General features: G+C 37.7%; 3 protein-coding genes across 4 annotated transcripts; 2 read left to right on the top strand and 1 right to left on the bottom strand.

The window, feature by feature from the left end:
* Positions 1 to 11,801: 11,801 nt before the first annotated feature.
* LRRD1 (leucine rich repeats and death domain containing 1) lies at positions 11,802 to 39,321 on the top strand. Its single transcript, XM_010353534.1, has 5 exons — positions 11,802 to 13,792; positions 17,832 to 18,030; positions 26,375 to 26,536; positions 37,696 to 37,813; positions 39,131 to 39,321. Exons 1-5 carry the CDS (start codon positions 11,876 to 11,878, stop codon positions 39,315 to 39,317), a joined length of 2,583 nt encoding a protein of 860 aa, XP_010351836.1. The 5' UTR covers positions 11,802 to 11,875; the 3' UTR covers positions 39,318 to 39,321.
* A 7,157-nt stretch (positions 39,322 to 46,478) lies between these two features.
* On the top strand, positions 46,479 to 93,591 carry LOC104654375 (lanosterol 14-alpha demethylase). 2 transcript variants are annotated; one of them, XM_010353536.2, is made up of 10 exons: positions 46,479 to 48,004; positions 50,307 to 50,405; positions 53,168 to 53,344; positions 54,902 to 55,028; positions 56,113 to 56,287; positions 58,681 to 58,800; positions 59,216 to 59,411; positions 63,766 to 63,861; positions 65,167 to 65,335; positions 93,263 to 93,591. In XM_010353536.2, the coding sequence occupies exons 1-10, from the start codon at positions 47,816 to 47,818 to the stop codon at positions 93,271 to 93,273; spliced, it is 1,359 nt and encodes a 452-aa protein (XP_010351838.1). In that variant the 5' UTR covers positions 46,479 to 47,815; the 3' UTR covers positions 93,274 to 93,591. The 2 variants fall into 2 exon arrangements, with proteins under 2 accessions (XP_010351838.1, XP_010351837.1); XM_010353535.2 differs by lacking the exon at positions 93,263 to 93,591 and adding an exon at positions 68,585 to 70,261.
* On the bottom strand, positions 72,015 to 249,435 carry AKAP9 (A-kinase anchoring protein 9). Its single transcript, XM_030932036.1, is given in 51 exon segments — positions 72,015 to 72,566; positions 74,062 to 74,201; positions 75,099 to 75,228; positions 76,761 to 76,846; positions 79,292 to 79,524; positions 81,281 to 81,481; positions 82,482 to 82,664; positions 84,461 to 84,566; positions 84,881 to 85,089; positions 85,318 to 85,416; positions 85,418 to 85,987; positions 87,490 to 87,640; positions 89,361 to 89,580; positions 93,148 to 93,292; positions 96,231 to 96,419; positions 96,956 to 97,147; positions 97,702 to 97,820; positions 97,933 to 97,996; positions 99,012 to 99,497; positions 100,006 to 100,146; positions 102,608 to 103,681; positions 104,856 to 105,035; positions 105,717 to 105,869; positions 112,680 to 112,784; positions 113,463 to 113,615; positions 117,082 to 117,201; positions 118,486 to 118,718; positions 121,423 to 121,635; positions 122,466 to 122,628; positions 130,930 to 131,162; positions 138,689 to 138,894; positions 141,373 to 141,476; positions 141,940 to 142,080; positions 143,225 to 143,449; positions 145,367 to 145,723; positions 155,047 to 155,139; positions 156,678 to 156,774; positions 164,364 to 164,562; positions 165,020 to 165,134; positions 170,559 to 170,644; positions 171,394 to 171,532; positions 173,363 to 173,442; positions 174,722 to 174,935; positions 183,681 to 186,068; positions 191,080 to 191,277; positions 192,093 to 192,248; positions 193,798 to 193,968; positions 194,640 to 194,693; positions 207,175 to 207,219; positions 213,194 to 213,451; positions 249,173 to 249,435. Coding segments are annotated over 51 exon segments (11,703 nt in total). The 5' UTR covers positions 249,221 to 249,435; the 3' UTR covers positions 72,015 to 72,528.
* Between the last annotated feature and the right edge of the window lie 38,923 nt (positions 249,436 to 288,358).

Here is a 288,358-nt window from a genome sequence, read left to right as displayed (position 1 = left end):
GAAGAAAACTCTGTATTCCAAAAACAAAAGGTTACATAAATTGCCAAATTAAGCTTAAGAAATTAAGCTTATGCGGAGTAAAGAAGGTAAGTATACTAAGCAGCTGCTTTTAATGCCTTTTATGTAAACAAAACAACAAAATCCATAGACTTCTGGAATAACAGCAAATTGTATGTGTTTTCAGTTAGTCATCATGCTATATTTACAGTTCATTAAACAAATGACAATTTGTAAATTCAGTCCACAAAATAGCATGCTGAAAGGCTACACATGTAGAAGTTATTAGATAAAAAGGAACATCACTGCCCTTCATAAATTCTAGAAGGTTCATTGCATTCATTATTCACCTTTAAATTCAAAATTGGAATTTGATGATGATTGCAACTGCAGCTGAGGTCCATAAACTAAAACAATTTACTGGGTGTGGAAAATGGGGCTGGGAAAAGCCGTGGGCTAACCATCCTGTTAACAAGGAGTGTCTCCTCATCAAGGTGGCAGCCACCAGAACGAGGTGCACCCTCCTACCCTCCAAATAGCAAGGGCTCATACAAATGAAAAGTGAACCTTTGAGATGAGTCCGGATAATAATGCATTGGAGATTTCCTGTTAAACTAGCACTTTTAAGAACATAGTGGCATTTTATTTCAATCATAGTATAAAACTCATTGGTTTATTCAATTTTGTTATATTTTAGATGTTGGTATTAATAAACCAAGCAAGATTCTTTTTAAGTTTTCTATTTCCCCTTTCTAAAAGCTCTATATCGGGTTCTTCAATTACATTCTCAAATTATACAGATACTACATGTTTTGTGACAAATACCGTATTTTGGTAATGTTAAAGCTGGAAGTAAACTAGAATCTTTCTGTAACTTTGACTTCTGCTGCAATGTTTGGATGATGGGACACATCACCCCGGGAACTGTCTCAAAGCACAATCACCTCTCAGGGCCCTACGCTCACTCCCCAAAGGCAGATCGGCCTCCAAAACTCCAAATCCTCATGGTCTCAGGCATCCCTTTTAAACGGGCACAATCGTCACCTCCTTGAAATGAGAGCGTGCTTGATTATTCCTGGCCTCCAGTTACTGGCCTTCATTCCGGGCGTGGGGTGGGGTAGCCTGTCGGTTCCTGAAGATAGCTCGGGGATAACCAAGACAAAAGAACCTGAGGAGAGCTGCCTCAACGGTGGCAAGCTGGGTCCTCCACGTCACCAAGTGCCATTTTCACCGCACCTGTATGGTCCGCTGTTTATCCTGTTAGCGGACCCCTAAATCAGGCAGGAAAATAAAGCTCAGTGGAAGGGCCTCGGAGCAAGACAATCCCACGAAAATGGACGCGGGTTGATTAACCTGAGTGAACTACTGAGGACCAGAATCCAGACGTAATTCTCCATCCCGGCTGCTCGTTAGATGCCCGGACCGACCCCCAGACCAATTCAATCAGAACGTTGGAGGGGCTTGTAAAATCTCCCAGGGAGATTCCGGTACGAAAGCCAGAGACTCACACGCGCGTTCTCTACCCGCCTGCAGCGGCCAGCGCGGGTCCCTCTTAGGGAATTGAATGGAGGCCCCGCGCCTCCTCCTCGAGTATCCCAGTGTGACCGATGGCCAGCTCACAAACGCGCAGTGGGTGCGGCCGAGCCGGGGCGCAGCGGAGCGGAGGGCTTTCGGCCTGGGAAAGAGGAGCCACGGTCCGGAGAGGCATCAGTGCCGGGCCGCTGAGGTCCTCGCAATTGCTGTACTCAACCGCGCGCGCCCTCTACCGGTCCTGCAAAGGAGCCGCAGCCGCCGCGGGAGGCCACAGGTGAAGCGAAGGGTTTGTCTTACTTCAGTGGCCCTGTAAGCCACGCCCAGATTCTCTCCCATTTTCCCACTTCTCATGGCTTTGCATGCTGCCCCACGTTGCGTTAGCCTGTACTGTCTTTTTTTCTACATTTAGAAAACAATTTATTGATGCTGCACGACATGAAAAAGTGCTGTAACTCCCTGAATGTGCATGTCTTTCAGATAGGTAACAAATTACATTGGGTTATTAACTTTATTAATATTTGTTAAAACAGAATTTGCATATATTTTTGCCTACCAAATCGGCAATATTTGTTTGTATGTATGTATGTATGTATTTTTGCAACGGAGTTTTACGCTTGTTGCCCAGGCTGGAGTGCAGTGGTGCAATCTCAGCTCACTGCAATCTCTGCCTCCTGGGTTCAAGTGATTCTCCTGTCTCAGCCTCTCGAGTCGCTGGGATTACAGGCGCACGCCACCACGACCGGCTAATTCTTGTATTTTTAGTAGAGACGGGATTTCACCCTGTTGGCCAGGCTGCTCTCGAACTCCTGACCTCAAGTGATCTGCCCGCCTCGTCCTCCCAAAGTGCTGGGATTACAGGCGTGAACCACCGCGCCCAGCCATGTTTTTAAATGAGGCTCTTAGTGCTTGTGAAAACAATGAGAGAAAGACTTTTTCATATAGTTTTTTTGTTTTGTTTTGTTTTGAGACGGAGTTTTGCTCTTACTGCCCAGGCTGGAGTGCAATGGCGTGATCTCGACTCACCGCAACCTCTGCCGCCCGGGTTTACGCCATTCTCCTGCCTCACACTCCCGAGTAGCTGGGACTACAGGCGCCCGCCACCACGCCCAGCTAATTTTTTGTATTTTGAGTAGAGATGTGGTTTCACCGTGTTAGCCAGGATGGTCTGGATCTTCTGACCGCGTGATCCGCCCGCCTTGGCCTCCCAAAGTGCTGGGATTACAGGCGTGAGCCCCTGCACCCAGCCAAGCAGAATAACTTCTTAACGACCCCAGATGAAAAACACTTTAGAACATTTTAGCTCAGATCACTTTAAAAATTTTTCTATTTTGAAATAATTTTAGACTTACAGAAAAATTGCAATAATAGTAAAAAAAGTTCCTTTCTACCCTTCATCTATCTTCCCCTAATATCAACATTTTTCATAATCATAGTGCAATTACCAAAACTAAAACGTTTACAGGCTCACGCCTGTAATCCCAGCACTTTGGGAGGCTGAGGCAGGTGGATCACGAGGTCAGGAAATCGGGACCATCCTGGCCAACATGGTGAAACCTCGTCTCTACTAAAAATACAAAAATTAGCTGGGCGTGGTGGCACGCACCTGTAGTCCCAGCTACTCGGGAGGCTGAGGCAGGAGAATCACTTGAACCAGGGAGTCAAAGGTTGCAGTGAGCCAAGATAGCACCACTGCACTGTAGCCTGGCGACAGGGTGAGACTGTCCCCACAAAAAAAAAAAAAGAAAAGAAAGAAAGAAAAAAGAAAGAAAAAAAAAAGAAAGAAAATTGACTTGTGTATGTTGACTTTGTATTTAGCAATATTACTTAATGTTCTTATTTATTCTAATAGTTTACTTGTAGATGAGTTTGGATTTTCTACATATATAGTTATATTATCTGTGACTAATGACCATTTTATTTCTTCCTTTTTAATCCGTATACCTTTTCTTTTTGCCTTATGCCACTGGCTAATTACTATCTCAGTACAATGTTAAATAGAAGTAATGATGAGCATAACCTTTTCTAGCTTCCAATCTCAAAAGTTTTCAGTGTTTCACCACTAGATATGATGTTTACTGCAGATTTTTATGGATACCCTTTAGCAGATTAAATAAATTCCCATCTATTCCTACTTTGTAAATTATGAAAAATGTTACAACTTATCAAGTACCTCTACATCTATTGCAATGTTTTTTTTGTTGTTGTTGTTGTTTTTTCCTTAAATAATACACAGGAAAATTTGTTACAAATAATTCGAAAGAAACAACTTGAATCTTAAAACAGGCAAAATTAATGATAACAGTGAACATTTCTTTTTTGTTTGTTTGCTTTGGAAGCAGGGTCTTGCTCTGTCACCTAAGCTAGAGTGCAGTGGTGTGATCATGGCTCACTGTAGCCTTGAACTCCCAGCCTCAAGTGATCCTAACATTTCATACTCACAAGTAGCAGGGAGTATAGGCATGTCCACCATAACTGGCTAATTTTTAAATTTTTTGTAGAGATAGAGACAAGACATTACTATGTTGTCCAGGCTGGTCTGAAACTCCTCGGCTCAAGCAGTCCTCCCACTATGGCCCCCCAAAGTGCTGCGAATGCAGATGTCAGCCACCAGACCTGGCAGAACGTTTCTTTTTTTTTTTTTTTTTTTTATTATACTTTAAGTTCTAGGGTACATGTGCATAACGTGCAGGTTTGTTACATATGTATATTTGTGCCATGTTGCTGTGCTGCACCCATCAACTCGTCAGCACCCATCAATTCATCATTTATATCATGTATAACTCCCCAATGCAATCCCTCCCTCCTCCCCCCTCCCCATGATAGGCCCCAGTGTGTGATGATCCCCTTCCCGAGTCCAAGTGATCTCATTGTTCAGTTCCCACCTATGAGTGAGAACATGCGGTGTTTGGTTTTCTCTTCTTGTGATAGTTTGCTAAGAATGATGGTTTCCAGCTGCATCCATGTCCCTACAAAGGACGCAAACTCATCCTTTTTTATGGCTGCATAGTATTCCATGGTGTATATGTGCCACATTTTCTTAATCCAGTCTGTCACAGATGGACATTTGGGTTGATTCCAAGTCTTTGCTATTGTGAATAGTGCTGCAATAAACATACGTGTGCATGTGTCTTTGTAGTAGAATAATTTATAATCCTTTGGGTATATACCCAGTAGTGGGATGGCTGGGTCATATGGTACATCTAGTTCTAGATCCTTGAGGAATTGCCATACTGTTTTCCATAATGGTTGAACTAGTTTACAATCCCACCAACAGTGTGAAAGTGTTCCTATTTCTCCACATCCTCTCCAACAACTGTTGTTTCCTGAGTTTTTAATGATTGCCGTTCTAACTGGTGTGAGATGGTATCTCATTGTGGTTTTGATTTGCATTTCTCTGATGGCGAGTGATGATGAGCATTTTTTCATGTGTCTGTTGGCTGTATGAATGTCTTCTTTTGAGAAATGTCTGTTCATATCCTTTGCCCACTTTTTGATGGGGTTGTTTGTTTTTTTCTTGTATATTTGTTTGAGTTTTTGTAGATCCTGGATATTAGCCCTTTGTCAGATGAGTAGATTGCAAAAATTTTCTCCCATTCTGTAGGTTGTCTGTTCACTCTGATGGTAGTTTCTTTTGCTGTGCAGAAGCTCTGTAGTTTAATTAGATCCCATTTGTCAATTTTGGCTTTTGCTGCCGTTGCTTTTGGTGTTTTAGACATGAAGTCCTTGCCCATGCCTATGTCCTGAATGGTACTACCTAGATTTTCTTCTAGGGTTTTTATGGTATTAGGTCTAACATTTAAGTCTCTAATCCATCTTGAATTAATCTTCGTATAAGGAGTAAGGAAAGGATCCAGTTTCAGCTTTCTACTTATGGCTAGCCAATTTTCCCAGCAACATTTATTAAATAGGGAATCCTTTCCCCATTTCTTGTTTCTCTCAGGTTTGTCAGAGATCAGATGGCTGTAGATGTGTGGCATTATTTCTGAGGACTCTGTTCTTTTCCATTGGTCTATATCTCTGTTTTGGTACCAGTACCATGCTGTTTTGGTTACTGTAGCCTTGTAGTATAGTTTGAAGTCAGGTAGCGTGACGCCTCCAGCTTTGTCCTTTTGACTTAGGATTGTCTTGGCAATGCGGGCTCTTTTTTGGTTCCATATGAACTTTAAAGCAGTTTTTTCCAATTCTGTGAAGAAACTCATTGGTAGCTTGATGGGGATGGCATTGAATCTATAAATAACCTTGGGCAGTATGGCCATTTTCACGATATTGATTCTTCCTATCCATGAGCATGGTATGTTCTTCCATTTGTTTGTGTCCTCTTTGATTTCACTGAGCAGTGGTTTGTAGATCTCCTTGAAGAGGTCCTTTACATCCCTTGTAAGTTGGATTCCTAGGTATTTTATTCTCTTTGAAGCAATTGTGAATGGAAGTTCATTCCTGATTTGGTTCTCTGCTTGTCTGTTACTGGTGTATAAGAATGCTTGTGATTTTTGCACATTAATTTTGTATCCTGAGACTTTGCTGAAGTTGCTTATCAGCTTAAGGAGATTTGGGGCTGAGATGATGGGGTTTTCTAAATATACAATCATGTCATCTGCAAACAGGGACAATTTGACTTCTTCTTTTCCTAACTGAATACCCTTGATTTCTTTCTCTTGCCTGATTGCCCTAGCCAGAACTTCCAACACTATGTTGAATAGGAGTGGTGAGAGAGGGCATCCCTGTCTTGTACCAGTTTTCAAAGGGAATTTTTCCAGTTTTTGCCCATTCAGTATGATATTAGCTGTGGGTTTGTCATAAATAGCTCTTATTATTTTGAGGTACGTTCCATCAATACCAAATTTATTGAGCGTTTTTAGCATGAAGGGCTGTTGAATTTTGTCAAAAGCCTTTTCTGCATCTATTGAGATAATCATGTGGTTCTTGACTTTGGTTCTGTTTATATGCTGGCTTATGTTTATTGATTTGTGAATGTTGAACCAGCCTTGCATCCCAGGGATGAAGCCCACTTGATCATGGTGGATAAGCTTTTTGATGTGCTGCTGGATTCGGTTTGCCAGTATTTTATTGAGGATTTTTGCATCGATGTTCATCAGGGATATTGGTCTAAAATTCTCTTTTTTTGTTGTGTCTCTGCCAGGCTTTGGCATCAGGATGATGTTGGCCTCATAAAATGAGTTAGGGAGGATTCCCTCTTTTTCTATTGATTGGAATAGTTTCAGAAGGAATGGTACCAGCTCCTCCTTGTACCTCTGGTAGAATTCAGCTGTGAATCCATCTGGTCCTGGACTTTTTTTCGTGGGTAGGCTATTAATTGTTGCCTCAATTTCAGAGCCTGCTATTGGTCTATTCAGGAATTCAACTTCTTTCTGGTTTAGTCTTGGGAGAGTGTAAGTGTCCAGGAAATTATCCATTTCTTCTAGATTTTCTAGTTTATTTGTGTAGAGGTGTTTATAGTATTCTCTGATGGTAGTTTGTATTTCTGTCAGGGTCGGTGGTGATATCCCCTTTATCATTTTTTATTGCGTCTATTTGATTCTTCTCTCTTTTCTTCTTTATTAGTCTTGCTAGCGGTCTGTCAATTTTGTTGATCTTTTCAAAAAACCAACTCCTGGATTCATTGATTTTTTGGAGGGTTTTTTGTGTCTCTATCTCCTTCAGTTCTGCTCTGATCTTAGTTATTTCTTGCCTTCTGCTAGCTTTTGAATGTGTTTGCTCTTGCCTCTCTAGTTCTTTTAATTGTGATGTTAGACTGTCAATTTTAGATCTTTCCTGCTTTGTCTTGTGGGCATTTAGTGCTATAAATTTCCCTCTACACACTGCTTTAAATGTGTCCCAGAGATTCTGGTATGTTGTATCTTTGTTCTCATTGGTTTCAAAGAACATCTCTATTTCTGCTTTCATTTCGTTATGTACCCAGTAGTCATTCAGGAGCAGGTTATTCAGTTTCCATGTAGTTGAGCGGTTTTGATTGAGTTTCTTAGTCCTGAGTTCTAGTTTGATTGCACTGTGGTCTGAGAGACAGTTTGTTATAATTTCTGTTCTTTTACATTTGCTGAGGAGTGCTTTACTTCCAATTATGTGGTCAATTTTGGAATAAGTGCGATGTGGTGCTGAGAAGAATGTATATTCTGTTGATTTGGAGTGGAGAGTTCTATAGATGTCTATTAGGTCCACTTGGTGCAGAGATGAGTTCAATTCCTGGATATCCTTGTTAACTTTCTGTCCCGTTGATCTATCTAATGTTGACAGTGGAGTGTTGAAGTCTCCCATTATTATTGTATGGGAGTCTAAGTCTCTTTGTAAGTCTCTAAGGACTTGCTTTATGAATCTGGGTGCTCCTGTATTGGGTGCATATATATTTAGGATAGTTAGCTCTTCCTGTTGAATTGATCCCTTTACCATTATGTAATGGCCTTCTTTGTCTCTTTTGATCTTTGATGGTTTAAAGTCTGTTTTATCAGAGACTAGGATTGCAACCCCTGCTTTTTTTTGTTCTCCATTTGCTTGGTAGATCTTCCTCCATCCCTTTATTTTGAGCCTATGTATGTCTCTGCATGTGAGATGGGTCTCCTGAATACAGCAGACTGATGGGTCTTGACTCTTTATCCAGTTTGCCAGTCCTGTGTCTTTTAATTGCAGCATTTAGTACATTTACATTTAAGTTTAATATTGTTATGTATGAACTTGATCCTGCCATTATGATATTAACTGGTTATTTTGCTCGTTAGTTGATGCAGTTTCTTCCTAGCCTCGATGGTCTTTACATTTTGGCATGTTTTTGCAATGGCTGGTACCAGTTGTTCCTTTCCATGTTTAGGGCTTCCTTCAGGGTCTCTTGTAAGGCAGGCCTGGTGGTGACAAAATCTCTAAGCATTTGCTTATCTGTAAAGGATTTTATTTCTCCTTCACTGATGAAACTTAGTTTGGCTGGACATGAAATTCTGGGTTGAAAATTCTTTTCTTTAAGAACGTTGAATATTGGCCCCCACTCTCTTCTGGCTTGTAGAGTTTCTGCCGAGAGATCTGCTGTTAGTCTGATGGGCTTCCCTTGGTGGGTAACCCGACCTTTCTCTCTGGCTGCCCTTAAGATTTTTTCCTTCATTTCAACTTTGGTGAATCTGGCAATTATGTGTCTTGGAGTTGCTCTTCTGGAGGAGTATCTTTGTGGCATTCTCTGTATTTCCTGAATTTGAATGTTGGCCTGCCCTACTAGGTTGGGGAAGTTCTCCTGGATGATATCCTGAAGAGTGTTTTCCAACTTGGTTCCATTTTCCCCCTCACTTTCAGGTACCCCAATCAGACGTAGATTTGGTCTTTTTACATAATCCCATACTTCTTGCAGGCTTCGTTCATTTCTTTTTCTTCTTTTTTCTTTTGGTTTCTCTTCTCGCTTCATTTCATTCATTTGATCCTCAATCACTGATACTCTTTCTTCCAGTTGATTGAGTCGGTTACTGAAGCTTGTGCATTTGTCACGTATTTCTCGTGTCATGGTTTTCATCTCTGTCATTTCGTTTATGACCTTCTCTGCATTAATTATTCTAGCTGTCAATTCTTCCACTCTTTTTTCAAGATTTTTAGTTTCTTTGCGTTGGGTACGTAATTCCTCCTTTAGCTCTGAGAAGTTTGATGGACTGAAGCCTTCTTCTCTCATCTCGTCAAAGTCATTCTCTGACCAGCTTCGATCCGTTGCTGGCGATGAGCTGCGCTCCTTTGCAGGGGGAGATGCGCTCTAATTTTTTGAATTTCCAGCTTTTCTGCCCTGCTTTTTCCCCATCTTTGTGGTTTTATCTGTCTCTGGTCTTTGATGATGGTGACGTACTGATGGGGTTTTGGTATAGGTGTCCTTCCTGTTTGATAGTTTTCCTTCTGCCAGTCAGGACCCTCAGCTGTAGGTCTGTTGGAGATTGCTTGAGGTCCACTCCAGACCCTGTTTGCCTGGGTATCAGCAGCAGAGGTTGCAGAAGATAGAATATTGCTGAACAGTGAGTGTACCTGTCTGATTCTTACTTTGGAAGGTTCCTCTCAGGGGTGTACTCCACCCTGTGAGGTGTGGGGTGTCAGACTGCCCCTAGTGGGGGATGTCTCCCAGTTACGCTACTCAGGGGACAGTGACCCACTTGAGCAGGCAGTCTGTCCGTTCTCAGATCTCAACCTCCGTGTTGGGAGATCCACTGCTCTCTTCAAAGCTGTCAGACAGAGTCGTTCGCGTCTGCTCAGGCCTCTGCTGCTTCCCCTGTTGTTTTGTTAGCTGAGCCCTGCCCCCAGAGGTGGAGTCTATAGAGACAGGCAGGTTTCCTTGAGCTGCTGTGAGCTCCACCCAGTTCGAGCTTCCCAGTGGCTTTGTTTACCTACTTAAGCCTCAGCAATGGCTGGCGCCCCTCCCCCAGCCTCGCTGCTGCCTTGGGGTTAGATCACGGCAGACTGCTGTGTTAACAATGAGGGAGGCTCTGTGGGCGTGGGACCCTCCCAGCCAGGTGAGGGATATATTCTTCTGGTGTGCCCGTTGCTTAAAGCGCAGTATTGGGGTGGGAGTTACCCGATTTTCCAGGTGTTGTGTGTCTCAGTTCCCCTGGCTAGGAAAAGGGATTCCCTTCCCCCTTGCACTTCCCAGGTGAGGCGATGCCTCGCCCTGCTTCAGCTCTGGCTGGTCAGTCTGCAGCAGCTGACCAGCACCGATTGTCCGGCACTCCCTAGTGAGATGACCCCAGTACCTCAGTTGAAAATGCAGAAATCACCGGTCTTCTGTGTCGCTCGCGCTGGGAGTTGGAGACTGGAGCTGTTCCTATTCAGCCATCTTGCTCCGCCCCCGACGTTTCTTCTATTGCAATGTTTACATGAGTTTTTCTTCTTTAATCTCTTAATGTGGCAAATTACATTGGTTTTCTATTGTTAAATCCAAACTTGCATTCCTAGGACAAATGCAACTGACTCATGAAGTAGTATGCTTTTTATATATTGATGGCTTTATAATATTTAGAATGATTTCCTAATGTTTAGAATTTTTACATTTTTGTTCTTGAGTAAATTTGGCCTGTAATTTTCTTTTTCATATTGTCCTTGTTAGGTGTTGATATTGAGGTTAGTGCTAGCCTCATAAAACAAGTTGGAAAATGTTCCCTCTTTTTCTACTCTCTGGGAGAGTAGAAATACTGAATACCCAAACCTTGCCAGTTTGACAGGATTTAATGTAAGAAATTGCTTAGACAAGTACTGGAGAACTAAAAAGGTAAAGATGGAACTGCAGCAACGCAGAGATAGTAAACATAGGAAGTAGCTACCATCCCTAAGGCTGAAGGGACAAAGTGAATATACTGGGTCTTTAGAAACTGCAAGCTTGGAGGAGGGACTTACAGAGCTGGGACCCAGACTTCTGAGGTGTGGTGCTACCCAGCTGGTGCTGGTACCATGGGAGTCACTCAGAAGTCTCAGGTAGGTTGCAATCCATGCAAGGACTGTTTGATGTCTAGTTTACTCTTACAGAAAGCGTACCCTTTCTTAAGACATTTCACTTCTACCCCTAAGAAAATTGTCACAATGCACTGAATTTGTTACAACAAGACACTAGTACCATATGTAAACATCCAGTGTTCATAATGAGAATGGTACTCTTTACCTGTGGCATGGTAGGCCACTGGCTCTCCCTTTTATGTTATGTTATTTATTTATTTATTTTGAGATAGAGTTTCGTTCTTGTTGTCCAGGCTGGAGTGCAATGGTGCAATCTCGGCTCACTGCAACCTCTGCCTCCCAGGTTCAAGCAATTCTCCTGCCTCAACCTCCCCAGTAGCTGGGATTACAGACACCCACTACCACACCCAGCTAATTTTTGTATTTTTAGAAGAGACAGGGTTTCGCCATGTAGGCCAGGCTGGTCTCCAACTCCTGACCTGAAGTGATCCGCCCACTGCGGCCTCCCAAAGTGCTGGGATTACAGGTGTGAGCCACCGTGCCCGGCCCCCTTTTATGTTTTCCATGAAATTTGCTGAATCCTCTCATTCCCTTGTGGCTTTTTTCTCATTTTCTTTGATCTTTTTTGTTTCTTTCTGTAATTTTAAAGTGATTTCAAGAGTAACATGTGATAAGTACAAGCAATCAATAAACCATCCTTAACCAGGAATTATATATAAAATTAGTTTGTTATAAATGTATTATGTGTATTTGTATTAAATTATTTCTTACAAAATAAAATAGTTGTATTAAGATTTATTTGTAATTTTGACATCTCTATTACATCTTTTCTTTTAATTTCAACGTTTGTTTTATAGATTCAAAGGAAAAAACATGAAAATTAAAATCAAGTTACAATTTTGTATTGGCATAAAACATATCAGCAAATAAGATGTCTGAAAAGGAGGGTATGTCAGAGGAGCTAGAGGATACTATTAGTCAATTTAGGAAAGAATCTAGATCACAGTCAGTGAAGGAGCCTGGCTTTATTAAAGAAACATCAAATTTGATAAACGAAGCTTCTGATTACCTGGAAGGGAAATCTTCTAACCAGATTTATGAAACACATCCTAGACAGATTACATTAGAGTCAACATCTTCCTCTGGAAGCAAGTCTAAGAGAAATGAAGAACAAAAGAAAAATCTTCAATTTTCTGAAACAAGCACTACAACAGAAACTTCACGGAGTTTGTCATCACTAACTGGGAGGATTGCAGAATATCAGGCTTTGGTTAACTTCCTATCTCATGAAACAGTAGGAGAAGTTAGTCCACAAGTCTCTGAAGAAAATCAGAAACAACTTGGCTTGGGGGCAGATAACTTTACAGTTAACCTTGAGGCCAAGGGTTTACAGGAATTTCCTAAGGACATTTTAAAAATCAAATATGTAAAACATCTATATTTAGACAAGAATCAAATCAAAACTTTTCAAGGGGCAGACTCAGGTGATCTGCTAGGACTTGAAATTCTATCCCTGCAAGAAAATGGATTATCATCACTTCCATCTGAAATTCAGTTACTTCATAATTTAAGGATATTAAACGTCAGTCACAACCACATATCACATATACCTAAAGAAATATCTCAGCTTGGGAATATCAGACAACTCTTTTTTTATAACAATTACATTGAAAATTTTCCTCCTTACTTAGAATGTCTTGGAAACTTGGAAATTTTAAGTTTGGGTAAAAATAAGTTAAGGCATATACCAGATACTCTGCCTAGTTTAAAATACTTACGGGTTCTCAATTTGGAATATAATCAATTAACAATATTTCCTAAAGCTCTGTGCTTCCTTCCAAAGTTAATTTCACTAGACCTTACTGGAAACCTGATCAGCAGTTTGCCAAAAGAAATTAGGGAGCTTAAAAATTTAGAAACACTTTTACTGGATCATAATAAGCTTACCTTTCTGGCTGTAGAAATTTTTCAGTTACTCAAAATAAAAGAACTCCAACTGGCCGACAATAAATTGGAAGTTATTTCACACAAAATTGAGAATTTCAGGGAACTTAGGATTCTTATACTTGATAAAAATTTATTGAAAAATATACCAGAAAAAATATGTTGCTGTGCAATGTTGGAATGCCTTACTCTTAGTGATAATAAATTAACAGAACTTCCTAAGAACATCCATAAGCTTAACAATTTAAGAAAACTTCATGTAAACAGAAATAATATGGTAAAAATAACTGACAGTATCTCACATCTTAATAATATATGCAGTCTAGAATTTTCAGGAAACATAATCACAGGTGTTCCCATTGAAATAAAAAACTGCCAAAAAATAATTAAAATTGAATTGAATTATAACAAAATAATATATTTTCCGTTGGGACTGTGTGCTTTAGATTCTCTTTATTATTTGAGTGTTAATGGAAATTATATTTCAGAAATACCTGTGGATATATCTTTCAGTAAACAACTGCTTCATTTAGAATTGAGTGAAAACAAACTCCTCATATTTTCTGAGCACTTTTGTTCTCTTATTAATCTTAAATACCTGGATCTTGGTAAAAACCAAATAAAGAAAATTCCAGCATCTATTTCTAATATGATATCACTCCATGTACTTATTTTATGCTGTAATAAATTTGAAACTTTCCCTAGAGAATTGTGTACTTTAGAAAATTTGCGAGTACTTGATCTTTCAGAAAACCAATTACAGAAAATCTCTTCAGACATCTGTAATTTAAAAGGAATCCAGAAATTAAACTTCTCAAGCAATCAATTTATACATTTTCCTATTGAACTGTGCCAACTTCAATCACTGGAACAGCTGAATATAAGTCAGATAAAAGGGAGAAAGGTAAGAGACTGTGGGCTTTGTGGGGAGGGAGAGACTGGAGAGGATCAGAATTTAAGCTGTGGTGTATCTGTTTGTACCATATGTGTGTTTTAAATTGAGTTGGAATATTTTATTTTTTAAATGAAAGGCTTCCCCCTCCCCACCAAACATGGCTTATAAATACACTTCACAACACAAAAGCTGTACAGGAACATATTTCATTAAAATGAAATATGAAGCAATGAAAGCTGACAATTCTATAGATTCCTTTTTGTTTCGGTGTAATTGTAAAAGGAGTTTTAAAGTTGTAAATGTCGTATAAACACATTACTGAAAATTTGGAAAGTGATAAAATTAAAACAAAAATAATTCCACAAGCATATCATTGTATTATAACTACTGGCATACGTTGACAAAACTTTTAGTCTTTTTTCCTGTTATGCATATGGTTTTACAAGAAATTATAAAAGACTGCACACTCAGTTTTAAATTCTTCTTTTTTTAACCAATAAGCATTTCTCTTTGATATAATCATCTTTCCAATAAATTGTTATAACCAGTACATGATTTATAGATCTAATCCTCTTGTTATGCATTTATGGATGTTATAATTTTTCTTCATAATAATCCTGTGATGAATTTTTCCATAAATATAGCCTTTTTCATATTTTAGACTATTTCCTTAGGAAATTTTCCCTGAAGAATCACTAGATCAATAAGAATTAACATTTTTAGAGTTTAGCATTTTATCTTACTGAAACTCTAGGAGTAACTTTTATGGAAATAATTTTTTAAAAACTAAAACATTACTGATTTATACGAAGATCTTAGTAAACAAATGAAAAGAACACAGCTGTTATCTAAGTCAGGACTTCCCAAAGTCTACTCCTAAAAGCCCTAGTCCCATTTTTCTTGAGTGTCTGCTCAAGAAAAAAAAAGGGAGGAGGGGAGCAGTGTCTGTGATCAAATAGCTTTAAGAAGTACTGGGTTCTTCTCTTAAAGAATAACAATGAATACTGATCTATTAAAAGCTTTGAAGAGTCTTGCACTAATTTTCCCAAAATATTCCCATATTTCCCAAACTTGTTTGACCATTTTTAACATAACAGCTATCATATAATACATTTCCAGAAAAGCTACTCCAGGGAATACTTGCTTAAGCAGATGGAATGAATAATGATACCCCTTGCATTTAAAAAGTTGATTTTGTACTAACAGACAATTTTTAGTTCTGCAATATAATAATCAGTTAATTCATTGACTGATTCATAATCATCTCACTCATTTTCTCCTCTTGTAAGATAACTGTTGGTATCTCCAATGATGTCCTTAACTCTCTTTTTTATTAACTCCTTTCTCACCACACCTGCTGTCACTTACATGCACATTATCCCAAAGTCTACATGACTAAAGCTGATCTCACACCAGTGCTGCAGTCCCATAGTTCCCATTTTTTTCCTGGAAATTATACATGTTCTATTCTTTTGTTGTCACACACTCAATATCACTTCAAAGTCAGCTCATTTTTCTTCCATCTCCTTTCAAAACTTCTCCATTTCTGTTTGTGATGCCAGTTTTTCTTTTAAACCTGCCAGGTTAAAACTCATGAAATCATTCTTGTTCCTTTTCCATCATCAGTTATACCTCATCTTACACCAAAATTGTATCACTTTTCCTCTAAAAAAGCTGTCGGATTATCTCCCTCATTTTCCAGTGTCACTGTCTACAACCTCGTCCTTGGTTATCACTCACTTCATGCATAGATTTATGCCAGGAGCTTCCTCCCTTTTAGCAAACCTTATCAAAGCTGTCAGACTTCATTGCAGAGGACTGTTCTCCATGTATCATACTTGCCTGTCAGGAATCCAAATTGCATATCTGTTACCTACTCAAAGTGAGTGGCTGCCCAAGGCAACAGTCCACATATTTGCAACATCATTGCAAAGGTCATCAAATGGAAAAAATGATTTACAAGAACTCCTGTCAAAAAGAATATCCCATGTAGTTGAAAATATCATTGATAACCCCCTTGGGGTGGAAATGAAATGCCCAAATAATTAACTTATGTAATAGCAGATGGTCACTTACTGAAGAAGAGTCAGATTAATCACAGGGCTTTTATTTTACTAAAGGAAGGATACCCAACAGGAACCTTCCTTCTATATGAACCCTATCATCATGCAGCTCTCAGACACCACCTCTAGTAAATGTTGAGAAGGTAATTAAAGAATATTTCCTTCATTGAATGTCAAATAATGAACCCACCTACCTGTTTTGATCTGACTCCTACTTCACAGGCCCGTCTCTCCAGTCTTGCCATAGCCTGGTTCCATGCTCCTTATCCAAACAAATCTCCCTCTGCTTTGCATCGCCTTTCTTTACTGGTCAGCTTCTCACTAGCCATGACTATGCATGATATTCTGTCAGTCAGGCTGGAGGACAGTGGTGCGATCTCAGCTCACTGCAACCTCTGCCTCCTGGGTTCAAGTGATTCTCCTGCCTCAGGCTCCTAAGTAGCTGGGATTACAGGCACTCACCTCCACGTCCAGCTAATTTTTGTATTTTTAGTAGAGATGGGTTTTCACCACGTTGGCCAGGCTGGTCTCGAATTCCTGTGATCCACCCGCCTTGGCCTCCCAAAGTGCTGGGATTACAGGTGTGAGCCACCGAGCCCAGCCCCCTATTCATTCTTAAGAGGCTATTCAAGTTCTACTTTTTACATGAAGCTTTACTTATGTAAAGCTTTTTTTTTTTTTATGTAACTCTTTACAGAGAGTTATCTGATTTGTAGTAATGAACCTTTTCTAAACTTTTATTCATCAGTTATTAATTGTATTATTTTGGCATTGGATTACCTATTGCTTCATTCCATTTCCTTATTTTTTCATATGGATATATTCTGTTCCCTAAAATAAATTTTAATCTCTGTGAAGTTGGAAACTATTTCTTATGCTTCCTTTATACCTGGAAGAACATATAGCACAACATCCAGAATGTACCTTGTTGTTTAGTTATTTCAGAGGTGCCTACACATTCAAAATTGTTTTGTTCGTAGAACATCCTTTATTTCAAAAGCCACTCATAAAGGCCCTATTTTCTCTAAATATGCATATTCTTCATCTTAACAGAATATTTTAATTCCTGCAATTTTGCAACACTTTTTGTACTAGGAATTTTTATTTAAGGTCACATTGCCAAACTGTGACTCCATTATTAAACATTTGGTCAAATGCATTTCATGCTTGGGAACACATACAAAAAGTATAAAACATGTGTATCATGTCATTTTAAAAATCTAAAAAAAGTGCACAAAAGATGAATAAAAAGCAATGGGGCCTGGTGAGGTGGCTCACGCCCTTAATCCCAGCACTTTGGGAGGCCGAGGTGGGAGAATCACCTGAGGTCAGGAGTTCAAAATCAGCCTGGCCAACATGGCAAAACTCCATTCTACTAAAAATACAAAAACTAGCCGGGCATGGTGCTGGGCACCTGTGATCCCAGGTACTCGAGAGGCTGAGGCAGGAGAATCACTTGAACCCGGGAAGTGGAGGTTGCAGTGAGCTGAGATCACGCCATTGCCCTCCAGCCTGGTGACAGATCGAGATCTCCATCTCAAAAAAAAAAAAAAAAAAAAAAAAAAGCGATGTTGATAGGACTAGGAATAAGGAGATCAAATGTGGAATAGAGTAGTTGGAAAAGACTTCCGGGGGTGGGAGGTTGGGGGGCAGGAAAGAAGTCAAAACACGGTTAGATTTAGGGAGTGGAGAAAGGGATAAGGAGACAATGAACGCTGAGCAATGGGAATGTGAGCAAAGTGGGTAGCAAGCCACAGGGTTGAATTAGAAGCACTGTTCAGATTGAGGAGGTACTTGGATATCGCACAGTATCTTGTGGGTTTCAGCCAGAAGGGAGAGTCAGTTACAAAGAATTTGTGACATAATAAAAATATGTCCTTTTTAAGACAAAAACAAAAACAGACAAAACTCATTTGATTTTAGAAAAAGTTTTAGTCATGCAAAGATGTATTTATAAAAGTATAATTTTTTAATCTTTGTTACAGTTAACAAGACTTCCAGGAGAGCTATCTAATATGACTCAACTTAAAGAACTTGATATCTCAAATAATGCAATCAGAGAGATTCCAAGAAATATAGGAGAATTGAGAAATTTGGTTAGTTTACATGCATACAATAATCAAATAAGTTATATTCCACCATCTTTGCTATCTTTAAATGATCTCCAGCAACTAAACCTGAGTGGTGAGTGTCAAGCATAATCAGTAAGCATAATCAGTAAGTAGAGTATTAATATCTGAGTTGCAAATTTTGTTGACAAGATACAGAATGGCAAAGAGTCAACAGAATGTATTAAGTCACCATTAGAAGGAAATGACTGTCCTAGGTACAGAAAATGAAAGCAAAGTATAAGGTCCAGTTCCTGCCTTGAAAGAGTAGAAGAGCCTGAACATATTTTCATTTCTTTTCTCTCTTCTCTGTCTATACCCAGTCGTTTAGTATTTCTTCCCTTCTGAACCCAACCTCACCTCTTCCTCTACACACACCTACACAACCTCAGGTCAGCAATTTTTTTGCATTTCCTTCTCTATTGGGAAGGAAGAAAAAAAACTATCTCTGTTGTTTGGATAAGGAGCATGGAACCAGGCTATGGCAAGAATTGAGAGCCAGGCCTATGAAGTAGGAGTCAGATCAAAACAGGTAGGCAGGTTCATTATTTGACATTCATTGAGGCAAATATTCTGAGGTATAAATATATATATATTTATTTTGAGACAAGGTCTCACTCTGTTGCCCAAGCTGGAGCACAGTAGCAGGATCATGGCTCACTGCAGCCTTGACCTCTCTAGGCTCAGGTGATCCACCAGCCTCAGCCTCCCAAAGTGCTGGGATTACAGGCGTGAGCCACCATGCCTAGTCAGCAGTGTCTTTAAAAACCTAATCTTGGAAGTGACATAACATCACTTCTGCTCTATTCTATTGATCACACAGACCAACCTTGGTATAATGTGAGAAGGGACTATACAAGGGGGTGAGTAACAGGAGGTAGATATCATTGTGGGCTAACAGATGGCCCTAAATCAATTTGAGTAATTGAATTTGTAGTTAGAAGCTCTCATACAAAGAAAATTTCTAGCTCAGATAACTTCACTGGTGAATTCTATCAAGTATTTAATAGAAGGAACAATGCAAATTTCAAAAAGGTTCACTGGTGAATTCTTTCAAGTATTTTTAAGAAGAAATCACTAAGTTAGGCTGGGCACAGTGGCTCATGCCTGTAATTCCAGCACTTTGGGAGGCCAAGGCGGGCGGATCGCTTGAGGTCAAGAGTTTGATGCCAGCCTGGCCAATGTGGTGAAACCCCGTCTCTACTTAAAAAAAAAAAAAAAAAAAAAAAATTAGTCGGGTGTGGTGGGGCACACCTGTAATCAAAATCAAAACTACTCAGGAGGCTGAGGCAGGAGAATCGCCTAGACCCAGGAGGTGGAGGTTGCAGTGAGCTGAGATTGTGCCACTGCACTCTAGCCTGGGTGACAGAGTGAGACTCTGTCTGAAAGAATGAAAGAGAGAGAGAGAGAGAGAGGAAATAATGCCAATTTTTAAAATTCTGTCATAAAATTGAGGATAAAACATGTCTCAGTTCATTCTATGAGGCCAGCATTATCCTAATACTATAATAAAACAAATACATTTCTTGGAAACTTACAGAATAATATCCTGCTTGAACATGGATGCAAAATTCCTTAATGAATTAAAGCAAATCAAATCCACCAATATAAAAAATGATATCATATTGTGACCAAGAGCAATTTACCCTGGGAATACAAGGTTGAGTCAATATTCAAAAACTAATCCATGTAATTCACCATCTGAACAGGCTTATGAAAAGCCATATGAACTTCTCACTGTAAGTATAAAAAGCAAAGCAAGCAGATGTGGTGGTTCATGCCTATAATCCCAGCTACTTGGGAGACTTAGGCAGGAGGATTGCTTGAACATGGGAGTTTGAGGCTGCAGTGAGTTATGATTGTGCCACTGCGTTCCAGCCTGGGCAACAGAACAAGACCTCATCTCAAAAAAAAAAAAAAAAAAAAGCAAATATTATATGAAAAAATACAATTGCCATTCAAGATTTTCAAAAACAACAACAACAAAAAAATCTCACTAAGCTAGAAATAGAAGAGAATTTCCTCAACCTGAAAAAGTGCATCTGCAAAACTCCTATAGCTAATATCACACCCCATGGTAAAGAATTTCTTTTCCACTATGATCAGGATTAAAGTAAAGTTCTCCTTTCTCACCACTTCTTTTTGATGTTATAACTGGAAGTCCCAACTAGCACAACAACACAAGAAAAAGAAATAAAAAGTAAACAGATTGGGAAGGAAGAAGAAAAAACTATTTCTGCTAATAGAGACACATCGTCTAGGTCAAAAATCCCAAAGGATCTACAGAACAAGTAAGTTTGGCAAGATTCCCATATACAGAGTTAATAAACAAAAATCAATCATATTTCTACAGACTAGCAATAAATGATTAGAAATTGATTTCTTTAAAAGTACAATTTAAAATTGTACCAAAACCATACATAAATCTAACAAATTACATATAAGATCTATATGCTGAAAACTGTAACACAGATAAAACTAAATAAGACCTAAATAAGTAGAGAGATAGTATTCATAAATTGGAAGACAATATTGTTAATATGTCAGTTTCCCAAAACTTATCTTTAAATTCAACTCAATTCCAGTAAAAATCCTAGCAGAGATTTTGTTTCAGAAAACAACGAGGTAATTATAAAATGTATATAAAAAGTCAAAGGAACTAGGATAGCTGAAACAATTTTGAAGAAGAAAAACAAAGTTGGATGATTCACACAACCTGATTTCAAGACTTATGTAAAACTATAGTCATGAAGACAGTGATAGTATTGGCAAAACAACAGACATAAGGATCAATGGGACAGAATAGAGAGTCTGGAAATAGATCCACTATGATGGTTAATATTGAGTGTCAACTTGATTGGATTGCAGGATGCAAAGTATTGTTCCTGGGTGTGTCTGTGAGGGTGTTCCCAAAGGAGATTAACATCTGAGTCAGTGGACTGGGAGAGGCCGACCCACCCCCAGTCTGGGTGGGCACAATCAGCTGCCAGCTCTGCTAGAATGAAGCAGGCAGAAGAACGTGGAAGGACTAGACTGGCTATGTCTTCTGGCCTCCATCTTTCTCCCATTCTGGATGCTTCTTGCCCTGAAAACACTGGATTCCAAGTTCTTCAGCTTTTGCACTCTTGGACTTACACCCCTGGTTTGCCAGAGGCTCTAGGGCCTTTGGCCACAGACTGAAGGCTGCACTATCGGCTTCCCTACTTTTGAGGTTTCAGGACTTGGACTTGCTTCTTTGTGCCTCAGCTTGCAGATGGCAGACTTCACCTCATGGTTGTGTGAGTCAATACTCCTTAATAAACTCCCTTTTATAATTAGTCCTGTCCCTCTAGAGAACCCTGACTGATATACCCACTATGTAGTCAACTGATTTTTTGCCATGGTAGTTCCCCCTTATCCACAGTTTCAGTTTCCATGGTTTTACTCATGGTCAACAGTGGTCTGAAAATATTAACTGGGAAATTCCAGAAATAAACAATTCATAAGTTTAAAATGGTGCACTTTTCTGAGTAGCGTGATGAAATCTCACACTGTCCTACCTGGGATGTGAATCCATTCAGTGGATGTGCTCCCTGCTTGTCAGTCACTTAGTAGCAGTCTCAGTTACCAGATCCACTGTCACAATATCGCAGTGCTTGTGTTCATGTAACCCTTATTTTACTTATTAATGGCCCTAAAGCACAACAGTAGTGATGCTGGCAATTCGGATACACCAAAGAGAAGCCTTAAAGTACTTCCCTTAAGTGAAAAGGTGAAAGTTCTCAAGAATCATATGATGAAGTCGCTAAGATCTACGCTAAGGACAAATATTCTATCAATGAAATTGTGAAGACGGAAAAAGAAATTTCTGCTAATTTTGCTGTTGCACCTCAAACTACAAAAATTACAGCCACAGTGTATGATAAGTGCTTAGTTAAGAAGGAAAAGGCAGGCCGGGCGCGGTGGCTCAAGCCTGTAATCCCAGCACTTTGGGAGGCCGAGACGGGCGGATCACGAGGTCAGGAGATCGAGACCATCCTGGCTAACACGGTGAAACCCCGTCTCTACTAAAAATACAAAAACTAGCCGGGCGAGGTGGCGGGCGCCTGTAGTCCCAGCTACTAGGGAGGCTGAGGCAGGAGAATGGCGTAAACCAGGGAGGCGGAGCTTGCAGTGAGCTGAGATCTGGCCACTGCACTCCAGTCCGGGCGACAGAGCGAGACTCCGCCTCAAAGAAAAAAAAAAAAAAAAAAAAAAGAAGGAAAAGGCATTAAATTTATGGGTGAAAGACATGAACAGATGTGTTCTGATTGACAGCAATCATGTTTGATACTGTATTAGGTTTGTAGGCATCAGCTGGGGGGTCTTGGAAGGTATCTCCCATGGATAAGGAGGAACTACTGTAATCCAACAGAGAAAGAACATTATTTTCAACAAATATTGCTGAATCAACTGGATGTCCAAAAGCCAAAACAAGACAAAATAAAACAAAAACAAACAACCACAATATAATTTTGATCCTACACACCATATAAAAATATTACCTCACAATGAATCACAGACCTAAATATAAAAGCTAAAACTATAAAACTTCTAGATAAAAACATAGAAAAATATTATTTTGCAAAAAAAAAAAAAAAAAAGTGAAAAAATATTAAAAGGCTGGGTGTCATGGCTCATGCCTATAGTCCCATAACTTTGGGAGGCTGAGATGTGAGGATTGCTTGAGACTCAGGAGTTTGGGACCATCCTGGGCAACATGGGGAAACCCCATCTCTACAAACAAAATACAAAAAGATTAGCTGGGTATGGTGGTGCACTCCTGTAGTCCCAGCTACTTGAGAGGCTGAGGTGGGAGGATCACTGGAACCCAGGAGGCTGAGGCTGCAATGAGCCAAGGTCATGCCACTGCACTCCAGCTGGGTGACAAAGCCAGACTCTGTCTCAAAAAAACAAGGTGAAAAAAATCAAAACCTTGGCAAGGATTTCTTATATACAACACTGAAATTACATTCCACAAATGAAAATAAGTTGGTTTTCATCAAAATTGGAAACTTCTCAGCTGGGCACGGTAGCTCATGCCTGTAATCCCAGCCCTTTGGAAAGCTGAGGCGGGCGGATCTCCTGACTTCAGGAGTTCGAGACTAGCCTGGCCAACATGGTGAAACCCCGTCTCTACTAAAAATACAAAAAAATTAGCCAGGCATGGTGGCGGGGTGCCTGTAATCCCAACTACTTGGGAGGCTGAAGCAGGAGAAGCACTTGAACCCAGAAAGCGGAGGTTACAGTGAGCCAAGATGGTGCCACTGCACTCCAGCTTGGGCAACAAGAGCAAGACTAAAGGCTTTTTAAATTTTTTTAATTTTTTTTTTTTTTTTTTTTTTTTACAACAGAGTCTTGCTGTGTCACCCAGCCTGGAGTGCAGTGGTGCGATGTAGGCTCACTGCAGCTTCTGCCTCTGGGGTTTCCTGCCTCAGCCTCCTGAGTAGCTGGGATTACAGGTGCCTGCCACCATGCCCGGCTAATTTTTGTATGCTTTTAGTAGAGACGGAGTTTCACTATGTTGCCCAGACTTGTCTCAAATTCCTGACCTCAAGTTATCCACCTGCCTCGGCCTCCCAAAGTGCTGAGATTATAGGCATGAGCCACTGTGCCCGGCTCAGACATTTTTTAAAAGAATGAAAAGCAAGGCCATGGATTGGAAGAAAATATTTGCTTAATACAAAAAAAAAAAAAAAAAAAAAAAAAAAAACTAAAAACAAAATTAAGAAGCCAAACCACTTAATAAAAATTGGTATAAATTTTGAACAGATAATTTACTAAGCAGCTATATGAATAAAAAATAAGCATAAGAGGCCGGGCGTGGTGGCTCATGCCTATAATCCCAGCACTTTGGGAGGCTGAGGCAGGTGGATCACTTGAGATCAGTAGTTCAAGACCAGCCAGGCCAACATAGTGAAACTCCATCGCTACTAAAAATACAAAAATTAGCTGGGCATGGGGCTTGCCCCTATGGTCCCAGCTACTTGGGAAGCTGAGGCACAAGAATAGCGTAAACCCCGGAGGCGGAAGCTGCAATGAGCTGAAATCACACCACTACACTCCAGACTGGGTGACAGAGCTAGACTCTGTCTCAAAATAAAAAAGAAAGAAAGAAAGGAAGAAAAGAAGCATACCAAAATATTATGCTTATTAGTCATATTAGAGAAATGCAAATTAACTATACAATGAAATATTGCTATTAGAATAGTTAAAATTAGGCTGGGCCCGGTGGCTCACACCTGTAATCCCAGCACTTTGGGAGGCCCAGGTGGGCAAATCATGGGGTCAGGAGTTTGAGACGAGACTGGCCAATATGGTGAAACCCCGTCTCTATTAAAACTACAAAAATTAGCCCGTGTGGTGGCACACGCTTATAGTCCCAGCTACTCAGGAGACTGAGGCAGAAGAACTGCTTGAACCCGGGAGGTGGAGGTTGCAGTGAGCCGAGATGATGCCACTGCATTCCAGCTTGGGCGACAGAGCGAGACTCCACCCCCCACCCCAAAAAGGGATAGTTAAAATTAAAATCTGATAATACACTGATGAAAGAAATACAAAATGGTACAACCCTTTAGAAAAGTTTGGTAGTTTCTTATATAGTTATACATACACTTAACCACACAAACCATCAATCTCACTTTGACTCCTCTTTTACATGAAATTAAAACGTATTCAACAAAAAACTGAGTGCAAATTTATAGAGAAGCTTCCTTTGTAATTGCCAAAACTGGAAGCTCTTCAAATGTCTTTTATGTATTAAATGGATAAATTATTTACATCTACATAATGGAATACTTCTCATTACTAAAAAGGAAAAAAAAATATTGATACAACAACACTGATGTTGTTGTAATGCTAAGTGAAAGAAGCCGAACCCTAAAGACTATGTGCTGTGATTTATAACATATATGTTATACATGTATGTGTGTGCATATATACATATATAAAATTCTAGGTTTATAATAAATATATTTTACACATATACACTCCCAGAAACACTGTATCCAGATCTTGGTTTCTAAATATGATTATTCACTAAAAGGAACCAGTTTCCTTTATGTTTATAAATAACATAACTATAAAATATATAAATAATATAAAGGCAAATTTTAGGCCTCTCTAAATGATTACAAATTCATTTTTACCACAGTTTTACCTCTTTTTTTTTTTTTTTTTTTTGAGATAGAGTTCCGCTCTTGTCTCCCAGGCTGGAGTGCAATGGCACTATCTCGGCTCCCTGCAACCAGTAGCTGGGATTACAGGTGCCCACCACCATGCTCGGCTAAATTTTGTATCTTTAGTAGAGATAGGGTTTTGCCATGTTGGCCAGGCTGATCTCGAACTCCTGACCTCAGATGATCCACCCACCTTGGCCTCCCGAAGTGCTGGGATTACAGGCATGAACCACTGTGCCCACCCCAGTTTTACATTTTATATTAGGTTTATATTGGATTACGATGGTATTGAAAAAATTACATTTAGGAAGTAGAGTTTAATTCCCACTCCCCCTTGAGGGTAGCCTAGATTTAGTGACTTACTCCCAAAGAATAGAGTATGGAAAGGAAAAAAATTATAACATTATCTTGGAGAATGCTGGCAGAGACTGTGTTATCCAAGAGATAAAATTTAACATCTTTAGTGATGTCATGTGGATATGAGGTATCTCTGATATAATGTGATACGTGCACTTCACCTCTGTGGTATTCTTTTCAAAAACCCATAACCCCAGTCTAATAATGAGAACATATCAGACAAATTCAAGTTATGGTACATTCTACAAAATTCATAACCAGTACTTCTTAAAACTGTCAAGGTCATGAACAACAAGGGAAGATTGAGAAACTATCACAAAACAGGCCACTAATGAGATATAACTGTATGCAATGAGATTTCCTGAGACAGAAAAGGACACTGATGGAAAAACTAATGAATCCAAAGAAGTCTGAAGTGTATTTAGTAGTAATGTACCAATACTGGTTTCTTAGATTAAACTAATGTAATATGATAATGTGAGATAACATTAGGAGAAACTAAAGCTAGATGACGAATGCAGAAGAACTTGCTACAATCTCTGCAACATTTCTATGAATCTAAAATTATGCTAAACAAACAGTTTAGTTTAAAAATTACCATCACATCCACTCTATAAAGTTCTTTGCTGTATTAAAGGAGGATAGTCTCTGTCTCATTTTGCCACCCCTAGGAGAGAAAGCAACCACAGCTGTCTTTCTATAAACACTCTTTTTTGCTCTTAGCATGTGTACATCAGAAATAATTTATGACCTGCTGCATTGTGAGGGTCCTCTGGTACTTTGTCAGCAAGACATAATAGATGTTATTTGTCTCCATAGTTATCTTTTATAGAAAGATGTAATTCAATTCTAATTTTTTTCTACTAGGAAATAATCTGACAGCTCTACCTAGTGCTATCTACAATCTTTTTTCACTGAAGGAGATAAATTTTGATGACAACCCTTTGCTGAGACCTCCAATGGAAATCTGTAAAGGAAAACAGTTGTACACTATTGCACGCTATCTACAGAGGGCAGATGAAAGAGATGGTAGGTGGTGAGTGATTGACTATCTAAGAAGTCATTTCTCTTTTATTTTATTTTAATTTAATTTTTTTGGAGACAGGGTCTCACTCTGACACCTAGGCTGGACTATAGTGGCATGATCACAACTCCCTGTGGCCTCGGACTCCTGGGCTCTAGTGATCCTCCCACCTCAGCCTCCTGAGTAGCAGGGACTGCAGGTGTGCATCAACACACCTGGCTAATTTTTTAATCTTCTGGTAGAGACGGGTCTCACTATGTTGCCCAGGCTAGTCTTGAACTCCTGAGCTCAAGCAATCCTCCTGTCTTGGCCTCCCAGTGTTGGGATTACAGGTGTGAGCCACCACACCCAGCCACAAGACACTATCTCATATGAATTAAAAGATGGTTTGCTTTAATTGGAGGCTTTCAATCTGGCAGAGATGTGAAAAAATTGATACTCTTTCTTTTCTGAAGGTTAGGAGTTTGTTTTGATAATTCAGATTATTTAATCCAGGTCCATACAAATCGAGGCACTGAAAATAGGCAAATCCAAGTGGAGGAGGGGTGGGCCATTTTCCTACCCTATTGACCTTAATGCCCTTCAATAGGTGTTTCATTGAGATTGTGACCAGACTCAAAATCCACACAGAAATCTATTAGTTTCAATCTGTTCTAACAAATGTAGTTGTTCTAAAAGACATTTGGAGTTGGGTGTGGTGGCTCACGCCTGTAATCCAAACACTTTGGGAGGCCAAGGCAGGAGAATCACTTGAGCTCAGAAGTTCGAGACCAGCCTGGGCCACATAGTGTGACCTTGTCTCTATTTTTAAGATAGATACATAAATAAACAAACAAACAAATAAATAAATAACATACATTTGGCCTTGAGGGAAGTCCACGGAGCCATTCCACTGATGGCATTCAGTCTTTGGCCCACTATGACTATCTGTCTGAAATTTATTTTATTTTATTTTAGTTTAGTTTTTATTATTATACTTTAAGTTCTAGGATACATGTGCATAACGTGCAGGTTGCAGGTTTGTTACATATGTATACTTGTGCCATGTTGGTGTGCTGCACCCATCAACTTGTCAGCACCCATCAATTCACTATTTATATCAGGTATAACTCCCAATGCAATCCCTCCCCCCTCCCCCACCCCATATAGTCCCCGGTGTGTGATATTCCCTTTCCCGAGTCCAAGTAATCTCATTGTTCAGTTCCCACCTATGAGTGAGAACATGCGGTGTTTGGTTTTCTCTTCTTGTGATAGTTTGCTAAGAATGATGGTTTCCAGCTGCATCCATGTCCCTACAAAAAACGCAAACTCATCCTTTTTTATGGCTGCATAGTATTCCATGGTATATATGTGCCACATTTTCTTAATCCAGTCTGCCACAGATGGACATTTGGGTTGATTCCAAGTCTTTGCTATTGTGAATAGTGCCGCAATAAACATACGTGTGCATGTGTCTTTATAGCAGCATGATTTATAATCCTTTGGGTATATACCCAGTAGTGGGATGGCTGGGTCATATGGTACATCTAGTTCTAGATCCTTGAGGAATTGCCATACTGTTTTCCATAATGGTTGAACTAGTTTACAATCCCACCAACAGTGTAAAAGTGTTCCTATTTCTCCACATCCTCTCCAGCACCTGTTGTTTCCTGACTTTTTAATGATTGCCATTCTAACTGGTGTGAGATGGTATCTCATTGTGGTTTTGATTTGCATTTCTCTGATGGCGAGTGATGATGAGCATTTTTTCATGTGTCTGTTAGCTGTATGAATGTCTTCTTTTGAGAAATGTCTGTTCATATCCTTTGCCCACTTTTTGATGGGGTTGTTTGTTTTTTTCTTGTAAATTTGTTTGAGTTCTTTGTAGATTCTGGATATTAGCCCTTTGTCAGATGAGTAGATTGCAAAAATTTTCTTCCATTCTGTAGGTTGCCTGTTCACTCTGATGGTAGTTTCTTTTGCTGTGCAGAAGCTCTGTAGTTTAATTAGATCCCATTTGTCAATCTTGGCTTTTGCTGCCATTGCTTTTGGTGTTTTAAACATGAAGTCCTTGCCCATGCCTATGTCCTGAATGGTATCACCTAGGTTTTCTTCTAGGGTTTTTATGGTATTAGGTCTAACATTTAAGTCTCTAATCCATCTTGAATTAATCTTCGTATAAGGAGTAAGGAAAGGATCCAGTTTCAGCTTTCTACTTATGGCTAGCCAATTTTCCCAGCACCATTTATTAAATAGGGAATCCTTTCCCCATTTCTTGTTTCTCTCAGGTTTGTCAGAGATCAGATGGCTGTAGATGTGTGGTATTATTTCTGAGGACTCTGTTCTTTTCCATTGGTCTACATCTCTGTTTTGGTACTAGTACCATGCTGTTTTGGTTACTGTAGCCTTGTAGTATAGTTTGAAGTCAGGTAGCGTGACGCCTCCAGCTTTGTCCTTTTGACTTAGGATTGTCTTGGCAATGCGGGCTCTTTTTTGGTTCCATGTGAACTTTAAAGCAGTTTTTTCCAATTCTGTGAAGAAACTCATTGGTAGCTTGATGGGGATGGCATTGAATCTATAAATAACCTTGGGCAGTATGGCCATTTTCACAATATTGATTCTTCCTATCCTTGAGCATGGTATGTTCTTCCATTTGTTTCTGTCCTCTTTTATTTCACTGAGCAGTGGTTTGTAGTTCTCCTTGAAGAGGTCCTTTACATCCCTTGTAAGCTGGATTCCTAGGTATTTTATTCTCTTTGAAGCAATTGTGAATGGAAGTTCATTCCTGATTTGGTTCTCTGCTTGTCTGTTACTGGTGTATAAGAATGCTTGTGATTTTTGCACATTAATTTTGTATCCTGAGACTTTGCTGAAGTTCCTTATCAGCTTAAGGAGATTTTGGGCTGAGACAATGGGATTTTCTAAATATACAATCATGTCATCTGCAAACAGGGACAATTTGACTTCTTCTTTTCCTAACTGAATCCCCTTGATTTCTTTCTCTTACCTGATTGCCCTAGCAAGAACTTCCAACATTATGTTGAATAGGAGTGGTGAGAGAGGGCATCCCTGTCTTGTGCCAGTTTTCAAAGGGAATTTTTCCAGTTTTTGCCCATTCAGTATGATATTAGCTGTGGGTTTGTCATAAATAGCTCTTATTATTTTGAGGTACGTTCCATCAATACCAAATTTGTTGAGCGTTTTTAGCATGAAGGGCTGTTGAATTTTGTCAAAAGCCTTTTCTGCATCTATTGAGATAATCATGTGGTTCTTGTCTTTGGTTCTGTTTATATGCTGGATTACGTTTATTGATTTGCGAATGTTGAACCAGCCTTGCATCCCAGGGATGAAGCCCACTTGATCATGGTGGATAAGCTTTTTGATGTGCTGCTGAATCCGGTTTGCCAGTATTTTATTGAGGATTTTTGCATCGATGTTCATCAGGGATATTGGTCTAAAATTCTCTTATTTTGTTGTGTCTCTGCCAGGCTTTGGTATCAGGATGATGTTGGCCTCATAAAATGAGTTAGGGAGGATTCCCTCTTTTTCTGTTGATTGGAATAGTTTCAGAAGGAATGGTACCAGCTCCTCCTTGTACCTCTGGTAGAATTCAGCTGGGAATCCATCTGGTCCTGGGCTTTTTTTGGTTGGTAGGCTATTAATTATTGCCTCAATTTCAGAGCCTGCTATTGGTCTATTCAGGGATTCAACTTCTTCCTGGTTTAGTCTTGGAAGAGTGTAAGTGTCCAGGAAATTATCCATTTCTTCTAGATTTTCTAGTTTATTTGCATAGAGGTGTTTATAGTATTCTCTGATGGTAGTTTGTATTTCTGTGGGGTCGGTGGTGATATCCCCTTTATCATTTTTTATTGTGTCTATTTGATTCTTCTCTCTTTTCTTCTTTTTTAATCTTGCTAGTGGTCTGTCAATTTTGTTGATCTTTTCAAAAAACCAACTCCTGGATTCATTGATTTTTTGGAGGGTTTTTTGTGTCTCTATCTCCTTCAGTTCTGCTCTGATCTTAGTTATTTCTTGCCTTCTGCTAGCTTTTGAATGTGTTTGCTCTTGCCTCTCTAGTTGTTTTAATTGTGAGGTTAGAGTGTCAATTTTAGATCTTTCCCGCTTTCTCTTGTGGGCATTTAGTGCTTTAAATTTCCCTCTACACACTGCTTTAAATGTGTCCCAGAGATTCTGGTATGTTGTATCTTTGTTCTCGTTGGTTTCAAAGAACATCTTTATTTCTGCCTTCATTTCGTGATGTACCCAGTAGTCATTCAGGAGCAGGTTGTTCAGTTTCCATGTAGTTGAGCGGTTTTGATTGAGTTTCTTAGTCCTGAGTTCTAGTTTGATTGCACTGTGGTCTGAGAGACAGTTTGTTATAATTTCTGTTCTTGTACATTTGCTGAGGAGTGCTTTACTTCCAATTATGTGGTCAATTTTGGAATAAGTGTGATGTGGTGCTGAGAAGAATGTATATTCTGTTGATTTGTGGTGGAGAGTTCTATAGATGTCTATTAGGTCCACTTGGTGCAGAGATGAGTTCAATTCCTGGATATCCTTGTTAACTTTCTGTCCCGTTGATCTATCTAATGTTGACAGTGGAGTGTTGAAGTCTCCCATTATTATTGTATGGGAGTCTAAGTCTCTTTGTAAGTCTCTAAGGACTTGCTTTATGAATCTGGGTGCTCCTGTATTGGGTGCATATATATTTAGGATAGTTAGCTCTTCCTGTTGAATTGATCCCTTTACCATTATGTAATGGCCTTGTCTCTTTTGATCTTTGATGGTTTAAAGTCTGTTTTATCAGAGACTAGGATTGCAACCCCTGCTTTTTTTTGTTCTCCATTTGCTTGGTAGATCTTCCTCCATCCCTTTATTTTGAGCCTATGTATGTCTCTGCATGTGAGATGGGTCTCCTGAATACAGCAGACTGATGGGTCTTGACTCTTTATCCAGTTTGCCAGTCTGTGTCTTTTAATTGCAGCATTTAGTACATTTACATTTAAGTTTAATATTGTTATGTATGAACTTGATCCTGCCATTATGATATTAACTGGTTATTTTGCTCGTTAGTTGATGCAGTTTCTTCCTAGCCTCGATGGTCTTTACATTTTGGCATGTTTTTGCAATGGCTGGTACCGGATGTCCCTTTCCATGTTTAGGGCTTCCTTCAGGGTCTCTTGTAAGGCAGGCCTGGTGGTGACAAAATCTCTAAGCATTTGCTTATCTGTAAAGGATTTTATTTCTCCTTCACTGATGAAACTTAGTTTGGCTGGATATGAAATTCTGGGTTGAAAATTCTTTTCTTTAAGAATGTTGAATATTGGCCCCCACTCTCTTCTGGCTTGTAGAGTTTCTGCCGAGAGATCTGCTGTTAGTCTGATGGGCTTCCCTTTGTGGGTAACCCGACCTTTCTCTCTGGCTGCCCTTAAGATTTTTTCCTTCATTTCAACTTTGGTGAATCTGGCAATTATGTGTCTTGGAGTTGCTCTTCTCGAGGAGTATCTTTGTGGTGTTCTCTGTATTTCCTGAATTTAATGTTGGCCTGCCCTACTAGGTTGGGGAAGTTCTCCTGGATGATATCCTGAAGAGTGTTTTCCAACTTGGTTCCATTTTCCCCCTCACTTTCAGGCACCCCAATCAGACGTAGATTTCGTCTTTTTACATAATCCCATACTTCTTGCAGGCTTTGTTCATTCCTTTTTTTTTTTCTTCTTTCGGTTTCTCTTCTCGCTTCATTTCATCCATTTGATCCTCAATCACTGATACTCTTTCTTCCAGTTGATCAAGTCGGTTACTGAAGCTTGTGCTTTTGTCACATATTTCTCGTGTCATGGTTTTCATCTCTGTCATTTCGTTTATGACCTTCTCTGCATTAATTATTCTAGCTGTCAATTCTTCCACTCTTTTTTCAAGATGTTTAGTTTCTTTGCGCTGGGTACGTAATTCCTCCTTTAGCTCTGAGAAGTTTGATGGACTGAAGCCTTCTTCTCTCATCTCGTCAAAGTCATTCTCTGACCAGCTTCGATCCTGTTGCTGGCGATGAGCTGCGCTCCTTTGCAGGGGGAGATGCGCTCTTATTTTTTGAATTTCCAGCTTTTCTGCCCTGCTTTTTCCCCATCTTTGTGGTTTTATCTGCCTCTGGTCTTTGATGATGGTGACGTACTGATGGGGTTTTGCTATAGGTGTCCTTCCTATTTGATAGTTTTCCTTCTAACAGTCAGGACCCTCAGCTGTAGGTCTGTTGGAGATTGCTTGAGGTCCACTCCAGACCCTGTTTGCCTGGGTATCAGCAGCAGAGGTTGCAGAAGATAGAATATTGCTGAACAGCAAGTGTACCTGTCTGATTCTTACTTTGGAAGGTTCCTCTCAGGGGTGTACTCCACCCTGTGAGGTGTGGGGTGTCAGACTGCCCCTAGTGGGGGATGTCTCCCAGTTAGGCTACTCAGGGGTCCGGGACCCACTTGAGCAGGCAGTCTGTCCGTTCTCAGATCTCAACCTCCATGTTGGAAGATCCACTGCTCTCTTCAAAGCTGTCAGACAGAGTCATTTGCGTCTGCAGAGGTTTCTGCTGTTTTGTTGTTGTTGTTTAACTGTGCCCTGTCCCCAGAGGTGGAGTCTATAGAGACAGGCAGGTTTCCTTGAGCTGCTGTGAGCTCCACCCAGTTCGAGCTTCCCAGTAGCTTTGTTTACCTCCTTAAGCCTCAGCAATGGCGGGTGCCCCTCCCCCAGCCTTGCTGCTGCCTTGCGGTTAGATCGCAGACTGCTGTGCCAGCAATGAGGGAGGCTCCGTGGGCGTGGGACCCTCCCAGGCAGGTGAGGGATATATTCTTCTGGTGTGCCCGTTGCTTAAAGCGCAGTATTGGGGTGGGAGTTACCCGATTTTCCAGGTGTTGTGTGTCTCAGTTCCCCTGGCTAGGAAAAGGGATTCCCTTCCCCCTTGCACTTCCCAGGTGAGGCGATGCCTCGCCCTGCTTCAGCTCTCGCTGGTCGGGCTGAAGCAGCTGACCAGCACCGATTGTCCGGCACTCCCTAGTGAGATGACCCCAGTACCTCAGTTGAAAAAGCAGAAATCACCGGTCTTCTGTGTCACTCGCGCTGGGAGTTGGAGACTGGAGCTGTTCCTATTTGGCCATCTTCCTGTCTGAAAGCTTTTGACAGTCTTTATCCCATCTGTCCTTGAGCTCTCTGTTGTGTGTCTGATTATTTCTGAGAACAGGCCCATTTTCTTTAAAAGGGACTAGATGAAGATTGGTTTCAAGTGTCTGGGAGGGAACCTTCACTGTCCAATTCTTTCCCTGGGGCTGGGTTCCCAACAGTTAGGCTTTTCCCTATAGGACTCTGATTTGCCACTTTTCATCACTAGTCAGAAAGAATTCAGATTTTGGTCCTCTAATTTAATGCAAGAGAACAATACAAGAGATCCAGATTTGGGGAAATGGAATATCCAAAACTGTCCCCTCAGATCATTTTATCATGTACCTTGTCTACATGATCAGGAGCTTGTACTAATGTAATTTCATAGTGAGATAGTCACAAAAAATTGCTTAGTCCTTCAAGTCACAATATACATTCATATACATCGCTATCATTTAGAGGCTTTTCCACGACTTGGGCTTTATTGATAAAGGAACCTAAAATATGAAATTAAAAGCCACAGTAGCTGCCTTCTTTAACTTACTGTGCAAGTTGATTGTCCTACTTGTTACTATAAAAAAGGATCTTTTGGCCAGGTGCGGTGGCTCATGCCTGTAATCCCAGCACTTTGGGAGGCCAAGATGGGCGAATCACGAGATCAGTAGTTCGAGAGCAGCCTGGCCAACATGGTGAAATCCCATCTCTACTAAAAATGCAAAAAATTAGCTGGGCGTGGTGGTGGGTACCTGTAATCCCAGTTACTCGGGAGGCTGAAGCAGGAGAATCGCTTGAACCCAGGAGGCAGAGGTTGCAGTGAGCCAAGATCGCACCACTGCACTCCAGCCCAGGCAACAGTGCAAGACTCCATCTAAAAAAAAGAAAGGATCTTTTATGGTAATTACATTTCTATAAAATAAAGATTTTAGGAGTTTTCTAGGATCCATAAAGTATTTCTGTTAGGTACATTACTTTAGAGAAAGGTTTAGAATCTCAGCCATTTATCTCCTTTCCCTATGCCCAAGGAGCCTTCATATTGCAGGCTTGGCATCCAATGAGGGCAGAGAGAAATCAGCTTGGGAGATGTATGTATTCTGCAATTAACAAATGGAGCATTTTTCTTTTATTTATTTCTTTTATTTATTTATTTATTTTTGAGACGGAGTCTTGCTCTGTGGCCCAGGTTGGAGTGCAGTGGCCCCATTTCTGCTCACTGCAAGCTCCACCTCCTGGGTTCACGCCATTCTCCTGCCTTAGCCTCCCGTGTAGCTGGGACTACAGGTGCCCGCCACCATGCCCGGCTAATTTTTTTGTATTTAATAGAGATGGGGTTTCACCATGTTGGCCAGGATGGTCTCGATCTTCTGTCCTCGTGATCTGCCCACCTCAGCCTCCCAAAGTGCTGGGATTACAGGCGTGAGCCACCGCGCCCAGCTGAACCTTTTTCTTAAACTTTTACTTAGAAGATTGGAATTTTATATATATCATAGCATGAAATACAGCCTGAGAGAGTATATATAAAACTTTTAAAAATAGAACATATTTGATCATGGGGCATGGTACATCTCGAGTTCTGAAAATTCTCACAGGCTTGGGGTAGTGGCTCACACCTGTAGTTCCAGGACTTTGGGAGGCCAAGGCAGGAGGATTGCTTGAGCTCAAGAGTTTGAGAGTAGCTTGGGCAATATAGTGAGACCCTATTGCTTCTCAGCCTTTTGGCTAAGATGAAGTATAGTGAGACCCTGTTTCTACAAAAAATTTTAAAAACTGAGGTGGGCAGAGAACTTGAGGCCAGGAGTTTGAGACTGGCCTGGCCAACATGCCAAAACCCCATCTCTACTAAAAATACAAAAATTAGCTGGACATGGTGGTACGTGCCTGTAGTTCCAGCTACTCAGGAGGCTGAGGCAGGAGAATTGCTAATCTGGAGGCGCCTGTAGTTCCAGCTAATCAGGAGGCAGAGGTTGCAGTGAGACGAGATCCCGCCACTGTACTCTAGCCTGGGTGACAGAGCCAGACTTTGTCTCAAAATAAGTAAATAAATAAAAATTAAAAATAATAAATTAGCCAGGCATGGTGGCACACACCTGTGGTCCCAGCTACTTGTGGGGGTGAAGTGGGAGAGTCATTTGAGCCCGGGAGGTTGAGGTTGTGGTGACCTGTGATTATGCCACTGCACTCCAGTCTGAGTAACAGAGTGAGACCCTGTCTAAAAAAAAGAAAAGAAAAAACTCACAGTACCTTTGTCCAGAAAAAATGGGTCTTGTTCAAATTAGCTGGAAGTTTTAATTAAAAACACTAAAATCACTAATTGTTCAGCCAACTTATTAAATAATTGACTTGAATATAAAATATGCACATATACACCATATTTATAGTAAATGTGAACTTAGTTTCTCAAGTTGGTACATAATGAAGCACATACAATTGTTGTCCATATTCTCTACCAAACCAAACAAAGCAAAACATTCCCACATACATTAAAAAGCCAGAAATGAAGGAAGGAGTCAAATGAATTTCAAATCCTGGAGAAATAAATGGCTTGGAAATCACTTTAAAGTTGCTTATAAATAGGCTGGTTGCGATGACTCATGCCTGTAATCCCAGCACTTTGGGAGGCTGAGGCGGGCAGATCACCTGAGGTCAGGAGTTTGAGACCAGCGTGACAAACATGAGAAACCTCATCTCTATTAAAAATACAAAAAATTAGCTGGGTGTGGTGGCGCATCCCAGCTACTTGAGAGGCTGAGGCAGGAGAATCACTTGAACCCAGGAGGCAGAGGTTGTGGTGAGCCGAGATCATGCCATTGCACTCCAGCCTGGGCAACAAGAGTGAAACTCTGTCTCAAAGAAAAGGAGAAAAAGTTGCTTATAAATATTCTTTTCAATGGCCATTTTAAGTGTTGGATTTTTTGGATGTTAGAAAAAAATGGAACAAATGTTTCAAATTTCAGTTTATATTTTAGATCCGCATTGTCATTGTCATTTTTTTTTTTTTCATGAGACGGAGTTTTGCTCTTGTTGCCCAGGCTGGAGTGCAGTGGCGCAATCTTGGCTCATGGCAACCTCTGCCTCCTGGGTTCAAGCTATTCTCCTGCCTGAGCCTCCCGAGTAGCTGGGATTACAGGCATGCGCCACCACACCCGGCTAATTTTTTGTGTTTTTAGTAGAGACAGGGTTTCTCCATGTTGGTCAGGCTGATCTTGAACTCGTGACCTCAGGTGATCCACCCGCCTTGGCCTCCCAAAGTGCTGGGATTACAGGCATGAGCCATCAAGCATGGCCGCCATTGTCTTTTTTTTTTTTTTTTTTTTTTGAGACAGAGTCTTGCTCTGTTGCCCAGGCTGGAGTACAGTGGTGAGGTCTCAGCTCACTGCAACCTCTGCCTTCCCAGTTCAAGTGAGTCTCCTGCCTCAGCCTCCTGAGTAGCTGGGACTATAGGCACACACCACCATGCCCGGCTAATTTATATATATATATATACATTTATATGTATATGTATATATGTGTATATATATATGTGTATATATATATGTGTATATATATACACATTTTTTTTTTTTTATCTGAGATGGAGTCTCGCTCTGTCGCCCAAGCTGGAGTGCAGTGACCGGATCTCAGCTCACTGCAAGCTCCGCCTCCTGGGTTCATGCCATTCTCCTGCCTCAGCCTCCCGAGTAGCTGGGACTACAGGCGCCCGCCACCTCGCCCGGCTAGTTTTTTGTATTTTTTAGCAGAGACGGGGTTTCACCGTGTTAGCCAGGATGGTCTTGATCTCCTGACCTTGTGATCTGCCTGCAGAGATGGAGTTTTGCCATGTTGGCCAGGCTGGTCTTGAACTCTTGACCTCAGGTGATCCACCTGCCTCGGCTTCCCAAAGTGCTGGGATTATAGGCATGAGCCACTGTGCCCGGCCAGCATTGTCATTTTCAGTTTTACTTAGCATATACATTTCACAGAAGCACAGAAATAAGAAAACTAGATATAATATGAACTCAAAATAGATTATCTTTTTCAAAAGATATACATTTTCTTTTATCTTCAAACGTAGAGAAAATCTTAGAGAAGATATTCAAGATAGTTGCCAACAACATCACTGAAACCAATTTTGAATTTTTATGTCAAAAACTAAACCTGGCAAACTCAGAAACTGATATGCCTACAAAGAGGTATGTATAAATGACAGCATTTAGTACAAATTTATTCTCATTCTGATGTATATCATGTTGATACTGCATGGTTTTGAAACATTCATAATAACACAATCTTTACTTTGCTATAGAAAGCTGATTTTAGTTTATTACATGCTTGTGATCCATGTTGGAAGGCCATATAACATAATGAAGAACAAGGGCTATGAGGACAGACTGTTTGACTTTTACTCACAACTGGTTTTGTGACCTTGGGCAAGTCCTTTAACTTCCTGATGACTTGGTTTCTTCACTGGTAAAATGGATATACTCATGTAAGAGAATTGTCATGAGAATCAAGTGAGATCAAGCTATAAAGCATATAGTAACCGGGCGTGGTGGCTCACGCCTGTAATCCCAACACTTTGGGAGGCTGAGGCAGGCAGGTCATGAGGTCAGGAGATCGAGACCATCCTGGCTAACACGGTGAAAACCCGTTTCTCCTAAAAATACAAAAAATTAGCTAGGCATGGTGGTGGGCGCCTGTAGTCCCAGCTACTTGGGAGGCTGAGGCAGAAGAATGGCATGAACCCGGGAGGCAGAGCTTGCAGTGAGCGAGATCGTGCCACTGCACTCCAGCCTGGGAGACAGTGAGACTCCGTCTCAAAAAAAAAAAAAAAAAAAAAGCATAGAGTATAGTAGCAGTAATATACTGGTTTATTAGAAATAACCCACAATTATGATTTTGAGGTCTTGAGAACTGAATGTAAATTGAATTGTTGATTTTCTATAAGGGAACAAGGGATGGGCTGGAGCTAACATTCACTTTCTATGTCCCCAGCACCATGCTATTTTTTTTTTTTTTTTTTTTTTGAGATGGAATCTCGCTCTGTCACCCAGGCTGGAGTGCAGTGGCCGGATCTCAGCTCACTGCAAGCTCCGCCTCCCAGGTTCATGCTATTCTCCTGCCTCAGCCTCCCGAGTAGCTGGGACTACAGGCGCCCGCCACCTCGCCCAGCTAGTTTTTTGTATTTTTTAGTAGAGACGGGGTTTCACCGTGTTAGCCAGGATGGTCTCGATCTCCTGACCTCGTGATCCGCCCGTCTTGGCCTCCCAAAGTGCTGGGATTACAGGCGTGAGCCACGGCGCCCGGCCCATGCTAAATTTTTATAAAGATTCTCTTCACCAATTAATTTCATCTTTACCTTGGTAAAATTGGTTTGAAAACCTAGATATACAATATTACAGGAGTTTAAAGCAATGTTCTTAATTGACATTTCAAATAATTATTAGTAATTTTAATATATTAAACATTAATAAATATTTAACTGTTACATTATTAATAATGTTTTTCAGCACTGTTTCATTAAGTGAGAGAGTCCACCAAGCACTTGTTATATGGAAAACACAGAGTAACAAATTATCACTAACTGCTGCTGCTTTAAGAGATCAACTAATTCGAGCACTAACTATGATAGGAGCATATGAAATTATCGACAAAATAACAGCTTTAAATCTTTTTACACGTGCAATTAAATTCTAACCAGTGGATCAATAATAAAAACTGAAAACTTTTGATGCACTTATAATTGCAACTGTGTTTTTGAACCATTTCACTTCACTTTATTCACAGCTCTTTTCTTGCATTCTTAAGAGATGATGACAACTTATAACTACCACTCTAATGTTATCATAATAAAATATTACAGACACTGTGTTGTGTGTTTGTTCTGTTGTCTTACTACAGTGATGTTGAAGTTGAAAATAATTGCTTTTTTTTTTTTTTTTTTTTTCCCTGAGATGGAGTTTTGCTCTTGTTGGCCAGGCTGGAGTGCAGTGGCGTGAATTTGAAAATAATTCCTTTTATTTTTGAGATGGAGTTTTTGCTCTTGTTGCCCAGGCTGGAGTGCAGTGGCGTGATCTTGGCTCACTGCAACCTCTGCCTCCTGGGTTCAAGTGATTCTCCTGCCTCAGCCTCCCGAGTAGCTGGGACTACAGGTGCCCACCACCACGCTGGGCTAATTTTTGTATTTTTAGTAGAGTCGGGGTTTCACCATGTTGGGCAGGATGGTCTCCATCTCCTGACCTTGTGATCTGCCTGCCTGGGCCTCCCAAAGTGCTGAGATTACAGGCGTGAGCCACCACGCCAAGCCTGAGAATAATTATGTTAAAATTTTTCTGTTATATATTGCTTTTTATACAACCCACGATTTATAGGTAGCAACATTACTAGTGATTTTCACTGGAGTTGGAAAGCAGAACAGTTTCTTTTTAGATGCTGGCTTAAAAACAGAAATAAATATACCATTCCTACTTTTTCTTCATTAGGAAAGGGATAGCTTTGTTAAACACAAACTAGGGCCAGGGCCAGTAATCCTTTAGTTGAGTGTCCACACAGGATTGACAGAGTGGCCATCTATTATCTTGTCTATCATGTGAGCCTCTCCCCTTCTTCCACTATCAGAAAACCTCTTTCATAGGGGGAATGCATTGCACTTATTTCAATGTGGAGCTTACCTTGTCATGTAAACTCTTCCCCAACTCCAGCACTAACATCAATGTCTTCTACTCATGTAACCACAATGATTGATTTTGACTCAGGGAAAGTCATTTGACTCAAGCCAGGTCATTAACAGTTTCCCTTGGATCTTTTTGCAGAGCTACCAGGGAAGATGCACTCTTCCTGCGGGTAGGTTATGAGTCTTGGAGTCTTGATATATCATGCACAGTGTGTAGTAGTCTGCCAAGAGCTGGATGGCGTGAGAGAGATCCTCAATCCCCATATCTGAAGCTTATTTTACTTCTGCACTTTTTACTCTTCACCCACTTAAGGAGTGTAACCTGGGTTTCCATAACTTTGAATGGAAAGAGACCTAATACAAGTGGTTAAGAATATTGTGGAGGCCAGACATGGTGGCTCACGCCTGTAATCCCAGCACTTTGGGAGGCCAAGACGGGTGGTCATGAGGTCAGGAGATCGACCATCCTGGCTAACACGGTGAAACCCCATCTCTACTAAAAATACAAAAAAATAGCCAGGTGTGGTGGTGGGTGCCTGTAGTCCCAGCTACTCGGGAGGCTGAGGCACGAGAATGGCATGAACCCAGGAGGTGGAGCTTGCAGTGAGCCGAGATGGTACCACTGCACTCCAGCCTGGGCAACAGAGCAAGACTCTGTCTCAAAAAAAAAAAGAATATTGTGGACATAGTGTAGTTTTTGTTACCTTAAAAAATAATTTTCTATGTGAGACCATGTTAAAGAAAGAAATTTATTTTACAGGTTAAAATTTAAAGTGTATATTTTGTTGCCATTTTGGAAGTGCAACATAACATATTGGTTTAACAACTATATAGCCTGTGTCTCTAATCCTTCCTATTTTAAAACTTCTTGCAGTAGGGATAAGAGTACCTGTGGGTTTATGTTGGCCTAATGATGGTTGTTGTTAATGTTTTCCACTGGAGGCAAGGTACTTCCATAGAACATTAAAGTGTGAAGGACCTTGGAAATTGTCTAGTGAAGTATATCTTCTCATTTAACAAATGAGCAAACTTAAAACCTAAAAAAATTTAAGTGACATGAACTGGTTTCTCTACTATTTCTTCAAAAATGAAGTTATAAAGACTAGAAAATGTTCTAGGTGAAGCTTTGGTATGAAGTAAGAGAGAGAGAGAGACAGAAAAGAAGAAAGCTGGGTAACATCAGAACCATCAAAGTGTCAGTTCTTATCAAGTCTTGCTAAATTGCTACAATTCTACACCTTTTAACAAATATCCTAGCCTATAGTCTCACCCAAACCACACTGTACATTGCTACCAGACTTACCTTCTAAAAACACTGATCTAACCGTATCACCCTCTGATCCAATTTTTTTTTTTGAGACGGGCTTTGCTCTTATTGCCCAGGCTGGAGTGCAATGGCGTGATCTCGGCTCACTGCAACCTCCGCCTCCCGGGTTCAAGCCATTCTCCTGCCTCAGCCTCCAGAGTAACTGGGATTACAGGCAACTGCCACCACGCCCAGCTAATTTTTTGTATTTTTAGTAGAGTTGGAGTTTCACTATGTTGACCAGACTGATTTCAGGCGATCCACACGCCTTGGCCTCCCAAAGTGCTGGGATTACAGGCATGAGCCACCACGCCCAGCCCAAAAATCTTTTTAAAAATATTGGAAAATAGGCCAGGTGCAGTAGCTTACTTCTGTAATCCCAGCACTTTGGGAGGCTAAGGTGGGTGGATCATCTGAGGTCAGGAGTTTGAGACAAGCCTGGCCAACATGGTGAAATCCCATCTCTACTAAAAATACAAAAATTAGCCAGGCATGGTGGCACATGCCTGTAGTCCTAGCTACTTGGGAAGCTGAGGCAGGAGGATCTCTTGAGCCCAGGAGGTGGAGGTTGCAGTGAGCCAAGATTGTGCCACTGCACTCCGGCCTGGGTGACAAGAGTAAGACCTCCGTCTGAAAAACAAACAAAATAAAACAAAAAGAAAAAAAACAGAAAGGAAAAAGTGTCCAGCTGACTTCATTGCAGACATTGACAAACTGATCCTAAAGTGAAATAAACCTAAAGGGACCTAAAATAGGCAAAACAATCTTGAAAATGATTAACAAAGTTGGAGAACTCATATTTCTCACTTTCTTTCTGTCTTTTTTTTTTTTTTTTTAAATGAGACAGGGTCTCACTCTGCTGCCCAAGCGGGAGTGCAGTGGCACAATCACAACTCACTGCAGCCTCAACCTCTGGGGCTCAGGCAATCTTCCCACCTCAGTCTCCCAAGTAGCTGGGACTACATGCCCACACCACCATGCCTGGCTAATGTTTTGGTATTTTTTTAGAGATAGGGTTTCACCGTGTTGCCCAAGCTGGTCTCAAACTCCTGGGCTCAGGTGATCTGCCTGCCTTGGCCTCCCAAAGTGCTGGGATCTCACTTTCAAACTTAATACAAATCTGCAGTAATCAAGACAGTGGAGTTCTGGCATAAGGATAGACATATAGATCAACAGAATAGAATTGAGAGGCCAAAAATAAACCCTAACATATACAGTTCAATTTTTTTTTTTTTTTTTTTTTAGATGGAGTCTTGCTCTGTCACCCAGGCTGGAGTGCAGTCATGTGATCTCAGCTCACTGCAAGCTTCACCTCCCAGGTTCACGCCATTCTCCTGACTCAGCCTCCCGAGTAATTGGGACTCCAGGTGCCCACCACCATGCCTGGCATTTTTTTTTTTTTTTTTGTATTTTTAGTAGAGATGGGGTATCACCATGTTAGCCAGGGTGGTCTCAATCTCCTGATCTTGTGATCTGCCTGCCTCGGCCTCCCAAAGTGCTGGGATAACAGGCGTGAGATACCACACCTGGCCCAGTTAATCAATTTTTAACAAGGTGTCAGATGATTCATTAGGGGAAAAACAGTATTTTCAACAAATGGTGCTGGAACAACTAGATCCACCAGCAAAATAATAAATTTGGACCCCTACCTCACACCACATACAAAACTCAAAATGGATTAAAGTCCTAAATAGAAAAGCTAAAGTCATAAAACTTTTAGAAGAAAACATAGGTATAAATTTTGGGTTAGGCAGTGGTTCTTAGATATGACACAAATTACAAGCAATTAGTTAAAAAATAGTGATAATTTACTCTGACCTATTGTAAAGAAAAGCAATAATTTCAAAGCTACTGCCAGATCTTTTGTGTCACTGAAAAGTATCCACCAGCAGTAGACGGTCCCATTGTCCATGTTGTTTCAAATGCTCTAGCTTGCATAGTCTGAAATCCAGAGAATGAATAATAGGAAAACTGATTCTCTCAGCATAATCCTGTACAGTCCCATTGTTTTTTGTTTGTTTGTTTTTTGAGACGGAGTCTCACTCTGTTGCCCAGGCTGGAGTGCAGTAGCACAATCTCAGTTCACTGCAACCTCCACCTCCTGGCTTCAAGCAATTCTCCTGCCTCACCTTCCCAAGTAGCTGGGATTACAGGCACATGCCACCATGCCCAGCTAATTTTTTTTTGTAGTTTTAGTAGAGATGGGGTTTCACCATTCTGGCCAGGCTGGTCTCGAACTCTGACCTCTTCATCCACCCGCCTTGGCCTCCCGAAGTGCTGGGATTAAAGGCGTGAGCTACCACGCCTGGCCCATTCTGTTAAGAGTAGGAAAATCTGTGTAGATTTATCTGTGCTTAGGAAAATGTTTGTCTTCCCTTACCTGAATCTGCATTGTCCCAGCACTGAGAAATGTTTGTCCTTGGAAAGTGTGTGTGTGCTTGGTTCAGTAAGTTACCAGAAAACTATAAAAAGAATTAAGATGAACATTTTCTTTGCATACTGTTGTAGAGACTTGAGGGACCTAGACTTGAGGTGCAAATGGGACATTTTTCCTGAACCTGCCCAGCAAGTTATACTTAAAAACTCTGCTCTCTGAATGCTCAGGGAGACTGATTTGAGTAATAATAAAACTCCAGTCTCCCACACAGCTGGCTCTGCGTGAATTACTTTCTCTATTGCAATTTCCCTGCCTAGATGAATCGGCTCTTTCTAGGCAGCGGGCAAGGTGAACCCCTTGGGTGGTTATATTAGGACTTAATAAATTATTAAGAACCCTAGAGAGCCATTTTTTAAAATGGATTATGTCTATCAATACAGTATTACAAATTAAAATCAATAAAAATATAAATTTATTGAAAATAATCTATGTTTACATAAATAATGTCATTTCATGAATACAGCTATATTTTCTTTTTTTTTTTTTTTTTGAGACAGTCTTGCTCTGTCGCTCAGGTTGGAGTGCAGTGGTGCAATCTCAGCTCACTGCAACCTCCACCTCTTGAGTTCAAGCAATTCTCCTGCCTCAGCCTCCTGAGTAGCTGGCATCACAGGCACGTGCCACCACGCCTATCTAATTTTTGTATTTTTAGTAGAGATGGGGTTTTACCATGTTGGTCAGGCTGGTCTCAAACTCCTGACCTTGTGATCTGCCTACCTGGGCCTCCCAAAGTAGTGGGATTACAGAAGTCAGCCACTGCACCTGGCCTATAGCTGTATTTTCAAAAACAAAAGATTAGTGAGAAGAATGGCATTGTTTTAGATTGTTGTAAATCTCTTTTACACCTGGCTTAATAGAAGACTGTTGAGGTTTTTTTAATTTAATTTTTTATTTCCATAGGGTTTTAGGAAACATGGTATTTGGTTACATGAATAAGTTCTTTAGTGGTGATTTGTGAGATTTTGGTGCAACCATCACCAAGTAGTATACACTGAACCCAATTTGTAGTCTTTTTATCCCTCACCCCCTACCACCCTTTCCCTGAGTCCCCATAGTCCATTGGGTCATTCGCATCCTCATAGCTTAGCTCCCACTTATGAGTGAGAACATACGATGTTTTGTTTTCCATTCCTGAGTTACTTCACTTAGAATAATAGTCTTCAATCCCATCCAGGTTGCTGAAAATGCCATTAATTCATTCCTTTTTGTGACTGCGTATCATTCCATTCTATATATATATCACAGTTTCTTTCTTTTTTTTTGATATAGAGTTTTGCTCTTGTTGCCCAGGCTGGAGTACAGTGACGTGATCTCAGCTCACTGCAACCTTTGCCTCCCGGGTTCAAGCGATTCTCCTGCCTCAGCCTCCTGAGTAGCTGGGATGAAAGGTGCCCACCACCATGCCCAGCTAATATTTTGTATTTTTAGTAGAGACGAGGTTTCATCATGTTGGCCAGGCTGGTCTTGAACTCCTGACCTCGGGTGATCCACTCCCCTCAGCCCCCCAAAGTGCAGGGATTACAGGTGTGAACCACCGTGTCCGTCCGGAAGGATGCAACTTTTAAGACGGTAGAATTATATGATCTGATGACTGATTAGATGAAGCATGGAGGAGGGCAACAGTGTGCACAGTGATGCCTTTTTTTTTTCCTTTTTGAGACGGAGTCTTGCTCTGTCGCCCAGGCTGGAGTGCAGTGGCGCAATCTGGGCTCACTGCAAGCTCCGCCTCCCGGGTTCACGCCATTCTCCTGCCTCAGCCTCCTGAGTAGCTGGGACTACTACACGCCCAGGCTGGAGTGCAGTGGCGCAATCTGGGCTCACTGCAAGCTCCGCCTCCCGGGTTCACGCCATTCTCCTGCCTCAGCCTCCTGAGTAGCTGGGACTACTACAGGCGCCCGCCACCGCGCCCGGCTAATTTTTTTGTATTTTTAGTAGAGAGGGGGTTTCACCGTGGTCTCGATCTCCTGACCTCGTGATCCGCCCGCCTGGGCCTCCCAAAGTGCTGGGATTACAGGCGTGAGCCACCGCGCCCAGCCACAGCGATGCCTTTTAATCACAGGCATTATAGGAGGGACAGGTTGGTAGGAGGAGACAACGGGTTTAGTTTTGGATTTACTGACCGGAGATGAGTGTTAGCTCTCTAGGTAGAGGTGTTCCGCAGGCAACTAGTGTTGCGGGATAAATCATAGACGGAAGAGACCGAGCAGAGTTCAGGAGAGCCTTTATTATTAAGGTGATCACCGGCTCAGTCGGACTAGGGTCCACAAAGTCTGAGCCCCGAATAAAGGGATCAATCACCTTTTAAGCAGTTTGTGGCGGGAGTTACGTGCTGCAGGAAGTGTACTTGCAGAAGCAAGAACAAAGGCAGTTACTGTTTTACATTTGTTACACCTTACATCCTTGGGAATACCTGCTTTTGTAACGCTTAACAGTTTTGTGACTTTACAGCAGCGCTAGGGAGGGAAGCAAGAACTCGCTGTGCCTCAAGGAATGTGAAACGATGGAACACAGATATGACTCTCCGTGCATAGAGGAGAAATAAGCAGTTAATGTTCTCTCTTAACCCAGGCTTCGGGGGGTGGGGGTGGGGGGGTGATATATTACATTCTACCTCAAGGGAAAGGATATACTTCTTGATTAATATACAATTCATTAATTTTCCTTTCACTGGCTATTCCTAATCATTCCCCCAGGGCCTTGCAGTTTTGTCTCATTCGCTGCTCTATCCCGTAGCTGAGCACAAAACCTAGTTCTTAACATTGATTAAATAAATCTGGTCAGGTGCTCCCGTGGGTGATTCTGGAAGGAGTTAAATTTGGTAGTCATGGGAGACGCTTCTGTGAAGCCATAGGAGCGAAGGTTGTGACGGCAGGACAGAACTCAGCTTCAGAATCTTTCTGGCCGCTAAACCTTCAGAGTAAGTGCCGTCCTTGGGGAATGCTGCCTCAAATGGCTCGCGACGTCCTACAGCATCTACATTTATTTTGGAAAATCTGTTTCCGTAAAACCTAGCATACTTAATCACCAACTTTTGTTAACTTTATGGTGGCATATTAATACCTGTCAGGTTGATTTTAGTAGGAGTGGGACGGGGCTGACCTCACCGTCCCACCCTTCGGTATAAGGCCGGTGTCTTCACGATCTCGCTTTTCACAACCCCAGCCCCTGAGGGCTTATTTGGAGCTGTCGGAGTCCCCAGGACGTGGCCCCGGAGCAGGGTGAGGTGCCACAGTTCGAGGTGTCACAGTTCCCCGCGCCCGGACAGGGGGCGGTGCTCACGCCACAGGCCCGGCTGACGCGATGTAGGCCGAGATCACCTCAGGCGCTCGCGGTGCAATCACAGAGAGCGCCGTAGCCGGTCGAACTCGCCCTGAGATCCCTCCGCTCAGTGCCTTCAACGCCGTGTCCTGGTGCGCCGCACCCGGGCATACAAAAACGGGTCGCCCGCGATTCTCAGGGATTGATCGCCTCTTCAGCTAAGTTCTCTTCCGTTCCCGTACCACTGTGCCACAGGCGCAGCCCGCTTCCTCAGGTCCCCTATCCCGCGCAAGAAGACCACGGCTTCACAGAGCGTTATTTAAGGGGCGTGGCCAGCGGAACATCCCGCCCCATTCTGTGACGCACGAGGTGGCGCGCGTGGGACCCGAGGGGTGGGGCTGGGTTTAGTAGGAAACCTGGGGGCCGGGGCCGCCTTGGACGACCATTTGCCAGCTTCTCTCGCTCCGTCCATTAGGAGGAGCGGTGGCGACCTCGGCCTTCAGTGTCTTCGGCAGAGTGAAATGGCGGCGGCGGCCGGGATGTTGCTGGGCTTGCTGCAGGCGGGTGGGTCGGTGCTGGGCCAGGCGATGGAGAAGGTGACAGGCGGCAACCTTCTGTCCATGCTGCTGATCGCCTGCGCCTTCACCCTCAGCTTGGTCTACCTGTTCCGTCTCGCAGCCGGCCACCTGGTCCAGCTGCCCGCAGGGGCGGTACGTACATTCTTTAGGGTCCGAGTGGGGCGCGCGCCGCAGCTGAGGCGGCCGAAGGGCTGGCGTGGGCGGCTTCGTGGCCCCTACTGGCTCAGTGCTCTGGCTGGAAGGCACCTGGGGGCGACTGCAGCCATGCTTGGCGTGGCTGTGGTGGCAGGCGCGCTGGTGGCTGGAGTAGTGGCTGCGGCGGCGGCACTGCTGCTGGTGGCGCCGGCTGTGGCGCCCGCCGTTACCTTGTGATGGGAGGCGTTGCTGGCCTCCCCGGCTGTGTATCTGATCCTGGACGGGGTCGTGGTTGCGGCATTTGTGGTTGTAGCGGTGGCTGTACTGACCGCGGCAGTGGTGCTCCTAGTGGCGGTGGCTGGATTGGCGGCTGTGGGTTTGAACGACCCTGTGGTCGTTGGGGCCCTTGGTGGGGGTCTTGATGGCGATGCTGTTGGCAGCTGGCCCGTCATCCTGGAGGCTGCCCTGTGTGGTTCAGGGTTTTTTGGGCTGTAGTAGTGCCCCATATTAAGGAGGATGTGTAGAGTGTGATAGTGGGAGTGACTGGAGTATGGTAAGGGCCTTCCTCCGATGCTAATAATATAACAGTTTCTCGGCCAGACGCGGTGGCTCATGCCTGCAATCCCAGCACTTTGGGAGGCCGAGGCGGGTGCATCGGGTGGATCACCTGAGGTCAGGAGTTCCAGACGAGCCAGGCCAATATGGTGAAACACTATCTCTACTAAAATGCAAAAAACAAAACAAAACAAAAATTAGCTGAATGTGGTGGCGCACGCCTGTGGTCCCAGCTGCCTGGGAAGCTGAGGCCCGAGAATCGCCTGAACCCAGGAGGCGGAGGTTGCAGTAAGCCGAGATCGCGCCACTGGACTCCAGCATTGGCGATAGCGTGAAACTCCGTCTCAGAAAAAAAAAAAATCATTTTCTCCAATTTAACAGCTTTATTAACCTAGCTTTCAACCTCCTAAATGTTATTTGATGGATGCACCCTTTACAGTCAGCAATAAGTAGTAGCTTTTGAAAACTATCCTTTTACTGACAATGCAATGTACAAACTTTTGGCCAAGTAGCTTTTAAAATAATTTTTGTTTGAACCATACCAGGCATAAGACAGAGATATTTATTTATTTATTTATTTATTTCCTACACATGGGATTTTTAAGGAAGTGATATTTGTCTCTGGGAAGACAAAGTTACTTTTACTGTTTAAAGATAGTTCTGTTAGCTGAGGAGTACTGTGACGTTGTGGGGCTCCTTTCTGTTTGAGACCACCAGAGAATTGAGGAGTATTACCTTTTTTCAGTATTGTAAGTTTGATTTTCGGGATACTTAATGTTGTAATCTGCAGGTCTCATTTTGTGGCATCTAAAGAACCTTTTATGAAGAATGCTAGAGTTCTTGCTAGAGCTGATCTACTCTCTAAAATCAGTGACTCTAGTTCACTTGCAGTGAGAGAAGCTGAGATGGATTGTTTACTGAGAAATAAATGTAGCTTCTTAAACATTTCCCTTTCTATACCACAAGTTACTGTTTGTTTTTTTTGATACCTTCTTTAAGCAAGTATCTGGGACTAAAATTGTGAGTAGTAGAAGAAGTAAGTAGTGAAGAAATAATATAGTGGGCCCTCTGGGGACACGAATTCCACATTTGGGAATTCAACCAAGTGTAGATCTAAAATACTTGGGGGAAAAACCCCAATACAAAATAACACAACAATAAAAAATAATACAAATTAAAAAACACAGTTTAACAACTATTTACATAGCTGTTACATTGTATAGGGTATTGTAAATAATATAGAAATGGTTTAAGGTATATGAGAGGATGTGCATAGGTTATATGCAAATACCTTGCCATTTTATATAAGGGACTTGAGGATCCCTGGATACAAATCTGTGAGGGGGTCCTGGAACCAGTTCCCCACAAATGGCAAAGGACAACTGTAGTTTGACCTTTTTGGTTTTTTGCTATTAATGGTTAGAAAAGTTGCCTGGAGACACCAATAATAAATGGCCATTTTCTGGACAGTGTCCATCATTTAAAGTTACAGTGCCTTAGTGTTTATCTAGTCGTTTATTTTACACCTTGTTTTGAGTTTCTGTTCATTTCTACAATAGCTACTCTCTTAAGGTATTTGCGATTTGGCTGTTCTCAAGTTACTTCTGATGCTTCCTTTTTTTTTTGGAAACTTTTTTTTAAAACTCTTAATAGCTATTTCGTTTAATAGTTTGGTCATGAAATGAAACTGGATTTCTCTCTTGAAATGAAGCGAGAACTGAATTTATTATTTTTTCTCTTGTAGAAAAGTCCTCCATACATTTTCTCCCCGATTCCATTCCTTGGGCATGCCATAGCATTTGGGAAAAGTCCAGTTGAATTTCTAGAAAATGCATATGAGAAGGTAAGTCTTCCAAATAATTAGAGGGGAAAAAAAAACCAAACAAAAACTAGAGAAGTGCTTTTTAAACTTTTTTTTTTAAAAAGTGGCAGAACATTTAAAAACATTGTAATTGTATATGTATCTTCAGTATGGGAAACAAAATGGAAACTGCTCTGGTTTAAGAGATGGTGTCTTACAGGTACCTATGGTTTTAGCTTTTCCCATGTCCTGGGGTCATCTTTGAGACACCACTGAGGAACCCTGTAGTTCTGGCAACTATGGTTTAAAAGCCACTGTTCTGAGTTTTCTATTCACTTATTGTTGTTAAAATTGATATTAATTAACCCTCATTTTTCTTTACCATGCATCTGTGGGATTTTCTAACCTGTTCTATACATCTTCTATGATTTCACTGTCCACTTGGATGACTCACATGACAGCGTAGCTACTCAATTCTTTGCCTGTCTTCTCTCTAATGAGCTTTCCTGTGCCAGTTAAGCCATTTACTTCACCGTCTCACTTTGGACTTCTCACTCTTAACTGTTTCACCTTCACAGTATTAATTTAGATATCCTATTCTTAGACCATACCTTCTCCTGGTTTGCTTGTGCAACTCCTTAAATTATAACTATTCTTTGACCTCGTTGGATCTTGCATTCCATTTACTTTCTCCTGATCCATCAGCCTTCATTCTTCACTTCCCTTTTTCCACTTTGGGTCCATGGCATGTCGTTTCCATTACACTCTTGCCAATACTATACTTTAAATTTCCTAAACCCTGCATCTTTTCATTGTGTTCAGCTGGCAGAAGTCACCCTCGGAGGCAGCCAGTTATTGTCTCCCTCAGCACCAGATTAGTTTCTTCTTGATTTTATGATTGCCTACCTTAATGATATTTGAACACTGCTCCACAGTCCTATTATGTTCTTGTGATTGGGCCTACTTTTCTGCTTATTACAATGACTAATTCAAACCTTCACTTTTCTAAACTTCTGAATCTTTCTACCTCTCCATTAAAGCAGATGATTTTTTCTCCTGTTTAGGAGACAATGATTAAAAACATTGATTTAGGAGACAATGATTAAAAACCATTTAAAGGAAACTTCCTCATTTTCTCAATTTCAAATATGCAAACCTACTTGTATTTATATAGTAATCCTATTCTCTTTTCTTCCTATCACAGTAATAATTATAAAACACTTACTTTATGCCAGTACTTAGTGCTTTACAAAGATCATCTCACTGAAGCTGCACAGAAACCCTTTCAGGTATATTTGTTTTATAGATGACGAAACTGAGAAGCAGAAAGGATATATAATTTCTTCTTGGATTCACTGCTAGACAGTGGCCAGCCAGGATTTACACATGGTCTGATTTCTGAGCCTATACTTTTATTAACGATAACAGTAGTGGAAAACAAGTCATTAAGGTGCTAAGTAAGCCAAGGTACTCTTCTCTGCCCTGTATATAAAATTTGTATATAATTTTATATACAAATATATACAAGTATATAAAATTTGACAGCAGCTCTGTGAAGAACTGCTATTATTATTATTACCGTTGTATAGGTGAGAGAAACTAAACACAGAGATATTAAGTTCTCTGACTACAGGACCAAAGTCATACAGCAAATAGGTGGAGGAGCTGGGATTTGAACACAGACAGTCTGGTTCACTGTGTTCTACCACTTTGATTTTATTACAACTATATTTTGCCTCTTATTGGAGGCTGAACTCTCCATCCCTCTTTTGTCTTAGGAACTTTTTACTTTTATTTGTTTTCTCAGTGTATTGTTGACTTCTCTTTCAACGGCATCTTTCCTTTTTCTCTGAAAAATTCTTGTCACCCATTTAAAAACTTCCTTAAAATGGCTTGTGAGGCTCTGTGAGGTCTAGCACTGCCTTGTGCTCAACTCTCATCTTCTCCTTTCTCTTTCTCTTACCTTTAGGGCCTTTGTGTATGTTTAGCTACCAAACTAACTCCTCATTCTTCTGGTCTGAACCCAGTTGTCTTTTCCTCTGTTAGGTCTCCCTTTTTTAGATTCTCTCATCACAGAGTTGCTTTCCTTTCTGAATACTTGTCACATTTGCAGTTTTACGTTTGTTAATGTGATTATTTGATTAATTTGTATTTTTTCCAATAGACTAAGCTTGGTGAGTTGGGGACAGTATTTTTGTTCATGATTATACCCCCAGAGTCTAGTCTTCAATAATAATCAGAAAACTGCAAGGGGAAGCATTTAACATCTAACCAAATTAATATAAAATAAAAAAATGAAGTCATTTAGTATAGGTGAGATAGTGCTAAAATAGATAAATAAACTTTTAGTGTCTTCACATAGCAGGTACTATAGAAAAGGTCAAAATCTTTGGTTAGTCTTGTAAAATTTGTTTTTAAACAAAGGAAAAGAAAAGTCTGTATTTTCAGAGGTGTTCATCACAGAATTAGCTGTAATAACTAAAGAAAACCCTGATGTCCAATAATTAAAGAATAGTCAGTAAATTAACATTGTGATATTTATATAGACAATAGAAAATATTGTCAATATAAACTGAAAAAAGCATAATTAACAGTTATATTTGTACTACATTTGCAACTAAATGAACATAATTATAAATTTGGACAAAGACAGGAATGAGGAGTATGGCAAGATGAAAAGAATTGCTTTAAGGTTTATATATGTTTTTATTTTTTCAATAATGCATTGTTTTGTGATTTTAAAGTTATTGTCTTAGTGTTGCATGTTTTTTGTAACATCACCATGTGTACTTTTCTCTTTTTAGTATGGACCTGTATTTAGTTTTACCATGGTAGGCAAGACATTTACTTACCTTCTGGGGAGTGATGCTGCTGCACTGCTTTTTAATAGTAAAAATGAAGACCTGAATGCAGAAGATGTCTACAGTCGCCTGACAACACCTGTGTTTGGGAAGGGAGTTGCATACGATGTGCCTAATCCAGTAGGTGACACTGTTATACCATGAACAAAGACAAATCTATACTTCAGTAGTTATAGCTAATAGTGAGACATTATACATTTAAAATGTAGAAATAGCCAGGCATGGTGGCTTATGTCTGTAATCCCAGCACTTTGGGAGGCCGAGGTGGGTGGATCACTTGAGGTCAGGAGTTCGAGACCAGCCTGGTCAACATGGCGAAACCCCGTCTCTACTAAAAATACAAAAATTAGCTGGGGCTGGTGGTGCATACCTGTAATCCCAGCTACTTGGGAGGCTGAGGCATGAGAATCGCTTGAACTTGGGAGGTGGAGGTTGTAGTGAGCTGTGCAGTGAGATCACACCACTGCACTTTAGCCTTGGCAACAGAGTAAGACTCTGTCTGAAAAACAAAAAAACACACCTACCTACCCACCCACCCATCCACCCCCACACACACACACACCCATCCACCGACAAAGAAACCAACCAAACAAAAATATAATACAATGTAGAACTGGTTTATTTACTTGGTTCAAAAGTCTGAAGAAGGGCCGGGCGCGGTGGCTCAAGCCTGTAATCCCAGCACTTTGGGAGGCCGAGACGGGCGGATCACGAGGTCGGGAGATCGAGACCATCCTGGCTAACACGGTGAAACCCCGTCTCTACTAAAAATACAAAAAAACTAGCCGGGCGAGGTGGCGGGCGCCTGTAGTCCCAGCTACTCGGGAGGCTGAGGCAGGAGAATGGCGTGAACCCGGGAGGCGGAGCTTGCAGTGAGCTGAGATCCGGCCACTGCACTCCAGCCTGGGCGACAGAGCGAGACTCCGTCTCAAAAAAAAAAAAAAAGTCTGAAGAATCGTGAGAAGAAAGGCCATGGATAACTGATAAGTAATGGGTATTTTGTTTTATAGTTGCTGTCATGGCTAAACAATATTAAAGGGCTTCCTGTATAAATAATGGAATCAGTGATAACTTAGCATATTGGGATTTAATATGAAAGGGTTATAAGACAATCCTGTTATTTCATCAAAAGGACTTCCTACCTACCCATTCCTGCCTGAAATTCTAACATAAGAGCTGTTTAGAGATTACTGACTTTAGAAGTCCTCTTTTAATGCAACTACTTCAGGTGTGGGGTACATCTATGTGTATGTTTTACCCTCAAAAGCCAAATATGAAATTGTTTTAAGTTGATATAGAACACAAATCAGACAATTGGCCCCAAAGCTTGGTGTGGGCTCTGGCTGTGAATGTAACACACATTAGCCAGTATCCTACTATAGCAGTTAAGAGTTAACATTAAATCTTGTTTGTAGTGATGGGGAATGAGGGAATGAATGGTTCTCCTTGAGCCCAAAAAAGAGGGCCCTGGAAAATCCCTCTGCTCAGATATTCATTTAGACTCCATTCATTTAGAGTCATATATATTTATTCTTTTAGACTATTAAAATGTAAATGCCCAAAGTGTTAAAACCACTAGTTGTGTTAGTGTTACATAGGTATAATAACCTAAATGGATTTTGTGATAAAACAAAAATGTGTTTTAGTGCTGTATCCCCTTTTTGAATTTTTTTGAAGGTTTTCTTGGAGCAGAAGAAAATGTTAAAAAGTGGCCTTAACATTGCCCACTTTAAACAGCATGTTTCTATAATTGAAAAAGAAACAAAGGAATACTTTCAGAGTTGGGGAGAAAGTGGAGAAAAAAGTAAGCAAAATGTTTTTTGTTTATCTTCACATTTCTACTTCTCTGTGAATAGAAAAGTAGAGTATATATATGTGTAGTGTATAAAAAACAAATTACAGTGTATGTAAAACTACCTTGGATTTATGGGAGGGATATGTAATGATTACCATGAAGTTGTAACTGAGAATCCAGCTTTTATACTGGGCTGCAGTTAAGTATTGCCTTCAGAGGCAATTGCTGTGCCCATAGTAGGAAGCAACATCTGCCCACAGGGCGGCAGGACCCAGGGCAGCAGGTCACTACATTCTGGGTCTGGCCTTTGCCAGAATCTTCTGGAAGAGGTCCAGAATCTTTGTTTTTGGTGTACTTAAGTTGATATGATATATATTCTAATCATATAAGAAATTGATGTATAAATTAGAATGCCAGTGTAATAATGCATGTGAGACTTATAATTACAGCAGCAAGAAATCCAGAATATTTACTGATATTCTCTTTATTGACAAATATAATTGGAAAGCCAAATGATCATTGAAAGTTCATTTAGTGAATGTGGAATTAACAGGAAATTAATTGGATAATTTTTGTGAGTTGAATGTCATCAAATTATGCTTGTTTGGTGCATTTGTCTCCAGTGTTGGGATATACTAATTGGTGATTATAGTTTTCTTTTGTATATGACTAGCAATTCTATTTTAGTCCTGATCTTCCTACTTTTAACCTGGGAAATAATCTGATCTTTGGCTACTGTTCCTTGGGAAGTAACTTATTATTGTCATATGCACTATAAATAACATTTTTCTGCTTTTGTTATTGTGACCTGAAAGTCAAATAACCACATTTATTCTTTTTATGATGAAGTGCTCATGAGTGAGGTTTTGAGATGTGTTTCTGGGATCTGTTTTGGCTGTTCAGAGGGACAGGGTACTTCCTATTGTTTGGTTTATTGCCCCTCTTTATAAGTTGTACATAGTCACATGTCTGTCTACAGACTTTTTTTTGATGATATCAATAGGATCTTGTTTGTTATTGAGCTCTGTTTTTATTCTCAATTTTCTTTCACTTTTTGGAAATAGTAATGAGAATAATCTTTTTTTCTCCCTAGATGTGTTTGAAGCTCTTTCTGAGCTCATAATTTTAACAGCTAGCCATTGTTTGCATGGAAAGGAAATCAGAAGTCAACTCAATGAAAAGGTGGCACAACTGTATGCAGATTTGGATGGAGGTTTCAGCCATGCAGCCTGGCTATTACCAGGTTGGCTGCCTTTGCCTAGTTTCAGGTATGGATAAAGATACTACACTTGGTTATTTAACTTTGTATAATTATTGTAGTGTTGGTATGCTTTGCCTTAACAAAGATAAAAATTAAACAAGAAAAACATACAAAATGGGTAAGATTATGAGCCCCCTGTCTTCTATAAGAATTCAAGACAAGTTTTCTTTATATAGTGAGCTCATTTAAAGTAAGTTTCAGTTTATTACAAAGGTGACTTATTGTCTGTCTAGTCTAATATTTTATTTATGTTTTTGTTTTTGAGATGGGGTCTTGCTCTGTTGCCCTGGCTGTAGTGCAGTGGTATGATCTCGGCTCACTGCAGTCTCTGCCTCCTCTGTTCAAGCGATTCTCCTGCCTCATCCTCCCGAGGAGCTGGGACCACAGGCATGCGCCACCATGCCCAACTGATTTTTGTATTTTTAGTAGAGACAGGGTTTCATCATGTTGGCCAGGCTGGTTTCGAACTCCTGACCTCAGGTGATCCATCTGCCTCAGCCTCCCGAAGTGTTGGGATTATAAGCATGAGCCCCTGAGCCCAGCCTAGTTTAAAACCTGCTTACCTCACATATTCCTTATCCTCAGGAAAGTCTCTGAACTATACCTAAAAGTGATACAGCCCTTCTCTAAGCACTTGTTTGACATCTTTGGTGGCTTTTTATTTTATTGTGAAGTTTCTTTGTTTTGAATATTTGTGCCTTTATTTAATTTTCTGTTTCTTAAGGACAGGGACTGCCTCTGATATAAAGAAATATTGCTTTTAGGACGTGATCTATAGCTTAGTGCTTAGTGTTTTGCGTATTAGTAGGCTTTCTATACTTTTGTTGATTCATTTGTGTTTAGGTGTTTAGGTGACAGATGGGAGGAGATAGATTGCTAGTCCCTTTTCCTTCTATTTCTGTCCCCTATATCCAGTTACAGATTAGAAGAGGGGTGGGAGTAAAAGGAAGAGCCAGGAGAGATTCTCTAAAGTTCTCTGGAACTCATCATACCTTATAATTGCAAGTAGCTTTGCAGTTTCAAAATGTTTTAATATATATTATATTAGAACACCCAGCACAGCCCTGGGCCCATAGTGGGTTCTCCATAAATGTGCATTTCTTTTTTTTTTTTTTTTTTTGAGATGGAGTCTCACTCTGTTGTCCAGGCTGGAGTGCAGTGGTGCTATCTCGGCTCACTGCAAGCTCCACCTCCTGGGTTCATGCCATTCTCCTGGCTCAGCTTCCCGAGTATCTGGGACTACAGGTGCCCGCCACCACACCTGGCTAATTTTTTTGTATTATTAATAGAGACGGGGTTTCACTGTGTTGGCCAGGATGGTCTCGATCTCCTGACCTCATGATCTGCCTGCCTCGGCCTCCCAAAGTGCTGGGATTACAGGCATGAGCCACAGTGCCTGGCCCATAAATGTGCATTTCTACCTGCCTGTTTCTACCTGCTGTGTCTCTTGGATGAAGTCAGAGCTTGTTATATTAAGCCCTTTACATTCTGGCCCAGTCTTTCTTTCTTTTACTCATATCGACTAATTTAACCAGATTATTCTATTCACCTTCTTAAACAGGCCTATGTTTTCCTGGTTTGACTGTATTCATATGGTTAAGCTCTAACCTCTTCTGTACACATGGTCTCAGTCGATTCTCAATAACAGAATAACAGTCTTGTAAATGAAACAGTGTAGGAGTTTTTATTAGAAGGCTTGATTTAAGAGGGGACTTGGGAGTCAGATTGCCTAGTTTAAAATTCAAGCTCCAATGTTTGCTTTCTGTGTGATCTTATGCAGCTAGCTATAACTTGAGGTTAATGTATGTACCTCACAGGAAGATAAAAGTGAGTAATTCATGTAAAATACTTAACATGATACCTGCTACATAATGAACATATTATTTAAAGGTAAAATTTAGGAGTTCAAGTTTGTTTTCTGAATCTGCTAGTATTTTCACCCCCTACAAAAAACTGTTGTATTAGAAAGTGAAAAGTAGAATCAGATTCCATAGAAGAACCAGAGTGACTCTCCTACTTTGACTTGATTTGGTATTAAAATTGGAATTTTATGTTAATTTAAGAGTATTCTACTTTCTGTTGAACTGGAAAATACTCCTAAAGGAATTTCTTCCTTGTTTAAGCCTTTAGTTTGAACATAGGTAATATGTTAAGAATCTGAGATATATATGTTAAATAAAGCACAGTTCTTGCCCTTAGGGACTATGGACATTTTTAACAATGTAAGATTTTCATGACTTCCAATATGTTCCTGGTTCTGATTTTTTTGTCAATTATTTTAGAGTCATTAAAGTTGGTTAAATAAGGTGCTTTATGCTAGGTCCTGGTTTTCAAAATGAATTTGATCCTAGAAGGTTATTTCTTTATTTAAAAAAAATCATCTTTATCTTTTAATTACAGACGCAGGGACAGAGCTCATCGGGAAATCAAGGATATTTTCTATAAGGCAATCCAGAAACGCAGACAGTCTCAAGAAAAAATTGATGACATTCTGCAAACTTTACTAGATGCTACATACAAGTAAGTGCTATTCAGATAACATATTAAGCTGAAGCAGGAAATTACACATTAAAACACAATTAAGTAATATTTCCAGTTAAAAAACAGTGTTGCTGGCAAAATAAGTTGGTAGCTACGATCCTTGGACTTTTTAAATTGTTGAGATGTAAACTATCGGCATCTGTATCTTACTGTAATCCCAGTGACTGGGTATGGTAAAAGTTTGCTAATGAACTATAATGGAGTCTTTTGTAATCGAAATCGTTTTGTGCTGGTCTATCTCTTCCCTAAGAGAAAAAAATTCTGACTTGTGATAGTCAAATATAAGAGACTATTATACCTGAAAAATGTATTCATTATGACACTTTATTTAAAGGTTGAGGCATGAAATGTATCTGCCAAAATGTTAAATTTGTGTGTTTGGTTCATTCCTTAGGGATGGGCGTCCTTTGACTGACGATGAAGTAGCAGGGATGCTTATTGGACTACTCTTGGCAGGGCAGCATACATCCTCAACTACTAGTGCTTGGATGGGCTTCTTTTTGGCCAGAGACAAAACACTTCAAGAAAAATGTTATTTAGAACAGAAAACCGTCTGTGGAGAGAATCTGCCTCCTTTAACTTATGACCAGGTTTGTTGGATTTTTCAGTTTCATTGCTGCCTTATGACTTTGAGTATCTGTGGCTAATTTTTGAAAGGGACAATTTGAGATTTTCTATGTACTATAGCTTAAACTGATCCGCTTCTCTATTTTTAGCAAATTCCCCATAACCTTACCTAAAATATCTTAATGTTACTGCTTCTTGCCATAACATGAGCAGAGACTTCTAAAAGTAGTAATAGTAGTAATGAGGACTAGATATTTACAAACACTATATGCAGCTTGCTGGGGTGGAAAGGAAGAGAGGACAACTCACTGCACAACCTGACATTCCATCTCGGAAGCAAACCTTGTTGATATCATCTTCCTGTTATCTTTTGTGTTTTTGGTCCTATATTAATATGGTGTATTACACTGATTTTCAGATGTTAATTGTATTCCTGGGATAAATCCTACTTTGTCATGGTGCATAGTTCTTTTTATATGTTACTGCATTCAGTTTGCTGGTGTTTTGTTGAGGATTTTTGCATCCATATTCATAAGGGATATTGATCTCTAGTTTCACTGTGATGTCTTTGGCTGGTTTTGATATCAGGATCATTCTGGTCTCATAGAATGAATTTGGAAGTATTCTTTTTTTCTTCTGATTTTTGGAAGAGTTTGTGGATGATTGGTGTCAGTCCTTTTTTTTACATATTTGCTAAAAGTCAGTGAAATCATCTAGGTCTGTGCTTTTCTTTCTGGGAAGACTTTACTCACTAATTCAATTTATTTGTGACAGATTTATTCAGATATTCCATTTCTTCTTATGTCAGTTTCAGTAGTTTATATCTCTAGGAATTTGTCCATTTCATCTAGGTTACCTAATTTGTTGGCATACAGTTGTTCATAGTATTCTCATAATCCCTTTTATTTCTGTAAGCTCAGTATTGATATCTCAACACTCATTCTTGTTTTTAGTAACTTTTAAAATAACAGCTTAATTGATATATTTACATACCATAAATCCATCCATTTAAAATCTACACTTTGTGGTTTTTAGCATATTCAGAGTTGGGAAACCATCATCATAATTTAATTTTAGAACATTTACGTCACTCCCAAAAGAGAGCCAGTACCCATTAGCAGACATGCTTCATTCTTCCTGACTCCTGCCCCTGGCAACCATTAATCTCTTTTTGCCTCTATGAGTTTGCCTATTCTGGATATTTCATATAAATGGGATCATACAATATGTAGTCTTTTGTGACTAGCTTGTTTCACTTAGCATGTTACCAGGGTTCATCCATGTTGTAGCATGTATCATTACTTCAGTCTTTGTTATTACCAATAATACTTCATTATATGGATATACCACATTTTGTTTATTCATCAGTTGATGGACATTTGGGTTGTTTCCACCTTTTAAATTATTATGAATAATGCCGCTCTAAACATTTTTTGTATACTGTATATTTGTATTTGTATACTGATTTTATGTGGACATGTATTTTCAATTTTGTGGGGGTCATACCTAGGAGTAGAATTGCTGGGTCATAAGATAACTTTGAAGAACTGCCACACTGTTTTTAAAAGTGGCTGCACCACTTTCAAATCTCAATAAACAGTGTATGTTGGTCCTGACTTCACCCCCTCACCAAACTTGTTAACTTGATTTTTTTGTTATAGTAGGTGTGAAGTGGTACTTTTTTTTGTTTGTTTTTGTTTTTTTGAGACAAGAGTCTTGGTGAGATGCCCAGACTTGAGTGCAATGGCACCATCTTGGCTCACTGCAACCTCAGCTTCCCGGGTTCAAGCTATTTTCCTGCCTCAGCCTCCCAAGTAGCTGGGTGCACACCACCACACCTGGCTAATTTTTGTATTTTTAGTAGAGATGAGGTTTCACCATATTGGCTAGGCTGGTCTCGAACTCCTGACCTCAAGTCATGCGCCTGCCTTGGCCTCCCAAAGTGCTGGGATTACAGGCGTGAACCACCGTGCCCAGTTGGTATTTTGTTTTGATTTTTCATTTTCCTGGTGACTAGTGATGCTGAATGTCTTATGATGTGCTCTTTGGCTTTGGTATATCTTCTCTGGAGAAATGTCTGCTCACATCCTGTTCCCATTTTTAAAATGAGTTGTCTTTTTATTATTGAGTTGTAAGAGTTCATGTATTTTTTTTTTAATGTGCTTTTGGTGTCGGAGAAACCAGTACCTAATCAAAGTGTATGAAGATTTATTTCTGTGTATTCTTCTTAGTGTTTTGTAGTTTCATGTCTTACATTTAGGTCTTTGATTGGTTTTGAATTAATTTATGTATATGGTGTGAGGTTATCATTCTTTTGCATGTGGTTATCCAGTTGTCCCACACTGTTTGTTGAAAAGACTATTTTTTCTGCGTTGAATTGTCTTTGTAAAAAATTCTATTATAGCCAGGCGCAGTGGCACATGCCTGTATTCTCAGCTACTGAGAAGCTGAGATGGGAAGGTCACTTGAGCCCAGGACTTGGGGTCCAGCCTGGGCAACATAGTGAGACCCTGTCTGTAAAAAAAAAAAATATGTTTTAAAAAGCCTCTTGACCATAAATTTAAGGCTTTATTTCTGGACTCAGTTCTATTCCATTGATATGTTTAATCTGGTGCCATTACAGTAGTTTTGTAATAAGTTTTGAATTCGGGAGTGTGAGTCCTCTGACTTTGTCCTTTTCAAGGCTGTTTATCTACTCTAGTCCCTTTAATTTCCATATGAATTTTGGGGTCAGTGTGTCAATTTCTGCAAAGAAGCTAACTGAGATTTTTGACAATGTTTGCATTGTATTGCTATGTTAATTTGGGAGCATTGCTATCTTAACAATTTCAGTCTTTACATCTATGAACATGGGATGTCTTTCTATTATTTTAGTTCTTTAATTTCTTTCAACAGTGTTTTGCAGTTTTTGGTGCACAATGTTTAAACTTCTCTTATTAAATGTATTCTTAAATATTTTATTATTATTATTATTATTTTGATGTTATTCTTTCTTCTGCCAGTTCAAATCTGCTGTTGATTCCCTCAGGTGAATTTTTCATTTCAGTTCTCATACTTCTCAGTTCTTGAATTTCTATTTGGTTTTCTAAAAAAAAAATTGTTGATATTCTCTATTTTACTAGCGATAACTAGGCATATTTTACTATAATTCTTTGAACCCATTTATAATAGCTGATTTAAATCATTATCTAGTAAGTCCAATATCTGGGCTTCTTCGTTTCTATTAAACTGCTTTCTTTTTCTATGCACTGGCCATACTTTCCTGTTTTGGTGTGTTTTTTGTAAGCTTTTGTTGAAAACTACATTTAAAATAATGTAACTGGGGAAATCAGATGCTCTCCTCCCTGGGTTTATTGTTGCTGGCTTTTTGTTATTGTTACTGCTGCTGCTGTTTGTTTACTGCCTTTCCTGGATTAATTATGTCATTCTTTGTTTAGTGAAGTCTTTGAAATCTCTGCTTACTTACTTTAGTGGGCATCTGATATTTGGACAGAGATTTACTGAGGTGCTTTGAACAGCCAGTCTCCTAGCTTTTGCTGAAAGGCTGTGTGTTTGTGTGTTAGGGGATGTTATTAACACTCCAACAGGCAGTTACAAGTCTGCCTTCACTACCTGTCTACACAGGTCAGCCAGAGGTAAAAGATTACAGCCTCTTAGATCTTACCTGGGCATGTGCATGGTCTTATACATATGTGTGGCCTTCAAGATCCTCTTATGTTGGAACTTTTCAAAGTCTCCTGTGGACATCTTATTCTCCAGTTTTCCCTTTTAAACTTCTTGTTCTGTCTCTTAGCACCAATTGATATCACCATCTCTGGTGCCTTCAGTGTTAAACAATTTTTGCTAATTATTTTTGGAAAATTTGCTCTGGCTCCTTTTATACTTGTTAGGCTTCTGGCTTTCACAGCTGCTATAGTTGCCATGCTATTGGTTTCTGGGGCTACCATGGATTTGGGGAGAGGAGGATGAGAGAAATACAACTTCCACTACCACAAAGCTTACTCTTCTTACCAAGATTCAGATTTATTTTTCTTGAATTAACTCTCCTTACATTGTTGCAAGCCTTTGGTTAATCTTCCAGAATTTTGAAAAAGTTGACATTGAGATTTTTGCTACTGTTTTCATTTTTTGGAGGAGTGAATTTTGTAGGTTCTTACTTCATTCTTCAGGGCGGATCGCCTTTCTTTCTGTTACCTTGCCCTCCTTTTTCACCTTGGACAGTGGTAGAGCATGATAATCCCAGCCATCCTGAACCAGTTACCTCTGTACTTTTAGCTGGAATGCAAGCTGTCTTGTACTAACCAAGACGTTAAACTAATTTTTTATACTGTTGAAGTATGTTATTTATAACAATCAGGAAATGCTTTCTCATTTTAGCTCAAGGATCTAAATTTACTTGATCGCTGTATAAAAGAAACATTAAGACTTAGACCTCCTATAATGATCATGATGAGAATGGCCAGAACTCCTCAGGTGAGTATCTTGGCTACATCTTCCCCTCTATACCCCCGGTTTTTATTTATCAAAAAGAGGAAATAGCTGGGTGTGGTGGTTCACACCTGTAATCTCAATATGTTGGGAGGCTGAGGTGGGAGGATCACTTGAGGCCAGAATTTGAGACCAGCCTGGTTTGAGACCAACATAGTGAGACCGACCTCATCTCTACAAATTTTTTTCTAAAAATTAGCTGGCCAGAATTGCACATGCTTGTGGTCCCAGCTACTCAGGAGGCTGATGTGGGTAGATTGCTTGAGCCTGGGAGGTTGAAACTGCAGTGATCCATGATCACACCACTGCACTGCTGCCTGGGCAACAGAGCAAGACCTTGTCTCAAAAAAAAGGAAAAGAGGAAGTAGAGTAGCATAAAATAGATTTTTTTTTTAATTAAAAAAGTAGAATAATCATTTCTACCTAACTTCAGTTTTATATATTCTAAAAACATATTTTTTAACATAATTGTAGATAGAATACATGCTAATCTTTTTTTTTTTTTTTTTTTAAAGATGGGGTTTCTCTCGTTGCCCAGGCTGGAGTGCAATGGCGCAATCTCAGCTTACCACAACCTCCGCCTCCTGGGTTCAAGCCATTCTCCTGCCTCAGCCTCCCGAGTAGCTGAGATTACAGGGGCATGCCACCACACCTGGCTGATTTTTTGTATTTTTAGTGGAGACAGGATTTCTCCATTTTGGTCAGGCTGGTCTCAAACTCCTGACCTCAGGTGATCCACCCGCCTTGGGCTCCCAAAATGCTGGGATTACAGGCGTGAGCCACCGCCCCCGGCCTACATGCTAATATTTAATGCTAATCATGCTCTGCATTTTTCTTTAACAATTGGGGTTTTAAAAATGAAAGTACATATTTTTCTTGGTTTTAAAAATAACATTTTGTTGTAAAAAATTGTTAGTATGAAGTGTACAAATTGGATAGTGAAAGTCTCTCTGAAATTCAAATCCTACCTCCAAGGCATTATGGGTTTGATTTGTGTACTGTGTACTTCCAACCTAACGCTGGCTCACTGGAAATCATCTTGAGTTAAAATAATTTTTAGTTTGCCTATTATCTAGCCAGTTTTTAAATATATGTACAGATGGTTCTTGATTTATGGTGATTCAACTTACAATTTTTTGACTTTATGATGGATTTATCAGGATGTAAACCTATCATAAGTCAAGGAGCATCTGAGTATCCATGTATACTCATGCTTTGTTACACAATTATCTGATTATTTGGGAGCACATTTTAAAATTCTCTAATGAAATGTGTGGCTTTTGTTTATAGACTGTGGCAGGGTATACCATTCCTCCAGGACATCAGGTGTGTGTTTCTCCCACTGTCAATCAAAGACTTAAAGACTCATGGGTAGAACGCCTGGACTTTAATCCTGATCGCTACTTACAGGATAATCCAGCATCAGGGGAAAAGTTTGCCTATGTGCCATTTGGAGCTGGTGAGATGATTATATTTTATATTGGAAATGTTTGTTCTGATAACATAATTGTCTCTGTCACAATATTCCATATGAATTGTGTTTACAAATTATCTCTCCCTTTCCTCATTAGGGACATTTTTGCAAACTTTTATGGGAGAAGAATCTTTATAAGTTGGAGAAAAATATTTCCTTTGTACTAAATGGAATTGTTCAATGAATCCTTATATAGTGCTTCATTACTTCCTAACCTGTCTGGTTTTATTAGGTCTAATTTTTATAGTCCACCCTTGTTTTCCCTTACAATAGTATTTAAAGCTCTTTGTGGATTTTTCTTTTAAAGAACCATTGGAGTCAGCACACCATTCAGGGAATTAATTTAAGTTAAATATAAGAGATTACTAGTATTTCACAAAAAAGCAAAGGCAGTCTTTTAAAATTAAAGCTTTTCTGGATTGTTAGTCAACATTTTTGCTCTCTGTGAATATCCTTATGAGAAAATGGTCTTTGAATCTGGGCAGGTTGTGTGTAGGCTTGCAAATTTCATTTTCAATAAGATCCTAAAATAATTTAGGTATACCCTTGTTTCTCCAGTAATTTTTCTATCCATTGGTTCTCTGTACTGATTAAACTATATTCTCTGACTTGAGTCTTTCCAAAGGGATCATTTAAATGACAGATGACTTGTCATTGGTCACACATTTTCCATGTATAAAGGAAAGTATAAAGTCCTTTAGGAACTTCATATCTTAACTTTATGTAATAAATTTAATACTGTGGTATATAACACAATATATAAAAGAATCATAGTTTTTTTTGTTTGTTTGTTTGAGAGTCTTGCTTGTCACCCAGGCTAGAGTGCAGTGGTGCAATCTCTCAGCTCACTACAACCTCCACCTCTGGGTTCAAGTAATTCTCGTGCCTTAGCCTCCTGAGTAGCTGGGATTACAGTTGTGTAACCACCATGCTCAGCTAATTTTTGTACTTTTAGTAAAGAGACTGGGTTTCGCCATGTTGGTCAGGCTGGTCTCGAATTCCTGGCCTGAAGCGATCTGCCCACCCCAGCCTCCCAAAGTGCTGGGATTACAGGCATGAGCCACGCCACCTGGCCAAAGAATCAGATTGTTAACAGATGGGAAGAGCGTTAGTTCTGTAGCCCAAATTCTGCCCCAAAGATGAATCATTTCTAAACTAGTAATTATCTGGTTTCCACTTGAACTTTACTAGAAATGGGTTGTGGGTTATTCAGTTACCTTATATGATAGCTCATTCCATTTTTGGACAGCTGTCATTTTTAGAGCCTTATATTAAAGCTGAAATCTGTTTCCTTTTAACATCCCATTTATAGTTGGTCCTAACCATAGTCTCTGAACTTATATTGTATGGGAGATTTGAATACAGATATAATGTCTCCTCAATCTTTTTTTCAATCTTTGTGTTAGTTTCCTAGGGCTTCTGTAACTAATTACCACAACATGGGTGGCTTAAAACAATAGAAATTTATTCTCTCACAGTTTTGGAGGCTGAAAGTGTGAAATCAAGGTATTGGCAGGACCATGCGCCTCCTCAAGGTTCTACAGGAGAATCCTTCCTTGCATCTTTGTAGCTTCTAGTGGCTTTTGGCAATCCTTGGCTTGTAACTACATCGTTCCAATTACTACCCATCTTCAACAGGCTTTCTTCTTGTTCATGTCTCTGTATCTTCACATGGCATTCTTATAAGGACACCAGTCATTGGATCTAAGGCCTACCCTAAGTCAGGGTGATCTCATCTTAAATAATTACATATATAAAGATCCTATTTTCCAATTAAGGTCACATTGTAAGGTTCTGGATGGACTTGAATTTGTGGGGGGATATATGATCTCACATTAATCTTGTTAAATATCACATTACATGTCTCTAATTTCTTTACTCATTCTTTTACTTTGTAATTGTGCTGTTTATTTATGTTGGTGCATATAGTTCATTCATTTTCATAATACTACATTTTGTGAATCATCAGAATTCATCTACTCTTTTGTTGATTCAGTTAGGATACTTCTTGCTTGTTGTGATTAAATCCTTTGACTATTCTTCCTGTAAGCCAAGCTTCTCTTTAGTTGTTATATTTGAAATATGGACCAACTTGTAAATGCTCATCTTAAATGTCACTCCTAGAAATAAGTACAGTATGGGCCAAGCAAGCACTGTGCTAAGCACTCAGTATCAGTTTAGGTTTTTTCTTTTGATGAAAAATCTTGCAATGAAATGCCCAAATCTTAAGTCAACATTCATTGAGTTTTGACAAATGAATAATCTTTAGTTAAGTCTAATTTATCAGTCTTTTAAATCGTTATTGCTTTCTGGCCCTGTCTTGAAATTTTCGCTTAGCCCGTGTCATGAAGATATTCTCCTGTTCTTCTCTACTAAACTTTATGCTGTTAGCATCATGGTTTGTGACCCCTCTTGAATTAATATTTGATTATAGTGTGACATAGGAGTTGAATTTCATTTTTCTCCCATGTAATATCTAGTTATTCCTGGACCTTATGTTGAAAAGACTTTCTTTTCCTCATTGGCTTGGTGTCTTTATTGAGAATCAAACAACCATAAAAATACTCTGTTCTGGGCTCTCTGCTCTGTTCCATTTATCTATTTGTTGATCCTTACCCAGTACCACTCTGTGTTTTACCTTTAGTCTTGAAGTCAGATTTGAAATCAGTTTTATGTCCTCCAACTCAGTTCTTTTTCCAAGATTGCTTCGGATATCCTAGGTCCTTTGTATTTGCATATACATTTTAGAATCAGCTTGTCAGTTTCTACGTGGATGTGACTTTTTAGTATATGTATTATTTTGGGTTCATTAAATCTCATTTTCTTCCATAATCATTTATAATGACATTTGAGGTTTTGACTGGAAAGTTTTCATATTGACTTTTAACTAGGGCTTTCTTGGGACAGAAACAGAATATTCTACTATATTCCCAAACTAGATTACCATCTTATGATTCAAACTTTCCCATATATTTAACCCAGATACATGTTTTCAGAAAAAGTAATTGGAAAAGTTATGTGATTAGTCAAGTACTGTTTTCCTAAAATGTGATATTGAAAATCTCCTGGAATTTTTAATAATTCACACTGTTTTATGTGAAAAGAATGTCATCTTTTTATTATACTATCTGTACATTTGCTGTTTATCTAAAATGTAGATAAAAAATATCACCTCAGGGTAAAAAGGATGAGAAAGAATTTAAACCGATTCTTGTAACTTTTTCTTTTTTTTAGGGCGTCATCGTTGTATTGGGGAAAATTTTGCCTATGTTCAAATTAAGACAATTTGGTCCACTATGCTTCGTTTATATGAATTTGATCTCATTGATGGATACTTTCCCACCGTGAATTATACAACTATGATTCACACCCCTGAAAACCCAGTTATTCGTTACAAACGAAGATCAAAATGAAAAAGGTTGCCAGGAACTAATATATGTGATCGTCACTGTAAGCCACAAAGGCGTTCCAAGAGAATGAAGTGTACAAAACAACTCTTTTAGTGTACTGTATTTTTGAGTGTGTAATTCTAAAAGCCAGTTTAACTTATGATTTAGTATTTTGTTAACTGAATGGTTCTATCAAGTATAATAGCATTTGAAACATTTTCTAATAGTTATGGTACTTATACATGTGCTTTCAGGAAGTTCATTAGTAAAACAATTGTTCAGGGGGGGATCTAGGTAATTGGCAGATTCTAAATAATATAATTTCCAGGTAGTAATTTTAAGAGTACTCATAGCTCTTGCCAAATAAGTTCAGGGTATTCAAACCTTGGACTAGCCCTGCAAGGTATAAAGAATAAAAATCCCAGTGAGATACTTGGAAACCACAGGTTATTATTTATCTGGGCAATTATTGTGTGTGTGAGGATGGAAGAGGGAATAATCGAACATCTAAAGCCTTGAATAAGAGAATACTAACTGTTTTAGTATGATGATATTCAGAAATGGAGATGTTATAGAAAAATAAATCCTTTGGAATTTTAACTAAAATCACTGCATATAGGAAATTAAGAGATCTAGGACCATATTTGATAAGATTTCTTAAAAATAATGTAATTATTAATGCTAAAGACTGCTCGTGTATCTTGATCTAATTACTAAATAATTACATATTTACCTGATAAGTATGTATCTAATTCTACAAGGTCACATTTATGTGGAAGTCCAAAGTCAAGTCCTTAGGGGATAATTGTTTTGGCTCACATGTTCCCTGCTTCCTCTCTTTTTTTTTTTTTGAGATGGAGTCTAGCTCTGTTGCCCAGGCTGGAGTGCAGTGGCATGATCTCGGCTCATTGGATCCTCCGCCTCCCAGGTTCAAGCAAATCTCTGCCTCAGCCTCCAAGTAGTTGGGATTACAGGCGCCTACCACCATGCCTGGCTAATTTTTTTGTATTTTTAGTAGAGACGGAGGTTTCACTATGTTAGCCAGGCTGGTCTTGAACTCCTGACCTCGTGATCCACCCGCCTCAGCCTCCCAAAGTGCTGGGATTACAGGTGTGAGCCACCATGCCTGGCCTTCCCTGCTTCCTCTCTAGAATCCAGTTAGGGATGTTTGTTACTACTTGTGTTGATTAAAACAGTTAAACTTTTTTCTTTTAAAAATGTGAGATCAGTGAACTCTGGCTTTAAGATAATCTGAAACAAGGTCCTTGGGAGTAATATAATTGGTCACATTCTGTAAAGCACATTCTGTTTAGGAGTCAACTTATCTTAAATTATAACTCCAGGCCTAACTATATGAGATGGCTGAAAAAATACATCATCTGTTTTCACTAGATGATGCCAAAATATTTTCCTTTATGTATATTACAGTTCTTTTTAAAAGGCTGGAAGACTCATGTTAAACTTTAATTGTGAAGGCAGAATCTCTGCTAATTTTTCACATTAAAATTCTCTTTGAAAAAATGTAGTCTGTATTCATGAATTGTAAAGTATGTGCTTCAGTGAGCAGAGTTAGGGAATCCAGGAACTTGAGTGAGGGAAAAATTACATCTTTATTTGCACTAATTTCTAACTGCAATGTAGTATTTATTTCATTTATGAATTTGGGCAGCATTAGCAGTATCCATGATTTTGTCAATAGAAATCTCAGATATTTTCATATTACAGATGTTACAGATTTCTTGAAGTATCTAGTTACGAACCCGAGATAAGGCTAATGTTTAGTGAATAGTTTTAGACTTAACAGATTTCATTTTTAATCACAGACTAATTATTATTTTTTGTTGTGGTTGAGAGGGAGTCTCGCTCTGTCGCCCAGGCTGGAGTGCAGTGGCCGGATCTCAGCTCACTGCAAGCTCCGCCTCCCGGGTTCACGCCATTCTCCTGCCTCAGCCTCCGAAGTAGCTGGGACTACAGGCGCCCGCCACCTCGCCCGGCTAGTTTTTTGCATTTTTTTTTTTAGTAGAGACGGGGTTTCACTGTGTTAGCCAGGATGGTCTCGATCTCCTGACCTCGTGATCCTCTCGATCTCCTGACCTCGTGATCCACCTGTCTCGGCCTCCCAAAGTGCTGGGATTACAGGCTTGAGCTACCGCGCCCAGCCAATCACAGACTAATTATTGAGGTGCATAAACAAGTGTGACTTCAGAGGCCTAATATCATAAGGAGGCTTGGTGGTCAAACAGTGGCAGTAAACTCAGCTTGATCAGATCATTTGTCGGTGTTTTTTTTCTCCACTGTCTCCTAGAGCAGAATGGCCTTGAATGGCAAACCATGCTTAGCTGAAAAAGGTTTTTACCCACAACCTGCCCCTTCAACTAACTGCTTTAGCGTATGTTTGCTATTTCTAGAATTCCTCTTATTGGAACCCAGCTTCTAATGTGGAAAATTTAAGTATAGTTGGCCCCTTGTATTTGTGGGTTCTGCATACTCTGATTCAACCAACTGCAGGTTTAAAATATTAAAAATAAAACCCCACAACAATAAAAAAAAATACAGTAGTAGCAACTATTTACATAACGTTCACATTGTATTAGGTATCAAATAATCTGGAGATGATGTGAAGTACACAGGAGGATATGTGTAGATTATTTGCAAATAGCACATTGTTTTATAAGAGACTTAAGCATTCGTGGACTGTAGTATCCACGGGGCATCCTGGAACGAATCCCCCACACATGCTGAGGGACGACTGAAATTAGAAATGTTCAAGACTGTACAACTTTCTACCATGCCTGTTTGTGTTGGTATAAATCATGGAACATCAAATAATAAGACAAAATCCTCCGGATGTAAGCATCAAATACTAGTCCTCTTGCTGTTTTTAGTGAGTTGCCATGTTATTGGGGAGGACTCCAGATGAGAAATAACATTGTGATTTGTATTATCTCTGTGACAGCCTCCCAGTCTGAATTTGGCTTGAACAGGGATACTGTTTAATTCTGCTGCAATGTGATTAAGATCTTTTGAGTTAATGATTTATTCATCTTTTTAGTGGGCCATGGATTTGTGAGAACACTTCTTTGGAAACAAGTAACACTAACTGTATGTAGATGTAAAGTTGATACAAAGACACATGGAAAACTTTTCAACGGTATTAACTCTAAGTTAGGACAACTTTCTCTGAATCTCTCACTCCTACATATTTGACATAAGTAATGAGATGCTATGTACCAAGAACTATAGCTCAGTTAAAAATGAAGAAGGTTCAAATACAGTGTGGTGAAAATGGTGAAGTCATTTTTATTTCAGTACTTGACAAAATACCCCATAAAATTCGAAACTTCTACCATTATACAAAAATAGGTCTCTACAAGTGATATTATCTGTTTTCATCACCAGTAGAATATATTAGGCAAAACATGTAACTTCAGTAGCCTTATAAGGAAAGTGCAGGACACCTTGAGCTACACATTCAGCAGTATTGTAATGCGTAAAAGTTTAATCTTTTCACCCATTTGATAAATACACAAGGTTCATAATTTAATGTTTTAAATTAGCATTCCACAAATATACAGGTAATTCAATGATTATTGTGCATGAATACATACACAATGCTTATATATACAAATTCCAGTTTGTTTTCATGTGCTGGCAAGGGATTTGTATACAATCATAAGCTGTGTTCATATTGGTCCCATTGAATATTCACAATACAAAAGCACAAAAGAACCATTGATTTACAAAATGAAATCTGTTTAAAATCACTTCAACTAATGATGTTTCAAAGGATTATCTTCTCATGCCAGCATGAAATTGAGTAGTTGAACCTATGAGAGAAAAACAGAAATTCAACTGATTTCAAATTACATTGCTATCTGTATCAGACCCACTAGAGTTCACACAAATTATTATTTTCCATTTTTTTAAAAGTCCTTTTTTCCTTAAAATGTCTTCATACTTAAACTGATAAACTGAGTCCCCCCTTCCCCCCCGACACCCCCCTCCGCCGAGATGGAGTCTTACTCTGTTGCCCAGGCTTGAATGCAGTGGTGTGATCTTGGTGCACTGCAACCCCCGCCTCCTGGGTTCAAGCGATTCTCCTGCCTCAGCCTCCCGAGTAGCTGGGACTATACATACGTGCCACCATGCCCAGCTATTTTTGTATTTTTAGTAGAGACGAGGTTTCACCATGTTGGCCAGGCTAGTCTCCAACTCGCTGGTCTTGAACTCCTGACCTCGTGATCCGCCCGCCTCGGCCTCCCAAAGTGCTGGGATTACAGGCATGAGCCACCGTGCCCAGCCCATATACTTAAGTTGATTTTTAAGAGATTTTGAATATATATTTAAAAATCACCATGACTGACTCTATAGCAAAGTAGGTGAGACTAATGTATAGAGTTTTTTTTAAAGTGCTCTCAAAGTTGAATGTTCTATACCTCATACATTTTTGAAAAATCTTTTGGTCTTCAAAATCCGGGTTTTGTGAAATTTGGATGCTCAAAACAAAACAAGCCAAGGCAAACCAACAAGCAAACTCAGCTATGATAATAAAAGTTTCCTAGTACTACAAGATGCTTGGGTTTAAACAAATGCTTTCTTGAAGGAAGAGATAAACTACTAAATGATTCAAAGTCTTTGAATCAGGAGTGAACTGAAGTGAGATAGGGAAAAGAGGTTTTCCTTCCATGAACAGGGAATACCACCTTTATTTTAAAGTATGAATTGCTTTTTGTTTTTAAACAAAGAAAAATAAAAGAATCCTTACAAAGTATTTTAAAATGGGATAATTTTTTTGGATAATACATAAAAGCACAATATAGTAGCAGGGAAAATGGTTACATTAAGTGCTTAAAGCAAGTGCTTCCTCCTTAACTCCACCCGATTTGCATGCCTTACCACTTTTTTTTTTTTTCTTTGAGACAGGGTCTCACTCTGCTGCCCACGCTGGAGTGCTGCGGCACGGCCTTACCACTTTCTGCCATGCACTACTTAGGAATACGTTCTCTAGTAAGGCTCTGTAGACTCAGAGTACCTTGCACATTGGTGCTCATTGTGCATTTTGTGTCATCAGTCCGCTGAATGAAGATAGTAGGAAATCATTTTTGGGAGGAGTGGGATCTGGGGTGATAAATCATATTTTCACTTAAATTATTTAAAGTCAGTTTCTCTGCTGGTTACAAGAGTTTAAGCTTTGGCTAATAGCTCATGCGCTAAACTGGAAGCTTTGATTATCCTAATGATGAGTGTGAAAGAATTTCAAAGAAAGGGGAGCTGTGGGTCTAGCACTGTGGTGCTGCCAAGATGTGGTTAAACTTAGAGCACCTGACTGTACAGTTCCAAGTCGTCTTTGCAGTGCCTCCAGCCGAGTGATATAATCTGTTAGGGCTCTGTCAGGATCGTAATTCTGAAGCTGAGAACATGCTAAAGAACCAGGAATGAAATCAGCTGGAGTGCCTGGGTACCTAAAGGATTAAAAATATGTACATGAATCAAGTTATCCAGAAATATGCATACAAGTTACCAACCTGCCTCTACTCCCTTCCCCAAAAAGGTGGGTCACTTGTACACACATAATGTATATCCCCCAAGCTTCAGCTTTGGAGTTTGGGATGAGAAAGAGACGACTCTTCAATAAATTCAAAGATGCTACTAAGTCAACATAAGAATGTCCAATACAATGCTTGTGGCAGAGGTCTCAATAAATTGGGTATGTATAAATGCATCTTGTCATGAAGATTGTTAAGCTTTTCATAATGGTCAGAGACTATCAATTTTAGTCAATACTTTTCCCAATATCTAATCACAGCATATACCAAATAACACTTGGTCAGCTTTGTTTGCTATACCCTTGGAAATCAGTTACAAATTCAAACACTGGTGTTTACATTTTTACATTGAGCCTCACATTATGTGCATTTTTTTTTTTTTTGGAAACCAAGTCTTGCTTTGTTGCCCAGGCTAGAGTGCAGTGGCGCAATCTCGGCTCACTGCAACCTTTGCCTCCTGAGTTCAAGTGATTCTCCCACCTCAGCCTCCCCAGCACCTGGGATAACAGGCACCCACCACCATGCCTGGCTAATTTTTTTGTATTTTAAGTAGAGACAGGGTTTCACCATGTTGGCCAGGCTGGTCTCGAACCAGCTGGTCTTGAACTCCTGACCTCATGATCCGCCCACCTCAGCCTCCCAAAGTGCTGGGATTATAGGTGTGAGCCACCACGCCTGGTCAGATTATGTAAATTATATATAACAAAGATGTCTGTTTCAATGCAAAGAAGTCAAAGCTCTAAAAATGTCCATTTTTCTCTGTTAAATATGAATACATTTAACAATTCCAGGCAGGTTTTATCAAATTCTTACCTATTCTGAAATGGTAAAGGGGACCTAATATAGTCCAGATCTGATCTTGAGCGATACGCTGTGTGTCTTGGTTCTCCATATAGCTCCAGCCCACCAGAAGAATGATAAAATGAGTCAGTCTTTTCTGCACCTACAGTAACCCAAAATATTCCTTGTAAAAAATAAAATCCCAAGCCCTTAAAAAATTTCTACAAAATAGATAACTGCTCAAAAGACTATTACACTATATTATACCATCTCCTATTTATAGTCATTTCCTATTATTCTTGCTAAAGGAGAAACAGTGCAAACAAAAATTTGGCTTTCAAATGTTATTTTGTTTACTTTTGAATATGAGTATTTCTGATACCTGGAATTATGTCTCAAATAAAATTATTTAATTGGCATACTTTCTTTTTTAAAGACCTTAGCTCTAAGTAGATGAGAGGTGAGGGGTGTCTGAGTATGTGTGGTTTGTGGGAAATGATGTGGATAAAAAATATTAGACTAATGTAAACATTCCACTCTATTGACTTAAAATCAAGATTTGCTAACTTTTAATAAAACACAACTCATTATGGTACAAATTTCAGCTGTTTCAGTGTAATATTTCAAAATACTTTGCGTAGGGTACCAATGTATTTCCCCTCTCTCGGATGCTCAGCTCCTGGTAGAGTATGTAAAGGTGGTTTACTATGAATACACAGCACAGGGATGCTGTGTCCTCTGTACCTCTGTGTGCTCCCCAGATTTGGACCTCATCTTTATTGCCAGAAATGTTCAAGCCCTAGTTTGTTTCCACTTCTAGGTATAGAGAGAAGGAATTTTAGCTGTTACCATTATTATACAACCTCTTGGTAAACTCAGAAACCTGTTTGAATATTGTTAAATTATGAAAACTTCATAATTCTTCCATATGACTAACAGCAATCCTGTCTTGAACCAGTGCCTTAAATGCAGTTATGAAGAGTGTGGGCTCTGGAGCCAGACTGCCAGTGTTTGGTCCTGATTCCATCACTTCCCTACTGGCCATTCTGGGGCAAATGACATGTGTTTTCCATGCCTCGGTTTTTCATCTAAAAGTGAGAATAGTAACAACTGTACTTCTATCACAGGATTGGGAGAATACATGAAAAGAGCATGGCCTGGTGCAGACTAAGTTCTCCATGAAAATCAGCTATTATTACCCTCTTTGAAACAGTGAAGTTACCTAGTTTTGGCAGTTATAAGGGCTTTGTCTTTGGAAAACATTGTTTCCAGAATTCATTATTTGGTAAGTATTATACATGCAGTAATTCAGAGCAGCAGTCCCTAACCTTTTTGGCACCAGGGACGCATTTTATGGAAGACAATTTTTCCATGGACCCAGAGGGGTCAGAATGGTTTCTGGATGAAACTGTTCCACCCCAGATCATCGGGCATTAGTTAGATTCTCATAAGGAGCACGCAACCTAGATTCCTCACATGTGCAGTTCACAATAAGGTTTGTGCTCCTATGAGAATCTAATGCCATGGCTGATCTGCCAGGAGGTGGAGCTCGGGCAGTAATGCCCGCCACTCATCTGCTGCTGTGCGGCCTGGTTCCTAACAGGCCACAGACAAGTATGGGTCCATAGCCTGGGGGTGGGGGACCTCTGATTTAGAGAGTCATAAACATAAGAAAATATGCTATTTTGACTTCACCTTGATTCAGTCCAAAGCCATCTCTGCTAATATTGATGGAACCAGAACCTGTGACTCGATGCCACCGTCGAACCAGAAATTTCATTCTAAAAAAGATTCCAAGATAAAATTTCACAGCACATCTATAATGTAAACAGTATGTATACTTCCTACAAAAATCACATCACACATTTAAATATGAACATAGAACATATGTCAAATTTCATGATTGCCCAGTTAACCTATGTCAATGCCCACTGTGACAAAATCAACTGGAACAGAGGAATAGGGATTCAAGATCCCCTTATCCCCTTCCCGAGAGGCATTAGAAGTCTCTTATATTGTCAGCATCAGGTTCTGGCTTGAGGGATAAATGGGGTACAAGGAGATGGAAGGCAAAAGTAGATGGGAAAAGTAGGCAAAAAAAGGGTGAGAAGTAATGAAAAGAGAATAGAGAATAAAGGGCAGATGAAATAAGAGAACAAAAAGACCCTTAAATTGGCAATAAGAATGTGCTGGGAATGCTGCAAGGTGGGTGAGGCTCTTGTCCCTTTGATTAGGGACAAAAAATGTTGGTTTCAAAAGGAATGGGAGTGTTAGCTTCATGAACCAGGTGCAGCAAGTTACCACCTGCCCCATTATGGCCCAAGGAGCTTTTGGAGCACCAGTTTTGATTTATTTTGAATCAGTTCCAAGGCTCCATCTTAGGAGGGTCAAAATATGATAAACATAATCTTGGATAAGAAAAAGCGGGGCAGAGTGAAGTTTGTCAATAACAACTTCTACATTGCTTTCATGAAGCCTCTCTAGATCCCTCTAATCAAAATTACTAGCTAACTCCTGTGACCTCCCATTTATTTATTATATTCTAAGTTCTGTGCATATTAGTCTTCCCCACTAGAAAGTGAGCTGCCTTTAGGTATTTAGGCAGGAATTATCAATTTTTTCATCAATGCATCTACCAGCACTTACCCTGGTTTACTCTATACAAGGTGATGAAGGAAATGTAAGGTGAGAAAGAGTAAATGAAACCAGGAGACTACAATATGGAATATCAGAAGCAAGGAGGCTCTGAGGCCCACACTAAGATAAAACTTGTGTTCCTGTTTCCAGAGCCAGCATGAAGGAGACTTGGGAGACTGAGCTGGTTGTCCCAGCTCTATCACTACTGGCTTTGTAACCTCTCCCTGCCTCAGTTTCCTCAAGTGTGAAATGAGATTCTGGACCAGGTGATCTCAGACAGCTTCCAATTAAAAAATTGTGCCATATTTTTAGAGAAAAATAAATAAGAAAAAACGGGTAAAACTCCTTACAGAAGCATCAGATGTGACCTGACAGAAAGAACTTTAAAAAACAAAATTCCTTTAAGATCTGTCTGCCTCCTAAAAGGTAGGGGGATGCATGGAGAAGCCTTGGTGTTTGTATTCATACAACCAGGTCAGAAGACTGTAGTGGGCCAGGTCCTCAAAGTAGTTTGAGTCTTGGCTGCATGTCAATCACAGACAGAATGAATACCAGAGTTCTTTGCTTGGGATTACTAGAGAAAGAACAACAAAAGCACTAGCAAAAATCCAATGCCCTAAAGGCTAACCTCTGACTTGAATGCAGTTAGGAAAGGACCTTCCATAGCTGGGCACCAAAACTGGGTTATCTTAGCAATGAAGAAAATGAATGTATGCCAGCCTAAGAAGTAATTTGTCAAGCACATTTTTAAATGTTATAATCTTTTATTTACATGTGTGAGCTTGTTCATGGGCTTATTCAGATTTTTTTTTTTTTTTTTTGAGATGGAGTCTCCTTCTGTTGCCCAGGTTGGAGTGCAGTGGTGCAATCTCGGCTCACTGCAAGCTCTGCCTCCTGGGTTCATGCCATTGTCCTGCCTCAGCCTCCCAAGTAGCTGGGACTATAGGTGCACGCCACCATGCCTGGCTAATTCTTTTGTATTTTTAGTAAAGGGGTGGTTTCAGCATAGCCACAATGGTCTCGATCTCCTGACCTTGTGATCTGCCTGCCTTGGCCTCCCAAGGTGCTGGAATTACAGATGTGAGCCACCACACCAGGCCTTTTTTTTTCTTTTTCTTTTTTTTTTGACAGAGTCTCACTCTGAGTAGCTGGGACTACAGGCACCTGCCACTATGCCCAGCTAATTTTTTGTTTTTTTAGTAGAGACAGAGTTTCACCACGTTGGCCAGGCTGGTCTCAATATTCTGACCTTGTGATTTGCCCGCCTTGGCTTCCCAAAGTGCTGGGGTTACAGGCATGAGGCACTGCGCCCGGTCTAGATTGTTTTCTAAAACCTGACTGGATAGGCCAGCTCTGAGTCACCAGCTGCCTGGACCTAGGAAGGCCCTTTTCATAGTCTACACGTACCCTGCCAGTATTCCTGCTGAATGAAATCCTAGAAAAACAAAGCAGACATGCTTCAGTGATGGCACATACTGCCTACTATACAAATATAGAGTATAACCAGAAAAGAATAGAGGGAGAATTAAAAAGAACTAATCCTTTTAGAGAGTCTATTAGTAAAATGCATTTTCCTTCAAGTTCTTTACCTGGAAATTGCAATGGATACTCTGACGGCCGACCGAAACCTGGTGAAGCCCTTTGGGCGATTGGTGATCACCTCTAGATCCGTGAAAGCCGGCTGCCCCCCCATCCGGGCAAGCAGGGCCAAAGTGGCATCTTCACATTCCTGGAACCCACCCAGTAACAGCAGCAGATATTTCTTCTGGTAAATGAGAGCCTTTCGAAAACTTTCTGCCCTCAAGTATTTGCCATAAATTCTCTATATTTAAGGAAGAGAAGAACATAAAGACATTAAGAAAACATTCAACCTGCTCTCCAGGGGAAAATAACCTAGATTTTAACAAGTAGTAGTAGTAGTAGCAATGGTAGTAGTGATAAAATGGCAGGTATCCTATCACTGTTTTCTACTTTATCAGGTGAAATTTAAGATAAATTAAGCTTTACACTTTTGCCTCTTTTAGTCAATGGAGTCTGAATACTAATAGTTAGACTTCTTTTAGGATTTAGCCCTCAATAATATTAATTGCAAATATTTTTGTCATCGCAATTTCATCTTTTTTTTTTTTAATTGTACAGAGCTATTTTCATTAGGGTCACTAATTTATTTATTTATTTATTTATTTATTTATTTATTATTTTTTTGAGACGGAGTCTCGCTCTGTCGCCCAGGCTGGAGTGCAGTGGCCGGATCTCAGCTCACTGCAAGCTCCGCCTCCCGGGTTCATGCCATTCTCCTGCCTCAGCCTCCCAAGTAGCTGGGACTATAGGCACCCGCCACCTCGCCCGGCTAGTTTTTTTGTATTTTTTAGTAGAGACGGGGTTTCACCGTGTTAGCCAGGATGGTCTCGATCTCCTGACCTCGTGATCCGCCCGTCTCGGCCTCCCAAAGTGCTGGGATTACAGGCTTGAGCCACCGCGCCCGGCCTATTTATTTATTTATGAGATGGAGTCTCACTCTCTCACCCAGGCTGGAGTGCAGTGGTGTGATCTCGGCTCACTGCAACCTCCGTCTCCCGGGTTCCAGCAATTCTCCTACCTCAGCCTCCTAAGTAGGTGGGATTACAGGCACCCACCACCATGCCTGGCTAGTTTTTGTATTTCTAGTAGAGATGGGATTTCACCATGTTGGCCAGGCTGATCTCAAACTCCTGACCTCAGTAATCCACCCGCCTCGGCCTCCCAAAGTGCTGGGATTACAGGTGTGAGCCACCATGCCTGGCCTAATCTAACTTTTTAAATGTTAATGTTTTCTATCCCTTCAGAGTCATAAACCGGAATAAATGTTCCAAAAGTTTTTATGTTTTGAATTTTATGTTGACTGATTAAGGTAGTTTTAACAACATTCATTATTAGTCACTAGAGAGGCTTTCAGAGGGCTTACCATTTTACAGAGTATGATGCTCTTACATATAACATTCTTTTGGTCTATTAGGGATGAAACCAGGGAAAGTGGAACCACGAGCCCAGGATGCTGCTACTGTGACCATTAATAGAGGTTAATCTGGTCCCAGTCCTGGGCATGCCTTTCCACAAACCTCTGTGACTTGCATTCATGACAAAGACTGAATAAAGAGACCTAGAGACAAAACCTGAATAGCATCTATGTTTTTTTTCTCTTTTTTTTTTTGAGATGGAGTCTCGCTCTGTCACCCAGGCTGGAGTGCAGCAGCGCAATCTTGGCTCACTGCAAGCTCTGCCTCCCAGGTTCATGTCATTCTCCTGCCTCAGCCTCCTGAGTAGCTGGGACTACAGGCACCCACCACCACACCCGGCTAATTTTTTTTTGTTTTTGTATTTTTAGTAGAGATGGGGTTTCACCATGTTAGCCAGGATAGTTTTAATCTCCTGACCTCGTGATCCACGCATCTTGGCCTCCCAAAGTTCTGGGATTACAGGCGTGAGCCACCGTGCCCGGCCCTAAATTTCTTTAGTCTGTTTATTTAAGGTCAATGAGAGATGAAAGAAGGCAAAAACATAGAACAAACTGTGATGTTTAGATGAGAGATGTCTCCTACCTTTAAAGTGACATGTTCAGAATCAGGGCTCAGAGTTTGAAGTAAAGAGTCATTTCTTAGTTCAGCTTTCAGTTTGTATACTTCAGCCTCTGCCCTTTTCAAAGATTTCTGGAGAGTCAATTTTTCTCTGTTCCATACCTCTTTTTCAGAGGCAATGATGGCTTCAATGTTGGCACCACCATTCAATGAAAACCTGGAAGACTGCAAAGACCACAGACTACTTACATGATTTTTAAGAACAAGTCTCTGAAGAAAAGTCTGAGCTAAACATATTAAAGATAGCTCAATGATGATGCAGTCTCAACTTTCTAACCCCACCCAAAGTTCAAAGCCAATCTCAACTGACAGTATGCATATACACTAACTCTAAGTACATGGTCCTTTGCTAAATACATTAGTTTTACAACTAAAAGTCCTTGAGAAAGCCTGGCCACAGGGAAGGTTTAACAGATTAGCAGAGCTTTGAACTAAAAACTTCAAGAGACCTAACAGACCATTTGGGTCCAAATTTTGAGCCTGTGCCTGACATAGTGTATTGGAGAAGTGGGAAAAAAGCCAGTATGTACATAATAAGTGGATTTCTATAAAAGGCACGTAAATGTGTTATCATGTATTTAACCATACAGTTGTCTTACAGGTCTTTTCTATCTTTATATTGGGTGATTATGGAAACTAGCAATTAATTTTATACCTGTTTTTAAATGGAAAAATTTTAAGTAAATTCTCAGCGTAATTTATCAGACTGAAAGACATAATTTAACAGCACCTTCTATTTGAGTCATGAACACAATAACTGGTAAGTAACCGAAGAGAACAGTCAGGATTCACATTTGAACATTTTGCGTATCTGTTGTTGGTGCCTAGGTAGCAAAGTATCTGGCTTTGGAGATACATGTATCTTGGTTTGACTACAACTTCAGTTCAGTTTTCTCAGGTATAAGGTAGATGTGGATTAGACATTCTTTATGTATACAACCCAGAGTCAAGTACAGAGATGGTTTCCGATAAATAACAGTAATTATTAGTAACTTAGTAATAATAGTAGTAGTATTATTGTCATCCCTATAAAATTTTCTACAGATCCTACTAAGAATCAGGTATGTGATAGTTTTACATTAACAGGATTAAAACTTGAACTAGATAGCAGAAACGATAAGCATGTACTAATTCTCATATATGGAGACGCTAAAAATGGACATACATTATCTCTACCAGCTCCTGTCTGTCGATACCACCTGATCTGCTCTTCCAGCTTCATAACCATGTTCCTTAAGTCATTCTTCTCTTCAGTCAGTTGACTGATATGCCCTGTCAGCTCAGCATTTTGTCTCAGTAGTCTTTCAGTCAAGGAGCCACAAGAAGTACTTGGGGACACCAAGCTGGGCTGGAAAAATAAAATGGTGTAAGGTCACTTAAGCACAAATGGATATGAATAATGCATATAAAGTGTGAATAGGCACCGAGAGCAACAAAGTTCATGAATTGGTGCTTGAGTTGAGTCTTCGGTAATAGGTAGATATTTACCAGGCAGAAAAGATAAGCGCACACTAAGCAAAAGGCACAGAGGTTTGAGCGAGTGTGTATTCCTTTCGGGGTGTTGTAGGTTGCCTGTTAAGTCTAGATTGCTTTACTTTATGAATAACAGACCTAAATGTAGGCAATGGAGAGTCATGAAAGGCTCGATGCAAAAATACGACACAAAATTTATGTGTTGGAAAAATTCCTTTGGTAGTAATGTACAAAGCAGGGGAAATTAGGGAAGATATAATCTTCGCGTCAGGTAGACCTATCGGCAAGTTGTTTCAGCAGCCATGTAAGAAATGCTGAAAGCCTGAATGAAGGCAATGCCTAAGGGACAGAAAGTAAAGGGTGTGTGGGAGAGGTATTTAGAAGATAAGAGGGACAGGACTTAGTGACTATCTAGACGTGCAGGTAAGGGTGAAGGAAAGTGGTCTATGGTGACTTCCAGCTTTCTAAACTGGGCGGTATCATGACTAGAAATGAGGGTCTGGAGCAGGAAGGAGAAAGGGAAGATGGTGTTCAGTTTGGAATGTGCCTGTGAGGTTCCTATAGGGTCGCTATGGGGTACATTTCCCCAAGGAAAAATGTCTAGTAACTAACTGTAAATATAAGCCTGGGCCGGGCGCGGTGGCTCACGCCTGTAATCCCAGCACTTTAGGAGGCCGAGGCGGGTGGATTATGAGGTCAGGAGATCGAGACCATCCTGGCTAACACAGTGAAACCCCGTCTCTAATAAAGAATACAAAAAATTAGCCGGGCGTAGTGGCGAGTGCCTATAGTCCCAGCTATTTGGGAGGCTGAGGCAGGAGAATAGTGTGAACCCAGGAGGCGGAGGTTGCAGTGAGTTGAGATTGCGCCACTGTACTCCAGCCTGGGTGACAGAGCAAGACTCCATCTCAAAAAACAAAACAAAAAAGAAAACATATAAGCCTGGAACACAGGACAGAGGTCTAGACTAGAACCACATGTCCACTAAAGATAAGCTCCATAAGGGTGAGGTTTTAGTCAGATTTGTTCACTGTATCTCCAGAACCTATCTGGCACTTATCTGGCACAGAGTAAGTGTTCAATATAAGTATTTGTTTAATAAATAAGTCTAGTGAGAGCTCAGGGTGTTGGACTGTGTGAGCTTTTATAGTTATAGGTTACAGAAAAGAAGGAAGAGGGTAGGAAGAGGAACCATAAAGGTAACTGATGAAAGAAGCAGAAGAAATGTTAGAATACTGACATGACAGGCAAGGAAAGAGAAGGTCTTAAGAAAATAAAAGAGATCAAAAGTATCAAATGCTACAAAGAAGTCAAGAAAAAGACTGAAAAGATTCACCAGATTAGTCAATTGTTTAGACACTGGTAGGCATCTAAGGGTGTTTCATGGAGTAGAGAGGATAGAAGCCAGATCACTCTTTCAGGAAGCTTGTCTCCATACGGTAAAAGGTCAACATAATTATTCAATAACAATAATGAAAGCTAACTTCCCCCACAAGCCTTCATTATCTTCTCTTGGGGGAAAGCAAGCATTATTACTCATATTTAAAATAAATGAAAAGATACAAATAAAACTCTATAGAGTATAAACAATATGCTGCAAGTTTCAAATGGTTCAGTTTCTATTAAATCTTTGCTCTCAATGCTTCAGAAATAACTTTAAAAAAGTATTACCTCTTCACCTTGCTGGCCAGTTAATTTCTGTAGTTGTAAAATAATTTCATCAATATTTTCCTGAACCCAAATGAAATCTTCATTATCTGCTATTTCAAACTGTAGTCTTCAAGAAAAAGACAAAAAGTCAAAACATACCTTCTCAATTGGGGGTGTTTACTACCACAAACATTACAGAGCAGGCAACATTCTACTTCACCTATCACTTCTCCCTTATATCCTGTGCTCTCTTCCCTGGGTCAAAGTGTTAGATAGTTATTTTCAGACATTTGAGTTCTGTTAAAGAATAGCACCTCCTAATGCAAACATGCATTACCTTTAAAATTTCAATTCTCCACCCTTGGCTAGCTGTCAAAGAGGCATAGGGTCTACCCAGCCTAAGAATGCTGCTTTTCCAAAGATTAGGCAGAAAAGTCTAACCTCTTAGAGGCTTTCTGGGCTAGAACCTGTAGTTTTGAAGCTACACATTGAAGCTTTTGTCTGATCATTTCTAATTCATGATTACAGCTGGTTCCTCCTCCATTCATTTCAATCAATTTAGCGTAGTTTGATTCCTTCGTTTCTCCTTCTATTTTCTGTTGAAGAACCCAATTTCTAGTTCGATCACTGGTTAAGCTCCATGTGGCTGGCTGGCAATTTTGGACAGAATAAGAAAACGATAATTGTAAGTGAAGAGCATATCACAGTCTACCTTAAGGGAACACAATTATTGTTTATATCCAATAAATGTCTATATATTTCATTTTTAGGTGATTTACATACAGTTATTTAAGTAATTTAATCCAATATCAAAATTTAATGATCAAAGGGCTGCAGTACTTTCCTTAAAAATATCTAAAAAGAAACTGTCAGTTTACCTCATTAAGGTTCTGATATAGAATTCTTCTACTTTCTCGTTTTTCTTCTCGTTCTAGTTCTTGCTTCTGGAATTCCTGCATGATTCCTTGTAGTCTCTGTACCTTCAAGGTCTAACTTATAAACTTGTTGTCTTTTCTCTTCCAGCTGGCGCTGAAGATCTTCCACTTTGGACTGGAGCTCATGCATTTTTTTCTGTCCCTCAGTGTTGGCCTCTTGTTCTGTCTGCAGCGTTTTCCTATGAACCTGCCTATCTTTTTCCATTTGCTGTCGTGTTTGCAAAGAATCCAGTTTATATTTTTCAGTCTCATTTAACAGTTCTACTATGCGACTGTGTTTTTCCTCTAGCTGTTTTTGCAGCTCTTTCAGTAGGTCCTCTGAGGGCAAGGATGGCCGAGACTGCCCAGTATCATCATTGCTCTGCAGCTGTGCGTGCAATTCCCGCTCCCTATCTAGGGTACTACTCATTTCCCGAATTCGAACTTTCTCAGATTCAAGAAGTACTTGAAGCTCTAAGTTTCGACCGTGTTCTTCTGACAACTGGGCATCATATAGCATTCTCTGTGATTCTATTTTTTGCTGGGATTCGTTCAGTAGTTGTTTCTGTTGTTCCAAAAGTAGATTTAGCTGAAGATTCCTTTGTTTCTGACTCTCAAGTGAAAACTTCAGATCCTGGTATGAGAAAGTCAAATTTAAGAACTTGTTAGTATTATTAAAAATACTTGGCCAGGCATGGTGGCTCACGCCTGTAATCCCAGCACTTTGGGAGGCTGAGGCAGGCAGATCACCTGAGGTCAAGAGTTCAAGACCAGCCTGTCCAATATGGTGAAACCCTGTCTCTACGTCTCTACTAAAAATACAAAAAATTAGCTGGGTGCAGTGGCACATGCCTGTAGTCCCAGCTACTTGGGAGGCTGAGGCAGGAGAATCGCTTGAACCTGGGAGGTGGAGGTTGCAGTGAGCCTAGATTGCACCACACTGCCCTCCAGGGTGGACAACAGAGCAAGACTTTGACTCAAACAAAACAAAACAAAACAAAACAAAAAAAACCTTTATAAGTATACAACCATGCCTTTATTAATACTATGCTGACAGTATCTGTATTAGAAAATAGAACTGATTTAGTTTATTAACTTAAATGTTCAGTAGTTAGTGCAAAATCATGACATATAAACAAAAGAAGGGTAAAATACTTTTCTCAAAAAATCTTAACCTCACTAAGTAATGAAGCAACGTACATTTCTTGTAAGAATAACAACCTTTACAAATATAACTGTTCCTGGAAATCTTACGTTTTGATAAGATTCCTGTGCACATTAATAAATTTGTATAAAAAAAAAATGTTCCTGATATAATGTGATAGGAGTTCCTATAAAACCTTGTGTTTTGCAGTATCAAATGCTAAACATAATAGGGCTTATAAGGAAAGCAAGGCTAAGGGCAAATAACTCAAAATATACATACACTTTTAATGGTTAAAAAATTATAATTGGTACCTAGGGATATATTATGTCCCTGCTGGGCAGAGAGTTCTCTTTGCCTGGAGGCTAACACAGTGGACATTAAAAATAAAAAACTGGGCACAAATGCCGGCAACACATTGTTTTTCAGCACAGAGTTAGTGGGAATTAGGATTAAGTGGCTAGAAGAGCTCTGAGCTAGTGAGACAACTCCATCTCCATTAAAAGTAGATACTGCATGTAGTGGTACAACCTGCCTTGAGCTGAGAGCCTTGCAAAGCAGGGGTGTGTCTCTCTGAAAGGGGCCAATGTTCACTTTAAATGTTCTTAAGCAGTGAGGGATCCAGAAAAGTATCCCTGTTCCTCTTCCCTAGGAGAAAACAAGAACCAAAACTACTTCTGTATTAAACTGACAAGATTGCCATGTTTATTTCTGTGTACCAATTCACATGACCAAAACATGTTGCAGCAGAGCAGTCTATATGCATCCTTGGATGTAGCAAAACAAACAAACAAACAAACCAATCACATTCCATTAGCATTTCCTCATAATATGGTTTAGATAACATTATGTAGTATTGAATGCCTAAGTGAGCAACTTACCGCATCTTACTAAGAAGTCTAAAGTTGACATTTTAGATGGAGGAAAGTCTCAAGACTCTCTTCTATCATTCTGGATTTTCCAGAGACATTTAAAGACAAAGATAACAGTACCTCAAGTTCTTCTTTATCCCATTCTTCACTGTGTCCCAACTTTGCTTTCTCTTTCTCCAAAGCCCATTGGAGCTCTCTTGATTTTTTCTGTTCACTTGCTAATGTGTCGTTAAGCAAATGTACTTCATCTGTCTTATCTTTAACTTCCAACCTAAGTCAGAAAGACAAATGAACTTCCATAAAGCTATGTTGACGAAGCATATAACGAGAGAGAGAAAAACAGCTTCCACTGATAAGTTGAGGCATATAATAAGCTAGCTAAGAGGAAAATATAAACTATTAAAGATTCTTGACTGGGGTTCATTTCAAATTAACTCTTTCTTTTTTTGTTGTTTTGTTTTGAGACCGAGTCTTGCTCCGTTGCCAGGATGCAGTGCAGTAGCGTCAGCTTGGCTCACTGCAACCTCCACCTCCCGGGTTAAACCAATTTTCCTCCCTCAGCCTCCCAAGTAGCTGGGACTACAGGCGCACACCACCACACCCAGCTAATTTTTATATTTTCAGTAGAGATGGAGTTTCATCATGTTGGCCAGGATGGTCTCAATCTCTTGACCTCATGATCTGCCCACCTGGGCCTCTCAAAGTGCTGGATTTACAGGCGTGAGCCACCGCATCCGGCCCTTTTTTTTGAGACAGAGTTTTCCTCTTGTCACCCAGGATGGCGTGCAATAGCGCAATCTTGACTCACTGCAACCTCTGCCTCCCGAGTTCAAGCAGTCCTCCTGCCTCACCCTCCCAAGTAGCTGGGATTACAGATGCAGATGTACGACAGCACACCCGGTTAATTTTTTGTATTTTTAGTAGAGATGGGGTTTCACTATGTTAGCCAGGCTGGTCTCAAATTCTTGACCTCAGGTGATCCACCCGCCTCGGCCTCCCAAAGTGCTGGGATTACAGGCATTAGTCACCACACCTGGCTTCAAATTAACTGTTTCTAGTAGTACAATTATTAGTTATTAATTATCAATGCAAACTACTATGCAATTTATTGTTATAAAATAGTATTAATAAAAATTTTGGCTGGGCATGGCAGCTCACACCTGTAATCTCTGCACTTTGGGAGGCCGAGGTGGGTGGGTCACCTGAGGTCAGGAGTTCGAGACCAGCTTGGCCAACATGGTGAAACTCAATTTCTATTGAAAATACAAAAATTAGCCGGGCATACTGGTGGGTGCCTATAATCCCAGCCACTCAGGACGCTGAGGCAGGAGAATCGCTTGAACCCGGGTGGTGGAGCTTGCAGTGAGCTGGAATCACACCATTGCACTCCAGTCTGGGCGACAGAGCGAGACTCCGTCTCAAGACAATTAAATAAATAAAAAATAGAATAAATAAATAAAGAGTAAATAAATTTTTTGTCTTTTACTGAACATGGGAATCACCATGTCTATTTGTATGTGAAGCTAATGTTCAATATAAAAATGACTAGTTGTAATGTGTCTTTGGCAATAGAATATCGCAGTATTTGTATCAACAAATATATTCTTTTAACAAGCACTGTCTCTTCAAATATTTTGCATATTTAAGCTAACTCAATCATGAATTCTACTGCATTCATAAATATCACTTCAAATTGGCTGATGGTAAAATAAAGGTCAAAGTCAAAATTATATTTCATACAAATCTCACAAAGAACTGAAGTCACAGTACAGAATATGTCATAAGTTCATCATTTGGAAAAATTTAGTTTTTTTTCTATTATAGTTTTTCCTTGAAAAAAACAGTTGCATGCTATTTAAACATCATGCATGTTATATTGCATGGTATTTAAATATCATGTGTGTTATATTTTTCTATATTTGCACAGTGTTTATGACAAATTACTCCCATTCCTTGTTATAACATGTTTATAATAAGGAAGCCTGGCACACCTGAAAGCCTCCAATTCCTTTAGGTGTTTATGCTGTGCCTTGAGTGTTGTTTCTAGTTCCAGTTTAGTTTGTGCAAGCTCACTCTTCAGTTCTGCCACCACCATTTTCTCAGAACTCAGCTGCTCCTGCAGTTCCGTTGCTCTGTCTTTCATACTGCTGAGCTCCACTTGCATCTCCAGCATTTGAGACTGCTTCTGCTGTATATTATATTCCAAGAGTTCTACACAGAACATGATTAATATTTAAAACATAATCAAGCAACTCATATTTGGTTTATAAATATTTGTTGATAAGAACTGATTTGTAGTTTAGGAGATTACTTCAAAGGAAACATGAAAAATTATAATCCCAAGAGTTGGTAATGCAGTACAGGCATGGTGGCTCATACCTGTAATCCCAGCACTTTGGGAGGCTGAGGTGGGAGGGAGGACTGCTTAAGGCCAGGAGTTCAAGACCAGCCTGGGCAACATGGTGAAATTCTGTCTCTACTAAAAATACAAAAATTAGCTGGGTGTGCTGGCATGTGCCTGCAGTCCCATCTGCTCAGAAGGCTGAGGTGGGAGGATTGCTTGAGCTCGGGTGGTGGAGGTTGCAAGAGCTGAGACCATGCCACTGTACTCCAGCCTCGGTGACAGAGTGAGACCCTGTCTCAAAAAAAACAAACAAAAAGAGTTGGTAATGTATAAAAATAAATTTCAGGCATGTTTTCCTTACAGTGCTATTGGCCAAGATTTCAGAACTATAAATACATAAGGATAAAAGTTTAACAGAATACATTAATGGATGCAAGATTTAAAATTTAAAAAAAACTTTAAATGGAACTCTTATTCGTACATTCAGAATTTCAACAACGTACTTTAAAAAATTCCAAAGATTTTTTGATACCCACACAAAGTACTTGCCACACAAAGTACTTGCAGGAATTTCCCAAGTAACTGACTACAATGATGAGCACTGCTTATTTCTTTTGTTCAGCACCCCTTTGCAGAGAGTCCCTCGGAACTTTAATATGACTCTGTTCCCAGAAGTGGGAAATCCAAACCCCACTTTGGATACTGTCCTTTTATCCATTAAAGGCCAACCAAACTCTTGCTACATGTTTGCTACAATAAAAACAAACTGAAAAATTTAAATCCCTCAGTATGTTAAATGAAAAAAGTCATGTTATAAAATATGTATCAGGATTCCTTTTTTATGAAAAATATAAACTTATCTATACAGGCACATTGAAAAGGTCTGGAGACATATTTACCCAGGTGTTAGGTAGTCATTATAGGATTTAGGTGATTCAAGGAATGATTTTCACTCTATTCTTTTCTGTATTCCAACATAAATATGTAATACTATACTACTCTAATAAGAAAAGGATTTTTAACTTAAAAAATACTATCAAAGTTCAACAATTCACATTACTTCATATTAGTGATGTTAGCAGACAGAAATAACATTAGCTTTAGATGATAATCAATCATGTTTAATTAAGGCTTCTAAAAACTTTAGAGGTTAAGGATTTACATAAATGTGAATCTGTGACATTAATTAAGCTTTCAATGGTGTTATATTTAACCTAAGTAAAACAATATTAATTTATCTCTAAAAGGCATCTTCAATTAAGCCTACATTTAAAGTGATATGTTTATCTCATTATGACTCTTTTTTCTGAAGTAATTTTAACTTACTTTCGTTTTCTTTTTTCCTTCTTAAACTGAGTGATAAGAATGCTTCAGCTTTTATTTTTTTGAGACACTCTTGCCCTGTAGCCCAGGCTGGAGTGCAATAGCGCAATCCCGACTCACTGCAACCTCCACCTCCCGGGTTCAAATGATTCTCCTGCCTCAACCTCCCCAGTAGCTGGGATTACAGGCACCCACCACCATGGCCAGCTAATTTTTGTATTTTCAGTAGAGACAGGGTTTCACCATGTTGGACAGGCTGGTCTTGAACTCCTGACCTGGTGATCCTTCCACCTTGGCTTCCCAAAGTGCTGGGATTACAGGCGTGAACCACAGTGCCCAGCCCGCTTCAGCTTTTTAATGACCAATGTGAGACCATGCTGTGACTTTCAAAATTTTCAAAAGGATACATGTTTCTACCAGTACATCAAACAAAATTACTGAACACACAGCCAGTGTCCTCGGTGGAGATGATGAAAATTAGATTTCACTTTACTTTCTAATGGTTTCCATCTGTAGCTCAATTTAAAAGACCAGATACTCTTATCAAAAAGTACCTAAACGAGCATATCACAAAAATAAAAATCAAACTAGCCAATTACCATATGAAAAAGGACTAAACACTTCAGAAATTAGAGAACAGCCAATTAAAACCACAATAAAAATCCACTGCACACCCAGCAGACTGGCAACAGTAGTCTGACTATACCAGCTGTTGGCAAAGATGTGAAGCAACATAACTCTCATATACTGCTAGTAAGTGTATAAACTAATATGACCATGAAGGAAAATCGTTTGAAGTTATCTAAGATAGGCATTCCATGACCCAGCAATTCTACTCTTAGTTATATACTGAGAAGAAGAATGCACACATGTAGCAGAAACACTATACAACAATGTTTATAATAGTATTGATAGTTAAACAGCTAAAAAGTAGAAACAATCCAAATGCTCGATCATATTAATAGAATGGATATATAAATTTTGGAATATCTATACAGGGAATTCTTTTTTTTTTTTTTTTGAGACAGAGTCTTGCTCTGTCACCCAGGCTGGAGTGCAGTGGAGCAATTGCAGCTCACTGCAACCTCCACTTTCTGGGTTCAAGCAATTCTCTGCCTCAGCCTCCCGAGTGACTGGTATTACAGGCGCCCGCCACCATGCCTGGCTAATTTTTGTATTTTTAGTAGAGACGGGGTTTCACCACCTTGGCCAGGCTGGTCTTGAACTCCTGACCTCGTGATCCACCCATGTCGGCCTCCCAAAGTGCTGGGATTACAGGTGTGAGCCACTGCGCCTGGCCCTACACAGGGTTACAGAGTTATGGAGTAACAAGGATGAATGAACTAGAGATAAATGCAGTAACTTGGAAGAATGTTCTACTACTAATTTGGAAGAATGCAGTAACTTGAAAAATGCAGTAACTTGGAGGAATATTGGAAGAATGTTACAGAGAGGTGAAAGAAACAAGATAAAAAATACATACAGATTGATCAAGTTCAAGAACAGGAAAAACTTGAAACTTATATGTTTTAGGAATATATAAATAGGTAGTAAAACTAAAGAAAAATCAGAACTATGATTACCTCTAAGTTACTCAGAGGAGCATATGCTTGGGAGAAGGGGCTTTCGGGATACTGGCTATATTCACATGGGTGATGTTTCCATAGATACTCATTTAATAATGTGTCATGATGCATATTTGCAATTTGTAATTTTCTGTATGTTATGGCTCACAATTTTTTTAAAAGGATTAAAAAAGAATTAGTTATATGCACTGTGGATTTTCCTCGAAAGAGTATTTTCTGTTTTATGACTGGAAATACTGTTTTCTTAACATACAGCTCTAAAATAAAGAAAAAGAATGAACCCAATGGGCTTAACCTGATTAGGGGAATAGCAGTTTATTTTAAAGTCAACATAGCTGTCTACAACCAATTAGACAATCCTCTAACCCCTAGAGTAATTAATATAGATTGTATCCTCAACATTATGAGAATGAGAAGAAAATGTGACTGAGAAAATATGTTTTAACTTAATAATAATAAGAAAGAAAACAAAGTGAAATCTTTTCACCTATTTGTGTAACCATATGAGCTTGTCATACAACATACCTTGGCTTGATTTCTCATTCTCTTGTTCTCTTTTCAGAGTAATTTTCCTGCCATTCATTTGTGCATGCAGTGCCTGAATTTCAGATAACAAACTCCTTCTATCTGCTTTCTGCAGGTATTCCATAGCTGCTTGAGATTCAACACCCTGTAACAAAGGAAGGTAAAAATCAAGTGAAGAGAGATGTAAAGGCAATACAATTAACAACCAAGAAATCTGAAGAAGAATGAATGGAACACACATACTAAAATTTTCTTTTTAAAAAACTTTTCTTATTTTTCCTTTCCAAAATGTATGAGGATATGCTGCAGACAAATGCTCCTTTACCTCTAAATACCAGAGTGTATTTCCTTAAAACAAGAACATTCTTTACATACATAACCGAAATTAGCAAAAGCAGAATTAACATGACTACAATACTATTATGTGATGTATAGAGCCCATTCAAATTTTGTGAAATGTGCTTCACAGTAAAAAGAAAAAAAGTGATATTCCTAAGTCTGTCTTTGTCTTTCATGACTTTGAATTTTTGAAGACTACAGGCTATTTTGTTGTACGTTCCTCAATTTTAAAACACTTTTTATTTTGATTAATTTAAGCTAAAGTTCCCACGTATCTGTTAGCCAGCTTTTCCCAGTGATACCATCTTGCATTACCATAGTATATTATCAAAACCAGGAAAATGGTATTAGTACAATACTAAACTATAGGGCTTATTCAGATTTCATTAGTGTTCACATGTAGTCATTAATTTTCCTGGTGTGTAATTCTACAAAATTTGATCACATGTACAGACAGGTTCGTGTAACCACCACTACCATCAGGATACCAACTGTTTTATCACCACAAAGAAACCCCTCTATAGTCATACTCTCTCCCTAACCCTAACCCCTGTCAACCACTGATCTTTTCTCTATTACTATAATTTTGTCATTTTAAGAGCATTATATAGCATACAAGTGGTTGCAGGCATAAATAGTTTGTTTCTTTTTAATTGCTGAGTAATATTTCATTGTATGGATGTACCACAGTTTGTCCATCCATTCTTCTGTCAAAGGACATTTAGGACGTTTCCAGTTTTTGGCTATTGCCCTCCCATTTTACAATCCTACCAGCAATGTATGAGACAGTTTCTTTTCTTCCTCACCAGTACTTGGTGTCACTATTTTTTATTTTGATAGATGTAGTGTTCTCAATTTGTTTTGGTCTGATATTTCCCCAAGAGTGGACTATGAATATTAATTTGACAAAAATACTGTAAAAGTGGCACTGGGCCCTTCATATTAGGAAGTGTATGATGTCTATTCCATTACTGGTAATAGTAATTCTGATCACTTGGTTAAGGTGGTATCTGCAAGGTTTCTCCACTGCAAAGTTACTGGTTTTCCCTGGTAATTAAAGAATATTTTCTGGGGATTTACTTTGAGATTATGTAAATACAGTTTCTTATCAAACCTTTTCACAATAATTTTAGCACCCATTGCAAACTATTACTTGAATAGTGTTTAATAAAGGGTGATTTAATAATATAGTTTAATAAAGGGTAATTTCCTTTCATTGTTCCTTCTACATTTACTAGCTGTCATTCCATGGTAATACTATTTATTTATTTATATATTTATTTATTTATATCAGTATGGTCTCATGAGTTCTTATTTCACTCTTTGGCTTATAATTTGTCACTATCATTTAGTATAATGTTTAAATTTTTCTAGAATTTGGCCAGTTGGAGCTCCTTCAAGCTGGCTTCTGTGACCTTTCGACATGTTCCCTTTATTCTTTGAACAATTCCTTACTTGCCAGTAAAACAAGATGTTCCAGGCTCACCTTGTACTTTCCCTGATCCATCCCTAAAATCATCAGTTCTGCAGGAAGTCCTAGTTCTTTTCAGTGGAGAATATATGAAAAAACAAGATCTGGGTGTTAAGTATTATAGTAGATTTTTAACTAGTGATTTGATTCTGTTACTAGTAATAGGTCTTTGGAGGTTTTCTATTTCTTAAGGAAAGTTTTCATAAGTGATTTTTTTTTTTTTTTAGAAAATCTGTCCATTTCACCCAAGTGTTTGTTTATTCTCATAAAATTATTCATAATATTCTATCATTTTTATATCTCAAGTATATCTTTAGTTCATTCCTAACTTTAAAAATGTGTGGTTTATCATTTTGCATAACCAATTCTTCAGAAAAGTTCAAATGTCCAACTTTTAACATTTTATCTTATTGTAACAGTCTATCTATTGACGTCTTTTTCTTCATTAAAGGGAATCCTCATTATTCTGATTCCATATTTGCATATTTGCCTTCTCACTAAAATTTATTTGTAACTCCCAAATCCATTGTTGTGTGGCTTTCATGGTCTTTCACAGAAATGCATAGAGCAGCAGAAAATTTAAATGGTCCAATGTGGATGTCCCCAGCTAACGTCAAATGTCCTTTTTACAGAGTATTTAGTGATGTTTCAAATTTTTGTGCTTTTTATTTGTGATTTCACTGTTTAGAATGGCCCCCAAAAGTAGTGCTGAAGTGCTTTATGGTGTTCCTAAGTACGAGAAGGCTGTGATGTGCCTTAAGAAGAAAATATGTGTGTCAGAAAAGTTTTTTTCAGGCACGAGTTATAGTGCTGTTGGTGGTGTTCAAGGTTAATCAATCAATAATATATAGTAAATAAGGTGTCTTAAAATAGAATCACATATAGACAAAGTTATGTACTGATTGATGAAAATGTTGTGACCAAAGGCTTACAGGAACCTAACCTTGTATTTCCCTTAGAAGCAACGACTGCTCAATGTTCAGAGCAACTTTATAGAACATAACCAGTGCAAATAATGAGAATTTACTCTCTCAAATTAGTTTGGGATTATTTTGTTGCTCTTTTTCTAATTTCCTAGGTTAGAAAATCAGCTCATTAACTTTCAGTCTTTCTTACTTTCTAATATGTTAAAACAGTTACAATAATTTTTTAAAAAACATTCATAGTGGATCCTATTAAAATCTTAACCTTCATACTTAAATTAAGACTCTAAAATTAATAGTCATTTCCTTATTTCTATTAAAGTGTTGTTTAAAATGAAGTTTCATTATACCTGTTCTTGTATTCTCTGTTCCAAACAGTTTAGTAAGCCAACTGCATCTGTAGTACCTAGAGCTGTCAGCTCCGTCCGAAATGCCGCTAGTAAAACACTACGCTCTTCTAAGAAAACTTGTTGAAGGGCAAGCAGTAGTTCACCTCGCCAGTCTGAGAAGCTCTCATGAGATTGAGAACTATCATAAACCTAGCAAAGTACATATAACCAAAGTTAGTTTTCAAATAAGCATGTTTTAAAAACATTCTAAAAATATTAATCTACAAAGAAAAATAATTAAAAGTCTAGGAGCATGTGTACTTCTTTTCTTTTTTTTTCTTTTTGAGACAGAGTCTCACTCTGTTGCTCAGGCTGGAGTACAGTGGCACGATCTCAGCTCACTGCAACCTCCACCTCCCAGATTCAAGTGATTCTCCTGCCTCAGTCTCCTGAGTAGCTGGGATTACAGGCACCCACCACCACGCCTGGCTAATTTTTGTATTTTCAGTAGAGACGGGTTTCAATAGCCAGGCTGGTCTTGAACTCCTGACCTCAAGTGATCCGCCCACCTCGGCCTCCCAAAGTGCTGGGATTACAGGCGTGAGGCACTGTCCCTGGCAGAGTTTCAAGTGTGAAAATATATATAGTTATTCATGCAAAAATATGTATAAAAGATAATTTATACTGTATTATTATTGTTCAAATAATACATAAAACGATTTAGATGCGTAGTATTCTTTGGGTACCTCAGCTTCTCTTTGCAGTTGCATTTTGGTAATTAAATCCTTTAGAGATGAGATTGTACTGAGGTAAGCTTTTCTCTCTTCTAGCCAAGATTCTGAAATCTGCTGAATAGAACGGTCCTCTCCATCACTATAGGGAGACTCAGTGAGAGAAAGCACCTGCATGCCTTCATTATGGACAGCTCTCAGTAATCCCTAGAAACCAAAACCCAAAAGCCAGAATTATGACAACTTCGTCACAGACTGAAAAATTAGACATACAAAGAGAAATAAATTTTAAGCAAGATAGCTTGCAGAGAGAAAACTCCAGCTCAACATTACTCAATGCCTTTTTCCTGTGGAGAGGTAAACCACCTCCAGCAGATGGCCTATGACTTTCCATAGCTCTCATCTCTAAGTTCCTTCTGTTTGGCTAATGTATTCTTCCTAGGTTTACTGATAAGCTACTGATTTGACCAAAATAAATACATGGGATATAAATTCTACTCTTTAAGACTACTTTAAAAATTCTGGCAAACAAAAACATCAGGAATAAGAATTATTAAGAAAAAAGTCTTCATACATATCATCATTAAATCTCTTACTTTATTATCTGTGAAATATGGAAATAAAATAGATGTCTTAGGTTCCTTCTAGCTATGCCATTCTCTCTTCAGAAACGATCCCACCACATAACTTCTAATGAAGTGCTATGTTCAACATAGAAACAACACTGACTGAGTTAATAAAAGGTATCTATCTTTTAGTACCTTTATTTTCTTTGGAAAGGAATCTGTTGCACTTTCACTTTCTTCTCCTCGGCCTTCTGATGCTGTGTCAAATCCTTGACTGTGTGTAAGGATTCCCTGACCCCAGTCTGATCCAGAATCTAAAATAAAGAAAATCATTTGCTGTTAAAAAAAAAAACAACCCCCAGTCCCCAAAAAACCAATACTTCTTAAACAAATACTACAAACATTACAGATATTTATAAAACTTACCACTGGAGCATATTTCTCTAGTCTGGTAAGCATCTGAACGTGTTAATTCAGGAATTGCGGATCCCTAATTAGAGAAAACAAAAAAAATACATATATTGTGTGCTTTGATAAAAATAGAATACACTGAATTATTGTGCTGGTTTCTCATGCTGTAATCAAATCTGTCACACCTTTCATAATAAATGAAACTATTCACGGTTTTTTAAAACAAGTCTGTTTCTTCATGAATATTACCATAAGAAGAGATATTCATGAATTAAGGAATGATAACATGTTCCAAATCCATAAAGGAATATCATATATTATTTAACTCTACACAATGGAAAGATTTAAAAAATTTTAAAACTAAAACCTCTTTAAATTTAAAAAAGTTCAAAACTATTAAAACTGTGATAGTATTGTAAGGAAGAGACTGCCCTAAGTTTTCTCATTTTCTTTTAAAAGCACACAATGTTGGAACCAACCCAAATGCCCATCAGTGATAAACTAGATAAAGAAAATGTAGCACATATACACCATGGAATACTATGCAGCCATAAAAAAGGATGATGAGTTCATGTAATTTGCAGGGACATGGATGAAGCTGGAAACCATCATTCTCAGCAGACTAACACAAGAACAGAAAACCAAACACCACATGTTCTTACTCATAAGTGGGAGTTAAACAATGAGAACACGTGGACACAGGGAGGGGAACATCACACACCAGGGCCTGTTGGGGCATGGGGGCTAGGGGAGGGATAGCATTAGGAGAAATACTTAATGTAGATGATGGGTTGACGGGTGCAGCAAACCACCATGGCACGTGTATACCTATGTAACAAACCTGCACATCCTGCACGTGTTATCTCAGAACTTAAAAGTATAATAAAAGAAAAATAAATAAATAAAAATTTAAAAAAAGGAATACTGTACTAGGAGTTAAAACCTTGCCTTGATAATACACCTACTTAGAAAGATCAAGTGCCTTAATGAGTTGCATTTTGGTTTGTCATCTACAAAATGAATTAATTTAAATGATTTTTTTTTTTTAAAAAAGCACACAATGTTGAAGAACACATATTATAGAAACCAAATACCTCTTTACTTCTCAGACGCTGTATCACTGCCTTCAAGGTACCACATTCCTCTTTCAGTAACTGAACAGCAACATAGTGTTCCCTCTTTAAGGTTTCAGTTTCTGAAATATGTCTGGATTCCATGTCCAAAATTTCAGCAGCATGTAGTTCTTGCATCTTCTCAATTTTTTCAGTAAACTGACTGATTATTTCAGTAACTTCTTCTGAGGAACATTCACTCTGTAAATCAATTTGTATTCCTGCATTTTTAACAAGAATTTGTGGAGTCTGATTGCTGCTATTGACCTTCAGAGTCCCATCTGTCTGGGATGCAATGCTTTTACTCAGTATTACAGGAAGTGGCTCGAACATGCAGGCCTTTTTGTTTTCTTGTACTGCAGTCTTATCTTCTTTTTCTAAAATGGACAATTTCTCTTTTGCCTCTGCGAGGTGATCCCTAACCTGGCTTAAGTCTTTCTGAAGAGATGCCATATTTGTTTCTTTTATCTAAAACGTAATGAATAGAACAGTAGGGCATTCAGTTCAAATCTTTCCATATTAAATGTAGAATTTAAAGGGGGTGGGAGGAATGTAATTCATGATTATATGTTCATTTTCCTCAGAGTAGTAGGAAAAACATTTTAGAAACACTCATAGTTTACATATATATATTTGTATGTATGTATGGTCATAGATTACTATAGAAGTGAAATAATTTTATCAGCTTCTACTTTTGATTCTCATGGGATATACAGTTCTCTTTAACAACTTTCTACTCCTTCATTAACAGAATGGAAATAAAAAGTATCCTCCTAACAAAGATTTCCAGGAAAACCAAGCAAGAAGATGTTGGTAAAGAAATTTACAACAATGAAAGTCTTCATCAAATCCACAAAATACTTTTTATCTAGCTTTTAAGTTATGGAGCTTGATTTGCTACAGAAGAGTATATACTTTGAAATGCAATTAAGATAGGTAGAAATGAGTGAATTAGGAGGTATGTTACTTATCTTACCAAAAGCTCTCCTTGAAGTTTTTCAGTCTTTTCTTTATAACCGGTAAGTTCTGCTTTAGTAGCCACCGATTCAGCTCTAAGAGCCTCGAGTTCATTAAAAAATCCACTTTCCTCATTGCTATGAAATAGCTCAGTAGTTGTCTGAATGACAGCAGAAAACATAAGAAACACATACTTTTAAAAAAATACAGCTACATTCAAGGCACTTATACATTCTAATAAAACTACCCAAGGAATGACTGCCTACAGATACAAGGAGTTGCAACAAATCAATGCTCTTTCCAAAAACAGAGAAGCTTTTTCAGAACCATCATCTTATATTCTTGAGATAATGATTTTCTTCTTAAGAAAAGAATGATTTTCTGGGAATAAAAGGCAAATAATGTCATTCATATACATCCTAAAAATTTATAAATTATTAGTGAAAATATTCTTTATTACCATTCAAAAAGTTCTTCATATTTATAGCACTTTCGTCAAAAGAAACCAAGTGTAACTAAGATATTTCTTAGAACTCATACATGGAAAGTATTACTATTTTAGGCCAGGCATGATGGCTCATGTTTGTAATCCCAGCACTTTGAGAGGCTGAGACAGGTAGATCACTTGAGGTCAGGAGTTCGAGGCCAGTCTACTGGCCTCAACATGGCAAAACCGTCTCTACAAAAAATACAAAAATTAGCCAGGTGTGGTAGTGCATGCCTGTAGTCCCAGCTGCTCAGGAGGGAGAGGTTGCAGTGAGTCAAGACCGTGCCACTACACTTCAGCCTGGGCAACAGAGTAAGACTCTGTCTCCAAAAAAAAAGAAAGAGAAAGTTGTATTACCATTTTAATTATTTATAACTTAGAGTAACTTAGTTCCAATGAAGGAGGAAAAAGCCAGGTAATTATTATTCTTTGCAAAATATATTATATAATTAAATAACTGTGATTTATCAGTTAATCTCCTGGTGTTTAGAGAAGACTGAAGTTCTGCTACTCAAAGTTATAAATTTATAAGGTAAGAATTTGGAGGGAAAAAAAGCTCTTGTCCTATCTGTCACAGAGAACTACGATTTCAGATCTTCACATAAGTAAACTTACAGAGGTCAACTATGCATTTTTACTTAAAACAGATGAAATCTATTATCAGGTATAAAATTTGTAAAAGTTGGCCGGGTGTGGTGGCTAACACCTGTAATCCTAGCACTTTGGGAGGCTGAGGCAGGCGGATCAGTTGAGGCCAGGAATTTGAGACCAACCTGGCTAACATGCAGAAACTTTGTCTCTACTAAAAAAAAAAAAAAAAAAAAAAAAATTTAGCCTGGTGTGGTGTGGCATGTCTGTAATCTCAGCCGCGCCTGGGAGGCTGAGGCAGGAGAATCGCTGGAAACCCAGGAGGTAGAGGCTGCAGTGAGCTGACGTCATACCACTGCACTCCAGCCTGGGCAACAGAGCGAGACTCTGTCTCAAGAAAAAAAAAAAAAATTGTAAAATATGTCACCCACACATTAATTCAGTAGATGTTATTAAATAATAGATTTTTTTCTGTAAAGTCTGCATTCTTTGTCAATCCTAATATATTTTCATACTTATTATTACTTAAAAGGAATGATAACATAAGATGCATATTAGAAGGAAATTAAGAAAAAAATCCCCACAAGTCCTAGAGGACATTTGCTAAAGTTAATGTTTCTTAGTTTCTTCTGACTGCTCCATTTAATGATGATGTTCATGAAATAAACATCACATTTGAAGACTACAAAATACAGTCTGTATCCATTATTTTAGTGATAATAATATGACTACACAATGTTAAGTTAAATTTGGCTTGAGGCTGTCTCTGTATCTTGAGTTCTATGTAAGGAATTGCAACCTAACTTAGGAGTACGTAAGCAAACGGAAAACATTATCTTAGGAGTATAATAAACAGCTACTCTTAGCTAATGACAAGCAGTCAACTGAGCAGACCGGGTCCAAATAAGGCAAACACCTAGCTGTAACTAATCAAGCTATTTCTGTACTTTATTTGGTAGTTCTGTCTATAAATATTCACTGGCCACTGCTGCACAGAAGAGATTCGTGAAACTCCTCTGGTTCTGAGTGCTACCCAATTCATGAATCCTTTTTTGTTCAAACAAACTCTTGTAAATTTAGTTTGTCTAGTTTTCTTTTCTTTTTTTTTGAGATGGAGTCTTGCTCTGTTGCCCAGGCTGGAGTGCAGTGGCACGATCTTGGCTCACTGCAAGCTCTGCCTCCCGGGTTCACGCCATTCTCCTGCCTCAGCCTCCCGAGTAACTGGGACTACAGGCGCCCATCACCACACCTGGCTAATTTTTTGTATTTTTAGTAGAGATGGGGTTTCACCGTGTTAGTCAGGATGGTCTTGATCTCCTGACCTTGTGATCCACCCACCTCTGCCTCCCAAAGTGCTGGGATTACAGGCGTGAGCCACCGCACCCAGCCTAGTTTTTCTTTTAACAAGAGTGTATTTTTTATAAGTGGTATATTTTTATAAAAATCCTTTTGTATAAATTGCTAGATGTACACAGAACACCATATTTAGTAAATTAGCAATTAACTTAGGAGTATTTAAGTGAAAATAATCAAATACAAAACTAACCGTGAGAACTTCAAAATCTTGAGGGCTTCTTCTCCTTTCTTTCCCTCCCTGTTTTTTCTCATTGCCCTCCAATAGCTTCTGTAGTTCTAGCAGCTTCTTTTCTTTTTCTAAAACATTTTTTTCTGCAATTTCTACTTGTTCTTTTCCTAAAATCAAACTAGTATGCATTTCAACAAGCTGGCTTTCTAATTCTGATATTCTCAAGGTTAATGCTGATATATTTGACCCTGACTCATCTTCTCTTAGTTGATTTAAATTCTGAATATTTGTTCTTTCAGGTTCTGATGAAATTGTTTGATTATCTTGACAGAACTTTGCATATTCCTGAACTGCCTCAAGTTGGATTTGACTCACAAGAGCAGCAGCCACTTTTTCTTCAAGTATTTTCTGTAGATTTACAATCTTCTTCTGAAGCATTTCTATTTCAGACTGGCCTTGTTCTTGCATGTCTTTTATTTGTTTATAACACTGGGTAAGTTCTAAGTCCTTTGCACTAACAGTGCTCTCAAGTTGTAGCAACCTTGTTTCCAAATTAATTATGGAACCTTTGCCATTTTCTTCAAAAGATTTGAGGTATGTCTGATTTTCTAAGGATTTAAGAGCATCCTCTGTAAGGACTACTTCCAGTTCAGGTTTGTCTTTGCTCAGATCATCTATGGCCCTGTTAACACTTTTCTCTGGTATACTTTCAATCTTTTCCATACTTTCACGTTCTCTCTTTAAGCTGAATAATTCCTGTGTTAGCTGATACATTTTAAAATTGGTTTCTTTAAGTATATTTTTCGTGAAGGTCATTTCTTCATTAGTGGTTTCTACTTGCTGTTCCAAGGCCAGCTTTTCAGCTATAACCATATCCAATTGATGTTTTAAACTGTCTGCTTCTTCTGGGAGGGAATGAGCATCCACTAGTGTCTTCTGTCCAATATTTGCCAATTCCTGTTGAAGTTTTTCAATCACTTCATTGAGCTGCTCTATTTCTTCTTCTCTATTTCTCTTCACACATTCTTGATCACTCATCAAACATTCTATTTGGGTTTCAAGATCCCTTATCAGTTCATTTTTTTCTTCAATAACCTATTAATTAATGAAAAAGGTAACATACATAATATATATGTATTTATATTTTGAAAATTTTACTTTATTTTAGGGCAGTACCTCAAAGAGATGATCACACACAAAAATAATATACTACTTCTCAGACATACTACCTTAATTTCATTATAGACCAATATCTCCCCCATCATATCAAACAAGGCCCAGAAAGTTCTGTTAAGTATAATGTAATATAAGCTTTTAGTTGCTGATTCCCTATTAGGAAATGGAAAAGGATGAAGTAAGGAAATAAAGTCTACAACCGATGGGACCAAAGGTAATTACCTTACTTAACTCATATTAAATATTAGAATTTATAACAGATTTGGTTAGAATAATATGATAAAATCTAAGTCACAGAGCCTTTCTGAAAAACATTAAAATCTTATGACAATATTAGGAGGGGAGAAAAATACATATAAATTATTAAGCCAATGTGTCTTTGCTTTTCTTTTTTTTGTTTCTTTTTGAGACAGGGTCTCACTCTGTCACCCAGGCTGGTGTGCAGTGGCATGATCATGGCTCACGGCAGCTGCGACTACAGGTGGTATGCCACCATGTCCAGTTAATTTTCATATTTTTTGTAGAGGCAAAGTTTCACCATGTTGCCCAGGCTGGTCTTGAACTTCTGGGCCCAAGCAATCCGCCCACCTAGGCTTCCTAAAGTATAAAGATTACAGGTGTGAGCCACTGTGCCTGGCCACCAATGTATCTTAATAAATTAAAATTAATGAATCAAAAGAGAAGTGGGCCAGGTGGCTCATGCCTGCAATTCCAGCACTTTGGGAGGCTGAGGTAGGTGGATCACCTGACATCAGGAGTTAGAGACCAGCCTGGTCAACATGGTGAAACCCCATCTCTATTAAAAATACAAAAATTAGCCAGGTGGGGTGGTGGGTGCCTGTAATCCCAGCTACTCAGGAGGCTGAGGCAGGAGAATTGCTTGAACCTAGGAGGCGGAGGTTGTAGTGAGTCGAGGTTGTGCCACTGGACTTCAGCCTAGGCGACAGAGTGAGACTCCATCTCAAAATAAATGAAATAGAATAAAATAAAATTGGTTTGTTTTTTAAATTCAATGGGGAGCAACATTATAACCATTTAGCCCTTTAAAACTCTGGCTCATATTAATTTCATAATCAATTTTAAATGAGTATACCTTGTTATCTGTCGTAATTTTAAGTTGCTGCTGGAGTTTCATAATTTGTTCATTTAATTGGTCAATTTCTACCTCTTTTTCCTGTATTATTTGGGCAAATTTCCCAAATAGTACATGTTGGTCTTGAGTAGACACAGCATCAGATTCCTTTATGGCAAGTCCCAGTTTCTCCATGTCATCCTAGGAACAAAAAAAATTATCACAGTTGGAATAATCATTACATAGCATTTTCAGACCATAATTACAAAAGAAAACAGAGCCTATAATGTACAAATGAATACAATCAGAGATACCATATGGTTATTGTAAATCAATATTCTTAAACTATTTTGATAAATGATCCCAAAATTTTCATTTATGATGAATTCAAATGTTCAGGTTGGGCTGAAAATAAGTTCTATGCAAATGTGTCTGCCTGTTAATGTCCCTCTGTTGAGTATTATTTAACAGCTGGATTTACCGAATGCTTAATAAAGCAATATAGGGACCAGGTGTGGTGGCTCACGCCTGTAATCCCAGAACTTTGGGAGGCCAAGGCAGGCAGATCATGAGGTCAGGAGATCGAGAGCATCCTGGCTAACACGGAGAAACCTCATCTCTACTGAAAATACAAAAATTAGCCAGGCATGGTGGCACACGCCTGTAGTCCCAGTTACTCGGGAGGCTGAGGCAGGAGAATTGCTTGAACCTGGGAGGCAGAGCTTGCAGTGAGCCGAGATCACACCATTGCACTCCAGCCTGGGTGACAGAGTGAGACTCAGTCTCAAAAAAAAAAAAAAATAATAATAATAATAATAATAAAGCAATATAGGACTGAAACTATGACTTATTTACAGATAAAAGTTTTTCTAAACTAATTACCTTAAATAATTTGTTTTCTTGTTCAAGTTCTTGTAGGCGGGTAGTAGATTCCTTTTTCTGTATTTCTAATTGCATATGTAATTGTTGAACTTCTTCATTCTTATTTTCCAGTTCTTCTCTAAACTGTTCTAATTGCTCTTCTAAGTTTGTAATCTTTAATATCAAAATTATCAAAAGAGAAAAGATGTTTATACAAATGTTTATCAAGATAAAATGAAGAGTGTTATATTTGCTTTACAAAGTATGCATGCTTAAAACATGAATCATAAGAATAAAAGAATGTGGTTTTTCTAAGCCAGGTATAACCTGTGTTACCTGTGTGGTTCCTAGACATGCTCAAACTGGCCACCCTTAAACTATCCTATGCAAAGCAGAGAGGAAACCTTCTGAGAAAGGATAAAAGGAGCCATTTCCTACCTAAGTATCTTCTCCTGAAGCACAAAGGAGTCATAGGAGGAAGGGAAAGAATCCACATATTAAATCTTAGTTTATGTTACATTTATTTGCTATCAAAAGGCCTAGAAAACCTGTAGAATTGTTTTGTTAGCCACCGTATAAGACTAACTGAATTTAGTCCAAAAATATCTAATTAACTCACTAAAAGGCCTGGCTGCCATGTGGCTTGTTAAGCAGAAGGAAGCCAAGATAGAAACTAAGACCAAGAGATCCTTAGGTCTGATTTACAAAAACCTTAGAGAAAATGAATTACACAATTCAGGAGAAAATTAGATAGCTCCTATAGGTAGGACAACAGAAATTTATTTAATCATTTTGAGGATGGATTATCAATAATGGTAAAGCAACTGCTTTTTGATGGTTAGAGACTGAAATGAATGATGATTATTAAGAATTAGTTATTTGTGGGGGAAAGAGAGATCAGACTGTTACTGTGTCTATGTAGAAAGAAGAAGACATAAGAAACTCCATTTTGTTCTGTACTAAGAAAAATTCTTCTGCCTTGAGATGCTGTTAATCTGTAACCCTAGCCCCAACCCTGTGCTCGCAGAAGCATGTGCTGTGTTGACTCAAGGTTTAATGGATTTAGGGCTGTGCAGGATGTGCTTTGTTAAAAATGTGTTTGCAGGCAGTATGCTTGGTAAAACTCATTGCCATTCTCCAGTCTCGAGTACCCAGGGACACAATGCAATGCGGAAAGCTGCAGGGACCTCTGCCCAAGAAAGGCTGGGTATTGTCCAAGGTTTCTCCCCACTGAGACAGCCTGAGATATGGCCTCATGGGAAGGGAAAGACCTGATGGTTCCCCAGCCCGACACCCATGAAGGGTCTGTGCTGAAGAGGATTAGTGAAAGAGGAAGGCCTCTTTGCAGTTGAGATAAGAGGAAGGCATCTGTCTCCTGCTTGTCCCTGGGAATGGAATAAAATCCGATCATACATTCTATTTACTGAGATAGGAGAAAACCGCCTTATGGCTGGACGTGAGACATGCTGGCAGTAATACTGCTCTTTACTGCACTGAGACGCTTGTGTAAAGTCAAACATAAATCTGGCCTACATGCACATCAAGGCACAGCACCTTTCCTTAAACTTATTTATGACACAGAGACCTTCGCTCACACGTTTTCCTGCTGACCCTCTCCCCACCATTACCCTATAGTCCTGCCACATCCCCTTCATCGAGATAGTAGAGATAGTGATCAATAAATACTAAGGGAACTCAGAGACCAGTGCCGGCGTGGGTCCTCTGTATGCTGAGCGCTGGTCCCCTGGGCCCATTGTTGTTTCTCTATACTTTGTCTCTGTGTCTTATTTCTTTTCTCAGTCTCTCATCCCACCTGATGAGAAATACCCACAGGTGTGGAGGGGCTGGCCCCCTTCAGTTATTTTTATGTTTAAAAATTGGTTTTGATTGAGGACAGTAACATTCATTTAGCTCACTGGTTTGTTGCTACTTAATACAAAGTGAATGAATGATTTCCAAATGTGTATTTACCTCATGATCAAAACTGCTGATCAAAAAGCAAACTAAGATGCAGGAGCATCTCTGTTATCTAAGGCAACAGAGCCTGTCCTCAGCAGCACTTAGTGACAAGTGGCTCAGAAAGCAGCCTATAAATCATTTACTGCCTTAGAAACTGAAAGAGGGCATTGCTGATTACACACTAACAAATCACATACTGAGAACCATATCTGAACAATGAAAAATTCTTAAAAATCAGTTAGCTTAGCATTTCCTAAACAGTATCAATAATAGTAGTAATAGCCATCACTTGTAAAGAGTTTACAGCTAAGCACTGTACAAAGTGCTTTATATGTATTATTTCTTAAAACCCTGTAACAACCTTATGAGATCTGTTCTGAGTATCCCCATTTTAGAGATGAGGATGGATGTCACAGAGAGGAGTAATTTGCTTTGAGGCCACATGGTGAATATGTGGAGAAGCCAGCTTTTGAACCTGGGAGTTTATCTCTGAATCTTCCACTCTAAACTATCACTTATCCTGCTTCTAATAACTAATATCTAAGACTTACACTTAAAAATTCTTCTGTAACACTGGTTATTAAACTCAGTAGACACTGAAATACATTTAATGAGTCAACATAATTATCAGGTTGTTGAAAACTGTAATGATTATATCTTCTTCAAAGTGATCTAACATAGTACTTACAACTATTCCTACATTTCTGTAACTACTCTGATGACAAGGTATTATTTTAAAATCAACACATAAATAGTTATTTAAGTTCAAATTGCAGCCCTACCTCATATGAAATTTCCTTTTTTTATACAACAGTTTATGACCAAACTGTTAACTTTGTGACATGAAGCCTTCCTATTCAAAGTGTGGTCTCAAGAGCAGTAGAGTTGGCCTCATGTGGGAGCATGTTGGGTGTGCAAAATGCCATGTCACACCCCAGACTTGTGTTTTATTTTATTTTTTTAACTTTTGACTCGTTTTATTGTTTTACAGTAATCAGATAGGAAATGAACTCTATTATATATTCCTTTTTAATCTTTTAAAAAAAATTATAAGTTCTGGGATACATGTGCAGGATGCACAGGTTTATTACATAGGTATACACGTGCCATCGTGGTTTGCTGCACCCATCAATCTGTCATCTACATTAGGTATTTCTCCTAATGCTACCCCCCCCGCCTTAGCTCCTCACCACCTGAAAGGCCCCAGTGTCTGATGTTCCCCTCTCTCTGTCCATGTATTCTCATTGTTCAGCTCCCACTTATGAGTGAGAACATGTGGTGTTTGGTTTTCTGTTCCCATGTTAGTTTGCTGAGAATGATGGTTTCCAGCTTCATCCATGTCCCTGCAAAGGACATGAACCCATCCTTTTTTATGGCTGCATAGTATTCCATGGTGTATATGTGCCACACTTTCTTTATCCAGTCTATCATTGATGGGCATGTGAGTTGGTTCCAAGTCTTTGCTATTGTGAACAGTGCTGCAATAAACATATGTGTGCATGTGTCTTTATAGTAGAATGATTTATAATCCTTTGGGTATATACCCAGTAATGGGATTGCTAGGTCAAAAGGTATTTCTGGTTCTAGATCCTTGAGGAATCGCCACACTGTCTTCTACAATGGTTGAACTAATTTACACTCCCACCAACAGTGTAAAGGCATTCCTATTTCTCCACATCCTCTCCAGCATCTGTTGTTTCCTCTTTAATGATCGCCATTCTAACTGGCATGAGATGGTATCTCATTGTGGTTTTGATTTGCATTTCTCTAATGACCAGTGATGATGAGCTTTTCTTCATATGTTTGTTGGTCACACAAACGTCTTCTTTTGAGAAGTATCTGTTCATATCCTTTGTCCACTTTTTGATGGGGTTGTTTTTTTCTTGTAAATTTGTTTGAGTTCTTTGTAGATTCTGGATATTAGCCGTTTGTCAGATGGATAGATTGCAAAAATTCTCTCCCATTCGGTAGGCTGCCTGTTCATTCTGATGATAGTTTCTTTTGCTGTGCAGAAGCTCTTTCATTTAATTAGATCCCATTTGTCAATTTTGGCTTTTGTTGTCATTGCTTTTGGTTTTTAAGTCATGAAGTCTTCGCCCATGCCTATGTCTTGAATGGTATTGTCTAGGTTTTCTCCTAGGGTTTTTATGGTTTTAGGTCTTAGTCTTTAATCCGTCTGGAGTTAATTTTTGTATAAGACTTGTGTTTTAACAAGATCTCTGGATGATTCGCATGTGCATTGAAGTTTGAAATGCACTGGTCTAAAGCACTAACTTTCCTATTCTAAGTAGCTGAAGTTCAGGCATCATATCAGAGACTTCAAGTCCCCCAAATGACACTATGGGACATTCTTTCCTCTTATTCAGTCAGCCTCTAGTTTAGCACCAGGAAGCTCTCTTATTATTGAGCCTATAACCACCCACAACCAGAAGAATATTAAGATTTAAAAACAGAGGCTGGTAAATATTTGTTTTAATCTTGTTTATCTAATAATTGAAATTAATGTTTGGATTAATTTGCATCTATTTTTGTTTTCTTTTTTTTTTTTTTGAGATGGAGTCTTGCTCTGTCACCCAGGCTGGAGTGCAGTGACAGGATCTTGGCTCAATGCAAGCTCCACCTCCCGGGTTCACACCATTCTCCTGCTTTGGCCTCCCGAGTAGCTGGGACTATAGGCGCCCGCCACCACGCCTGGCTTTGTTTGTTTGTATTTTTAGTAGAGATGGGCTTTCACTGTGTTAGCCAGGATGGTCTCGATCTCCTGACCTAGTAATCCACCCGCCTCAGCCTCGCAAAGTGCAGGGATTACAGACATGAGCCACCGCGCCTGGCCTGTTTTCTCTTTTAAAAAGTATTTTTATCTCTTTCAAATGTACATATGTCTCCTTAATTACACAGTAGATTCCTTGATGTCCAGTGCTGGTTTTACAACTGGATACTGGTGCTACACATACATTAAGAGCTCACTAAATGTTGAATGGCAGTCTAATATTTCTCATCAACAAGACAAAACAGGCCCCAATGCTTTGGCAGTATAGTATCACAAGGGCTTCAGACTCACAGAAACCTGAGAGGAACTCCTTTTCAACCACTTAAGGTGTGACCATGATCAAGTTATTTAACCTCTTTTAAGGCTCAGTTTACACATCTGTAAAACGGAGATAACAGAGCCTGTCCTGGGGAAGAGAGTAAGTATTAATGGTAAAAGGGCATTTAAAATACTTAGTACTGTCTAATTACAGAGGCCAACAAAATTAACTATTATTATTTATTATTGCTAACTGTAAGCTAGATCTCGTTAGCTCTACAGAGAGCTGAAACCTATTGAATGTATCTTTTTCTAAAATCCTAATCCTTTCCCCATTTACTACCTCCTCCTATAATTCTAAAACTCCTTTCTTTTGCAGTTTTCTTCTCTTTTTATTCATCCTGCATTTCTAAATTTCTAATAGACTTAAAAAATGTTTTATACAAATTTAGGCTCTGAGAGTAAAGTATCTCAAATACGATGATACATAGGGACATCTTATTTTTATACTCCATCAGATATCTAAAAGCATTTGCCTAGTTTCTAGGGAAAAAATGCTTAAGAGGTTATTTTCAATAAAAGACATTTTAACTCTTATATTCCTGTCTCTCAGTCTCCAGTTACCGGCAGGTGAATGGGTTTTGATAAAGTACTTGTTACTGTTATTAGGGTCAGCTGTCAATTTAACCTCTTACTCATTGACTGTTTCTCTCCTTATCTGTAAAAAACATTAGTCGGTTGACAGATGCCCTCTAAAGTTTCTCATAGTTTTGAACAACTATGATTCTAAGTAAAAGGTAGACAGTTATTAGATACTTAATTCAAGATAGCAGTGCTATGTTATATTCAAAAGATAATAAAAACATAAAATCAGTAAGGTTAATCAACTATCCACAGTCAACTATCATTGCTTTGGGTACAGTTTAGAAGGTCTGTCTTTTTAGGTAACATATAATTACTTTACTCAGTTTAAGGGAAATCTTTAAATGTTAACTCTTTGAAACACAGAAATAGTTACTTATAAACAAAAGTGCTCCCCACCTCCCACAGAAAAATCAAAAATCAAAATAAATAAGAGCCTCTCAGATAAACATTACTCAGTATTATGTGATAGTGAGAAAATAATCCTTCTTATGGAAATGATTTCAACTATAGTCACTTACATAGATGCCTTTTTTCTCCTCTAATCTACAAGTTTTCTGAGCTACAGTTTTAGCTGATATTGAAATCATTCTTATATTTTTCAAAGCAGCTTAAGTTCATAACTATTTGTTAAAATATAGTAAGTGTCCTGAGAATATTAGAGACAAAAATGTAATTTAAAAAATTTTAAACCTTTTAAATGATAAGATATAGCTAGACAATGTAGAGTAGGATATGTTTTTAAAAAACTATTTGTAGACAAAGGCTTAAGTAAGTTATACATTAGGAAGCTGAAGTTACCACTGTTCTGAAAGTAAAGTTTTAGTTTTTTGGAAGAAGGGGCAGAGAAACAAAGGAGAACTTTATATAATTGTTTTACTATTAAAGCAATTTACTATTACTCTTTTGTTTTAAGAACATATTCTGTATATTGTAAAATAGCACTATAATCTCCCGGGGCAATACAATACTAATTAAAAAAAACATACAGCAAAGCAGCAATAATTCAGTATCTATTCTATGGTTATGAGAAAACGGATATTGCCTTTTGTCCTAACACTACTATGTCTCTCCACCCTCTACACGCCTGCTAAGTTGGCCTTCTTCCTGTTCCTCCGAACTTCGTCCTGCTTCGAGGCCTTTACACTGGTTATTCCATCTGGAGCACTCTTCTTTCCCATCAGCTTACTCACATGTTTACTGCCTTGTTCAAGGTCAATTTTGGCACTGGGCTGACAAACAGCCTCGACTGTGGTTTTAGATCATAAACTCCATTCAGTTCAAATAATATTTTCAAGGTAACTGATTTAAAATAATTCAAACCACACTGTGTCATTTAAAAATAAACTCCTTACCTCTTTTTCCTTTCTGTCTATGGCATCTCGCTCAGCCTGCAGTTGTACTTCTAGGGACAATTCTGGTTTAGCTTCTATAGCTCCAAACTGTTTTCGGTCCTCTACCTTTAAATATGTAAAAATTTTCTCAAAATTTCATAAATTAAATCCTGATTATCCAGTTTTATTTTTTCCTTTTTTTTTTTTTTTTTTTTTGAGAAGCAGCAATCCTGTTTCTCCAATTAGAAGTAGAAAGTGTACTTCTAATTAGTGAATAATTAAAAAGTTGGTCAGGTACAGTGGCTCACGCCTGTAATCCTGGCACTTGGGAAGCTGAGGCAGGTGGATCACCTGAGGTTGGGAGTTTGAGGCCAGCCTGACCAAAATGGAGAAACCCCATCCCTACTAAAAATACAAAATCAGCTGGGTGTGGTGGCTCATGCCTGTAATCCCAGCAACTTGGGAGGCTGAGGCAGAGCAATCGCTTGAACCCTGGAGGCGGAGGTAGTGGTGAGCTGAGGTTGCACCATTACACTCCAGACTGGGCAACAAGGGTGAAACTATGTCTCAAAAAAACAAAACAACAACAACAACAAAAAACTCTTCCCTTCTCAGGACGAAGACATGCAAGCAACATTTGGAAATAAGAACAAACAGAAATGGTTATGATATCAACAGAGACATAAACATATTATGTAATAATACCTACAAGAAGTTGATAATTTAAGAGCATTCTTCATTAAAACACTTAATAAAGTTAGCCCAAATAAAATGCCACACCTTTTGAAAAGTATCTGCACTCACAAGTAGTGCCTGCTCCAGTTCTCTCACTCTGAACTCCAGTTTCTCTATTTCTTCATTCCTTTCCTGTATATCCCTTTGAAGCTGCTCTTTAGAGAGCAAAAGCTCACTGCATTTGTCTGTTTTTTCTTTCAGATGATTTGTTAACTGTTCAACCTGAAATATAAGAGGCAAAAAATTTAATTAAAAAAAATTTCAGCAAGCTAGTTAGTATACGTTGAGTTACCTCTCATTTTGGATATCTACAATCCAAAATGCCACAAAATCTGAAACTTTTTTGTTTGTCTGTTTAACAAATGGAGTCTTATTATGTTGCCCAGGCTGGAATGCAGTGGCTATTTACAGGCACGATCATCATGCACTACAGCCTCAAACTCCTGGGCTCAAGCAATCTTGCATCAGCCTCCTGAGTACCTGGGACTACAGATGCACACCAACAAGCCTAGGTCAAAATCTGAAACTTTTTGAGCACTGATATCATGCTCAAAGGAAATGCTCATTGGAGCATTTCACATTTCAAATTAGGCTGCTGAATAGGTAAGTATGATGCAAATATTACAAAATTCAAAATATCTGAAATCTGAAACACTTCTCTCAAGCATTTTAAAGAATATTCAATGCATATAAAACATATCTTCATTTCAAAAATTTTTTTCCAAAAAGCATTTTAAAATGTTATGCTAATTTCACTTTGTATAAAGATAGCAACTGTTGTCTTCAACAAAGGTGACATTTTACAAGTTGAAAAAATTAAGCAACGCTAGTAGATCACAAATAATATTGCTTTCAAGTAATCCTTTTAAAAAAGTTCTTTCTCTTAAGACTAAGACTTTCTCCACCTAGGAAGAGGGGAAAAATGCATTTTTCATAAGGCTGAATTATCTAATGGCACAACCACACTAAATCCTAATAAAGATGACAAATTTGCAGAGTACTGATTTACTCTTGTATGAGATAAAATGACCTAAATAAATATTTTATGGACTATATTTTGAAAACAGTCATTGGGAAAGCTTTTTCAATCTATACATTCCGTCAGCCCAGGAAAGAGATAAGGATGAAGGGGAGTGAGAGGGATCTGCGCATCTTGAAGGTTTCCCTAAGTGTCTCTAGTCTTCGTTTCTCCTTTAACCAAAATAATGATGTGTGCCAAGACCTATTCCCTAAGAATAATAATGGAGATCCCTTCAAGTGAATGGTTCTGTGACAGAAGAATAAGGAAGGATTAGTAGTACTGTAAGGAAAGTGAGGAAGGAAAGCTTACTTTAAAAAAAGCAACATGTGATGGTAAGAAATAAAGTAATTCTACCTTTTCTTTTCAGTGAAATATTCTGAGGACATTATCTAAAAAACGACAGTTATTTCTCAGAACACTAAAAGAATGCAAGCTTAACTATAATTTCAGGTTCAAGGATGATAGCAACAAAGCCACTGATACGTGCAGTTGGTTTTAAAGAGAAAAAGAAAAAAAAGGAAAAAAAAGTTGCTGAGGAGAAACTTTAATAATAATAAATTGATTAAGATTTGGAGTAAGGTAAAAAAAAAAAGGCAACAATGTAGGTACAATAAAATGGTGCAACAGTTAGAAAAAAAAAATCAAACATGCACATCTTTGTTAGTTTCTTAAAAGTTTCAGGAGTGAAGCAGGCCAACCTTTCAAGTAAAAGAAAACGACATAATAGGAAATGACAACTTAAATATTCTTTGAACTACAATAAATGACTACTTTTTTTTTTTTTTTTTTGAGACGTAGTCTTGCTCTGTCTCCCAGGCTGGAGTGCAGTGGCTCCATCTCGGCTCACTGTAAGCTCCGCCTCCCGGGTTCACGCCATTCTCCTGCCTCAGCCTCCCGAGTAGCTGGGACTACAGGCGCCCACCACCGCGCCCGGCTTATTTTTTGCATTTTTTTAGGAGAGACAGGGTTTCACCGTGTTAGCCAGGATGGTCTCGATCTCCTGACCTTGTGATCCGCCCGCCTCGGCCTCCCAAAGTGCTGGGATTACAGGCGTGAGCCACCGCGCCCGGTCCCTAAATGACTACTTTTTAAAAGCCGAAAATATGTTTGTTAGAAATAGGGCAATAACTAGAAACTGTGGAGACTGATAACTTTTGTACTACTCTAGTAGATAACATTTTATTACAAGGAGTTTATAGGCACTCTGTACTTCTTTGGTTTTCTTTTAAGAGAAATGAAATCCACTAAACTGTTCAGAAATTACATTCGAAATAAAAATTGTTTTCAGAAATAATACTAAAGTGTTCACTATGTGCCGGCTCAACACTCCTAGGATGTGGGTGCTATTATGATCTCTATTTTAGAAATGAATTAACAGAGATTTCAGAGGTTAACTGACTTAGTTATTATTGTCATTACCTAGTAAATGGCAGAGCCATGATACAAACTGGGATTGCCTTACCCTAAACACAATGTCTTTATCACCATGACAAGCCATCTTTAGGTATTCATACAGTGAATCCTCTCTCATTTATGTAGCATTCATTTGGTAAATGTGGAGTTTTGACTATGTTTCTATGAGGAAAATAGGTAGTTGGGGTGAAAAAGGAGAAGCAGGAGACTGGTTAAGAGGCTACCACAGTGATCCAGGCAAACAAATGACAACTGGGATTTAGGAAGATGAACAAAAGTGCAAAGAACAGAAAGATGTAGTGCAATCTGACCCATCAATGGGTTGGAAGTAGGGGTTGAGAAAAAGAGGGGAATCAAGGCTGATTCTAGTTCTCAGCAATGGGGCAGGTTAGAAGGAACAGAATTTACTGAGATGAAGAAGGAAAATGTTTTATGCTTGTCTTTCTCTGGTTGTGGCTAATCAGGAATCAAGACTCTCTTTTGGACATGTTAATTTTGAGACATCTAAGCAGAGACAGAGTAGGCACTGGATATCCAATTCTGGAGCTTAACAGAGATGTCACAGATGAAAATACAGACGTGGAGTCATTTATATATGACTGCCTGGGAAGAGGCTACAAATAGGAAATAAAAAGCAGGCCCAAGTGTAAGTTTTGGGGCACTCCATCATTTATGTTGGGTAGGAAAAGGAGAAACAAAGACTAGAGGAGAGAGACGAGCGGAGTAGGTGTGTCACAGAAACCAAGAGAAGGAAGTATTTATGGCAGAAGGCTGCAATAAATGCCTCCGAATGGTTGAGTAGGATGGAGACAGAGTTGGATATTAGCTATAGCTGTCAGGCTCTGGGTCACCTTCACAAGAACAATTTAAATGGAGTAGAAGGTATAACCCTACTGAGAAACAAGGGTTGGATACTTCACTGGAGTGGACTAATAACAGAATAGGAAATGGGAAAGTAAAGAGTGAACAGAGATAACTCTTTTGGTCACTTTTGTTAGGAATGGGAATAAAGAAATTGTAAAACAGAGTTTATTTAATTGGGAAAGACATAAGCAGATGGAAATGATTCCAAATTTCAATACCAACAATTTTTAGGGTTAATTACCTTCTCTTGCTTAAGTAATATTAAGTTTTCTGATTTTGAAGATTTACATACAACAGAAAGAATCCACTTTTAAGTTTTTAATGATATGCATCTTATTTTACACTTGATACAAATTACTGTAAAGTGGGCAATGTCAGTAAAGTTCTTACCTCTCTAGTTTGATGCTCACTGATAGGCTGGAATCGAGGAACAACCTTAAGTTGCTGTTCTAGTTTCTGTATTTCCTGTTGGAATACATCTCTCTCATGTTCTCTATCAATGGCTTGCTCCTAAAAGTTTAATAATAATAATAATAACAGTAGCTGAAGAAACAGTATTTAGTGAAGCTATTATTTCTTACTTCCCCTTTAGACACATGTTAGTTTTGTTTGAAGACAAAGGACTGATGGTTATGGAATATCCCAAACCACAAAAGTTTTAAAAGATAACATTTAATTTTAATTTTAATTAATTAATTTATTTTTTGAGACAGAGTCTCGCTCTGCCGCCCAGGCTGGAGTGCAGTGGTGCAAACTTGGCTCACTGAAAGCTCTGCCTCCCGGGTTCACGCCATTCTCCTGCCTCAGCCTCCCGATGGCGCCCGCCATCACGCCTGGCTACTTTTTTTTTGTATTTTTTAGTAGAGACGGGGTTTCACTGTGTTAGACAGGATGGTCTCGATCTCCTGACCTCATGATCCGCCTGCCTTGGCCTCCCAAAGTGCTGGGATTACAGATGTGAGCCACCGCACCCAGCCAACATTTTATTTTTTATATGCCATATAACCTATTTGGGCTCCTCAACAAAAATTCAAGTATTAATATCTAAATATTATTTGAAGTATATTTCTTTTTTTATTCAAGTAATATTAAATACAGGATGAAAAAATATTCACCTTAAAATGAATTTCCTTTTTTGGAACAAAGGAGGAATTCCACTGGTTAGTTTAGCCATTAAACAAAATAAATAAAACAAATTGTTTGGTAAGTCAGTTTCTTAAATCCTAATCTAGGTTTTATGCCTAAAGTTATAAAATGAGTAAGAATCTGATTCTCTGATCTATGAAGAGAATATCAGGTTTAAGTGAAATCTCAAAGGAAAAAAATGTGAAATTAGAGATTTAACATCTTTTTGGAAGAGAGTAATGGCAGCATGACCACTGTTCCAGGCCCATTTCCAACAGCCACACTGTTACCTGTGTGTATCTTTTACAGGTGAAGCAGTGGTGGCCCATTATCTCTTTGCCTATCTTACCCTGTGGTTAAATAAAAAACTAGAATAAGCTTCTGATCTGAATTTGGAAACGTAAACTAGTGTGGCTTATTCACAATTTTTATTATGTATAATTCAATACATAATAAAATGTACTGATTTTAATTCTGAGTGCCGTACAATAAAAATTATTGGAGTCTTAAATTGGAATAGTACTTTTTGATCAATTAGCAGAATCGACACCTAATAAAACAATGAAAAACTAATTCAACAGTCTTTTCATGATTTAAAATTCATAGCCTCGTATACTAGCAAATAACATTCTATTGAGAAAAATCAATATTCAACTTGAGAATACTTACATCTAAAAATTTTCTCATTTTTTCTAATTGCTTTTCCAATGCTTGGTTTTGCTGTCTTAAATCCATTAGTTCAGCATTTTTTTCTTGTTCCAGCTCTATAAACCTACTGACTTGTTCTTCCACATCTATTTCTAGAGCTTTCACTTGTTTTTGTAGGTCATCACGTACTTTTTCAGCTTGACATTGTACTTCTAGTTTTTCCTTCATTAATTTTTCTGTCTCCTGTAGTAATTCTGTACATTAATACAAAGTATACTGAATTAAATAATAATTAATGATGTTATGATAATGAAATCCTTGATAACTATGTCCAAATTTTACCTTCATGAAATAAAAGGCTGAGAATAATTTTAAATACACATGAAAGTAAATATTCTCTTATGAAAATATCAAAATTATATTAAAATACTTCTATATAAGTAAACAAGCTATTAATAAAATTATACAGAATTAACAAAAATATGTCCTGTCACTAAAAATAATATTTTTTGTGAAAACAACATAGCAAATGACCAAAAAAAATCTATCTTTACTATTGGGTAAAGAACAAAGTCCAATTAAATTCAAGCACAGAAAAAAACTCACTGCTTTCTTCACCTCAGGCAAAAAGCAATTCATTCCAAACCCATAAAGTCAATTTTATTTGCATACACAATAAACATGAAGATCAAACACTGTAAATCTTTAACCAAGGCAAGTCTAAGAGTTACAGAAATATAAATACAGCTATAATTGAAATTTCCTGTTAGTCTTACTCCTTATTAGATCCATATTCCTGAGTTGCTTTTGCATGGTCACATGTATGTGAATCAAGGAAAAACTGACATTTATGAGAGGCAGTATGGTGTAGTGCTTAAGAACAGACTGTAGACTCAACCTAGCTCAGCAACTTATCTCCCATGTGACAATTACAATGATGTCCTTTAGTTTCCTTATATGTAAACTGAGAATATTATTATTACTGATTTCTTAGAGTTATTTTGGCATTAAATGAGTGAATATATGTAAAGAAGAGTGTCTGAGGTATGGTAAGCACTATGTGTTAGCTATTATTATTAATATAACAGTTTATATAGTAAAAATAAAACAATCTTCTAATGAAGAAAATGGAAAGAACATATCCCTAGGGTCTTTAAATTAACTGGTATGCCAACATTGTACTCAGGACTAGGAATCTCTAGAAAACAGCTTTCCTTTTAAAACAATACTAATATTAGATGTTAATACAAAAATAAATCAACCAGAAAGTCTCTTATTAAATTTTATTGATCTTTTGCTACCATCATCTTACATACTTCCTGATTTAGAAGGAACATTTTAAAAACTCAAAGATTGAAAGAGTTTAATATATTTATTAAATGTTTTCTTAAAAAAATCAAACTGGCTGGGTACGGTGGCTCACACCTGTAATCCCAGCACTTTGGGAGGCCGAGGTGGGCGGATCACCTGAGGCCAGAAGATCAAGACCAGCCTGGCCAACATGGTGAAACCCCGTCTCTACTAAAAGTACAAAAAATTAGCCAGGCGTGGTGGCTCCCACCTGTAGTCTCAGTTACTCAGGAGGCTGGGGTGGAAGTGAGCTGAGATCATACCACTGAACTCTAGCCTGGGCAACTGAGCAAGACTCCATCTCAAAAACAAACAAAAAAAAATCAAAATGGTTTTAAGCTCTATGCAAAAACAGACATCATAAGATGATGGTCAATATGAATCTCAGACGTTAATTTCAATGAAAATTTGTACTTTTATCGTAAGAAAAGTTTTTTTGTTGTTAAAAACTGTAAGTATGAAACAACAGCAACACTGCAAAACTAGAGATGTTAGTTGGCTGAAAATCCAGAGGTCACCCACATTTTGGAGTTTCAAGTCTACCACCCAAACACTGCCCATGCAATTGTATACACACACCTGCTCCCGCTGCTGCATCGACTGCAGCATCTACTAGTCCTAGGAGAATAGAGAAAAACAACAAAAAAAGACACAACAAAAATATAATTTATATGTCTCCCACTTCCTAAAATGGGACAATGCACATGCACACACACGTATCAAAAGCAAGAGTTGAAGACACTGATTATCACTGGTAATATTTTGAGAAGTTCCAGTATTTCTTGAATATTTTGCATGACATATACTTTCCACATTAAAAATTCCAAACTAAACCTGTTTAATTAATTTGAGCAGCTGGAAGAAACTTAACTATATTACAAAAATGTATGCTGTATTTCTAAACTGATAAAATGAAATAAGTGAAAAATTAAAGCATTTAAAAATCCAACTGCATGTGTAACATAAAAGAGGACATGGTAAACAGGATTTAAGGTTCCATCGTTACAAAGACTGACATTTACTGCTAAACAAACTTTCACTTCAAGATATTACTTAATTTCTTATTTAATGAAAAATGAAAGGTTACTTATACATTTAAGTATTATTTGAATTCCTACTTAGATTAAACTAGATGTCAGCCTACCAGCCACTGACCTTTTTAAATCTACTCTGCTTGCAAGTCAAAAATCCCCTCCACCTGCTCATTACTAGTGCCAGATCAGTGCTTTTAGATATTTAATCCAAGTATACATTTTTGCTGCCTCTCTGCTATTAGAACTAAACCTTATACAATTTTAAAAATATCCTGCCTCATTATTTGGAGCTTTCTCTTGAAGCAGAAGTCTGAGGATAAATGAAGAACTATCTTTTCCTGTTAACATCTGCCTAAGGAAAAAGAAAAAGACAAAGGGAAAAAAAAAAAAAAACCGAATTCCACGATTGGCTAATGAGACATTTATCTATAAGGTAGATTTGCTTATAATTTTTCAAATCTCTCCATAAAATATATGAATAATGGCACTGAAAGAGGAAAAAAGCCACCTTAAGCCTTTGAAGAATATAAATAAAATCAGAGGAATGTTTCATACAAATTCTGAAAATACATACGTTGTTCAACTGGGCCTGCCTCTGCTTTCATAGCTTCTTTTTGTCTGGACAGTAATTCTCTTTCTTCTTGGATCTGCTGTTGCTCTGCCTCCAATTCTTGCAATCTGTTACTTGCACATAACAACTCCTGCTCAAGACGATCTATTATATCAGTTTTTTCCTGAATTTGCCTTTCAAAAAGAGTTTTTTCATCTGCATAGCCATCAATGACACCTATAAAATAAAATTAACAGAAAATAGAACTATTATTCATTTCAGATTCAACCACTAGGTTTTAATATAAACAACAAAAGGTGTACTGTTAGCAAAACTTTCCATCATTCCAACCTATTAAAAGTCTTGAATGAATTTGCTGCTCATCACAACAACTATCAACCTTTAATAGGGTATGGTCAATGCAGACATTTCCTTGTTTACCATTGTGCATAAACATGATATTTCTCTGAATTTTCTAATACTTTGCCATACTAAAGTATCACATCACGTAGGTGTAACTCACTTTATTAAACAGATATAAACAATAAGTTTCTGAAAAGCTTAATACAAATTAGATGCTTGTGAACTGAATCACATTTTGAAAATTAGAAAGTTGGTATTTTAAGTAATTTTAGAAGGCCAATACCCATAACAGCAGAGAAGAATTAAAAAGAGCATAGGGCTTTAGAGATTCAAAGCCTGGAATCACCATTTAATGGTAATGGTGCCCTTTAACAATTTAATAACATCTTTTAGCTTCAGTTTCCTCATCTTTAAATTACAAAGGTTGTCTTAAGATGGTGTGATTATGGTAACAAGTCACCACCATCCTTTTTGGTATTTTCTGAAATTATTAATATTTTCTGTAAATCTATAAATTCTTTTTATAATTAAATATATATATAGTTTTAAAAATTGCTTGGAGGAACTTTGAAGATAAACCACAAGTACTTTTTAATGGTCACTCTGAATTAGATTGATGGCTTCCAAACCTGGCTATGCATCAAAAGTCTCTATTTTAAGACTGAAATTTCTGTACCCTTAGTTGTCAATGGCAAATTGCTCACCCTCAGCCTTACTGAGCTCCACAGCTAGCTGTTCTCTGGCCCTGGACTCCTCATGAAGGCGCTCTCGAAGTTCCTCTTGGCACTTAAGGGACTCTGTTGCTTCTTGTTTCTGTCTAAATGACTCACGCATCAACTCTGTCTGTGTAACTTTCGCATGTTCAAGCTAAACAAAGAGGGAAACAATACATAAAAGAAAATAAAGTGTGGAAATACTAGTTTCGTTCCCCATTAAAGCTGGAAAAAAGGGGGATTTTAAAATAAAGATATACTACTGAATTGTAGTCATTTAGATATTGCCAGTGCATGCTAAGATTAGCAGGCAGGATAAATCAGAGGAGACATGTATATTGGCTGTGCACAACTTTCTGTAAAGTGACATATTCTAGCTTTACTGAACAAAAGAATATGCTTCTTTTGGATATAAACCACTTTAAATCAATGGCTGTGTAGTTTATCATATAAAAGAAGATATAAAATTAACAAAGCACAGGCATTTATTGTATTTGCCAAAGAATTTTATGTAGCTATATGGTCTATGATAAACTTTCTTTTACATTTAGTATTTATGGATTGTGACTCCTACAGTATCTGTTGTATACTGTGGGGGACTAATAATACACGATTAATACAGTGGCATCAATTAACAAAACCATAGTGGCACAACAAAATGAAATTATATTTATAATCCACGTACTTATTAACTAAAAGCTTTGTATTTCTGTCCATTTGTGAAACATCTAAAGCTCCTATGAATATTCAGCTTATTTTCAAAACCTTACAATACAGAGACATTAACCATAAGCACAGAGTCCTTAAAATACTACCAATAGCACATACTGATTATATTCTTAAACAATTTTTTAAGATGATAGGAGGCTTAAGGCCAAAGCTCTCTTGATCACTGCTAGTAAATGAGCTGTGTGAAATTGCAGAAAAGTACTGTCTCTGCCTTAGTTTTCTGAGCTTTTGAATATCAGTACCTGCTTATCTGTTATTACTGAAACAATTACATGGGAAAAAATTGAACTCAAATGTTTCTAGTATTTAGTCCAAAAATTTTAACAAAAAATCATCACATAATATTAATAACAGGCTCACAGTAAAGTCATAAGAATTTGTAAATTTATATATAAAGTACTTTGTGCATTAAAAAGATATTACTACATTTTAAGCTTAAAATATGATCAAATGTAGTGGTTTCTAATTTATAGACACATATCGAAAATGTATTACAAAATCATGGTAACATTAAATAATACTTTATTGTTAAAGACTTCTGCTTTTCACATCCAAGCAGCATTTGTCATAGCAAATGGATTTTAGAGTAACTATAGCTTTTGATGGCCACTCTAAATCAATTTCCAAAATATCCAGTATGCGATTATTCTTGTTTTAATAGGATATTTCAAATATCACTTATAACATATTTAAAATTAATATGAATACACATACAAGACTCATAATAGAAAATTAATCATACATTCTAAATTATAAATTATTTCCTAAAATACCCATAATATGTTATCTCAAAAGGAATATTTTTACTTTTAGTTGGCAAGAGTTTTTCCTTTAAGCGTGGATAACTAATATCATTAATTTTTATTATAAAGACACATAATAAAGTATGAACTAATTTATACACAACTACTTCCTGAATTTACAGTCACAATCCATATTTTAAAAACATATCAATTGCTTTTATATACACGTAAGTCATTTTTTTCTGTTCATTACATAATGACTATCTAGTAAATACACATGACTAAAAAGGATATGCATTTTTTTTCCTTTTTCAAATTTACTATAGGGATACAACAAAGGATTTACAACAAAATAAATGCTTGCTTTAGGTAAGTAAATTAAATAAGTTTTTGCTTCTATGTTCTACTTCTTGACAAGATTTAACCAGGCTTATAATCCATTTAAATATTTATCATAAAACCACAAGAAAAACTTCAGTTTTATAAAATAAAACAAAAAAGTTGGAACAATCAAATATAGTAAATCTAGCAAAAAAATTTCATTTATTACAGCAGATGAGATTTATACTTTATCGGGAGATAAGAGACACCCTTCAAATGTTCATCCAAATACTTAATATTTAAAGAATCTTCTTCCATTCAGTTAAGAGTATGTTTATTTCTAATATCTAAACAATATGAAGTATATAAAATTTAATACTCAATATTTCCAAAATATTTAAGAAACTTATAATTACATTAAAAGTACATGTAAAGTATCAGTTAATATTCTGTCACTTTAATATAAAAGTTGCAAAAGAGGTAACAAAACTATTCTGAAAACCATTTGGCTTGTTAAATATTAACTAGTACAGGATAAAGCTATGAAAGTCATAAAAAGTGCTGAATAACTTTTAGTTATACTGAATAACTTGTAGTGAACCTGAAATACTAAATATTCAAGCCTCTTTATGCTAAACACTTATCCTTAACAATGTTTATAAAATATATTTCCTATAAAAAGCAGAAAGGGGTCTTGTTTCACAAGATTAGGAGGCATATTAAAAACAAAAAGTAAGTTCCTTAGGTTGTTAAGAATATTAAAATTAGAACCCAAGCTTCCTTTTTTCCTTGTCTGGAACAGCCAATATATCATGATTGTAAATATTTCCTAATTGCTCAATGACAATTCACTTAGCTGTTTTATAAGTATCACAATACCCAGTCTCTCAAATATAATAATTATTCCATTCTTATTCAGGATGGGCATCACAAACATAAAAAAGCAAGAATCTTAAGGAAAAGCAAGATCTTTTTAAACAACCTGCCTGGCATTGGAGAAATGTAATATTATCTCATTCTGCTTTCTGTAATTAAAAACATAGCCAAGTTGGAACTCAGACCAAATTTAGCCCTTAAACACATCTAGGATGAATGAACAGTAACACATCAAACAAGGTTCTATCCCATTTAGCATTAATATAGACACTGAAAATTTAATTTCTCACTATAGTGTTTAAATGAATATTTTTATACTTACTGAATAAGGAGGGGTAGGCAGTGAAATTTTAGAAATAAGCTTTAATATATGCCCGTTTCTTTTATGAATAAAATGGAAAATAGAAGTATTAACAATTACTGAGTTATTTTCATCCAAATGTTCACATAGAGGAAAAGGATGTGGTAAAGGCACGCGAGACTCAACCTCATAAATGTCTTCATCTTGCTCTTCTAACCATGAGCCACTGAGTTTGACAGTTGCCAAATAGGTGCTATAAGAATCCATCTCAGAAGATACAGCTGCCAAGCTTCCTAATTTGCTTTCTCAGTTTTCTAGTACATTAAAAAGTTCTTTTTAGTTTATCAAGATCTATCATAGCAGTATAAAAATTTCCTTTTTTAGCACTACCAAATAAACATTATAAAATTAATTCATACAACTGCACAATAAAAGGAAGGGAAAGTCCAAGAAAAAAAACTAAAAATCTAAAAAAACTTAGATCTTCATCCCCCCCCTCAAAAAAACCCACACTAAAACAAAAACCAAAAAACAACAAAAAACAAAAAGCACGCAAACAAAAACACCTTTTAAACTAGCATAATTAAGTCCTTGAAGAGAAGAATAAAAATATAACATCTAATTAGATGAGCAATAAAACTGCTTTTAGTATCAACGATGTCTGTAGTAATAAGTAAGCCTTCAAAGTAGAACCTGGCAGGGAAGTTCAAGTTTGAAATCTCCATAGTAGCAGTCTTGAGAAATCCAGTTGCAACATTATTTCCCTTGCTCTTGCTGCTTCACTCTATTCAAAAGGAAAAGTTCTTTTGAACTGAGCTATTCAAGTAGCCTCTCATGCTGAGCCAAAGGATTCTAGTCAGTGTCCCCTGAGGAAAAGGTCAGAACAGAGGGTGTGGTTTAATGTCTTTACCTATAGGTACACTGACAGGTGGAATGTGAATTAATACGCCCACAAAAAAGCCTGCCAGACAGGATCCAAGTTCCACGTCACGGCTTTGAAATGGCATTTAGACAAGTTTATAATGTCTGTAAGATAAGTTGGTGTTTTTCCGTTCCATTAAAAAATTGCTTTAATTTAAAAATGTGAAATTAATTATGTTGGAGTCCACATTAGTAGTAATAAGTTATTCAAGTATATAAAATAATCATAATTATTTCTGGAAAATTAAAAACTTACTTTCGCTATTTCCTTAGAAATATTACTCATCTTTCAAGCAGTCACTAAAACTAAATATAGACATTTCAGTTATAACCTATTTTCATATTGTTTATGGAGTACATGTTAAGGAAAAAATTCTTTTTAAAGCTACACTGTATAAAATAGTTTAAAACTATACCACTTAAGGTGTCCTGTGAACCCTGACTAAACTTTAAAAGCCCAAGTTATATATAATAGCCTCTGGGTAGCTCCAGAAACCTGGGCAATGGTGAATAAGTAAGCCACTCAGAATTTTAGATCAACAACTTGCTTTTTAATATTAAAAGATTTTCAATAATGAAAGTTGTTTTAAAGAAAGGAAAAAGCCCTCATTTTGGTGTTTTTCTATCCAGTAACTAAATATCCTAAATCCACAAAGCCTTTATTTAAATGGAAAAACGCATGCTAAAGAAGGCAGGTAATACCAACACAAATCCATTCTACAGTGACTCACACTATAAAGTTGTGTAAGCCAGTACTCAAACTATTTCACGGTAGGTAGGCTAATAATTAGGGCAGAGAAAATTACATTTTCTACAGAAAGCCGGAATTTACAGGGAAATGGATTGTATTTCCTGTGGAGGTGCAGTTGCCTCTTACAAGTCTGGACTAGGCAATAAAAATTTTTTATTAGGCTTACGCGACCCTCCAGTTAGTCTGTGAAGGTGTCTTAACAAAGCACGTTCACAGGCTAACTGGAGGGTTGCATAAGAAACTCTAATAAATACCTATACAAGATAGAGGACTAATCTTATCACTGCTGCAGCTAAATGTGACTTTAGTGGGACTTTGGCAGGTAGAAGTTGTCAATATCCCAGCTGCTCAGCTTTATGAATTGTGGGGACCCATGCTTAGCCTATCAAATACCTCTTAAAATACTCTTTCCCTGCTCCCTCTGCAAACTACAGTTTGTTTTGATAATCTGATATCCAATTTCTCTTATTTGAAGCAAAAACAAAATCTGTAAGTAAGAAACAGCCCTTCATAAACAGTAACATTTAGGTCAGGATAAGAACTAACTACAAAGATAGGAGACAGAAATTACTGAGAAAAATGGACTAAAAAAAGTAACAGATTAAGATGATTACAGTATAGGGCAAACAGTCCTCATAACAGTATATTAACTGATGGAATATTATATTAATTCATGTTCATAAAGATGACCTGGAATTAAAATAATTGAAATTATAGTCTATTGTTTCACCCATTTTTGGAAGCATGTAAAACTTGCTTCCATCCATGTAAAACAAAAACCTGTAAGTCAGTAGTTACATTAGGAACACAGGTCAAGGTAAGAAGCTTACACAAAGAAAATAGAGTAAAATTAGGGCAACAAAGACTCAAAAAAGCAGTATTAAATAAAGATGATTCAGGATAGTGGCATACAGCCCTTGTAACAACAGTAATATTAACTGATGATACTCTAATTGATGTTCAGAAAGGTGACTGAATTAGAGTAATTCAAATTATATTCTATCTTGCTTCCCCTCTGTTTTAGAAAGCATATAAAACTTCTTGCTATCAAAAAGAGTTATAATATGACTTAGAAGAACACACTTTTAATTATCCAGACTAGCTTATTATCCCCGGGTTTCAGATAATCAAGATTTTAATGTATATTTGAAGGCTATTAATTTGCAGCATAGAGTTGTTTCCTAAACAAAATAGCTTTACTTAAATCAAATAATGTCAAACCATTTAACCACCTTTCTTCATAAATTATTTTCTTCAAACTGTAAAACACTTTTGTTGCTCTCTTTTGGACTTTGATTTGTTCACCTATTTCTCTAAGTTATTTCACAGAGGGCCTATAACCTGTAAACATTACCCTGACGGAGCCTGGACCAATGCTGAGCATACTAGGGATAATACTTGAAGGCAAAATGTGTTTCAGTATTTTGATTACAGTTATGTTTCAAACACAACAATGACAAAACAAAATCTTAAGTTATACTACTGTTTCATCCTCAGATTCTTTTTCTTGAGAAAATATAGAAGCATGTAGCTTTGATGTTGTAATTCTTAAAAACAAGTATTAGGAAGCCCATGAAAATTTCTTATAGTGAAAATCATACCATGGGAATAAATTACATATCCATTAATTTCTTCCAAGGCCTAGGGGAATCTCTTGGTAAATAACCTCCTATGGCTCTAAATAATACTTCTGGATTCTGGAAAACTTTAATTGCTGAAAAACTATTCCCAAAGAAGAGAATGGTTTTGATTTCTATCTGATCCAGGAGTCTAGAATCTGTGAAACTATACTCTCAAAGATAACATTTCCGCAGAACCACAAAGAGACTACTGAATAAGGATTGTGTTAAAGAGATTATCTCTCTAAGGGCCTTATGGCAGTCTCTTAAGCATTCTTTTTAATACTATCATGAAAGCTATCCCAACCAGTAGGAACCTAACAATAAAGTAAACATAAGCCTGATTGTATGGTAGCCTGTCCAAGCAAAAGAGAGGTAAAACTATTGCAATCAATGTATTATAATATGGACTTGGACATACCACTGGGCAAGTTATTCCTCAAATAAAATATCTAAAGTAAATAACTCCTATAATACACGTTATGAAATCAGCCAATCAGCCTATAAGGCAGATTCTTGTCCAGTGCCCTGATATTCAAAAATTTTGCCATTGAATGACTCATCTTAAGCATCAAGTCCCATAGTAAACTTTACTTGGTCCCCAGTATACTCTAATATGTCAGACGCTGCTCTCTTCTCTGGTATCAGAGTATCCTGTACAAAGCTATTTTCCTGAATTTCTCTTTCACTGAAAACACAAAGATAGCACAGCATGCCTCCCAGCTGTTATACATTTTGTTATAATAAGTGAAAAAAAAAAAAAAGAAAGTTAAAGGGAAGTATACTATTATAAAGTAGAACCAAATAATGACATGTTGAAGAGGAAAGTGGAATATAAGTTATTTCACAAAGATATGACACATTATTCTGTGTCAATCTGTTAAAAATATTCATCAGGTTCAAGATAATTTTAGTTATTAATTAATGAGACTATTCTGAAGAAATCAATGGCTTTAAGCATCTATCCATGGAAGATTAAAAACTGAACTGAAATTAGTTTAAAAGAAAGTTTTTAAAAACTCCTATTCAAAAAGCTGAAAAATATTATTCACTTAAGAAATACCTTAAACTTTATTAAAAAAAACCTTTATAACTAATAAAAAATACCTTTATAACTTATTATACCTAATGTCAACAATTAGCTTAACATTTTATATAAAAGATGTTAGTAGAGTACTTCAAAATTAAGCCAGAGAACAATGTGAACATTATACTAATAATCCACAGATTAGTGGTTCTCAAACTTTAGTGTGAATCAGAATCATATAAAGGACTTATTAAAAACACAGGTTGCTGGGCCCCCAATTTCTGTAGGTCTGGGGTGGGGCCTAAGAATTTATATATTGAACATATCACCAGGTGATGTTGATATTGCTGGTTAAGGGCTGCACTTTGAAAAGTCTCTGCCGTAGGGTTACTGCTCTACACAAAGCTTTTGTGATCCATTCAGTGATATTTAAATTACAACAATACAGTAGAAGCTAAATAACACAGTGTGGATTTAGTATTTAACAAATTGGGAAAAATCTGGAAAATGCCATGGTCAGACTCCTACTGTACTTCACTACCTGGTCACATAAGCAGACAGCTGCTATGAGCTGTGGTCTTGGCCTGGGGAAGTGAATGTTTCAGGCGGAGCCCACACGCTTGACTACTGGCAGCATTAACAAATTTTGGAGGAGTTTCTCTCTAATAGCCTGTTAAAAACAAGTAGCCTATTGGAACCACTGACCATTTTTGATTTATTTAACATTTTTCACGTTGCTCCTCAAAAGACAAATACTATGTTGCATTAACTAAATTGCTCATAATTTACAATGGTATCAAGTAGTAGCAACAGCATTAATACTGGCCAAGATCCAGGTCAAAAGTACTTAATAGTGGTTAAGAAACAAAAAGTATTAACAGTTGTTTTCATATATGAAAGTACAAATCACAAAAATTAAATACTAATATACCTGAAATAAGCAAAAAACAAAACAAAACAAAAGCAGGACCATGTAGGAATTCAGTGTAGAATCACTTCTACTATACAACTTTCGTACAACCAAAGGGATAATTAGGATGCATATGCATTCAAGCTTTGAAAATGCCAAACAGAAATCCATGAAAATACGAAATTAGCTCAGTCGAGAGAGTGGGATAGCACATTGTACTTCAAACTCAGTACATATTAGCAATATAAGGAGGTTACCTGACTGCTAGTTTCACTTATGGCTTCTAGGAGTTTTTCAACTGCTGCTTGTAGTCGAGAACTAATGTTCAGCACAAGTTCTTCATTTTCAGGGTCTATTTCAGTTCCAGCAAAACCACTCCTCATGAGTCGTTGTGACAGCTCTGTTCCTTCCTCAGTCACTTTTGACCACATGTTAATGTCATTTCTTGGCATATCACTTCCAGAATAAGAGGGAATGGATTCATCTGTAACTAGAATAACAGTATTTTAAAGGCATAAATTAATTATAATAATCATACTTTTTTAAAGTTATAAAACAAAATCAAAGTAACACTGGAAATCATGGAAATTGTAAGGTCTTTTAAAACAGCATTGCAACCAAACAAATAAAATATGCAAATATAGGATATAATATTATTCAATAACCAAGCAAAAGAATGAGAAATGTTATGCTAACAGGAATTTGCAGAAATTGATTATTTGGGTAATTCAGTATTTTTTTCTTTGATAAAAACTTCTGAGATACCTTTCAACAGAAATTCACTACATGCCCACCGTGCAGAGTTTGCTAAGTAATAGGGACATATAGGTGGACAAGATCTGGCTCCAACCCTTGACGACTTTACAATGTAATGAGGAAACACATAAATTATCACAAGAAAAGAGAAGCATTGTGCAGTAGGCTGTTCCAAGTGTACAGAGGGATAGAAATAAGTGCTTGAATTTGTCGGGAGCAGACTGACTTTTGAGCCTACATTGGGATTACAGGATAGAAATAAGTGCTTGAATTTGTCTGGTGATGACTAACTTTTGAGCCGACACTGGGCAATATAATCTGCTCTGGCTATACAGTAAAAGGAACTAAGATCATTTTGTTGCTTGCTACTTTTTAAAGAGGAATACTGGGATAAGATTAGGCTGACAAGCAGTTCTAATTTAATTATGGACATTGTTATCTACGTTACCCACACTATTCTTATTTCTTATGTAAAAAAAAAAAAAATGAGTTTGCATGGGTAGAAGATAAGCTTTCCAAGTGTTTTTTCTAAGCTATAATAAAAGCACAGGCTATTCACCTGACATTAAATACTCACTTGTGGCAGATGTTACAACCCAACAGTGAAGTTTCCTGAAGGGGCATTACCTATTCTTTTATTACATGTAGTACATATTTGTTATCAGTAAGTGTACAAAGTTAACAAATTAAAGCAGAGGAAATCTTCAGGTACCAAGTGCTTGGAATAAGCATTCAGTTTGACACATTAGCTCTCAACTACAAGCAGCAGTTGAAAAACTCCTAGAAGCCGTAAGTGAAAGTAGCAGTCAGGCAACCTCCTTATATTGCTAATATGTACTGAGTTTGAAGTACAATGTGCTATCCCACTCTCTCGACTGAGCTAATTTCGATATTTTCATGGGTTGCTGTTTGGCATTTTCAAAGCTTGAATATATATGCATCTTAATTATCCCTTTGGTTGTATGAAAGCTGTATAGTAGAAATGATTCTATGCTGAATTCCTACATGATCCTGCTTTTGTTTTGTTTTGTTTTTTGCTTATTTCAGGTATATTAGTATTTAATTTTTGTGATTTGTACTTTCATATATGAAAACAACTGTTAATATTTTTGTTTCTTAACCACTATTAAGTACTTTTGACCTGTTCTACTTATTAGAACTTGTCTTGCTAAAGTAGCTAGTGCCATATTGAGTTTTCTTAATCTATGTAGTAATGACATCAGATACAGCTTCAGACACCAGATCTGAATTCAGCACGATTCAATATTCACTAAGCACGTCCTCTTTGTAAGTCACTGGCTGTAGAGCCCAAAGTTGCATTTTAGGGCATGATTTTAAATGTTTGCCATTATATATAGGTTTATCTAATTCTTAAGGTAAGAGTAAATACAACTTTCACTTTGTGTTTTTATTCCCCAAAGTAAAAACATCAGCTACACTGTTACTTATTTATAGTACTCCATGTGCTCAAAATTGAATGCCTTGAAAATATTTAGAAGTGCAAGATAATCTTGGAATTTATTGCATCTTTATGTGAAAAATTAAATGCATTCTAGTAACATTTTCTTTCTCATGGGTACAGAAATGTGAGGCAAAGGGAACAGTGTGATATGATGGGAACTCTAGGCTTTTTAGGGCAAAGGGACATGGTGAAGTGGTGGTGAGGTAGGTGAGAGACCTAAAAGAAGGTAGCTGGAAAGTAAGCTGGATTCAAGTTGTAAATGGTCTTAAATTTTATAGGAACCTTAGGGGTTTTGCTATAAACAAATGGAAAGAGTAAATCATATTTTGAACAAGAAGATAATATCAAACATGTGAATCAGGAAGCAAACTGCAGCAATGCAGAGGTAAGTTAAAGAAGGAGAAAAAATTGGTTACAGGCTATTTCAATTGTCCAGATGAGAAGGGATAAAGACATGAACTAAGATGATGGGTGGCGGGGGGTGGTGTTGAGAAAGAGCACAGGTTGGAGAAGACAATGTAGAAGAAGACAAGGAAAGAAGATTATGTATAAGATGACTCTGGGCTTCCAGCTTAGATGATTCTTAGGTGACAGACAAATCATTAAGAAAAATACTAAGAAATCAGGAGAAAGTATACAGAGTAGGGATGAAAAATGATTAGTCTGAAGTGTTAATGGGATTTGTGGAGATGAGTCAACTGTTAGAATTTTGGGTCTGCAATGACTTAGGAGTCATTTGTAGAAAGGTGAGAGTTGAAACCTTGGAAGTAGATACATCTGTCTTAGGAGTAATATTTAGTGAGAGAAGGAAGGCAAAGTTGAAGCCTCTGTATATCATAATCCAACAAAAGAACCTGTGTTAAAAAATATCAGAGAGAGGCAGGAGAAAGATGTTCCAGCAGACAAAAAGGGACAGCTTCAAGACACTTTAGTAACATTATTTGTCTAAAAAGACAAACAGGACAAGGACTGAGAAAATGCTATGGAGACTCCTGTGTTCACCAGCCTTGATTTCTATTCCTGCAGTACCAAAGCTGCTCTCTCAAAGGACAACACTGACCTCCCAGTTGTCAAATCATCTGGGCGCGGTGGCTCACGCCTATAATCCCAGCACTTTGGGAGGCCGAGGCAGGTGGATAACGAGGTCAGGAGTTCAACACCAGCCTGACCAATATGACCAAACTCCATCTCTACTAAAAAATACAAAAATTAGCTGTGCATGGTGGCACGTGAGGTGGAGGTTGCAGTAAGCCAAGATTGCACCACTGCACTCCCAACTGGGCAACAGAGCAAAACTCCGTCTCAAAAAAAAAAAAAAAAAAAGTTTGCTGAAATTTACCTTGAGCAGGGAAAAAAGGTGAGAAAAATCCAACACTTCTTACAGTTTTAAGGCAGTATGAAGATAGTCTAATGTTTTGGGCTATAGAGAAGGAATCAACATGAGGAAAAGACTGAAGGTATTGTGTATTAGATGGGAACAAATCTCAACCACAAAATACAGAGGGTGCATGAGAGCAACTTATAAAAGGTCTCTGAATGTTAGTTTCTTGAAATGGCTAATTTTAAAAAATAGACATTAAAGTACCTAGAAAAGGTGAAGATGTCAACTAGCTTAAGGTATTTTCTTAATAACATTTTGAAGGTATAAACCATCTGAAATAATCTGAATATGTTCCAAGAAAAAAGTGAATTAAAAAAAAATCCTATAAAATAGAAAAAACAGAAAGACTTTAAACAACTAGTCTTGGAGGGAAAAATTCAGAGGATAATATAGATTAGCAGGGGAATGTCACAAGATGCCAATAATAATCTTAGAACATCCACTTTGGTAAACAGAATCATTTCAAAGTGGTGAACCGCTTGGATTTATGTCTTAAACATAGTAAATGATGGTTATTAAAGTCCTTTAGTTATTAACTTTATGAATTATAACATATTCATTCCCTGACAGATAACAATAAACTCCTCAGGTTAAAGCAGGATAGGCAATTTAATAAAGCCTTCTCTGCCCCAAAGGCTCTCTTCTATGGCTCCAATGGAAACCACTAGGCTTTAGTCTGACCCTGGTATCTGACAGTTGAGAAAACTGTACTGAAGCCCTGGGAGACTTAACAGGTTTGCCCAGTATCACAGTGGGCTAGAAAAGAAACAAGGCCTTCTGATTAGTGCAGTGGTGCGATCTCGGCTCACTGCAACCTCCACCCCCTGGGTTCAAGCATTCTCCTGCTTCAGCCTCACGAGTAGTTGGGATTACAGGTGTGTGCCGCCACACCTGGCTAATTTTCATATTTTAAGCAGAGATGGGGTTTCACCCTCTTGGCCAGGCTGGTCTTGAACTCCTGACTTCAGATCATCTGCCCGCGTTGGCCTCCCAAAGTGTTGGAATTACCGGCGTGAGCCATGACTCTCAGCCCCTAGCATTCTTTCTGTAAGAACTAATTTCTCCAAAAGGAGGCAGCAGCAGATAAGATTCCATCCCTGGCCTCCTATGGTAGAGGTGAGCATAAAACCACTGAATCATCACAGCGAAGACCTGAAGGAAATTTTTTTCAACACAACCTGGGGAATTCATTTTTATGAACTGATCTTAATATTCATTCAGGTTTAAGTGATTTTATGTTAGCTCAAAATTTCCCTTTAATTTCATAAAGTAGGTTACTCTTATGAGGAAGCAAATATTAGCAACTTTGTTATTCAATTTTTTGAGTGTTAACAAGTCCATACATGTTTAAAATCAAAACATGTTCAGACTTAAAGGCTGAAAATACATCACAAGTGTTACAACAAAGTCATATATGAAAACTGAAAAGCAAAAGTTGCTTTGCAATTAGATTGATTTAAATTTTTGTTATACTAAAAAACATAAAATAAATCTTTCAAAAGTGTATTTCATTTTAAAAAATAATGCTTCCATTATATCTATGAAGGAATGTCAGAAAAAATTCTTACATATGGAACACAGTAATATTTTAAAGCCAGTATTTTCTTTCAAGTTTATATAAAAAGTTTTAAATTATAAATTCTAATAATTCAATATATCCTCAAAGATGCAAGATGGATCCATTAAGTGTCCCCCAGTGATATTAGTGGTTACTCTAATTTTATTAGTAAGACACTGCTGCTAAACATAAAAACAGTAAGATGGAGTTAACTAAATGAAAAGTAAATATAACCAATGATACTAATCCTAGCAAAATTATCTCTGCTACAATATTCTATACACTATATTTCTTAACTCTGGATTTAGTTTTTCCTCTTATCTCAACATTATTCTTTCAGAATTGGTCAACAGTTAACTAAAATTTTAAAGGGTGTAGTTAATTCAAATATATGTAGTGGTTTTAAGCAAAATATTAAGTATTATGACTATTTTGCTTTGAATCAGAATAGCAATGACTTCTTCATTAGACTATGAATTGCTGTAAAGCTGAAAGCATAGAGAAATAGTTCAGCAACTGTCTGTAGAATTAAATTCATAAAATTGCTTATAATTGTAAACTATGGTCAGTTGCAGTGGCTCACGTCTGTAATTCTAGCACTTTGGGAAGTCGAGGCTGGTGGATCACTTGAGGTCAGGAGTTCGAAACCAGCCTGGCCAACACAGTAAAACCCTGTCTCTACTAAAAATACAAAAATATTAGCCAGGCATGGCGGCAGGCACCTGTAATCCCAGCTACTTGGGAGGCTGCGGCAGGAGAATCACTTGAACTCGGAGGTGGAGGTTGCAGTGAGCAGAGATTGAGCCACTGCTCTCCAGCCTAGGCGACACAGAGAGACTCAAAAGAAAAAAGAAAAAAAGAAAGAAAACCATTACTGTATCTTAAAATAGGATATACATATTTCATCTGTGTTGGAAGATTTAGATACACTTATGCAAGAAAATAGGTTAGTTGATCAGAAGTCTTTTTAGGTCTGCTTTCTCATGGAAAATGAACATAAATATAATCCTCTGTGCTTGAGTTAAATTATCAGTTTATTCCTTTTTATGGAGACAGTGCTCTGGAAGTAAGTTCACTGTCTTTCAAGGCATGTTGTCTGCTGAATACTTTGGCAGCCATGTTGAGAAGTATCTAAGAGAACTACTAACAACAACAACAAAAGCACAAAATACATCTGTAATGCACAGAACATTCTCAGAGTATCTTTTGAATATGGCAGTCAACCTGGTCTCTAGGTCTTACCAGTAGAACTGCAGAATCCCTCCCTAAATGGTTAAGTGAAATAAGCTTGTGAAATAATTGTTTTTTAAAAAGCATAATTTGATAAACACTTTTACCAGACTAAGAAAATGTTACCTAATTCTTCTCTACAAAGATCCATATGCAGAAATAAAATAGCCGTGATTGAGAGCTTGTAACCAAGAGTGAATTTGAAAAATTCTTCTACCAAGTTTGAAAAGAGTGAATTTGAAAGCAAGGTTTAAAATTCCGTATTATTTCAGCTTTTAATTTACTAAAAGCAATTTTTAAAACTATCTTTGAACTCAACTGAGGTGTTTAAAAATCAGTTTTATTTGCAATTCCAAATCAAGCTTTTCTCTGTACTTAGAAACACACTACTGGCCAACTTATAATTAGGCAAACCTTCCATAAATGGGATAATTTCTTCTCATTTCTCCACATGAAATTTAACAAACAGAAAGCTTTTCAAAAGTTACAAAAACTGGCATCTTAGGTCTGTCTCTAACTGGGAGAGATGCTTGAGTGTGGAATGGTAGTGAACTGCGAGCTTGATCTGAGCCAGGAGTCCAGATTCTATGTTTCTCCATCTCACAAAACTTTTCCCAGCTTTTGATTTCCTCATTTCCCTCTCCTGCAAGGAAAAAGAAATTGAAAAACAAGAGACAATGGGGTTCAGCAATATGATGGGAAGAAATGCAAAGAAGAGGCCAGGCATGGTGGCTCACGCCTATAATCCCAGCACTTTGGGAGGCCAAGCCAGGCAGATCACCTTAAGTCAGGAATTCAAGACCAGCCTGGCTAACACGGTAAAATCCCGTCTCTACTAAAAATACAAAAATTAGCTGGGTGTGGTGGCATGCACCTGTAGTCCCAGCTACTTGACAGGCTGAGGCAGGAGAATTGCTTGAACCCGGGAGGCAGAGGTTGCAGTGAGCCTAGATTGCGCCACTGCACTCCAGCCTGGGTGACAGAGCGAGACACTGTCTCAAAAAAAAAAAGGAAACGGAAAGAAGAGCCGAATCCACACAGCTGAAGGAAGACAGAGTTACAAAGACAGCTCTGGCATATCAGGACCTAATCTCTGGATCCATATACATTGCATAATATTTCAACCCACTTTTTCAAAAGGAAGAAAGAATCTAGCAGAGAACAGTCCAAAGATGAGACCAAACCTTGGGTTTCTTATTAAGGCTTTCTTCCAACCATTTCAACAGGTATGTGAAACTGATGCTAGGTTCCTAAAAAGTCTTTATTTCTAATCTTTCCTTAATTTATAGGACGGTTTCAGGATATCATCCATACCTCACAGATACTGGTAAGAGTCCTGAGTGCTGATGCAGAAATTTTCTTTTATCAGTGGAGAAATGTAACAGCATTCTGGTTTATGTAGGCACCGTGGCAACCCTGGGTAAATATAATGACAACTCTATGATACCCACTTGCAAATGCTATACAATAATGGTGTTTGAGAAGAGTCACTCTAATGTATTTCTGTTTGAAGGTCCATTTGCTGGAACATACTTATTTTCTCTTCTATATTTTCCACACATGGCAAAATGCCTTGAACTCAGCAAGATTTGTTGAAATGATTGTTTCAACAACATAGAAAACTAGTACCTCTTGTATGTTCCTCATGGACACATGACTTTACAGATGCCTCTGCTTCTGACCTCCAAATTAGGCTGGCAGATGACTGGCTTTTACTAGATCTATCTAGAATCCCAAGGACATGGCGACCAATTGTTTCTTCAACAGCTGCTGTTGTCTTTACAACTTCTAAAAGGATCTTCAAAAGTCTGTTATTAGCTTTCTGGAGTGCATACCTGTATAGATAAAGAAGCATTGATTAAAATGTTTAATATTTTTGAAGCAAACACTTTGCTTATGTCCACTAAAAAGTACACTGCAAAATATTTGATTTGAAAAATAACAGATGATCCTCTTTGTTAAAATAATACCCAATAGCATCTACAATAAAGTGCTTCTTGTTTTTTATTTGTGACTATATTATAAAATGATTTGTTTTGTCTGAAAAATTTTGGCCAATCAGCTTAATCATACCATTTTTCAAAATGCACAATATTTAATTGACTTGAAAAAAATAACTAAAGTCTTAAGCTAGTAACTAGGTTAAGAGAAAATTTTGGGAGACAAAATTTAAGTTTTAAAAAGTATGGCAGTGCCAAAGCATATGCAAGTTATTGAGCTTGCTGCTCATGGTTATACATATGTATTTTGTACATTTAATCTTTCTATATGTTAAACATAAAAACATATTTTAAAACATAATTTTAAAATCACACCAGAAAAAATTATGTGGCAGTATTTGTACAAGTTAATGGTAATGAGCTGAATATTTACATTACAAAAAGTAATACTTAGGCAGAGATCTGTTTTTAAAAAGGTCTGTAATGAAATTTCACTATCTGTCAACACCAGAGGGAGTATCACAGGCTGTTTTTATTACATCTGCTCCAGAGACTGAAATTTCTCAAGTTACACTCACCACTCATTTCAGTCAGTAGAAGAAACCTGTTTTCAACTAAATAGAATGAATTTGGTGTCTCTCTTTTTAAAAAGTAATCCTTATTTTAAAAAATCTGGAAAATACTGCTAACCACCCACCACAAAACCTCAGCAATAACTATGACAATTTTCATGCCTATATTTCTAGACTTTTCCTCCTGCCTCTCTTATAAATATATACATATTTTAAAAACAAAAATGAGATCATCCTGAACAAAGTGTTTTTGTACACTCTCTTTTTTGCTTAACATGAACATTCTACCATGTGAAGCAAGGTACTTCCATAAGTGGTGATTCAGAAGGTTGCCTGATTAATTTTCTTAAAAACTAAACAACTCTCTTGTCCTAGCAACTCAGTTCAACAAAGGCACACTTTATACATGCAGACTAAATAAAAGATTTTCACGGTAAAGGTCTTCTGCCTTAAGATAGTTTTATCTTTTAGCTTCACACTGTAGGAGATTGCCAACAATCAGGCTAAAGGATACCTGTTTTCCCAGGCACATGACATATCTATTTTAAGACAAGATAATAAATGGAGAAGTTTTCCATTAGTATTTGTCAAGTGAAAGAGACAGTTCTATTTTTGCACCTAGATCAAGTTCTCTGCTTATGTAATCAAGAATACTAAAAATAAAACTAAAATAATTTAGTAGGAAGCCAAGGGTTTTATTTCCTTAACTTGTTCTGAGGTTTTGTTTAAGCGCCGAACTCCAGGACTAGAATAATGTGAAAATATTTCTACTTAAATGATTAATATGATGGATTAAAAAAAAAGAATACTCATTTTATTGGCACTTTCTGTAAAAATTCCTAAAAATTAAATACTGCATAGTTTTCAAAATTTACCAATTAGAGATAAATAATATAAAATAAACAAAGTGTTTATTTTATATTGCCATGGTAACTCTAATTTTCATACACTGTCTTTCTTGTTTGAGTTCCATACTGACTGCGTTCCATACTGATGATCCAATGGGGAAGCCAAAATCTTAGGGGCCAAATTCCTCCATGCAAGCTGAGGAAGGAGGTTAGGAGGACACAAGAGGGTTGACAGTCACAGAAATTGGAAAAGGAGGAAATTAAGTTAGTAAATATTAGTTTTAATTTAAAATTAAAGAAATTATTTTCATTTGAACAAACAAAGTTTAAAATATTGTGCTTAAAGTCTTTAATACTAATGTAGGATAACTATTCTTACCTAATATTTTATATTTTTATATTAACCTCTACAAAATCAAAGTAAGGAAAAGTTTTGCTAACATCAGGTGATTAATTTATCCCTCGGATATGGATTAAAAGTTGTCATCTGTTATGTAGCAAATGCATGAAAGAAGTTTAGAATATTTACACAGTAATTTTTTTCTCAGAATAAGCAAGGCAGGGGATGGCTTACACTGAATACATGTCCATACAGTGAAAGAATACAGTTCACAAGTAGAACTGTGTTTTTAGGATACAAAATGGCATATAAGTATAAAATTAATCAAGAAAGTTTCAATATCCAAATACCTTAATATTAACAGTTAAGTATGTGATTAATATCCAATCAAAATTTATATAGAAATGATTTTTTAAAAATTGTATCTATCTAATGATAAAAAACTGAAAATCCTTTACATACTACACATTTATGGACATGTTTCATACACAGATAGTATGATGATTTTTAAGACAAAGTATCAGTGTACAAGATAAAAATAAGAACAAAGTCTATTACATTGAAACAACCATTTTAATTTACTTTGCACTGAAAAAGTACACATTTTGTATACCTTTCATTAGACAAAATCTCAGGAGGCACATGTTCAGGTTTTCTGTCCAATTCCTTTTCTTTAAATGTCTGTTCTTCAGCTTCTCCTTGGTTTTCATTTCCATTCTGTTTAAGTTTGAGTAAAGGAAGAGAGGAGAAGACAGAAAGAAAACCTGTCATCTTGGAAATAGCATGTCATTCTTCTATATGGGTATGAGATAAAACAGAAATCTCTGTGCACAAAATTGATACTGTTTGGTATAATATTTAACTATATTTGAGACTAGTGTCATCAAAAGAGGATAAAACATTCTCGTACACAAATAAAAAAGTTTAATGGGTTCAAATTATCTATGCTATAGTGCAACAATAAAGTTTGTTAGGTTCTCTTGTTAACAGCAATGTCAGATGCAAATTACCTTAAATGAAATATAAGGCATTTTGACTCCACCTACCTTACACGTATGCAGTCACAAATATGTTAAGCTCAGTACCTATAAAAGAGTACATTTCATACCAACAACAAAGATAAACAAATCCTACTGAATTGTTGATCCATTGCTCCTAGGTGGGCCAAAGTCCATACTACCTGTGTTTGCGTACTGCTGTTGCGCAGCTCACAACACAGCTTCTCTCTTCCAGCTAAAGACAGCTGCTTTAGTGCTTCCAGCTCCTCTAAAAGCACCCTCTCTCTCTCTGAAACCAGGTTTTCATTATCTATGGAGGATCTCTAAATAAGAAAAAAGGTCATGAGAGAATATTGTTTGCGACAGAGAAAAAGGGTAGAAATATTAAGCAGATTTCTTTTAACCCCCGGGACCAATAGGTCCTGGTTCTACTTATGATTTGTATTCCATCATAAGGGGTTAAAAGTATATACAAAGATCAATGCAAAATTTAAAATATTTTTAAAAAGCCAATTAAGCCTAAATATTCAGGAATTTGTGCAGTTCACTTAGTTTTTGTCAATTTTGCATTGAAAATTAAGAAGTCTGAATTCACAAAATGCAATGAAGAAAAGCAAAGTTAATTTTCCAAATTATGTTTTATGCTCAGCTCCCAATTTTCCTATTATTTTATATTTGAAAGAATACATGTTAATAGTTATCTCTAGTTATTTCTTATCTTCTTTTTAGCTTCAGTTTTCAGAATTAAATTCAATAAATCTGTTTTCATAAGAACTTCTATATAAATATTTCTTGCTTTTCTGCAATGGTTTTGTGAGTATATTTTACATAGCAGTTGACAAGAATCCAGCTCCCAAATACCAAGAAGTATTTAAATTTAGTCAAGAAAGGGATAAGAATGTTAAATAAATTTGCATTTCTCAAATCAAGAAGAGATGTTTCCCTGGAAAGAGTTCCAGAAGCATACTACTTCCGATTTCCATTCATGATTAAAAAGACGGATTAAAGACAGATAAAGGTAAAACTTCGAGATGCTAATTGGTGGACTCACAAAACTATAAATGAATATAGTAAAACTGAACGATAGTAACTGCATAATGGAGCACCTCAGCACAATGTTATTTCCAAAATGTCAAACTGCATTTGCTATATATGGTTAATGGATTTAAAAAAAAAAAACCCAACAACCATGTAGCCACTTTTCCAGTGCTTGAAAAAGGAGTTAAATAAAATGACAGAAAGACAATGCCCACTCCAAGGTTGAGATAGGTGTCCCTAACAAGATCTAAAGCTGCTGTGTTAGTATAGAGTGTGTTCCTGATGCTAAACATATGTAGTTTATTCAGATTTTGGCAAAAAAAAATTATGGCTACATAAAAAATACTGTTGTTTTTACTGGGGATCTGGTTCAAGTTGGTGTTTGGAAAAAAAAAATTGGGGAGAGAAAAGGGACTACAAGACCCTTACCTGGGCTAATTGTCTATTAAGTCTCTTAATCTCTTCTTGTAGCTGTTCCTGGTCTTCTCGCTGTCTCTCCATTTGTCGCATATGTGCCTGCCTTAACAATTCTGTTGCCTGTTGATGTTCTTGGTATTGTCGTACAAGTTCCTGCCTCATATCTTCCAATTGTTCTTCATTCAACATTAGTTGTCTAGAAGCATCCATGCTTGACACCGAAATCTCATCATGAATCTTTAAGAGTAAAAAAAAAGAAAAAAATTCAGCCATAACACATTTTGTAAAAATCTGTCAGCATTAATATTTTAAACAAATACGAAAGCAATTCTATTACTTATCCCATAAAGCATGTGATTTTATTATTAAACAAAAACATACTTTTAAAAATGGTGTTTTTCTTCATTGCAATTCCAAAACAACATAAAGCTACTTTATTATCATTATATATGTTATTTTCCAAAAGCAAAACAATTATTTATCAATTAGTTTAGACTTAACCTAATTCTAATAGAAAAAAAAAGAACTAAGATACTTAAGATTCCTTCTACCCTTAATGAAGCTATAATGCCATTATTCCTCTTGACATTTTATGAAGGGAAAATAATATCAATGGAATATTTATATTTTAAAATTAAATGTACGAAACATGAGAAACTATCCACTTAATTTACACAGTGGTTATCACAGTACTACAGGGAACTACTGATAAAAAATAATTTTCAATACATTTTATTTGAAAATAAAAGCTTTACATTCCAGAGTCTCACGCTCATAAGAAGTCAATTCCTTAATACGTTCTATGAGTACATCATTTCCTGGAGAGATGTTACTTAAACAAATCATTTTGCTTTGCATAGCTGATGGTAAATTAAAGAGGTCTTCAAGAACACCTAACAAGTTTCGCATTCCACAAAGAGATGGTAATTTTATTTTATTTATTTCTTTTTGATACGGAGTCTTGGTGTCACCCAGGCTGCAGTGCAGTCGCACCATCTTGGCTCACTACAATCTACACCTCCCCAGTTCAAGTGATTCCTCTGCCTCAGCCTCCCAAATACCTGGGATTACAGGCATGCACCGAAATGCCCAGCTAATTTCTTGCATTTTTAGTAGAAATGGGGTTTTACCATGTTGGCTAGGCTGGTCTCGAACTCCTGACCTCAAGTGATCCACCTGCCTCAGCCTCCCAAAGTGCTGGGATTACAGGCATGAGCCACCACGCTTGGCCTGGAGTTGGCAATTTTACTTGAATATTAGTCTGAACAAAACATAACCTTTCCTGAATATTAATTTAAAAATTTAATTCAGATAATGTTAAAAGAAGTAGGATTTATTACTTTCTGTTAAAGGCAGTGAACTGTTGAGGTATAGACACAGAACAGATCTTCTATTAATAAATAAGTAAAGAAATCAATAATTAGGATATAGATAGTAAAATCTTTTAGTCTTCCTAAATAGGTAGCTATGTCCTTGTAATGTTGTTATATTTAATTAAGCAAATCTTTTATTCACAGATATTACCAAATTGTAGTATAATTAATCTCGAATTGGTTGAAACAGAATTAATGTGTGTACAACTTACAATGGGATTTTACCAGGTACAACGTCTTTAAGATAAACAAGAATATTATGAACCAGACTTGTTTTATTTGATACTAATATTAAGTCACTTATCCATATATCCTACAATTAATAAAACACATTAACAGTGTGAATTGGCCGGGCACAGTGGCTCATGCCTGTAATCCCAGCACTTTGGGAGGCCGAGGACGGTGGATCACAAGGTCAAGAGATTGAGACCATCCTGGCCAACATGGTAAAATCCTGTCTCTACTAAAAATACAAAAATTAGCTGGATGTGGTGGCACGCGCCTGTAGTCCCAATTACTCAGGAGGCTGAGGCAGGAGAATCGCTTGAACCTGGGAGGCGGAGGTTGCAGTGAGCCGAGATCGTGCTACTGCACTCCACCCTGGCGACAGAGTAAGACTCCACCTCAAAAACAAAACAAAAAAAAAACAACAATGTGAGTCATAAGACTGAGTTTGATATTTTCCTCCTCCAATATTATGCAGCATTATTGCTAGTATTTTTATAGTGAAGGAATTCACAATCTTTAAATAAGTTTTTTATGTTCAAGGAGGCATACTTACAGACTGTCTGACTATAAATGTCTTATCTTTGGAGAGCATTTCTTCTGATATAGTCAGCACACAGTCCTTTGATTCTCGTATATCATCGGGATCGTTATTTGATAATAAAATTTCCTTTCCATGTTCTCCTAACTCTTTACTAAGTGGTTTAAATTCTTCTTTAAATTTCACATCCACTGTCTCAAAGGTCTGAAAACCAGTTTGATCCTGTGATAATTTCATTTCATTAAAATAATGCTGTTTTTCTTGCTGACACACAGCATGTGCTTGCTTTGATGATGTAGTATTTTCTTTTCCCCCAGATATTCTAGACAGTTCAGTTTGTTGAGCAAATGCTATACTCATTGACACAATAACCTAAAGAAATAAAAGCAAACAATAAAGGATTTAGAAATATCAGCAGGAATTTAAAAAGCAAGTTACTACTCAAAATTGTATGAACAGAAAAAAGCATGGCCTCACAGTTCTAAACAAAAAGAAATCCTATAATAAAGTAATACCGAGATAGATTCTCTATTTTACAATAAATCTAATGTCAAAGTATTTATTTTACTGCCTGCCATTTTAAATAAAAAGTAAAATGTTTTCTTACTATAACAGCCATAAATGTTCAGTAAAAATTAGAAAATAAAAGCCCTTATATTTCTCTCTTCCAAGAAAAATCACTGTAAACATTTTAGTAAATACTTTCCCAAATCTTCTTATTCTTTACAGAGATAGATATGAATAGATACAGATATCATTTTCCTATAAAAATGTGATCATATTCTAATACTGTAATCAGTTTTTATAGCTTAACTATAGTAAATATATCTTCAAGTTAAGAAATAGAAATACATTTCTATATAATTTCCGATGGGTTCAAAGTTTCGTATTACATACATGTAGTATAAGTTTATTAAATCAGTTCTCTATGTTGGACATTTAGAGTGATTCCACTCCTTTACTATTTTAAACACTAATGTGATGAAATATTTGTAATTATATAATTGTGCATATATTTTCTTATTTCCTCAAAACAAATTCCCAGAAGCGGAACACTTAGTTTGTATGACTAGTAAATATGAGTAGGCATTTCATTATAATCCAACTTGACTTTTCACTACCACTATGATCCTGAATCCCTGCTTATTCTAGCCTCCCATCCCACCCCATGACAGGTACTTAGGAATTATGACTAGCAGTTTTGGCTCTGACAAGTCCCTACACCTTTGAGAACCAACTGTATCAATAACTTTATGTCCTTTTTCCACAGATAATTTGTAATGAAGGAAGGCTGGTTGTAATAAACCCAGAATAAAGTATGCCTGGGATTAGAAATATTTGTACTTACAGACCTGCAGCCTTCTTTGTTTTCCTTGCTGGTCCAGGAAATATAACTGAACTTTTGTTTTAATTTCCTGTCTTGAATCTTATTCACCTATGTGGGGTCCTGATTCCCACCTGGTTCCTGTGCTAGCCTCCTTTGGAGTAATTTGACTCAAAAACACAAAGCAAATAAATCATTAAAGCTGGGGTTCAAAATCCTATAGTCTTGCCTAAGCTAATTTTCCAAAAGGTAACATTATACTATTCCATATCTAAATGAGTCTGTCTAGAAGTATAATGCACAACTGACTTAAGAGGAATAATTATAATACCAGTAGCCAATGCAGAGAAAATGTAAGTGCTGCAACATTAGGAATGACATCACATATTTAGTAAATGTTAGGGCAGAAATTTGAATCAAAATGTGTCTATACAGAGCTCAAGCACCTTAAACACTACATATCATCCTGCTTCTTCCCAGATAATCCTGCTACTGTATCTCACCTACCAAATGGGACCTCTGGGTGGTGCCTATGCTAGCTCAGAAAGAACCAGGGTTTGGTAACAACAATGTCATCTGGAACATACACCCATTACAGCAAAATGTCAAAAGACAAAGATAATTAAAAATAATTAACTAGATCATACAACTTAACAAAACATATCTTTAATCTTCTGTAACTAGTGATCAAAACCTTATGACTGCGTTTTGTTTTAATTTCCTGTCTTGAACCTGATTTGCCTCTGTCTCTTCATACTGAATATATTGAAAATGTAACATGGAAAAAAAAAGATTAAAAATATGAGAGAGAACAGAGATATGAAGGATAGAGAATGGTCAATCAACATCTAATTCGAGTTCCAGGCAGATATAATAGAGAACAATGGAAATGAACTATTTCACGAGATAATGGCTGAGAATATTTACAGAAGACACCACTGACAAGATTCAAGATGATCAACGAATTATGATAAAAACAAATACCTCATCTCTACAAAAATATCTGTAGCTGGGTGTGGTGAGCTACTCCAGGGACTAAGGTGAGAGGACTGGGTGAGCTCAGGAGTGCAAGGCTATAGTGAGCTATGATCACACCACTGCACTCCAGCCTTGCTGACAGAACCCATCTCTTAAAAAAAAGAAAAATGAAAAAAGAGAACACCAAAATCAAAAAGAAGATCTTAAATGTTTCCAAAGAAAAAAAGATGTATTAACCACAAGGGAACAACAAAGTAACAAGGACCTTGTCGGCAGAAACAAGAAATCAGAAAACACTGGAATGTTACCTTCAAAGTTCTGGCATAAAAATAACTGCTAACCAGGTTCAAACAGTCAACAAAACAAACTTTTATGGATAAAAACAAAATAAAGAAATAAAATAAAGACAACTAAAAAACATAGCTTACTCCCAACAGATAATCAGTAAAAAAAAAAAACCTCTAAAAAATTTTATTCAAAAATAAATAAGATTCTAAAACGATGGCCTAAGATGCAAAAAGGATTAGAGCATAAACGTCCTTCTTAAAAAAATATGTGGGTAAATTGAAATACTGATGCTACAAGGCAATAATTGCATCTGAACTATGGAATAAGAAAACACAAAGACTGTGCTTCCGGGCAACATAAAATAAGCCCACTACGGCCTGCTTCTCCCACTGATTACCTAAAAACTCTGAGCAAAATACAAAACAACTAAAGAATTCTGAAGAGTAAACAGTGGCTAGGAGACTGCAGAGGGAAGTCAATACTTAGGTGATTTGTACGGGAAAGATGAAACAGGAGTTTTAATCTGAACCTAACTGGGTGGACTGCCTATTTAAAAAAAAAAATTCACATTCTTCAAAGAATTGTAATGACATCCAGAGCACATAAAACATAAAATACAAAACATTTAATGTACAATTCAAAATTAGGCAACATAAAATTCGTTGTATGTTGAACTCATTGTCAGCACACCTGTTCTAAAATAAATGCTAAAGGAAGGTTTTCAGGCTAAAGAAAAATGGCACCAGAGGGAAATCTGAAATTTAAATAACAGCAGAACACATACTCTTCTCAAGTACACATGGAGCATTCACCCGGAAAAGTCCACATTTTAGGCATCAAATTTAAAAGAACTGAAATTATATGAGGCATTTTGCCAGACCACAAAGAAACTTAAAAATTAATTAAGTTAATCAACCATGGGAAGCTATCTGAAAATCACAAAAATGTGAAAATCAGTGCATTTCTAAATAACCCATGAATCAAAGAGGAAGTCACAGGGGAAATAATATATTTGGATTGAATGAAAATTTGCAGAGTGCAGCTTTAAACATTGCTTATAAGGAAACATTGCTATACTTACAAGCTATGATGTTTAAAGGTATAACGCTATGCTTGAGTATAGCATTAAACGCATACATTAGAAAAGAAGAAATTCCCATTAGAAAAGCAGAAGAAGAGCAAATTAAACCCAAAGCAAGCAGAAAAAGGGTATCAAAAAGATATGGGTAGCATTTGAAAATAAAAACAAAACCAATAAAAACAACAATGAAACAAAAAGCTGAATCCTTAATATATCAATACAATCAATAAACCTCTAACCAATCTGACAAAAAGGTGAGAAATAGGGATAACACTACAGATTCCACAGACATTAAATAATAAAAGAATACTACAGGCGGGGCATGGTGGCTAACACCCATGATCCCAGTACTTTGGGCGGTTGAGGTAGGTGGATCACTTGAGGTCAGGAGTTGGAGCCAACATGGTGAAACCCCATTTCTACTAAAAAAAAAAAAAAAAAAAACCCACAAAAATTAGCTGGGTGTGGTGGTGCAGGCCTGTAATCCCAGCTACTTGAGAGGCTGAGGCAGGAGAATCACTTGAATCCAGAGGCAGAGGTTGTAGTGAGCCGAGATTATGCTACTGCACTCCAGCCTGGGCGACAAGAGCGAAACTCCATCTCAAAAAAAAAAAAAAAAAAAAAAAAAAGCATACTACAATACAACTTTACCTATATAAATTCAACAGCTTAAAGGAAATGGACCAATTCTTTGAGTTATACAAACTACCAACACTCATTCAAAAATAAATAGATAACTAACATAAAACTAAATCTATTAGATAAACTGGATTCATAGCTAAAACATAGTTCAACAAAGAAAACTCCAGGCCCAGTTGCATTCACCGGCATATCTAAAATATATTTAAGGATGAAATAATACCAATTCTATGTAAATTACTCCAGAAAATAGAAGAGCAATATATTTCAACATTGCATGGAGGCCAGCATTATTCTGATATGAAAACCAAGACATTACAAGAAAACCAAACTTGAAATAATATTTCTCATGAACACAGACATAAATATCTTTGCCACAATATTAGCAAACAGAATCTAGCAACGTATAAAGGGAGGGGGTTGTCTCCCAGAGGGCATGAGAAAACTTCTAGGGATGACTGAAAAGTTTTATACCTTGATTGTGGTATTAGTTTCCCAATTTTTAACACTTGCTAAAACTCACCAAATTTTGCAGTTATAATTGGTGAATTTCATATTATGTAAATTATACCTCAGCAGAGATGATTACAAACAAAGAACAACAAAAAACACAAAGGAAGCTGCTGAAATTCTGAAAAACTGGTATCATAAAGATCACTTTCTTTTGTATATGCATTCAGATTAGAAAGAAATGACAGATATAAGAATTCTGGTTTGGGGCCGGGTGCAGTGGCTCACACCTGTAAACCAAGCACTTTGGGAGGCCGAGGTGGGTGGATCTCGAGGTCAGGAGTTCAAGACCAGTCTGGCCAACATAGTGAAACCCCATCTCTACTGAAAATACAAAACTTAGCCAGGTGTGGTGGTGTGTGCCTATAATCCCAGCTACTTGGGAGGCTGAGGAAAGAGAATCACATAAACCTGGGAGGGAGAGGTTGCAGTGAGCGGAGATCGCGCCATTGCACTACAGCCTGGGTGACAGTGTGAGACTCTGTCTCAAAAAAAAAAACAAAACAGGATTCTGGTTTGGAAACTTAAAAAAAACAGACTTAACTACCCTGTTACTCTTTCCTTTCCCTTCGCTATACTGTCTAAAAAATCCAACCAACCTGATTGGTCTCATTTTAAATTTATAACCACTACCTCTAAAATGGGCCCTTGGTGGAATCAGCCAATTTAACTCAATTTCCCTAGTTTACTCCATTTCTGATTCCTTCCCCTAGACAGAACTTTTCCCTCCTCTTAAACTTCCAACATCTTCTCTTTCTTTGTCTCTCTCAGGTGTTGACCTTGCTTCTTGTTTTAGTGAGAAAATGTAAGCAATTACTAGAAGAGAACTTCCACAGGCTCTGAATACTACATCTCAAAAGATACCTGAATAACAAACCAAATATCCTTTGCCTTCCTTCCTGTTATTATAGATTAAACTGCCATGCTCCTATCTAATGGCAACCATCCAGGGTATGGAATCCCCTCTCATCTAATCAAGACCACTACTCCAGCAACTGCTCCTCTGTACCCTAAATCAGCTATTTCCCTCCCTCTCTCTTCAATCATTTCCATGAGCACAAAAGTAGATGTAATACCTATTATCTTAAATAAAAACAAAACAGCAACAAGAAAAACTCACCACTTGACCCCCTACATCACTCTTTACCACTCTATTTCTCTGCTCCCCTTTTAAGTAAAACTCCTCAATATAGTTCATCTCCTCATTCTTCTCCTTCATTCTCTCTCAAACCCAGTCTAATCAGTTTGTCTCCACCATGCCATCAAATGTGTTCTCGTGAAAGTCACCAATGATTTCATCTTGTAAAATCAAATGATTAATTTGCAGTAATAATCTGGTTTCTGCAATGCCCATTCTTTTGTTCTTCCCATATCTAACTTACTGCTCTTTCTCCATCTCCTTTGTTTTTCCTTATTTATCTGGTCTCTAAACACTGGCATGCTTCAGGTCAGTTCTCAGATATCTTCTCTATCTACACTTATTCCCTATATTAGTTTTTCAAATTTTTTCACTGCAATCCATGGCAAACATACACACACATAAAACAACAAAACCACATGTTATATTATGACCCAAAGCATACACAGGTACATAGGTGTCTATATAATTAAAACTTTCCATTAATATTAAAATCCTACACCCAACCCCCTAAATGGATTTCATGCCTTAAAAATGAGTTACAACTCACAGTTTAAAAAACATTGCACTATATGCTAACTCCCAAATTTATATTTCTAGTTTTATCTTATTTCCTAAAATCTAGATTTATATATCCCAAACACTGACTTTACTTAACATTTCCTTGGCTGTTCCTCAACATTTATATTTGGACATTTAGTAAATATTTTTGCATTTAATGAGTCAAAAGCTGAATTCTGAGTCTCCTCATTCCTCTTCAAAACTACTCCTTTGCAGTCTTTTCCATCCTACTAAAGAACTCTAAGCAAATACCAACTCCATTCTTCAAGTTGCTCAGGTCAAATAACCTAGAGTAATATACTCCCCTTAAGTGTGAGCCCTTGCCCTCTTTCCTTGTATTTCTTCCTCCTGTATCCAGGAAAAGGAAAATTCTCCTCCTGTACATCTGCAGAAAAGACAAATCTGTGCCAGGATTTCACAATATTTCACCATGAATGTGGGAGTTGCAGGATTAAACTGAACTATCCTCCAACTCAGCAGAGGTAGCAGCTGGGCAAGCAACCTTCACAAACTCTAGTCAAGTCTCCTGACCATGTCTTAAAGACACCTGTTAGAGTAATTTTTGATCTTTCTTTTTGTCTTGTCTCTCTTGACTTTCCCTTTCATATTTCTTTAAAAGGTCCTCAACCTGATATCTTCCTGATTCACTCCCTCACTTCCTTTAGGATTTTCCTCTAATGTCACTTCATAAAGTCAGGCCTTCCATGACAACCCTATATAAAATAACACCATCTCACTCCCCATGGATTTTCCTAGTCCCATATTTTTTTTTTCTTCCTTTATAGTACTTACCATCGTCTGTATGCTATCTGTACCAACTAGAATGTAAGGTCTATGGAAGCAAAGATTTCATCCTCTTTTATTCTCTGTTATACCTCAGCACCCAGAACACTGCCTAACAGTGAAATGTAAATGAATGTGTAATTTCAGTAGCATGTGCTCAAATCACAGGAGGACTCTAATGTGATATATACTGGGAATCACTACTGTTACTGGGCTTCTTCTATATAGCCTTGTGCTTTTAGAAAAACGATTCTCAGCCAGGCATGTGGCTCACCCCTGCCATTCCAGCACTTTGGTAGGCCAAGACGAGTAGACTGCTTGAGATCAGGAGTTCAAGACCAGCCTGGCCAACATGGCAAAACCCTATCTCTATAAAAAAAATACAAAAAAATTAGTTGGGGTGGTGGTGCACACCTGCAGTACCAGCTACTTGGGAGGCTTAGGTGGGAGGATGGCTTGAGCCCAGGAGTTGGAGGTTGCAGTGAGCAGAGATTGCGCCACTGCACTCCAGCCTGGGCGACAGAGCCAGACCCTGTCTCAAAAAAAAAAAAAAGAAAAAAGAAAAATGGTTTTCAATCTTCTTCTATCATATCTGAGGGGTACAGAGTACAGCATAATCCCATCGGTACTGGTGACTAATGTCGACAATCTGTATTATTCTAGGACCAAGCTGGGCCATCAAATATAGTCTCTTGGATCATAGTATCTTGGCTGCATTTAGAAGAGTCTTCACTGACCGGTACTTTGGTGCTTTGGTATCAGCTTGAGTGAGTAATGCTTTATAAAACATCTTCATATTACCACCATTATCACAGTAATAAGACTACTTTTAAGATAATATTTATGAGTCTTTACTATGTATCAACTCATTTGCTAACTGCTCTATAGGCATTAGCTCATTATATCCTTATAAAAATTACTACTATTCCAATTTCCTCTTTCAACATATAAAACGCTGAGACTCACAAGTAACTTTCCTAAAGTCACAAATCTAGTAAACCAAAATAACAAGAATTTAAAATATGGTATATCCAATACCAAACCTCACGTTAATTACTATACCCTGATACACCATTCCATTTGATAAATTTGTATAAGAGCTACATGCAAGAGAAAACTTGCATTCCTCCAAGAACTAGACCTTGAAAGCTATAAAAAAAAAAAAGATAGTGTTTCACTTTTCACTTTAGTCATAAGTGAACAAGTCCTTATGGCCCAGATATTTCCTTGGGTCTTGACTTCCTCATCTAATTTATGATTTTCCTAATTCCTTATATATTTCCTTTATATCCTACCAATCAATCCCACCCCTTTAAAATCCACATATTCCACTGGGATTGTTATATTAAGACAGTTGAAATATTATTAAAAAAAAACAAACTCATAATTCAATAGTTCCTGTGTGTGTGTGTGTATGTGTGTGTGTGTGTGTGTGTGTGTGTGTGTGTATATATATATATATATATATATATTTTTTTTTTTTTTTTTTTTTGAGATGGAATTTCGCTCTTGTTGGCCAGGCTGGAGTGCAATGGCATGACCTCAGCTAACCACAACCTCTGCCTTCCAGGTTCAAGTAATTCTCCTGCCTCAGCCTCCTAAATAGCTGGGATTACAGACATAAGCCACCACACCTGGCTAATTTTGTATTTTTAGTAGAGCTGGGGTTTCTCCATGTTGGTCAGGCTGGTCTTAAACTCCCGACTTCAGGTGATCTGCCCACCTTGGCCTCCCAAAGTGGTGGGATTACAGGCATGAGCCACCGCACCTGGCCAGTTCCAATATTAAAAGCCAACCAGGTATACACATTTTGAAAAGGAATACAAAGACAAAACAAATAGAACCATAATGTTACACTAGGTTACATGGCTAATATTAAAGAATGACTCTGGACACAGCAGATAAGCATACAGAGATGAGCAAAACTCACATTGATAAACTCCTTCACTTAGCCAGGAGCTAATTAATACTCACTGATAATCCTCCCTTAGTATCTGTAGTCATTACCTAACAAAGCTTTTCTGATTGGAAATAGATACAGATAATATACACAGAGGACCAACCACTTTCTCTTTCTTTTCCTATCTTCTCCCCAACTTTTAAGGAAGACCAAACTCCTTCACAAGGCAACAAATATATAGACTTGTTTTGGCATTCTGAAAAGCTTCTAATTACTAGTCTACATCAAGAAGAATGCTCTTCTCAAATAAAAGTTCACAAGATATTTTGTTTAAAGGCAACTATAATTGATATCATTATCCAACCACTTAAAAATGAACTATATATGAAACTTATAAAAATAAAGTACAAACCATCAATAAAATCCATGCTATTTTTGAAGGCTCAAAGGGAATATAAACTAAGATAATCTTCTGGATAGGCTATAAGCTTACCTTAGCTACTTCTTCTTCTAACTGTTCTTGGTATTGTTTTTCAAGCAACTTAATGATATTTGTTTCCTCTTTCACTCCAAATTCACCAGAAAACTATATTTAAAAGCAAAACATGACATTTATTTACATTAATTATACACCACTTATTTTTAAACTTCTACCTCAAAATCTCCCCAAAGTATCAGTATTTTTAGAAAAGTTCTACATACTTTCAGCAAAAAATCAATTTTAATTCTCTCAATTAAAAACAATTTTAGTAAATAATTCTACTAAATAATTATACTTACTACTGTGAACTTAACAATCAAAGATGCAAAGAGGAGTATGTTTACATATTTATAAATGCCAACATACAGTTCTAGAGTGGGAAAAGGATACTTAAATATAACTAATAAAATATATATGTGTGTATATATTTCCTTTTAAGTAAAATGTTAAAAAGTGGCATTGTTTGCTCATAAAATTACAAGCAAATTTTCTTTTCTTGTTGGTACTTATTAATACTATCTAATTTTCTACAAATACAAAGTTACTTTTATCAATAGAAAAAACCATAAACTTTAAAAAAATATAAATATGTTCTCGGTATGAAAGTACTTATTTAGCAATTATCATGATATGGGATGAGTATAGCAGAATCAAGGAAATGTCTAACATCTTTCCTCTGTATACTGAGCCAGGAAGAACGATGATCTTAATTTTTTCTATGACTTAAGAGCTAAAAATCTACTGAGTGAAGAACAGGGTTCAGCAGTTGCAGGTTTGAGAAAGTTGCAGATGTGAGAAATTGAGACTAATACAACGTTGAGCAGAGGCAGGGGGTGGTTTAGTTAGATGGCATGCACTGTAAAAGATGTGGAACTTTTATATACCATATGGACCTTACTGGAGTAGGCCTAATCTATTATCCCAGCCCTACTGTCTTGGATTCTGGGGATTCCTAAACACTTTTTTCTTTCTCTCTTTTTTTTTTTTTTTTTTGTGATGGAGTCTAGTTCTGTCAACCAGGCTGGAGTGCAGGGGCGCAATCTCAGCTCACTGCAACCTCCGCCTCCTGGGTTCAAGCGATTCTCCTGTCTCAGCCTCCTGAGCAACTGGGACTATAGGCAAGTGCTACCACGCCCAGCTAATTTTTTGTATTTTTGGTAGAGATGGGGTTTCACTGTGTTAGCCAGGCTGGTCTTGATCTCTTGACCTCGTGATCTACATGCCTCGGCCTCCCAAAGTGCTGGGATTACAGGCGTGAGCCATCGTGCCTGGCCCCTAAGCACTTTTCTAGAGATGGCCTGGTCCAAATTCCCATGCTGGGAAGACAAAGCTATGTTGACCAGGGCACTGAAACTAATTTGTACATAGCCCACATGTTACAAAAAACAAGATAAATCTTAAACTATAACATATTTAAAGGAAATATAACCCCTCAAACTTAACTTCCTCTGTGTTTTTCCTATGCTATAAAAATGGATTAAATTTCTTTACATATGTATTCTGAGTTTTCTATATAAGGTATTATCCTCATATTTATTATGCTTCCTTCTCAGCAACTATTAGATAGTAAACCAGACATAAAAATGATAGTAGAAAAATCAGTGTATATAACAGTTAAAAGATAAAAATTAAAAATATAATACCTCTATTGTACCATCAATATTCTTTTTCACACAACTTCCAGGGTACATTGTTCTCTGTGCATCAGATTCTGTAATTACCACTGAATCAACAGGGAAACTGAATATAAATAAAAAAGGTTAAAGAATTAGAGTTGTATATGTGCTTTAGTGTTCATCCAAAATCTATACCACACATAAAATGTGTACCTGGGGTATGGGAGACAATAATGAGTCAAGGGTTGTAGGTATTGTAACGTAAATCATATTTTTGACTAATATTTCCACTTAAAAGAACACAATTGAGTAACAGTATTTTAACAGATGATCAACTGAATTTTATGTCATCTTACACTACAAATGTATGATATGGAACTATACATACTGACTTTTTTTTGGAGAGATGGGGACTCACTATGTTACACAGGTTGATCTCAAACTCCTGGCCTCAAGTGATCCTCCCACCTCAGCCTCCAAATGTGCTGGGATTATAGGCATGAGCCATTATGCTTGGCCAGTATTAACTTTTTTTTTAAAGTTATCTAAGATATATTAGTGACTTTTAAAAAGTTTGTAAAATCTCACTTTTATGAGAAACTTCTTTTAACATACATATGTATATTTGGATACAAAAAGTTTGATTTTTTTCCTATGTGTCCACATCAAAAGTAACAATGTTTACCTCTAGTGGAACTCAGGAGCAGTGGTGGTAAAGAGAAGAATCTTATGGCTGGGCGCTGTGGCTCAAGCCTGTAATCCCAGCACTTTGGGAGGCCGAGACGGGCGGATCACAAGGTCAGGAGATCGAGACCATCCTGGCTAACACGGTGAAACCCTGTCTCTACTTTAAAAATACAAAAAACTAGCCGGGCGAGGTGGTGGGCGCTTGTAGTCCCAGCTACTCGGGAGGCTGAGGCAGGAGAATGGCGTAAACCCGGGAGGCGGAGCTTGCAGTGAGCTGAGATCTGGCCACCGCACTCCAGCCTGGGCGACAGAGCGAAACTCCGAAAATACTGGCAAACCGGATTCAGCAGCACATCAAAAAGCTTATCCACCATGATCAAGTGGGCTTCATCCCTGGGATGCAAGGCTGGTTCAACATTCGCAAATCAATAAACGTAATCCAGCATATAAACAGAACCAAAGACAAGAACCACATGATTGTCTCAATAGATGCAGAAAAGGCTTTTGACAAAATTCAACAGCCCTTCATGCTAAAAACGCTCAATAAATTCGGTATTGATGGAACGTACCTCAAAATAATAAGAGCTATTTATGACAAACCCACAGCTAATATCATACTGAATGGGCAAAAACTGGAAGCATTCCCTTTGAAAACTGGCACAAGACAGGGATGCCCTCTCTCACCACTCCTATTCAACATAGTGTTGGAAGTTCTGGCTAGGGCAATCAGGCAAGAGAAAGAAATCAAGGGTATCCAGTTAGGAAAAGAAGAAGTCAAATTGTCCCTGTTTGCAGATGACATGATTGTATATTTAGAAAACCCCATCGTCTCAGCCCAAAATCTCCTTAAGCTGATAAGCAACTTCAGCAAAGTCTCAGGATACAAAATTAATGTGCAAAAATCACAAGCATTCTTATACACCAGTAACAGACAAGCAGAGAGCCAAATCAGGAATGAACTTCCATTCACAATTGCTTCAAAGAGAATCAAATACCTAGGAATCCAGCTTACAAGGGATGTAAAGGACCTCTTCAAGGAGAACTACAAACCACTGCTCAGTGAAATAAAAGAGGACACAAACAAATGGAAGAACATACCATGCTCATGGATAGGAAGAATCAATATCGTGAAAATGGCCATACTCCCCAAGGTTATTTATAGATTCAATGCCATCCCCATCAAGCTACCAATGAGTTTCTTCACAGAATTGGAAAAAACTGCTTTAAAGTTCATATGGAACCAAAAAAGAGCCCGCATTGCCAAGACAATCCTAAGTCAAAAGGACAAAGCTGGAGGCGTCACGCTACCTGACTTCAAACTATACTACAAGGCTACAGTAACCAAAACAGCATGGTACTGGTACCAAAACAGAGATATAGACCAATGGAACAGAACAGAGTCCTCAGAAATAATACCACACATCTACAGCCATCTGATCTTTGACAAACCTGAGAGAAACAAGAAATGGGGAAAGGATTCCCTATTTAATAAATGGTGCTGGGAAAATTGGCTAGCCATAAGTAGAAAGCTGAAACTGGATCCTTTCCTTACCCCTTATACGAAGATTAATTCAAGATGGATTAGAGACTTAAATGTTAGACCTAATACCATAAAAACCCTAGAAGAAAATCTAGGTAGTACCATTCAGGACATAGGCATGGGCAAGGACTTCATGTCTAAAACACCAAAAGCAACGGCAGCAAAAGCAAAAATTGACAAATGGGATCTAATTAAACTAAAGAGCTTTTGCACAGCAAAAGAAACTACCATCAGAGTGAACAGGCAACCTACAGAATGGGAGAAAATTTTTGCAACCTACTCATCTGACAAAGGGCTAATATCCAGAATCTACAAAGAACTCAAACAAATATACGAGAAAAAAACAAACAACCCCATCAAAAAGTGGGGAAAGGATATGAACAGACATTTCTCAAAAGATGATATTCATACAGCCAACAGACACATGAAAAAATGCTCATTGTCACTCGCCATCAGAGAAATGCAAATCAAAACCACAATGAGATACCATCTCACACCAGTTAGAATGGCAATCATTAAGAAGTCAGGAAACAACAGGTGTTGGAGAGGATGTGGAGAAATAGGAACACTTTTACACTGTTGGTGGGACTTGTAAACTAGTTCAACCATTATGGAAAACAGTATGGCAATTCCTCAAGGATCTAGAACTAGATGTACCATATGACCCAGCCATCCCACTACTGGGTATATACCCAAAGGATTATAAATTATTCTACTACAGAGACACATGTACACGTATGTTTATTGCGGCACTATTCACAATAGCAAAGACTTGGAATCAACCCAAATGTCCATCTGTGACAGACTGGATTAAGAAAATGTGGCACATATACACCATGGAATACTATGCAGCCATAAAAAAGGATGAGTTTGCGTCCTTTGTAGGGACATGGATGCAGCTGGAAACCATCATTCTTAGCAAACTATCACAAGAAGAGAAAACCAAACACCGCATGTTCTCACTCATAGGTGGGAACTGAACAATGAGATCGCTTGGACTCGGGAAGGGGAACATCACGCACTGGGGCCTATCATGGGGAGGGGGGAGGGGGGAGGAGGGAGGGATTGCATTGGGGAGTTATACATGACATAAATGATGAATTGATGGGTGCTGACGAGTTGATGGGTGCAGCACACCAACACGGCATAAGTATACATATGTAACAAACCTGCACGTTATGCACATGTACCCTAGAACTTAAAGTATAATAAAAAAAAAAAAAAAAAAAAAAAAGAGAAGAATCTTAATCTACAAATACTCACTTTTGGACTTTTTTGTTTAATTTTTTCGTATTCACATCTGTATTGTGTAGTTTTTACATGCATTCATTATTTTAAAAAATTTTTTTTCTTAAAATGCTTAACTTAGGTCATAAAAACTAAGATCAGTATTTAGGAACCATGGGAAAAAAATAAAAGGAGGAAATTATAATTTTCATTTCTGGCAAATACAATTTTCCACACCCATTTTCATGTGCAACTATGTTGCTTTCTTAGTTCGACCCTCCTCTTGTCCACATACCTTTCCTTCTCCTATTCTTTTCTATCCTAAATTCCGTCCAAAATTGGGCAGATAAAAGTTGTCATCATCCCATTTCATAACTTACATAACTAAACCCCTAATGATGACCATTTGATTGCTTCCAATTGTTCACCATTACAAACAATGCTATAATACAGATCTTCACAAATGTATCTTGGCACACTTCCATGGATGTTTCTATATGATAAAATCTTGTAAGTAATTGTTAAGCTTAATATTTAATGTCTTAATTCAGGGCTATATTCCAAAAAGTTTTATTAATTTTATTATCGTAATAGTATTTAAGTATTTTCTCAAAATTTCAGCAATCGGGGGTCATAACAATTGTAAAACTTTGCTAGAACATGTATGTCTTTATTTTTGAGAAGACATTTTCTTTCAAATGTTATTGGCCATTTAGGTTTTTCCTGCTGTGAACTACCTTCTCATGTTCTATGACCATCCCATGCTTCTAAAAACTTGTTCTTCTTGTCTTTCTTCTCTGCCCTTTCCTGCTTCTTCTTTATTACTATTTTGTCTCTGTTTTCCTCACTGTCCCTTGTATATACTCCTCTGATCCTTGGCTTTATGTCTTGGATCTTATTTTTCACAGCCTAGAAAATCCTCCTGATTATCTATCCAGCCACTATGATCTAAACTCCAAAAAGTACTACTTAGTCCACAATGACTTCATTCTTTAAGCTTTACAGTATTTGAAAGTGTTTACTCCAAACTGAAAAAATAGTCCGGCATAAACTTAATTCACTGCTCCCCGCTTGCAATTAAGCTCCTACTATCTGCAACCCCTGTTGATTTTCCTATTTATGTGATGTACTTTCATTTTCCATATTCCCTAGGCTCAAGCAACACAGAGTTATCTTTGTTTTTTCTCCTCTGCTTTGTTTCCAACATTCCTTCCATTGCAATGTCTTAATATTCATCCTTCATTTCCATTTTGCTGTTATTACTCTAATAGGCAGTATTACAGATGTGCAGTAAAAAATGACACAAAGAGATGGGTTTAAATTCCAGCGTTTTAGTTATATCACTACGTTATATTCCCCAACCATTACCTTCAAAAATTATTTTGCAAGTAATTATTATTTCAGTGATTACACTGAAGTCACTGGAAGGAAATAGCCACTTTACATAAAATCTAATTCTACCTCCAGGATATCTAGCTAAGGCTCTTTTCAGTTACTGTTTCATTTAATACTCACAATCTTAAGGGTTATTATTATTATCCCTATTATTATTTAGAGATGTTTAAATAATCTGTCCAAGATCATATAGTCAGTAAAAGGTCAAATCAGGATTAAATGCAGATCTGTCTGACTAAAACCCATGATCTTTCCAACCTCAGAGTGTTTCTCTTAGAGGTTTCTAGTATGAAACACCCAATATTTGTTAAAAGAATGACTCAATTGTTTTTCTTAACTATTTCAAGTCTACCCACAGGGAACAGTATACTCTATTCAAAATGTGTTACAGTTGTGTCCAAAATATGTGATGCTATTTACAAAAAAATAATTTTGACTCATTACTATTAGTAAGAATGAGGATGGTGGTGAGTAAAACTCTTTTTGGTAGGGGTGCAGGGAGCAAACGAATGGTTTTGGTTCAAAGGCATTGTCAACACATTTCCACGGAGTATTACAGAAACTCTGAGAGAGGGTGGTAAGCTGGCAGAAGCCCAAATGCAGGAATAACAATGTAAGCCTACGTTTCCAGAAGCCTCTCTTTTCTTCATGCTTTGGAGAGAAAGCATCATTAATTAAAGGAAGATTACCTGAAATACTGACTGGTTATTAGAAAGTTCTTCCTAATTACCTATTTTGTTTCATATCAGAAAGCAGTGGTTTCCAAATGTCAATCTATGGGTTCCATGCCTCTGAATTATATTGTCAAAAACACAAATTTCCATATTCCATCTCAAAGTTACTGAGTATGACTCTCCAAATTATAATTCAGTGATCTTTCATTATAAGTATTAAAAAAATTATATTAAAGTTCAAAAACCTGTACTATTTCTGATGTACGGTCATGTTTAGAAACCACCAATCTCAAAGAAAATGGGAGCTTTATAAGGCTAAGCCCAATACCAAGCAAACAATTCCAAAGCCCTTATGTAGGTTCCAAATACAGAAGAGTAACGACTAGTTCCAAACAAGTAGATATTCAATTTTCATCCACTATCCAAAAAAACTGTGTTGAGGTTTTACTAGCAAGTGCCTATGAAGACATCAGTGCTAGAATAGCAGAGCCAGCCAAAGTTAGAATAAATCTCTGAGGGTTTTATAGAGCTAGTTATATATTATATCATACTGCCCAACTAAATTATAAACTGTTTATTCATTAAACAAATAACTTATTGAGTACCTATTATGCGCAGAGAATTATCTTAGGTGTTTGGGACATATCACTGACCTAAATGGAAAAAGAGCCCCACCCTTACAAAGTTTAAAGTCTTTGACCAGAGACGAACAATAAAAATGAATCCACCCCCTCCAAATTTACATATATTTGGTGTTTATATATATATATATATATATATATATATATTTTTTTTTTTTTTTTTAAGGCAGAGTCTTGCTCTGTCACCCAGGCTGGAGTGCAGTGGTGCGAATTCAGCTCACCGCAACCTCCACTTCCTAGGTTCAAGTGATTCTTATGCCTTAGCCTCCTGAGTAGCTGGGATTACAGGTGCATGCCACCATGCTTGGCTAATTTTTGTATTTTTAGTAGAGATGGAGTTTTGCCATATTGGCCAGGCCAGTCTCAAACTCCTAATCTCAGGTAATCTGCCTGCCTCAGCCTCTCAAAATGCTGGGATTACAGGCATGAGCCACCACAACCAGCCTAGTTATATATGTAATATATACTATATAAAATGTGTATAACGTATACATATATAAAAACAGACAATATTAAGTAACATAGAAAAAGTAAAGTAGGGAAATAGGAATCAGCGTTCTAGGAGACAATTTTAATTTGCACAGAGTGATTAAGAAAAGCCTCAAGGGAACATGACACTTGAGTAATGATCCAAAGGAGGTGAGGGTGTTGGCCAGGCATATATCTGGAGGAAGACTATTCTAGGTAGAAGGAACAGCCAATGAGAAGTCCCTAAAGCAGAAGCATACTGATAATGCTTGTTACTGGTGACAGCATCTTGGGGGTCAGAAGACAGTGACAGACAAGTCAGTACGAGATTAAAAGTCAGAAAAGTAATGGGTACTCATCATGTAGGACAGAAGAGCTTTGGAATGATATAATCTATTTAAAATTTTAAAAGCAAGATTCTGGTACCTGCTCTAACTGTGTTGAGAACAGACTTTAGGGAGGAGTTAGGGTAATCCAGGTGAGACAAAAGGATGGCAGAGACCAGCAAGGTTTTAAGGAGTGGTACAGTTTGGATATATTTTTGAAGGTAGAGAAAACAGGATGTCTCGATAGACTAGAAAAGAGGTATAAGAGAAAGAGGAGTAACGACAGATGGATATAGCTGCAGAAGGAGCAAATTTTGAGAAGATCCAGAGTTCTACTTTGGACGTGGTTAATTTGAACATGAGACAAAGTGGAGGAAATCCTGCCATGACTGGAATGATCCTATCTTATATTCCTTAAGTATTCACCATATCAAAATACCAAAGACTAGGTACAGAATAAACTGCAAATACATGCACACTGCCGATTTAATTAAGCAGATTAACAACAACCAACATCTTTATAATGTAAAAATTTAAGTAGAATTCCTATAATGTCTTTGATTTACATCAACATTTATTTCAGGCATTTCAAAGATATAGAATGATCTCCTGCTATTCTTTCTTAAAAATGCTGTATCCTATCTCTTTTCAGCAACTTTGCTTAAGCTACTTTTTGTAAACAGCCATTCTGGATGATACTATAATTGTTACAAAGCTACAAATACTGTTGAATGAAGCTATAAGCAGACGAATACCTTGGCGGAACTGTGGACTCACTAACAGCTTGAAGCCTCTTCCGTAAACAGTGGATCTCTGCCTCATAGCTTTGTTCAGTTTCTTTCAATTGTTGCTGCAAAGAGGATATGAGGCTTTCTAATTCTTGAACTTGTTCTTCAAGTTGTTCAGTTTTTTCAAGATGTTGCAGAGAAGATAACTTGCTTTTATGATTAACATCTATGTTATATAAAGAGACAAAAATGCACATTTCAATAGAAGTTTCTTAGTGAAATAGCACAATCACTGTGTACAGAAAATATTCTTTTTTGAAAGAGTATGTTTTTAGTGGTAATAACTCTGGTTTCAATTTAAACTCATTCTGATGAAAACAAGAAAATATAAATAGTACAATTCAAGATCATCTTTTTGATCCTCATGTTGTAGTACTCCTAAATCCAACATTTTATATCTTTAAAATTTAAAACAATTTAGAATTACAGAACATAAGAAGTGAAAAAGGACCAAATAGATAAGTAACCCAAATCTTTCATTTTAAGGATGAAAACATTGAGATCAGAGAGGCTACAGTGAAATGCCCAATGTCACTATGTTAGCTCAAATTTTAAAGTAAAAAAGCAAATTACTCAATATTTGGTATAAAAACACCACATTGTGGTATATGATCAAAATTTACCACTGTCTTCCAAACTGGTCATCTGAGAATGGATTGATAAAAACTTTGTTTCCTCTTTTGGAAGGTTCTCTTCTCCAAATTCAAGTTTCATACCATCTGTTTGCTGTCTCCAAATCTATTGAAAACCACAGAATAATAGCAGTAACATAAATACGTAATCCAGCAATTAGAAAGCTGTATTAAAGCAACTCTGCATTAAGATACTTTTTTAAAACCACCCAAAATTGTGGCACTCTAACACAAGTGTTTTCCCTTCTAAGTTATTCCCTGTTCTCTTCTGTAACAGTAATTCATATTCCATACCTTTCATAGCACTAAAATTATGTTAGTAATGTTCTTTGATATCTAAAAGGAAGTTCATTTTACTACAAAAACAAGTGCTTCTGAGAATTTTGGTAGAAAGCTGATAACAATATTTATAGTATAACCTGGACTTTCAAATTTCAATTTGTACATAATAAATTTTATATTACCAATACTTGATTAATAAAGCTTATGTATCTCTAGATATATCCTATGTACAACCAGGTAACTGACAAATGGTATGCTGCTCTGTACAGTAAACAAAGGAAAAGGAAAGAATGAAAATAGATAAATCTCAGCTTATTTCCTTAACTATTAAAAAGCAGCAAGCCTGTAATCCCAGCACTTTGGGAAAGCGAGGCGGGTGGATCACCTGAGGTCAGGAGTTCAGGACCAGCCTGGTCAACATAGTGAAACCTCATCTTTACTAAAAATACAAAAATTAGCCAGGTGTGGTGGCGCATACCTGTAATCCCAGCTACTTGAGAGGCTGAGGAAGGTGAATTTTTTGAACCTGGGAAGGGGAGGTTGCAATGAGCCAGGATTGAGTCATTGAACTCTAGCATGGGAGACAGAGCAAGACTCTGCCTCAAAAAAATAAGTAAATAAATAAATAAAATTAAGCAGCAATATGTCAGATACCTGTGTGTACTAATTTATTCATTCATCAAATACTTAATAATCAACGTGACCAGCACTGTGACAAGAGAGAGTAAAAATACAAAATCCGTTTAAAAAATAACAATATATCTGCCTGCATGGAATTCATCAATCAGATGGGAAAATAAACAATCAGAGAACGGCTAAACTATAAAATTTGACTATAACTACAATGATACAGAAGACTGATGTGGATCTGAATAATTATGGAAGTCAATTTTGATTTAGGCTCATATATTTTTGGCAACGATTTGGGAATGCTCTAAGGAAGAAAGAGTAAGAATATTTGTGAAAGAATGACATATGCCATAATTGACAATGATCTTCCTGAGGAGAGTTTATTTTGGATACAGAGGGGGAAATAAAGCTAGTTAAATAAGATAGATCCAAATTACATAAGACTTTAAAAGCAAGGGGAAAGAGTTTGGACTTGCAAGACCAGATGAACAAAGGATATTGTAGAAGCAGGTGAGCAAAAGAAAAAAAGCTATTTGCCAAGAAAGCTGTTTTAACTGTCTACTACTCTTATAAATCCTCTAACTAACTCCTACCCCATGAGTACATTTCAACAGAGATCTTGCCTCTTAGTTCCCAGGGAAAATAAAGATCATCGGGTAAAGTATTAAGTTTCCAGTCCAACCTTTCTAACTCATTCAGCAAACATTTATTAAGCCTTTACTGTATGCTAACACTGTGATAAGAGGAGGAAACAAAAATAAACAGAAGATTCCCTGATTCCAAAGGGTTTAGAATAATAGTGAAAGAGGCAGAATGGTAAACAAACAATTATATAATATGAAAAGTAATGTGATACAAATGCAAATATGTATAAGAAGCTATAGGAACATGGAAGAAGGACAGAAGGGTAATCAAGTATTTAAAGTAACGAAAAAGGCTGGGTGCGGTGGCTCATGCCTGTAATCCCAGCACTTTGGGAGGCCAAGGTGGGTGGATCACGAGGTCAGGAGATCAAGACCATCCTGGCTAACATGGTGAAACCCCGTCTATACTAAAAATACAAAAAAATTAGCTGGGCGTGGTGGCCGGCGCCTGTAGTCCCAGCTACTCGGGATGCTTAGGCAGGAGAATGGCGTGAATCTGGGAGGCGGAGCTTGCAGTGAGCCTAGATCGCAGCACTGCACTCCAGCCTGGGCGACAGAGCGAGACTCCATCTCAAAAAAAATAAAAAACAAAAAAAAATAAAGTAACGAAAAAAGAGAAGCACGATAAACAAGGCCTGTACTGTTGCTAAGGAAACAGAGGAATAAATGCCTAAGCCTAGGAAGGTAAAGAAGATGACACAGAGGGAGTAAACATTTGAACCAACTGGAACAAGCAGGAACAAACCAAAAAGGCTGGGAGGGTATGGGCAGTATTATGCAGAAAGGGCAGCATCCAAAAAAGCCCAGGGTGCATTTGGGAAACTAAGTATTTCAGTATGGCTAAAATGAGGAGGAAGATTAGAAGATGAAGCCAAAAGGTTAGGCAGTGATATATTGCAGTGCTGATCCTGATCCCAAAGTAACTCTGAAACGCCTCTCTAATTGCAGCTAATTTACAGAATTCAAATATGATATCTTCTTATTACCCCTTGTGCAGAAAAGACATCTACCTGTTTGCTATATTCATCTACCTGTTAAGCAAAAGTATTTACCTACATTTCTTTTCTTTTCTTTTTTTTTTTGAGATGGAGTCTCACTGTGTTGCCCAGGCTGGAGTGCAGTGGCGCAGTCTTGGCTCACTGCAACCTCCACCTTCTGGGTTCAAGCGATTCTCCTGTGTCAGCCTCCCAAGTAGCTGGGATTATAGGCATGTGTCACCACACCCAGCTAATTATTTTTGTATTTTTTTTAGTAGAGATGGTGTTTCACCATGTTGGCCAAGCTGGTCTATCTCCAACTCCTGACCTCAGGTGATTGGCCTACCTTGGCCTCCTAAAGTGCTGGGATTGCAGTTATGAGCCACCATGCTCAGCCTTACATTTCTCTTCTAAACACCTACTAGAATGTTGCCATGGAAAACTATTTTATATATGTGTGTATATATATATATGTAAAATACTATATATGTATATGACATTCCTTAAACTAGTTCATAAATCCCATTAATTTATACATTTCTTCAGTCTGGTGACTTCATTACTTTATTCCCAGTACATAGAACAACCTGGCATTTAATTAGCAAATAATAAATATTGGCTGTCCAGTCTGTCCTCAGATCTAAGGAATAAATAAATAAATAAATAAATAAATAAATAGGCTGGGTGCAGTGGCTCACGTCTGTAATCTTAGTACTTTGGGAGGCCAAGGTGGGCAGATCATGAGGTCAAGAGTTCGAAACCAGCCTGGCCAACATGGTGAAAGCCCGTCTCTATTAAGAATACAAAAATTAGCTGGGTGTGGTGGAGAGTGCCTGTAATTCCAGCTACTCAGGAGGCTGAGGCAGGAGAATCACTTGAACCTGGGAGGTGGAGGTTGCAGTGAGCCGAGATTGTGCCACTGTACTCCAGCCTGGGAGACAGAGCAAGGCTGTCTCAGAGAAAAAAAAAAAAAGTACAGTAAAATAAAAATAAAAATTGACTGGATAACTGAATGAGAACAAAGTATAAGTTTTTCTTTCATATTCTTTGTACTCCCTTCAGTGTATATATCAGTATGGTAGAAGACCAGGAGTGAAAAGAGAAGACTATCTAAGACAAATCCCCAAGTTTCTGGTTGAATGTTGTTCCTTGAAATTGAGACGAGAGGAGAAGCTGGTTTAAGCAGCAGAAGTTAATAAATTCGTATTTTAATATGCTGATTGAAACATACCTAAAAGAGTTTTGAGTAGAGATAACTGATGAGATATATGACTCTGCAGCTCAGAAGGACTGACCTAAACATAGAGATCTAGAAGCAACGAAAGGATATGAAAAAAGCATTCAGATTAAGAGGATCAAATAAAGATCCCTGGTAAAATAGACAGGGTAGCTAAAGTCCAAAATGGAGGCTTGAAAAGCTACAGAAGCTAAGGGAAGAAAATATTATCAGAAAGCAGCAAATACTACAGTTGAGAAATAATAGATTAAAGCAAAAAGAAAACTAGTTCAAGATAGTACACTGAGCATGTGTTTATATCTGAGGTTACAAAGTGAAGGCTTGAACTTTAAATCCAGTCTATACTTTTATAGTGCTCTTTTGGGGACAAAATAGTTTTTGTTGTTGTCTGGCTGCTTTCTGTTTCCCAACCTTAAAATAGAATCCGTTTATTTTTGAATATTTCTGTGTGTGTGTGTTATATTTTCAGAGATGAAGTCTTAAGCTCTGTTGCCCAGGCAGGAGTGCAGTAGCACAATCATAGCTTATGCAGCCGCAAACTCCTAGGTTCAAGTGATCCTCCCACCTCAGCTTCTCAAGTAGCAGGGAGGATAGGCATGTGCCACCATGCCCGGTTTATATTTCCTAATATTTTTAAAAGAAAAAAAAAACCATATAAAATTAATAGATTAAAAGTACTAGCAACACTAGGCCCTGATTCCTACTTAATGGCAACAAGATGCATAAGCTGGGCAGCCGCAGCCCCTTTTGGATGAGGCATGTTTTCTCCAGGTTTCACTTGGCCTTGGCCTTCTTCATTTATTTTATTAACTAAATTATTGTAGGCATTTACATTTGTGATTAGTGATGTAAACCTCTTCCCTTTTGACTATGCAATTAAAATCATAGTAAAGAATATTTAAAAGGCATAAATCCATAATGAACAAGAAAATAAGAGATGAAACCAAAATAGATTCTACTCATATAAATCTACTGGAGTAGGTTTATAGATTTTTGGAAAGGCTGGATAAGGTTGTACTTAATTGCACAGAAACAGAGTGGAGAAGAAGAAACAGGAGGGAAAGAAAGAAGGGGAGAGAGATGGAGAGGAAGAATTTCAGCCAAAACATAACTCATCAACATTATAACTTTCACTATCAATTAAATCTTTCAAATCTGCCTAAACATTTTAATATTAACTGAACATCAAAAAGCACCCCCCAAAAATAGACATAGACATCTTTCTGGATTTCTTTCTACATGAGAATTACATTTATCCTTGCCAATATATGCCTTAAGTTGTTCTACTGATAGAGTTAATAAATTACACTGTGCCATGTATACTATCTTACCTAGTTTTCTATAGACGTTTTTAAAAATTGCTTGAACATAAAATTGACATATATAATGCTGTGTGAAACTAATTAGCTATGTACTAAGCAACTAAACTCATTACCAATTTTCTCTAAAACAGAAGGCCCACTGCTTTATGTTATAAGTAAAATTAAATGCAATTGTTTCACACAGTTTACCAGTTGATACATTATATATATTTTACATTATCATAATTCTAAAAACTCTCTAAAGGGGTTATTATTCGACTTGCAGAAATTCTTTCAGCTTACCAATATAAATTATCTACTACAAATATATGTCGCTTTTCCCAATCTCCTTTTTCACGTTCTCTTATTTTAGAAATTCTTGGTTGATAAAAGCAGCTTATAAAAAAGCAGGTAATACAATAAATGCAAATATTACAATATATTTTCCATTTCACAGACCTTGCTTAGTCGTGTTTGAAGTACCAAGAGTTTGTTGTATTCTTCTGTTACTTTGTTGAGAAGAGTGTGCATATTTTCTTGAAAGTCTGGATGGTAAACAATTATAATAATTTCACTTCACAGTAAAAGTCCGCATCTTCCAATAAATATTATTCACCTATTTATAACTTAAAAAAATTGCCTGCTACAAGTAAACCTCAGATATTTAGTAACTAAAAATTGAAATATCATTCATGGGAAATGCCTGCTACAAAGATAACTTGAAAATTTCATATTAAAATATGTTAATTTCTTTTGATAGTCATTAATTTATACACATTTTGTTCATTATCTATACAAATAGGGCTAGGAAACATTTTATCTGTGAAAGAACATCAAAAAAGTGTGAGGTTACTATTTGCTAAAACAAACTTATAGCAGATCTATATTAAGAAAGATACTAATATATTTCTTATTTCTTAATGTTAATCTTACTCATTTTAAAGCAAAAACCATTGACATGAACTTATTCAATAAATACAATAACTTTTAAAAATTTGGATCTATGGTATAAAAAGTTAAAAGAAAGAATTAGGATAAGGAAAAAGATAAGAGTAGAGAGAGAGAGGACAGACAATAGTGGACAGCTCCAATTATCTTCATATCACTGTTATTGCACTACAAAAATTTTAAATGTATATTAAATATAAGATTTCATGAACCTGAAAGGAGGATAAGATGTTAAGATGATAAATAACTTGGCTGGGTGATTAAATCATAATAAAAAGTAAAGATTTGTCATCAATTAATTTAAGAGGATTAAATACTGTTTAATAGTATGGTAAGCTTTTATTACCTTGAACTTCACATCTATAATCCTGTAATTCTGGATCTTCATTTTCAGAAGTGTAATCACCAGGATTCTCTCTATCTTCTGCATTTACTTCACATTTTAAAGCAGGAGTATAATATTCACCAAGGACACTGCATAAAGTCTGTCAACAACAAAATTGGGTATTTTAAGGAATTTAAAATTTGATTTCTACTTCTAAAGATCATTAAACATTATTCTCCTTGATGCAAGGCAGTCAAAATGGCACATAAAAATAATTAAGAAAACCTTCTCTCCATACCCTTATCAATCTGCAAAAGAAACAAGTCTAAATTTCTCTGTCTCTCTGGCATAAAATCTTAGGAAGATAATAATCTTCAATTGCAAAAAATCACAATTTTTTTTGCTTCCTTATAATAATAAAATTTATCTTATACTTCAATCAACGGCTTCCTAGCTTGGATCCTATTTCTGATGTTATCTCTGTAATCTCAAATACCTTTGAAAAAACACCACAGGACAAGGATGGAAGTTCAGAAATGCTGATCAGAAAGAAATCTATAAATTCTAAAGAAATTATATCAAGCAAGAGAATAACATTCATATACTTAAGAAAATATTCATAACACATGAGGCCAGGCGTGGTGACTCACGCCTGTAATCCCAGCACTTTGGGAGGTAGAGGCAGGTGGATCACCTGAGGTCAGGAGTTTGAGACCAGCCTGGCCAACATGGCAAAACCTCATCTCTACTAAAAATACAAAAACTAGCCAGGTGTGGTGGCCTGCATCTGTCATCCCAGATACTCGGTAGACGAGGCACAAGAATAGCTTGAACCTGGGAGGCAGAGGTCGCAGTGAACCGAGACTGTGCCACTGCACTCCAGCCTGGGAGACAGAGCAAGACTCTCTGTCTCAAATAAAAAAAGAAAAACAAAAAAGATTCCTAACACATGAGAATAGTTTTATGTAATTTATATACACACACAAAAATTGAAAATATGTGACACATTGTTTTGGTTCTTCTCCTGGGCAACAGACAATTCTATCATCATTTAAAACAATACATGCCCCATAATCATTTGATAAACTTTCAAATAACTTTTACCTTTGTTCCTCATATAACTAAAAAATTACCACCACCAACTTCTAGACTTAAAAATCAAATTGTTCACTGCTATTTCTTCAGATTTCTTGAGATTTGCTTAAACTATCCTGTCAATTAATAATTAAGTTTATTAAATTTTCAGCATAGCCCCTAAGATGCAGTTTTCTCACATTAGAGTTGATTTTAGAAACCGTAAACAATCACCCAATTTACAGACAAAGACACTGGGACCCAGAAAGATGGGTGCCATCTGAGTGTTTTGGGCTCACTCTACACAGTCTCCCAGGATGTCTCCATCTTGTCCTTGTAACTCATCTATGGCAACACCAACAATTACTGTCTGTTCTACAGGTGAGATAATTTACCTGAATTTCTTTTGTTTCAAACAGATTATCAGGAAAATTTTTAATGCTCATTTTAACTTAAAAACTCAGGAATACTTTCTAAGTACAGTTCTGAAGTAAGGTACTGGAGAAAACTAGGCTGGGTGATCATCAAATGAGTAGCAACTTATAATTTAGCACTCCTTGTGTAAAAGTACTTTTTATTTATTTTTTAAAATCTATTATTATTATTTTTTTTGAGACAGAGTCCTACTCTTGTCACCCAGGCTGGAGTGCAGTAGCATGATCTCCACTCATCAATGCAACCTCTGCCTCCCAAGCCCAAGCGATTCCAATGCCTCAGTCTCCCAAGTAGCTGGGACTATAGGCACATATCACCACGCCAGACTCATTTTTGTATTTTTTGGTAGAGACCAGGTTTCACCATGTTGGCCAGGCTGGTCTCGAAATCAAGTGATCCGCCCACCTGAGCCTCCCAAAGTGCTGGGATTACAAGTGTCAGCCACCACACCTGGCCATAAAAGTACTTTTAAACATCTTACCTGTAAAAAATAAGAACATTCTTCAGACACTGCCTTTCGAAGTTTTCCAATGAGCAGATGTAAAGGCTTTCCTTCATCACCTAATAGAACAGATAATGGATTAAGAGATTCAATTTACATACTTAAGAACTATGATAATATTTAACTTATGTTTCAACTGGTAACTCCCCTGCAATAAGAATCATTTTAAATTCTTTATTTCTTTGAGTTATTTTCCATTGCTCAACATTGTCTCAGAAAATTTGTGAGATTTTCCATTTCTATCCACAAAATGGTACAAAGCAGTGCCTTCTTTTTACTACAACCCAGCATAAAAAAACGCATCATATATCATAACCTATTACATACATCTATGTAAAACTGAAATAAAAATCTCAGAAATCAATATTTATTCTTCTACTATAGTGCCATGTACTCCAATGTTTTCTGTTCTACTATACTTTGGTTTTTTTTTTTTAAATGTTGATCATTACTCACTAAACTGACTTCACCACCCATTAATGGACCTATTAATTAGCCTCTAGTTTGAAAAACACTAACCTGTTTCAAGAGGACATCAATAAAAATATTACATGCTTAAAATCTTACTAAATTAAAACCCAAAGCACTCCTGAAATTTAAGTTTGTACTCTTATTTAAGCCGCTCTCAAATTTTACTTTTGAATGCAAACTTCTTTTCCATCCTCAGTAACATTTAGTTAATACTTACTGTTCACGGAAACGACAGCCTTAGTTGCTTACCTGGTGTTCTAATCACTAATCTCACCTCCCCCAACTCACCCCAGTGGTGTCATCATAAAATAAAAACCATATTGTGTTACTCTATTTAATAAACCCTGCAGTAGGTCTTATCACCAACAGCATAAGGCTTATACATGCTTCTTTCAGAATAAAACTTTTTCTAATCAAGCTCTTGCCAATCTCTCCAGCTATACCCCCAACTACTTTCTCACACAACTTGAACTCTCAATTTTTCAAAATGGGTGTACCTTTACACCTCAATTCTAAGGACTCCAGAGCCTCCCTTAGAATTCCAACCCCACTACTCTGTCTCCCACCTCACCCTACTCATCCTGCCAGGAAGCACTAGATGTTTCTCCTTTCTCCTCCCATTCTTTCTATTCATTCTTCTGCTGGAGAAATTGTTTATTTTATATATACTTTCTCAATGGATTGTGACGTCCTATTGGAAAATGATTTCAGCTTTCTCAAGCACTTAAATGAATGCCTAGTGATTATATGAACGACTGGAAATCACCTTCCTCTGTGGGTTCTATGACAAGGAAAAAATTATAGAATGGTGGGCTCTATCCAATACTTATTTGGATCATGGTACTTATAAGTCAGAAATCATTTTACCTGTTTCTTGAGTTTTCATATTCTGTAGCTCTAACTGGTGTATTTTCTGAAGTTCCTTGATCTTTTCCTCTTGAGCAGAAATAAGCTCCTCTTTAAGACTGCAAAGAGCTTTATCTTTTTCATTTTCCATATATTCACGGACCTGATCCACATGAGTTGAATAAACCAGAGAGAGGCAAATGCGTTGGGCTTCCATCTGTAGCCTTAAATCATTCTTAAAGTAAACATTATAATATTTGTAAATGACAAATCAAATAATTTAACTTCGATTTTTTGCATATACTGACTACAAGAGTTTAAAAATTCATAAGAGAACTGAAGTCTAATTTTTTTTCTGTCTTCATTCTGTTGCATTGATCTACTTTTCTTTTTCAAGGAAAGTAGCACAATGTTTTCATTGCCTCAGTTTTATACTAAATTGTGATATTTTTGGTATAGCTGGCATGACTCATTTTTTTTTGTTCTAAAATATTTTAAATGTACAGAAATGGAAATAATGAAGTAACCAACATTTATGTACTCACACCCCAAATTAATAAATGCTTTTTTTTTTTTTTTTTTTTTTGGAGACAGGGTCTTATTCTGTCACCCAGGCTGGAGTACAGTGGTGCAATCATGGCTCACTGCAGCCTTGACCTCCTGGGTTCAAGCGCTGCTCCCACCTCAGCCTCCCAAGTAGTTAGGACTACTGGTGCATGCCACCATGTCCAGCTAACTTTTTATTTTTAGGTAAAGATGAGGTCTCACTCTGTTGCCCAGGCTGGCCTGAAACTCCTGGGCTCAAGCCATCCTTCCAAAGTGCTGAGATTACAGGCATGAGCTACTGTACCCCACCCACTACTTGTTTTTATTCACTGTTATATCACTAGGGACTAAAACAGTGTGTAGAATGCAGTAGAGGCTCACTAAGTATTATTAAATAAAAGTTGACTTGTAGGGTCTCTTTCCTATATATTAGAATTTCACAAGGATCTCAATGAGTTTTGGGCTTTCCATTACACTCCACTGATCTATTTGTCCATCCTAGCATCAAACCATACTGTCTATCATGATTTTGTAGTAAATCTTGTTATCAGATGCAATACATTTTTCTAGGACTCTATTGATTATTCTTGAGTATTTACTTATCTGTATCAATTTTACAATCAGTTTTTCAAGATTCATGAAAAATTTCTTTGTAATTATGACTGGAAATACACTGAATACAGAGATTAATTTGGAGAGAACTGACATTTTTCTTTACATCTTTCCACTATGAATATGGTACATATTGCCATATAGTGAGGTATTTACATGCTTCAGTGTTTTATAATTTTCTTGACAAAAGTTCAAAACATCTTGTGTAGGGTTTATTTTGTTATTCATAAAGAAGTTTTCATATTCTTTATCTCATTTCTTATTCTTGTCAAATTGCATTGGCTAGGAACTACAAAGCAATGTTGAAATAGTAATGTTGAAAGCAGGTATCCTACACTTGATTCTATATTCAATTTTAATGGGAATGCTTCTATCATATTTTATTCTATACTTACTTGATATTAAGGAGAATGCTTCTAAATTTCACTATTAGAAATGTTATCTGCTAAATGTTTTAATGAAAACAATTACTGTGGTTAAGAAATTTCCCTTCTATTCTGGATTTTCTCCATTGAAAAAAAATTATATGAGTTATTACTTTTTTTATGGATTCTTTTCCAATATGTATTAAAATGCTTATATGGGTTGGACACAGTAACTTGTACTTATAATCCCAGCTACTCAGGAGGCTCAGGTGGGAGCATGGCTTGAGTCCAGGAATTCAAAACCAGCCTGGGCAACATAAAAAGACCCCATCTCTAAAAAAAATAATAATAAATTAGCCAGGAGCAGTAATATGTGCCTGTAGTCCCAGCTACTTAGGAGGCTGAGATGGGAAAACTGCCTGAGTCCAGGAGTTCAAGGTTGCAGTGAGCTATAATCATGCCACTGCACTCCAGCCTAGCAAGAGCAAGAACTTGTCTCTAAAAAAATAAAATAAGGCCAGGCATGATGGCTCACTCCTGTAATCCCAGCACTTTGGGAGGTCAATGTGGAATAACTGCTTGAGCCCAGGAGTTAAAGTGCCAGGGTTTGACCCGTAGACTTAGGCTGCACAACGGATGAATAACGTACTCAGACACCAGTATTCAGTAAAACAGTGGTTAGGGGCCAGGCTGCTCACAGAAAGAATTGCAGCAGCCGCATGCCCTGACTAGCTGGCCCTGTGGGCATTTATTCAACATAGATTTAATGACAAAGGCTTTGAGTCAACACACTTGTGGGTAATCTGGTCATCCTCCCCAGAGAGAGCAGTCCTGCAAATGATCAAAGGTCTGTCTTAGGACCACATGAGTAAACAAGCTCTTTAGATAAACTCTCTTACATTACAATGTACCTACGTCCTAAGCTTTTAAGAGAATTCACCTGCCTTCAATCAAATCTTTCACTGAAGCTATGCAAACCTCCCAGCCTTCCAAGAAGGTTTGTGTCTATTTCCTATAACTTTATCTCCCACCACCCTGACTGATCCCCTACATTTTAGACCTGCCTGGGCAATACAGTGAGATCCTCCTGTCTGTACAAAAATGTTTTAAAAAATCTTAGCTGGGCATGGTGCTATGTGCCTGTGGTCCCAGCTAGTTGCGAGGCTGAATTGGGAGGATCACTTGAGCCTGGGAGGTTGTAGCCACAGTGAAATGTGACTGTCCCACTGCCCTCCAGCCTGGGTGACAGAGCAAGATCCCATTTCAAAAACAAAACAAAATCAAAAATAAAATTGATCATATGGATTTTTTCCTGCTATCTATGAATGTGAAGTTAACATTAATAAATTTTTCAGATATTGAATTATTCTTCCATTCTTAGAATAATTTGCTAATATTTTATTTAGGATTTCTACAACCACTCATAAGTAAGATTCATCTATGATTTTATTTGTTTGTATTGTTCTTATCAGGTCTTCGTATCAATATTATACCAGTCTCATAAGATAACTGGGTTTTTCTTTTGTCTATCTTACCTTTCTTCTTTCCTTCTTTTCTTCCCTCTAGTTCTCTCTCTTTAATCCTATTTTATTAAGCAATTACATATTGATTGAGTTGGTAAGACCCACTTGTAAAATGGTCTCAGTCTAATATTTTTGGTTGGAGGAGAGGAGAGAGGGAAAACTTCTATGATTTCAAATTATTTAATGGTTATTGGTTTATTCAGGTTTTGTATTTCTATTTGAGTTGATTGAGGTAGTTTATATTCTTCCAGAAAACCATCCAGTTCATCTCTATTTTCAAAATTATTGATGGACATTTATTTATAGTATTCTTATATGAATCTCTATGGTATCTATACTTATGTTTTTATTTTCATTCATTTGATTTTGTTTGTTTTAGAGACAGGGTCTCACTCTGTCACCCAGACTGAAGTACAATGGTGCCATCAAAGCTCACTGCAGCCTCTAACTCCTGGGGTGAAGCGATTCTCCTACCTCAGCCTCTCAAATAGCTGAGACTACAGGCACATGCCATCATATCTGGCTGATTTTTAAATTTTTTGTGGAGACAGGCACCTTGCTATGTTGCCCAGGTTGGTCTCGAACTCCTGGGCTCAAGCAATCCTCCTGTCTCAGCCATCCAAAGCACTGGGATTATAGGTGCGAGCAACTGCACCAAGCCTCATTTGGTTTATGTCTTTTTTTCCCTGATCATATTCTTCTTCTTCTTTTTTTTTTTTTTGACAGAGTCTCACTCTGTTGCTAGGCTGGAGTGCAGTGGCGCGATCTCAGCTCACTGCAACCTCTGTCTCTGGGGTTCAAGCAATTCTCCTGCCTCAACCTCCCAAGTAGCTGAGACTACAGGTGTGCACCACCACGCCCAGCTAATTTTTTGTATTTTTAGTAGAGACAGGGTTTCACCATGTTGGCCAGGATGGTCTTGATCCCTGACCTCATGATCCACCTGCCTCAGCCTCCCAAAGTGCTGGGATTACAGGCGTGAGCCACCATGCCTGGCCCATATTTTTTTTTTTTTTTTTTTTTTTTTTTGAGATAGAGCCTCCCTTTGTCACCCAGGCTGGAGTGCAGTGGTGCGATCTTGGCTCACTGCAACCTCCACCTCCTGGGTTCAAGCAATTCTCCTGCCTCAGTCCCCTGAGTAGCTGGGATTACAGAAGCATGCCACCAGGCCCAGCTAATTTTTTGTATTTTTAGTAGAGATGGGGTTTCACCGTGTTAGCCAGGATGGTCTCGATCTCCTGGTCTCACCTTGGGATCCACCCACCTTGGCCTACCAAAGTGCTAGGATTACAGGTGTGAGCCACCGCACCCACTGGCCCATATTCTTGAAAGTTCAATACTTTACTAGTATTTTTTTTTTTTTTTCGAGACACAGTCTTGCTCTGTCACCTACGCTGGAGTGCAGTGGCGCAATCTCAGCTCACTACAACCTCTGTCTCCTGGGTTCAAGAAATTCTCCTGCCTCAGCCTTCTGAATAGCTGGGATTACAGGCACATGCTCCCATGCCCGGCTAATTTTTCTATTTTTAGTAGAGACGGGGTTTCACCATGTTGGTCAGGTCAGTCTTGAACTCCTGACCTCATGATCTGTCCACCTCAGCCTCCCAAAGTGCTGGGATTACAGGTGTGAGCCACCATGCCCAGCCACTAGTGTTTACAAATAATAAACTTTCAAAATCCTTGAAAACTCTTCTTCCTGTTTTGGTTATTCTAACTTTGCTTATTTTGTTCTTAACTTTATTATTTCCTTCTTTCTACTTTTCTTAAGTCTACATGCTCTGATATTCTAGCTTCTAGAACTAACAGCTTAACTCATTTTCAATATTTATAAAATCAGTACATTTAAGGCTAAAAATTATTCAACATATCATGTTAAATGCATTCTGCATTTTTCAAAACTATTCTTGACTCTTCTTGTGCATTTCTTCTTCCAGATCAACTATACAGCAGTTACTATTCTGTGTTTTTCAAAAATATTCTTGACTCTTGTGCATTTCTTCTTCCAGATAAACTATACACCAATTACTAAGCTGAATTTCAGTAACTTTTCATTGTGAGTTGGAATGGAACTACATAAGGATTATAGATTAATCTAGAGATAACCTGGATTTTTACAATATTCAAATCTTCCCACTCAGAAATGAGACTTTTCATTTATTCAAGTCTCTTATCCTTCATTAAAGTGCACAATTTTATTTACATTGGCTTATTCATATTTATTTTACATTAAAAATGTAAATCACTTGAGGTCAGGAGTTCAAGACTAGCCTGGCCAACATGGTGAAACCCCATCTGAACTAAAAATACAAAAATTAGCCAGGCATAGTGGTGGCCACCTGTAATCCCAGCTACTCGATAGGCTGAATTTGTAGTGAGCTGAGATCCACTCTAGCCTGGGTGACAGAGTGAGACTCTGTCTAAAAAAAAAAAAAAGAAAAAAAAAGAATTTCATTTCTCATGTTTAATTTTTAATTTAATTATACATGTGAATTATGACAATTAAGTATCTTTCTCTCCAACCATACCATGTGTCTTTTTGTCTTTGCAACGGTTAGGACCTACACAACAGAACAGCAAGTGACAAAAGTTATTCTGATCTTCCCGACTCTAACATGAAGGCCTGTGCTATTTCACTGTTGGTTCTGGATAAGTGGGCTTTATTTATTACCCCCCTTTTATTCATGCATTCATTCATTCATTTAAAAAAATTATTTACTGCCTATCATGTGTTAGACATTATCCTAGGCACTAGAGATACAGGAGACTGGGTCCCTCCTCTCAAGGAGCTGATTATTCTAGTGGTTCCTGCTGTAGTTTCTAAGCTCCGGTATCTCTTTTGATTCTAATAATTATCTTCGAGTTTAAACACATACACTTCAATCTATGACCTCTCCCAGCATCAATAATTAATCAGTATCTATAAAATTCCTGTCACCCTTCTTCCTTGCATCCCAACTCTGAAAAGACTTCTATGTTTTTATTTTTCTCCTTCCGCCTAAACTTCCTAAGTATATATGAGATATTTTTGTGGCATCCACATTATTTCAAGCATATTTAGGCTGCTCTTAGGTGTTACCATAGTGTAAGTCACTGCTCGATTTCTTCTGTGAACTTCCCTTCCCATCAATAAAGAGGTTTGTCTTGGTAATGATGAATGAGCAGGAAGTTTACAGGCTTGCTCCCCTTTACTTTATGTAGTCAATGTCACATAGAGGGTATCTGAATGCCATCAAAAGTATCTTTTTAGTATCTCTTTTTTTGTTGTTGTTGTTGAGATGGAGTCTCACTCTGTTGCCCAGGCTGGAGTGCAGTGGCCGGATCTCAGCTCACTGCAAGCTCCGCCTCCTGGGTTTACGCCATTCTCCTGCCTCAGCCTCCCAAGTAGCTGGCACTACAGGCACCCGCCACCTCGCCCGGCTAGTTTTTTGTATTTTTTTAGTAGAGACGGGGTTTCACTGTGTTAGCCAGGATGGTCTCAATCTCCTGACCTCGTGATCCGCCCGTCTCGGCCTCCCAAAGTGTTAGTATCTCTTTATTAGAGAAAATAGAATTCTGGCTGGGGACAAACACTCATGCCTATAATCCCAGCACTTTAGGAGGCCAAGTCAAGAAGATTGTTTAATTTAAGCCCAGGAGTTTGAGACCAGCCTGGGCAACATGGCAAATCCCTACCTCTACAAAAAATACAAAAAACTAGCTGGGTGTGTGATGCATGCCTGTAATCCCAGCTACTCAGGAGGCTGAAGTAAGAGGATCACCTGAGTCCAGGAGGTCAAGGCTGCAGGATGCTGTGATTGCACCATGAGACTCTAGTCTGGATAGCAGTGAGAGCCTGTCTCAAAAAAAAAAAAAAAAAAAAAAAAAAAAAAAAGAAAATTAGAATTCTTACTAAGAAAATTTGACCATTTCGACAGCTCAGGGTCAAATTCAGGCCTTCTTCCAAAAATGCTTTCTGAAAAAAATTAAAAGATGTGTGACATTTTCACAAGTAACTGCCACACATTATGGTTTTGAAAACAATTCCAGACATTTAACAGAACACTAACAGTTAAGCAATTTGGCCAGGCACAGTGGCTCGCACCTGTAATCCCAGCACTTTGGGAGGCCGAGGCTGTTGGATCACCTAAGGTCAGAAGTTTGAGACCAATCTGGCCAACATGGTGAAACCTTGTCTCTACTAAAAGTACAAAAATTACCCAGGCGTGATGGCGCATGCCTGTAATCCCAGCTACTCAGGAGGCTGAGGCAGGACAATTGATTGCACCTGGGAGGTGGAGGTTGCAGTGAGCTGAGATCACGCCACTGCATTCCAGCCCGGGTGACAGAGTGGGACTCGGTCTCAAAAAAAAAAAAAAAAAAAAAACTGTTAAGCAATTTGAATTTCTTGATGCTATTTAGGCAATTAAATATATAAAATATCTCTACATTTGATAAAACTCATAAATATAAAATATCTCGACATTTGATATAAGATCACAAATATGATATATTTAGGAATAAAAAGAGAAAATTTTCCAAAGACTTCCAAAGTCTGTAGGATTCTCCAAGGTCTGGTCTCTTTCTCCTTCAAACTCTTCTTCCACTCTCCTGCTCTCTCAAACTCAACTACACAGGCCTTCATTCTGTTCTTTAAACTTACCCATGTCTTTACAATTGCTCTAACTTCAATGTCATTCAGATCTCAGTTGAAATGTCAATTCCTCCTACAGACCTTTCCTGACCATCATATTTAATGTTGTTATTACCCTCTCTCTCCATCATTCTCTATCACATTATCCTATTTCTTCATAGAATTTATCACTATTTCTAACTATCCTACTTGTTTCATTAATCACCTGCCTCCCTGACTAAAATACATGTTCTTTGAGACCAGAAACTTCTCTCTTGTTGGCCACTATATTCGTACTCGCCAAGAGAGTCAATAAACATTTGTTAGATAAATGAAGAAACACATAAAACTTTAGTTAGCATCATTACACTGTAGATAGCAGAATTTTCCTGTTATTTTAATATCAGTATCTGGCAAATATAAATTATCAGGAGTGATCTGTTATTATATACATATAATTCTTTAACTATATTTAGAGTTAATACTGTTTTTTTCCCTTCAGGTATAACAAAGACTCTGAAAAAACTCTAGGACTTAAATCAAGGAGTTTTCTTTCTTCCAGGAAAATATAATTTCATAACCACCTAACAACTATAAAGACTACTAAAAAGCTTAGGAGTTCATTTTCAGTTGTGGAGACTTGAAAACATCACTATGAAATAAAAACTGAAACAAATCTTTGAGATTGTAACAAAAATTATAAAATGAAATTAGTAACTTTTCTAATGATGAGATTCTCCACAAAGTTATACAAACTCGTCTTTCCAAAGAAAATCTGAATCCATTAGTGTGTTTTATTTCCTGAGCAGAATATACAACATAGATTGAAAGAAAGTCAACAATGGTTAAAAAAAAAATACTTAAATGATAGGTCCAAGTTAAAATTACATTAGAGGGTTCATTTTCATTCTCTTCTAAGGATATGAATTTATGTTTTATGAAGGTGAAACCTTAGTGTGAAATGTACATTTTCTTTTTTTCTTTTCTTTTTTTGAGACAGAGTCTCACTCTCTTGTCCAGGCTGGAGCGCAGTGGCGCGATCTTGGCTCACTGCAAGCTCTGCCTCCCGGGTTCACGCCATTTTCCTGCCTCAGTCTCCCCAGCAGCTGGGACTACAGCACACCCGCCACCATGCCCAGCTAATTTTTTGTGTTTTGAGTAGAGACGAGATTTCACCAAGTTAGCCAGGATGGTCTCCATCTCCTGACCTTGTAATCCAGCAGCCTTGGCCTCCCAAAGTGCTAGGATTACAGGCGTGAGCCACTGCGCCTGGCCGAAATGTACATTTTCATTGTGCTTTACCATATGTAAATAAGTAAACATACCTGTTCTGATTTAAGTACATTGAGTTCTTTCTGAAGCTTATCATTTTCACTTGGTTGAGTTGCTCTAAGTGATGATTCCTTTGTTACAGATGGTAAGTGATCCAAAATCAACTGTTCTTGCGTACTTTCTTTTCCAGTAGTCATATTTTCAAAAGAAACTTTATCTTCCACCATTATTTTTGATTCTTCACCAAAACTTTTATTTACTTTAGAAACTGATCCTTCAGCATCCCTGCTTGTTATAGTCACAACTCCATCTGATAAAGAGCTTACTTGAGTATCACATGACTGTACATTTTCTGCCCTGTTGTGGTTAATAATGATTTCTAGCTCTCTACATCTCAATAAAACTTGCTCTTTCTCTTGCTTTAAAGATTTAACTTCTTCATTTAGAAAACTAATCTCACTATGTTTCTGTTTCAATTGTTCAGAAAGATCAGCTAGTCTCTGTGACAGCTCTAATTTCTCTCGCTTGGTTACCTCAAGTTTTTCCATGAGTTCTGTTGTATCCTTCTCAACAACCTCACCCATTTCCAATGTTTCTGCTACAAAAGTTTTGTCTTCATCAAAGACAGAACTTTTCATTTTCACTGTAGTTGGATTTATTCTTTGCAAATGAAGCTCTTCATTAAGTGCTTTAAGCTTACTTTTATACTCTAATTCCTGTTTATTTTTACTGTCTTCTAAATCATCTTTTACTTTGAGAAGGCAAGCATACTCCTCTTGTAACTCTTGATAGTTAACTTCAAAGTTTTTTTCAGCAAATGAAAAAGTGTTCCTTTGCTTTTCAATCTCCTCATTTAGCTGAATACATTGCTGTTTGAGGTCCTCATTTTCCTCTGTAAGTATTTCTATTTCTTTTTCCCAGACAGAGTCTTTGGATTTGGACTTAATGGAGTCTATGAAAATCAATCGTTCTTCTTGGTTATCAGGAGTATGTATTTTCAACATGTCTTCAAGGGCTTTCTTTTCATCTTTAAGAATGCTATTCTCTGCTTCAAGTTGTGCGAATTTTTCTTGAAGATCATTCTCTTTTTCCTTCATCTGTTTTTCTAATAGCTCTGTTTTAAGTTGTAATTCTTGAACTTCTTGTTCAAGTGTACCCTTTTCCTTTTCTTCTTGTCTGAGTATTTCAATTTCTTTTTGAAGTTCATTGATTTGAAGAGTCATTTCTTCTGACTTTGAATTTACAAGAGACTGCTGTAAATCTTTTAGCTTCGAAATTTCCAAAATTAATTGATTCTGCTTAGTTATCAAATTGTCTTTTTCAAACTGCATGGTTTCTATCTTTTGACTCATTTCATTCTGTAAACCATCTATCTGCTGTTTATAGTGAATGCCTAAATTATCTTTAAGTTTTTCAATATTTATTCGATGTTCAATTTCTAAGTCTTCCTTCAGTTTGGAAAGTTCTTCTTCATGACTAAATAGAAGCTGTGTTCTCAGCCTCTCTAATTCAGCTTCTTGTGATTCAGCCATTCTGTCTAACACAGCATTCTTTTCTTTTTCTAACATTTCAAGTTTTATCTTATAATTTGTAACTTCTGCTTCATGTTTTAATTCTAGTTCCTTTCGGGATTCAGATGCAGAAACAATCTCAGCTTTCAAATCTTCCACTGTACTAAGGGACTTTTGTGCTTCATTCAGTTTACTTTCTTGTTCAGCTATTGTCTGTCTAGCTCTCTGAATTTGTTCCCTTGAAAAGCTCAATTCTTCAAAAAGGTCTTCAAGTTGTCTCTGCAGAGCACACTTTTCTTCTAAAATTACTCCTAGTTCTTCCTTGAGTTTTTCCTTTTGAGAGTTAGTATCTTGCAATTTTATATTCAGTTCATTTATTGCCACATTCATTAACTTTATCTGATCTTCATTAACTGTAATATTTGGATATGACCTTAAAGCATTCTCCATTTCTCCCTTATGCCGTGTTTTAAGTTCCTCCATCTGTGACACGTGTTGTCTTATTAATTCTTGTTTCATTTGCACTATCTGCTGCCCATACATCTCATCCAGCTCTGCTCGGAGTTGTTCTAACTTCCTTTGTGTTTCTTGTTCCATTCGTTGTACTATATCAGTTTCGAACTGGCTGTCTTTATGATATCTCTTCTGAAGTTCTTCGACTGTCCCCATTAACTGTTTTATTTCTTCAGAAGATTGTCTTTCTTTTTGCTTAGAATTAGTCAGCTCTAATTTCATATTTTTTATTTCTTGGTTCTTTTGCACAAACTGTTCTTGTAATTCTCCTAGTAATTTATCAGCAGCTGTTAATTTATCCTTTAGCTCAACAGTTTTCTTTTCTTCTTCTATTATTTTTGTGTTTAATTCTTCAATGATTGCCTCCTTTTCCTGTATTTCTTCTTTATTTGAGTTTTCTACTTTTTTATCTTGTTCCTTTAGGGAAAAAAATGAAAATGTAAGAATGGCATTTTTAGCTTCTGGCAAATTATACCGCTTCATCTCACTACCAAAAGATTGATAGAAGTTTCCTTTTTAAAAAATTCTACAAAAAGTAAATGTTGGTCCTGCCCCTCAATTTTTTCCACAATAATGAGACCTAGAACTCGTGTACCCAACACTACTTGCGAGCCAACACTATAGTAGTTACGGCCTTCTTAGAAGAAATTTCTCTTAACATTTCTGTGATTAAAATTTTTAGTTTAAAAACCCAGTCTGATTTTAGATGTCTCCAAACTGTTATATTCTCATTTTTCCTATTAACTGATCAACATTCTAAATATTTAGTATTCTCTATAGCTAAAGTACTGCATATACTCTAACCACATTCAGAAAGATAAAAACAAATCAAAGTTCCTCACATGTATTCTGGTGACTTCAATGTGTGTCATGGGCAAGGGCTATGGAAAAAGAAAAACAACAAAAACAGATTCCTAGATTCCTAACGGTCTGTCTTAACTTCAGTCCTGGGCTCTTAAGTCAGTCAGAAATTTAGAGATATGCAATGCTTAAAAGGTTGAACCTCAAGTGACATCTAAGACAACTATACCATTTATGGCATATCAACTTGGTCCTAAACTTTTGGTTTAAACAGAGTTTTGAAAGCAAAGCAGATACTCTCCCCCAGTTCTTATTTGGGATTCTATTCTGGAACGCAGACAAGGCTAAGCGCAGACACAGGTGAAGGCATATCTGTTATCGTGATTACTTCAGCATGACAAAGTCAAGCAGAGGCCCTTGGTCAAAGTTTTGCTTCAGTGACTTAGTTGCTTCTGTAAGTAATAGAGCGCTATAGTCTCAAAAACAAATAAATACATGAAATCTACAGAATGGATCAGAACATAAGTAGGTAAGTAAAATTATTTTAAGGAGACAGGAGTTCCAGGCAAACAGGACTGAAAGGTGCCTTGAATGAATGTATTAACTTATCTAAAGAAGAAACATCAAGGCTGAGAAAAAAACCTCAGAGGGAAATATTGGCAGTGCCCATTCAAATACAGCCTTTGAGAATTCTGGTCGCTCTAGAAAAAATATTACCTAATGTAGAAAGAAACGTCAGGGGTTGTAGCAAACAGCATTTAAGAATTCCCATCTATAGGCATGATCATTCCTACTGTGAGAGAGATAGATCAGGTTATCTCAGCCTAATGCCCCTGAACATGTGATTCCTCTAAAACCTTTTGATCTCATGGTCACTAACTAACTTTATAATTATTATTTGGCTTTTAAAATTCATTTGCCCATGGAAATAATATAAAAATCCAATGAGCTTGAAATATTTAGGTCCCTGTGATAATGATTTCTCATTGTAAATTAATAATCTTATTCAAGCTTTCAACATTAGCCTCATGGTGAAACCCCGTCTCTACTAAAAATACAAAAATTAGCCGGGTATGAGGGTGGGCGCCTGTGATCCCAGCTACTCAGGAGGCTAAGGCAGGAGAATCACATGAACCTGGAGGGCAGAGGTTGCAGTGAGCTGAGATCTCACCATTGGACTCCAGCCTGTGAGACAGAGCGAGACTCTGTCTCAAAACAAACAAAAAAATTAGCCTCGTGAACTTGGAAAATCTGAGTTCACTTCTGAGGTAGCTCGTCTCAGTTGACAGGGGGAAAAAAAAATCAGACTTCTGAACCTACAAGTTGAAGGCCAGATTCTGTACTATACAAATTAACCAAGGCAATGAATGTTATCCTATGCAGCCTCTTGGGCAAAATTCTATCAGCTTTTGTCTTGGTATCACATATCCCACCCAATATTACCATGTTATTACCAAGTCCTGAGCCTTCTTACTTCCAACTCTGCACTACAACAGGATATTAGTAAATCAGTTTAATCTCCTTTAATCCCAGTGTTTTCATCCGTACAATAAAGATAATATTATTTCCTCTATCTCACAGAATATGCTAAAATAAAATATCATCTATTAAGGCATTTTATTCTTACTGTACTATTAATATATACAAGTATAATATATTTACATACTAGAAAGAAATCTATAACACATTCGGAGCCTATGAGAATGTAAAATCGGTTCATGGTGGTCAATTCCAGTTAAACTGTTAAATAAGTAACTAAGTTTGAAAAATGTTAATGTTATAAAATCTAACTTTTCTGTTTCCTGATTTCTGTAAGGGAGGGGGGCCTTCATAAAACAGTATCATTTAATTCAAAATTGTCCAACACCTGATATAATAACAACCAACAATAATTCTTCATTCAACCATTAAACAACACAAACTTATGGTTTATTTTTCTTAGTATCACTTATTTCAAAGTACATGGTTTCAAACCACTTACATTTTGTGGTCTTAAAAAAAAAAAAAAAAAGCCCTGTGGTTGAATACACTATCTTTTGGAAATACACCTGAGATGGTGGGGAATAATATGCTATGGCACGATGGGAAGTTTGCAGGATTAGGACAATGAGAATGAGCTTCTGATCATTGACACAGTTGTGTAAGGAAGGGGTCCCCAACCTCCAGGCTGCAGACCCAGTACCGGTTGGGGCCTGTTAAGGACTGGGCTCCACAGCAGGAGGTAAGCGAGCAGTAAGCTCGCCTGTCAGAGCAGCTGCGGCATTAGATTCTCATAGGAGCTCAAACCTTATTGTGAACTGTCCATGTGAAGGATCTAGGTTGCAAGCTCCTTATGTGAATCTAACTAATGCCTGATGTCATCCCCAAACCATTCCTCCCCCAAGTCTGTGGAAAAAGTGTCTTCCACGAAACTGGTCCTTGGTGCCAAAAAGGTTGGGGACCACTGGTCTAGGGAACAAAGACCATTTCATTTGTGACCCTAATGCCTTAGGGGACTCTAATGCCTCAGCTGCCAATAGAACTATTACTCGGGGGGATTCATTTTCTTAAGAATAAAAATTTTAAAAATATGTATATAGTGAAAAACAGATTGATAAAAGTATTCTTGTTACATTCAAATAAACAAAGGTTATTCCCCCTACAAAAATGAATTACTTGAATTTTAGATAATCTCAATTTACATGGCCCACAGAGTAAATATAATACAATCCAATCTCCAGGCTCTTCTCACCAAGCCCTAGATTATCCTTCTACTCTTACCTCCTGAAAAGATTAACCTTCAAAGACTACTGTTTCTAGATAAATTACACCATTTTTTGATCCTTACTGATTTTTAACATGTTTTGTCCTAAGTCTTTATGCCTACTCCACACTCTGCCTAAAATGTTCTCCCCATTTCTATCAGTTGAGATCCTTAATTTATCCACTTGTTTACGAAGTAAGTATTGAGTAGCTACTATGTTCCATGCGTTAGACCAAATGCTGGGGAAACAAAATACAATTAAAAAGGAGTTGTCCCAACTTACAAACTTAACTGAAATAGAAACTCCTCCACTAAAGCCTACCCTGAATCTCTTCCCTCATGAAGCCAGACCTATTCAGAACTTTCAAAGCACTTTTGGCCCACATTTATTCTGGTTTTGTGGTGTCCTTTGTACATGCCATAGCTCTCCTACTAATCCATGAGTTCCAGTGAAGAAAAGGGCACACTTTAAGCCTCACTGTATTTCTTTCAAGGGCCTGCTATAAAAATAGGTGTTCTGTAAACACTTACCTAATTATTTTTAAATTACCTTATAGTTGTAAAGCACGTATTTTTCATAATTTCATCGTCTCCAATTTGTACACTCCCTATTATTTAAAAGCAGTCTCTGGAGTCAGACAACCTAGATTTGAAATCTGGCTCTATCAACTTACTACCTGTGTATACCAGAGCAATTTACCTCATCTTGCTTTGTCTTGGTGTCCTCATTTAGAAAATAGGAGTGATAATGGTACTTCTATTGCACAGGCCTATGGTGATGATTCAATGAGTTAATATGTGTAAGATGCTTTGAATACTGTGTATTACACAGTAAGCACTTAATAAATGCTAATTACTACGATTATTATTATCCAAACAATACTCTTGTCTTGGTAATTTCTCAATATCTTGCAGAAGAACCTCCTAAGTTTATAAAAAGTATTATATTGCATGTACAATCCATCCTCATTCTTTGCAGATTCCATATTTGTGAGTTCTTACTAAAATTTATTTGTAACCCCCAAATCAATGCTCATGGTGCTTTCAGTCATTTGTATGTGTGCACAGAGTGACAAAAAATTTGAGTTACTGGACATACACTTTTAGCTGAGGTCAAACAAAGTGACCACACTGCCTTGTTCATCCCTTATAGAGAGGACCAGAGGGATGGAGAGGACCCGAGGCAGTGCAGTATAGTATAGGAAGCTCCAGCTCTGGGGCAACTGACAGGATCTGAATCCCAGTCTGACACCTGTTAGTGGGGCGGCCTCAGGCAAGTCACTTCTGAACCTTGAGTTCTCTTTTAAAAAATAAAGAAACAATCTTCCAGGATGAGTAGTTTTTATGATTTAAGATTATAATCAATGTGATATACATATATGTAAAATATACACACCCATACACAGACACATACTTCCTCCACCAACCCCCCACCAGAGAACTTATTTGCTAAATAAATGTTCCCAGAAACTTAAGTTTATGGAACATAACTTATGTAAATAAAGAGAACTGACTACATTCGATTTTTTTTCTCATTAAAATCCATAAAATTTCTTTCTGTTGTGAAAATATTTTCTGAATTTCACAACCATGGCTAAAATAAGTGGAAATAATTATAAATGACAAAAAAACCTATCGTTATAAATTCAGATTTTCCTGCTAATTCAGTTTAACATAGGTTGATCACTTTTAGGGAACTCAGTAATGACTACTATCTTAAAAACTCTATTACTGAGATTCCCATTTGCTTTTGAAATAAATTACACAAAGAGCTTAATTATGAAATTTTGTGATTCATGTGCCTAACAAAAAAAGTCACTTGCATAAAAAACTTTAAACTGTAAAGCTTCTACAAGTTAGCTGACTTCCTTAAAATAAACATACCATTTCATATACTTTAATTTTTTCTTGCAAGAAACTAATCTGCATTGTGAAGTCTTCTTTCTTTTTCTGATAATCTTCTAGTAAGTGGTCTTGTTCTTCAAGCTGCTGTTGATGAGTGAGGATCTGTTGTTTGGCTTGTAGTAAGTCTGCAGCTGTGCTACTATGAGTGCTGTTTCTCAGAGTTTCACTAGCCTGTAACTGAAAATAGAAACCTCAAAATGTTAAATTCTGAAGTGACTGTATTAGGGAATAGACACCTTTGGGGTGTGCCTGCAATAGCTCTCTGGGAACTTTGCAGGCTTGAGACCCTAGCAAACATGCTACCTTGGCTAACTAGATAGGTATACCCAAGCCGAGCCAATAAAACTATCTTTTCCATGATACAGCAGAGAAGCTAGGTCTCCTGAGACTGAGGTAGATATGGGAAGAAAAGTGGGGCCTCAAAGACAGTACTTCCCAAATTCTCCGTGGCTTTCCAGTTTGTAGTTCCAATCCCTTTTAGAGGCCTGGTTGTATTTCTGCCCTTGGGCTCTGGAAACAGCCTGAATCCTTACACTAAATACCTCCCTTTTGCTTAAGCTATTTCCAATTGTTTTGCTACTTGCCATCAGAAATTCTGATTAATGCAATTAGATTTCTGTGGCTCTAATTAAAAGAAAATGGAATATATTTAGTCTTATTATCATTTAGAACCTAACTAAAATAAACCATACCAGAATTGGCAAAGGTAGGATGTCACTACAAGTTAATTTCTGCAGAAATACCCTCAATCAACCTTATAAGATTTGTAAGATTTCAAAATAGAGACAGGGAGGAAATACAAAGGAAGTATTAGTAGAAAACCATTTAAGAAATATGAATTAAATTCCTGGTTAACACAGCAACACATATTCACTAATTTTTCATACATGATATAATAAGAAATGGCTTTTCAACAAATTTAGATTTGTTCTTGAATTTTTAAAATTCATTACTAAAAAACTAATGAATTTTGTTGCATTAGTAACACTTACTTGCTGAAACTGAATCTGTAATTTTTGACTCTGTTCTGTCAACTCTAAAAATTCTCTCATTGTCTCATCCTTTTCTCTTCTTGCTTGTTGTAAATTAGCAGTGAGCTGGGTTATAATGCCATCTCTTTGTTTAATGGCAGCTTCAAATTCTTGTAACTAAAAGAAAATAGTAAGTGCTAGATTTATTTTTTTTAAAAATTGACTATTATTACAGGCAACTTTTTCAAAATAAGAATTCAAAACACATTGGCAGAATTCTTACACTTTGTAAGCAGTCTTTTCCACATTTGAAAACTATTAACTTATAGAAATGGGTGCTTCCAAATCAACTTCAAAAAATTTATCTGAACTAAGGAAAAAATTATATTTGATCTGACTAATCCATATATTTACTTATAGAAGGACAAGTGCCTTTATATTTAGGGGTGCCCCTAATCTGTTCCCAGGCAACACTACCCTAGACATGTTTAATTCCAACTTGTTTCTGAAGAGGATGAGACTGAAATGTATTTTGTCATCCTCATCAACGTCCTATTTCACCTTGTTTTCATAACTGACTGCCATAGATAGTTATGACAGTCTAACCACAGATGTTAGTCTAACCACAAGAGGTTACTTACAAGGACCCACTGACATTGTTTTTCTGTTCTTTTTAGAGACAGGGTCTCACACTGTTGCACAGGTTAGAGTGCAGTGGTGTGATTTTGGCTCACTACTGCCTCAATCTCCTGGTCGGAACTGATCTTCCCGTTTCAGCCTCCCAAGTAACTAGGACTACAGGCATACAGCACTATGCCTGGCTAATTTTTAAATTTTTTGTAGAAGCAGGGTCTTGCTATTTTCACCAGGCCAGTTTCAAACTACTAGACTCAAGTTATTCTCTTGCCTCAGCCTCATGAAGTACTAGGATTACAGGCATGAGCCACCATGCCCAACTTGCTGACATTCTTAATGGACTTAAGTTATAATATTTTGATGTGGTTTGCACCATAATTTTCTCTCAGGCTGATTACAAAAACATCTGTCTTACTAAAGTGATTTCAGGCTAGCTATCATAAAGTTAAAAAAGAGTCTGTCTTATGTCAACCCTGTTAATGAAATCCTACTTTTAAACAGGGTTGTTTATGCTGTGTATAAGGACAAAAAATTATAAGTGATATCGTTACCATTTAGTTTTCTGTTTGATTTTTTAAGAGACAGGGACTCTCAATGTTGCCCAGGCTGGACTCGAACTCATGGGTCAAGCGATCCTCCCACCTCAGCCTCCTGAGTAACTAGAACTACAGGGGCAGGCCACTGTGTCCCACTAAATTACCATTTGAAAACCCCCTTCTTTAGGCCAGGCACGGTAGCTCACGCCTGTAATCCCAGCACTTTGGGAGGCCAAGGGGAGTCCAGGAATTTGAGGTGACACCCCGTCTCTACAAAAAATTAGCTGGGTGTGTTAGTGCATGCCTATAGTCCCAGTTACTCAGAAGGCTGAGGTGGGAGGATTACTTGAGCCCAGAAGGCAGAGGATGCAGTGGGCCGAGACTGCACCACTACACTCCAGCCTGGGAGACAGAGCAAGACCCTGTATGAAAAAAAAAAAAGCAAAAAGTTAAAAAAAATAAAGAAAAAAACATCTTTAAAGACCACTATTATTCACAGTTCCTGTTTCTGTTTTTGTGAGTAGCAAATCAAAAGCCACAGAAAATAAACATACCTGCTGTAGTCCTTCAGTCCCATAGGTAACCCTCATTTCTTCCAGCTCTCTGTTTAGCTCTTCGATCTCATGCTGCTTCCCAGCCAACTCACTTTCCATCATCTCTAGATGAGTCAGACTGTACTGTGCTCCTTGTTCAGAATAAGAATCATCAACACCAAATTCTTCTTCCTAAATCAATCCAAGATTTTAAAGAATTCAGTACCAGCAATATTCCTTAGGGAGAGAGATTAAAATACTGAAATCCACAGCAAGGTCCACTTTAAAACATCACTCACCACCTGGAAGATTACAGTATGGCAACCTACTTTGTTAACATGACATTTACCTCAAGAATATAAACAGGCTATCCGCAAATTCTGTTACAATTGAGTTTTCTTTTTTTTTTTTTGACAGGGTCTTGCTCCGTCACCCACGTTGGAGTGCAGTGGCACAATCTCAGCTCACTGCAACTTCTGCTTCCCGGGTTCAAGCAATTCTCTTGTCTCAGCTTCCCGAGTAGCTTGGGACTGCAGGCGGCTGCCACCACTCCTGGCTAATTTTTGTACTTATAGTAGAGATGGGGTTTCACCTTGTTGGTCAGGCTGGTCTCAAACTCCTGATCTCAGGTGATCCACCTGCCTCAGCCTCCCAAAGTGCTGGGATTAAAGACGTGAGCCACCATGCCTGGTCTACAATTGAGTTTTATAATAAATGGTAGATAACTTTGTTTTAGTAAACATTAAAATTAATTTGAAATTACACACAGAAAGAAGTACATGCAGGAAAAAGTTTTGTTAGTAAGCCAGATGATTTTAAATAGTATACAACATTAGTATCACGAGTAGTTTTAAATACCGTACCCTTAATAAATTTGTAGGTTTTCCTGTTTTCATCACAAAACTGCAACCATTTACCTGTATAAAAACAATTTCCTGATATATTATGATCTTAGACATAATTTTATTTAGCTAACAATATTTCTGTTAACTGTATTCATGTGTATGTCTTTTATTCCTAGGGAAAATGCATCATTGGCAAAAACAGATACAGAGATTAATTTAAAATATCTAAGAGACATAATGACCATTTCAAATGTCAATCATTCCTCACACATCTGAGTGCTTACAATGCAAAAGACACTGAACTACATATATACATTTTCACTTAGGTGAATTAAAGTTCTAAGTGCAGTTTCTGTTGCTCTTCAGAAGTACAAACCTCAATAAATCCTCTTCTATGAAAGGCTTCCTTAAAATAGTTTAAATAATTTTTTTTATTAAGCCCCACTCATTTTCAAGTAAAACAATTTACTGGTGGAAATGTCTTGAAAGTGGATGAGCAAGGTAAGTGGCAGGAGGAGATAAATAGGTAAGAACACTCCCTCAAGAACGTTCCTCTGGGGCTAGTACTATGACAGCTATGCCAACACTGACCCATGTGGAGATTTTCAGTTTTTTTTTTTTTTTTTTTTTGAGATGGAGTCTTGCTCTGTCGCCCAGGCTGGAGTGCAGTGGCCGGATCTCGGATCTCAGCTCACTGCAAGCTCCACCTCCCGGGTTCACGCCATTCTCCTGCCTCAGCCTCCCAAGTAGCTGGGACTACAGGGGCCTGCCACCTCGCCCGGCTAGTTTTTGGTATTTTTTAGTAGAGACGGGGTTTCACCGGGTTAGCCAGGATGGTCTCGATCTCCTGACCTCGTGATCCGCCCGTCTCGGCCTCCCAAAGTGCTGGGATTACAGGCTTGAGCCACCGCACCCGGCCGTGGAGATTTTCTATAACATATTACTGCCCATCTCTAGCAGTAATCTCTAGCGCAGATATTTTTTGGTAGGAGGAAGGAGAATAACAGAATATGTCTTCAGGGTTGACCTAGTGAGAAATTAAAGATCAACTAATCCACTTAGTAATCCTCTTTCCCCCTTAACAGTGCCAAAACCAACTATGTTATCTCCCAAACCTTAATTATTCACACTTCTATGTTAAAGGAATCCAAGATAATGGATTTATTGCTGTTGAAAAGCATAGGATAGACAGGCCCAGAAATAGGTTTAGATCCACATGGGCCACAACACTTTGAAAAGTAAAAATCCTAATCAAGTGTTCTTTATCAGAGTTTGATTCTTTTGCCTTTATCATAAGGATGATGTTTTTTGTTTGTTTTTGAGAAAAAGTCTTGTTCTGTTGCCCCGGCTGGAGTGCAGCAGCGTGATCTCAGCTCACTGCAACCTCCACTTCCCAGGCTCAAGTGATTCTCCTGCCTGAGGAGAATCAGCCTCCCAAGTAGCTGGGACTATAGGTGAACATCACCATGCCCAAGTTGGTCTCAAACTCCTGACCTCAGGTGATCCACCTGCCTTGGCCTCCCAAAGCGCTGGGATTACAGGCGTGAGCCACTGTACCCAGCCAAGGACAATTTCCAAAAAGCAAAGCTAAAGTAAAAAAAAAAAAAAAAAAAAAAAAAAAATTCTATGGTAAAACAATATTGCAATTGGTGAAAACTATTAGAAGGCAGGGGTACTAACTCTATTAAGATTATTAATAACAATAAGCCAGGTGCAGTTGTGCATGCCTGCAGTCCCAGCTACAAGGGAGGCTAAGGCAGGAGGATTGCTTGAGCCCACGAGTTTGAGGATATAGGGCACTACTGGCACACCCATTAATTGCCACCACACTCCACTGTGGGCAACATATTGAGAACCATGTCTCTAAAAAATTTTGTTTTAATTGGAAGAAAAGATTATTAATATCAATTCATTTGCAATAACTTTCAAATTAAATACTTCTAAATTGCAATTAGCTTTCCTTGATCCTGAAATGAAGCATTCTGATGTGTCCTCTAAAATATTTTACTGTAGCCTACTGGTGTAACGAAATGGATGTTTATGAATACAGTAGTCTTCCTTAATCCACAGGGGATATGTTCCAAGAACCCCAGTGGATGCCTGAAATCATAAATAGCATTGAACCCCATGTACACTATGTTTTCTTGATCTGATAAGGTAGACAGACTAAGTGAATACGAGATGGACAGAGTATATGGTGTGGATCTACTGTATGTTCAAAGGGATGATCCACATCTTGGGTGGGATGAATGGGATGGAGCAAGACTTCCCCATGCTACCCAGAACAAGGCACAACTTAAAACTTACGAATTGTTTATTCTGGAATTTTCCATTTAATATTTTCAGATAATCGTTGACTACAGAAAGTAAAAACAGGGATAGGGGGACTACTGCTTCTTCAAATATGACATAAAGCAATGAATATTCCTTTAAGGAGTGATGATGTCAGTATTACATGAATCAGTTATCAGTTTGTAATAATTATGTTTATAAAATTTCATCTAATTATTTAGCCACTGCTGTTTCATTTTTCTCTAATTCAGACAAGCAAATGTTATACTTGAACTCATACATATTGAATTCTTAAAATACTATTAATACATGACTGTTTTTCAAAACATATCTATGCTATAATAAATGTAAAACTTATCAATATTAATAAATTTGAAAAGTTTAACATCATATAAATTGGTTATAAAAGATTATTCACCAGAACTAAACTAAAACACACTATATTCCAAAGTTAGAATAGGAACACTTAACAGAATATCACGATCATTAATAGTTAACAATAAATTATTCTATTTTTAATTTAGATAATTACTTTATTGATACCTAAAGGGTAGAGTATTTATCTCTTCTGCTAAAATTAGGCTTCTAACACTATACATACTTCATATGAAAGTAAATAAATGATTTGACACATGAAGATTAGATTAACAGACTCCTTCAGCAGAAAAAAGCTCAACTTCTCTCAATGTCCTTTTTTACTGTGGCTTTTGTTGGAAGTTATTTAACATACAGACTATGTTAATATATTCCTTCCGCATTCACAGAAAAATTTACTGTATCTGCACAGACGACTCAAAGATCTGGGAAACTACAAGTGAGGTACATTTCAAATTCTAAAATGTTTTATAGAGGTATCACATCATAACAACATTGCTATTCAGAAAGAATCAGAGGAAAGGTAACTTTCATTGTGTGACTATAAAATGGCCTTCACATAAAAACTCATCCTTGTGGTGAACATTAGGCTGGTGAAACAAAAAAGAACAACTCATCCTTACTTATGATTTATGCCTTATTCTTATACTTAATTTGGAAATACATACATTAAAAACATTACTACTGAATATTTTCACAAAAAATAAAAATCTGATGGCTCATAAAAGTTCATGAAAATTATAAGAGTTCAATGGTGCCTAAATGACTTATGGAGTTGGAGTCAAGTAATTAATGAGATTAAAACAAATGTCATAAACCATACAAGCACTTCGTTAAAAAGTATTCAATAATCAGATGAAATCTATAATAAAAGTGAATACCCAATTACTATCATTTCATCTTTCTATACATGGCAAAGTATATTTATTTACTTGTCTTGACTCTATATTGCTTGTATTCCCAACTTCCTCGAAATAACCCTGCTCAAAGGGTATCAAAAACAATTCATGTAAATATGGCATTCTGGACATGAAATGTCCCTTCATTAATGATTGAAGATGATTGTATATAATTTAATTTGTAAGAAGAGTATTTTTCATTTAGTCTGATTTCTCTAGTGTACATAATAGGATACGTATTTCTACAGAAGATATCTTGGAATAGAATTATTTGACTAATTCTAAGATGGAACCAGTTTCCCAACCCAATGAGTGTACTAGTCACAGCAGTCAAGAACATTAAACCCACAACATACCTAAATAAATACAATTTACAAACTAAGTTCTAATCAAATATTATCAGAACCTGAAATCCCTCTAAGAACAATTTATTAAGGGAATCCTCATTCATTTCATACAAACACAGTGTAAAGAAAAGTATATTTCAAGTGATGAGCAATTTAAAAAACCATGCTTTGCTGAATGTTTAATGTATGCCAACCACGTATTAAACATTCTCAAGGTTATTTTGTGAACTAGTTTGTGAGGTACGCAACTATCCTGTCAGGTAGATATTATTATCGACCCCCATTTTACAGTTCAAAAAATGGTATTTAACCTAATGTAAATGACTAGTTGATGGGTGCAACAAACCAACATGGCACATGTATACCTATGTAACAAACCTGAACATCGTGTACATGTACCCTAGAACTTAAAGTACAATAATAATAATAATAATAATAATAAAACAAACTGTATTTCAGAGTTTAAGTGATGTGCCCAGGTTCATAGAGCTCAAAGGTGATGAAGTATGTAAACAGGACTTTCTGGCTTCAAAGTCCCCTTGCTCTTTTCTTACATTTTATTGCCCTATTTACCAGAAAAACGATAGTCATATTTAGGCAAAATACAAGATAATTATGTGGTCTATGATTAAAACTACTTGATTTCAAAATTTTAGAATACTCAAATACAATCTAGATCTGCCAAGATGATTAAACTTTGCAAATATGTCATTGCAGTGAAGTTATGATGTTACATGCTGCCCAGAAATCTTTCTCTCTCTCTCTTTTTGAGACAAGGTCTCACTGTGTCGCCCAGGCTGGAGTGCAGTGGTGTGATCATTAGGTCATTGCAACCTCAAACTCCTGGGTGCAAGGGGTCCTCCTACTTCATTCTCTTGAGCAGCTGGGAGTACAGACACACACTATCGCCTAATTTTTTTTTTTTTTTTTTTTTTGAGATGGGGTCTTGCTCTGTCACCGAGGCTGGAGTGCCAGTGGTGTGATCATACTCCTGGGCTCAAGTGATTTTCCCACCTCAGCTTCCCACATAGCTGGGACTACATGTGCTCGCCACTATGCCTGGCTAATTTTATTTTATTATTTTAATTTGTAGAGATGACATCTCCCTATGTTGCCAAGGCTGGTCTCCAACTCCTGGGCTCCAGTGATCTTCCCACCTTGGCCTTCCAAAGTGCAGAGATTACAGGTGTGAGCTACTATGCCCAGCCAATAAATCTCATTTTTTAGGTGTGTTATTAAGAGATAATTCCACAAAAGTTCCAATATAAAAACTATTACAGTATGAGATTTATTTCTCAGGTTATAAATTTGGTCCACTGATGATTCTTCTGCCTCCTGAATATGTGGATATGGCTTAGAAGTTTCCTGTAATTCTAGTTCAGTCAAGCCAGTCTAATATTATTAAATGGAGGAATTCAAGCCTCAAAACTAGCCTAGAGCATCATAGATCCAACTAGTATCCATCTTAGCAATTTTGATGACACATATCAAACATTTCACCAACTATCAACTTTACTTCTATGTTTTCTCTAGACATAGTGAATCTATAAATTTCTCAAAGTATAATCCATTGTGAATCCATACATAACACATATAATATTACTAGGGTTATAATTCAAACCAGGTCAAATCTGTCAAAAATTATTTCATAATTATCTTTTTTCTTTTTTTTTTTTTTTTTTTTGAGATGGAATTTCATCCTTGTTGCCCAGGCTGGAGTGCAATGGCGCTATCTCGGCTCACTGTAACCTCCACTTCCTGGATTCAAACAATTTTCCTGTCTCAGCCTCCCGAGTAGCTGGGACTATGGGCATGCACCATCATGTTCAGCTAATTTTTGTTATTTTTAGTAGACATGGGGTTGCACCATGTTGGTCAAACTGGTCTCGAACTCTGACTTTGGCCTCCCAAAGTGCTGGGATTACAGGCATGAATGAGCCACCATGCCAGGCCCATAATTATCTTTTTTCAATGTAATCTTCTAAGTTACTGTTTATTCCACACAGTAAGACAGCTCATCAATTTAGTTTTTTTGACCAACATTAACAAGAAACAGTATTATCACAAGATATGTCATACTGTGTAAGAATAAGTATCTTTCCAAGAACTTGTTTGAAAAAAAGTATGCACATGTATATATTTATTCATATATAATTATTCATGCATATAACTATAAATATATGTAACTATATATATAGGAAATTACAAACATGTATGTAAAATATATTTCTCACCACGAGCTATGGTCAACAAAAATGATACTGTTCTGAGTTTTATTGGTCATGCTTATATTTAAATACTATTTGTACCTTACCTTAAAACACATCGTATTTACTAGGCATCACAGATAAATAGTTTCAATATATTTTTCAGAACCTGATAATCTTCACCAGTTGTTTAATTTAAAACATTTAGCTGAAGACTGTCTTATTATAACAAGAATTTCCCATATTATTAATTCACATTTTTCTAAAGAAAACCTGAAAATCACCATCTTTTGATCTCTTTAGCTTTTCAAATCAATATTTAAAATTAAAATTTGTGAGGATCCGTTCCAAGAAGGCTGAATAGGAACAGCTCTGGTCTGCAGCTCCCAGCGTGATCGACACAGAAGACGGGAGATTTCTGCATTTCCAACTGAAGTACCTGGTTCATCTCATTGGGACTGGTTGGACAGTGGGTGCAGCCCACGGAGGGCGAGCCAAAGCAGGGTGGGATGTTGCCTTACCTGGGAAGTGTAAAGGGTCAGAGAATTTCCCTTTCCTAGCCAAGGGAAGCCACGACAGACTGTACCTGGAAAAAGAGGACACTCTTGCCCAATACTGCACTTTTCCAATGGTCTTAGAAACCGGCAGACCAAGAGATTCTCTCCCGTGCCTAGCTCAGCAGGTCCCATTTTTTCCATCTAGAAGAAATGGATGAATTCCTGGATATGTACACCCTCCCAAGACTAAACCAGGAAGAAGTTGAATCTGTGATTAGACCAATAACAGGCTCTGAAATTGAGGCAATAATTCATAGTCTACCAACCAAAAAAAGTCCAGGACCAGACGGATTCAAAGCCAAATTCTACCAGAGGTACAAAGAGGAGCTGGTACCACTCCTCCTGAAACTATTCCAATCAACAGTAAAAGGGGCAATCGGCCGGGCGAGGTGGCTCATGCCATTAAATCCAGCACTTTGGGAGGCTGAGGTGGAGAGATCATGAGGTTGGGAGTTCGAGACCAGTTTGACCAGCATAGTGAAACCCCATCTCCAATAAAAATACAAAAAATTAGCCAGGCATGGTGGCGCACACGCAGGCTGAGGCAGGAGAATTGCTCGAACCTTGCAGGCTATGGTTACAGCGAGCTGAGATCACGCCACTGAACTCCAGCCTGGGCAACAGAGTGAGACTCTGCCACAAAAAAAGGCGCGGAGCGGGGGAGAATCCTCCCTAATTCATTTTATGAGGCCAGCATCATCCTGATACCAAAGCCTGGCAGATACACAACAAAAAAGAATTTTAGACCAGTATCCCTGATGAACATCGATGCAAAAATCCTCAATAAAATACTGGCAAACCGAATCCAGCAGCACATCAAAAAGCTTATCCACCATGATCAAGTGGGCTTCATCACTGGGATGTATGGCTGGTTCAACATACACAAATCAATAAATGTAATCCATCACATAAACAGAACAAATAACAAAAACCACTTGATTATCTCAATAGATGCAGAAAAGGCCTTCAACAAAATTCAACAGCCTTTCATGCTAAAAACTCTCAATAAACTAGGTATTGATGGAACATATCTCAAAATAATGAGAGCTATTTATGACAAACCCACAGCCAATATCATACTGAATGGGCAAAAACTGGAGGCATTCCCCTTGAAAACTGGCACAAGACAGGGATGCCCTCTCTCACCACTCCTATTCAACATAGTGTTGGAAGTTCTGGCTAGGACAATCAGGCAAGAGAAAGAAATAAAGGGTATTCAATTAGGAAAAGAGGAAGTCAAATTGTCCTTGTTTGCAGATGACATAATTGTATATTTAGAAAACCCCATCATCTCAGCCCAGTCTCCTTAAGCTGATAAGCAACTTCAGCAAAGTCTCAGGATACAAAATTAATGTGCAAAAATCACAAGCATTCTTATACACCAATAACAGACAGAGAGCCAAATCATGAGTGAACTCCCATTCACGACTGCTTCAAAGAGAATAAAATACCTAGGAATCCAACTTACAAGAGATGTGAAGGACCTCTTCAAGGAGAACTACAAACCACTGCTCAATGAAATAAAAGAGGACACAAACAAATGGAAAAACATTCCATGCTCATGGATAGGAAGAATCAATATCGTGAAAACGGCCATATTGCCCAAGGTAATTTATAGATTCCATGCCATCCCCATCAAGGTACCAATGATTTTCTTCACAGAATTGGAAAAAAATTCTTTAAACTTCATATGGAACCAAAAAAGAGCCCGCATTGCCAAGACAATCCTACACAAAAGGAACAAAGCTGGGGGCATCATGCTACCTGACTTCAAACTATACTACAAGGCTACAGTAACCAAAACAGCACGGTACTGGTACCAAAACAGAGATATAGACCAATGGAACAGAACAGAGGCCTCAGATATAACACCACACATCGACAACCATTTGATCTTTCACAAACCTAACAAAAACAAGCAATGGCAAAAGGATTCCCTATTTAATAAATGGCGCTGGGAAAACTGGCTAGCCATATGTAGGAAGCTGAAACTGGATCCCTTCCTCACACCTTATACAAAAATTAATTCAAGATGGATTAAAGACTTAAATGTTAGACCTAAAACCATAAAAACCCTAGAAGAAAACCTAGCCTGTACCACTCAGTACATAGGCATGGGCAAGGGCTTCATGAAAGCAATGGCACCAAATGACACCAAAAGCAATGGCAACAAAAGCCAAAATAGACAAATGGAATCTAATTAAACTAAAGAGCTTTTGCACAGCAAAAGAAACCACCATCAGAGTGAACAGGCAACCTACAGAATGGGAGAAAATTTTTGCAATCTACCCATGTGACAAAGGGCTAATATCCAGAATCTATAAAGAACTTAAACAAATTTACAAGAAAAAAAACCATCAAAAAGTGGGCAAATTATATGAACAGACACTTCACAAAAGAAGATAGTTATGCAGCCAAAAGACACATGAAAAAATGGGCTCATCATCACTGGTCATCAGAGAAATGCAATTCAAAACCACAATGAGATACCATCTCACACCAGTTAGAATGGCGATCATTAAAAAGTTAGGAAACAACAGGTGATGAAGAGGATGTGGAGAAATAGGAAGGCTTTTACACCATTGGTGGGACTGTAAACAAGTTCAATTATTGTGGAAGACAGGGGGGCGATTCCTCAAGGATCTAGGACTAGAAATACCATGTGACCCCAGTGATCCCACTACTAGGTGTATACTCAAAGGATTATAAATCATGCTGCTATAAAGACACATGCACACGTATGTTTATTGTGGCACTACTCACAATAGCAAACACTTGGAACCAACCCAAATGTCCATCAATGATAGACTGGATTAAGAAAATGTGGCACATATACACCATGGAATACTATGCAGTCATAAAAAAGGATGAGTTCATGTCCTTTGTAGGGACATGGATGAAGCTGGAAACCATCATTCTGAGCAAACTATCACAAGGACAGAAAACCAAACACCACATGTTCTCACTCATAGGTGGGAATTGAACAATGAGAACACTTGGACACAGGGCGGGGAACATCACACACAGGGGCCTGTCATGGGTGGCAGGGATGGGGAGGGATAGCATTAGGAGAAACACCAAACGTAAATGACGAGTTAATGGGTACAGCAAACCAATATGGCACATGTATACCTAGGTAACAAACCTGCATGTTGTGCACATGTACCCTAGAAGTTAAAGTATAGTAATAATAATAATAATAATAATAGAAAAAAGCAAACAACTCCATCAAAAAGTGGGCAAAGGATATGAACAGACACCTCTCAAAAGAAGATATTTATGCAGCAAAAAGACACATGAAAAAATGATCATCACTGGTCATCAGAGAAATGCAAATCAAAACCACAATGAGATACCATCTCACACCAGTTAGAAAGGTGATCATTAAAAAATCAGGAAACAACAGATACTGGAGAAGATGTGGAGAAATAGGAATGCTTTTACACCGCTGGTGGGAGTGTAAATTAGTTCAACCACTGTGGAAGACAATGTGGCAATTCCTCAAGGATCTAGAACTAGAAATACCATTTGACCCAGTGATCCCATTACTGGGTATATACCCAAAGGATTATAAATCATGCTACTATAAAGACATATGCACACATGTATTTACTGTGGCACTATTCACAATAGCAAAGACTTGGAACCAACCCAAATGCCCATCAATGATAAACTGGATAAGAAAATGTGGCACATATACACCATGGAATACTATGCAGCCATAAAAAAAGATGAGTTCATGTCCTTTGCAGAGACATGGATAGAGCTGGAAACCATCATTCTGAGCAAACTATCACAATGACAGAAAACCAAACACCACATGTTCTCACTCATATGTGGGCACTGAACAATGAGAACACTTGGACACAGAGCATGGAACATCACACATGGGGGCCTGTCGGGTTGGAGGGATAGCATTAGGAGAAATACCCAATGTAAATGACAAGTTGATGGGTGCAGCAAACCAGCATGGCACATGTATACCTATGTAACAAACCTGCACGTTGTGCACAGGTACCCTAGAACCTAAAGTATAATAAATACATACATACATACACACATAAAATAATACTTAGAATGACAAAAAAATTAAATTAAAATTTGCTCTATTATCTCAATGTGAGAAAACAGCTACACAAATTTTAACCAAATTTCATGGGCATATATGGGATGGTCTGACCTACAGTCACTAGCATATAAAAAAACATTCACTTTAGTGTAAAGACAAAAATGCACTTTGTGGAACTCTGGGGTGCCACCAAAGATACAGGCAGTTTAAGCACCAAAGCATCTAAGACTTTCAATCAAGAAATACAAGCTATAGCCAGGCGCTGTGGCTTACACCTGTAATCCCAGCACTTTGGGAGGTGGAGGCAGTTAGATCACGAGGTCAGGAGTTCAAGACCAGCCTGGTGAAGATGGTGAAACCCCGTCTCTACTAAAAATACAAAAATTCGCCGGGTGTGGTGGCGCATGCCTATAGTCCCAGCTTGGGAGGCTGAGGCAGAGAATTGCTTGAACCCAGAAGGCAGAAGTTTCAGTGAGCCAACACCACACCACTGCACTCTAGCCTAGGTGACAGAGTGAGACTCCATCTCGGGAAAAAAAAAAGAAATACAAGCTATTAAAAATTAGAGCATTATAGAGGAAAAAAAAGGTTTTCAAATGCAATAATCCCTTGGTGTCTTCAAGGGAATTAGTTCTAGGAACTCCCCTAAGGATACTAAAATCACGGATGCCTAAGACCCTTAATGGCATAGTATTTGCATACAATCTGTGGACATCTGCCCATATACTTGAAATCACCTCTAAGATTACTATGTACTTAGTTGTTATACTGTATTTTTAAATGTTATATATTTTTTATGGTTGTACTGCTATTTTTTAATTTTTTTCTGAACATTTTCTATCTGTGGTTGGTCATATCCTCAAATGCAGAACCCAGGGATATGGACCAACTGTATGTGTCCCAAATTTGAAGTTACAAAAGCAGACTCTGAATTGTAAGCAGTGATTTTAAACCAAGATACTTCCCATAAGGCAACTTTAGCCTAAATCAGGCACCAATGCATTTATTTAATGTTGGCTAATTATTTTCCTGGCCAGATTACTAGTAAGTATATTCCAACTTTTAAACACATTAACTTCTAAAGTAGCAGTTTTTATTGCTATAAGCAATCTAAAACAGTAATATGTTCATTTAAGAACATGGAGGGTTTTTTTTTTCCTATTAGAAACCTACAATAAATTGAGACTTACTGAACACACAGAGTTGCTAAACCATTCAGAGTACAGAATAGTTTATAGTCTCCTCAAATTCTGGAGTAAAGAAATGACAATCACATCTAAAAGAATAAGAAAAAGATAACAAAATGACATATACTTTTGCCAACACACAAAGAAGGTATTTCCTAAAGTGGAAAATACCTTGATCACCTAAAGTAAAAACTACTACTGAAACATTAATGTCAATAAACAAGTTCATATGACTAACCAGAATTCAGGCATTTATAAAAAAGCATTACTCAGAATGAAATATCCTATCCAAAGTCTCAAAAAAATTTTGATATTTTTACTGTGCTAAATATGGATGCCTTGTAATAGTCACATGTCTAAGAAACCCAATATCAAATACTTTACAGAAACTAAAACAGACACCAAGCTATTCAACCAGACTTAAAACCTTAGCTAACAATCCGAAAAAAAAAGTCAGTAATACATAATCCTCAGGTGCTAGTCACTTAACGTTACATTTATAAAAATATGAGAAGTATTCAATACAAGACAAGAAATCAAGTAGCAACAATCAATAATTTCAATAATAATATAAAATACATTTATTTATTATATTAGAAATCAATATAATTTAGTCTTACCTCTGAACTGTAGTCATCTGCTGTGGTTGAAATTTCACTTTCCAGCTAAAACAAAAATAAAAACCAAATATAATTATGACTTTTTGTGCTAAATATCATACTTTACTAAGTCATTGCTATTGGTAAGATATGAAAAAAAAGTCACATAAAATACCACTAAAAAACTAGTAAAAATTATTCAAATCTTTAAAATTTTCATTTAATTATAAATAACAATGGCAAAATAATGCAACTAAAATGTACCAGTAGGCATTTTTCTAAATACAGAAGTATCAAGAGGTACTTTCATACAGGGTCTCATATACATATCATTTGTAAGCCAAAAGTACCAAGTAAGACAAAATTCTTCAATCCTCATACAGTAGCCCCCTCTGTATAGTATGGCTTCCTATAATTTCAGTTACCCATGGTTAATTGTGGTTAGAAAATATTAAAATGGAAAATTCCAAAAATAAATTCATAAGTTTTAAATTGTGTACTGTTCTAAGTGGCATGATGAAATCTTACTCTGTCCCATCCAGGACATGAATCATCCCTTTGTACACCATATACACACAGTATATGCTACCTGCCCAATAGTTACTTGGTAACCACCTCCATTATCAGATGCACTGTCATACAGTATGGCAGTATGCAGTATTGCAGTGCTTGTGTTCAAGCAATGGCCCCAAAGCACAAGAGTACTATGCCTAATTTATCAATTAAACATTATCGTAAGTATATGAGTATAGAAAAAAACACAGTATATATAGAGTTCAGTGCTATCTGTGGTTTCAGGTCTCCACTGTGGGTGTTGGACTATACTCTCAATATGGTTTGGCTGAGTTCCCCATCCAAATGTCATCTTGAATTGTAGCTCCCATAATTCCCATGTGTTTTAGGAGGGACCTGCTGGGACACAACTGAATCATGAGAGCAGTTTCCCCCATACTGTTCTTGTCGTAATGAGTAAGTCTCACGAGATCTGATGGTTTTATAAGGGGTTTCCCTTTTCCCTTGGCTCTCATTTCTCTCATGTCTGCTGCCATGTAAGACGTGCCTTTTGCCTTCCACCATGATTGTGAGGCTTCCCCAGCCATGTGGAACTGTGAGTCCATTAAACCTCTTTTTCTTTATAAATGACCTAGTCTCTGGTATGTCTTTATCAGCAGCATGAACATGGAATAATACAACTATCCACAAATGAGGAGGAACTACTGTACCTCTTTAAAATGAAACAAAGTCCTAAAATGCTACTGTTAGAAAAGTTCGGCCAGGTGTGGTGGCTCACACCTGTAATCCCAGCACTTTGGGAGGCTGAGGTGGGTGGATCATTTAAGGTCAGGAGTTCGAGACCAGCCTGGCCAAAATGGTGAAACCTCATCTCTGCTAGAAAAAACAAAAACAAAAACAAAAACTAGCTGGGCAGTAGTGGTGCACGCCTGTAATCCCAGCTACCTGGGAGGCTGAGGCAGGAGAATTGCTTGAGCCTGGGAGGGAGAGCTTGTGGTGAACCAAGATCATGCCATTGCACTCTGGTCTGGGTGACAGAGTGAGACACTGTCTTAAAAAATAATAATAATAATTAAAATGAATCAATAAAAAAGAAAAGGTCAATTTATCTGAAAGAAAAATCATAACATCTTGATGCTAAAAGAGTAGTAACTAAAGAAAAAATAACCACCTTTGTTGTTGTAACACCTTTATAGTTTACAAAAGCACTTTTAAAGTCATTCTTGTTTCACTGTCACATCCCTGGATTTGGGTATGAAGTGAGCAGCTTTTTCAAGCTTCCCTAAAAGAAGTAGTAGAAAGAGTCAAGAACAACCCCAAATTTTCTGACTCCAAAAGTACTATTTTCACTATTGACCTTCTCATCTAACCTAAGAATCTCGTTTTAATGGTTAGAAAGGTGAGACCCAGAGAGTTTCACCCCTTCATTCAACAAATATTAACTTTCACTGTCTCCTTTCTCATCTACACCTATGGAATTTCTATTCAACATTCAAGTCCAAGTTCTAAAACTACCTTCTCCATGAAGTAGTAACCAAGGTCAAGAACAAAATAAGCTTGCCTGTAATCTAAAATGCTATTAACAGTGGTTCCTAACTCACAAGATTCCCTTTTTTTTCTTTTCAGACAGAGTCTCGCTCTGTCGCCCAGGCTGGAGTGCAGTGGCATGATCTTGGCTCACTGCAACCTCCACCTCCCAGGTTCAAGCAAATCTCCTGCCTCAGCCTCCCGAGTAGCTTGGATTACAGGCACACACCACCATGCCCAGCTAATTTTTGTATTTTTAGTAGAGACAAGGTTTCACCATGTTGGCCAGACTGGTCTTGAACTCCTAACCTCTAGTGATCTGCCCGTCTCAGCCTCCCAAAATGCTGGGATTACAGGCGTAAGCCACCGCACCCAGCCGAGATTATCTTTTAAATCCGAAACACTTTCATGATACAACCCCTCATATTCATTAAGTGCATATTGTGTACTAGAAACGGTAGTACTGAGAATTAAATGATGAATAAGACAGTTGTTGCATTCAAAATGCTAAAACTATAGAATAGATAACCCAAATATTGGTTTGTTATATTAAAAAAAGATAATACACCTTCGGGCCAAATCAAGCAGTAGAGTTGCCACACTGCATTATTTTTAAAATTCCAGTTTTAATAAAACAAAAATTACAAGACATATATAAAAAAAAAAAAAGGAAAGGATAGCCTATGCACAAGAAGAACAATGGCCAATAGAAACTGTCCCTGAGGAACACAGTTATTGTACTTAATAGACAAAGTTATTTTCAGTTTTGTCTTGTTTTTTGAGACAGGATCTCACTCTGTCACCCAGGCTGGAATGCAGTGGTATGACCACAGCTTGCTCCAGCCTCCACCTCTTGGGCTCAAGCGATTCTCCCACCTTAGCCTCTGGAGTAGCTGGGACCACAGGTGTGTACAACCATGCCCGGCTAATTTTTTTTACTTTTTGTAAAGACAGGATCTCCCTTTGTTGCCCAGGCTGGTCTCCAACTCTTGGGCTCAAGTAATCCCCTTGCCTCCGCCTCCCAAAGTGCTGAGATTACAGGTATAAGCCACCACGCCTGGCCAACAAAGATTTTAACTTAGCTATTTTAAATACAGTCAAATAGCTAAAGGAAATAAAATCTAAAAAAGAGACAAAAAAAATTTAAATTGTAACAACAACACCTCACCAAATGAAGAATATCAATAAAACAAAGAAATTATACAAGAATCAAATAAAAATTCTATAGTTGAAAAGGAAAATAAATGAAAAAGCCACTGGAAGGACTCAGTAGTAGATCTAAGTAGGAGGGAGAGAGAATCAGCAAACTTCAAGATAGATCAATTGCAATTATCCACTCTGAAAAATAGAAAGATGACTATACGTTAGACCATTTAAATACTCAAAAAATTTTAAAAGACTGAATTTATATCATATAAAATGTGTGCTATAACATCTTTTGTCCCCGGTAACGGTTTTCGTATTAAAGTCATTGCAAATAGACACAAAAAAAGCATTTAACAAAACTCAACACTCAGTTTGGGAGCACTGGCTCATGCCTATAATCCTAGCACTTTGGGAGGCTTAAGCAGGCAATCACTTGAATCCAGGAGTTCAAGAGCAGCCTGGGCAACACGGCAAAACTCCGTCTCTACAAAAAAAAATACACAAATTAGCTCAGTGTGCTGGCATGGGCCTGTACTTCCAGCTACTTGTGGGGCTGAGGTGGGAGGATCCCTGGAGCCTAGGAGGTTGAGGCTGCAGTGAGCCATGAGTGCGCCACTGCATGCCAGCCTGGATAACAGAGTGAGATCCTGTCTCAAAAAACAGTAAAATAAATGGTTGGGCACAGTGGCTAACGCCTGTAGTCCCGGCACTTTGGGAGGCTGAGGTGGACGTTATCACTTGGGGTCAGGAGTTCAAGACCACCTTGGCCAACATGGTGAAACCCCATGTCTACTAAAAATACAAAAATCAGTTGGGTGTGATGGCTCACAATCCCATCTACTCAGGAGGCTGTGGCAGGAGAATTGCTTGAACCTGGGAGGTGGAGGCTGCAGTGAGCTGAGATCACCCCATTGCACTCCAGCTTGGGAGACAAAGTGAGACTTTGTCTCAAATAAGTAAATAAATAAATAAAAATAAAAAATGAAAACCAAACAAAAAAACCCCAACATTTCTTCATAATGAAAACACTTAATGAACCAGGAATAAAAGGGAACCTACTCAATCCGATAAAGGATAGTTACAAAAAAAAAAAAAGCTAATATAAAACTCAATGGCTAAAAAAAAAAAACCTGAATGCTTTCCCCTTATTATGAGAAACAATACAAGGATGTCTGCTTTCACCACTTCTTTTCAACTTTGTCCTATATCTTCCAGCTATGGCAATTAGAAAAAAGAAAAAAGAGCATCAACATTGGAAAGGAAGAAGTTAAACATTTCTAGTTTAGTTGCAGATAACATGATCTCGTACACAGGGAAAATCCAAGGAATTCACACACACACACACACACACAAACCTATTAGAACTTACAGATGAGTTAGTGCTGCAAGGGTATAGGATACAAGATCAATATACAAATGTAGTTGTATTTCTATACATGGATAATGAACAATCAGAAAATAAAGTTAAGAATACAATTATATTTAGAATCGCAGTAAAATGCTTAGAAATAAAACAGCAATAAAACGCTTGGTGGCCAGGCATAGTGGCTCATGCCTATAAATAATACTTCACAGGCATAAGCACTTTGGGAGCCAGAGCAGGAGGATCGCTTGAATCTCGGAATTCGAGACCAGCCTGGGCACAGAGTGAGGCCACATTTCCACAAAAAAAAAATAAAATAAAATAACAAAAACAAAGCCAAGTACGGTGGCTCATGCCTGTAATCCCAGGATTTTGGGAGCCCAAGGTGGGTGGATCTCCTGAGCTCAGGAGTTTGAGACCAGCCTGGGCAACATGGCGAAATCCCATCTCTACCAAAAATACAAAACGTTAGCCAGGTGTGGTAGCATGCACCTGTGGTCCCAGCTACTCAGGAGGCTAAGGTGGGAGGATGGCTTGGACCAGGGTGTCAGAGGTTGTAGTGAGCCGAGATGGTGCCACTGCACTCTAACCTGGGTGACAGAGTGAGACCCCATCTCAAAAAGTAAATAAATAAAAATTTTTTAAAAAATGTTTGAGTGTATATGTAACAAACAAATGTAAGACATTTACACTGAAAACTACAAGATAACATTAAAAAAAAACTAAAAACCTAAATAAATAAAAAATCCTGCATTCATAGGTTGAAAATTTAATATTGTTAAGATGACAAAACAGATTCAATACAATCCCTGTCAAAATCCTTGGTGTTTTTAATGCAGAAACAGAAAAACCTGACCCTAAAATTGATACAGAAATGCAAGGCAACGACCAAAACAATCCAAAAAAGAAGAAAGTTGGAAGACTCACACTTACTGATTTCAAAACTTGTTATAAAGCTACATTAATCAAGACTTGGGGGCATAGTAGCAATGGCTAAACATACAGATCTACAGAATATAACTGAGGGAATAAATATAAACCCTCACCTTTATATTCATTGTCAGTTCATTGGGAAAAGAATAATCTTTTCAACAAATGGTGTTGGTACAACTGGATAGTCACAAACAAAAAAAAAATGAAGTTGGACACCTATCTCCCATACTAGCAAAGGCCTAATCATGGCACACTGCATATCTTTAAATCTGCCTTCTCCACTAGAATTTTCCTAAAGGGCAGAGACAATCATATCCATCTTTGTAACGCTGGTCCTCAATCTTTGGTGTACTGCAGTTGTTCAACAATGTTAAATTAAACTCCCTCTTTGAGGTGATAAAATATTTTAGGTACGACTGTTTAGTTACCATACTACTAGAACGTTCAAGAGGATATAAAAATCATGATCAAATTGTGCATAGTTGCTAATGACTGTTGTTATTATGACTACTTTACATTGAGAACCATAAATGATTAAAAATCTGGGAGAATACTTACTTCCACAGAGAAGACCTGCTCATGACTGGTTATTTCTCCACTAGGTAGAGTTCTCATTATTGTAGATTCAGGAGTCACAGTTGCTTCTACTCTCTGAGAACTATTTATGTACATTTCATCACACTGTGATTGATCAACATTCAAATCATGGTGTGCTGACACATCATGTTTACTGCTTGTCGTTTTTCTCTTTTTTTTCTGCTTCTTGGAAGGATTCTGCCCATCCGATTGAGCTTTTCTTTGTCGAAACTGGGCAAGCTAAGAAAAAAAATTACCATTATTGTCAAAGATAATTTTTCTTTATTGCCACCAAGAAAAAAGCAGCTTTGGGAGTCTCTCTTTTAAAGACCAAATTATCACTAAATAAAAATGATGACAAAATAAAAAACAATTATTACAGTCTTTAATGTAACTACTGGAATGCAAAGAAACATTTCTGAATAAACCTACTGAAATATTGAGGGGTAAGAACTGAAAACGTCATGTCTAAATAAAAGAAAATTCGCCCAAAATTAGGCAGAATAAGGGAAATCATGCACTGTCATTCACTGCTTGGTGAGAATATAATGTCACCAAGATTTTATTTTATTTTTACTTTCTGAGACAGGGTCTTACTCTGTCACCCAGGCTAGAGTACAGCAGCACCATCACAGCTCACATCAACCTTCTGGGCTCAACGGATCCTCCCACCTCAGCCCCCAAGTAGCTGGGACTACAGGAACATGCCATGACACCTGGATAATTTAATTCTTGTATTTTTTTGTACAGACAGGTTTCTGCCATGTTGCCCAGGCTGGTCTTCAACTCCCGGGCTCAAGCAATCCATCTGCCTCAGCCTCCCCAAAATGCTGGGATTATAGACGTGAGCCACTGTGCTAGCCAATTTCTGGATTTTAGATTATACGAAAACACACACACATACACACACGCACACAGAGAGCACTAAATGAATTTGCTTTCTGGAATTTCTGGGTCTTCTATTACTGTACACTAAAAACACTTAGTTCATGCAAAAAGATTTGGCTATATAAAGTGGTCACTGCAGCCTTATTTATAATGGGAAAAAAACTGGAAATAACTTAAATATCAAACAGCAGTGCTTTCTGGCCCTTAATCGTTTACATATCATCATCAGGATTTTTGTCCTATCCTAGAGCCACCTTTATGTATCATTTACTTAACATGTTTTAACCAATGTAGTTTTCTTATTTAAATTTATTTTAAGAACAGAGGCTTCTATTAGGTCAGTACAAAAACTGCAATTGCTTTTGCACTGACCTAATAGCCCCAAAATGGTGGCATAGAAGCAAGTTGCCTTCACTCCCCCTCACAGAAAACCAAAAACAAATATACAGCGCCTAGATTATTACTGGCAACATCCCAGAACTCAAATATGAGGAAAAAAATAGTATTCAAGACCACAGAGAAGTGAAAAAACTCTGAGCAGAAGTTAAAAGAATTAGACTTTGATTTTCCTGATTCCCATTCTCCTAATCTGCCCAGCACCAAACATGGAAAATATTCCCCTGACTCAACGGTTTTTACACTGGAAAAAGTAAGATCAAGGTGGACAACCAGCTTCCCCATCAACCTGGGCTCCTTGACAGGAGATCTGTCCCTGGCTCGACTCATGGGAAGTACTGGGAATATCTGAAGGGAGAAATATGCCTAACAGCCAGAGACAAAGTGGGAATGCAAGACTACCATTCCTAGCCCTGAAAAACCCTGCTTTGTAACTTGGCCAAAGGAGACGCCAAATCAGACTGGCTGTTCAGCAGCATCACACTGTAAGAGGTTCATGCCACAGGTCCTTTGGGCACGAGCCCCTAGCCAGCCTAGGGGCCTTTGGGACCTTACCCATCAAGGATGGATAACACTGATTGTTTACTAGAACTGAGGCAAACTGGGGCTAAAGGCATCATATGCATTATATTATGGAGTACTGAAATGGAGGCAGTGACATACTGCAAAAATAAAAGACAACAAAACATGAAAGATTCTCTAAGCAAACACATCCAGTAAAAGCTAAAACAAGCCAGACAGAGAAGACTAGAATAAATAACAAAATCTTCACTTTAAAAACATAGACATATATCCACAAGAAACAACAACAAATGGGAAACCTTGACTTAGTCAAATGGACAAAGCAAAGAACTAGTGAATGACCCTAACAAGACAGAAATATGTGAAGTCTGTGAACAAGAATTCAAAATAGCAGTTTAAAGGAAACTTAGTGATCTCCATAACACAGAAAAGCAATTCAGAAATTTATTAGAAAAATTTAACAAAGATTACAATTTTTTAATTAATCAAACAGAAATTTTGGAACTAAGAAATAGATTTGCTGAACAGAAAGAATCATTAGAGGCTTTCAATAGAGAATGGATCAAACAGAAAAAAGAATCAGTGAGCTCAAAGACAGGCTACTTAAAAATACACAGAGGAGAAAAAAGAAAGAATGAAAAGGAACAAAGATTACCTACAAGATACAGAAAATTACCTCGAAAGATCAAATCTAAGAATTATCAATGTTCAAAGGGAGTTCTAGTCTTCACTGTCTGGCTTGTTTTGTTTTTTACTGAATGTGATCACTCAGAGAGTCTTTGTAATTTATGCATTGTTTTTGTATCTTTTTTTTGTACTATGTCACTGCCTGTTTTTCAGCACTACATAATATAATGCCTAACTATAATGCAAGGGGAGAGAAATCTTATTCAAGAAATAATAAAAACTTTCCAAAACCGGAGAAAGAGATAAAATATCCAGGTATAGGAACACTAGAGAACAAGGCAGATTTGACCCAAAAAAGATTACTCCAAAGCATGTAATAATCAAACTCTCAATGGTCAAGGACAAAGAGAGGATCCTAAAAGTGGCAAAAGAAAAGAAGCAAACAAGGCATTAAAGAGTTGTACAAAAGAGCTACAATTTATCTGGCAACAGACTTCCAAACAAACACCACAGAGGTCCTACAGGAGGAAGAAACCATATAGGAGGACGTGGGACAACATGTTCAAAGTGCTGAAGGAAAAAAATAGCCACCCAAGGATACTGTATCCAGCAAAGTTATCCTTCAAATACAAAGAAGAGGAATAAAGTCTTTCACAGACAAACAAAAGCTGAGAGAATTCACTAACACAGACCTGTCTGACAAGAAAAGCTAAAGAGAGTTCTTCAACCTGAAAGAAAAAAACACTAATGTGAAAAAACAAAACATGTAAAGGTATACAACCCACGAGTAAAATTAAGTACATGGACAAACCCACAATACTCTTATACTGTAATTGTGGTGTAGCGCCCACCCATAACTCTAGGATGAAGTCCAAAAGACAAACCTGCCAACAACATTAATAACTACAGCATCCTATTAAGAAATGGGCAATATAAAAACATGTAAATTGAGACAAAATAAAGTCAAAATGTGGAGGGAATGGAGTTAGAGTATAGAGGGTTTTTTTTCTTTTTTTCTTTTGTTTCTATTCTTTGTCATCCAAGGTAAGCTGTCATCTCGTTAAAATAACTTCTTGAAACTATGTCTTTTTAAGTCTCACAGTAACCACAATGCCAAAAACTGTACTATATTCACTACAAATAAAAATCAGCAAATTAAAACATACTACCAGAAAAAAAAAATCACTTAACTTCAAAGAAAGAGAGTAAGAAAGGAAGAGAGGAATTACAAAACAACCAGAAAACAAGCAACAAAATAGCACTAGTAAGACCTCACTTATTAATAATAATACTGAATGTAAATACACTCAATTCTTCAGTTAAAAATGGCGAAAGTGGCTGAATCAATACAGAAGTAAGACCTAACCATAAACTGCCCACAAAAAACCCACTTCGCCTATTAAGAGCATGCACAGACTGAAAGTGAAGGGGTGGAAAAGGATTCCATGCAACTGGACACCAAAAAAGAACAGGAGTAGCTATACTTATATCAGATAAAATAGGCTACCAGTCAAGACTATAAAAAGAGACAAAGAAGGTCATTATATAATGATAAAGGGTCAATTCAGCAAGAGTATGTAACTATTATAAATATCTATGCACCCAGCACCACAGCTCCCAAGCATAAAATGCAAGTATTAATAGATCTAAAGGGAGAGACAGACTGCAATACAATAATAGTAGTGAACTTAAATACCCCAATCCCGGTATTGGACAGATTATCCCAAGAGAAAATTAAAGAAAACATCAGAATTAAAATATACACTACGCCAAATAGACCAGACTGATATTTACAGAACATTTCACCCAACTCCTGAAGAGTATTCTTTTTTTTTTTTTTTTTTTTGAGACGGAGTCTCGCTCTGTCACCCAGGCTGGAGTGCTGTGGCCCGATCTCAGCTCACTGCAAGCTCCGCCTCCCGGGTTCACGCCATTCTCCTGCCTCAGCCTCCCAGGTAGCTGGGACTACAGGCGCCCGCCACCTCGCCCGGCTAGTTTTTTGTAGTTTTTTTAGTAGAGACGGGATTTCACGGTGTTAGCCAGGATGGTCTCGATCTCCTGACCTCGCGATCCGCCCGTCTCGGCCTCCCAAAGTGCTGGGATTACAGGCTTGAGCCACCGCGCCCGGCCAAGAGTATTCTTTTCATCAGTACATGGAACATTCTCCAGAATAGGCCATATATTAGGTCATAAAACAAGTCTCAACAAATTCAAAAGTTAGAAATCATATCAAGTATCGTTTCTGACCATAATGGAATAAAACTAAAAATAAGTCACAAGAAGAACCTCAGAAAACACAAACAAATAATAATTAAGCATGTTCCTGCTGGGCATGGTGGCTCATGGCTGTAATCCCAGCACTTTGAGTGGCTGAGGTGGGATGACTGCTTGAGCCCAGGAGTTCAAAACAAACCTGGACAACAAGATTTCACTTTGTTGCCCAGGTTAGTCTCAAACCTACAAAAATTCAAAACATTGGCTAGGCATGGTGTCCCACGCCTGTGGTCCCAGCTACTTGAGAGGCTCAGACAGGAGGATTGCTTGAGCCCAGGAGGTCCACTGCACTCCAGCCTGGGCAACAGAGAAAGCCCTGTCTCAAAAAACAAAACAAACAAACAAAAAACCAACATATTCCTGCAGGACAAATGGGTCCATGACGAAATTAAAAGGGCAATTTTTAAATTTCTTGAAAGAAACGAAAATGGAGATACAACATACCAAAATCTAGGTGATAAAGCAAAAGCAGTACTGAGAGGGAAATTTATACCAATAAAACAATATAAGAAAGACTTTACACAAACAACCAAACAATGCACTGCAAAGAACTAGAAAACCAAGAACAAACCAAACCCAAAATTAGTAGAAGAAAAGAAGTAACAAAAATCAGAGCAGAGACAAATGAATTTGAGGCCAAAACAGTCAATACAGAAGTCAATGAAACAAAAAGCTGCTTTTCTGAAAACATAAAATCAACAAACCTTTAGCTATCCTAATTGTCACAAAAGGAGAAAGGTCAAATAAAATCAGAAATGAAAAAGAAGATATAAAAAATGAGACCACAGAAATACAAAAATCATTACAGACTATTACGAACAACTATATGCTAACAAATTCAAAAACCTAGAAGAAAAAGATAAGTAAATTCCTGGACACATAGAACCCATCAAAATTGAACCATGAAGAAATAGAAAACCTCAACAAACCAATAATGAAATCGAAGCCTCAATAAAAAGTCTCTCATCAAGCTGGGAGTGGTGGCTCACACCTGTAATCTCAGCACTTTCAGAGGCTGAAGTAAGCAGATTGCTTGGGCTTGAACTCAGGAGTTTGAGACCAGCCTGGGCAACATGGCAAAATCTCGTCTCTACCAAAATACAAAAAAATTAACCAGGCATGGTGGCACATGCCTGTGGTCCCAGCTACTTGGGAGGCTGACATGGGAAGACGGCTTGAGCCCAGGAGGCAGAGGTTGCAGTGACCTGTGAACACACCACTGCACTCCAGCCTCACAACAGAATGATACCCAATCTCACACACACACACACACACACACACACACACACACACACACACACACACAGAGTCCCCCATCAAAGAAAAGCCCAGGACTTGATGGCTTCACTTCTGAATTCTACCAAACATTTGAAGAAAGAATAACAATTCTTCACAAACTCTTCAAAAAACTGAAGAGAAAGGAGTACTTCCAAACTCATTCTATGAAACCAACATTATCCTGATACCAAAACCAGACAAGAACACAACAGAAAAAGAAAACTATAGGCCAATATCACTCATGAACATAGATGCAAAAATCCTCAAAAAAATACTAGCAAACTGAATTCAACAACACATTAAAAAGATCACTCACCATGATCAAGTGGGATTCATCCCAAAGATACAAGCGTAGTTAAACATGTGCAACTCAACAAATGTGATACATCACATTGAAAGAATCAAGAACAACACCCCGAGAAGGAAGAGCAAGATGGCCGATTAGGAACAGCTCCAGTCTCCAACTCCCAGCGCGAGCGACACAGAAGACCGGTGATTTCTGCATTTTCAACTGAGACTCCACCTCTGGGAACACGGCACAGCTAAACAACAAAAAGGGAAGCAGCAGAGGCCTGTGCAGACGCAAACGACTCTGTCTGACAGCTTTGAAGAGAGCAGTGGATCTCCCCACACAGAGGTTGAGATCTGAGAATGGACAGACTGCCTGCTCAAGTGAGTCCCTGACCCCTGAGTAGCCTAACTGGGAGACATCCCCCACTAGGGGCAGTCTGACACCCCACACCTCACAGGGTGGAGTACACCCCTGAGAGGAACCTTCCAAAGTAAGAATCAGACAGGTACACTCGCTGTTCAGCAATATTCCATCTTCTGCAACCTCTGCTGCTGATACCCAGGCAAACAGGGGCTGGAGTGGACCTCAAGCAATCTCCAACAGACCTATAGCTGAGGGTCCTGACTATTAGAAGGAAAACTACCAAACAGGAAGAACACTTATACCAAAACCCCATCAGTACCTCACCATCATCAAAGACCAGAGGCAGATAAAAACCACAAAGATGGGGAAGAAGCAGGGCAGAAAAGGTGGAAATTCAAAAAATAAGAGCGCATCTCCCCCTGCAAAGGAGCGCAGCTCATCACCAGCAACGGATCAAAGCTGGTCAGAGAATGACTTTGACGAAATGAGAGAAGAAGGCTTCAGTCCATCAAACTTCTCAGAGCTAAAGGAGGAATTACGTACCCAGCGCAAAGAAACTAAAAATCTTGAAAAAAGAGCGGAAGAATTGATAGCTAGAATAATTAATGCAGAGAAGGTCATAAATGAAATGACAGAGATGAAAACCATGACACGAGAAATACGTGACAAATCCACAAGCTTCAGTAACCGACTCGATCAACTGGAAGAAAGAGTATCAGCGATTGAGGATCAAATGAATGAAATGAAGCGAGAAGAGAAACCAAAAGAAAAAAGAAGATAAAGAAATGAACAAAGCCTGCAAGAAGTATGGGATTATGTAAAAAGACCAAATCTACGTCTGATTGGGGTGCCTGAAAGTGAGGGGGAAAATGGAACCAAGTTGGAAAACACTCTTCAGGATATCATCCAGGAGAACTTCCCCAACCTAGTAGGGCAGGCCAACATTCAAATTCAGGAAATACAGAGAACACCACAAAGATACTCCTCGAGAAGAGCAACTCCAAGACACATAATTGCCAGGTTCACCAAAGTTGAAATGAAGGAAAAAATCTTAAGGGCAGCCAGAGAGAAAGGTCGGGTTACCCACAAAGGGAAGCCCATCAGACTAACAGCAGATCTCTCGGCAGAAACTCTACAAGCCAGAAGAGAGTGGGGGCCAATATTCAACGTTCTTAAAGAAAAGAATTTTCAACCCAGAATTTCATATCCAGCCAAACTAAGTTTCATAAGTGAAGGAGAAATAAAATCCTTTACAGATAAGCAAATGCTTAGAGATTTTGTCATCACCAGGCCTGCCTTACAAGAGACCCTGAAGGAAGCCCTAAACATGGAAAGGAACAACCGCTACCAGCCATTGCAAAAACATGCCAAAATGTAAAGACCATCGAGGCTAGGAAGAAACTGCATCAACTAACGAGCAAAATAACCAGTTAATATCATAATGGCAGGATCAAGTTCACACATAACAATATTAACCTTAAATCTTAATGGACTAAATGCACCAATTAAAAGACACAGACTGGCAAACTGGATAAAGAGTCAAAACCCATCAGTCTGCTGTATTCAGGAGACCCATCTCACATGCAGAGACATACATAGGCTCAAAATAAAGGGATGGAGGAAGATCTAGCAAGCAAATAGAGAACAAAAAAAAAGCAGGGGTTGCAATCCTAGTCTCTGATAAAATAGACTTTAAACCATCAAGGATCAAAAGAGACAAAGAAGGCCATTACATAATGGTAAAGGGATCAATTCAACAGGAAGAGCTAACTATCCTAAATATATATGCACCCAATACAGGAGCACCCAAATTCATAAAGCAAATCCTTAGAGACTTACAAAGAGACTTAGACTCCCATACAATAATAATGGGAGACTTCAACACTCCACTGTCAACATTAGACAGATCAACGAGACAGAAAGTTAACAAGGATATCCAGGAATTGAACTCATCTCTGCACCAAGAGGACCTAATAGACATCTATAGAACTCTCCACCCCAAATCAACAGAATATACATTCTTCTCAGCACCACATCGCACTTATTCCAAAATTGACCACATAATTGGAAGTAAAGCACTCCTCAGCAAATGTAAAAGAACAGAAATTATAACAAACTGTCTCTCAGACCACAGTGCAATCAAAATAGAACTCAGGACTAAGAAACTCAATCAAAACCGCTCAACTACATGGAAACTGAGCAACCTGCTCCTGAATGACTACTGGGTACATCAGGAAATGAAGGCAGAAATAAAGATGTTCTTTGAAACCAATGAGAACAAAGATACAACATACCAGAATCTCTGGCACACATTTAAAGCAGTGTGTAGAGGGAAATTTATAGCACTAAATGCCCACAAGAGAAAGCAGGAAAGATCTAAAATTGACACTCTAACATCACAATTAAAAGAACTGGAGAAGCAAGAGCAAACACATTCAAAAGCTAGCAGAAGGCAAGAAATAACTAAGATCAGAGCAGAACTGAAGGAGATAGAGACACAAAAAACCCTCCAAAAAAATCAATGAATCCAGGAGTTGGTTTTTTGAAAAAAATCAACAAAATTGACAGACCGCTAGCAAGGCTAATAAAGAAGAAAAGAGAGAAGAATCAAATAGACGCAATAAAAAATGATAAAGGGGATATCACCACGGACCCCAGAGAAATACAAACTACCATCAGAGAATACTATAAACACCTCTACACAAATCAACTAGAAAATCTAGAAGAAATGGATAATTTCCTGGACACTTACACTCTCCCAAGACTAAACCAGGAAGAAGTTGAATCCCTGAATAGACCAATAGCAGGCTCTGAAATTGAGGCAATAATTAATAGCCTACCAACCAAAAAAAGTCCAGGACCAGATGGATTCACAGCTGAATTCTACCAGAGGTACAAGGAGGAGCTGGTACCATTCCTTCTGAAACTATTCCAGTCAATAGAAAAAGAGGGAATCCTCCCTAACTCATTTTATGAGGCCAACATCATCCTGATACCAAAGCCTGGCAGAGACACAACAAAAAAAGAGAATTTTAGACCAATATCCCTGATGAACATCGATGCAAAAATCCTCAATAAAATACTGGCAAACCGGATTCAGCAGCACATCAAAAAGCTTATCCACCATGATCAAGTGGGCTTCATCCCTGGGATGCAAGGCTGGTTCAACATTCACAAATCAATAAACGTAATCCAGCATATAAACAGAACCAAAGACAAGAACCACATGATTATCTCAATAGATGCAGAAAAGGCTTTTGACAAAATTCAACAGCCCTTCATGCTAAAAACGCTCAATAAATTTGGTATTGATGGAACGTACCTCAAAATAATAAGAGCTATTTATGACAAACCCACAACCAATATCATACTGAATGGGCAAAAACTGGAAAAATTCCCTTTGAAAACTGGTACAAGACAGGGATGCCCTCTCTCACCACTCCTATTCAACATAGTGTTGGAAGTTCTGGCTAGGGCAATCAGGCAAGAGAAAGAAATCAAGGGTATTCAGTTAGGAAAAGAAGAAGTCAAATTGTCCCTGTTTGCAGATGACATGATTGTATATTTAGAAAACCCCATTGTCTCAGCCCAAAATCTCCTTAAGCTGATAAGCAACTTCAGCAAAGTCTCAGGATACAAAATTAATGTGCAAAAATCACAAGCATTCTTATACACCAGTAACAGACAAACAGAGAGCCAAATCAGGAATGAACTTCCATTCACAATTGCTTCAAAGAGAATCAAATACCTAGGAATCCAGCTTACAAGGGATGTAAAGGACCTCTTCAAGGAGAACTACAAACCACTGCTCAGTGAAATAAAAGATGACACTAACAAATGGAAGAATATACCATGCTCATGGATAGGAAGAATCAATATCGTGAAAATGGCCATACTGCCCAAGGTTATTTATAGATTCAATGCCATCCCCATCAGGCTGCCAATGAGTTTCTTCACAGAATTGGAAAAAACTGCTTTAAAGTTCATATGGAACCAAAAAAGAGCCCGCATTGTCAAGACAATCCTGAGTCAAAAGGACAAAGCTGGAGGCATCACGCTACCTGACTTCAAACTATACTACAAGGCTACAGTAACCAAAACAGCATGGTACTGGTACCAAAACAGAGATATAGACCAATGGAACAGAACAGAGCCCTCAGAAATAATACCACACATCTACAGCCATCTGATCTTTGACAAACCTGAGAGAAACAAGAAATGGGGAAAGGATTCCCTATTTAATAAATGGTGCTGGGAAAATTGGCTAGCCATAAGTAGAAAGCTGAAACTGGATCCTTTCCTTACTCCTTATATGAAAATTAATTCAAGATGGATTAGAGACTTAAATGTTAGACCTAATACCATAAAAACCCTAGAAGAAAATCTAGGTAGTACCATTCAGGACATAGGCATGGGCAAGGACTTCATGTCTACAACACCAAAAGCAACGGCAGCAAAAGCCAAAATTGACAAATGGGATCTAATTAAACTAAAGAGCTTCTGCACAGCAAAAGAAACTACCATCAGAGTGAACACGCAACCTACAGAATGGGAGAAAATTTTTGCAATCTACTCATCTGACAAAGGGCTAATATCCAGAATCTACAAAGAACTCAAACAAATTTACAAGAAAAAAACAAACAACCCCATCCAAAAGTGGGCAAAGGATATGAACAGACATTTCTCAAAAGAAGACATTCATACAGCCAACAGACACATGAAAAAATGCTCATCATCACTCGCCATCAGAGAAATGCAAATCAAAACCACAATGAGATACCATCTCACACCAGTTAGAACGGCAATCATTAAAAAGTCAGGCAACAACAGGTGCTGGAGAGGATGTGGAGAAATAGGAACACTTTTACACTGTTGGTGGGATTGTAAACTAGTTCAACCATTATGGAAAACAGTATGGCAATTCCTCAAGGATCTAGAACTAGATGTACCATATGACCCAGCCATCCCACTACTGGGTATATACCCAGAGGATTATAAATCATGCTGCTATAAAGACACATGCACACGTATGTTTATTGCGGCACTATTCACAATAGCAAAGACTTGGAATCAACCCAAATGTCCATCTGTGACAGACTGGATTAAGAAAATGTGGCACATATACACCATGGAATATTACGCAGCCATAAAAAAGGATGAGTTTCCGTCCTTTGTAGGGACATGGATGCAGCTGGAAACCATCATTCTTAGCAAACTATCACAAGAACAGAAAACCAAACACCGCATGTTCTCACTCATAGGTGGGAACTGAACAATGAGATCACTTGGACTCGGGAAGGGGAACATCACACACCGGGGCCTATCATGGGGAGGGGGGAGGGGGGAGGGATTGCACTGGGAGTTATACCTGATATAAATGACGAACTGATGGGTGCTGACGAGTTGATGGGTGCAGCACACCAACATGGCACAAGTATACATATGTAACAAACCTGCACGTTATGCACATGTACCCTAGAACTTGAAGTATTAAAAAAAAAAAAAAAAAAAAGAACAACACCCTATGATCATTTCAATTAATGCTGAAAAAACATTTAATACAATTCAACATCCCTCAACAAACTGGATACAGAAGAATACCTTAAAATAATAAAGGCCATATATGGCAAACCCACAGCTCATATCACACTGAATGGGGAAAAATTAAAAGCCTTTCCTCTAAATATGGAACAAGACCAGGAGGTCCACTTTCACGCAACATAATATTGGAAGTCCGGCTACAGCAACTAAGCAAGAGAAAAAAATAAAGGACAACCAAATTGGAAAGGAAAAGGTCAATTTAGCCTTATTTGCATACAATATGATCTTATACTTAGAAAAACCTAAAGACTCCACCAAAAGCTGTTAGAACCGATAAACAAAATCAGTAAAATAGCAGGATACACAATCAACATACAAAAATCAGTAGCAATTATATATACCAACAGCAAACAATCTGAAAAAGAAATCAAGAAAGTAATCCCATTTATTATAGCTACAAAGAATATAAAATACCCAGAAATCAATTTAATTAAAGAAGTAAAAAATCTATACAAGGAAAACTATAAAACAGTGATGAAAGAAATGGAACAGGACATTAAAAAATGGAAAGAAATCCATGTTTGTGGATTAGAAGAATATTGTAAAAATGATACTACCCAAAGCAACTTACAGATTCAATACGATCCCTATTGAAATACCAATGCCACTATTCACAGAAATAGAAAAAACAATCTTAAAATGCTGACAGAACCACAAAAGATCACAAAAAGCCAAAGCAAAGCTGGCAGCATCACACTACCTGACTTCAAAATATACTACAAAGCCATACTAACAAATCAGCATGGTCTTGGCATAAAAACAGACACACAGACAAATGGAACAAAACAGAGAACCCAGATATAAATTCACACATTTACAGTCAACTCATTTTCTACAAAGGTGCCAAGAATATACAACGTCCAGAAAATAAACATCAGAGTTAAACTACACACTAGACTAAATAGGCTAAACTGATATTTACAAAACGTTTCACCCAACTGCTGAAGGATACACATTCTTTTCCTCAGCACATGGAACATTCTCCAGAATAGACCATACAGTCTGAGAAAAGGACAATCTCTTCAATAAATGATGCTGGGAAAATTGGATAACCATATGTAGAACAATTAAACTACATACGTATCTCTTACCATACACAAAAAAATCCTATCAAAATGGACTAAAAAATCTAAAACCGGAAACTACTAAAAGAAAACAGTAGAGAAATACTCTAGAACATTGGTCTGGGGAAAGTTTTTTTTGTCTAAGATCTCAAGAGCACAGACAACCAAAGCAAAAACAAATGGAACCAGGCTAAAAAGTTTCAGAAGCGTGGTGGCTCACACCTGTAAGCCCAGTACCATGGGCGGCCAAGGCAGGAGAATCACATGAGCCTGAGAGTTTGAGACTGGCCTGGATAACATAGTGAGACATAGATCTATCACAATAAAAAATAAATAATTAAAAAAAAACTTTCAAAGCTAAAACGCTAAAAAGTTTCTGTACAGCAAAGGAAACAATCAAAACAAAGTGAAGAGACAACCCACAGAATGGGAGAAAATAGCTACAAACTACTCATCTGACAGGGAGTTAACAACAACCAGAATATATATAAGAAGTTCAAACAGCTGGACAGAAAAAGAGCAAATAATCTGAGTAAAACATGGGCAAAAGATCTGAATAGACATTTCTCAAAAGAACACAAGTGGCCAACAAGTATATGAAACAATGCTCAATGTTACTAATCATCAGAGAATTGCAAATCAAAACCACCATGATATACTATCTCACTGCAGTTAAACTGACTTTTATCAAAAAGACAGGGAATAACAGATGCAGGGGAGGATGTGGAAAGAGAAGAACCCTTGTACACTGTTAACAGAAATGTAAATCAGCACAGCCACTATGGAAAACTGGATGGAGGATTTCTAAAAAACTAATAGAACTATCACAGGATCCAGCAATTCCCCTACTGGGTATATATTCAAAAGAAAGGAAATCAACACATAAAGGAGATATCTGCATTCCCATTTTTTTTTTTTTTTGTGGTACTATTCACAATAGCTAAGATATGAAATTAGCCTAAGTGCAAATCAATTGATAAACCGATAAAGAAAACGTGGTATGTATACAATGGAATATTATTCAGTCACAAAAAAAAACAAATTGTCATTTGCAGCACCATGGACACAACTGGAAGACATTATGTTAAGTGAAAGAAGCACAGAAAGACAAATATCACATGTTCTCACTCATACATGGGAGGTGAAAAAGTAGACGAAAATAGTGACTAGATTGGTGGTTACCAGAGACTGGGAAGGGTAGGAGGGTGGAGAAGATGAAGAGGGGCTGACAATGGGTACAAAGAACAGTTTAACAGAAGAAATAAAACCTAGTATTTGATAGATTGGTAGGGTAACTATAGTTTACAAAAATCTACTGAATATTTCAAAATAGCTAGAAGAAAATAATTTGAATATTTCTAAAAAATATTTGAATATCCCATTTAAGGTAACGGACATCCCAATTACACTGATTTGATCTTTACAAACCATATGAGTGCATTAAATTATCACATGTATTCCCAAAATATATACAGTACACATCAATAAAAATTTTAAGGTAAATTTATTTTAAAAGGAGACTTTCTATCCCTGGCACAAATTAAACGTCAGTATCACTGTCATTTCTTTTTTAGAAAACAAAAACAAATACAATGAAAAAATTATTAAAATTTTAGTTAGATTTTGTTGAAGGGTATGAGAGAAATGGGCAAGTGTTAAAAGGATGTTAAAGATATGTAAGTATCAAACAGATTCTTGGCTATCATAAGCAGATGAACTAAAAGAAAACTGGCAAACATAATAACTTTCTCACAATACTATCTAATGTTTTTCTCTATTTTTCTATTTTTTTATTGTTATAGATTTAGAGGGTACAAATCCAGTTTTATTACATGGATATATTACATAGTGGTGAAGTCTGGGCTTTTAGGGTAGGCATTACCCAAATAGTGTACATTGTACCCATTTATCCAATGTTTTTAATACTGGATCAGGATAGACCTAAAATATCACCACCTAACATCGGATGTATCACATGCTTTAGGCAACACTAGGTTAACTATTATGACCCCATATTAAAATATTAATGTAAACCATTATTGCTAACAACAATGTTCATGACACAGTAGTAGGTATATGACTGCTGTATAATCTATTTTTATGAAAAAATATGTACACCTCTTTATATCTATTTATTTATTTATTTTTTTTTGAGACAGAGACTCGCTGTCGCCCGGGCTGGAGTGCAGTGGCGCGATCTCCGCTCGCTGCAAGCTCTGCCTCCCAGGTTCACACCGTTCTCCCGCCTCAGCCTCCCAAGTAGCTGGGACTACAGGCACACGCCGCCACACCTGACTAATTTTTATTGTATTTTTAGTAGAGACGGGGTTTCAACGTGTTAGCCAGGATGGTCTCGATCTCCTGACCTCATGATCTGCCCGTCTTGGTCTCTCAAAGTGCTGGGATTACAGGCGTGAGCCACCGCGCCCGGCCTGTACACCTCTTTTAACAGAGAAGGCAGGACTCAAACTCACATCCTTCAACAATTATATTTAGCTTGAATTTTAATAACATTGTACATGTAGGCATAGAGAAACTCTGGAAGAATATAACTAATAACTTTGGTGTATCTCTGGACTTGAGATTACAGGTATTTTTCCTTTTGCTCATGTGAAATTTCCTTTTTTATGCAATAGATTTTCTAATTTTTCTAAGAAGAAACTATTAGCCACCTATTCTTAAATTGAATTTGAGCTCTTTGGTCATTCTGAGAGGAGAGAAACCAAAGAATAAGAAAAAGTGTAAGTTTCTTTGTGCCTTAAAAAAAAGAAATATACTACTAGTATTAATAGATTACTAGTATTAATTAGACCAATTACAACAATGGCCAGAAAATTTATCATAAAAATAAACCAATTTTTAATGATGCTCATATTACTATCAAAATATGTGACAAATATGTTATCTACAGAATAACCCACAACATATTTATAATTATTTTGTCTGCTGTGGATGAAGGAAAGTATATGTATTGTTTACTTAATGAAAACATCTAATTTGTAAATCAGAAATAGCTAATCACTAGTCCAGTAGAATATAAAAATAGATTATATTTAAATTTTTTCCCAGTTATTCAGCAACTACACAGTTATTTCACCTCATGTCTCCTTGAGGAACAGGTGCAAGACCAGTTGCCTCTATCTGTACATTAAGCAACTGGAATGCACTTAAACTGCTTTGGAGGATAGCAAATTCATTCTTAAAAATAAACCAACTGGAATACTGCTAAATATATTATCTGTAAATAGAATCAGAATTCTAGGCACATTGTTTAAAAAGGAAAGATTCCTAAGAGAGAATGCAAAACCAAAAGAAATTAATAGCATTATTGATATTTATGCTCAATTTCAGAAACTTAAAATTCTACATTGTCTGCATTAGAAAGTACATTGAGACAGCAAAATATATCAGGGCAAAGATGAAAATTTGGTTTGAGATTCCAACTGTAATTAGGGTATACATAATTTATATTTAATATTTATTCAGATTTGCAAACACATATGAGAAAAAAACTTTGCATTATAAAAAGTTCAATTAAAAATCTGAGACAATAATATTCATTATTAAATGAACCCAAATTAAAAAGACAATGGATAGATATGGAATAAAAAGAGGAATTTTTCTATTATAGTGCTTAGAATGAATCACTTTTAAGGACATTAAATAACCATGGCATTGTTTTAGGCCTATGTTACTGATTATATGAAGTCATATTATTTTTCAGATTAACCGGAAGGTAAGTTCAATGAGGGTAAGGGCTTTTCTTTTGTTCACTGCTATACATACAAAGCCTAAAATAATATTCAATAAATACATGTTAAGAAAAAAATAATTTATCTTTTACAGAAAAGTCACCATTAAGCAATAATTTTAAGCACTACTTCATAGGACTTAAGAACCAAAACAGTCTAACAGGCATATTTAATTCTACTATCTTAAAAACTCATGGTTTCAAAATTAACAAATTTCTAGTTATTAAATGAATTAAAACACAAAAAATTATAATCTCTCTCCTCCAAAAGAAAAAAAGCAAAACAAAATTTAAATTCTCAGAAAAATAATACCTACAATAACTTTTTAGCAAGAGTTCTGTTTGGTAAAAATGTGAGAGAGGGAACAAGATCATATATATCCAACTTCTTACATTAATAGATACTTAAGCTATTTACTTTCAATCTGAAAAATGGCAAGCTAGCAGATAAGGAAAAAATTCTACTCAATTAGGTAATCATCTTATACTGAAATGATGCACTTTAAATTTCTGAGAAAACATTTATTCTAAAACATGATGAAAATTCAGACTACAGCCATCTGTGTTTGTTATTTGGAAGCCAATTATAAAAATGTTAACATATGTAGTCACAGAAATAGCTGCAAGATTTACTGGAAAGATATTATGTCCATATATAATTGTTTTTCAAAACTGGTTCGAATCTCAAGCAAATGTCTTACCCTGATCAGAACATGAATAAATGACTTAATACAAATAATAACTGATTCCTTAAACTCAAGATTTTTAACTTAATAAATGATTATTCTGAATAAAACAATGAATTTTCAAAATGCTGTATAAAATATGCCAAGTTCTGGCCGGGTGCGGTGGCTCACACCTGTAATCCCTGTAGTTGGGGAGGCTGAGGTGGGCGGATCGTCTGAGGTCAGGAGATGTAGACCAGCCTGATCAACGTGGTGAAACCTCGTCTCTACTAAAAACACAAAAATTAGCCAGGTGTGGTGGTAGGCACCGTAATCCCAGCTACTCTGGAGGCTGAGGCAGGAGAATCACTTAAACCTGGGAGGCGGAGGTTGCAGTGAGCCGAGATGGCACCACTGCACTCCAGCCTGGGCAAAAGAGTGAGACTGTCTCAAAAAAAAAAAAAAAAAAAAAAGCCGAGTTTTTATAATGTCACTTCAAAAATTCAACTATTTGGAATCTCTTCAGTTTCTTGAGTGTTCATTGTTCATTATGAGCCAGGCACCGTGCTAGACATGTGTCAAAATATATGATCTTAACAGTAGGACCCTTTAGTCTACTATTACTTAATAACAGTCCCTCATTTCATCAAGTTATGAGAAATAAATGAGAAAAAAGTTAATACACAATTTCATAAACTCAACAGTCCTATATATATTTAAGGAGGTGGTATGGGAACCTCTCTTGTCCTGATTTCTTCATAGAAGGCTTTCCAAAAGAGATGTGGTTGTGGAGTTTTACCTGTGAAGAAAATAACTTGGCATATGTCAGGTAGTAAGTGGTTTATTTATCCAACAGATATTTATTGACTGCCCACCATGTATGCAACTTTGTGCTAAGGTAAGACATGTAGTGAGGAATAAAAGAGATATAAACCCTACTCTCATGAATTGTAATACAGGTGGGAAAAACAAATTAAATATAGATAAACACAGAAATGTATCATCTCAAGTGATAAAAAGTGCTTTGAAGAAAAAGGTACTAGGAGAGCCTCAGACAGAAAAGATTTAATTTAGATGGGGTCATGTGGGGAGAAGTCAGGAAATGTTGAAAGAATGTGGAAACTGAGATTTAAAGATGAATATAGGTTATCTGTCCAAGATCATAAGCAGTAAGCAGCAAAATAAAATGGAACAACAATATCTGACTCAAAATCCAACTTTCCATTATACCATTTGCTTTCCATGCATTCTCATCTCGCTTTTCATTCATCTGTCATTACAGTACAATCCTAGAACACTAACTTAAAGAACATGAGCAAGTGATATCACCAAACAGACAAGTGCTTTTTTGACAAGACTAGAGAGAAAATAAAAACAAACACGATGATACAAATATACTCTAGAGAGAATGGTACAAAATATTACTTAAATGTGTTACCTAGTTTCTCCAGTATTCAAAAATAGCGGTAAATAGAGCTGTTTTTTTGTTTTTGCTGTAGAAAAGTTAAAAAATACTAATTAATTCTAATTATGATGACTATATATACTTGTCAATGCTGCCTTTAAACATTTTTAATATTCCTTAACGAATGATAAACAAGAATGCTATACAAATGACTACAACAAAACTCCAGTAGCCTAACTAGGGAAATAAAAAGATTGTGACAGTTGTCCCAAAGACCATTGGTAAATAAAGTTGAAGTAAGGCAACTGAAAGCAAAGAAGACAAAAGCAACATTTTAAGGATGCTCTAAAGTATTATTAAATATCACAAAGATACAAACTGTTGGAAAATAACAATGCCACATAGGCCTGAGGGAATCAGGAATGGAAAAGACCACAGGACTTTATACTATTGAGTGACCAGTTCAGTTCTACTTATAGCCTATAATCTCATTTAATATAATGATATAAGTTTTTTTTTAATAAAGGTTTTGGACCACCGTCATATCTAAAAATAAAACAAATTCTGCAGCTTAAGGAACCATCTAAATGTTGCATATTTTGACACAATTTCATTGCCTGCCACATAAACACTAATGTTTATTTGTTGAATGAAAATAATGTTTCAAAAAGAGTATGTGCTTTGGGAAGCTAAAGTGGGAAGATCACTTGATGCCAGGAGTTTGAGGCCAGCCAGAACAGCATAAGAAGATCCATCTCTTAAAAAAGTAAATTAAAAAAAAAAATGAGCCAGGAGTGGTGGCCCACATCTTTGGTCCCAGCTACTTGAAAGGCTGAGGTGGAAGGACTGCTTGAGCCCAGGAGCGAGGTTGCAGTGAGCTAGGATCACATCACTGCACTCCACTCCAGGCTGGGCAACAGAGTGAGACCCTATCTCAAAAACAGTAATAATAATAAAATTAAAATTATTTTAAAAACCAAGGTATTATATCAGGTCCATGGTTACACTATTGCACAACCATGCAATGTAACAACATGCAGCTGTCAAAAATAATGTTTTCAATTCAACATGGTGGCTCATGCCTGTAATCCTAGCACTTTGAGAGACTGAGGCGGGCATATTGCTTAAGCCCAGGAATTTGAGACAAACCTGGGCAACATAGTGAAACCTCATCTCTACAAAAAACACAAAAATTAGCCAGGCATGGTGGCGCAGGCCTGTGGTCCTAGCCACTTGGCAGGCTGAGGTGGGAGGGTCACTTGAGCCTGAGAGGTGGAGAATGGAGTGAGCCAAGATCACGCTACTACATTCCGGCCTGGCTGACAGAGACCCTGTCTCAAATAATAATAATAATAATAATAATAATAATAATGATGTTTTCAAAAAAAATCTTAATGAGGGAAAATGCTCTCAACATAAACTTGGGTAAAAAAGAACAAAACTGCATTTATAGAGTAAGATTTAAGTAACGTTTTACTTATGCATAGAAACAAAGAATAGACAATAACAAACTATTCAAAATCATTACTTGTAGGTTATAACACAACAGGTAATTGTTTTTCTCTTTGAAAGATCTTTACTGCGTGACTCCCTCACACAACTCTAAAGAATATTCACTAATAAAATTATCATGGGCCCATATGCTAATATCACTATTTTTCAAAGGATATATACAACTATATACCTACTAGAAATCTTATCCCTAAAGAGAAAGAAAGTGTTGTTTAGATGCCACCTATCTCTGCTTCATTTTATAGTCATCTCGGTTACTGCTAACAATGAACAGTGAGAAGAATGGGACTTTGACCCTAAGGTTATTATTATTATATTATTAAGTTTTATCCCATTAAAAATAAACAACAAATTAACACTGCACAGTTTATGTAAAGAAGAATGCCCAAAGCAAGGTATATTTGTAACAAACACTCTTCAACAGCATAAAATGCATGCCAGTTTACAATCTGAGGTTAACTCATTTATAAACCTATATTATACATTATTCCCTTTTATATGGATATATTTTTGCAGGAAATATTTGCTAAAAAATAAAAGAACTGCTGCATCTGGTCAGTATAGTGGTCCATGTTGATGGACATCGGGTATCCAGCATCCATCATCAGCTCCCATGGACATCTGTGAGATATCATTTATGTGATGAAACCAGGCATGTAATAAACACATGAATATCAGTTTGCTTTTGACTTCACTCCCTCTTCTTATTCCATTCCTGAACGTAGTCACTACTCCCCAAGGACTAAAGGACCTTGGGATCATGATCTCTGCATATCTCTAAACCCTTGGCACATGCTGTACATCATAACAGAAAAAAATAGCACAGTGGCAGTATTTATAACAGTAAAAACTGGAAACAACCCAAATCCTTACTGACCTCACAATGGATACTGATGTAAATTCCCATAATGGAATACTATGCAGAAGTGAACATGCTCTACATGATACTGAACAAAAGGCAAATCACTGATGACTTCATATACCATTAAGTTCAAGCACAGGAAAACGAATATGTTGTATGTGTACATATATGTGGTATAGAAAAGCAAGGAAATAAACAAATTCAGAACTATAGGTACCTCAAGTGAAGGGTTGGGATGATATGAGGAAAGGTTTCAAATATATTCATATGTGTATGCTTCTTCAGCAGGGTGATAGCTACAGAGGTGTTCTTTTTATCATCAGTCTTTATTTTATACATACATTTCACATATATTCTTTTGTAGAAGAAACATTTAAGTATAAAGTATGTAGAACGTCCTTCTGAGGGAACTAGCCAGTGCTCACAGCTTCTCCCATCCATGACACCCCTGCCTCTCCTCACACCCTAAGTTTGATAAGGAAAGAAAGGTCAATCAGTTAGATTCTTCTCTTAGAATTAGGGAACAAGGAGGTAATAAAGTTGTCCAGAAAGATAACATGAGGAGATTCATCGTATATAAAGGATTCTAAAAGGAGTGCATCATGAAATAATCATATCAATCTACAGATACTCCTAAAATCATCTATAAAGTACAGTTTACATAATCAACCTACTAAACATGTTACAGACTATACAAATGCTTCTCTTTGTATCCAACACAGTCAATTTTCCTTCTGGCATTGAATCATCCCTATTCCTTCAGTTCCACACCAAGTAAAGTAGCTAGCTTAGAAGAGGTCGTGAGACATAATCACAGTGTTGTAGAATCAAGTAAAGTGGCTGCGTTAGTGGATCCTAAAGTTTACTGCTCACCGGGCATCTTTACAAAAAATAGTGAGGGCTGACACCCCAGATTTTCTGATTTTCGTATGGGATGTAATGTAGGCATCAAAAAATTTGTAAAGCTTCCCTGGTGTTTCCTATATGCAGCAAAATTTGGGAGCCTCTAGGCTTGATGATTACTCTGTAAGTAGATGTGTTTCTATAGTTATATAATTTTTATATTCCCCTTCTTTGTTCTTTTTAAAGTATATTTAGTAGAGCTGGGCAGTGGCTCACGCCCATAACCCCAGCACTTCAGGAGGCTGAGGTGGGAGGATCACTTGAGCCCAGGACCAACCTAGGCAACACAGTGAGACCCTGCCTCTATAAAAAATAATTGGGCATAGTAGCACGTACCTGTAGTCCCAGTTACTTGGGAGGTTGAGGTGGAAGGATTACTAGAATCCAGGAGGTTGAGGCTGCAGTGAGTCATGATCATGCCACTGCACTCCAGCTTAAGTGACAGAGTGAGACCCTGTCTCAAAATAAATAAATAAAGGTATATTTTGTAGGAAACAATTCCATTGGCTAGAACAGATTTGGAGACTCATCCCATAATTTTGGTCATGTGCAAACTGGTATGTAGGCAAGGAAGCCGATCTACAAAGAGAGGAGTGTAACATGTTGTGAAAGTGAGAGAAAAAAAAATGATGGAGAGAATGGCACCAGTTTCCCATGGCTTTTCAGTTTCCATGAGGCCTAGCTATACTCTGAACTTCCTCTGAAACCTCCACATCTTTACAATTACCCTCTCTTTTCTCTCCTTTACTTAACTGGGTTTTTTTGTTTTGTTTTGGAACAAAAGAGGCCTACTAGAATTAGATTGCTTACACTTGGCTATTTTAATCAAGTAAATATTTTATGTTAAAAAAGAAACATAGTGGTTTTTATTACTTCATTTGTACAGCAATAACATATAACTGCCACCTGGTGGCAGCATACCTATCTTAAAATGAGATTTTGGGGGGGCGGGGGGGGGGGTAAAGAAATAACATTAGAGGTTAACCATAACAAACACACATTCTTTAACAGTTTTCCACTACTTTTAGGATAACATCCACAACATTTTAAATGTCATATGTGGCTCCTCATTATCTGATCCCTAGTTCTCCAATCCCATTTTCTGTTATATAGCTTAATCCTCTATAATGATTGACAATAATGATGACAATGACAATGATGATGACAATAATGATAATGACTGACACTTCTTGAACACTTCTTAAAACTGACGATGTTCTAAATGTTTTATACTTATCAGTGAATCCTCACAACAACCCCAAGTACCAAGGCAAGTACTATTATTGTTCTCATTTTCTAGAGGAGGAACAGAGGAAGAGAGAGGTTAAGTAAATTCCTGATGTCAAAAAACTAGTAAACGGCAGAGTCAGGACTTGAGCCTAGATGGTCTGGTCCAGTCCAACCTCATAACCACTACAATTATCAATTCAAAATCTTTGAAAAATTCCATTTAGATGTATAATAAGGAACTTATAATATAAAATGTACAAAACTGATTTCACAATCTTGCCTAGGTCAACAACTGAAACCTTGACCACATTTTTCTTAGTAGTAAATATTTGTTCTCCATGCTCACTATCCTTTACCTTTCAGATCCAGCCAGTCACTAAGGTCTGCTGATTTTACCTTCTATATAATTACTGATGTATCCCCTCTGTTCCTGCCTCACTGTCTGTCATTTGTACTTTCAAAAGCCTCGTAAATGGTTTTATCCTCCTCAACCTATCCTCCACACAGTTGTCAAATACATCTATCTAAAATGCAAATCTAGCTAACCATATTATTCCTCAGCTTAAACACTCATCAATAAGCCAGGTGGGGTGGCTTATGCCTGTAGTTCTAGCTACTTGGGAGGTTGAGGCAGGAGGACTGCTTCAGCCTGGGAGTTCAAGGCTGCAATGATCTATGATCACGCCACTGCACTCAAGCCTGGGTGAAAGAGTGAGACCCTGCCTCTAAAAAAAATACATAAAACACAAAAACACCCCTCATTAATAGATTCCCACAAAATACAGGATAAAATTCAATCTCCTTAACATAGATTCAAGGATCTTCAAGATGGAGCCCTAGCCTATAGTCAGTCTCATTTCTTGTCACATCTTGCTAATAGCTTTATACTCCAATAATACCAAACAAGGTAGGTAATACAATACCTTCTCCAAAACAAGTCAAATGATTCCACATTTCTGTGCTTTTTCCATTTTGTCTCATTCTTCTGGAAGCTTCTACTCACCTTCCACTCCCTTCTCACCTGGGCAGTTCCTCCCCATCCTTTAAGGCTTCATTCAGTGTTTATCCATCCAGAAAGCCTTTCCTAACTGCTAAGACGGAATCAGATATCCCTCCTCTGTGTTTTTCATGGACCCAGAATTATATTACCCATCATGTATTTATAATTATCTCTTTACATCTCTGCCTACTAACTAAATAAAGCTTATGCTTGGCAGAGTCCATGTCTCTAACATCCTATAGTCTTAGCAAAGTGTCTAGCAAGTAGTAAGTGCTCAATCATATTTACTGAGTGAGTAAATAACTCCCTGTACTTCACTCTGAATACTTAACTTACTATATTGTGATTGACTTTCTACTCTACTCGAATGTGAAAGTATCAGAGGTAGGCTTGTGACTTTATCTCTGAATTCCCACTGACTTGCATAAAGTAGAGGCTTGGGTAAATATTAAGTTATCTAGGATTTGATCTGAAAGACTGAAAAGAATGGAGTAGAGGATTAACAAAATGAAAAGGGTGTTTTAAGATGAACCCAGTGACAATATATAGGATGAACCAGAGAAGATGAAGTAGAGGCAAGGAAACCAAATAGATGAGGGAATGTGGGCCTGATTCTATTAGACTGCAATATAAAGAAAAAGGTTAAGTGTGAGACAACTTTTTTATTTTTTATTTTATTTTTTATTTTTTGAGACAGAGTCTCACTCTGTTGCCCAGGATGGAGTGCAGTGGCGCGATCTTGGCTCACCGCAAGTGTGTGAAACAAATTTTTAATTTAAAAAGTAGGATTTGGTTATGAGTGTATAGAATAAAGGGACATAATCACAGAATAATTCAAAGGATTTTTTAACCAAGATGTTTTCTGAATATATTAGTAAGTATAAACTAAACTACTCAGCCTAGAAAATATCATGGTATATGAGACAGAAAAGAGAAAATTGGCTGGGAGTGGTGACTCACACCTATAATCCCAGCATACTGGCAGGCCAAGGTGGGAGAACCGCTTGAGCCCAGGAGCTCAAGACCAGCCTAAGCAACATGGCAAAACCCTGTCTCTACAAAAATTTTAAAAATTAGCCAGGCATGGTGGTGAGCCCCTGTAGTCCCAGCTACTCGGGAGCCTGAAGTGAGAGGATCAATTGAGTTCAGGAGGTCGAGGCTGCAACGAGCCATGATCATGCCACCACACTCTAGCCAGGGCAACAGAGTGAGATCCTGTCTCAAAAATGAAAGAAAAGAAAAAAAAGGGCGAAAAAGAAAATAGAGAGAAAGAGAGTGAGATAGAGAAAGAAAGGAGAAAGCATAGAACAATAAAAAATTTAAGTACAAATCCTAGAGAAAAAGTAGACAGACTTTCCTGCCATACAATTAAAATCCTGAGGCCTATTAAAATTACCCACCTTATCCCACCCTTTGAATTTATTAAAAAACTACATATTCTTTTCAACTAAAAAAGAACTCAAATTTTCTTTTTCTCAAACTTCATTATAAAAATTATGAATGGTTGTTTAAAGTGGAAAAGTGAGAGTTCTCGTTATAAGAGTCATTAGAAATGCTCAGATACGAATTTTCATTGTGAAAGGAATTTATACAAATTAAAATAAATATTATTTTGGCAAGTATAAAAAAATTCACACCAAAAGTATTTCCAATATTTTTAAGTTGTATATGACTAGATGAGAAAGTTTCTGTAACTTTCAGCCAAAACTCATTACTTCATATATAAACTCCTAGCAGATATTTGCTAATGCAGTTTTAACATAGTTTCTTCTCTAATAATTTGCCATTTAGAAGAAGATCTACTAAATTATTTGGCTCTCAAGAAATCAATATATATATAGTCAAGAGAATATAAATGGCATAAGAATTAACTGAGATCTCTGCCTCATGCCCACTGCAATCCCCACAAGGTCTCCTCCACACACAAAATTTGATTCATGATACATACGGAGAACTACTATTCTAGTTATAATTGATCCCTGTCACTATCTTCTCTGGGGAAACAACTAATAAGGCAATACTAACTTGAATAAAAGTGAAACCCTGGGCCGGGCGCAGTGGCTCACGCCTGTAATCCCAGCACTTTGGGAGGCTAAGGTGGGTGGATCACGAGGTCAGGAGATTGAGACCATCTTGGCTAACACGGTGAAACCCCGTCTCTACTAAAAATACAAAAAAATTAGCCAGGTGTGGTGATGTGCACCTGTAGTCTCAGCTGCTGGGGAGGCTGAGGCAGGAGAATGGTGTGAACCCGGCAGGCGGAGCTTGCAGTAAGCTGAGATCACGCCACTGCACTCCAGCCTGGGTGACAGAGCAAGACTCCGTCTCAAAAAAAAAAAAAAAGTGGGATCCTAGAGGAATAAATACAGCCTAATCACAGAGCCCACAATGAGCAATCCTATTAAACAACAAGAAATTTTGTAGTGTGTTCAGTACTAATAGGGGAGCCTAGATTTTATATCCTATTAGTTTTTCAGAGATCTGTAAATCAGAGAACCTATGAAAACAATCTTTATAGATTAGAACTTTGTATGGTAAAGTTGAGTATAGTTCTGAATCATCAGAACAATAATCTTGGAGGCTTTAAGAAATGATTTTTTAAAAGGGGGAAAAACCCTTCGACTTACAGAGAAACTTTCAGACCACACAAAAATCTCAGAGAACAGTAAACCACAATAAGAATCATAACTCTGATGGTAACTGAAAACAAACACTACATTGTTCATGAACAAGGAGGAAAAAGGAATTTTACATAGTACAAAAGAATCTATAAATTTAAACAAGGAACCTAAGCAAAACTACTCCTGAAATAATATTAAATTTTTGAATACTCTGAATATTGAACACTTTTGAATACTGTTAAACCCATGCACAAATCCACCAAAGCTTTATGCAGTGCACCTAGAAGGGCACTAAGTGTTGTAAGTTACATTTTGGTGATGACTAAGATAAAAAGTAAAAGGGGTATCAATATGATAACAAAGACATCTCATACTGGTGAAGTAGCTATAGATCTGCCATGTTCACATACTAAAATGACAGGTCTTTTTATTTTTGAACACTAAGTTACTTTTTTCTCACAGTGTAAATGGATTGGCAATGATCAAGCCAAAAATTCAACAGGTGCCCCTTTGACCAACTGCATGCACTTGTAAAACAGCTGGTCATGGAATGGAATGACTCACTGGCCAACAAAGAAATCAAACTTCAGCATCATGCTCTTATCAACTCACCAAGAATCTATTATTCAAAGAAAGCAACAATTTAAATTTTGGCAAAGCCCAAACAGCCTTAAAAAAAATATGGAAGATAATCCCACTGGGGATATGTATTTCTACCCATTCCTCTCTGGCACTTGAGTGCACACGCTCTCTCTCTCCACAAATATAGAAAGGAGATAGATAGATAGATAGATAGATAGATAGATAGATAGATAGATAGATAGAGATATAGATACAATTAATATTAGATAAAAGAAGTTGGTAACAACCCAATTAAAAAATGGGCAAGGGATATTAACAGACATTTCTCTAAAGAAGATCTACAAATGGGCTGGGCGCAGTGGCTCAGGCCTGTAATCCCAGCACTTTGGGAGGCCAAGGTGGGCAGATCAACTGAGGTCAGAAGTTCAAGACTAGCCTGGCCAACATGGTGAAACCCCATCTCTGCTAAAAATACAAAAAAATTAGCCGGGCGTGGTGCTGGGTGGCTGTAATCCCAGCTACTCAGGAGGCTAAAGCAGGAGAATTGCTTGAACCCAGGAGGCAGAGGCTGCAGTGAGCTGAGGTTGCGCCATTGCACTCCAGCCTGGGTGACAAGAGCAAAACTCCATCTCAAAAAAAAAAAAAAAAAAAAACTACAAATGGCCAAAAAGCGCATTAAAAGATAATACTTAACATCATTATTTAGTAGGAAAATACAAACCAAAGCCACAATTAGAAACCACTTAATACCCACAAGGATGAGTATTAAAAACAAACAAACAAACAAAACCCAGAAAACACAAGTGTTAGTGAGGCTGTGGGAAAACTGGAATGCCTTACACATTGCTGATGGGAATGTAAAATGGTACAGTCACTATGGAAACAGTCTGACAGTTCCTCAAAAAGTTGAAATATAACTACCATATGACCTTGCTCAGTTCTACTACTAGGTATATCCCAAGAGAAATGAAAACAGGTACTCAAATACATCCATACAAATGTTCACAACAGCACTATTCACAATAGCCAAAAGGTAGAAATAACCCAAATGTCTAGAAATGGATAAACAAATTATGGTATATACATACAATGGGATATTATTCAGCCATAAAAAGGAAAGAAGTACTGATATATGCAACAAAATGGATGAACCTGGAAAACATACTAAGTGAAAGAAGTCAGACACAAAGGGTTACATATTATATGATTCCATTTATATGAAATATCTAGAACTGGTAAATCCAGAGACTGTGTTGGTGATTGTTAGTGGCGAGAGGGAAGAAGCAATGAAGAATATCTGCTTAATGGGCACAGGGTTATAGAGATGCAAAAAATGTTTGGGAAGTAGATAGAAGTGGTAGTTGCACAACATTGCGTTAAGCCACTGAACTGTTCACTTTAAGATGGTTAATTTTTCTTACGAGTTTCACCTCAATTAAAAAAATAATTATAGGTTCTTTATATCTAGCACCTAGAGAACTCAAAAAGCTCCCATTATTTCATTTATCCTTCAAAACACCTGTTGAGATACACATCATAAGATTATTCCAATAGAAAATAAGGCACAGAATTTGTGATCATTTAAATAAATGCTTGCGGCCGGGCGCGGTTGCTCACGCCTGTAATCCCAGCACTTTGGGAGGCCAAGGCGGACGGATCACAAAGTCAGGAGTTCGAGACGAGCCTGGCCAATATGGTGAAACCCTGTCTCTACTAAAAATACAAAAACTAGGCAGGTGTGGTGGCAGGCGCCATAGTCCCAGCTACTCGGGAGGCTGAGGCAGGAGAATAGCTGGAACCTGGGAAGCGGAGGTTGCAGTGAGCTGAGATCGTGCCACTGCACTCCATCCAGCCTGGGCCACAGAGCGAGACTCCATCTTGGTTGGGGCCGGGGGGTGGGGGCGGGGGTGGAAGGGGCGGAAAAAAAAGCTTGCTAAGTAAAAGTTCATAGCTGCAGTCGTAGGCGTTCAAAAATGTTGGTTGAACAAATGAGCAAACAAATGTCTCCAAAGTCCTAGTGCCATTTCTACTAGGCCAGAGAGCAATATTATAAATTCTCTTTCTCCCTCTCTCCAGCACATACACACACACACACACACACACACCCCAGATGCCAAACTGCTTTTATAAATAAGTTTTGAAAAATTCCACAGCTTTTTCAAATTAAAGTTTTTAAATGAATGTTAACCAATTATATAAAGTGACTAATCTTAATTTTAGTGGAATCTTACTAAGAAATGAATATAAACAATGTCCCTTATTGTCTAACAATTTACCATAACCTTTTCTAGCTATATTAGAAGAAATTCACTTACATTTCAATATTCAGTAGCCTATAATAGACATTTTGTAGTCATAGTTTTTACTACGAACCTTTTTATTTATAAAATGAGAGAAGTTTTTGTTTGAAAAAAATTTTTGTTCTGTTCTTGTCATATTTCAATCACTTGGATGTATCCTATCTTTTTCACTTCCTCTTTCCATGAGCTATCATTCAACTTTCAGTTTCACTGACAGGGCATCACATTCCTTCCTCCACATTATCTCTCTAAACACCATGTTTTGCTTCATTCTGACAAAGCCTGAGCTGGGTGCAGTGGGTCACACCTATAATCCTGGCACTTTGGGAGGCTAAAGGAGGAGGATCGCTTGAGCCCAGGAGTTCAACACCAGCCTGGGCAACATGGTGAAATCCAATCTCTACAAAAAATTTTTAAAAATTAGCTAGGTGTAGTGGTGCACATCTGTAGTCCCAGGTGCTCAGGAGGTTGAGGCAGAAGGATCACTTGAGCTCAGGAGGTCGAGGCAGGCTGCCACTCCAGCCTGGACAACAGAGCGAGACCTTGTCTCAAAGAAAAAAAAAAAAGCTTGAAGGTCATGAATTAGTTTTAAGTCATAGGCAACGTACCATTGCCGCAATAAATGTTGATGAAGGTTATCAAACTGCTTCATCTACTCTGAATGCTAAGTAAGCTCTGTCACATGTAAGTATAAAAAACTAGAATGCTTAAAATGGGAAGGGAAAACACTTTCTTAGCTGTGGAACACATTATCTGAAACATGCAAAGAACAGTTTTACACCATAATCAGCTTTGTCTATCACAGTGGAAACAGTAATTGAAAAGTCCTGCTATCAATAATCAATACACAGCTTGCATGGAGCACTATCCTTTTTTTGGTACACAATTGTAACTATTCTTCACACTGAAAATGCTTGTTAAACAAAAGTCATGTAATTACAAATTACTGAATATAATAGGCAATAATTTTTTATTATTCAGCAAATAATGCCCATTATATAAAATACTGAATAACTTAAAAAAAAGCATACCTAATGCAAATTTACAAGAGTAATAATTTTATATTAAATATACAACTGTCCTCTATTTAATTCTGTTCACTTAAATTACAATACTTTCTTTACGGTACATGAATAATTACACTTGGGAAAAAATGAAGTCATTTAAAGCAGAGTTAAAATAGTTTGGTTCAACACAAGGACAACCTATGTAGTGCCATCCCTGTCAAAAAACTGTAGAGGGAGTTAGCCCAGCTCTGAAAATATTTACTTAATACATAATGCAGTAATAATGTCTTACATCTCCCAGGGTCATGCTTCTTGCAATATCAATACTGAGGAAATAGCTGAGACCCAATAGTAAACCAAAACAACCAACAAGCAGCAGAAAAACTAAATTGCCCTAAAGCCCACTGGGCAAGCTCCACTGGTCTCTGTTTTTGTTTTGTTTTGTTTTTTTGAGATAGAGTCTTGCTCTGTCATCCAGGCTGGAGTGCAGTGGCACAACCTCAGTTCACTGCAAATTCCACCTCCTGGGTTCAAGTGATTCTCCTGCCTCCACCTCCCCAGTAGCTGGGATTAGTGCCCGCCACCACGCCCGACTAATTTTTTATATTTTTTAGTAGAGATGGGGTTTTGCCATGTTGGCCAGGCTGGTCTCGAACTCCTGATCTTAGGTGATCCACCCACCTCGGCCTCCTAAAGTGCTTGGATTACAGGCGTGAGCCACTGCGCCCTGCCTGTTTTGTTTTTTATACTTTTTTCTTTTTAGAGATGGGGTCTCATTGTCCAGGCTGGTCTAGTACCTCTGGGCTCAAGCGATCCTCCCACCTCAGCCTCCCAAAGTGTTGGGATTACAAGTGTAAGCCATCACACCCCGCCTAAGATCTCTGTTTGTTGTTGTTGTTGTTGTTGTTTTCTTTTTACATAGTATTCTATCAAGCTCAGTTCCGGGTTGTTTACTTGTAGCAAACCTAAAATAGCAAATTAGGAAAAGAGGCAGCTGAAGAGTAAGAGCATTCCCATAGCAATAAGAACTAACAGTAAGGAAGGAAGAACAACAAAAACAGAAAGGAGATCTATAAAATGTCTAACAGTATAATCCCAACTATAGAATACACTCTGCACTGAAATAACAATTACAATTCCAGGCCTACACTAAAATAGGAAACATAGTTATTCTATGCCTCATTTTCCTGTTCTGGATAATGGTCATACACTAAAACATGTGTTTAATATAATGTATTTGATAAGTCTTCATGGTTTTTTAAAAATGGCATTTGAGGCTGAGTGCAAGTGGCTCATGCCTGTAATCCCAGCACTTTGGTACATCGAGGCAGGCAGATCACTTGAGGACAGGAGTTTAAGACCAGCCTGTCCAATATGGTGAAACCCCACCTCTACTAAAAATACAAAAATTAGCCAGGCGTGGTGGTATGTGCTTGTAATCCCAGCTACTCAGGAGGCTGTGGCAGGAGAATCGCTTGAACCTGCGAGGTGGAGGCTGCAGTGAGCCAAGATCGTGCCACCGCACTCTAGCCTGGGAGACAGCCTGTCTCAAATAAAAAAAAAAAAAAGGCATTTGATCCTTCTTTTCTGGGCATAAAAGAGATATATTGTATCAATAATTTGGAAATTACTAAAAGTGTAAAGAAAATTAAAATTGCCTATAACCCACCACCCAGAGATAACCACAATTTATATCTTGGTGCTTCAGGTGTCTTGATATTTAAATATGTACATATACCTTTTTCTGGTAACTTTTTTCTTTTTAACCTGGCATTATTTGTGGGCATTTTCTGAACTCAAAAAGTCTTTGTAGAATTATTTTAAATACCACAATTCATTAACCCATTATTACAGATTTGGGGTAGTATAAAATATTTTATAAAGTATACTATATATTATACCGCATGCATGACAAGCTATTTAAGAAGTGATCATTTATAAGGTTTAGACACAGAAAGGGAATTTTTCAATGGAACCGTTTACCAATAAATTATCCCCCAAAAGATTTATAAGTTATGGTTTGTGAAACTAGATTATCAAATATAATACTTAAGTCCAGTGAACAAATGAGACATTTGGAGAATGAAGTCTCAGATAAACTTTGGAAAATGATCATTTAAAGTTGTTTCTGATACCAGCAATATGGAATTCACATTAAGAGAATTCTAGATTACTGTTATTAAATTACAACCATGCTAGTAAAGTAACACTTATTAATGACTCAGTAATAATTCTGCTCATTCATTAAGCAAATATGTATGAATAACTACTATTTGAAAGGCATTATATTACCGTGCATTAATATCACTAGTAAGAGCCTTGTTAGTAATTCTATAAAATGAGATCGTAGCATTTAAAACACTTTAACAAAATCTGGAAAAATATTCCCCAAATCCCACTGCAGCTCATCCCTCTTTGCACTTATCACCCAGAGTCTGTCTCTCCCACTAAACAGTGAGCAACTTGAGAGCAGACACTGTCACCACCTGTAGGTATAAAATAGGAGTTCAATATAGGTTTGCTGAATGACATTATAATCCAGAGTTTTTCAGTTCTAATCTGAAAGTACACGTTTATACAAATGAAATAATGTATACGCTATTTTTGATAATGCCCTTTTCACACTATTTTTCATATTCCTAGCAGTCTTCATAATCTTAATGGCTTTAAAATATTCCATCATGTTTATATGACTTAGAAAATGATTCTCTTCATGTTGTCTTTAAAAGTTATTTCCAGGGTTTTTGTTTGTTTGTTTGTTTTTTGAAACAGGATCTCATTCTGTTGCCCAGGCTGAAGTGCGGTGGCATGATGATGGCTCCCTGCAGCCTCGAACTCCTGGGCTCAAGTGATCCTCCCACCTTAGACTCCCGAGTAGCTGGGAATACATACAGGCGCACACCACCATGCCCAGCTATTTTTTTTTTTAAATTTTTTGTGGAGTCTATGTTGCCCAGGTTGGTCTTGAACTCCTGGCATCAAGCGATCCTCTCGCCCCAGGCTCCCAATGTCAGCATTTTTATATTGTATAGTTAATGTTGCAGCAAACATACCTTGCCTTACAAGTCTCATAGATTTATATCTTACTGGAAAAAGGACTAAATTCTAAAAGAAGATAATCTTTTACAACAAAAATTCATCTTAAACAGGTTTTTACCCCATACGTAGAATTTTGAAAGACAAAGAAACACACAAAGAAACTAGAATTGTATTTTGCCAAATCAACTACAACTGCAAGCAATTTAAATAAATCCTCTATTATGAAATGTGTATGTCCAAAGTAAACCATGTTTTGTAGGACTGCTTCACATATATTTAGGAAAGATATTTCTGGGGGCAGGCAATAAAAATTCTGAGGTAACAGACAAATAAGATATCTAATTAGATCTTCAATGCTTTTGGAGGGGGCACACACTTCATCTCCACTACTTCCTTAGATGCACAGAGCTTGCTCAGCCCCTCAGATTGCACAAGTGTAAGCGCTTGGGCTTCTAAAGGTACCCTGATTACCCTTTCCCACCATTTATAGATTCGAAAGCAAAAATTTACCTGGCTATATACAAGCATTTAAATCTTGACCTTAAATAGAGGGATCCTATAGGAAAGTCAACTATATTTTAGAAATATGAAGCTAGTTTTTACATATACATTCATTTAACAAACTTGCGTTGAGCTTCTATCACTGCATCTCTGCGGTATGGCCCTTCATTGATAATAAATCACTAACCTGGTTTCCTTTGTTTATGTGCGGAGAAGAGAAAAGAAAGGAAGATAGGAAAAACAGTTACCTGTAATACAATTTTTTGTCCAAGTATGACTGCTAACAATTATCTCTAAAAAGAATATAATCTATAAAAGAAGACTTCATTGAAGGGAGGAAGGGGGCTTTTGAGCCCAGACAAAATATATGCTCAAATATGTAATTTTTAAAAGAAATATGCTACGCAGCTTATATTTTGTACATGTTAAATTTCTCATGAAGCCCAATGAACGATGCCTCTGTATAATTGTGTATTGTATTGTTTGCTTTACAGGCTTTTCCATACACGTACACACACATATACACACACGCACACGCATAATCAGGATTCGCCAGAGAGATATATAACAACTAAATTACTTAAAGCTGGAATTCTATAGGTGTTACTAGGCATATGGAACCTTTCGGTCCCCAGAAGTTCCATTCACAGACTGCATTAACATTCCATACGACACAAAAGCGCATGCCATGACAAAGACCTTCAAATACAAACATACAAAGACACGCTTCTAAAAACGCCCCTAAAGCCAAGTTCACAGCTGGCACTTGTGGCACACACAAGCCACTGCTGAGACAGCTGTCACAGGCCAATCACACACACCCAAGAGTGCCAGAGTGCCACCTAAGGAAGACAAGCCGATGATCAGCATACAAATCCCCAACCCAATAAAGAAAAGCTCCAAATCCCCACCCTGGAAAACGCAATGCCTGCACCACCCAGAAAACTCCTTAAAAAATGAAAGGTCGGAGGTTTAGAGGCAACTAAACACTAGTTTACAGCAATACAGTAAAAGGGGAGTTTTATTTGGACATTCACGAGAAAGAAGCTACAACATTCAATCCTCACGTAAGTATTATCAGCTAGCTAGCAGCACAAGGCTTTGTCCCGCAATTGTAAAAAGGGGAGAGGAGGAGGGCGAGGAGAGATGCAGACCCTGCAGCACCTCCCTCTCCTGCAGTGCACTGGGGCTGCGGCGAACTCCGCTTCCCAGACCCCCTCCCACTCCTTGCTAGCCATCGCCTCCCACTGCAGGCCCAGTTGCCTCGGGCTCTCCTACCTTGGCTTTGCCGGCCTCCAGCTTCTTCTGTCTCTCCTCGTCCTCCATGGCCTCTGCAAGGAAGGCAGGGGAAAACAGGGGTTGAGGGGTGGTCGGGAAAAGGTCGGTTTCGACGGGGGTGGGACGGCAAGCTCCGCTGCCCAGAAAGCCGAGCCAGGCCGGCGCTCCCCCGCCCGAAGTGGAAACAGTCTCCGCGCTCACTGGCGGATCGCCCTCAGCCGCACGGGAAGCGCCGTCACCGCCGCCGCCGCCATCTTCGTCTCCACGTAAACACACGGCTAGGCGGGAGGGGCTGGAACGTCTGTCCGCGCAGCCGCCTCGCGGGCAGGTGCGTCTGGGGTCCCGCCCCGACCCAGCCCTCCGAGGTCAACCCCCGCCAGGCCTGGGACCGGCCTCCGACCGGCGAGGATCCGGCCGTAGGGAGCGCCCTTCCCGCACATCAATGGCTCGCAGGTGGCGGCCGAGCTGAGGGGTAGAAGGGACCGAGTGTGCCAGAGACTCCTGGCCGGACCCCCACCCTCCGTGCGAGGAATCCAGTGCTATTAAAACATGAGTTTTTTGTTTTTTGTTTTTTCCTTCAAGTTACAAAAATAACACACCTAATGGTGAAATTGGCGAATACCTAAAAGCTCCAACGGAAAAGTTCCAGGGGTGGAGGGTGGTGGGGGGGCGGACGCCAGTTTTTCTACCTACATTAACTCCTCGACTCAAGGAATTATGAGAGGAGATAATTGCTCTTGTTACTTCCTTAGCCTGAAAAGTCCCTCCCTCTTCCCTCCACTGGTTCCCACTCAATCTCCGGTTCATCCTTCTAGTCCTATCGCACACGCTGCCTCCAAATGGCTTTTCCGACCTCCTGTTCCCTCCACGGCAATTCAAGACACATCCAGTCAAAACATACTCCCCTCCCCCGACTCCTTCGGGCTTCCCTTTAACAGTAGTGTTCTGAAATGAGCCTGAGCTTCAGAACCTAGGTTAGGGACAATGCCAGACTACACTAACTCTCTAGCTTTAATGACAAGTTACCTATCCTCCCTGAGCCTACCTGGAATTTTTGAAAGGGTTGTTAATATATGTAACTGCCCTAGCATATTAAAACGTCCTTAATGTCAGCTTTATTTCTCCTTGGACTTCCTTTATGTACCCTATTAAAATAGGGTACCCTGCACCATATTTTAATAATTTGTGTGCGTCTTAGTTCAGCTCATACTCCCAGGTCCTTGATGACAGAGAATCATCATGAGTGTTGCTCATCTTGGTTTTACTAAAATGACCAGCACAGAGCTCTGCACTCAATAAACGCTTTTTGGATTGAATTGAGCAGTGTTTATAAATTTAGCATTACTATCTTTCCTTGTTTCCCCTACATGTGCTCCCTCGATCCTTTGTATTCTTCTCCCTACCCTCCAACGCTCAAATCCATTCCTGGAGTGAACTACACATTTTAATGTCTCTGGTTGATTACTCAGGTTTCATGTTTATGTGCGGAGAAGAGAAAAGAAAGGAAGAGAGGAAGAGAGGAAAAACAGTTACCTGTAATACAATTTTTTGTCCAAGCATGATTGCTGACAATTATCTCTAAAAGAATATATATATTAAAGGAGAGACTAAAGACCTAAAGTCTACTACAAACTGAAGATGAGTTTTAAATAGCCCTCGTTTAGAAATCTTAGCTTTAAAAAAGATTTTTCCTTAAGTTCTGTAATGCATACATTCTGCCAACTTCTAACAGCCAAGTGCATATTGTCCTGTTATCTCAACCTGAATTGGGAACCAGGTGAAATTAGACATTTTATCATAGGGATAAAAGAATTGAGGCAGTAAGTGATTTAGTTACCCATCAAATTAAGAGAAATGACTAGAAGTAAGTGTTCTAATTGTGCAGTGATTTAAATACTGCCTGGATTGAGGGATTATGTGTGTAAATGCTGATTGCCTAGGAGGGGGAAGCCCCGGGGTATCTGAAGCTATTCCTGTTTGTTAAGGGTACTGCCTTCTCAGTGACTAAGGAAGTCAGCTATTTGTATGTGCTGAAAATGTTCAAGAATACCTTCCAAAGCAACAAGATTATTTCAGTGTTTCCCTTCACTGATGGCAGCCAATCATATACATGTCTATTTTACATAATGGGTGCTCAATCAATATTGAAAGTTAGATTTGTGTTAACTTCTATTAGAAGGGCAAGCATTGGGCACTAGTGCTCTGACTCTTCCTTATGGCACCTATTCTGTCATATCTTGTCCTACCAATCATTCATTCATGTCATGTCATTCACTTATTCAAGTGATTCTTTCAGAAGATATTTCAGCAAAGACTTGAAAGAGATGAGGAGGCTGGGTGGGGTGGTGTACGCCTGTAATCCCAGCACTTTGGGAGGCTGAGGGGGGCAGATCGCTTAAGCTCAGGAGTTCAAAACCAGCCTGGGCAACATGACGAAACCTTGTCTCTACAAAAACAAACAAACAAATAAAAAACAATTAGCTGGGTGTGGTGGCAGGAGCCTGTAGTCCTAGCTACTCCAGAGTCTGAGGGGGGAAGATCACTTGAACCCAGAAGGCCAAAGCAGTGAGCCCAGATTGCACCACTGCACTCTAGCCTAGACAACAGGTGACACTGTCTCAAAAAACAAGGGGGTGGTAGGTGGGGTAGAGAGCCATGGAGATAGTTGAGGGTACAGCAAATCCAAAGAAAGGCCCTCAAGCAAGACCATGATGGACCTTCTCAAGGAACAGCAGGAGGAGGAAGTAGCTAGAGTGGAATAAGCAAGGGAAATAGTGGGAGATGAAGTCAGAAAAGTAACAGGGGGCCAGATCCTGTAGAGTTATTCTTTCTTTCTTTCTTTTTTAAACAGAGCCTCACTGTGTCACCCAGGCTGAGTGCAGTGGCCTGATCTTGGCTCACTGCAACCTCCTGGGCTCAAGCAATCCTCCCACCTCAGCCTCCTGAGTAGCTGGGGCCACAGGTGCACTCCGCCATGACCAGCTTATTTTTGCATTTGTTGTAGAGACAGGGTTTTACCATGTTGCCCAGGCTGGTCTGAAACTCCCGAGCTCAAGCAATCCACCCACCTCAGCCTTCCAAAGTGCTGGGGTTAGAGGTGAACCACCATGCCTGGCCTCAGATCCTGTAGAGTTCTAAAGGTCATTGTAAGGACTTCAGCTTGTACTCTGGGTAAGATTAGGAGCCATTGGAGAATTTTGAGCAGATGAATGACATGATTTGGCTTATGTTATTCACAGACACTTGGCTGCTATGAGGAGAAAGGGGGATCAGTTTGGATGTTATTTCAGTAATCCTAGATAATGGGAATTTGGGCCATAGTACTGTAGTGGAGGAAACGATATGGAATTAGATTCTGGATATCTTTTGAACGTAGAACCAATAGTATCATAGGAGTTGTAAATTGGATATGAAGTTTGAGACAAAAAGAAAAGTCAAGGTTGATTCCAACATTTTTGGCTTGAGCAACTGAAGTTATGAAGTTGCCAGTAACTAAAATGGAGACGAGCAAATCTGGGGACCAAGTGTTCAGTTTTGGACATGGTAAGTTAGACATACACATTCAGAATCCGAGAACTGATGTCACCCTTAGATATCAATTAGTCTGGAATTCAGGAGACAGGTCCAAGCTAGAAATAAAAATGTGACAGTAGTCAGTATTCAGGATGTAGATGGTATTTTAAGTTAAGGAATTGGATGAGATAATCTAGGGCCATGCTATTCAATATAACAGCTATTAGCTAGTCTGAATTGAGATGTGCTGTAAGTGTAACACTTTGGATTTGGAAGACAATATTAAAATAAAATAACTTAAAATATTGCACTATTTTTATATTATTAAAATGATTATATTTAGGACATATTGGGTTTAATAAGATATATATTAATTTCATCAGTTTCTTTTTTCAATGAAGTTACTACAAAGTTTCAAATTACATAGGTGGCTTGCATCTGTGGCTCGCGTTATTTTTCTATTTGACCATGCTGCTCTAAGGAGCAAGTTTAGATAGAAAGGTGTTACAATGACTGAGTTTTGGAATACTTCAACTCTAAGAGGGAGGCAAGGTGAGCAGAATCTGCAAATGAGACTGAGAACAGTGGCTAGCTATGTGAAAGGAACCAGTAGCCAAGCGAAGAAAGTGAAGGAGGAAGGAATGATGAACCAAGACAACTGCTGCTAATAGGTCACGTAAAATGAGGACTGAGAAATAAACATTGGATATAGCAAGGTGAAGGTCTTTGGAGGCTTCCATAGAAGGCACTGTAAATCAATCATTAATTATTTTCAACTGAGTGCAAGCACTGCCTCAGTATCCTTCTTAACAAAGAGCCTCTGGCAGTCATGTCCAATGGACCAGCATTGAAAAGGGAAATAAAATCTAATTGGTATCCTCTATTGGGGTTACATTCTAGTGATTCTGTTTATAACATCTGTAAAATTCATATTTAATTAAGCTACATTTCTTTTAGTGTTGCTGTGCCTTCCAATAGTAAGAATACTGCACAACACTCATTTCCCCTGAGAGATTAAATACAATATTTTTTTTTTTTTTTTTGAGACAGGTTCTCACTCTGTCGCCCAGGCTGGAGTGCAGTAGCATGATCACGGCTCACTGCAGCTTCGACCCTCCAGGCTCAGTTGATCCTCCCACCTCAGGCTCCTGAGTAGCTGGGACTATAGGTGCATGCCACCATTCCTGGCTAATTTTTAAAATTTTTGTGTAGAGAAGGGATCTCCCTATGTTGCCCAGCCTGGTCTTGAACTCCTGAGCTCAAGCGATATACCCTTCTCAGCCTCCCAAAGTGCTGAGATTACAGGTGCGAGCCACCATGCCAGGCCTAAATTCAAGATTTCTAAAGGTACTTTTTATATTTTCCACTTGAATGGTACTAGTTCTTTATTGGTAAGATAGCAAACTAGTGTATGTAGAATACCTATGTGAATCAGCAAACAAGATTGTTCTAATACTGTAGTTAAATATTTTGAGCTTTCTTCCACCACCCCACCACCCTACTCCCAGGATATATTGTCACTTCCATGTTATTTGATCTTTCACAAATTAGTCAGGTACAACCTATCAGTCATTTCATTTTAGTCACCAATACATATCACTTAAACCTTGACCTCACAAAAGCTGCAGCAGCAGTTAAAGCAATTCCTTAGATTATGTTAATAATAACAATAATAAACTCTCCTATTTTGAAGGGGACAAAACCTACCTCCTAAATCAGGAGGCAGGACATTACAGTTTGTCTTTAGCCTATTTTCTTGTGGATTAAATAATATTCCTTTAGCCATTCCTTACTAGGTCTGTTTAAAATATATTTGATCATTTTCGTTGCTATTCTCTGAATCTTTGCCAAATTCTCAAATAACTAGTTTAAGTAACCAAATGATTGTCATTAAATATTTGAATTATGTGTCCCTCCATAGCATACTTATCTTGTGTTTCCTATATGCTTAATTCCTATTTGTGTCACACATATTTTAATAGCAATATACCATGATTGAGTTATTAACTTCATTTTCATTTAAATGCAGATCACATTTTTCCCTTACAAGGCTGGTTTTACCTTCTCTTTAGCATGTGGTCTTCTGGAGTTTTCACATGAGTAAATTATCATTATATATTTCAACCATATCATCATCCATGAATCTCTAAAATGTACATGGGCTTTTAAAATTTAACCCAGTTCTTGAAGGCACCTCGCCCACTAGTGAATGCTATATCTTGTTATACAAACCATTTTGGCGACAGAGCGAGACTCCGTCTCAAAAAAAAAAAAAAAAAAATGTTATCTTGTACTGAGTCATATTCCCTCAAACATCTCATCAATGACTCTTCACAAACATATTCATCTTTCTCATTGCTCAGAAGCATTTATTTTTAAATTTTTAAAATTAATATTTAATAGGCGTATATATTTTCAGGGTACATGTGATAATTTAATATTCATACAATTTATAAAAATCAAATCAGGGATATCCATCACCTTAACTATTTAAATATATCCATCCCCATAAATATTTGTCTTTTCTTTATGCTAGAAACATTTGAATTATTCTCTTGCAGCTATTTTGAAATATATAATAGATTATTGTAAACTATATATAGTCACCCTACTGACATATCAAACACTATTTTGATATGGTCAAAATATGGTCTTATTTCTCCAAACTGTTTATTTGTGCTCATTAATCAATCTGTCTTCATCCCCTAGGATTTTACTAATTACTTCCTTCAATTTTTGAAGTCTAGATTAATATAACAAAGATCTAGATAAATGATCCTATGGTAATAAAACTATTATTTGATTATAAACAGGACCAAAATTATTCAGAGGAAACTTGCATCTATGATTTTTTTTTCTAAACTAGGTAATGACCTATTCAGTTGTTTAATCATTATGTCTATCTTCATGACTTTGCTTCTTTTTAGAAGACATTGTCCATTAGTATTTCCACCAAACGCTTGCAACCTTCACTTGCCATGCAAACCGCCCCAAGCTATGCACAAGGTTTTCCCTCCAGTGGCAACACTTCCAAACTATTTCAGTTAATGACCTTCTTCCACTCTCCTCAACTTGATATCTTGGAGTTACCTCTGTTTTTTCATTTTGAGACAGGGTCTCACTCTGTCACTCAGGCTGGAGTGCAGTGGTGCTATCTCAGCTCACTGCAACCTACGCCTCCTGGGTTCAAGCAATTCTCCCACCTCAGCCTCCCAAGTAGCTGGGACTAAAGGTGCATGCCACCGCGCCTGGCTAATTTTTGCATTTTTTGGTACAGATTGGTTTTCATCATGTTCACCAGGCTGGTCTTGAACTTCTGCCCTCAAGTGATCCAGGTGCCTTGGCCTCCCGAAGGGCTGGGATTACAGGCATGAACCACCATCCCCAGCCAAGTTATATATTTTATTCCTTTCTACGTCATCCATCATATTAGATACTGTGCCCTGTGAGCTTTTTTTTTCCCCAGTATCTGACTCCTTTGCAAATTTTCCTTTTCCATTGCCACCATGGTAGACTAGTCCTTTATGTCGTATTTCAAAAATTCCAGAAGAATCCAAGCAATATGGCTGCCTCATTCGGGGCAGCTGCAGTAAACATACGTGTGCATGTGTCTTTATAGCAGAATTATTTATAATCCTTTGGGTATATACCCAGTAAAGAGATTGCTGGGTCAAATGGTATTTCTGGTTCTGAAATAGCACTGTTTTTTAATCATTTAAAATACAAAATTTTTAAGTCTACAGGTATAATTATTATTTAGAGTTGTTAAGTTTGCTGATTTTCCTTTATGAGATAGATTTTAACTTTAATCTTTATACATTCTATAGAAGTTTAAAAAAACTCAGACATGGCCTGGTGCGGTGGCTCACGCCTGTAATCCCAGCACTTTGGGAGGCCCAGGCGGGCAAATCACGAGGTCAGGAGATCCAGACCATCCTGGCCAACAGAGTGAAACCCTGTCCCTACTAAAAATACAAAAAATTAGCCAGGCGTGGTGGTGGGCACCTGTAGTCCCAGGTACTTGGAAGGCTGAGGCAGGAGAATGGCGTGAACCCGGGAGGCGGAGCTTGCAGTGAGCCGCGATCCCGCTACTGCACTCCAGCCTGGGCGACAAAGCGAGACTCTGTCTCAAAAAAAAAAAAAAACAAAAAAAACAAAACTTAGACATTATGTTAACATATGAATTACATGGGTTGATTCATTGATTTCGTATCTTCTACTACAGTGGTTCCTAAACTTTAATGTGCTTGTGGATTACATGGAGTGTTTATTAGAAACATAAATTTCTTAGGTCATGTTTAACAAGTAGCCTATGTGACAGTGCCAGTGATGCAGGTGATCTGAAGGCAAGCTTTCTGTTCTGTAAATAATGATTTGCCAAATATGTATCAACACACATGTTAAATTATTGTTTCTTTTTTATGATATTAATTATAGTCTTTGTTACAGAATTCAAACTTGGGGAGAATTATAAATGCTATGATTCCTAATAGAGGAAGCACATCTTTAAATAATCTAGGTTTGAAAAGTAGGCAAAATATATTAACAATTCACAGAAAAAGAAATGTAAATAGTACTTTGACATGAAAAATTGCTGGACCTTGCCCAATAATGAGACAAACACAAACTAAGATACCATTTTATACATACATTAATTAGGTCGGCAAAAATCCAAAAGTTTGCAACATACTATGTTGGCATGGTTTTGGGGAAACAGCCATTCTTACATATTGTTGGTAAGAATGCAAAATGACATAATTCCTGTCAAGGAGGATTTTGCAGAAACTAGCAAGATTATATGTATTCACTCTTTAATCCTGTAATCCCATTTCTAGAAATCCAACCCACAGATTTACTGGCAAAAGTGTACAATTATGTATATACAGGTCTATCCATTGCAGCATTGTGTATAACAACAAAAGACTGCAAACAAACCAAATTTTCAATAGTGAACTGATTGAATAATCTTTGGTAGATCCACACATGGGGTACTTAACAGCTGTGAAATAGACTCAATCTCTGTATGCTGATATGACACAATCTCTAGAATATTATTAGATGACATAAGCAAGGTATAGAACTGTGTTTATAATGTGACGGTTTCATGTAAACAAAAGAGGTTATATGCGTGTGCGTATGTATTTGAAACAATAGAAGCCTAAACCAAACACTTTTTTTCTTTTTTGAGACAGTTGTTGCCCAGCCTGGAGTGCAGTGGTGCAATCACAGCTTACTGCAGCCTTGACCTCCAGGGCTCAGATGCTCCTCCCACCTCAGCCTCCGATGTAGCTGGGACTACAGGCATGCATCACCATGCCCGACTAATTTTTTAATTTTTTGTAGAGATGGGTTTTTGCCATGTTGCCTAGGCTGGTCTCAAACTCTTAGGTTTAAGCAATCGGCCCTCCTCAGCCTCTCAAAGTGCTGGGATTTACAGGCATGAGCTACCGCACCCTGCCACCAAACACTTTAAAAAACAGTTATCTATAAAGGGAGGGAGAGAAGACGATACATGAAAAAGGATGTAAAGGTAGACTTCTCTGAATGTACATAAATGCAATGTTTTACATAATGAAAAAACAAAATTAAATCAAAATGGAAACAAGAAAGAATCTCTTAAAAAGTACTAACACTACTGTACACCATTGTAGTAGCATAAAAACACTGAGGAAAGATAAAATGCAAAATAAGTGATAGAATTCAAAAATAACTATTTTGCAAACCCCAAAGAAATAATGGATCTGGGCAACATTTATCAATGAGTGTTAAAGCCATTAGTTGTAAGACTGACTGAAAATTTTCTAATGAAAGGATCAGGATATACCATCTAAACCTATTGATCAGACTCACCATCACTCAGAGTAGAACAACCAGACATTACATGCCTTATAATGTGATGCAACAGGAAGTGCAGTAGTACCACCTATGTAGTGTTCTTGATTTGAAAAAGAACCAGAATCAAATTAAGCCTCTGTAGCCAAACACCAGTTTATATGGAATCCAAGAGGCGAAAGGATGAGTTAAAGGACACCGTGAGAAAACAGTCATCCAGATCTAGAATGTGAGACATTCTACATGACTAGACCTTGTACGATTGTTTTCTCTAATGGAGGGGGAAAAGCAGACAGTCCTAGAACAACAAGACATAGATGCATAATCAAATAAAGTTTGTAAGCATCTTCTGAACTCTGTTTCTAACAAACAACTGAAAAAATACATTTTTGAGACAATGCAATGGACTGGGTATTAGATGATGTAAGGAATTACATTTATCATATAAGGTGAGGTGGATATGTAAAACGCAAGTGTCCTTATCAACAAAAAACTAATAAAGGTGATGTTCATAGAATACATTTTATAACTCAAAAGTCATTCATTTTGACCATTACAAGAGGTCACCATCAAGCATTTCCAGTTCCCAATCCTTATATAAATATTGTATTTTTTAGTATGATATTCATTGGTTGTAAAGTCTCAGGTTGAGCATTTTGCCAACCAGTATTTGATCTTCATTTTATTTGCAAATGTACTCATGACCAAATAGCTCTCCAAAACTTATAATATAAAATATACAACTTATTTGTGTACATGTATTTTTAACATGTTATACTATATTGGTATAAGTAGTGATTTCACAAAATTTGTCCTTGTTTATAATTTGATTACTTTTGCATTCTTATACAGTAGGGAATGTAGATTTGTATATCAATGAAATTCAATTCTGCATAGATTGACCAAGGGATTCATTAAAAAAAAACAGCTTAGGTGTAAAGACATAAAATTAGAAACAGATAACTCACTCTAGTATCAGTGTTGCTGTACTTTTCATGATTACTCTTTTTTCCATTACCTGTTCAGATAATGAAAAACATAAATTGATTTTCAATAAATGTTTTATGACAATTTCTGTTCTATATGTTTTAATCCAAATTGCTATAACAATCACTGCAGTCCCTAGGAACTAGAGATGAGAAAGTAGTGGAAACAATGAATTCACAGAGCCTGTGTACAGTTTTAATCTCTTCTCTTTAATCTCCTTTGTTTCATCTTTGATAATTTATGAAAGTTATATCTGCACAAGACAAGCTAAACAGTAGATTAATATAATAATCAGAATACTTGAGCAGAACAAACAACTGAATCATCTAGCTAATGGCTTCAATCCTCTACTGTCCCTTTTTTTTTTTTAAACAAAACTAAAAAAACTCAAGAGAACCTTTCACACATTCTGTAATACAACCCCTGTCTTTTGCTTCCTCCCCCAATCTCTTTCATCTCCCAAATCAAACTTTTCCAATCTGCCCTTTAGAACTCACAAGTGTATTATAGTTAGCAAAATCCCAGATATCTCAAAACATTTTCTCTGATCTTTCTCCCTTCACTTCTTATCTGAAACTCAGCTCTCCCCTAGCATACTGCTTTCCCTGCAGTCTTCTCATGTGGGAGCTGTTTCTCTCCCAAAGCCCTAGTGTTAATGGGCTTAGAAGTGGGGTAAGAATCTTACCCTTTACTGTGTCAACAGACTGTGAACCCTTCTGAAGTTCATGCTATCAGATGGTACCACCTATCAACCGTTCTATTGCAGATCTCAAACTCCTCATTCCTTAAATTTTAGACCTGCCCTCATTGACTCTTTTTACTATGATTTCTGTCATAATTCTTGGTGATTTCAATATTCATGTAGATGATCCTTCCAGTACCCTGATCCCTCAGTTACTTGCCCCTTTTTTTTTCTTTCTTCTTTTTGAGACAGTCTCACTCTGTCACCCAGTGCAGCAGTATATTCTGGGCTCACTGCAACCTCTGCCTCCCGTGTTCAAGCAATGCTCATGCCTCAGCCTCCCAAGCAGCTGGGCACATGCCACCATGCCCAGCTAATTTTTTGTATTTTTATTACAGACAGAGTTTCTCCATGTTGGCCAGACTTGTCTTGAACTCCTGTTCTCAAGTAATCTGCCAGCCTCTGCTTCCCAAAGTGCTGGGATTACAGGTATGTGCCACCATGCCCGGCTTCAGTTACTTGACTTTCTATCTTCTGATGATTTTGTAATCCATCCTACCTAAGCCATCCTTACCTACTGTTACATTGTAGACTTTGTCATTACTAATGTCTGTACCCCTTAATAATTTCAATTTAAAATATCCCATTCTAAAATACCCCCTCTTATTTTTCAGCTGATTTCCTTGGGGACCCTAACTTCCAATATTTCTTTATATAATGATGTTTAATCTGTTGACCTTAATATCTTCTTGCACCCACTGAAATCCTTCTTCTTATACAGCTTAGGTTTATGGACCATTACTACATTCACTCCTTGCATATACCCTATCTCTTTTGATTTTGCCTCTCTCCCTCCCTAAACTTGAATAAAATTCACTCCAGCAGCTGAACTTGGCTAAAAACAAAGCACTCAATTATGTTAACCAGTCTTACTTTAAATTTACTACATTTTCATAGTCAATTCTTTTATTCATTTATCTTGTTGACTGAATTAGTATTTTTTTTCTCCATAAACTTTCAATACCTTCTACACAGTTTCTGGCTTTTAGGTAATGATCTTGATTCTTTTTTTTTTTTTGAGAGAGTCTCCCTCCGTCTCCCAGGCTGGAGTGCAGTGGCACTATCTCAGCTTACTACAACCTCCATCTCTTGGGTTCAAGCGATTCTCCCACCTCAGCCTCCCGAGTAGCTGGGATTATAGGTGCATGCCACCACAGCTGGGCTAATTTTTGTATTTTTAGTAGCGATAGGGTTTCACCATATTGGTCAGGCTGGTCTCAAACTCCCGACCTCAGGTGATCCACCCGGCTCAGCCTCCCAAAGTGCTGGGATTACAGGCATGAGCCACCGAGCCCGGCTTGATTCTTAATTACTTAGGAAAGAAAATGTTCACATTCTCCCACAACCATATCAGTTGACATATCTGCACATGTACCCACATTTTGCTTACTCTACAAGTTCCTTCCTGCCTGTAACAATAAATGATTCTATCACTCCTATTTAAAGCCAACCCTTCCATTGCCTCCCTTTCCCTCTTGCTCTAGGGCACTGTTTCAGTAATTGCCGCCTCTTCCACCTACAGTTCCTCTTTAATAGATCAATCATTGCATCAGCATATTAAAATGACAACGTCCTATCTGAAAAGAAACAAAAACTCTCAACCCCATGTGGCAGGGCAGTCTGGCCACCACACCATTTCTGTGATTCCTTTTGCAGTAAAACACCCCAAAAGAGTTGTCTGGGTTCCCACTGTCTCAAGTTTCTTTATTGTTTCTTGAACCCACTTGAAGCCAGCTTTCACCTTCACCACTCTACCCAAACTATTGTTGTCAGAGTAACCTATGGCCGACATGTTGTCAAATTCAGTGCTCATAGTTGGCTATTTCTCATTTTCCTGCCTTCTAAATGTTGCAGTGACCAAAACAAGTCCTCAGATTTTCACTACTTTGATAGTGAGTGATCTCATCTAGTGCCATTGCTTAAAATTCCACTGATAGGCTGTCTACTTATATTTCTAGCTTGGACCTTTCCCTTGAACTCAAAATTTGTCTATCTGATTATTTATCAACTTACTTATCAACTCTACTTGAACAAGTAACACACATTTACATATGTTTAAAACCAACCTTTGGTTTTCCCTCCAAAACCTGGTCTTCCAGTTGTCCTTCTTATCACAGTAAATGGTAGTCCTACTTTAGGAGTTTCTTTGGTAGGAGTCATCCTACCAAGGAGTTTCTTGGAGTCATCCTTGTCTCTTCTATTTCTCTTATAACCCATAGTCAGTCTAATAGCAAATTGTGTTCAAATAGATCCATAACCCTGTTACTTGTTCTCACTTCTGCAAGTGCTACCGTGGTCCAAGCCACCATCATCTCTCACCTTGAATTTTGCCAAGGTCCTAACTGGTATCTTTGTTTCTACCCTTGCTTCCTTGTAATACATTATTCATACTGTAACCAGACTAATCCTTGTAAAATGTAAGTCACATCATGTCATTCCTCCACTCAAAACCCTTTAATGGGCCAGGCGTGGTGGCTTGCACTTGTAATCCCAGCACTTTAGGAGGCTGAGGTGGGTGGAGCATCTGAGGTCAGGAGTTCGAGATTACCCTGGCCAACATGGTGAAAACCCGTCTCTACTAAAAATACAAAAATTAGCCGGGTGTGGTGGTGGGCACCTGCAGTCTCAGCTACTCAGGAGGCTGAGGCAGGAGAATCGCTTCAACCCAGGAGGCAGAAGTTGCAGAGAGCTGAGATCATGCTGCTGCAGTCCAGCCTGGGTGATAGAGTGAGCGAGACTTTGTCTCAAAAACAAAACAAAACAAAACATCTTTTAACGGCATTCCATATCATTCAGAGTAAACCCTAAAATCCTTATAAGGCCTTCTGGATTTGGTCTCTGACCTCATCTGTAGCTGAGACTGCAGGCACATGCCATCACACATGGCTAATATTTTGTATTTTTAGTCTTACTGTATCCTCTAGTCCTACTCTGACCCAGTCACACTGACTTTCTTAATTTTTCTCCAAAAAGCCAAGCATATTATCTACTTCAGGTTCTTTGCACTTGGCTATTCCTACTGCCTGGAATGTTCTTTCTCCATATAGCCAAATGGCTCATTTCCTTATCCCCTTCTGGCCTCTGTGCAATTATCATCTTATCAGAGGACGCCTTTCCTATACACGCTATAAACATGTTCTCCCCCATTCCTTGTCCAGTGCTATTTGTTTGTTTATTTATTTAGAGATGGAATCTCACTATGTTGCCCAGGTTGGCCTTGAACTCCCAAGCTCAAGTGATCCTCCCTCCTGAACTTCCAGAGTAGCTGGGATTCCAAGTGCACCCAGCTCCAGCTCTATTTTTATTATTTTTTGTGTGTGGCATTTGCCACAAAAAAGTTACCTGACATCTGTTAAAGCTAACTAAATATAGCCTGAGAAGGACTCCATACTTCTATATTTGAGTCCTTGTGGACAAACTGCAACCTAGCTTAATAGGCAGACAAGGTTAAAAACCTAATTTAGGAGTATGTGCCTGTAACAATAGCTGAGTCTTGGCAAGTCCCAGCAGCTGTACTTCAACCACTCATACACTGCTAAGTGTTCAAACTGTGTTCAAATAAGGCAAATGGCAACCTGTAACCAATCCAGTCATTCTGTACCTCACTTCTGATTTCTGTATATTATTTCCCTTTTTTGTGTTTATAAATCTTCTTTCACCATGTGGCTGCGCTGTAGTCTCTGTGAATCTGCTGTGATTCTGGGGGCCGCCTGATTCGTGGATCATTCATCGTTCAATTAAACTCCTTTAAATTTAATTTGGCTTAAGTTTTTCTTTTATCACATCACTTGTTTATTTTATGTTTCTCTGTTAACTCATACCAGAAGTTCCACCAAAACAGTGACTTTTTAAATTTTGTTCCTTGCTCTATCCCAGTTTGGCACACGGTCTGTGCTCAGTAAATATTTACTGAAAGAATGAACAGTCTTTTAGTTCTCTCTCTCCCCCTCTTTTGCTTTTTGATAGTTACTTAAATATATACTAAATATTTTTGTAGTAAAACTACACAACATTCTTTGATAGTTCCCCAAATCAATTAAGATGGTATTCTAATGATTGGGAAAGATCTTTATTTGTTCTTTTCTTTCTCTTTATTGGCCAAGTGCTATTATATACAGCTTTCCACAATGATTAAAGAAATATTCTATATCTGCACTCACTAATATGGTAGTCACTAGTCACATGTAGCTATTGAACATTTCAAATTTGGCTAGCACAAATGAAGGAACTAAATTTTAAATTCATTTAACTTCCCTTTTTTTGTCTGAGACAGAGTTTCATTCTGTCACCCAGGCTGGGGTACAGTGGCATGATCATGGCTCAATGTAGCCTTGACCTGCTGGGCTTAAACAATCGTCCCACCTCAGCCACTTGAATAGATAAGACTACAGGTGTGCACCACCACACTTGGCTAATTTTTAAATCTTTTTGCAGAAACAAAATCTCACTATGTGGTCCCAGCTGGTCTCAAACTCCTAAGCCTGGCTAATTTTAAATTTTTTGGTAGAGATGAGGCCTCACTCTGTTGCCCAGGTGGGTCTTGAATTCCTAAGCTTAAGCCATCCTCCCACTTTGGCTTCCCAAAGTGCTAGGATTACAGGCATGAGCCACCACACCTAGTCTAGTTTTTTTGTTTTTGTTTGTTTGTTTGTTTTTTGTTTTCTTTTAGATACAAGGTCTCACTCTGTCACCCAGGCTGGAGTGCAGTGGCACAATCATAGCTCTCTGCAGCCTCAACCTGCTGAGTTTAAGCAATCCTCCCACCTCAGCCTCCTGAGTAGCTAGAACTACAGGTGTGCACACCATGCCCGGCTAATTTTTTAAAAAACATATTTTTCTATAGAGACAGAATCTTGCTATGTTGCCCAGGCTGGTCCCAAACTCCTGGCCTCAAGCAATCCTGCTTCCTTGACCTCCCAAAGTGCTGGGATTATAGGCTTGAGCCACTCCACCCAGCAATTTCATCTAATTTTAACTTAAAAAGCCACATGTGGCTAATGGCTACGATACTGGACAGTGTAGTTTTATAGAATGTGATGACTTAGAATTCTAATTACACATTTCATAATTTCATTTTAGTTTAATTAATTAATTTATTTATTTTGAGATGGAGTCTTGCTCTGTTGCCAGGCTGGAGTGCAGTGGCACGATCTCAGCTCACCGCAATCTCCAACTCCAGGGTTCAGGCAATTCTCCTGTCTCAGTCTCCCAAGTCACTGGGATTACAGGCATGCGCCACCACACCCAGCTGATTTTTGTATTTTTAGTAGAGACAGGGTTTCACCATGTTGGCCAGGATGGTCTCGATCTCCTGACCTCGTGATCCACCCACCTTGGCCTCCCAAAGTGCTGGAATTACAGGTGTGAGCCACTGTGCCTGGCCAAAACATTTCATGATTTTTATATATTTATTTATTTTTTGAGATGGAGTCTCACTCTTTCACCCAGGTTGGAGTACAGTCATGTGATCTTGACTTGCTGCAACCTCCACCTCCCGGGTTCCAGTGATTTTCCTGCCTCAGCCTCCCAAGTAGCTGGGACTACAGGCACCCGCCACCATGCTGGGATAATTTTTTGTATTTTTAGTAGAGACGGGGTTTCACTGTGTTAGCTAGGATGGTCTCGATCTCCTGACCTCGTGATCTGCCCCCTTCGGCCTCTCAAAGTGCTGGGATTACAGGCGTGAGCAACCGCACCCAACCACATTTCATAATGCTATACTTCTATTTTAGATTTCTTTATTGAATTTATGATTGTTTTCTTAAATTGTGGAGCAAATAGCTTCATAATTCCCATTTTTAAATTTTCCTCGTTTTTTCTCTCTAACCCACTCTTTAGTAGGTTTCTTCCACGTTAAACTTACGTTTACCTTGAGATATACATATGCATATGTCTTTCTTTTTTTTTTTTTTTTTAGACAGAGTTTTGTTCTTGTTGCCCAAGCGTGAGTGCAATGGCGCAATCTCAGCTCACTGCAACCTTTGCTTCCCGAGTTCAAGTGATTCTCCCGCCTCAGCCTCCCAAGTAGCTGGAATTACAGGCATGTACCACCATGCCAGGCTAATTTTGTATTTTTAGTAAAGATGGGGTTTCACCACGTTGGCCAGGGTGGTCTTGAACTTCTGACCTCAGGTGATCTGTCTTCCTCGGCCTCCCAAAGTGCTGGGATTACACACGTGAGCCACCACGCCTGACCACATATGCATATATCAAATAATAATAGTAGTATATAAATAAGATAATCAGCACTTTTTAATAGAAAGAATAAAACCTAAGTTTCATCATATAATTGAAAACTGTGAAATTCATTTCGGTGGATGTTGTTTGGCTACTCAAAAGTCATTCTCAGTCTGATTCTCCTTTGTAGTCTCCTATGATAGGAGCTAGAAACACAAATGCTTTCCTAGCCTCCTTTGCAGCAAGCAGTGACTGTGTGACCAGATATGACCCAAGAGATCCAAGTATACATTTACTAGGAAAATTTCTAGGAAAGCTTTTGGTATCCTGATAAGAAAGGCACAGACAGTGGAATATACTCACAATAAAAAGGCACAATCTATTTGATATGGTTTGACTCTGTGTCCCCACCCAAATCTTATCTCAAATTGTAATCCCCATATTCCCATGTTGAGGGAGGGACCTGGTGGGAGGTGACTGGATCATGGGGATGGTTTCCCCCATGCTATTCTCATGATAATGAGTGAGTTCTCATGAGATCTGAGGGGTTGTTTTCTTTTCTTTCTTTTTCTTTTTTCTTTTTTCTTTTTTTTTGAGATGGAGTCTTACTCTGTTGTCCTGGCTGGAGTACAGTGGTGCAATCTCAGCTCACTGCAACCTCCACCTCCAGGTTTCAAGTGATTCTCCTGCCTCAGCCTCCCAAGTAGCTGGGATTACAAGTGCATGCCACCACACCTGGCTAATTTTTGTATTTTTAGTAGAGAGGGGTTTCACCATGTTGGCCAGGCTGGTCTCGAACTCCTGGCTGTAAGCAATCCACCCATCTCCACCTCCCAAATTGTTGGGATCTGATGGTTTTACAAGTGTTTGGCAGTTCCTCCTTCATGCACTCTCTCTCCTACCACCTAGTAAAGAAGGTACTTGCTTATTCTTTGCCTTTGGCCATGATTGTAAGTTTCCTGAGGCCTCCCTAGCCATACATAATTGTGAATCAATTAAACCTCTTTTTTAAATAAATTACTTAGTCTCGGGTATTTCTTTATAGCAGTGTGAAAACAGACTAATATGCTATTGATACACATATGAAAATCTCAAAAGTATTATGTTGAGGGAAAAAATCCAGACAAGTATATATACTGTATGATTTAATTGTCATGAAATTTAAAAATAGATAAAACAAGCCTTTACTTATAGAAATTAGAACTATAGTTGCTTCTGGAACAGGTAAGGGGACTGTCTGTAAAGGAGCACAAGGGAATTTCAGTAGTGATGAAAATGTTCTACATGTTTATTTATGTAATGACCACATTAGTGTATATACCTTTGTCAACATTCGTTGATTGGTATATTTAATATATATTAATTTTATTACATATAAATTATATCACAATTTTTAAAAAAGGAAGGGAGGTAGCTCACATACCCTTCAGCCATTCCCCTTTCTTCCTAGACAGTATTCCTGGAGTTGCTACTTTCATTTGTGTCTGTGCAGAAAGACCAAGAGAAATGCAGAGATACTCACTGTAACTGTGCTAAGTCGTTGAACCACTACAGTAATTGTCCACCTCGATTTCTCATTATGTCAGAAAAATAAACTATTTGTTTTAGCTACCCTAGTTGGGTTAATCAAGAAAATGAAAAATACATTTTACTTGGAGTTTTGAATGGCACTAGCGATATAACAATTTCATATTATGTGATTTGTTACATTCTACATCTCACCCAATGGGATTCTACAATGACCCAAAATAGTTTGTCATGGAAGCATTGACATGAGGAAAAAGGCATATTAAGGAAATATACCTTGGTATTGATTAAATATTAGTACTGATAAACTAGAATGTACACTTATAAAAGTTAAGTGTTGGTTTTAAAGGTAAACAAGAGGACAAATATGAGTAAAGAACAAGATGTTACATAGCTTCTGGAAATTTGGTCTCTAAAATAAAATAAAATAATATTTGCTAAAATAAGAAGAAATTATGCATGCTGAAAAAGTTCAAATTGCATACCGTAAAAATAATTGTGAGAACTAATACTCGTTGAGTGCCTTCCAAGTATCTATCAGTCATGCACTAAACTTTTTATACATAATCCTAACAACTCTATGAGGAATGTATTATTTCCAATTTGGTATGAGGAGACTCAGTTTCAGAGAGGTTAAGCAACTTTTGTAGAGGCAGACCTTGGTCCTCCGTCTGTCAGACAGCTAAGATTAGTGCCCTTAACCATGGCCATGTTTACTTTCTCCCTGTCACCACAGGACAATGCATGATAATTTTATTGGGTTTAAAGTAGGGATTTTTTTCCCCTAACAAATATATGAAAAGGATCTTGACAATTTCTGACCTCATGGGATGTTCTTATAAACTATAAATCACATACTAGAGTTCCTCATAAAAATTAAAAGACAATCTTACTTTGAACTGAAGGAAGATATTGTGGCTAATAATCACAGTTTGCATGGACTACACTGCAATTCTGTAGCTTAACACATTCCATAATCTGTCCTCATCTTAGTATTTAAATGGTGGTAAAACCTTGTATAAGATATTAGAATCATATTTGTCTATTATACCTCAATAAATCTGGAAAAAAAGATCTCAGAATAGTGATCAGTTATAATTTGTTAATAAGATAATTACAGAGTCTCAGATAATTCAGAAGATGATGTATAATATCTACAGTGAAACTTTCTAAAGATAACTAGAATATTTTCAGTTTTGCAATTTTATCCTTTTACTCTTTGAAAGACAGTGATAGCATAATTGCCAAAACATTAATTAAAACTATTCCATGAGAAAGTGGTTTCAAAAGATTAAATAACCTTTCTTCCAAATAAGAAAAAATTCAGAGGCTTTTGGAGAAAACATTTAGTAAAGCCACAGAAATAGAGACTAGCCTTATCCTCCTCCTCACCCAGTTGCCTAAAGAAGTTTCAGGAAAACTCCCAAAAAATATTTTAACTGAATATAGTTCTTGATCAGGTCATGAAGTTTCACTATTATTCTAAGTTCCTTCCTTCATTCTCAAAAAATAGAAATAGCATTTACAGTTTGCCATTCCTTTTCTGCAGGTCAGGGAATGGGAAGAGATAGGAGTAAAGAATTGTTGCTCTATTGAATTCTTCTTAATTTCTTACATAAGTCTTACATAGATATATGTTTAGTGGCCATGCCTCAATTATTTAGATCATATAAACATTTAAGAATGTAACAAAACTAGACAATAATGATCAACAAAAAGCATAAAATGTAGTAAGTTGCTTGATTACTGAAAAACTATTATTTCTTCAATGATTCCCAAAGTGTAAAAGATACTAATGATTCTTTTCCATGAGCAAATAAGCTAGATAGTGGGTTAAAATAACAAGGAAGGTGTGACCACAGATACTGAAGCATTTGAATCTTTTGAATAGTTCTAAAATGTAAAAAAAAAAAAGGGGGGGATTAAATACATTAAAGGAGTTATTGAAAAGAAAATGGCTTGGGAGCAAACTTCATTTTGTTTTAAAATCTTAATGTGCTTGTTGCTCAGCAAGTCATATAGCTAAATGCAAATTCTCTTCCTTATGAGATGTAGGTAAGGAAAAAGACATGAAGCTGATATCCCACATTTATTCAAGAGATTCAGTTCTGAGACACATCTTGGGGAGATACAGAATAACCCAAAGGGTCTCATATTATCTATGTCTATAACACAGGACATTAAGTGATTGTAATTAAGATCTACATTGATCAAGATAGGAAAATTACTCCACCAGGATGCTGTCTACTCACAAAGATTCCAACTGGAGTTTAGGAATATCCACAATGCCCTGGACCTACCATGATCTTTCTTTGAGTTATGACATGTGAAAGGAAAATCAAATCTCAGGACCCCAAACTCACTATGGCAAGGAGAAAAGTTAGGCTGTCTTTTTGCTCCTAAATTGATAGCTGCAAAGACATTGACCAGAAGGCCACATATCTCCCCAGGAGGCGTCCCTCATAATTCCCTAAAACTGAGTTCTGTTGAATTTCACCCTGACAATGTAAATAACAGCTTATATTCGCAAGTAGGAGACAAAGACAGGGCTAGAGGTTATCCCTCTGTTCATCTAAGACAAAAGCATATTTGACTGCTTCTCCTACTTTATGATTATCTCATGTAAAAATGCAGATTCACTGAGCACTAGAGGAATTCATAATTGACTCTTCCATCTAGTTTCCTTTTTTCACATGCAACATGTGGATTCAGTGAGTTCTAACTAAAGCCTCACAAGCATTTGACCACATCCTCCCTCTTTTATTTTCTTTCCCCTTTCCCCTCTTAACCATTTTTCTCCCCTTTAAATATTGAACCCTTCAAATCCTCTTTGGAAAACATAGGCCACACATCCTATTATGAATCATGTCTCTTTTTCCTGGGCATATCCTCAACATTGACAAAATAAACTTCTAAATTGTTTGAGATGAGCCTCAGTAATTTTCTTTAGTTTTACAGACTCCCTGTGGAATTTTTCTTACAAAGACATGGAAAGCAGTGATGAATGGAGGGGGATAGTTTGTTAGGGCAGGACTGATTTCATGCTCCTTCTTCTGGGTTAAACTGCATAAGATAGGGCCGGGCGCGGTGGCTCAAGCCTGTAATCTCAGCACTTTGGGAGGCCGAGACGGGCGGATCACGAGGTCAGGAGATCGAGACCATCCTGGCTAACATGGTGAAACCCCGTCTCTACTAAAAATACAAAAAACTAGCCGGGCGACGTGGCGGGCGCCTGTAGTCCCAGCTACTTGGGAGGCTGAGGCAGGAGAATGGCGTAAACCCGGGAGGCGGAGCTTGCAGTGAGCTGAGATCCGGCCACTGCACTCCAGCCTGGGCGGCAGAGCGAGACTCCGTCTCAAAAAAAAAAAAAAAAAACTGCATAAGATAAATGCTTAGGTATGAAAGCTAGCTTTCATTTTATGCTTGTACAGCACAGGGCACTGTCTAGGGGTTTTATTTATATTATTCATTTAATCCTCACTAAAACACTGTGAGAAAAACCTTATTGGCCAATAATTCTCACAAATAAAGAAATGGAAACTGAGAGCGTTGAAATGTTTTTTGTTTTATCACGTGGATAATAACTGACAGAACTGGAATTCAAACCAAGCTCTGAGTCACTACAGCACTTTACTACAGCTACTTTAGAAAAAAACAAGAAAGGAAATCAGCAAAGAACACTGAATGGTCCTGAAGGCCAAACCTATCTCTCTTTTAAATTCCATCAGTCATTCACTTTAAATCAGATCACCACCCATAAAAAACAGCTATCTCCAAGGAAGTAGTAGTGTTATTGAAGAAATAGGGGATGAGTTATTTGATGGAAAAAAGATTGAAATTTTGAGCATGAGAGGAGAGGTCTGTGGTTGAAAGGAAAAATTTTGGACATCGACTGAATGAGGGCCAAAGGTCAGAAAAGAGACGTGGTTAGGAAAAAAATTCAGAAAGGGGGAACAACAGACTAATTTTTTTTTTTTTTTTTTTTTTGAGACAGAGTCTTGCTCTGTCATCCAGGCTGTGCAGTGGTGTGATCTCAGCTCGCTGCAACCTCTGCCTTCCAAGTTCAAGCGATTCTGCTGCCTCAGCCTCCTGAATAACTGGGACCACAGGCATGTGTCTCCACACTCCAGCTAATCAGACTAATATTTTTACCAGGACTCTGGTGCCAGCCAGTGTTCAAAGGTATCAGAATGAATGTCAGAGGCTACAAATCTCAGTTTCCTTATAATTATCTAACCTCAGTCTCCTCTGTTCAGTCTAGCTCCATCTTGCCTTGGTAGTTCACCCAGATTGTTTGCCATTCATTTTCTATCCTCTCTGCTGGAAAAATAAGGCAAAGGAGAAGAGTAGGAAGAGTTGAGCTCATGCATTCCCAACATGCAGTAAATTAGTCAGCTAGGGCTGCTATAACAAAGAACCACAAACTGAGTGGTCTAGTCAATAGAAATGTATTGTCTCACAGTTATGGAGGGTAGAAGTGTGAGATCAAGGTGTCAGCAGGGTCGGTCCCGTCTCAGGGCTGTGAGAATTTGTTCCATGCCTCTCTCCTAGCTTCTCACGATTTGCTGGAAATCTTTGGCATTCCTTGCCTTATAGATGCGATACTTCAGTCTCTGCTATTATTGACATATGGCATTCTCCCTGGGTGTCTTCACATAATCCGTCTTCCATTCATGTCTGTCTCTGTCTCTGTGTCCAAATTTCCCATTTTTATAAGGACACAGTCATAATGGATTAGGGCTTACCCTAACGACCTCATTTTAACTTGATTGTCTGTAAAGTCCATATTTCTAAGTTAGGTCACATTCTTCAGGTTAAGTATTAGGACTCTGACATCTTTTGGGGGGACAGAATTAAATCCATAGTGCCAGTCTATGATTAATATAGATGGCCATTTTCTTGGGACTTCTAACTTTTATTATCTCAAATATTAAGTCTTCTCTACTGTGGAGTCAGGGAAGAGCATGGAATAAGCTTCACCAAAAAGCATAAATAGAAGCTTTGGCCTTTAAAAAGATATAAACCTTAAAGGATAAAAGAAATGTGAGAGGAGATGACATCAAGCCAGAGATATCATAAAGATTTTAGAAGATAGAAAGTTGATCTGAGTAAAAGATTTAGTAGATAAAAATAAATCTGAAATCCCTATTGTCTGCAGAAGAGCAAAGTCATTTTGGGAAAAGGCAGAAGTCTTCTGGGAGTGCATCTAGAAATTTTGAATTCGAGAGGCTCTGGAGACAAGCTCTTGGAGACATCAGGTACAGCTGAGATTGGGGTAAGGTGTCAAACTGATATAAGAGTCAGTAAGCCTCCCTGCCTCTGTTTTCCTTCTTGGCTTCCAGAACTTTTTAGGCTAGACGTATACTCCCAGATACAATGTTGACAGAAATCCTCTCTGAGGAAATGGATCAGCCTGAGACAAGATGAGAAGGTCCTTTTTGGAGGCCCTCTGACTCAATAGTCCTGGCACATCACTCTTAGAGGAACCCACTTATCAATAAACACTGCCAATATACACACAAGCAAACAGATAATCAAGAACCACCAGATAGGCTGGCCGTGATGACTCATGCCTGTAATCGCAACACTTTGGGAGGCCTAGGCAGGAAGATAGCTTGAGCCCAGTAGTTTGAGACCAGCCTGGGAAACACGGTGAAATCTCAACTCTACAAAATTAGCTGGGTGTGGTGGCGTGCACCTATGGTCCCAGCTACTTGGCAGGCTGAGGTGGCAGGCTTGTTTGAGCTCAGGAGGCAGAGGAAGTTGCAGTAAGATATGATTATGGAATTGCACTCTAGCCCAGGTGACAGAGCAAGACCCTGTGAGACACACACACATGCACACGCACGCACACACACATACACACACACACACACACACAGAGAGAGAGAGAGAGAGAGAGAGAGAGAGAGAGAGAGAGAGAGAGAGATTTTAAAAAAAGAAGCACCAGACATTTGAAGGAAACTTTAATATAAAAAACAGATGCCAAAATAAACTGGAACCAAAACTTAGAGAAAACAGAGACAGTGCAGCGTGAAGAAAAACATTTTTAAGTACATAAATCGTATGTCTTCAGAGATAAAGAGAGGATATTGATTGCACACTTGAAGCGAAAACAATAGGCTATAAAAAAGTAATATTCAATGACCAAGAACAAGCTCTTGGAAAATAAAACAGAGTAGTGAAAATAAAAGAAAAAAAAAAAATTCAATAGAAGAGCTGGAAGATAACCTTTAGGAAATTACCCAGGAAGTAAACAAAACAAGGCAGAGAAGAAAATAGATGAGAAATAATAAGAAAATTAGAGGCCTAGCTAGTAGAAGTTTTAGAAAGTGATAACAGAGAAGGTGGAGGGGATAAATTATGAAAGAAATAATGCAAGAGAATTTTCCAGAACTAAATAGAATGAAAGTCCACTTTGAAAGAGCCCACAGATTGTCTAGCACAATGAATGAAAGATGTCCTTTACTAAGGCAATCACGAAAAATTACAGAACTCTGGGTATAAAGAGATCTTGTGCCTCCATCTCCCTTGCCTTTTTTCCTTCTTTGTCCTTGTTTGAGAAAACCACAACTTGGATTAAGTCCAACTCAAAGCTCACTCTTTGTCTGTACTCCCTGCCACAGCTGAATAAAACTGCAGAAAAACCACACTGACTAGCATAATTTTAATGACACTAATCCCGAGAATTAGAATGAGACATTCTGGTCTAATGCTGTTTTACTCATGCCATATTTCCAAGGTTCATTCTTGCTCCTAGTGACCACCTCATACCATCTCCACTTTCATCAAACTCCAACTCTGCCAGCTTCCTCCCTTTAAGCTAACAATGTATTTTGCTAAGAAAGGTTTTGAAACAACTAAAAGAGATCTTATACAAACTTCCACCACCACAGTATCCTTCTACCTGCATCACAAGGGCCCATGTTCTGCTTTCTCCTGTTACTTTGGGTGAACTCGCCTAGCAAAGGCCAATTTCTCCACTTGTACATTAGATTTCATCCCCTCTTGCCTACTCAAGGAAGTTGCTCCAGCAATTCTCGTCTTTTCTTCTCTCTCTCTCTCTCTCTCTGTGTGTGTATAAAGCCAGCCTTTTCTTAAACCCACGTCTCCAGTTTCTGCTCCATTTTTGTTTCCCTTTTCAGCAACACTCTAGCCATTACCAATTTCTCTCCACCCATCCACCCATTCTCTCTTAAACCCACTGTAATCATGTTTTCATGTAATCATAATTGCCATCATGCCATCAAAACTGCTCTACCTAAAGTCTCTGATGACCTCCATGATGTTAAATCTATGGCTGTCTCTCAGGCCTCATCTTCCTTGATTTATTAACAGCTTTTGACACAGATAATCACTCTCTCCTCCTTGAGACTCTTCTTCACTTGACTTCCAGGACACATTACACTTAGTTTCTGTCTTAATTTTCTGGCTGCTCCTTCTCTGTCTTTTTTTTTTTTTTTTTCCCGATTCCTTTTCATCTTTTCAACCTCTAAATGTTGGAGTGCCTTGGACTTTTGTACCTACTCACACCTTCTGGGTGATCTTATCCAATCACAAGACTTTAAATACCATTGATGCTTTCAGAAGTCTTACATTTATATCTTAGCTTGGACTTCTCCCAGACTGTCTATGTGATATCTCCAGTTGACATCTCAGATTTAATATGAACAGAATTGAGCTACAGATACATCTTCCAACCTGTTCTTCTCATAGACTTCTCCATCCTTAGCTAAGGGCAACTCCTTTCTTTCTTTTTGCAGGCCAAAACCTTTTCATGCTGGACACCTTTCTCTCACTTTCTACATGCATTAAGTCAACAAATACTGTTAGCTCTATCTTTGGAATATGTCCAGAATTTGACCATTTCTCATACCTCCACTACCATCACTCTGGTGTAAGCCACCATTGCCACTCACCTGGATTACTGCAATAGCTTTCTAAGCCCTACCTCTTCCCTCAGGTGATTCTTTTGCTTGATGCCAAAGTCAGATTAGTCCCACTTCTGCTAAAAATTCTCTAATAGCCTCTCATCTCTTGTAGAGTATAAACTGATTTCCTCACATGATCTGGCCCATCTTATTGCTCTGACCTCATTGCCTTCTACCTTTCACCTTATTCACTTTGCTCCAACCACACTGGCTTCCCAAACAAGTGCTTCTTGTTCCTCAAACAAACCAGTCACACTTCTGTCTCACAGCCTGTGCACTGAGTGTTCTCTCTGCTCAGAGAGAAAGTTCCCTGGATATTAGCATGGCTTGGTACCTTACTACCTTCAAGTCTTTACTTAAAGTTTTCTTTTAAGTAAGGCCCTTATCCAAATTTCTACCCCTGACACTACATATTCTCCTTTTCTTCTTGAGTATTTATCACTACCTAATATACTATATGTTCTATTTGTTTATCTTATTTATTATGTGTCTCCCCCACTAGAATGTAAGCTCCACAAAGGCAGGAATGTGTGCCTTTCTTTTTTTCAATGCTGTAATCCCCGGCATCTAAAACAGACCCTGGTACAGTAATGGCTGTTCAATAAATATTTGTAAATAAATGAATGTTTTATAAAAGCTCCTATAGAGAAAAAACAACAACAACAGATTCAGGGATCAGAATGGCACCATGCTTCTCAACATTGGACGATGAAAGACAAAAGATCAAGACCTTAAAAATATAAGGAAAAATGATTTGCAGCATCCCTGGATCCAGTCAAACTTAATAGGGCATGAAGGTCAATTGAAGACACTTTCAGATTTGCAAGATTTCAAAAATTTTGTTCTTATGAACTTAGGAAGCTATCAGATGATATATATCCACTAAAATGAGGAAGAAAATCAAGAAATAGGCAGACATAGGTTCCAGGAAATAAGGATTTCAACATAGAGGAAAGGCAAAGGGAAAACCCAAGATGATAATTAGGGAAAACTTTAGGCTGTTGCCATGCAGAAGGTCTAGAGAGCAACCAGTTCAGACAGAAGCAGGAGGACCTGGACTCCAAAAAAGATGTCTCCAAAAAAACAGAACCAGAACTGAGAGCTCCCCTGATATATTTGTTCTTAATGAGAGAACTTCTACAGTCCTATTGGAGATTTTGTGGAAAAGGTGGTAATAGACGGGTCTGGCACGGTAGCTAACACCTGTAATCCCAACACTCTGAGAGAACAAGGCGGGAAGATTTTTTGAGGCCAGGAGTTTGAGGCCAGCCTGGGCAACAGAGTGAGATCTTGTCTTTATCGGAAAAAAAAAAAAAAGAAAAAAAATTAGCAGGGCTTGGTGTTGTGCACCTGTACTGTTAACTGTGCAGGAGGCTAAGTGGGAGGATCCCTTGATCCCATGGGTTTGAGGCTGCAGTGAACTATGATAATGTCACTGCACTCTAGGTTGGGCAACAGAGAGAGCAAGACCCTGTCTCTAAAATAAATAAATAAATAACACTTTGTGGCTTAGTTATGAACAATATGTGCATATGTAAAATGAATACTGAGTTGACCAAAAATGTAAGGTTGGGTTAGATAAGAATGTGAGGAAATGATGTACAGGAGCCAATAGAAATTTTTCATCATAAGAAATTGATAAATAAATATCTAACATGGAATAATTAAAAGAGCACTATATGCATGTTAGCTAGAAATATAAGTGCAAATAGCTAAAGTAAGAGATAAAAGAGCTGAAAGAAGTTAAATCTGGAGGCTGGGCATGAGAGATTGAGAGGAATAGGACCCTCACAGGCTCCTGTCCATTATCAATTTAATAGTACTATTTGACTTCTTAAGTTATATAAATGAATTTTGATAAACATAAAACTTAAGATGTAAAAAGTTAATCTAAAATCAGTAAGTAGGCTGGGTGTGGTGGCTCATACCTGTAATCCCAGCACTTTGGAAGGCCAAGGCGGGGGATCACTTGAGGCCAGGAGTTCGAAACCAGCCTGGCCAACATGGTGAAACCCCATCTTTACTAAAAATACAAAAATTAGCTGGCTATGGTGGTGCATGCCTGTCATCCCAGCTACTCAGGAGGCTGAGGCAGGAGAATCGCTTGAACCTAGGAGGTGGAGTTTGCAGTGAGCTGAGATCATGCCTCTGCACTCCAGACTGGGTGACAGAGCAAGACTCTGTCAATATAATAATAATAATAATAGTAATAATAATATTAGAGAAACGTCACTTAGAGTTATGGAAATAATGAAGGAACTAAACATGGATGGTAAGAGACAATGGTTACTTCTGAAAAGTGGGATTCGGGGTGGACTTTTTCTGACCATAGGCATGACTGCTTTTACAATAAAAATAAATGAATAAGATCAATTCGCCTATCAGATATCTGTGAGAACAGGATAGAACTGAAAAAACAATCACGAATTAATCAGTTCTTATTGGGGTCACTTTGAGAGAACACATCAGCTAACAGAGACAAACTACTAGTTTTGAGAACATGGACATATTTGTGCTTTAACATGATGTCACAATGGTTTGCCATTCTAAAAATTCGGTCTAGTACCTTAATATCAAGGAAAGGCAGCTGTTGGCGTAATAGGAATTACTCAAAGGCTATAATCCAAATTCAAGTTGTCCACTTGAATCAAAATGACCTTCCTGGAAGAACTGATCCTCTTGAGATTTTTGTTCTAATCCTATTGTAAGGGCAGATTTTCTCTAATACCCAGTGGAGTCATTTGAGTTCTAACACAGAAATAGCAAAGAAACAGTCATGACAGTTAAGTGTACAGTCAGGACTTCTGTGTGTGCCATGGTAGCATTCAACTCTGTCACGGATTATGCGGTACTCAGAGGAAAAGAATATTGGTTTTTATTTTTTAAGATACGTAGACAAAGACTTCAAAACATTACTCAATAACTCACTTCTCTGATAAATATTTAAAAATATTTTTGTTACATAATATTTTAATATGCACTGAGACTGTAACCCATACATAAGGGATAAAGTATGGTGACATAATGAGCACCAGTGAAACCACCACCCAATTTAATAACGGGAGCATTACCAGTACCTTTGTAACTCCCTGAGTGCTTCCTTTCCACATCTCATCCTCATTGATAACATAGCACTCTCTATAAGCTAGCTTCAGTGCTCCGCATCATAATTCAAATCAACTTCTTTTTGTTTGTTTGTTTTTTTGAGGTGGAGTTTCACTCTTGTTGCCCAGGCTGAAGTGCAATGGCGCGATCTCGGCTCATCGCAACCTCTGCCTCCAGGTTCTATTGATTCTTCTGCCTCAATCTCCCGAGTAGCTGGGACTACAGGCATGCACCACCATGCCTGGCTAATTTTGTATTTTTAGTATAGATGGGGTTTCTCCATGTTGGTCAGGCTGATCTTGAACTCCCGACCTCAGGTGATCGACCCGCCTTGGCCTCCCAAAGTGCTGGGATTACAGGCTTGAACCACAGTGCCCAGCCTCAAATTAATTTCTTCTGGCTTTTTTCTTTTCTCTGGAGATGAATATCTACAAAATATCTTTGCTTTCACTCACAAATAAGTGATCATAGTATTTGGAGTAGATCTGGTTGCAGGTCCAGCTCTGCCGCAATCTTACTACTAACTGTATAACTGTAGACAAGTTATTTAATTCTTCTGACCTGCAATTTCCTCATTTGTAAAGAAAAGATAATAATTTCTAATTTTTAGGGTTATTGTAAGACTTAAGTGAGTTAATGTATATAAAGCACTCATTACCTGTAGTTATTTTTATAGAAAGTTAATCATTGTAATCTGATGTGAGAATCTTTTTGCAAAATGTAAAGGAAATTTAATTAGATGTCTGGCAAATTTTTTTCTTTGATAATGTTTGCTTCAAAAATAATTAGGCCGGCGCTGTGGCACACGCCTGTAATCCCAGCACTTTGGGAGGCTGAGGCATGAGAATTGCTTGAACCTGGGAGACGGAGGTTGCAGTGAGCCGAGATCGGGCCTCTGCACTCCAGCCTGGGTGACAGTGCAAGACTCTGTCTCAGAAAGAAAAAAAAAAAATTAGCCGGGCGTGATGGTGGGTGCCTGTAATTCCAGCTACTGGGGAGGCTGAGGCTAGAGAATTGCTTGAACCTGGGGGGTGGAGGTTGCAGCGAGCTGAGATCCTACCATTGCACTCCAGCCTGGGCAACAAGAGCAAAACTCTGTCTCAAAAATAAATGAATAAATAAATAAATAAACATGGCTGAGCACAGTGACTCACATCTATAATGCCAGCATTTTGTGAGGCTGAGGCGGGCAGATCACTTGAGGTCAGGAGTGATCACTTGAGGTTAGGACCAGTTTGGCCAACATGGTGAAACACTGTCTCTACTAAAAATACAAAAATTAGTCGAGTATGCTGGTGGGCGCCTGTAGTCCCAGCTACTGGGGAGGTTGAGGCAGGAGAATCCCTTGAACCCGGGAGGCGGAGGTTGCAGTGAGCTGAGATTGTGTCACCGCACTCCAGCTGGGGTGACAGAGCGAGACTCTGTCTCAAAAACAAAACAAAACAAAACTTAATTTGGAAAACAAATACTTCACCCTGTTTTTTTAATGGATATATTAACAACTGAATTTAGTCACCAGCATGGATGATTTATAATTGATTGTAAAGATATTAGTTGTCAGGGTAACTAAATATCCTGTTCATTAATGAATTCAATGACTTTTTAAAGACTAATATAAGAAGGAAGAAAACCATAGAAATTACACATGAGAAATTTTTGTGGGATATTAATTTGGTCTAGATTTTGTGTTTTGCTGAGACAGCATTGTAGATAAAGAGAAAAAAAGGGGTAACAACTTGGGAAATATTTCATTTTAGTCTTTCACTTTTTAAAACCATTTTTCTGCTTTAAGAAATAACAGAACCAGCCATTACAGTAAAGCACTCTAGAATGTTACCAGTTAGTCTGTCACCATGGTAGCAGCATCTGGGGAACATTCAAGATGTATTATTTCAGAAATCCAGGGGTTGACTTCTACATTTGTACAAGAAGACTTGTTTATCTGAAGAAATATATAATCAGTTCTCTTTGTACTCCTGAATTGTATGTGATGTTAACTCTTCAGAGAGAAGACACTAGTGTGTAAAATTCCAGAACAACCTAAAGATGCCCAACATCAAGTAGCTGCAGCAATAGAATCAGTGTTGAAAAGACAATAGGATGGAGAATTGATCATTTAAGCTTAAAAATTACTTAATGCTTTGGTATCACATATGATGCTGATGCTAGAAATGATGATGATAATGATGATGATGATAATGACCATGCTATTGTGAGTCAATAAGGATAGAATACTTAATATTAGTGTTAAACACAAGTGTTCAATCATTTCAGTGCATTTCTTGTTCATTCCTAAAGAACAGTACTATTTAATTTTCATGTGAGATTAATGCTGCTTTATGGAAGTCATGTTTTTTGACTCATCTGTTGTGGTGAAACATGCCACAGAGTTACATAATTAATTTTAAAGAACTACTATAAAGTAGTGTTTTTGCTACCTTTTTCTCTGTCATTTGAGATTAGGGCTGAGATTATAGCATGAAAAATATTTGTGTGAAATATGAAAAATTCAGTCAAATGACAGTTTATCTTTATGAAGTCAAAAGACTGGTTTGACTGGTTTCATGTTTTTGTTTTTTGTTTTTTGTTTTTTTCTTTTTTTTTTTTTGAGACGGAGTCTCACTCTGTTGCCCAGGCTGGAGTGCAGTGGCTCACAGTCTCTGCTCACTGCAAGTTCTGCCTCCCGGGTTCACGTTATTCTCCTGCCTCAGCCTCCTGAGTAGCTGGGACTACAGGCGCCCCCCACCACGTCCAGCTAATTTTTTGTATTTTTTTTTTTTTAGTAGAGATGAGGTTTCACCGTGTTAGCCAGGATGGTCTCGATCTGCTGACCTCGTGATCCATCCACCTCGGCCTCCCAGAGTGCTGGGATTACAGGCATGAGCCACCGCACCCGGCATGTTTTTGTTTTTATAGTAAGTATTTTATCGAGTGCTCAATATGCCCTAGTCACCATGCTGAGTACTTTATGCACCACTTTGCATTTAATCTTCAAGCATAGGAGGCTTAGGCTATGCCCAAAGCTATGTTAACTATGTTTAACTGACCTGACCAGTAGTTACTTGACCAAATTGTTTCCTTTATTATCCTGTAGACACAATTTATAATAAATTTAATAATTAGTTGTGTGGGACTGTCTTTAAACTATTTATTCTGGCAGAAGGAGGGAATGTGAGAGGTTGGTTAATGGGCACTGTTAAATCAAGATTAGCCTAAAGCTGCCTCCATACATGTTTTAAGTTCAGCTTACAGGTTTTTATGTACATCATGAACTATAACTAGTGGAGCTGTAAACAGACCGAAGCCTACTTGTGCCAATTACTGAGTTTTGGCCAATCAAATGTAGCCAACTGTTGGAACCATGTTCAAATAAGGTAAGTGCCAACCTGTAACCAATCCGACTGTTTCTTTACGTCATTTCAGTTTTCTGTATGTTACTTTCCTTTTTCTGTCCATAAATCTTCTCCCACCATGTGACTACGCTGGAGTCTCTGAGCCTACTCTGGCATGGCAGGGTGCTCAATTTGCGAATCGTTCATTGCTCAATTAAACTCCTTTAAATTTAATATGGTTGAAGTTTTTCTTCTATCAGTACAAACATTGAGTTAGATAGAAGGAATAAGTTTTAATATTTGATAGCGAGAGGGTAACCATAGTTAACAAGAACACAGTGCACATTTCAAATAGCTAGAAGAAGAGACTTACAATGTTCCCAACACATAAAAATGATATCCTGACTTGATCATTACGCATTCTGTTCATGTAACAAAATATCACACATATCCCATAAATATGCACAAATATTGTGGATAAATAAAAATGATTCATTCACCCACTTTTAATAACAGAGTTTCAGTAATGAGGTTTTCCACTGAATATCTAGTCCAATAACTGTAAGGTAATAAGAAAAATCCACACAGTGGTATCGACTTTTAGTTAGGCCTTAATTTTGACTGACAAAATGAATTGTGAATGACAAAAAGATGGTTGAGAATTCTTTTCTTAATAAAGGAGATGATTTCTGTTTTTAATTTTGTAATTATAATTCACATTATTCAGAAATTTTATAGAACAGGTCACTATTATCTTACTTTGTCAATTCATCATAAAAAAACACATTTTTATCTGTTAACATCCCAAATATCCAGAAGTGACAATATTAGCTTATGCTAAGGCATACTTTAATTTTCCTTAGTGAAATAGTCACCTGGTGCTCTTAGAAACTTTATTAAGAGAGGAATCCTTTTTTTTTTGACTTTATATTCCTTAAGACTCTTACCTCCAAAACCATGTACTTAGATTTTTCTTTACGATTTCTGTAAGTTTGTAAAACTTCTTTCATTTTATGAAGTAGCATAGTATTTGGCCTCCCAGTCAAAAGTTTTATACTCTGTTGAAGTTTTCCAATCTTTAAGTGTTTTTTTTTCTAAAAAAATTTTAAGATGTACTTCCAGAATATCTATTTATCAACTTGAGGCCTAATTTAGAGTCTTGTAATATTATGATGTCTACTATTTTAGCACAGATTTTTAACAAGTCACAGTCTAATGACATACTTGTTTTATGTGTCAAGGTTTTGTGTATCCCATACAATATTTTCTCTATTATTATCATTATTATTGATAATAACTATTACTTTTAATAATATTAATAGAAATAGATATAATAATTTTCATGGTTTTGAAAATTGTAATTCAAAACCGTTTCTCATATTATAATATGATTATTTTCTTGCTTGCCAACCAACTGAAATGTTTGCTATATACAGTGCAGTCAAGTTGCTATCTCTTACTTTATATTTTCTATCTTTCAAATGTTGCATTTTGCTAACATTTATAATGTGTAGAAAGAATATTTTGTTCTTTTATTCCTTTTGAACACAAAAATAAAATGAGTCAAAAATATGACTTCCTTCTCATACATTACTGTTGGAAATGAAAATTGGTAGAACTTTTTTGGAGGGCAATTTTGTTCTATTTGTCAAAATTAAAAATGCTCATCCTCTTTGACTTAACAATATCAACTCTTAGGTATTTATTGTATAGATAATCTTGCATATGTGCAACCCAAAGTATATGCAAATAAAATATTTGTTGCAGAGTATTTGCAATAGTAAAAGATGAAAAACCATCTAAACACTCATCATACAGACTGTTTAGATGAATTATGATATATTCATACAATGGATCACTATGCAGCCACTAACTTGAATAATGACTTTTATATATACTGATTTGGAACAAAGGTCAAGAGTGAAAAATCAAGGAACAGAGCAAAATATATGATACACCATCTTGTGCGTGAAAGGACAGAGTCGGGGGTGAGGGAGAGGGAGAGAAAAAGAGACAAACAGGGAAAATTTATGCAGGTATGTTGGCAAATGAATAGGTTGTCACTGGAAGAATCTTCAAGAAACTGGGTATAGTGTTTGCTTCCAAAGAAGGAAAATGAGTAACTTTTTCCCTCTTTGGGAAAAGAGGAAAAAGTAGAGGAAAGGTAGAGAGATTTAGTTTTTATCATATATGCTTTTATATTTTGGTATCATGTGTACGTAAATATATATACACACACATATATTTTAAAAACTAAAAGAAATAAGGCCTCATGACCTAGAAGTAACACACTGAAATGAAATTCATTTCCTCCTACCATCTCCATCACTTGAAAAAGACTTGAGTTATTTTATTAGTTGAAAAAGAATAGACATTTCTACAACTAGTCTGTACAATCATTGCCAAGTAATGAGAGAAGACTTGGACCTCTCAACCTCAACATTTAAAAAGTGTTTGGCTTTGTAAATATGCCAATGTAATTGGGTCTCTCTGATCTAAAGAGAAGTGGAGATTTGATAGTTACTAATGTAGAAAAAAATCCCATTTGGAGGTTGCAATTGTTTGTGGTCCGAACTGAGTACCTGCCACATCGCTTCAATGTACTATGTACACAGTCTCAGAATGATTATCTAATAGCAAATTGTAATTGAATTTCTGAAGATGATTAAGTGCGCACCATATAAAATATGTAAAACATTATAAAATGTGCACTATATATGTAAGACATATTTAGAGATGAATGGCAACAGGTTTGAAAACTTATGTCAAAGCTTTAAAATAAGTTTTTAAACCTTACAAGTGGGCCGGGGCAGGGGCTAACATCTGTAATCCTAGCATTTTGGTAGGCTGAGGCAGGAGGATTGCTTGAGCCCAGGAGTTTGAGACCAGCCTGGGCAACAAAGTGAGACCCTGTCTCTACAAAAAATTTAAAAAATTAGCCAGGCATGATGGAGTACATCTGTAGTCCCAGCTACTCAGGGGACTGAGGGAGGAGGATCCCTTGAGCTCAGGAATTTGAAGTTGCAATGAGATATGATCATGTCACTGCACTCCAGCCTGGGTGACAGAGCAAGATTCTCTCTCAAAAAACAAAAACAAACAAAAAAATGAAGTAAAACAAGAAAAAATGTTAAAATTTCAATATGGAAAAAAGAATAACAAAGACACTATAATGCTTTGTAAAATGCTATGTTGCTTATAGGCAAAGACTCTCTCAAATCCTGTATTTTGTTGCCATCCCATTGACACTCAATGAGAAACAAGAAAAGTAAAACTTTTTTCCTGAAAATAAATCTTAAGGATACTAGGAAAAAAATCACATGCTCATATGGATTCTCACAACATAGGCACAAATGCATGCAGATCAGTTCAGTGCCAATTCACTAATGTTTTTCCTTCTCCATCCCCAGGAATTCATATCTGTTTCTCTTCTGAAGATGTTTATATGACTGGACAGTTATACAAATGAACTGGCACTTAATCTTCTAGAATGATTGTAATAATACATACCCCCAGGAGAAGGTCTTTGTTTCCTGGATCTTGGAGTCCTACAACATATGGTCTGACAGATTTTAAGCTCCAAGTATCTATTTTTAGACATGATGGCTCTTTACCCTTATCTTCTAATAAAAGAAAAAGTATTTATTGAGCAGATACTCGCTTTCACAATATCATTTTAGCTAGAAAGCAAGTGGCTTTGTCAGTCTAGAAAGTTTGGTGAGATGAATAATTTAGTCTGTAGGAATTATATGTCTAGGGTAGAAATTTAAGTAGGGGTTTAAATAATGCAGGCAATTAATTAAATGATTTTAGTATACTTGATTCACAATGGCTAATTAGAATATGTACTAAAAACACATACAGATCACAAATCATGATTGCATTATTTTCAAGGGCAATACAGAACATATACTTCACTGCATAATAGAAAAAATTAATTGTTTATGTGCTTTCAAAATTTTATTTTATTTTTTGGTCTTCTGCTAATGTTCATAGAGGATCACACTGCCTGGTTAAAATAGAGAACAGAATCAAGGTTAGGTTTATATTTAATGTCAGGAAAAATGAACATACTTTGGAGTACTCATCTTTAATTAGACAAATATTTAAAATTTAAAAGCACCTTTCTGAGAATAGTTCCAGGCATGATAACAGGAATTGCTTCAACAGATTCTTATAGTAATTAATGGGTTCACTGGTGCTATGTCTTAGTGCTTGGCACTAAGAACATCATATACGGCAGATTCTGCTAGGGCAAAGAAGAGAATAACTCCCTATACCTCATTGATGGCTGGGAAGTCATCGGTCATTTTTTTTTGTTTGTTCGTTTGTTTTTTCTTTTTTTGAGACAGAGTCTCATTCTGTTGCCCAGACTGGAGTGCAGTGGTATGATCTTGGCTTACCACAACCTCCGCCTCCCAGATTCAAGTGATTCTCCTGCCTCAGCCCTCTGAGTAGCTGGGATTACAGGTGTGTGCCACTACTGCTCAGCTAAGTTTTGCATTTTTAGTAGAGATGGGGTTTCACCATATTGGCTAGGCTGGTCTTGAACTCCTGACCTCAAATGATCCACCTGCCTCAGCCTCCTAAAATGCTTGGATTACAGGCATGAGCCACTGCGCCTGGCCAGTCATCAGTCTTATCCACAGAAACATATGCTATTAAAGTCTGCCTTCATATGCATTCCTCTCCTTTGGCAAACCTTAAAGACAATTCCCTCTGACACTGGCAAAGTGGATTTCTTAGTTAATGTGGTGCCCAGCACACTGTTAGGCATATTCATGCAGTCCTCAATTTACAGATGAGCTGGCTTCCAAAACTTCCAAAAATTCTAGAGTAGAATTTCCAATGTAAACAATGTTATAGATAGTGCTAATGTTCTGAGAATAACCTATGCCAATGAAATGTTGTTAAAAAAAAAAGGGGGGGGGGGGAAGTAGTAAAAAAAAAAAAAAAGATTGTCAAACAAGTGTCAAATAGTAGTACTTTTATGGACACTAGATGTTCTTTATTTTCATATCAAAATTCCACTTTTAAAAAATTTAGTTTTCTTTTCCTTTGGTTTAAATAAATCACTGATATTCCAGTGTATATGGGGTTCAAAAAAAAAAAAAAGAAAAAAATACCATTTTTACCAGTCTTATGCTTAGGCATGAATACAGTCAGCGTTGGGGGAGAGGTTGTAAACATGAATCAAAGGAAAAGAGAAGATTCTGGAATTAACTAGGTACAAGTTAAAAGAGGGAAAAGAAAGGGAAGGGGATTAAAGATGAGTCATCTGTGGGAAAGAGATTATTAAGGTATCACTAAAGAGGTATGCAGTGAAATAAAGAGAATTATCTGGCAGCTTGACGTAAAGCATGGCTGAAGAGATGTTTGGTCAGATGATTTCCTATGCATGCTTGTCACTAAGCGACACTATTTACTCAGTACAACTTTGTTAAAATGTTGAGAATAGGGGATGGGGGGCAGAAAGAAGTGGGAGGGCATTAACTGCCGTTTTGTCTGCCTAGCAACTCTTTCTCCTTTTACCACTCATGTTCCTTTTGGGGGAGAGGCTTAGCCACAATGAACAACAACCTGTAATTACTGCAATTGGGAGTCCAGGCCACAGTGGGATTAAGCTCTGAGGGTTGAGCTGCTGAGCTGCTGAGCTGCTGGCCTAAGTATCCTTGAATACTCCCTGGATGAGATCAGAATTGACCCCAGAATCCAGAGTAAGGGCTTAACCAGCAGGTAAAAATTAAACAACTCTGGTTTCAAAGGTTCAGTAGTTCTCAATTCTGGCTACATATTAGAATAATCTGCTGGGAATTAAAAAGAAAAACAATGAAAATCAGACCAGTATCTGGGCCTCAGGTCAAACCAATGAAATCAGAATCCCTGGCAGTGAAGAGCTGGGCTTCTGTATGTTTACAAAGCTCCCTAGGTGATGTTAATAGAAGCTAGGTTTGAGAACCACAGGATATGAAGTATACAGAGGTGAAAGAGTCAAGCATCCACCTCATGGGTAAAAGTGAAGAAGGAAGCTCTACAGGCA

This window comes from Rhinopithecus roxellana, chromosome 6, assembly GCF_007565055.1.
Source record: "Rhinopithecus roxellana isolate Shanxi Qingling chromosome 6, ASM756505v1, whole genome shotgun sequence".
Classification (NCBI taxonomy): Eukaryota; Metazoa; Chordata; class Mammalia; order Primates; family Cercopithecidae; genus Rhinopithecus; species Rhinopithecus roxellana.
The sequence above is the reverse complement of the archived record's forward strand: the minus strand, read 5'-3'. Positions and strand labels throughout refer to the sequence as shown.

Coding starts and splice junctions, on each gene's coding strand:
- LRRD1 (XM_010353534.1), top strand. CDS start 11,876: ATGTCTGAAAAGGAGGGTATGTCAGAGGAGCTAGAGGATACTATTAGT. Junction 26,537..37,695: donor GAGGGCAGATGAAAGAGATG/GTAGGTGGTGAG, acceptor CTTCAAACGTAG/AGAAAATCTTAGAGAAGATA. Junction 37,814..39,130: donor ACTGATATGCCTACAAAGAG/GTATGTATAAAT, acceptor AATGTTTTTCAG/CACTGTTTCATTAAGTGAGA.
- LOC104654375 (XM_010353535.2), top strand. CDS start 47,816: ATGGCGGCGGCGGCCGGGATGTTGCTGGGCTTGCTGCAGGCGGGTGGG. Junction 50,406..53,167: donor TAGAAAATGCATATGAGAAG/GTAAGTCTTCCA, acceptor TTCTCTTTTTAG/TATGGACCTGTATTTAGTTT. Junction 53,345..54,901: donor CATACGATGTGCCTAATCCA/GTAGGTGACACT, acceptor ATTTTTTTGAAG/GTTTTCTTGGAGCAGAAGAA.